The sequence below is a fragment of the Melanerpes formicivorus genome, unplaced genomic scaffold (assembly GCF_026170545.1).
Source record: "Melanerpes formicivorus ecotype bairdi unplaced genomic scaffold, bMelFor1.0.p_v2 SCAF_14, whole genome shotgun sequence".
Lineage (NCBI taxonomy): Eukaryota > Metazoa > Chordata > Aves > Piciformes > Picidae > Melanerpes > Melanerpes formicivorus.
The window spans coordinates 2496585-2775985 of record NW_027142366.1 but is presented as its reverse complement, the minus strand read 5'-3'; the positions used below and the strand labels follow the sequence as shown (position 1 = coordinate 2775985).

The 279401-nt window shown below is 51.3% G+C and overlaps 6 protein-coding genes and 1 long non-coding RNA gene across 13 annotated transcripts; 3 read left to right on the top strand and 4 right to left on the bottom strand.

Annotated features, from left to right (window-relative positions):
- Nucleotides 1-43405: 43405 nt before the first annotated feature.
- Nucleotides 43406-78280, bottom strand: MAP2K3 (mitogen-activated protein kinase kinase 3). 3 transcript variants are annotated; one of them, XM_068146599.1, is made up of 13 exons: nt 78206-78280; nt 58741-58773; nt 58264-58333; nt 56293-56341; nt 52763-52876; nt 52457-52576; nt 51904-52020; nt 51691-51742; nt 50772-50899; nt 50080-50157; nt 47509-47648; nt 46730-46775; nt 43406-46252 (listed from the first exon to the last, which is right to left on the bottom strand). In XM_068146599.1, exons 1-13 carry the CDS (start codon nt 78219-78221, stop codon nt 46169-46171), a joined length of 1047 nt encoding a protein of 348 aa, XP_068002700.1. In that variant the 5' UTR covers nt 78222-78280; the 3' UTR covers nt 43406-46168. The 3 variants fall into 3 exon arrangements, with proteins under 3 accessions (XP_068002700.1, XP_068002702.1, XP_068002701.1); XM_068146601.1 differs by lacking the exon at nt 78206-78280 and adding an exon at nt 76899-76926; XM_068146600.1 differs by lacking the exon at nt 78206-78280 and adding an exon at nt 63320-63678.
- Nucleotides 78281-84887: 6607 nt separating this feature from the next.
- On the top strand, nt 84888-96842 carry NATD1 (N-acetyltransferase domain containing 1). Its single transcript, XM_068146598.1, has 3 exons — nt 84888-85098; nt 92546-92664; nt 93423-96842. Exons 1-3 carry the CDS (start codon nt 85002-85004, stop codon nt 93537-93539), a joined length of 333 nt encoding a protein of 110 aa, XP_068002699.1. The 5' UTR covers nt 84888-85001; the 3' UTR covers nt 93540-96842.
- Nucleotides 96843-100293: 3451 nt separating this feature from the next.
- Nucleotides 100294-111275, top strand: TMEM11 (transmembrane protein 11). Its single transcript, XM_068147387.1, has 2 exons — nt 100294-100402; nt 110285-111275. The coding sequence occupies exons 1-2, from the start codon at nt 100338-100340 to the stop codon at nt 110799-110801; spliced, it is 582 nt and encodes a 193-aa protein (XP_068003488.1). The 5' UTR covers nt 100294-100337; the 3' UTR covers nt 110802-111275.
- A 3599-nt stretch (nt 111276-114874) lies between these two features.
- Nucleotides 114875-128489, bottom strand: DHRS7B (dehydrogenase/reductase 7B). Of its 2 annotated transcripts, none has more exons than XM_068146596.1 (7): nt 128451-128489; nt 121903-122078; nt 119599-119714; nt 118461-118671; nt 117625-117717; nt 116205-116357; nt 114875-115408 (listed from the first exon to the last, which is right to left on the bottom strand). In XM_068146596.1, exons 1-7 carry the CDS (start codon nt 128468-128470, stop codon nt 115203-115205), a joined length of 975 nt encoding a protein of 324 aa, XP_068002697.1. In that variant the 5' UTR covers nt 128471-128489; the 3' UTR covers nt 114875-115202. The 2 variants fall into 2 exon arrangements, with proteins under 2 accessions (XP_068002697.1, XP_068002698.1); XM_068146597.1 differs by lacking the exon at nt 128451-128489 and adding an exon at nt 126206-126261.
- Nucleotides 128490-140788: 12299 nt separating this feature from the next.
- On the bottom strand, nt 140789-151145 carry LOC137445131 (uncharacterized). Of its 3 annotated transcripts, none has more exons than XR_010988340.1 (3): nt 151046-151145; nt 149538-149636; nt 140789-141637 (listed from the first exon to the last, which is right to left on the bottom strand). It is a non-coding gene; the product is annotated as an uncharacterized lncRNA (long non-coding RNA). The 3 variants fall into 3 exon arrangements; XR_010988339.1 differs by lacking the exon at nt 151046-151145 and adding an exon at nt 150830-151041; XR_010988341.1 differs by lacking the exon at nt 151046-151145 and adding an exon at nt 149803-149842.
- On the top strand, nt 150473-258096 carry USP22 (ubiquitin specific peptidase 22). 2 transcript variants are annotated; one of them, XM_068146594.1, is made up of 14 exons: nt 150473-150713; nt 188811-188943; nt 196509-196622; nt 197194-197238; nt 202131-202232; nt 226286-226455; nt 233111-233258; nt 242800-242905; nt 245285-245443; nt 247622-247748; nt 251018-251109; nt 252665-252727; nt 254811-254960; nt 257393-258096. In XM_068146594.1, the coding sequence occupies exons 1-14, from the start codon at nt 150588-150590 to the stop codon at nt 257433-257435; spliced, it is 1578 nt and encodes a 525-aa protein (XP_068002695.1). In that variant the 5' UTR covers nt 150473-150587; the 3' UTR covers nt 257436-258096. The 2 variants fall into 2 exon arrangements, with proteins under 2 accessions (XP_068002695.1, XP_068002696.1); XM_068146595.1 differs by lacking the exon at nt 197194-197238.
- A 4868-nt stretch (nt 258097-262964) lies between these two features.
- On the bottom strand, nt 262965-269759 carry TNFRSF13B (TNF receptor superfamily member 13B). The gene is made up of 5 exons (XM_068147386.1): nt 269721-269759; nt 267156-267288; nt 266519-266635; nt 265713-265934; nt 262965-264240 (listed from the first exon to the last, which is right to left on the bottom strand). Exons 2-5 carry the CDS (start codon nt 267262-267264, stop codon nt 263966-263968), a joined length of 723 nt encoding a protein of 240 aa, XP_068003487.1. The 5' UTR covers nt 267265-267288; nt 269721-269759; the 3' UTR covers nt 262965-263965.
- Between the last annotated feature and the right edge of the window lie 9642 nt (nt 269760-279401).

The following is a 279401-nucleotide window of genomic DNA, read 5'->3' as shown; positions in this document are numbered from 1 at the left end:
TTTTACCCAACACTTTGAAGTCCCTGGGCCTTGTTCTGGCAGCAGCATCACCTAACCCTCCCCACCCCCCCATGCTCAGCTAACAGCAGCAGCTCAGGTTTTGCAGAGCAAAGGAGGCACCAGCCTGCATGCCAGGCACGGTGGCCATTTGCACAACCACCCATGGGTCAACCAGCAGTGTCCTGACCCCAAAACACTGCTCCCCTCTGCTTGTTGAGCAGCCTGTCACACCCTGGCTTGCCCCTCTCCTGCCAGTCCACCATGCTCCTCGCTTGAGGAAAGCTTTCCAAATGCCTCCAGCCCTGGCACCCAGCCTCATGCCAGCCCCAGGCACCCTGCACCCGGCATCCTCCAGCAATAAATATAATTAAGGCACAGGGCAGCCTGGAAATTGGCTGCAGGGCTGGGGCTGGTGGTTGGCTCTGGGCCAGGGCTGGGCAGGGAGGAAATGCCAGAGGTGAGGGGAGCAGTTGTGTGGTCCCCAGAGGGATCCCCAACTCTGGCCACCAACATGCTGCTCTGCCTGGGCTGCCAGTAGCATTCTGGAGGATGTTTCTCCAACAAAGCAGCAAGTGGGAGATGTTTGGGGCTTGGACTCAATGGGAGATGTGGGCAGGGTCAGCTGGGAGGGCAGGAGGGAGCTGGGCAGAACTGGTGAGGCTGGCATTCCCATCACCCTGCCCTGCTGATGACTTACCCCTAGCCCTCTGTTTTGCTACAGGAAATGCAAAGAAAAACCATCTCAGCTGCCTCTCCCTGAAGACAATTTGTACCACAGAGAAAAGGAGGAGTTGGGAGGGACCTCCAGAGATCATCTAGTCCAAGCTCCCAAGAGCCTGGGATTTCCATCCCAGCAAGCCAGTTGGAAGGGACCTCTGAACTGGATGTTCTCTGATGGTCTCTTCCAACCCCCTACCATTCTATGATTCCAAGTCCCATGATTCACCCAACCCACAGGGTGAGCAGAGAAGCTCCCTGTATTCCTGCCATCAACACCTGGGGCTGAAGAGAGCCATGGAGAAGCCCATCGCCCCCAGAGTGCCCATCCTGGGGTGCAGGACCCCAGCCCCCAAAACATAACCCCATGACCTCTCGGCTGGAGAGCAGCTGGGATCAGAACCCAGCCTCACCCCACAGCCAGGCCAGCCTGGGCCGTCCAGAAGCCACCAAAGGGGGGGCAGGAGGGTGAGAGGGTGAAGCGAGGGGGTGCAGCCGGCAGGGTCTCGGGCAGGCCCCTTCCCGCCGCGCCTCTGCGCGGGGCCGGAGCGAGCCAGCACAGAGCCATTAGGGCTAATTTAATCAAGACAGATGGCCCCACTGGAGGGCTGCCGCCCACAAATCCCACGCTGCCGCTGCATTAGTGTCAGGGCTCCTGCAGCATTAGTGTCAGGGCTCCTGCAGGAAGAGGCTGAGGGGGAGGTGTGGGGGGAGCAGGGATGGGCAAACCTGCTAAGTCACCCTTCATCCCAATGCCATGGGGCTGCTTGGCCTAGGTGCCACCACCCACACCAGTGTGCTTCCCATCCATGCCACCCTTCATCCCAATGCCATGGGGTTGCTTAGCCTGGGTGCCACCACCCACCCCAGTGTGCTCCCCATCCATGCCACCCTTCATCCCAGCACCATAGAGCTGCTTGGCCCAGGTGCCACCACCCACCCCAGTGTGCTTCCCATCCATGCTACCCTTCATCCCAGCACCATAGAGCTGCTTGGCCCAGGTGCCACCACCCACCCCAGTGTGCTCCCCATCCATGCCACCCTTCATCCCAGCACCATAGAGCTGCTTGGCCTAGGTGCCACCACCCACCCCAGTGTGCTTCCCATCCATGCCACCCTTCATCCCAATGCCATGGGGTTGCTTAGCCTGGGTGCCATCACCCACCCCAGTGTGCTTCCCATCCATGCCACCCTTCATCCCAACACCACGGGGCTGCTCAAATCAGATGCCACCACCCCAGCACGCTTCCCATCCCATGCTGAGCAGCTGCCATACTCCAGCACCTCCAAAAGCCCAGCAGCATGACAGGATGGGATCTGGAGCAACCTGGTTTTGCTGAGCCCCAAAACGTGCAATGTCAGTCACAAATCCCTCGTGCCAAGGTAAGGTTTGCTCCCATGGGAATCTCCCTGGCTTGCTCCACAGGATTTTGCAAAAGGAGGGAGAGAAGATGCTGGGGAAATAGGCTTGAGATTGCAGTATGATAACCGGGACTCCGAGCACAAGCCGAGGAACACCCAGGCAGCATCTATCCCAGAACCCAGTCAAGCCACACCAGCCCACCCCGGGGCTGTGGCACATGCCTGTGGAGTACCAGCCCTGCTCTCCTGGCACATTTCTCCCTTCCCGCCTTTAGAAAGACCATTTTGGGGGCCTGGGGGTTCGGCCCACTTGGTGACCCACAAGGGCCACGTTCCCCCAGGCCCATCCTCCGGGCGCCGGCTGCGGGAGACACGCGTGTGCCGCTGCGCCACGCGAGCCGCGGCAGGAAATGAGCTCTCCTCTCTCGCGGTTAAAAATAGCCTTCCTCTTTGCCATTAACAAGCCTTGCCCCTGGCTCTCCGGCCGAGCTGGCTCCCGTCTCACCGCACACCGAGGCCACCCTGCTCCCAACCGGCTGCAGGGAAGGCACCGGACAGCTCCTGCCATCTGCTCCGGGCCTTGGCATCGCCCTCGGCGCGGGATGCCGGCTCTGCCAGCCCGCACTGTTGGCCACTCTGATGGTGTGGAAGGCCAAGTCCTGGTGGCTTTCGGGAAGGCAAAGGGGCCAGGGGATGCGGCAGCCGGGTGGGAGGATGGTGTGGGTTTGTGGGCATCGTTCTCTGCCCTGGGGGGCTGCGGGAGGCTGCCTGGTGCAGTGGGTTGAAAAATCATAGAATCATAGAATTGTTAGGGTTGGAAAGGACCCCAAGGATCATCTAGTTCCAACCCCCCTGCCATGGGCAGGGACTCCTCACACCAGATCAGCTTGCTCACAGTCACATCCAACCTGGCTGCAAAAACCTCCAGGGATGAGGCTTCCACCGCCTCCATGGGCAGCCTGTGCCAGGCTCTCACCACCCTCATGGGGAAGAACTTCTTCCTCACAGCCAATCTGAATCTCCCCATTTCTAGTTTTTTTCCATTCCCCCCAGTCCTATCCCTCCCTGACACCCTCAAAAGTCCCTCCCCAGCTTTCCTGTAGCCCCCTTCAGATACTGGAAGGCCACAATTAGGTCTCCTCGGAGCCTTCTCTTCTCCAGACTGGACAGCCCCAACTCCCTTAGTTTGTCTTCATAGGACAGATCCCCATCAGCCTAAAACTGTTACACCTGGTCATCCACCAAGGGAGAAAATAGGGGTGCTGGGCCAGTGCAGAAGAACAGATAATTGTGTGAGAGGGGTGGGGGTTTACTGGGGGGCGGGGGGGAGGGATCTGAGCCTGGGAGTGCAGCTGAGAACATCAAGGAGCAGTTGGATATGGGTCAATGGATGCTCAGATCTAGTCTCTATGTCCAGGACATCTCAAGGGTTGTCCCAGCAGCTGGTTAGCAGGAAGCACAACCCAGACAGCTGAACTCAAGGCACAAGGAGTAATGAACTGTGGCACTGCTGCAGATCTATCTGGAAAAGGAGAGCGTGCATCGCTGCCCACCTCTGGCTGCTGCCTGCGCTTTGGTGTGGGAGGGAGGGAGGACAGGGAAGGAGCTGGGCTGCCGGCAGGAGGAGCACGGCGGCCGAGGTCAGCACTTGCCGTGCTTTTGTAAGACCATGTGCAAGGTCCTGGGGACCAGAAAGTGCTGATGGGGGCAAGAATCGGCACCGCCGTGCAGGGATGTGGAGCAGGTCCCTGCAGGCTGGCCGTGAGTGGCACCGTGCCTAGCAGGTCCAACTCCCCAGGCCCAGCACCTTTGTGTTCACTCACCCATGAAAGAAAAGCAAAAGCCGGGTTGGGCTTGAGGAACCATCGAGCAGGAGCAACAATCTGTCTGACGCCAAGCCACGGGGCAGGTGAGCCATCTCTCCCCTAAAACGTCTAGCACAGGGTTGGGGGGGGAGGGAGAAAGGGGAAAAAAAGACATTTGTATTTCTGCCAGCCAACAAAATGAGATGCCACTTGTAGCCAGTGAAACTCTGCAGTTTTTGCTAATAAAGGATTGCTCCCTCCAGCTTCCAGCTGGATTCCAGCCCCAGCCACGCCGCGGGCACTGGCAGCAGCAGCCGTCGCATCCCAGCGCTGGCAGCTCTCAGCTGGCCAGCCCTGTGCCACGCCACAGCTTCAGGCTCACTGCAAGCTCCAGCTCTGCCCCACGGCATGGGCACAGCTCCCCTGCTGAGGTTTGCTCCCACCCTCCTCATCCCTGTGTTTGCTGTGGGGACCACGCTGCTGGGATTGCACTGTGTCCCTTGGGAGACTCCAACCCACCTCAGGAAAATTTCTCTTTCTATTCAGCTTAATTTCACCCATTAGAGCTTGTTTCAGCAGGGTCTCGAGGGGATATCACACCCCAGCAGCCTCCTCCAACTCCTCCTCCACTTCTTTCCTCCTCCATACACATGCTGCTCACCTCAGGAAGGCTGAGCAAGGAGAGCAAGCTCTATCTTGAGCTCATGGAAGTGGTTCAAGCAACCATCTCTGCCACAAAGCACAGCCCTAGGCTGCTCCAGTTCATAGAATGGTTTGGGTTGGAAGGGACCTTAGAGGTGGCTGATGGCATGAACCTTAAAGAAGTTGATGGTGTGCATGTTTACCACACAGTCTTTCTAGGACTTCAAAGGCACTTGGCCTTGCCTTGGTGCATGCAGAGAGACCCAGGCCACATCTGTTGGACAAACACTTGAGGAGACCTTGGCTAGTGGATTGTACCACAGCCAGAGGTGGAAGCCTGGAAAAGAGGTGGGTTGGGATGCCTTCAGCGTGCCACCACCCCAAGATCAGGCCAGAGACTATGTCATGCTGGGATCCTGCCTGGAAAACATAGGATGAAGCAGGAGGCAAGAAGCTTAACTGCTGCTGTCGTGAGCTGCAGTGTTTGGGGGCAGGATCTGGGGCAGCAGATGGGATTTCCTAGACCTCGTGCGTAAGCCCAGAGCTAGCTCCACGTCCTGGGCCAGCTGGGGCGAGCATGGCTTTTAACCATGGGATGCTCCAAGGGGAACAGCAAAGGGCAGCTCCCCTGGGGTGTCCACAGTGTTCATAGCCCCCCAGGAGAAACCACTGATCCCCTTCCTGCTCTCCACGCTCCACCAGCAGCACTCAGCTCCCACAGGGGGAATTATTTTGGGCCAGGGAGGAGGAAAGCGCAGCAGGGACCAGCCGACCGACGGCTGCTGACAGCAGAGCCCAGGCAAGCTGGATGCTCCAGACAGCCTCTGGGTTACAGGAGGTGCCTTTCCCAAAGGGCTTGCTGCAGCCAAAGAGCCCAACTGGCTTCTTACATAAATGACCTCAGGGCAGCGCCTCTGAGACCACCAGAGCAGGCAGCAGATGCTCCGAGGCAAAATCCACCCCGTCCTGAGCAGACGTCACCTAATCAGCACATTGGCTTCCTCCCAAGGCGGTCTTGGGGCACACAGTAAATATCTTATGTAAGCACCTCTGGCCTGAGGTCGGATCCAGTTCAGCCTTGTTGTACAGCAATGTCCTTCCTGGGCAGAGGCACAAGAGATGAAGGTCCAAGGGGCCAGAAGGGGCTTTTGAATACAGAATGAGCCAGGTTGGAAAAGACCTTTGAGATCATCAAGTCCAACCTCTCACCCCAATCAACTAAACCATGGCACCAGGTGCCTCAGCCAGGCTCGTTTTAAACACTTCCAGTGATGGTGACTCCACCACCTCCCTGGGCAGCACATTCCAATGCTTTCTGTGAAGAATTTCTTCCTGGCATACAGCCTAAACCTCCCCTGGCACAGCTTGAGACTGTGTCCTCTTGTTCTGGTGCTGGTTGCCTGGGAGAAGAGACCAACCCCCATCTGGCTACAGCCTCCCTTCTGGTAGTTGTAGATGGCAATAAGGTCTCCCCTGAGCCTCCTCTTCTCCAGGCTAAGCAACCCCAGCTCCCTCAGCCTCTCCTCACAGGACACACCTGGACACATCTGGGCTAGTTGGGGGTGTCCCTGCTGACTGTGGGGAGGTCAGACTAGATGGCCTTTGGAGATCCCTTCTGGCCTGGACCATTCTATGTGTCTATGATTCTATGATTCTGTGATACAGTTGTAGAGCCCTTTGGTGAGCCATCTCCACAGGACACTCCAGGAGAAACCCTGGTGTCTGGAGAAGAGCAACCCAAACCCGATGGCAAAAAAGGGACAAAAGAAGGGGTCACAATGACAAGTCACTTCTGCCACCAAACTCTTTGTCCTCTGGCACCTGGTGGCTGGAGAGCCCAGCACCCACCTGGAGCAAGGCCAGTCCTTTCAGGCCAGACACAGATGTCTCACTGCACCTTAAGTATCTTCTGTGATGGAGACACCACACCAACCAGGAGACCTCTGCCAGCTCTTGCCTCTCGCTGCTTGGGAAGTTTCCAATCCCAGCCTCCTTCATTGCAGGCTAGCCACCAAACCCCTCAGGATGACCAGAGGCACACAGAGGTCTTTTCTCTTTGTCCCAAGCAATCTCCAGGAGCCCACCAGAGCTGAGATGCTGAAGAAAGCTCATGGATAGACACAGCCAGGTGTAAAAGCAGCTGGTCTGTGGCATTAGAAGGCCACAGAGGATAACCTGTAAGCATCCACAGCAGTGGCTTTCCCTCCAGGCTGTTCAATGAGGCAAAAACTGAGGCAGGGGCTGTACTGGCAGATGTCAATTCCTCCCTCAAGTGTTCTCCCTCCAGGCTTACATCCCCAGGGGATTTACCCACTTGGCTGCACAGGGGTTTGGGTCAAAAAAAGCAGACTTGAGGCTCACTGTTGCCTTTCTCAGCAGCAGCTCTGGGGGACTTGCCCATCCACAGGGCACAGCCTATCTGCCAGACCACATCACACGAGAGCACGGCGGGTTTGGACGTCAGCAGGGGGATGCTCAGAGGCACAGACAGCAAAAGGCTAAGGGAGCAGACAGGGCAGAACCTGCCCCTCTGCCTGCCCCAACCTCCCTGCTCTTCTTTCACAGGTCACTTAACCCCCTGCAGCCACCGACAACCCATCCTCTTTCACAAGAGGCACTTCACACCAGCCCTCGCTGCTAAATACAGCACCACCAGGGCTCCCCAGGACGGTCCTGAGCGAGGAGCAAGGTTAAACTCATCCCTGCACCAGCAGCTTCTCCTTCAGTGCTGCTGCTCCAGGCTGAGCTGGCCAGGCCACCACTGACCCCGAGCTGGAGCAGAAGAGTCCGAGGGTGAATTTGGGTCTCTGTGGCTGCGGCTGGCAGAGGGGACAGAGCAGCAAGTGTTTGTGCTCTCCTGTTACTGGCAAGGCCTCTGCCTCATCACTGCTCACTCACAGGCAGCTCTCAAGGTCTGGGAAAGGGCAAAATGGGTCTGCCTGGCAGCTCCTCAGACCTGGGGTGTGGCAATAAATATAAAGCCTTAACAAATCGCTCCGGTCCTGTCCCCAGGTGCACAGCATTACGTGACACCAGGCAGCTGCAGGCTCCAGAAGTGAGTGTCCAAACTTTGTAAAGGTGAAAAAACTGTCAGAACCAGCACAGAAATCCCCAGTGCTCATCCTCTGCCCAAAGCCATGGGGCAAGACCAGCATGAGACGCCTGGGCTGTGGCAGGGAAGCCAGGGCAGTGAGAGGCCAGTCTGAAATGGGGAGCTGGATTTTAGGGAGATAACTGTGACAGGCATTGCAAGAGGGTGGGCTTGGAAAATAGGAGCTCAGCATACCCAGAGCTGGGCAGAGGAAGGCTTGAGGTACTCTCTGTGGAGCGAAAGGAAACTACATTCCAATGGAAACAAATTGGTTTTAAAGCAAAAGACAACAGAACGAAGGTGTTCTCCAAACAAAAGGCTCAAACCAATTTTGGTAACTTCACCAAGACTGAGCCAGCTTCCCTCCAGGTTACTGCATCCATTTGTGTTATCACAGCTCTCCTGTGGAGCAGCTGAAAGGCATTTTGCAAGGCAGAAAAGGCAGAAGCCCATTTACAAAAGGCAACCTGATCTTCAAATCTGACTCTTCCTGAAACAAAAACTTCCCATTTCCAAAAGCTGAGGTGATCTTTTCAGCTGTTTCCTTCCCCCTGATTTATGCCATCACATGGATTTTCCAAACACTGCATAGCTTTGGGATCGGTGCCAGGCTCTGCAGCGCTGGTGCTGAGCACACAGAGCTGCCGGAGCAGAGCTGGGCTTTGGCTGGAGGGAGAGAGCACTCGGCAAAGCTGAGGGCAGGAGGCTCATAAAGGGGTGGGGAAAGGCTCTTTCCCTTCTCCTGGGGTATTCACCCTGCTGGACTGAATCAGGGAATCTCATTTGGGATGTGGGGTTTTGCATGACAGATCACAGCAGCAGGGAAGGCTCTGGACAGACCTTATAGAGGCCTTCCAGTATCTGAAGGGGGCTAGAGGAAAGCTGGAGAGGGACTTTTTACAAGGGCCTGTGGTGATAGGACAAGGGGCAACAGTTTGAAACTAGAGCAGGATAGGTTTGGATTGGACATTAAGAAGTTCTTTACTGTGAGGCTGGTGAGACACTGGAATGGGTTGCCCAGGGAAGCTGTGGACATCTCATCCCTGGACGTGTTTAAGGCCAGGCTGGATGAGGCTTTGAGCAACCTGGTCTAGTGAAAGGTGTCCCTGCCTATGACAGGGGGGTTGGAACTAGATGATCTTTAAGGTCCCTTCCAACTCAAGCCATTCTATAGCTGCTGCTCCTGCAGTTTTGCAAAGACCTGGGGGGAGGGATCATTCCCACATGCAGCTGTTGGGAATCTCTCTACAGTCCTCTGTTTCAGAAAGGACCTCATTCTGCTGCCATGTCCAGGTGCTACCTGCACTTCATTTGGGGACAGCAAGTGTGCAAAGCAAGAGGCATCAAAGAGAGGAAGTGTGGTACCCAGAGACTATGAGGGTAGGGAGACACTGCAACGGATTGCCCAGGGAAATTGTGGATGCTCCCTTGCTGGAATCGCTCAAGGCCAGGCTGGATGGGGCCTTGAGCAACCTGCTCTAGTGGAAGATGCAGGGAGGGTTGTATCTAGTTGATCTCTAAGGTCCTTTCCAACCCAAACCATTCTATGCTTCTATATTTATTGTTCTGTTCTATTCTATTCTATTCTATTCTATTCTATTCTATTCTATTCTATTCTATTCTATTCTATTCTATCCTATCCTATCCTATCCCATCCCATCCCATCCCATCCCATCCTATCCCATCCCATCCTATCCTATCCTATCCTATCCTATCCTATCCTATCCTATCCTATCCTATCCTATCCATGTTCTTCCCTCAGGACTGCAGCCAGCGTGGTGGGGCTGCCCTCTGTGCCAGGCACTTTGCACTTCCCATCAAAGATGCTTCAGATGCTTCTGCAGAATATCTTGACTTTTCCTTTTTAATCTCTTTCCCTCCATTCTGGATAATAAAAGCCAAACAAAGAGCTTCCTAGAGTGCAGCCCCAAGGGTCTAGGACCCCCTAAGCTTCCTCATCTCGCTTGATGCAAAGGAGCTTCCCGGTGGAGCTTTTTGGGTTGGTTTATCAGGGATCAGACCGTGCCTCTCCCCAGGGAATCTTCCACCCCTGCTCCATTAAAGTGAAAAAAAGAAGAACTTTAAACCCTCAGTGTTTAACAAGACAGCTGCAGGGAAGCTACTTGACTGATTGAGTTTTTACCTGGTCCTTACAGGCAAGCTGAAGTACTTAACATAGAAATGAGGTTTAGTCACAGCAAGGCGTTTGGGATTAGAGCTGGCTGGAGAAAACTGATGGAACCATGCTCCTCCAGCCTCTGCACTCCTGTCAAAATTGAAATGCTTTGTGAGATTGAATAGGGTTAGGCAGAAGTTCATTTGCTTTTTTTCCTCTCTTTTCTAAAGAGAAATCAGAGAGCAGGCACAGGAGAATGTGCTGAATGAAACTTAAACCCCCCCCTCCCCAAACCAAGCAAATGTGCTTTTCTCCAGAGCTGTGCTGCTGAGGGTGCCGTTGGGGAGGAGGTTTGGTTCTTGTTTGGGGTTTACTGGGGTGGTTTGGTGTTTTTGTTTGGGTTTTATGTTTGTTTGGGGTTGTTTCCTCTGTTTGTTTGGGTTGGTTTTTCTTAAGTCGTGCATTGCTCAGGGAGGAACTCTGAAGAACTCTTTTTCTGATGACAAATTCAGCCCAACTCGGCAATTCCCCACTCCCTGCTGGCTCACAAGCTAGTAGCCCTCAAGACAGTGATGGCTGTGCAAGAGATGTTTGCTGTGGGACTCCAAAGCCAGCGTGACTCGGTAAAAACAGGCTATCAAAACCCACCTGGGGAGGCAAGAGAAGCCCAGCAGGGCCTGAGCACACCATGTAATTGCAAACAGAGCTGCAATGACCTTCACTAAAGCAAGTCCACAGCAGCAATTGGGACTTTTTTGGTTTTAATCCCAAATGCACACCTCTTGTGGAGCATCATTCCATTGGGAAGGAGCTGAAGGGCTGGGGGAGCCCCTCAGCACGGAGAGGATGTGCAAAGGACTTGAACTCCAGGACAGCAGAGCCTCAGGTTTCTGCAAGCCCTGCTGGTTTCCATTTCCAAAGTGTTGCTCTGCCAAAATCCATCCTTCCTGTTAGGGGAACCTGTTACTTGAGTCTCTTGGCAAACACTCCTGCTCCTGGGCTGGATGGGTAAAACATCAGGGTCAACTTTTTGTCAGGAGCTGAGGAGCCATCTCAATCTCCCTAGGGGTGTGGATTGGCCAGCTCCAGGATTCAGCTGGACAGGATGCTGGGCCATTGTGTCTAGATGGTGCTTTTGCCAAGAAAGGGTGGACCAAGTGATCCTTGAGATCTCTTCCAACCTGGAGTTCTATGATTTTATGAGTTCCATTCAGTTCAGATTCATGCTGGGTTCTGGAGCATCAGTGGGAAGTGACAATGGCCTGGCCTTCTCCTCCTCCAGGACAGCACCCCTGAGCACCTGCCTCACTGGCCAGGTAGGGGAAGGAACAGTGGAATTTCAGGGAGTTGGAGCCAGTGGCAACCCCCAGACCAGCCACAGGGTCACAGCCCACAAATGGCTGCAGCCACTTCCACTCTTCAGCTCCAGAAAGTAGACTCCAAACCCCCTGAGATACTACTTCCCACCAGGCTGCTGCAGCTTGGTATTTCAGCAGTCCCACCCAGAGCAGGTAAGCTGAGAGGAGATGCTTGTCTGATGGAAGGAGCTGCAAGCAGAGCTGCTGGACCCAGCTGTAGAACAAACTAACAGCCTACATTACAGTGCCTTGCCCAGGCCATGGTGAGCTGCAAGCTTGACAAGCTGGTTTTGAGGGGACAACCAACAGCCCAAGGTCCAAGGGAGCAATTTCACAGTTCTCCTCCAGCCCCCATTAGCCACAATGGTCAACTCCAGCCCCAGTAGCTGCTGTTCAAAACCAAGGAGGGTTTGTGCTGGATCTGGGACTGGGAGGTGTCTATGAACCCTCTGATTGTTGTCCCTGTAGCCAGCTGCATGTCTGACCATCCAAAGCAAGGGGGGGGGGGGGGGGGGGGGGCGGATTTTTTTGCTCCCCTTCCCCTTGCTTTGGGATGAGAGGAGCTTTATAAAAGACTTCTGCTTCGTCTCACTGCCAAGCAGACACCACTGCTTTCTGCTGGGCTCTGCAGACAGACAGAGGCTTTCTGCCCAAGCTTGAAAAGAACATTGTTTGCAGAACAGAGTGAACAAGATGTGGAAAAGAGAAGGCAGAGAAGAGAGGGGAAAAAAATTAAAGAAGAAGAAAAAAAAGCTCTGTGATGGTTGCTGGAAGAAAAACCTCACTGGTTTGTTTGTTTGTTTGTACAAGGATTCTCAGCACGTAGGATCTCAGGAACAAAAGGAGATGCTTGTTCTCTGCTGCCTTTGTGGGAAGAGTCCTGTCAATACTCAGAGGGGTTTGTGCTGGAGAAGATCACTGACCTACCTCCAGAAGCTGCTCCCACCACCCCAAAAATCACTGCAGAGGGGTCTGGCCCTCACACAGCCCCATCCATGGGTCCCAGCCCCGAGGCCTCCCCTTTGTAGTCAGTAGGAAACAATAAGCCTGCTCAAAGAGAAGCAACCACAACAATGAAATCCCTTTGGGCAGGAGTTTTGGGAGGAAGCACAGAGTCACCTGACCTTGCTGGTCCTCAACGAGATGTAGGTCAAATATTTTAACTGCCAAGTCACCAGTCCCCCACGTGCAGCACCTCAGTATTTGTGCTGCTGCAGACTCACTGCCTCCTGGAAGCCGCTGGGGGGAACGAAGGAGCTGCCTGGATTGATGGGCTAGCAAGTTCTGCCAACACACAGCACTGGATACAACTGCTCAGCATGAATGGTTGTGGCTGCCGGGAGAATTGAGTGGAGCAGTGGGGAGTAGCTGCTCCCCTGGCTGCAGTTTGGGTTGGACTCAAAGCTTTTGCCACCTTCCCCAAACGACAACCGCATCCCTCAGCATCCGAGCGCAGCCGTCCCCGACCTCCAGGGGCAGCACATCCAGCCCAAACACACCTTCCAAACCTCCCCTGTGCCATCGCCACCTGGAAACCCAGAGCAAAACTGTTCTATGTCGATAAGCGACCCGACAGTGAACCACCAACCCCACCAGTGTGAGCTCCGGCGAGCATCCGGCAGGCTCCGGAGCTCACCGGGGCCGGCACGCCTGCAATGCGGCCACCTGCGGGCTGCAGCGTCCCTGCAACCCGAGACTCCTTCAGCGGGGAGACAGGACCAGCAAATGGCATCGATGCTCCCCCAGGAGTCTGAGCAGTCTGAAGAGACGGAGTGTAATTACCCGTGCTGGAAGCTGGCTTGCACAAAACAAATGCTACGGCAGGAATTAGGGCTCCCAGGTCACACAGGGACAGGCAGGAGGACCCTGAATTATCAATCAACTCCAGACCCTGCCATCACCAGCAACCAGGCTGCATAATCCAATTCTCTCATGGAAAACTAGCTCCATTTTCTAACCCCTGCCACTGCTGGTATCCTGCTCTAAAGCTGTCTCCTTCCAACAGCACTGGGGATCCTCCAAGTCCAGGAGTCCCCACCTCAGACCTGGTTTCTCACCTGTTGGGGCACACAGAGGTCCCAGGAACCACCTCAGAGCTGGTTTCCTACCTGTTGGGGCACACAGAGGTCCCAGACACCACCTCAGAGCTGGTTTCCTATCTGTTGGGGCACACAGAGGTACCAGACACCACCTCAGAGCTGGTTTCCTACCTGTTGGGGCACACAGAGGTACCAGACACCACCTCAGACCTGGTTTCTCACCTGTTGGGGCACACAGAGGTCCCAGACACTACCTCAGAGATGGTTTCCTACCTGTTGGGGCACACAGAGGTCCCAGGAACCACCTCAGAGCTGGTTTCCTATCTGTTGGGGCACACAGAGGTCCCAGGCACCACCTCAGAGCTGGTTTCCTACCTGTTGGGGCACACAGAGGTCCCAGGCACCACCTCAGAGCTGGTTTCCCATCTGGGCACAGTCAGCATTGTCTCAGTGACAGCATCTTCAGAGAGAGGAGAAAAATGGGACAGGGAAGGGAGATGTGGCATAGAAAATACTGCGTTTTCAGGCCAGAATTAAAAGGTCAGTTACTTTATAATCTCTCTGGTACAGGAATGGTCTTGCTCATTCAAACAGAGCTTAATAAGACAAGGTCCTGGCCTGGGCAGATATGTTGTTGCAGACCTGCAAGCAAATAAATTCTGATCAAGACAGAGGTTGGCATCATTAAAATGGAGCAGGCTGGATTCTGCCCTTCTGTCTCCCCCTGCAAAGCCAGGACAAAAGGGCTTCTGGATTATGTAGGCACATTCCTTTCCCCACCACTCCATTAAATAACACCCAGTGTCCATTTCCCAGTGTAACACCAGGGCACTTGACCCTGAGCAACGAGCAGCAGCAGTGCTTTGGACCTTGGTGCTGCCCAAAGAAGATGCCCTGGGGAAAGAAGAGGATGCAGGGGAATTCCTTCCTGCCCAGCTGTCAAGAAAGATGTCCCTTTGCTTTGGTGGGGTAGATGGAAAGCTCAGGTTGTGACACCAGTCACCCAGGAGGCTGGATGCCTGACAAAAGGAGTTAAGCAGTTTGCCTTGGTTGCACCAGAGACCTGGGAGCTTCGTTTTCAGTCTCCTTTTTCAAGTAAGAAAACTTCTATTATTGTTTAGAGGTTTTTTTTCCCTCAGTAGGATTGCTTGTGGAAATCTGTTCTTTGGGCACCTGATGACAAGGGATCCCCCAGCTTTGGGATGCAGAAGGATGGAAGATGTTGTGCCTGCTGGGGTACAAGCCTCATACCACTCCTTTCACAGAATCACAGAGTGATAGGGGTTGGAAGGCACCTTTGGAGATCACTTAACCCAACTCCCCTTCCAGAACAAGTTCACCTAGAGCAGGCTGCACAGGATGGCATCTAGGCAGGTTTTGAATGACTCCAGAGACCCCACCACATCCCTCAGCAGCCTGTTCCAGTGCTCTAGCAGCTTCAAAGCAAAGAAGTTCCTCCTTGTGTTTAGGTGGAACTCCCTGTGTGCTAGTTTGTGCCCATTACTTCTTGTCCTGCCACTAGACACCACTAAAAATTGACTGATCCCATCCTCCTCACATCCACCCTCCAAGTATTCACAAGCATTGAGAAGATTCCCCCCTCAGACTTCTCCCCTCCAGGCTAAAGAGCCCCAAGTCACAAGGATGAGCAGAGGGCTGGAGCACCTCTCCTATGAGGACAGACTGAAGGAGTTGGGGCTGTTCAGTCTGGAGAAGAGAAGGCTCCGAGGTGACCTCATTGTGGCCTTCCAGGATCTGAAGGGGGCCTACAAGAAGGCTGGGGAAGGACTTCTCAGGATCTCAGGTAGTGATAGGACTAGGGGGAATGGAATGAAGCTGGAGGTGGGGAGATTCAGGCTGGAGGTGAGGAGGAAGTTCTTCCCCATGAGAGTGGTGAAGCCCTGGAATGGGTTGTCCAGGGAGGTGGTTGAGGCCCCAGCCCTGGAGGTGTTTAAGCCCAGGCTGGCTGAGGCTCTGGCCAGGCTGATCTAGTGTGGGGTGTCCCTGCCCATGGCAGGGGGGTTGGAACTAGATGATCCTTGTGGTCCCTTCCAACCCTGACTGATATTGTGAGACTATGATACTATGAAGTCCCTCAGCCTTTCTTCAGAAGGCAGATGTTCTTGTCCCCTTATCATCTCCAGAGCCCTTTGCTCCCTTTCCCCCACTTCTGGCCACTGCAAAAGGAGCATCTTGGTGGCAGAGTTTGTGTGAGTGCTCCAAGCCCATCCCGTGGAGGGCACAGAAGAGGTTACAAGAGGGGATGCTCGGTGTGTGAAATCCAACCAGTGCCCCACAGGGACGATTAGCAAACGGTCGAGGGAGTCAGCCCAATCTAAAGCCATTAGTTACAAAACAGGGAAGAGGGCTTAAAGCTCTTATGCTTGAACATGTTAGCTCAGCCCTTTAGGGAACTCCTGATGTGCCAGAGCATCTAATCTCTGCAAATCACTTTTATTCTGTGGGTTTTTCTTTTTAATCAACTTAATCTTTATTCATGAGGTGTGCTGCTGCATGACAGCAACGCCCAGATCTCCAGGCTCAGGCAATGGAAATCGGGGGGGGGGGGGGGAGAAACTGGCTGTTTGTTCCAGCCAGGGCTTAAGGTCTGGAGCAATTTGTCTGGACTTGTGGCAGACCCTAGCACTCCTCCATGTCCCAACAGGGAAGAGGAGGAGGAGGAGGAGAAGAGGGAGGTGGGAAATGGCCCGAGCACGCAGAGGACAAGCTCTACATCCCGAGGCTGGTGTGCTTTGATCAGCACATCTCATTGCTATATTTAATCGAGGAGGTCCAGGCTCACCTCACCTTGCTGATGGAGACTTCATGAAAAAAAAAAAGACTGGGAGGGAACCTTAATTCCTTCATTTTTTAATTCTTTGAAATAAAAATACTAAGTTAAAAGGGATCAAAGAGAGGAGCGACCAGGCAGCGACGGCAGCAGGCAGCCGAGAACAAAGGAAGCGCTAATGGGATTTGGAGGGGAGAAGTGGGGCAGCAGGGAAGCTTTGCTCCTCCTGAGAATGGAGGTGCCAGGGTGCCACAACTTGTCCCAGCCGGGCTCAGCCTGTTCCCTTCGCCCATCCTCACCCAGGGCAAGAGTTTCAGGAGCTGTCTCCAAAGAGGGATGCAGGCAGAGGATGGGGCATGGTTTGACGGCCAGGATGAAGTCCCAGGAGCAGGCTGGGATAACACTGCTGCTGGCACTTCCATTTTAGGAAGCCAGGAGCAACGTCCATGGGCACTTCCTTGAAATCAATTTGCCACCATTGGAGGGGTTCCACGAAAGGCTGACTGCCCACAATCCACCCCAAAGCTCCCCCAGTTTCCCCAGTGCAATCAGCAGTGCTCAGCAGCCTGCAGTGCCCTTGCTCGCATCCTCCAAGGATCAGCTTCCCCCCAAGCTGTGATCCCAAGGTACTAATGGGATTGTAATTCCTCTAACGAGCTGTAATTAATTAATTACCCTGTTAGCACAAGAGTTTAATATTTTTTGGCAAACACAGTTCTCTTCTGTAGCTAGAGGGAGGCTCTTCCCCAGCACCATCAGGCTCTGATCGTGGCTGCAGACAAGCCCCAGCTCAGCACCGAGCACACTCACTTTTAGCTCAGGGAGCTCATCCTCCTCCTCCACCTTGATCCAACTCGGTTTGTACCTTAGAGAAAGGACCCTGGAAACAGCCACACAGCTCCCAGGTCTCCCTCAAAGCGTTGTGACAACCAAGTCACAGACAAACCGAGAGGGTTTACAGACATCTCCTCCATCAGCCCCCTCCAGAGCATCACAGAATCGCTCAGTTGGAAAAGATGAAGTCCAACCATTAACCCAGCACTGCCAAGGGCAATTCCCTCTGGCAAGTTTAGCAAGGAAAACGGAGCACAGGCAGAGAGTAAGAGACCCTGGGACCCTCTGGGGCCCCAGAATGCTCAGAGCCACACCACAGCCTCCTGCGCGCACTGCACCGTGCACGGCAGCCACGCATGGTGGCTGAGCCCAGCCACCTCTCCCAGCTCGCCTTCTCCATTACCTCCATGCTTAATAATTAAAGCAGCAGTGTAAAGGCATTAAAGTTTCAGGAACTGACACGTTCAGAGCAAGACAAAAGGCTCAGGGACCAGGAAAGTGCTGCTGCTAGCAAGCCCTGCACAGTTCAGGCAGCAGGGAGCAGGTTCTTGCCCATCTGCCCACACGGACAAACCCTTTTCTCTCCATCCAAATCCTCCCTTCCCAGATCTGCATCCACTCCAGACTACAGGGGAGGTTTGCTCAACATCAAGTGCCTCTAAAAAAATCCTATTGGGGGGAGGGGGCCGAGGGGGGGGAGGTCTCCACGGGGAGCTTTTTATAGAGCACATGGCTTTGCGTGGAGCCAGCTCTGAGCAAGGGTTACGAGTTACCTTTGGCTGCGGAGGCTGAACAGGAGGCTCTTCTGCAGGAGCAGATGGAGCCGACGTGCCTGGGAGCCAGCCCAGCCCTGCTGCGGTGACAGACTGTCCCACGCCGCCTCCCCAGTGCCACTGCACCCAGACCTCCCCATGCAGGAGCTGGAGGAGGCCCCCCAGGGGCTGAGCAGCGGCACGATTCATCCCACCACCAAACAAACACCAGCCAGCCCCCCACCCAACCCCACAGCAGGCAACCTCCCTGCTCCTCCAGCATCCAGGCACACGCACACACATCCCTCCTTTCCTCCTATATATAACCCAGCTGGCTGAGGAGGAGGATGCTTCTCCTCTCCTTGCTCAGCTGGCCAGAATACACAGTCTTCCCTCAAATACTCCTAGCAATTAAGGTAGCCCAGGCTGCCCCAGGGCAGGGGACTGGGGTCTCTCTGCATTTGGGGGGATACAAGCCCCTCGTGTGCAGGATGGGATCCCCCAGATAAAATTCTCTAAGATACATTACTTGCTCTCAGAGCCTCACTGAATGCAGCCCACAGCAGCTGGGGTAGGTGCAAGAGCAGAGCCCATCCCTCCATGCAGCAGCAGAGGCTGGGGTTTGGTGGATCCTTGCCCATAGGGGAGCAAGGCCAGGGAGTGGTTTGGGGGGTCTGAAGTGGGGGTCAGGAGCGTTCAGGCAGCTCCTTTGACTTCCCTTCTCTGGCTGCATCTCCTCCAAAACTGAAGTGCTGTTTGCATTAGGAGGAGCAGAGGACTGGGGCCATCTGAGCCCAGGCTGTGGCCAGAGCTGGGTTTTGGTGTGCCAGGAGCACAGTTCAGTGATTAATCCTCCCCCATGACACCGCCTGGGCCCGGGCACAAGTGAGCACTACCTTGATTAAAAGAGATGAGTTCATGCAGTGCTCAGTCCAGGCTGCCTCCCAGGAGAGCAAGGCAGCATGTCCCCACTCATCAAATCCCCACACTGCAAGTGGTGTGGGGAACCTGGTGGGCCCCCAGGACATCACTTAGCACTGCAGGCCCCCCGCTGCCTGATGCTCCCAGGGACTATCCCTCCTTGCTAGGCAGCCAGAGGTTGTTTTCCTCATTAATCCAGCATCTGGTCCCCTGAGGATGCTCTTGCCCTTTCAAAGCATCTCCTGCTTTGTCACCTGCCTTTTCAGACACAAAAGACCCTGTTCTCTGTGCAATGCCACCAGCTGGGCTCCTGGCCTGGGTGTGCACCAGCACCCCTGGGTACAACCCCAGAGCCCAGCTAACGATGCCCCTGGTCACCTTCTTCTTCTACCCCCAGGCCACTGTCCCATTTTCCAGCTTTGTTTCACCACTTTTATCTTTCAAAGAGATTTTTGGAGAGGGTTCTTTCATAGCAATATTAGCAAGGTGTTTTGAAGGACACCTTCTAGAAGCAGCCCAGGCACAGGACTGTCCTGCTGCAGGGTCTGCCCTGTCTCCCAGGCTGGTGCCATTTAGAATCATAGAATTGTCAGGGTTAGAATGGACCTTAAAGATCAGCCAGTTCCAACCCCCCTGCCATGGGCAGGGACACCTCACACTACAGCAGGTTGCTCACAGCCACATCCAGCCTGGCCCTGAAAACCTCCAGGGATGAGGCTTCCACCACCTCCCTGGGCAGCCTGTGCCAGTCTCTCACCCTCTCCTTCCCATCTCTGGAAGCTGCAGCCACCTCTGAGGTCACTTTTCCCCTTGTGTTGCTCCTGCATCTGCTTTCCTTTGCTCAATACCAAATATTTGACTACCTTTGTGGAAAGTTACTGGAGAGGTTTCCTAGAACAGGAAGCATTCAGAGCTGTGAGCTGCTCCTGGGTGTGCACCAAACACAACTACCCTTATCCCACACAGAGGACCTGGGAAGAGGCCAGCCTCAGTCTTGCCAGCTTGCCCTGGCACCACTGACCATGGTAGTTGTGCTTCAGATGTGCTTTTTCACATCATAGAACCACAGAGCTGTCAGGGTTGGAAGGGACCTCAAGGCTCAGCCAGTTCCAACCCCCCTGCCATGGGCAGGGACACCTCACACTACAGCAGGCTGCTCAGAGCCATCATCCCTTTATATGTGGGGCTCTGACCAAGCTGTGAACTTGCTGCCCAGTTCTGCTTGGCATCTGCCAGCAGGGAGGGCAGTGATCTGCTGTGGTGGCACAGCTCATGGTCTCCACCTCCACAGTGGCTCCAGTCCTTTTGGCGAGGTGCTGCTGGTGGCATGGGGCAGCAGGAGCCACCAGATGGCTGAGGATGTAGACTGATGAAATCACAGAATGGGTTGGGTCAGAAGGGACCTTAGAGATCATCTACCTCCAACCCCCTGCCATGGGGGGTAAGGATACCTTCCACTAGCTCAGCTTGCTCAAGACCCTGTCCAACCTGACCTTCAACACATTGAGGGAGGAGGCATCCATAGCTTCCCTGGGCAACCTTGCCCAGTGTCTCACCACCTCCACTGTAAAGAATTTCTAACACCCAGACTAAATCTCCCTTCTGCCAGCTGCCCCTTGTTCTATCACTAAAAGCCCTTATAAAAAGTCCCTCCCCAGCTTTCTTGGAGGCCCCCTTCAGGTATTGGAAGGTTGCAGTTCTGGGCCCCTCAGTTTAGGAAAGATGTTGAGTTGCTGGAAGGTGTCCAGAGAAGGGCAACAAAGCTGGGGAGGGGTCTGGAGCACAGCCCTGTGAGGAGAGGCTGAGGGAGCTGGGGTTGCTTAGCCTGGAGAAGAGGAGGCTCAGGGGTGACCTCATTGCTCTCTACAGCTCCCTGAAGGGAGGTTGTAGCCAGGTGGGGGTTGGTCTCTTCTCCCAGGCAAGCAGCACCAGAACAAGAGGACACAGTCTCAAGCTGTGCCAGGGAAGGTTCAGGTTGGATGTTAGGAAGAAGTTCTTCCCAGCAAGAGAGATTGGCCATGGGAATGTGTTGCCCAGGGAGGTGGTGGAGTCACCATCCCTGGAGCTGTTTAGGAGGACCCTGGGTGGGGTGCTTGGTGCCATGGTTTAGTTGATTAGGAGGTGTTGGGTGATAGGTTGGACTCGATGATCTCACAGGTCTTTTCCAATCTGGTTAATTCTATTCTATTCTATTCTATTCTATTCTATTCTATTCTATTCTATTCTATTCTATTCTATTCTATTCTATCTTCCTGGAGCCTTCTCCTCTCCAGTCTGAACAACTCCCTCAGCCTGTCCCCACAGGGAAGGTGCTCCAGCCCTCTGATCACTTTCATGGCCTCCTCTGGACCTTCTCCAGCAGCTCAATGTCCTTCCTGTGTCGGGGACCCCAGGAGTGGACACAGTACTCCACGTGGGGGGAGAGGGGGTGTCTCACAAGACATCCAGCATGGTGAAGAAGAAGACTTCATGCCCAAGCTGACCTGCTGGCCCCATGGGTTCCTCCCACCATCCCAGTTCCCTGTGCTGGGTGTCAGGATGATAAAGCAGAGCCGAGCTCCCCGGAGCGGCCGCAGCAGCTCCCATAATTAATGGCACTGCTAGCACTTCCCTGCCAGGCTATGAATAAAACATTCTTGCTGAGGACCCAAACTTTGAAAAATCTCTTCTTTTTTAACCCCCCTTGTTAATTATATTGGGTGGGACACTGTGCTGTTCTTATTTTCTCCCTCTGCTTAATCAGGAGGGTGGAAGCTGCTTTGGGAGCCCAATCTGCTTCAGACTGGCACCCAGTTTCTCAGAGGAAGGGTATGACTCTTAGGGAGATTTTCTCCCCCCATATCTTCTCCCCAGTCCCCTGGAAAACCACAGACCTTGGAATGGAATGGAATGGAATGGAATGGAATGGAATGGAATGGAATGGAATGGAATGGAATGGAATGGAATAGAATAGAATAGAATAGAATAGAATAGAATAGAATAGAATAGAATAGAATAGAATAGACCAGACCAGGTTGGAAAAGACCTTTGAGATCATCAAGTCCAACCTATCACCCAACACCATCTAATCAACTAAACCATGGCACCAAGCACCCCATCCAATCTCTTCCTAAACACCTCCAGTGATGATGACTCCACCACTGCCCTGGGCAGCACATCCCAAGGGCAAATCTCTCTTGCTGGGAAGAATTTCTTCCTAACATCCAGCCTAAACCTCCTCTGGCACAGCTTGAGACTGTGTCCTCTGTTGCTGGTTGCCTGGGAGAAGAGACCAACCCCCACCTGGCTACAACCTCCCTTCAGGTGGTTGGAGAGAGCAATGAGGTCCCCCCTGAGCCTCCTCTTCTCCAGGCTAAGCAACCCCAGCTCCCTCAGCCTCTCCTCCCAGGGCTGTGCTCCAGGCCCCTCCCCAGCTTTGTTGCCCTTCTCTGGACACCTTCCAGCATCTCAACATCTTTCCTAAACTGAGGAGCCCAGAACTGGACACAGGACTCAAGGTGTGGCCTAACCAGTGCTGAGCACAGGGGCAGAATGACTTCCCTGCTCCTGCTGGCCACACTATTCCTGATGCAGGCCAGGATGCCCTTGGCCTTCTTGGCCATCTGGGCACACTGCTGGCTCATGTTCAGCCTACTACCAACATCATCTGCAGCCCTGCCCCTGCTGGATCTCAAGATTTGCTGCAGCCATTGGGGTTTTCATTTTTGTTGGCATTTCTGAGTTGTTCAGCATCCAGGATCTTCTCCTGGACACCAGCCTCCCCAGGCCCTTTTCCATCCTGCAAACATTTTTGCTGCATGCCCAGGTTAGGATGCTGAAATTAACCATTGTCTTGCTGAAGAACAGACAGCTCCTCACCCCTGGACCACCTGGAGTGGAGGAGGAGGGTGAAGGGACCCTAAACACTTCCAAGTGGCATGAGTGTCAGGACATTTCTCTGCCTCAGTTTCTCCATTTCCCTACAAAATCCACTCAATGCAGTGGAGGTTTTTCCATACCCACCTGGTTTTGCCCTTTGACTGAAGCAGCAGATGCTGACAGGAGGCTGGGGACAGCTCAGGGGGAGAGTGGAGGGATGAAGGCTGATCACAGCTCACATGAGACCCTGGACATTTTCCTCCACCCACCTACCCCCCCATGACTTGTATACATATTTCCTCAATCCTAACCAACATCCCCCCAGCATTTGCCCATGCTGTGCCTGTGGAAGGGAACAGTTTGCATTCCCAAAGGCCTTTGGGGAGGTTGTGCTACAAGTTAGTCCCATCTGGACTTCTAGGCTTCTGCTGGGTCTAGACTTCTGCTGGGTGAGCAGCTCCCATGGCCCCTTGGCCTGGGGAATCAGAGCTCCACCTGAGCAGCAGCAGCTGCTGCCTGGACACATCCACACCTCTGAGCAGCCCTCTCTGGAGGAAGGTGAAATTCCACCCCCAGCTTTGCTGACTCCGCTCCAGGAGCTGCATTAGCTGAGCTTTGCCAGATCACTATCAGACCCAAAGCCAGGTCCTGCTGTTACAGAAGCATCTCTGCTGGCCATGCTGGGTGCCAGGCAGTGGGAGAGAATGCTGCCCCTGCACCGAGAGCCCACAGGTGCTGGGGTGGAGGCAGCAGGGAGCTGCGCCGCTCTGGGACGCTGCAGCATGGTCCCCGTGCAGGTGGCGACAGCCAGGGCTTGCCTTTCCCCAGGGGCTTTGAGCTGCAGCCCTGCAGATTGAGTCAGGCTGGGTGAGGCAGCACTGCCCATGCCATGTCTGGCCAAGGGGGACCTTCAGCAGAGGACCAAGCTCTGGGAGACACAGCAATTTCCTGCCTGAGCAACAAGCATTTGACTGCTCGCCGGATCCTCTGCCAGCCAATTTTCTCTCTCTGGGCTCCTTCCAGCTCGGAGGTTCAGCCCCAGCACGGCACAGGGCTGCAGCCAGCAATCAACAGATCCAACCTGTTCAGCCTGGTCACTAGCCCACATTCTCCATTCTGTGGTGCCTTCTCTTTTCCTTGCATGTTGCAGGGAGGTGACAGCATCCTCTTGTGTCCTCCCTTGCTTCTGTCTTTCCTGATAGTCCTGGAAATGCTCAGCTCTCGAGAAGATTGGTGTCATAACTCTCAAAAGCTGGAGTCTAAGTGCTTGAAGTGCTCTCAGAAGGGAAGAGCTGACACCTTTAGCACTAGGAAATCTAGTTGCATCCACTTGCACAAGCTAAGGATGCTCCACTGGGTATTTAAGAGGGGAAGCCTGCAGAAGGAAAGGGATCTTCTAGTAGCTGTGCCACTTCAGTGTTAAGTCTAGATTCTGCCAAGGTGGAGAAGAGCTGAGGAGAGGAAAATGAATGAGCAGTCTAAACAGGACACTAAAAATCCCCTGGTGCTCCTCAATAAAGCAGAGATTAGCAGGAGGATTTGCAGGCTGGGACTCAGATCCGGTGCTGAGGTCTTGTGTGAGCTTGGGTGAACAGCTTCGTCTCATCCCATCCTCCTGTCTCCCTGTCTGGGAAGCAGAGACAGTCTTGATTGTAAAGGCTAATTTAATGCTGGCTGTAAAACCCTTTGAGATCTCCTGAAGCAGGGAGAATCCATGGGGAGGCAGAATCCATGGGGAGCACACTGCAATGGTGAGGAGCAGCAGGTAGGATCCCTGCTCCTTCCTGCAAGTGAACTCTGCCCTCAGGTGCTTTGCCTCAGCAACCTGCTCCTTTGATGGCACTGGGATCCTGGCCCTGCAGATCTGCCCCAGCTCCACCCCTTACCATGCAGGGAGGCAGCAGGACCTGTGGCAGCCCCTGGCTTCCCCAGCCTCATGCTCACCGTGGCTGGTGTGCAAGGCTTCCAGCCCACCAAGACAGCAGCCCCCACCCAAACCAGCCTTGTGCCACGCTCCAAAGACAGCAGTCTGCCTGTTGAGCAGGGGGTTTCTATGCAGGTGGTGAGATGAAGACCTCAAAGTGAAGGCAAAGTGTGCAGAGGACATGCAGCAGGTGAGTCTTTGCTACACTGCACACCTCCTGTGGTGTCAGGGTGAGCCCTTCCCCACCCCTGTGTCCCAGGGCATCTCCTTTCATCTCCCCAGGGATGGAGAGCAGCCTTCCTCACCACACAGCCATGGCAGGGACTGGCTTTGCTGGGCACTGGCACAAAGCAGCAGCAGCTTTCCCAAGCCCTCCTCAGTACAAACAACAGGGAGGGATTTGAGGTGGCCAAGAAAGATGGAACCAAAGCTGGATTGGTAGCTGGCACTGTGTGCTCACCAGCCCAGACCTGACTCTGCTCACAGCAGCGGGGGCAGCAGGTGGAGGGAGGGGATTCTACCCCTCTGTTCCACTCCACTGAGACCCTACCTGCAGTGCTGGGTCCAGCTCTGGAGTGCTCAGCACAGGAGAGAGAGGGACCTGTTGGAAAGAGGCCAGGGGAAGCCATATAAAAGGGAGATTCAGACTACATAGAAGGAAGAAACGTTTTAGACTGGGGGTGGTGAGACCTGGCCAAGGCTGCCCAGAGAGGTGGTAGATTCCTCATCCCTGGAACCATCCCAGGTCAGGTTGTCTGTGGCTCTGAGCAACCTGCTCTAGTTGCAGATGTCCCTGGTGACCTCTAAAGGTCCCTTTCAACCCAACCCAGTCTGTGATTCTGTGATCCATCACTCATAGCCAGCACATGTAGCTGAGGGAAGATGCCTCCCAGCCAGCTGGGCTCAGCTCTGCTGCTGGGTCAATAAAGGGCTCAGGACAGGGCCCCATGCTTCCAACATGTCCCCAGGAATACCCTCCCTGGGTGAGGGAGGGGTGGGACACGCACAGGACTCCTGAATCCCACTTGCATGTGGTGAGCAAAGGCAGCTGGAAGGGTGCTCAGGCACCCAGAGCAGCCACACAGGGCTCAGCACCACTGGGCAGCATGGCTGACAGCAAAGCATCAGGCACCAACCCTCCTCCTCCTCCTCATGGAGCAGAGCCAGCGCTAACAAGGTCAGGAATTGGCCTTTTCTTCTCTCAGCCAGGGCTGCTCAAGTCCCTGTGGCCCACCACTGAAGCCAGAGCAGCAAAAAGCATCAGCTAACAATGATTCACCTGAAAAATGAGGGCCTGGGGAAAGAGCAGCTCTTTGCCAACTCAGCACAAAGTGAGGCAATAATTATGGCAGGGGGGAGCAAAACAAACCAACACACCACCAAAGTCAAGGGTGGTGAAGTGCTTCAAGGCTTCCAAAAGGAGCATTTTCTCTTGGGAAACACAGATGTCTGCTTGCCTGGAGGTTTTCCAGGGGAATTTTAACGTTTTCCAGTCTCAAACCTGGCTGCTCTGATCATGGAGGACAGAGAGGGGCTCAAGAGGAGGCAAGAAACACCCTGGAGAGGAGTGGGCAGGTCCCCCCTCCTTCCCTGCCTCCATCAGGGCTTCCACCACCACAGGACCTATTTTCACACATCTCTCCCATGGCATACCCAAACTTCCTGGACCTGCCTAGCTCCAAGCATCAGTCCCAGGCATCTCCTGGCTACGAGAAAAGCCCAGGGCAGGGCTGGGCAAGGTGCCCCCATCCCAGCACCCTGCTGCACCATCTTCTGCAGCCAGCACACATCAGCTTGCTCAAATAAAGCCCCATCTGTGCAGGTTATTTACAGAAGGATGTTTGCTCTGCTGCAGAAGCTGATTTGGTGATGAAAGTTTAAACAGGATGGAGAAGGGAGAACAGAGCAGGGTGTCCTAGAGAGGGGATGTGGCCCCGTGGGTCCTTCCCAGAGTCAGAGCCCCACAGCAGCACCCCTCAGTCCCACACACTGTGAGCACCTCATTGGCACAGACACAGAGGCTGAGGTCTGTGGAGAGTCACCAGCCCCAGGACAACCTGCCCTGCTGGTTGTAGGAGACACAGAGTCACTTGTCCACACACAGCCAACATTCCCTGCTGGTGACCAGAAGCCTGTGGAGCCCCACCAGAGCCAGCCCTGCCTGCTGCCAACAGCCCCCCAGCAACAGGCACAGCAAAGCCACTGCCAAGCTGGGGAAGGGCAGAGCAAGGGAAACCCTTTGCAGAAACAGCTCCCTCCAAAGCAAGCCTCTGCTCCTGCCTTGTTGCCCAGTTGGAAAGGAAAAGGCCTGCTGAGGGGCTGGAGCACGTTGCTGCACCCCAGGGTAGACCAGGAAAGCACCCCAAGTCCCTTCAAGCACCGAGATAATCCCCAGGCACCACAGCATTGTTGCCTTTGCTGTTGGGGGTAGGTGAGGAGCCCAGCCCAGGAGAAAAACACCCAAATTACTTCCCAACCTTGTCATGTCCCATGGGTGAAGGCTGCTTTGTCCCCTTAGCCTCTAGAACACGTCTGCCAGGCATGGACTGCTGGTGATCACCGCTTTGAAGCTCCACATGCCCCTTCCTGGCCATCAAGGAGCCTCTTGAAGGGAGGTGAAGCACAGTCAGAGCAGTCACACACTCATCCCACCCCAGCTCAGCCACATGGACTCACTCAGCTCCTTTCTCAGCACCCTGAACATGGCTTTGCTCTTTCTCCTACCTCCAAAGCCGTGGTGCAGAAAGCTCTCACCCCTTCCGAGCCAGCCCTCGCCACACTGCTCTGCCCCGGAGCCCCAAGTGTCCGCTGCTCCCGCGGGTGAGGCTCGAGGCGTCAGTGGGGAGCAGCAGCTTGGAGAAGATGTTTCCCCATGAATGGATCAAGAGTGGGGAAAGGGCTGGGGAAGTTGGAAAACCTGCATTCAAGCCAGCAGCACTTGCTCTGCTGCTGGTTAGTGGCTGCACAGGAAACACCTTCCCATGCATCACCTGGCCAGACACGTTCCCAGCCAGGCAAGGCCACCAGTGGGCAGGGAGTGGACGAGAGGCTGCAGGAGATACACCCTTTGGCAGCTGCAGTCTCCTCTTTGCCACAGCTGGTGGAGAAGAAGAGGCTGCCAGCGAGTCCTTCAGCTCTCAAGATGCTTTTGCTCTCTGCTTTGCAGCTTTGGGGCCATTTCTAGAGGGGAACAAAAAGGAATTCTCATCCAAGATGAATCCAGCCTGGATATGCTGGGGGTAATGCACCTTCACACCTTGCAGTTCTGTGGTAGGCTGAAGCTGTGAGGTCATACAAGAGGCTTTTGGACAGACCCTGCTCCCTGCCCCTTCCTGAGCTGACCCAGGACCGAGCAGTGCATAAGCAGAACTCTGCAGAGACACAGCCTGCTCCAAGTCCAAACTACATCTGGTTAAAACCAGCAACATGGGTGGGAAACAGGTGGCCCAGGAAGCTGTGGGGCCACAGTTCTGCCACTGACCTCCCCAGGAGAGCAGGGTGCTGCAGAAGGCTGAACTCTGGCAGGATTAGGTTACTCAGAGGAGAAGCATGTGCTCACTGTGTCATAAACCCAAACACTGCTTCCTCCTCCCACCACCCTCACCATGGAGCTGGGCGGTATCTCCAGTGCTCACCACAGCACTCCTGCCACACCACCAGTAGCCTCCCTGGCCAGGAACACCTCTCCTGTCACATCCCTCCAAGGTGGCTCCACCATGGCACTTCAGAGCATGGGATGGGGAAGAGGAAAGCTTCACAGACCTGACAGGAGCAGTCACATCCTTGAGGGGTCCAGCAAGGCTCTCTCAGCTGTCACACAGCCTTCCCCTGTGACGTGGCAGATGCCATCCTTTCCCCTCCTATACCACAAAGGCAGAGCTCCAGCACAGCTCCACCGTCACCGGTGCCATGACTCACAGGCATCACCCAAAGGCTGGTCACATTCCTCCCAAGTGCTGGGTACTTTCCATGCTCAGACCACTCTTCAGATGTTGCATCAAACAGCTTCTGGATGGCTGAGTAAGGCCCCTATCAGCTGCCTTCCCACTCCTCAGCGAGGCTGCATGGTGCAGAGCCATGGCTGCATGGTGCAGAGCCATGGCTGCATGGTGCAGAGCCACGGCTGCATGGTGCAGAGCCATGGCTGCATGGTGCAGAGCCATGGCTGCTCCCAGCAAAGTGCTGATTTTGCAAGAGGCTCTACCAGCACAGGAGAAGCAAAGCACTGCTTGGGACACCTGCAGATCAAAGCCAGCCATGAAACATTTGTTTGCCAGCCTTGAGTGAAGGAAGGAGAGGAGGAGGACCGGGTAAAGGTAGGGATGAAGCACCACCTGCAGTATGCCTTTGCAGGATGCTAGCCACATTTCATGGAGACCTGAAGTGGAGATCTGGAGTTCACAAACACATGATGGTGTCTGGTGCAACCAAAAGGCTGTGGGCTGAGGATGAGACACTGTTCCACATCCATGAGTCAGCCTCTAGTGTTGCTGTCGGCAGGAAGCCCATGGGCTGCACCTAGGTTGGAGATGACCACTAAGAACCTCACTGATATGGGCAGAAAGACCCCATGGCAGGGGTACTGCCAGCAGGGCATGTCCTGGGTTCCTGCTGCTCTCATCTTCTGGATCCAACCTGGAGCTGGGTTTCTGGGGTGCTGGATGTGATCCCTTCATCCAGGTGACACTCTCCAGTCTGGATGCTAAACCCAGCACCACTGGTTGTCTGAACACTGCACTTCCCAAGGGTCTCCTGCCACGGGTGCCACCCTTGGAAAGAAACACGAGGAAGAACAAACACAGGCTGTGCAGAGGATATCTCACAGGATTTCTCTGGCATTCAGGAGCACTAAGGAGATACAGAAACTTTTGCAGGAAGCCTTTCTTCTCTTGAAGGTTTGGTCAGCCAGACCCCACCTTGGTGGCTCGGGACACTGCTTTGACTGTGAACGATTGAACCAGATGGTCCTTGAGGTCTCTCCATTCTCTGATACAATTCTATGACTTTCTTCCCAGCTCCACAGTCAGCCCTCAGCTTAGACTCATTCTCCACCCTCCTCTGCACCCTGGTTTTGAGGCATTTGGCTTGTGCTGTGCCAACGGGGAAGGAGCAGCTGTGAGCACAGCACGCAGAGCCGCGAGGCCAGGAGCAAAGCTTGCCAAGAGATTTGAAGCAGGGCTGCTTGCGAGTGGCTGCCCTTTGCTAGCTGGTTTCCTTCATGCCTCCCTCCTGGCTGCGTGGTGCACTCAGCCAAATATCATGAAAGGTTCATCCACGAGCTGATCACCTCATTTGCCTTCAGAGCAAGATCTCTCTCCTCAGGGAGAGGCGGAAGCTGCCGCACCGCCTTCAAAGCCAGCGGAGGCTGCGCGGACTCGCTCTGAGGCTCCCTTGGCTGCGGGAACTGGTCAGGAGGCTTTGGAGAGAAGTGGTTGATGCCTTCAAAGTGAAGTATGGGTTGATAAGGGAAGTGGAGAGACACATTTTAGTTCCTACTGGGTAATTATCACCTGTGGAAGGCTGCGGAGTTAGCTGGTGGGAGGGAAATTGCAACCTAGCACAAAGCCAATCTCTCCCCCAAATCCAGGCTCTTGTTCTAGAGGGTTTGGTCTGGCTCCAAGGCTCAGCTTCTGAAGGAGTTTGGAGAGGTCCCTTGACAGACCTCCAACATGGCTGCAAAGCAGAAACTGCACTCCTTCTGTGGAGAGGTGCAGAAGAATGGGTGATGATGCTGCAGGGGGGGAGGCTGAAGGAAAACAAATGGCTTCGTTCGGGAGAAGCAGTCATGGTGAGATGAGAAGTGGCTTAATTACAATAAGTCTCTTCACAGCAAAACTTGCCAGGTGCTAAAAGACTTTTTAATTTAGCAGAGCAAGGCAGATCAACTCCAAGCATCTGGAAGCTGAACCAGAAGAAAATCCAATTAAAAATCAGGCAAGGCTGCAAGTGGAGCAGGCTCTGGAGTGATGGATTCTTTGTTCCAGGACGTGTTGAACTCAGAGGAGGAGGAATCTAACAGATCCTTCTAGCACTCTCTCTGCTGCTGCTGAACACTCCCACCCAACTGCTGGGAGCATGCTCACTGCACTGCAAAAGCCAGGCCAGGAGCTGGGCTAAATGCAAAGCTCCAGGGCACGTGATGGAAGACGACCCACAAGTCCTACGAGGTGAGTCTCACTCTTTCATGCTTGGAGGCATTAATAACCCAGAACTAGCAGCCAACTCCATGGAAACCAACTGGTACTCAGTGACAAGTTCTCCTGTTGCTATAGGAACAGGGCCCAAACAAATAAAAATTACCTATAATTTTTCCTCCCCAAAGTTCTCCCACATTGCATTTCCATAGCAACTAATTAGCTCATTAGTGATCCGAACCAAACCAGTGGTCAGGTGGAAGTGCCTGGCTCTGTCCTCCCCTCTGGTGAGCTGAGAGGAGCCACTCAGGTAGTTTATGCCAAGTTTAAGGGACAAGGCTTGAGCAGGAGGAGTTGGGTATCTCAGGGATGGATTTCTTCATGCCTTCCACATGATGCCTCTGACACAAATATCACTTGGTCCCTTCTATTTCTAGCTGTCACCTTACACTTCAGCTTCTTGACCTTGTCGTTGCTTTCCAGAATGCCCAGGACTCCTCCAGGCTCAGCATGGGGCTGGTGGACAGCTGCATGGCTTTGCAATGTTCTCTCATTCTTCTGCCTGTGATATCCAGGGCTCTTGGCTTGTTGCTATCTTCTGTGCCAAGCTAACATAGCTCATCTGCAAGGTCCTTGCAGGAATCTCTCTTTTCTCATTGACACTCCACACCCACACCTCTGGCACTTTACTCTCATGGGTCTCTTCCATCTCCAAGCCACGCTGGAACACTGGTCAGGCACTTCCACCTAAATCCTCCCACTTTGAGCCCTGAGGAAGCCACTGTTCAACTCCACTTGGGCAAAAGAGTGCCTATGACACAGAAGAGCCCCACTACTACCTCACTTAAAGTACTGATGGATGCTGTTGTCACTTTCATGGCCAAGGAGAGACAGTAGCTTTGCAGCTAGGATGCACTACCTCACCTTCTCTGGATTTCAGGACATCCTGGGCACAACATGATCCTCCCCTGGGGCTGGTGGACACATTCACATTCTCTGTTGGGTAGAGTTCAGGCTGAGCAGCTGGAGCCAGGCTGGATGGCATCAGTCCACGGGTGCTGTGTGTCCTGCCCGAGCTCAGCAGTCACAGGAGATGACCAATGACAGAGCAGCCAGGCGTTAACAATCGACCAGGAAGGGAAACGATTGCTAAAAGGAAAGAAGTGGCAGGGATACTGTTGACAAGTGTTGGTGTAATTAACACAAATGAGTGCATCTGAGGAGATTAGGTGCATTAAGCCACAGTTCCATGCCCACAGAGAGGAGATGCTACCTTCAATTAGTGTCAGAAACTTTGGAGAGCAGAGATCAAGTCTGAGTCCCTTCGCGGTAACAGAAACCCACTGAAACCTGAAATTCCCAGAAATCCACTGAAAATCCCCAGAAATCCACTGAAAATCCCCAGAAATCCACTGGCTTGCAGCCCCAGGGAAACAGAGCCCAGGTCTCCTTGAATTTGTTTCTTAGGCTTTGCATTTTTTGGCACCTCTCAAGGAGTAAGTTATGAAAATAAGGGGAAAGAAATTACCAGCAGTGGAAGACGAGAAACTGAGAGACTTTGAAACCAGCAGTCTGGAGGCTCTTAGTCCAGGGCCTGAAACACAAAGTGAGGACAAAACCCTCAAAGAGGCACAAGGACAAGGGGAGATGGCTTCAAACTAGAAGAGGAGAGATTTAAAATAGATAGAAGGAAGAGAGATTCTTTTATACTGAGAGTGCTGAGACACTGGCCCAGGTTGCCCAGAGAGGTGGAAGATGCTCCATCCCTGGAACTATTCCAGGTCAGGTTGTTTGGGGCTGTGAGCAACCTGAGCAACCTACTCTAGTTGCAGATGTCCCTGGTGACAGCAGGGGGGTTGGACTGGGTGACTTTTAAACCCAAAGCAGGCTGTGATTCTGTGACTTCTAACAGAGTCGACCGCTCTGAACGTTTCTCTTCATATAAATTGTTGATAAGGATGAGTCAGTGGAAGCTGAGTGTTGATTTCATCAAAGGCAAGAAAAATTACCCTAATCTTTGTGGATTTAGTATTACCAGATGGGAGGAATCTGTTGCAAAGACCACTGATACCATCTGGAGACCTGCCCACCCTTTGCATCCTTAGCTGGGGACACTTTCTGCTACCACCTCTGCTCCACAGGCTCCTAAATGCAGGAAACCTTTTTCCAGCCCATGCTCCTCACCAGGCTCAGGGGTGCAGCCCCCACCACAGCACAGAATGGCTTTTGCCTTCAACCTCCACCAGACAGGGCAGAGATGAAGTGGGAGCTGGGAGGGGACATATCCCTATCCCCCAGGACTCCTGTCTGCTGTTACATCAGTGCTCAGCATCTGGAGTCTTCAGGAGGAGGAATGTGATGCTCATGTTGATGGTTTCTTCTTCCTTACTTTAGAGTCCACTTGGAGTCATTTTGAGATGGCCAACAACTCCTTGTGCTTCCTCCTCTGGTCTGCAGCTCCATCTTAAACCTGCATTTACTGCATGCTGTGCCACTGGCATGCATTGTGTACTCTTTTCTTTGTTCTCCTTCTCACCCCTGAAATCAGCTTTCCAGGCCCTTCACTGAGTCCTGATGAGTTGTTTAGAGCTGTGGGGTTGTGATCCAAAAATCAGCATAAACATCCCTGCACACAAATGCTTGGAAGAGACCTTCAAGATCATCACATCCAACCCATCATCCAACACCATCTAATCAACTCCAGTTGATCAGCAGCTCTCCACTGCTGATCCTGGGACTCCAGGTCTCTCCATTCCAACCACATCCTCACTTCTCAACACCTCTTCTCTCAGCCCAGGCCTGCATTTCTCTATCCCACATCATTACATGGGAGGAAAAAAGGAAGTAATCCCATCTGACAAAGAATAACAGCTTGGTGCTGCTACCCGAGGTTGTACCACACAGGCAGCAGTAAGACAAATTAGCCAGAGCTACCTGCTCAGCTGGAAAACCTGCTGTGACATCTACACCAGGAAAAAACCAAACCCAACACCTGCCAGATCATGAAAAGCTCAAACAGAGTAGGTCCCCCCCCAAGTCTCAAGGAGCTGCAAATTCAGTGCAAGGCTTATGGCCTTGTGCAGCATCTCACAGGGTAGCAGGGTTGCATGGAGGAGCTCCATCCTCTCACCTCCATGTGCCCTGGGGTAAGCAGCACTGGCACCCTGTGGGGTGGGGGAGTGGACAGATCATAGAACAGCTTCAGTTGGAAGGGACCTTGAAGGTCATCTGTCATGGGCAGAGACACTTTCCACCAGACCAGGTTGCTCAAAGCCTCATCCAGCCTGGTTCTAAACACTTCCAAGGATGAGGCTTCCATAAGTGCCCCTCTGATGGCTCATTGAAGAGCCTGAGGCCAGGGTGGAGGAGTTGTGTTTAAACCCAAACCATTCTCAGGATCTCCAGCGCCTTCACTGCTGTGTCCAAGCTGCTGCTGAGGGCCAGGGGCTGGAGGACAGGCTGCCAGCTCCCTCTTGCCTGCCTGCCTCATTACCTCCAAGATTACACGCACAATAAACGGCCAATTAAGCACACGCTGGCAGCGAGGCACCTGGAGCAGGGGGCAGCATGGTTCTCCAAGCAGTGTTCCACCTCCATCCCAGGAGCTGCACTTCCAGCTGAATTCATGTAAATCACCCATGAATTCCCCTAATTAATCGCTGCTATCCCCACCGTGAGGGCCAGCAGATGGGGTGGGTGTGCAGGAGAGCTGAGCCCACAGCCCCAGCAGACACCAGCCAGGTCAGGAGGAGGTCAAGCCAGGAGCAGCAGCAGTGGGGAATACTAAGATGGAGCCACCTCAGGGCTTTGTCAAGCAAATTGGCTTTTTGTTAACCAGAAGCAGCACAACCTGGCTTGTTAAGTCCCCAGAGAGACATACAGTGAGTCCACCGAGCCTCAGAACATGATCTGACCCCGGCATGGATGGAGCTGGTCCGGTGTCTCAGGAGGACCCAGTAGCATCAGCACAGGCATGGAAGCCCCCATCTTGCCTCCCCCCTCCACCAGCCCTGCCCCCACATCACCCATGGGAATCTGATTATCAGCAAGATCTCTGCTGCTGTCAGATGTGATCAAAACCACAATTCAATTAAACGTGATTGGATTGAAAGTGGAGGGAGGGTTTCAAGGAGACAGGCACGTACACCCAGAGCAGGATGGCATTCCCCAGGGAAGAGGGCTGAGGTCTGCAGGGTGGTCACCCCTGGCTGAGGGAAAAGCCAGGACAAGGCTCCAGCCCCGGGATGAACTCCATCCCTTGGGGGCCAGGAGCCTTTTTCAGTTCACACAATCTGCCTTTGTGGAGGCTCCCAGGCAGAGTAAGGTGAGGCCCAGCCTGCCAAGATGCTTTTAATTCTTTCTCATCTTCTGAAATCAAATAACATTCTGAAGGAGAAACTTTGTCATCTGAGCAACAGAGAAGGGAGGGGGTGGGGGGGTGGAAAGGAAGAAAAAAAAGACAGAAACAACCCCAAACATGCCTGGAGATGAAAGGGAATTGCAGATGTGGATTTCATCTCTCGCTCTTGTAACCACCGTGGAAATGCAGGAAGAAAAAACAAAGTAAGAAAGGAAAGGAAAGGAAAGCAAAGAAAAAAAGAAAGAAAAAGAAACAAACACACACACCCCAGAAAAAAACCCAACCCTCCCAGACATGGTTTAATGAGCTTTGCATTTCAATGTGGCACCAATGTCACCGTGCAGACTGCTCCGCCAAGGTGCTGCCGAGGGCGCGGGGCAGCCTGCTGCAGCAAATACTGGATCAGCTGAAGTTCCACCAAGGTTTACTAAACACAACAGAGAGGGGGCCAGGCCAGAAGAGACCTCCAAAGCTCCATCTGACCTCCCAAGCTCCATCTGACCTCCCTCCAGGCTGACCTCCCTCCAGTCAAGCAGGGATATCCCCAACTAGAACAGGTTGCCCTGGGCTTCCTCAAGCCTTACCTGGAATATCTCCGGGGATGGAGCTTCAGCCACCTCCCTGGGCAACCTGCTCCACCACCCTCATAGTGAAGAGCTTTTTCCTGATATCCAATCTAAATCTGCCCTTCTCTGATTTGAAGCCATTGCCCCTGGATTCTGTCACCACAGGCACCTGCAAACAGTCCCTCCCTGGCTCTCCTGGAGCCCCTGCAGGTAGTGGAAGGCTGCTCCAAGGCCCCCCCAGAGCCTTCTCTTCTCCAGGCTGAACACCCCCAGCTCCCTCAGCCTGTCCTTGTAGCAGAGCTGCTCCAACCCCCTGATCATTTTCCTGGCCCTCCTCTGGACCCTCTCCATCAAGTCCATGTCCTTCCTATCTTGAGTGCTCCAGACCTGCACACAGCACTCCAGGTGAGGTCTCACCAGAGCAGGGCAAAGTGACAGAGTCACCTCTCTACTTCTGCTGGCAACGCTGCTTTTGATGCAGCCCAGGCTGTGCTTTGCCTTCTGTGCTGCAAGCTCACACTGCCTGCTCCTGTCCAGCTCCTCATCCATCATCACCCCCAAATCCTTTCCCACAGGGCTGCTTTCTCACACCTCCTCCCCCAGTCTGTACCGACAGTGAGGATTGCTCCAGCCCAGGTGCAGCGCCTTGAGCTTGTTCTTGTTGCACCTCAGGAGGCTCCACCTGCCCTGCCAGAAACCAGGGGGAGAGGCAGAGAAGTTTGTTAAATATTTGAGTACATCTGGTTCTGCCTCTTCCCCACCCCTAGAGGAACCTAACAAAATGCTTTGCATGTTTATTTTAGCGTGCACTAGATTTCATCAAAAAATAGCATCCCCAGCACTGGAGGCAGCCCACTTGCTTTCCACCCAGATCTTTTGCATTGAATCAATGAATCCAAAATTAAACAAGGTTGGGTGAGCTCAATCTATACAAAGGACCTATTTGCTGATCAATACAGAAATGGATGCCTGGCCTCCCTTGGCTGTGTGAAATATGAGGGCTTGCGAGCGAGAAATTGCTTTGCTTATTACAGTTAAAAAAGAAGAAGGAGGAATCAGATTTAATCTCCCCACCTATAAAATAGATAGGTAGATATTTATTTATTGGAGATGCTCTCTCCTAAATCATTCATGCTGCTTGTAGATAGAGTATCCAGGGAAAAAAAAGAAGACTCCTCTCTTCCATTCCTAATGAGATGGGAAAAGACCTCCCATATTAGTCTTGGACTAAGTTTCAGCAGCACAGGGGGCTGGGACTGCCCTTGGCTTCAAGAGGGTGCTCCTCACCTCCACCATGGGGGAGATGACTCCCCCAAAACACACAGAGAACTCCCAGCACAGGGAGGGAGAAGAGCTGCAGACACATCACCAGCAAGAGACTTCTAAGTGAGGGATTTTTTAGGGTGTCAGGGAACAGAGCAGAGCAGAGCAGAGCAGAGCAGAGCAGAATAGAATAGAATAGAATAGAATAGAATAGAATAGAATAGAATAGAATAGAATAGAATAGAATAGAATAGAATAGAATAGAATAGAATAGAATAGACCAGGCTGATAGGACTAGGGAGAAGGGAGCAAAACTAGGAATGGGTAGCCTCAGATTAGATGTGAGGAAGAAGTTCTTCCCCAGGAGGGTGGTGAGAGACTGGCACAGGTTGCCCAGGGAGGTGGTGGAAGCCTCATCCCTGGAGGTTTTTGCAGCCAGGCTGGAGGTGGCTCTGGGCAACCTGATGCAGGTGTCCCTGCCGGGGGGGTTGGAACTGGCTGATCCTTGAGGTCCCTTCCAACCCTGACAATTCCATGATTCTGTGTTGTTTTGGCATCAAAGTTCAAGGTGCTCCTGGCTTTGCACTGATTTTCAAGTGTTGACAAGAGAGGACAAGTAGCCAGAACCTACCTGGCAGAGAAAAGGGTTTCCTGAAGAAGCCAACTCAATATGACCATAGAATAACTCCACTCTCCACTTTGTCTGTGCCTGGATGTGCTCCTCTAAAGCAGGGTGGAGCTGAACCCACCCTGTGCTGCACCAAGCACTTGCTCCCCAGCAAAAGGGAGATGAAAGGCAACCAAAAGTCGACCCAGGCCACCCCATATGAAGTACCCAGGAGACATGAGCCACAAAAGTCAGTGGAAATCTCTCCTGGCCCAGAAGAGGAACAGAAGTGGGGCTGAAGGGCATGGATTTGGGAAAGACAGACGACTGGCCTCCTAGCTCAGCTTGGGGATAGCTTTGGGAATGACCTGGCACAATCCTGCACTCAGCCAGGCCCCTCTCTCCTAAGCCTGCTTCAATAACTGATCCATCTAGGGCTGTACCTGCTCTGCTCTGAATAAATCTGCATATCAGCTGCTTCCATGAATGAAAAATGCATGCAGCAGGAAATTGGAGGTGAAATCATACATCTGTTGTCAGCACTGCCTTTTTTCTCTTCCACCAGTTTCATTACTAAGAGACACATCTCCTCTGATAAAGTTACCACCACCAGTTCACTAATTGTTCCTGACACTTCCCTGTTGCTTTGATGATGGATCACTGCAGAAACACCAGCCCCAGGCTGGCAGGCAGGGATAAAGTCACCTCTCTGGGCTATTTCTGGAGAAGAAAACATAATGAAGCTGCAGAGGGAACAGCCCCAAGCTGTGGGGAGGCTGGGGACATGGAAGGGGCAGGGGTGGCCCAGGAGACCTGTGAGGTGCCAGTGCTGGATTGGGATCTGGCACTGCTGCAGCCAGCTTCCTCTGAACGAGTCAGTGCATGAATGAAAGGAGGAATGAGAAACAGCTGACCCTGGCCAGACACAGCACGGGTGCAGAGGGCCAGCCGAGCTCAAGGGACAATCCTAGCCCCAGCACGGGTGCAGAGGGCCAGCCAGCTCAAGGGACGATCCTAGCCCCAGCTTGGAATCATAGAATCAAGGGTTTGGGTCAGAATAGACCTTTAAAGGTCATCTAGTCCAAACTCCTGCACTCATCAGGGACATCTGCAACAAACAACCTGCCCTGGGATGGTTCCACAGACAGGACACCTACCACCTCTCTGGGCAACCTGGGCCACTGCCTCACCACCCTCAGTGTAAGAAACTGTCTTCCTTCCACCTAGCCTAAATCTCTCCTTTTTTAGGTTAAACAATCACCCCTTGTGCTGTCACAACAGGCCCTGCCAAAAAGATTGTCACCATCTTTCTTCCAGGTCCCTTTAAGTACTGAAAGACCATGATGAGGTCTCCAAGCTTCCTCGACCACCTTCATCCACCCCCATCCTCCATCCTTTCTTGAGCTGAGCAAGCCCAAACGGACTGGGCTTGAGCCCAGTGTCCTCTCTGTGGGGTGTTGGTGCTCCAGCTGTTTGCATCTCCTTGGGGACACAGTGAGGGACAGAGCACTCAGCTTCCACTCACACCTCAGATGATTTCAGCCCTCCTGTGGGCAAGTCGAGGGTGATTGTAGCACCCAACTCCACTCCGCATCACCTGGGGCCACCTGGAGAAACTGGCTGGGATAGTAACACCACCAGTGCCCCCCACCTCTGTGTGAGCACCATCCCATCCCCATGCTGTCCCCTGTCCCATCCCTGCATGGCCTGCGGTCATGTTAGCAGCTTGACACACACCCAAGCACGCAGCGAAGAGGCAACAGCTGCTTCCCGCTGGCCCAGATCAAAGGTTTTAATTAAGGAGAAGATTTGGGGGAATAAAGGGCAAAATCCTTCCCAAAGCTGTAATTAAAGAAACTCGGGGTGAGGCAGGACGATGAGAAAGGGCATGTCCTGCTGCTGCTAGGGCTCAGCTCAGGAGGGCAGTAGGGACCCCCACCACGGCCCCCTGGTGCTGGTGCAGCCCCCTCCTCAGGAGGAGATATCTCCCCAAGCACAGGTCACAAAGGTTACTTCACATCCACAACAACCTCCTTTCAGTCTTCACTGGGGACACCCCCAGCCCTCCAGCAGCATTCACTGACGGTGGAGTGAGCTCCACATCAGACCCCAGCGCTGCTGACTCAGGTCTGAGCTGGGTCCGTGAGGCAGGAAGGTTCTCATGCGGTTTGCTTCCAGCTCTGGTTCACCCATTCCGAGCCAAAAGGAGACAAGAGAGAGCCCAGGAGGCCACTGTAGCTTTCAGGAAGTGAGTGTCACCACTGTTAGGACCTGCAAAGCCCTTCTAAGATGTTTGGAGAGGCTCCTGAAAAGCAGCAGGACTCAGGACTGGGTGCTCCAGGAAAAGCAGCAATTCCTAAGGAGCCGCAGCACCAGCCAGGATGGGTGACCAAGGGCTCCAAGGCCTCCCACCCATCTCCACAAGAAGCCTCACTACCACCCCTACACCTTGCCCTGGCAGAGCCCTGGGAGCCACCAGCACCTCTGCATCCTCCTGGCTTACCCAAGGCTCCCAAGATTTCACCCATGAATGCTGCCCCTTGCTCCAGCCCAGCTCTGCCAGGTCTCTGTGCCCAGAGCTGTGCAGCTCCAGCCCGGATCGATTGGCTGGGTTCACGGGGCAGCTGCTGGGTATTTACACAGCGATTATCAACCCTGTGAGGGGGAGGGAGGCAGAGAACATCCCTGGGGCTCCCGTTTCCAAGGCTGTGGGTGCAGCTGCACACCAGCTAAACGCCTCCTGCCACCAGCAAGGGCTCACCAGGCACAGCTTCCCTTGCACAGTTACATCCTGGGGGTACCCTCAAGCTCATTTAACAGCTTCTGGCTGCCAACACTGAATGGGGACCTGTTGCAGACAACGATGTTCTGCAGGGCCCTCTGCAGAGGGTTGAGATGATCCAGGAGATAATGAATTGCTTCGCTGAGCTGGAGCAGAGGGGCTCAGAGAAACCACACAGGCAAACCACACTGCATGGTGTGTGGGGCAGCTCCAGAGCCAGGCTTGGGTTGTATTTATGAAACCTCAGCTTCCCTGAGAAGCAAAGGGGATGTGGGGCAGCTCCAGAGCCAGGCTTGGGTTGTATTTATGGAACCTCAGCTTCCAGGAGAAGCAAAGGGGATGCCACCCCGGAACAGACATGAGCAGCCCTGAGCAGGGAATGATGCAGAGGAAAACACAGCTGCTAGCAAGGTAACTGCTTTGGTTCATCAAGGTTCCTGTCTCCTCCAGGCCAAGATATAAATCAAGTGCAAAAGCCCCCCTGGCTCCCCTGCAGCCCTCTGCCCACGTGCCTGCAGCTCTCACCCGTGGCTCCCAGCCTCTGGGAACAGACAGCCTGTTCCAGCACTGCTTGGTATTTCCAGAAAGGTTAATGCAGCATGTGAGGGGCCAGAGCCACTGCTCACAGGGGCTGGAAAGCCTCCAAGCAAACCTGCCAAAGGCCTGGGGCTCTCTGCACAGGAGGTAACCTCCTTGGTCTCCCCCTCAGCTTTGCACTGATAAAGGTTCCCTCTCCCTCCCCCTATGCTCCCCACCACCATTGCCACCTCTGAGAAATCAACAGGGATTTTAAGCCAGGAGAGAAAGGCAGGAGGTCCATGCTTGCTGGGCAAGCCAGAAGCATTCCCCCTGCTTCAGGGCTCGTGCTGAAGGCAGAAGAACATCAGCCCAGGCTTCCAGCACCCCACCAACAGAGAGTTGTGGTTTGCCCTGGGGCTTGCAGTAGCAAAGCAGCTGCACATGGGCCAGTCCTGTGGCTCACTCCACAAACACACACTCACTGGGGCTGGGTTTGAAAACCAGCCTTAGAGATGCTTTATCCAAATCAGTGGTGAAAAGAGAGCAAAGCTTAGAAACTTTTATCCAGGGATGAGTAGTTCTCACAGGAAAAAAGGGGAAGGCACCAAAGCACCTGGACAGTCATGATTAAACCAGGCCTTGAGCTCTCCTCACCCCAAAACAAGCCACCTACCCTCCTGCTGGAGAGAAGGGCTAGGAGACCTCTACAGCAGCTCATCTTGGGCAGCAACCCAAGCACTCCTCAATTAACTCCTTCCCTCCCTGCTGGGCTGCACCAGTCCCTCCAGGTACGAGCTGGAACTATTTTAAAGCCTCTGGCCAGCCTAGCTGGGCCTGAAGAGGCTGCTCCATATTCCTGAGGGCTCATTGGTATTCTGCAGCTTCAGCTCATTAGCACTTAGGTGCTACAAGAGCAGGAGCCTTGGAAGTTTCTGGGCTAGACAGCTATTAGGGGAGGATTGAACACATCTCACACAAACCCATGGCCTGCATGAACTCTCTAATTTACACCATCGATCTAGAAGGTGCCCACAGGCCACCTGAACCAAAAAAAAAACCCCAGCCAAGCAACCTGCCCTAGATACAGCCTCAGCCACCTTCAGGAAAAGGAAGGGGGAGGAAATAAAAATAAAAGAAATAAAACTAAGCCAAATAAATAACCTGCAGCCCCAGAAAACTGGCTGCATCATCACACCCCCTGCCAGCGCTATCAGCCAGCGCTATCAGCCAGCCCTCCTCCGCAGCCAGCTCCTCAGGAACGGCAGGAGCTCCAGCTCAGCAGCTCCTGGAGAGACCCTCCAGCCCAGCACGGGGCCAGTATGTCCAGTACCAGCCCCCACACCGTGCTGGGAGAGCACATTTGAGTGTCTGACCTCCTAGAGAGCCTGTTCCCAGCACTTGCTGCTCGGGAAAGGGCAGGGGTAGCTGCTGGCCCTAACACTGAGGAGGGCTGCGCTGCTGCCACGGTGGTGGTCTCGGTGTCCAGTCCTTGTGTTGGATGAGCTGAGCTTTCCTTTCTCTGCAACATGAGCTGCATCCTCTCACCTGGGTTTGGGCACTGCCTGTTTACACCTTGTGATAGACCCATGGGAAGCCACTGGGTAGAAATAACCTCTCTTTGCCTATGGCTGAGACAAACAGGGGAGAGGGGGGGGCAAAAGCACCATTTCTCCTAATAAGGGAACTCGAAGTGATGAATTTTCTGCTTCTCCTGAAGTTCTTTCCTCGGAGGCACTGATGCATTTTTAATGGCTCTCGATGCAGCTATTAAGCTGGTAATTGAAACGCTGAGCTCTCCAGCTTGGCCCAGGCCCCTCCTCCCGATGTCCCCCAGCCGTGTGGGTGGGCCGTGGGTGCTACTGAGGTCCCTGCTCGCCCACAGGACCCCTGCCACAGCTCCCTGCTTGCCCATAGTATCCCAGTCAGAGGACCCAGTTCACCCACAGCATCCCCAGCACCTCTCGGTCCCATCTCCAGGCAGAGCATCACCGCCGAAGTCCTGGTGCCCGAAGGACCTGGCGTCCGCAGCCTGACCCTGCCCGGTGGAGGCTGACAGGGGAAATATTTGGGGAGGGTCCATTCTCCTTTCCTTCTGTCCCATTGCCTGGAGGGGGATACACCACCACCGTCACCCCCACCACTGCCACCCCGGACCTGCGGCGATGTCCAGCTGGCGGCCCCCTAATCCCGGCCACGCAGCCCCGAGGGACGGCTGGCGGGTGCTGGGGGGAGTGGGCACAGCAGGCTGTGGGATACTCAGGGACGGAGCGATCCCCGCCGGGTGCCGCCGCGATCCCCGCCGGGTGCCGCCGCGATCCCCGCCGGGTGCCGCCGCGATCCCCGCCGGGTGCCGCCGCGATCCCCGCCGGGTGCCGCCGCGATCCCCGCCGGGTGCCGCCGCGATCCCCGCCGGGTGCCGCCGCGATCCCCGCCGGGTGCCGCCGCGATCCCCGCCGGGTGCCGCCGCCAGCCGAGGCTCATCCCGCGGGGCCGGTACCGGGCACTGCCTCCCCCTCGCGGCCACGGGCAGCCCTGCCGCCCCCGGGACGCCCCCGGGAGCATCCTGCTGCCCTCCAGCTCCAGACAGACAGAACTCAGTCTTCCCTCCCACCCTTGGGACCCCACCGCGGGGGGATCATTCCCCTGTCCCCCTGCCCCAGGCAGCCAGACCCCGGATCCTCCTTTCTGCGCGTGGGACCACCCCAAGATCTCCCCTGGCCGAGCATTCTGTAGCCCTCCTGCCCCAGGTAGCCGGCCCCCAGCCCCCACCCTCTTTCCCGGCAGCACTCTCAGGGTGATGCTCAGGGGGCTGCAGCCCATATAAGCCCCAAGTCGGGACTAGCCTTACCCTATCGTACGAGGATGAGGCACAGAGGCAGCAGGATCCCTCTCAGGCAGTCATCCACCCATCCCTGGGGTGCTCAGGTGCCAGGCAGACAAGAGAAGAGAGGCAGAAGCAACAAGTGGGTTTGAGGGTGAATTTTATTGGAAAGAAGGACTGGGTTTGATGGGTACAGACCGTTCTCAACAATACAAGGGGCTTCTGATGAGAGGCAAAATCCTTGTCCACCTTAAAGCCAAGCTGGTGTCCCCCAGAGCTGCCATTCCCCTCTGCCATCGAGGAGGGGACCAGGACAGGAAGGAGTGGGGTGTGTAGGGCAGGTAAGACCCATGCTGGATGAAGCTAAGCAGATGGCATGTGAGGGGACTGTGTTTGCCTCTTCAGCAAAGCCTTGCTTCAACCACAGGGTCCCAAGCCCATCCCAGAGGCATCTCCCCTGGGTCTGAAAGGGCCAATGCTCCCTTTCCCCAAAAGAGAGCAACTGGGAGGGGTTGGGTTTCTTTTTCCAGGAGGAGAAAAGCAGGAGCCATGCAAAAAGCAAAAAATCACCATTCCCCAAAGCACCTCCTGAGGGTGAGAGAAAGGGTGGGGAAAGGGGTGGGGACAAGGAGGAAAGTGAAAACAAACAGAACCAAAAGCTCAACATCAAAACCAGAAACAATCCAAAGCAACCAGCCGTGAGAAACAAAACTCCAACTGTACATCTGGGCTGCAGAGCTGCCCAAGCAGGCAGGTAATGGTACAGGGGCTCCTGGAGAGCATTGGGTGGTTTGCAGACCGGGGTGGAGGAGAAAGATGTGGAGAACATCGACCACCTTCTTATTTCACATGAAGCAGGGTGAGGGGAGGGGGTCAGTGTCCAGCAACACTGAACAGGGTTTTTCCAGCTCAGCCTGGGCTGGTTCTCAGGGTCTGTGGGCTTGGGGATGAGGTTAGAGCAGCGACAGGGGGAAAAGCCCTGCTGCACGGTGAGGGACTGAAACCATTTGCACCCTGGAGCAGATGGTGGCAGGCAGCCCCATTCCCTAGCAGAGGGTCCCCAGTGCCACTTCAAACCCTGGGCTGCAGGAGCAGGGAGCAATGGATTCAAAGGGACACAGTGGGGGGTGGGGGGACACACGGAACACTGGAACTGCACCCTGAAACCCAGACCTCCAGGGTGGGGCTTTTAGGAAAGATGGTTTTAAAAGGTTCAGCTGAGAAACAGAGCTCTTTCACTTAAAAAACAACCAAAAAACCCCAAACAAACCCCAAATAAACAACAACAAAGTCTTAGGCCAGGGTGTCTTCCAGTGACCCCTTTCCCCCACCACCCTAAATCAGCCAGGAAGGAAAAAACAAATCTTAAGCCACATCACCAAATCTGCTGGCCACACAGGACAGTCACACATTCATTGTTGATTTAAAAATATATAATATATATATATATATATATAGCACACATACACACAAATATATATATTAGAAAAGAAACAAAACAAAACCCTCTGGAAAAAAAAAAAAAACAAAAGTCAATCTAGTTAAAAAAAAAAAAACCAACAACAAACCAACCCAAAAAGAAAGAAGGAAAAGAAAACCCCAACAAAATCCACAGCTGCTGCGCTCAGCCCGTGGCCAGGTACAGCAGAAGACAGAAATCCTCTTGGCTCCTGAGGGGAGTGCTCAGGCTGGGAGAGTGGAGAAACACATCAGGTTTTCACAGTGGAGCTGTTAGCAGGGAAGGAACTGCTCCTCCTCTCCTCCTCTCCTCCTCTCCTCCTCCCCCCCTCTCCTCCTCTCCTCCTCCCCCAGAAGCCAGTTGGGTTATAAGCAGGGAACACCTCGAGAGGTCCTGCGTGGTAGGGACAGAAAACCGGCGGCAGCCCCCGGGGCAGGCCCTGGGCTTTCAAGCTCAGCTGACACCTTGGTGGCTTCAAAGGCAGCCTGGGACACGAAGGGCCTCCGAAGCTGAGCAGGTGTCACAGTGCGAGGTCTTAACGTGAGCTCCCGGCTGGAAGGGAGATGGAGCAAAGTCTCCTCCGGGAGGCAGAGGCTGTCGAAGGCGTTCGGCGCCCGGAGATGGGGATGTGTCCTCCCAGCCCGGGGCTGGAGGAGAGGCAGGCAGTGTCTGGGGACCTGCTTGCCCCTCCATCACTTTGTGCCCACCTGGGGAAGGGAGCATGGTGTGCTGGTGAAGTCCTGTGGGCAGGCACAGGGAGAGTGTGGGTTGATGCTGACATCGAGGTGGGGTCATTGACAAATGCTTTTTTTCCCCCTCCATGGGAGCAGTGCACTGAGGGGGGGAGGAGAACACCCAGTCTGGTGCTGCCTCAAAGGATCATTCAGATGTCGAGCCAGGCATTAAACAGCCTCTGGTGCGAACAGCAGCGTGCCCAGGGAGCCCCACTGCCCCCTCAGAAGTTGTTCCTGGGGGCAGACAGCTGGGCACAAAGGGAAGGCAAATGAGACCCAGCTCCAGGGAAAGGAGGGGAGAAGAGCTGGGCAAGCACAGCAGCAATTTTTCTCTCTGCCTTCCCTAGGCAAGCACAGAAACAAAACCTTCCTGCCCTGTGCACCAGGCTGCTGGGGAGGGGAGATGCCCTCTGGCACCCTCTGCCCTGGCCCCACAGGCATGGTCCTCTCCCCGGGACAAACACGATGGTGTCAGCAGGGAACTCCTGAACCTTCCATCTCCGTGGCTTAGCTGGGAAGGTGCTGGCTTCAGAAGACTCATCCTGGGGGATTTTGTTTATGGGGCAAAGAGAAAAGAGACTGAGAGGCCAGATGGGGCCAGAGATGCCCACAGGTTGGGGAAGTGCGATTTGTGCAAACCACCATCAGAGTCCTCAGTTGCTCCTCTGCGGGGAAGCCAGGCTGGAGGGGACTGCACAAAGCTGAGCTTCGAGTTAGGAGTCTTCCCCCAGGATCTCTGTCACGAAGGAGGCCATGTCAGTCTCTTTGGTGTCATGCAAGGTAAAGAAAGGGTGTTCCTGCCAACAAGATCAAAGACAACGTCAGCCACGCACAGACAGGTCCAAGAGCAGTCCCTGGGGGGTGGCACACGGCTGGCAAGGTGCTCAGGCAGTCATGGAACATCAGCCTCCTGCCCAGGCTCCCTTGGACACCATCCTTCAGCTCACAGATTAACTAATGCTGTCAGGTTTGGTGTTTCTAGGTTCAACCCCAGAGGGACAGCCCACCTTGGCAGCTGCACCACCACCACTTAAGGTCTGATCTTGCCAAGAGCAGACAGGGCCGAGGGAGAAATCACCGAGAAACCCTGAGCTTAACACCCATGGAATCAACACCCCCTTCTTTCCACCCCAGACACACTACACCCATGCCACTTTGTGCCTGAAAAATCACCCACATGTCCTGTTGTCCCACTTCCCCAGGACCTGCTGGACTATTCATTTGGCTTTCAGGATGCATTGGGATAAAGCCAGTAGGAATGGCTCCACACTTACCATGAGTTCTAAATAGTTCATTCGCTCAGCAGGGTTCTTCCTTAAGCTGGAATCAAAGAAAACAGGGGAGAAAGGCTGTAAGATCATCTTCTGCTGTATGTGGTCTGTCACCAGGGATCTCCCCTTCCCAACCAGCATGGCATCCTTCTATGGGCACCACCTATTCCTTTCCCACCTTGGCTGAGCAGGTTGGAACCACCAGTGAAGCTGCCAGGCAGGTAACTGGCAAAGGACAACTCACAGTGTTTTGCCACACAAGCCAAGCTTGCTGCCACCTGCCCCCACACAGCCCCTGCTTGCCCACACAGACAGAACAAACAGGAAAGAGAGGAGATGGCTTCCCAGCACTCACAGGGTGCTTTGCCTTGGTGAATCTACCTCTGCCTTGCAGCTCCCAGCAGCACCACAGGGAGCAGAGAAGCACCCCGAAGGGAGCTGCTACCCACAAAACCACAGATCAGATTTCACCCAGAGGCACCCAGATGCTGCCAGGTCTCTGTTCTCCTTTCATTGCTGCTTTGCCAGAAAACACCAAAATTTCTGCAGCAGCAGCGATGGCAAAAGGGGAAGAGAAACCTCTGCACCTTCCAACCAGCCCTGGGTGAGTCAGGCCGAGAGCAAAATCAGTTTGGGCAGCGCTTCCTGCCCCGGCCAAGCACCGGCCTCAGCATCTTGAAACGTGCACTTAGAGAATGACAACCCCAGCCCCACGCTCTCCCCTCCAGCCCCCAGGGATCAGCCAGGCTGGCAGAAGCCACCAGTCCCTGCCAGAGCCTCACCACTGCGCTGTGAAGTCCACAAACTCCTTGGAGAAGCGGTCGGTGGGCAGCTGGGGCGAGGGCTCCTCCACCACCTGCTTGAGCTGTTGGAAAGGGGTCCCCCAGGACTCGTATGGGAAGCGAAGGATGGCCAGCTCGATCTGAGGGGGGAGACAGGCTGGTGTGAGACACTGGGATGAGCACAGCCCCCTGCAGCCTGCCCAGCTCTTCCCTTACCCATTTTCAATTTGGGTCACACCACTTTCTGCCCTTCTTTCTTTCTGAAAGAAATACAAAGACCCAGAGGCCAAAAATACCTCCTCTGGTGGCTGGCTCAGCAGAGTGATGCATTTAGAGGAAGCCACCAAAGAGATGCAAAATGGGATTATTTAAAAAGATAACAGCACACCCTTTCTGCACTGCCTCCCAAAGTGCCCTGCTCGCCACAAGGCAGCCTCTGGGCTTCAGCCTGGTACTGTACACAAAAAAATCCACCAAGCCAAGAAAACCCCAGTGGTGGAACATCACTTAGGAAGATTTTTGCTAAAACCATCTCAATGGCTGTGTCCTTCCTACAGGACACCTCTGCTCCCTCACCCGGTCAGGCAGGAGCCTGCTCTGGCAGGGAGGTTGGACTCGATGGTCCTTGGAGGTCCCTTCCAACCCCTAACATCCTGCGATCATCAGGCCCACCACATCTTAGGCAGTGTCCTCATGCCAAAGGTCTTGAAATGGGCACCAGAACCTCCAGCCCTGGCAGGGTGGGACGGGATGGGATGGGATGGGAGGAGTAAGAGAACTGACAGGATGCAGGGCAGAGCCAGCTGCCCCTGCCTGCCTCTGGCTCACCTCAGGGGAGCTCAGCTCCTGCTGCTGGAAAACTGAATGAAGCCACCAGTCAGAAAGGCCTGGATTAGCTCTACCACAAAACAGCCCTAAAACCCAATTGGTCTGAAATCAAACCCCTTCAGAAATTAAGTAAATAAATAAAATCAGGAAGCCAGCCCAGGAGGAAGACATTAGAGGGAATCAGGCAGCTTGGGGCTCCAGTCGGCTGCAGGCTGGCAGGCTTTCAAGCAAGGTCTCCTCTCCCATCCAGCCTTGGAAAGGTTGAGAGACTTCGTCATTCATGCAATCTCCCATCCCACAGCTTCCTGCATCTTGGGAGGAAAGCCAGAGCTGATTACATTTCCAGCCAGCCCAGCTCTGGCACAGGGACACCAAGGAGAGGGGCTTGGGTTTGGCACTGCAGACAGAACCAGCTGGGGATTAGTTGCCAAGAGATGTGCAGGGTGCACACAAACCTGAGGCTGCAGCACCCAGAACAAAGGCCATGGCTAAGAGGGCACAGAGAAAACAAAAGTCCTGAAAACACTCTAGCCCCAGGCAGAGTCTCCTGGCAAGGGAGAGCCTCGGCATCCCCAGAGCCAACAGCTGGGATTTCCTTTGTCCTCCGGTGCCAGAAGATCTCAGCTGCTCTCTGCAAGATCTGTTTCTTGCAGGAGGTAGATAAACCATCCTGAGCAGCTGCGATGCTGGAACTGAAAGCATTTCCCCTTCCTGTTGGCTGCTGTGAACTGCCCTGCAGGCAGGGCTTGCTGCAAGGCATGCACAGCATCCCTCAGCGCAGCTGGCTCACCCGGATCCTCCTGCAAGGCTTTGCTTGCCCAGGAGGGGGATGCACGCAGGAAGCTTGTGACCCACTACAGCAAACCCTGCTCCACTCCAAACCTCCCCAGCCAGTGCATGGGGAACAGCAGAGCAATTAAAAGCCCGAAGTCTTGGATACCCAACTCAGCCTACTGTTATCCAGGTGCAACTTGAGGCCATTTCCTACCCTATGGCTTACAACCTGGGAGAGGAGACCGACCCCCACCTTGCTCCAACCTCCTTTCAGGGAGTTGCAGAGTGCCAGAAGGTCTCCCCTTAGCCTCCTTTTCTCCAGGCTAAACAACTCCAATTCCCTCAGAAGATTTGTGCTGTAGATTCTTCATCAGCTTCGCTGCCCTTGTCTGGGCACACTCCAGCACCTCAATGTCCTCCTGGTGAGAGGCCTAAGACTGAACCCAGGACTGAGCTGTGACCTCACCAGTGCTGAGTACAGAGTGACTACCACTGCCCTGATCCTGCTGGCCACACTGTTTCTGATACACACCAGGATGCTGTTGGCCTTCTTGGCCACTTGGGCACACTGCTGGCTCACACTCAGCCAGCTGTCCCAGCTGTACTTCCCAGGACTCAGCAGGAAATGCAAGAAGGGAGGGGAGGGACAGAGAAGGGGCAGAAGATGGATCACCTCCTGGCAAGCTTGCCAGCTGACTTGGCAAGAACTGCAGTAGTGGTGGCAAGGCTGGGGGTACACTCAGCTCACAGCTGCCTCCCTAGGGGTGAGGTATCCCTGTGCACACAGGGCAGCACCTGCACCCTGGGTAGCTCATCTCATGCCCTGAGCTGTCACACTCAGAATTTAGTCCTTTTAGGTGAGGTGAAGCCACCAGACACCACCAGTCATGGCAGGGATGGAGCCCCACCAGCACAGACCCCATCCCATCCCCAGGGCTGCAGGGTGCTGTTCCCAGCCCTTGGCATTACCATTGTGATCCCCAGGCTCCAGACATCCGACTTCACGTTGTAGCCCTTCTGGTTCAGCTCAGGGTTTATTCTTTCTGGCTGCAACAGCAAAATGGAAGGTATCACAACTCTATCTTTTCTCCCAGTGCAAAGCCCACAGTGCAAACCTCTGGCTCCAAAACCCAGGCTGGGCAGACTCCCCCAAGCTCAGCTCCTCATGGGGGCAGGAGCTGAGGTTAAATCTAGCACTGATGAAAGCCATGTCATGCTCCACATAACCCACAGAAATTCTCCCTTCCAGCTCCTGAGTGAGGCTTGTGCTATGCCTGCAGCATGATCTCTGTCCCAGGAGCACAAGCCCACAGAGATGTCACAGATGGCAAAGGGAAATTCACACTGACTTGAGGATGAAATTAAATGATCCTGCCAAGAAAAGCCTCAGCATTTTCTAGCTGACAAGGAGCACCCCTCCCAACCACCACAAGCAGCAGCAGCCAGCGTTTTGCCCTGCTGCAAATGGGAGGTGGCAGAGGAGTCTGCTGTGGCAGACTGCACATGGCAGGGCTCATCCTGTCCTTGGAGAACTCAGTGCTGAGTCAGGAAGCTCAGAACACTCTGAAGTGGTTTCTATCTCAGAAACCAAGGCTGAAGTGGCAGCCTCTTTGAGTCAAGGCTGAAGGCTGCCAGCTCCAGTCCCACACAAGCACACTTACAGCCATGTAAGGTTTGCAGCCAGCATCCATGGTCTTTGCCACCGAGTCCACCAAGTAGCCGCTGATCCCAAAGTCACACATTTTGACGTGGCCCTCCTTGTTGATCAGCACGTTGGAAGGTTTCACATCTGAGAGAGAGAACACAAGAGGGCAGATTGAGCCTTTGCTGAGGTGTCAGAGAGCCTGAGACCAGATGGACAACTCCCCACGGACCTGGGAGGGGACCAAGCAAGCCCTAACACAAGGGGAGACAAAATCCCACCACTCTTTTGTTACAATTACTACAACCACAGCCTTCAGGCAGAGCAGACCTCTTCTCTTAATGAGGCAGGTCAAAAGGCTGAAATAAAAGCTTGAGGAGTTAATGCTCAGCTCCTTAGAAGAGATTTATGCACCCAGCACATCCTTACAACTCTACCAAGTTCTCAGGGCAGCTTGTCTCATGCCCATCACAATCTGTCCACAGCTACACAAGAAACTGCACCAGGATGAAGAGCAAGACCTGAATGTTAACAATTCCCACCTGGCATTTTATAAGACCTCCTTCAGCCCTCACCTTGCTAGACCTAACCCAGCCAGGGAGGCTTGGGGATTTTTGATCCCAACAGCTGCCTTTGAGGCACCTCTGTAATCAGAGAGAGACAGAGATGTCCACAGAGGTAGTGAGGGATTCAGTTAATATATTTAACCCTTCAGCTGGAAAGGAGGAAAAGAACAAGATCATGCAAAGTGATGTAAGGGCATCTCAGGAACAAGCCTTGGGCATCTACATCTGTCCACCTTGGTCCTAAGTACCCTTAGACCCCACTGTGGGCATCCCAGAGGGGCACAGCACCCATCTCCTAGAAAGAAGCCCTCACATGACTGATTTCAAGGCTAGGTCTCCAGCCACATCATGCTACTCCCATCCAGCACCTACCTCTGTGGATTACAGAAAGTTTACTGTGCAGATGCTCCAGAGCTCGTACAATCTGGGGTCAAACAGAGCAAGAAGAGAAGCTGTTAGTCAAACACAGCAGCAGCCTTCCACTGCAAACACACCACCTGCTTCCACACACCATGGCCCACAGCAGAGACCTCCAACAGGCTCAAGGGACAGGCAAAACCATGCAAGAACACAAAAGGCACTCACAGACACAGCCATCTTCCCCAAAATGTCTTCAGGGATGGTTTTCTTCTTCTCCAGCACTTTCTTGTAGAACTTATCTAGGGAGGTGTCCATGAGCTCCATGCAGATCCACACATCACCCTGCAGATGGAGAAAAAGCAGCTGAGAGGGAATTTTCTGGAAGTCTTTAGGAGCTGAAGGGAGCAGTGGGGAAGAACTGACAAACAGCCACTGCTGCTTCCATACAGGGCAAGCCAAGGGCCCTGACACACAGCCACTGGTGGTCACACCACCAGCACACAAGCTCAGCACTAGTCAGCGATGGGCAGACATCCAAGAACCACCCAAACTACCTACAGTGGCCTTCCTTGGAGCATCCACCCCAAAGTCAGCCTGGGGTAGATCCAGGGCTTGGGCATGTGCCATGCAAGTGAGGAATCATTGACTTTAAGTCACGGCAGCATCTCAAACAGCTCAGGTGGGCTGAAGAAAGCAAGAGGTGGTTCGGAACAGTTTAGTGCCCACAGCGCAAATGGATGAGCCCCAGGGCCCAGCAGCCACCCCCTCAGCTCAGTACCTCACGGAAGAGGGCTCCATAGAAGGTAACAGTGTAGAAGCAGTCAACTGTCCTCATGGAGATGTCCAAGTCCATCAACAACCTCTTCTGCTCCTGAGTGTTCACCGTGGCTCGGATGCGCTGAGACAAGAGAGCAGAGCACAGAGGCTTCAACAGCCGAACCACAGCAGGAACACCTGAGGCTGCCAAACCAACACAGACCTGCCCCCCCTTTTGCCATGATGGGTGCAGCTCAGCAGGGTGCCTGCACTCCCCAAGAGCTGCACATCCCGATCCCCACTGCCCTCAGCAAGCAGCTGCCCTCACCTTGACGGCCATGATGGTGCCGCTCTGCGCGTGCCGGACCTTCTCCACCACCCCGTAGGCTCCGCGGCCCAGCTCCGAAATCGTCACCAGGTCATCAGCTTCCACCTCAAAGTTCTTCAGGGAGAGAAACGAAATCATTCAGACAGTGAGGACCTCAGCAAAGGGCCAACGCTCGCAGCTCGCTCCCGCAGAGCGCTTCAGGCTGGGCTTGGGTGGTCTCTGAGGTCTCTCCCAACCTGATGGATTCTATGGTCCCCAGCGAGGGGACCCACAGGGCTCCCCCAGCTCCTTGTATGCACCACAGAATCACAGAACTGCTGAGGCTCAGGGAGACTTTTGACATCACCATGGCCAACCACTCCCCAAGAGCTCACAGTCCCACCACTGCTGCTAAGCTAGCATCGTCTCCCAGGCGGCCAGCACCAGAACAAGAGGACACAGTCTCAAGCTGTGCCAGGGGAGGTTTAGGCTGGATGTTAGGAAGAAATTCTTCCCAGAAAGAGAGATTGGCCTTTGGAATGTGCTGCCCAGGGAGGTGGTGGAGTCACCATCACTGGAGGTGTTTAGGAAGAGACTGGATGGGGTGCTTGGTGCCATGGTTTAGCTGATCAGATGGTGTTGGGTGATAGGTTGGACTTGATGATCTCAAAGGTTTTTTCCAACCTGGTCTATTCTATTCTATTCTATTCTATTCTATTCTATTCTATTCTATTCTATTCTATTCTATTCTATTCTATTCTATTCTATTCTATTCTATTCTATCCCATTGCACCACATCCACACCTCTCTTACATACCTCCAGGGATGGTGGTGACTCCACCACCTCCCTGGGCAGCCTGTTCCACCCCCTTCTGTGAAGGAGTTTTGCCTCATATCCAACCTGAACAACTTGAAGCCCTTTCCTCTTGTCCTGTCACTTGCTGCATGTGAGGGGAGCCCAAGTCTCAAAGCACCACGTTTAGAGGAGATAAGTATATTTTTGGCTCTGTTGAACTACAGCTCAAACCCCCTCATCTCATACCCACCAAGGCACATTTAATTCCCCCTCTGCAACTAGAGATCAGGACTTTCATCCTTTAAGCCAGGGCACACTGCAATTGGAAAGGGCACCAAAGCTTGGTGCCTCTCTGCCTGCTCAGCATTACTCACCCAAGGGTCTCCTTGCAGGATTTTAACAGCTCCCATGCCAGCACCAGCAGCAGTCAGGAGCCTCTGCCACAGCTCCAAATGCCTGGGCACAGCCAGGGATCCCCCACCTCACCCTGCATCCCAAGGGATGATCCCTCACAAACACACCTACATGTCTAACACCACCTCAGGGGTGGTGGGATGGGGCACACAGCAGCCCAGCAGCTCAGCTCCTAATTATCAGGGATTTCAGGTGGGTTTTACCTGCTTCTGTGCTTCCTCCCAGCAGCAGAAAGCAGCCAGCAAGGCGAAACCTGAGTTAGCACCCACACAGGAGCTCAGGTGACTGCAACTGCACAAAGCTCACTTCAAGCTGGAAAAATCCCACCAGAGTGCTCAGGCAAGCCAGTGCCCCACGCAGCAGGGGGCCAGCAAGCTCCTGCACAACCCCCCAGTGAGTTTCCCTAAGGACACCTTCCCCTGCAACTGCTCTGCTGGGCAGGGCACGAGCGAGACAGGGGCTATTTTTGGACGCTGTGTTCACTGCTCTGAAGTCACAGACCTCCTTTTAGCCAGGCTTTATCCAGCCTCCAGCCCTCCTCCGGTCTCAGGGAACAAAAATAATACCAGGATGCCAAATTGCCCCAGTAGCCACAAAGGCAGGGAGGGTGGGAAACATGCACGGCACAGCGCCGGATGCTGTGCCTGCGAGCTACGCCCAGAGCCCAGAGGAAACAGCCTTTGGTGTCAAGGAGCCAAGCTGGGAGATGTGGCTGCTGGGCTCCTGGCCAGCAACCTCCCCCTTGGTGCTGGCCACTGGATGGCCAGCAGCCACCAGCTCTACCAGACCTTCCTACCAGCCCTGTCTCCGCTTATTGGAGCCAGATGTGGCTGGCAGGAGGCCGGGGCAGGGAGCAAGGGAGGTCTGTGCCTGAGCTCAGTGCTGAGCTATGTGCTGCCCAGCACAGGAAGGTGCCAGCCCTTTCCTGGGCAGATGGTGGCTCCAGAAATGAGGAGAGCAGGGCTGAAGGGGGATATGTCCAAACCCCCACCCAGGCTGCTGGCAGAGGAGGAGCAGGGCAGGCTTGCAGCTCCTGCAGAGGCCTCCAGGAAGGATCTGGTGCTGCTTTTCAGGACACGTGTTCTGCAGTTGTTCCAGGTTATTGTTTGGTTTTTTTCCTGGCATTTACCCTAAGGCTTCCCCAGAAGCTGGCAGTTCCCAGCACACTCCAGGAACCAGCATTGCCCTGCCCAGCAACAAGAGGTGATGCAGTGACACAGCTGATGCTTCCCTGCCCTTGCAATAGGGTGCATGGCATCACCTACATGGATCTGATGGTCCTGAGGTCACCACCCACCCCAGGAACCTGAAACTGGCCTTCTACTCAAGCCCTCTCGACCAGCTGGACCAGAACTCTCTTGCAAGCACTGGAGCAGGCAGAGCAGGGAAGAAAACAAACCTGGAGAGCTTTCCCCAAGCTGCAGCCTCTCCCCTTGCACACACCATGCCCAGGCTGTCACAGAGCATCTCTCCCAGAGCTATTAACACACACAGCACAATGGCCAGAAAATGGCACAGGCAACAGGACTGTTCCCTGGACCCAGCTTCCCCACTTCTCCCTTAACCCCAAACCCTTGCACTGAGGCCAAGGAGCCCAGATACCATCAGCCAAGGCACCACCCAGCCTGGAAGGTAAGCAGACAGATATAGGGCTGAGCCACTGCATGGTATTTTTAGCTCCCTTGCAAACAGCCTTCTGCAGCCCCAGGAGTGCCCATAACAAGAGAATGAAATAAAAGAGTGGCTGCTTCCAGCAGTGCCTTTCATCAGGTCACCAGCAAAGGCTTTGGAGAGCTGGAGAAGAGCTTTGTGCTCAGCTTCTCCTGGCCCATGGGCATTAACACAGCACTGCAGGTATGCAGGACAAAGAGGACTTTGCTTGGGGCAGTGAGGCCACATTGCCATAGGGTCAACAGGTTGGTTCCCTCTCTTCAGACTGAGGTGGCTGGTGGGGCTGTGAAGAGACCACTGTGGTCTCCCATGATGGACAAAACTGCACACTGAGCCCTTGCTGTCACCCAGCTGCCTTGCAGGGACTGCAAGACCAGCAAGTGCAGGTGCTCAGGGCTCAGCTGTCTTGCAGGCTGGGTGACATGTTCAGCTCCCCAGCAGACACTGCTCTCAATACAGACACCCCACTGCTTCACCAGAGAAAGTCCTGCTGTAGGATCTCATCCCTACAAAGATGCATCCCATGATGCTGCACCAGCTGGGTACTGCCCTCACAGGGTGCCCTGAAACCTCAACCTGAGAGGTTGTCAGTCATGATCCAGTAAAGTCTCCATGCAGGGGGCAAAGGGAAAAGGAAGTGAGCAAAGAGGGAAAGCACACTGACACATACTTTATCTCCAATGGTAATGAAAGTTCTGGAGTCCAAGTTCCTTGGAGGCCTGCAAGAGAAGAGAGAGAGTCAGGAGAAAGTCCAGCTCCTTCAGCCCTCTTGGGGGTTCATGAGCCAGGTTTCACCTTCCTTCAGGCACTTCCAGCCACTGCTTCCCACCCTCTCTTCTTGTCGTGGCTTCAAAACAGCCCCCGCCAAACACTCACCAATGCTTTACTCATACCAGCAACACCTCACCCCCACCACCCACGAGACACTCACTCCACACAGGCAGCAAGGAGCCCAGACCCAGCCAGGTGAGACAGGCATCAAACCAAGAGGCTAGGAAACCATGCGCGCTGGGAAGCCGAGCCCCGGGAAGCGAGAGGGGAGCTGCTGAGCAGCTCAGCTCAGCTCAGCTGTCGTGTTTTGACAGGCAGGTGTTGTAACAGGGCAGCCACGTAGCCTGAAACACAGGCTGAGGGCACAGCAGGTAATTCCTCACCCCTGAGTCATCTGTGTACACTCACAGGCCTGTGCCAGGCAGTGTGGCAGGCGGAGCAGGCAGCACCTCGGCGTCAGGCTCTGCACTACACCATGCAGGTGAAAGTCTTCCTTCATGGCTTGTTTCCCCCCCCCCTTGTAACTGCCCACTTCCCATCATGGGCAGTAAGGTACTTTTAGAGCAGATGTGAGCCTTTTGTCCCTCCTGCCTCACTTCTTTGCTCTCTGTCTCTCCTCTAAGAGTTGAGATTGCCCAACTGGTTTAGCCTCTCCATCCCCATCAGAGCAATACAGCAACCCCCAGCTTCAAGGAAGTACTTCAGGCTCGCTGCAAAAGCCTTGCACTCTGCAAATATTTGCACTGCAGCTTGAAAAAGCTCAGAGAGGAGGAGTCATGGGTAGCCTGCACCAGCCTCTGGGCATGCAAGCACTCTGCAAACCCCAGCGTGGTGCCTTCTCCAGGGGAAATTCAAGCACCAAAGGCAGCAGAGACAGAATCACACAGAAGGACTGTGGCTGGGAAAGAAACTTCAAGGCCATAGAATCATGGAATAGATGGGGTTGCATGGATGCACCCATTGGGGAGAGAGGTGGCTGATGCATGCAAGGCTCAGCATGTGCAAGCTGGGCTGCTCAGCATTAAGTGGGGAGTTCCCCAGGCTCCCCACTCTGTCAGATTTGCCCTATCTACCTGGGGTTTCAGGAGTGGCATTTCCCTTTCAGGGATTTCACTGCTCTCCTGAAGCTGGGAGGGTCTCTAGGACAGGTTTCTGGAGCAAACAAGGCTCAGTGGTTGAGTCCAGCCTGAGATGTTTTGGAAGAGCACCATGGAAGAGGAATTTTAGCCATCTGCTCTTTGTCAAACCAAGTGCCACTACGCTGGGCTCTCTCCCACAGCGTAACAAGCATGAGCTGCACGAAGCAAACAGGGCTGAGCAAAATTCCAGTGCTCTGAGGCACTGCTGGGCACCAGCACCAAGCAGCACAACAATGCAAGATGTCTGTGTCCTCTTCATACCAAGGTGAAGCACTGCAAACAACTCAGATTAGCTCTGATATTGACCTCATCTCTCACCCCTTAACCCTCATTGCCCCTGCTCCTTCCACAGTCCAGCTGCCACCACTATTTCTCTTCCCCTGCATTAAAAACCCTCAGACAGATTTCTTTCTCCCCCATGACTTTGCCCTTTGGCATCAGCACAGCCATGGCTGGAAGACTGAAGCAAAGTCTCCCAGCAGCCTCCCAGCCTTTGCCTCCCAGCCATTTCAAGTCAAAGAAGACCTTTCCAGGCAGAGGCACCCAGGCTGTGGATGTGTGCATGCACATCTGCACACATGTGCAATTCCTCCTCAGCTCCCACTAGCCAGAGATTAAGAGGAAAAAAAACCCTAACTATTCTGATTCTTCAGGCCATTCCCCTTGGCACCATCAGCTTGAATCCAGCTCCAGAGAACACTTGGCTGGCTCTAAGCAAGGGAGACACTTACGTGGTGTTGGCAACAGGTGGCTTGATGGGGACACATGTTATCCTCAGGTCCCTCTTCTTCTTGCCTTTCACTGCAAGAGAAGATTCACACATCAGCAACTGGCCTTTTGACTTGTCTTCCTTCAAGCATTCTCCTGCCTGCAGCCACCAAGCAGGGAAGCAGGGCCTGGATCCCTACACCATACAGCTACAGCAAGGTGACAAGAAGGTCACAGTGCTCACAGCCACCTGCCCAAAACCTCAGGTAAGAGCCAGAAGCACAAGTGGGTCTCAATGTCCCCAGCCAGCCCTTGCCTGCAGAAATGCTGAGGAGTGCACTGACAGAGATTGTTGGCCGAGTTTCACAGTGCCCTGCAACGCTCCTCAGACATCCCCAGAGTGCTCTTTACCCTTTGTGGCCATCAGCAGTGCCCTCTCCCTGGGGATTTTAACTGCTGACACCCAGGAGCTAAAGCTACGCTTTCTGCTGGGCACTCACCTGGTTTGTGTGGCTCCAACGATCCTTTGGAATCTGGAAGAGAGAAGGGAGACACCAGCTCAGCCTCCATGCTCCAGACCCAGCGGGTGCAAAGCCTGCAGCCCTCACGGTCCCACGCAGCGCTCAAGGAGGGCAGCCCCGGCTGGGCTGCGGGAGGCAGACAGGCTGACAGAACGCAGCCAAGCCAAGCCAAGCCTGGCCTCATCCCCATTTCTCCAGCCACAAGAGGTCCCCACACCATTAGTGACGCTCCCAAAAATGCTCCCTGTCCGCCTCCTCCTTGCCCCACAGCCCCCCCACCCCGATCCCCCTCCAGCCCTCTTGGAGAGAGCCAGAGCCCTGCTGCAGCGTGTGTCAGATCTGGCACAGAGGGCCACGGCCACCAGACCTCAAGCACAGCCAAAGAGCACGGGAGCTGAAATGGCACAGATGAAAGTATCCAAGTCCTGACACACACACACCCCCTGCCAAGAGAGACAGGGCAGCTGCATTTGGCAGCTAAAGATGCCTGTGGCTGCACAGACCTGGAAGATGCATTGAAAAGCACAGGCCAAGGTGTGCTCCAGGCACTAGGCTGGGAGTGGACAGCCCTTCTAAACAGCTCCTACCTGCCTGCCTCCTGGGAAGAGGCATGAGGACAAAGTCCAGCATTCCAAAGACTGCCAGGAAAGGGAGGGGAGAGGCAAGGAGCTGGAATTTCACGACATGCAGCACCGTGGGAGAGCTCCCTCAGCACTGAGACACAGGATGATATGTGTCTAGCATGTTCCCATCGCAGCCAGCCTCCATCCCCATCCCTGTACCACACCAGCTCCAAATGCCTCAGCTAAGATAGGTGCTTGAAACCCACTTTTCCAGTCCCATCCTTCCCCAAACACAACCCTTGCTGTGGCTGCAGGGAAAAGCTGGTCTGCAAGACACTGCAAAGCTCCTAACTGCAGGACCTTCAGCATCCCCCCCCTGCTGAGGCAATCAGTATGGTTCAAGTCCATATCCCCATCTAATCTGCTGTCTTTCCTGCATCAGAGCTGGTCCATAAGGTTTGGGACCAGCACAGCTCCCATGAGCTACAGGAGCAATGTGAACTTCCAGCTCAGTGAAAGATGCTCCCCTCTAAGCCAGTCCCACTGGGCTGGAAACCATCTCTGGAAACCTGATCATGTCACAGGAATCATGGATTCTAACTCACAAGCCTGCAAAGTTCCCCTTCTCCACTACTGGAAGGGGGATCGTCAATAGTCCCAGGTGCCCACTAAAGACACTTTGCAAAACACCTGGTTGAGCAATGACAGGAGCAAAGGCAGAACAGAGCCCAGGGCAGGATGCCACCCATGGGTTCAAATGCCTCCCCCTTCCCCCACCCAGCCCCTTCCTGCTCAGCAAGGGGCTAATGACTGGGGTCCTGAGTCCTTCTGCATCCAGGCAAGTTGGGCAAGCTCACCGTGGGCACACAGCCCAGCCCAGCCCACCCCACCCAGGGGGATGGGCTGTGCTTGCTACTGCCCAGAAGCCTTGCACCGAGCATTTCTCCCCCAGAAGCTGCTCCCCAGCGCAGACAGGGGTTTCAGTGCAGCCCCCCAAGAGCAGCTCCCAGCCAGACCTTCACACAAAGCCCTGAAATGCCCCCCATCCTGGCTGGTATTTTACTTCATCTGTTTGTTCTCCCTCTCCCCCATTGCCATAGTAACTCCACAGCCAGCACAAAGCTCCTTCTGTGCCGCCGGCTCCGCTGGCAGCTCCGGCCGCAGCTCGGTGACTCACACGGCAGGAGCAGGGTCCACAGGCTCCCCGAGCCAGGCCTCCTGCAGGACACGGCGTCAACCCTCCTTAGCCCTGGCTGCAGAAACCAGGCTGGAAGGAGCTGGAAGCACCCAGTCTGGGGTCAGGAATCAATGGGCTGTGTTGTTCAGTGGAGCCCAAGCTTGCAGCCAGGAGGCTCTGCAAACGCGGGTTAGAAGGGCAGCACGGGACACTGAGATTCCCTGCTGGAAACCCCCTGCAGCCACTCAATACCTCTGTGAATTGGCCATTCCACATAAACTCTTCTAGAACAGGAAGCCTGGACGTCAGCCCATACCGCCCTGTATCCCCAACCTGCAGCCCCTGGCTTCCTAGCCAGAGTGAGTGACAATCCCCTTCCCCCTCTCTCCTGCCTAGCCTCACAAAACATTTCCTAACTCCAATCTGAAAAAGCACCGATTAAACCGGAGGTACTCTGCCACCACTCCCAGGCTCTGGCTGGGCCACCTACGCTGGTGGAAAACCCAGCTCAGCCCATGCCTGCAGGAATAAAATCACCCTCGATGCTGCCTTGCAGCTGGGGGAGCCAAGGTGGAGATTGGATTTGCCTGTACAGCTCTCCCAAAATTGGCCACGAGCTTTCCTGCACCCTGCACCCTGGCCTGAACTCCTCCTCGCTGCAAAAGCTTTTCCTGCTGCTTATGGATCTGGGTTAAGCACAGCCCAGAGAGGAGATGGGGACGTGACAAAGCCTCCCCACGACTGCACAGCCCAGCAATCGCCCCCTGCAAAGTGCCCCATGACTGCTGCAAATCCCAGAGCTGGATGTGCCACCTCTGTGAGGTGACCTCGTTCCTGAGCCCCTCAGGGAAAGCCCACGCACTGTTTCAGGGTGAATGAGGATGGAGGAAGGTCTGAGAGGGGGAAGACAAATAAAATTGCAGTGGGATGGGCATGACAAGACCTTGCAATTCAAGCCCTTCTGTCCTGAATACATCCCAGGGCAGCACTTGCCTTTAGCCCCCGCAAGCAGCTGCTCTCAGCTCCTCACCACCAAGGCCTCGGCACTCTCTGTCCCCACGTTCTGGTAGGGTGGGTGCAGGAGGGATTGCTCTGACACGAAGAACACTTTGTGTCACCTGAAAACCCCAGGAACACTCCGCAGCTTCCCAGGGCACTGAGCTCCTGCAAGAGCAGCGGCTGCGAGCACAGAGCAGCACAGCTCCCCTCGGGAGATGCTCCCAGGGGGGACAAAAAGGCAGCACGGGGACAAGGCGATCTGGGGACATGTCCTGGTTACCCCTGCGAGCCCACGGGCTCTGCTGGCAGCCTGGAGCAGGCTGGGCGCTGCCAGTGTGACATTCTGGGCAGCGGGAGGGGCTGCCGGCCGTGGGGGCACACGGCACTGAGCCTTACAGCCGGGCAGGGGAAAATTAGCTGACAGAAGTTCCTGGTGTGGAGGAGATTGTAACCCACGTGATGCTGCAGGCACGTAACTGCATCCTTTATGCTAAGAAAGGAACCATTTCCTCCTAAAACATAAAAAAAAAGAAGAGCCTCACCATGACTTTTTCTCATGCCAGAACCTCCACCAGCTCAGAACTGACACAGCTTATTTCCTGGAACTGCTCAATTCAGTATCTGAAGCTTTCCCTTTGCCACCACCAACTTCAACCCATTACGCTGCACCTCTCCCCGGGAGCTTTATCCTTCCTACTCCTTTGGCGTGGGTGGAGAGGAACGAACAGGACAATCTAAAGAACTGCAAATAAAACTATTTGCCTGAGCCGACCTTTGAAATTAAACCTCCCCCCACTGCCTTCCCAGGGCTTGGGTGCCAGCCCCAGGTGAAGTCCCAGGGATGGCTGTGGCACGGGAGGCTGCTTTGTTAGCACGGGGTGGAAATGTTTTGGATGCATCTCAGTTCTCCTCAGTTCGAGGAGGATAAGTCAAATGCCACGGATGGGGGCAGAAGGCCGGAGGGTGGATCCCAGCCCTGCTGCAAAGAGCGAGCTGGAAGGAAAAAAAAAAGCATCAAGGGGGGGAGGAAATAAAGAAAGAAATGAGAGGCAGGGTGCAAAGCAGAGAGGGGAATTCGGCTGCTCGAGTCATGAGAGCCAGCTCCTCACAAGCACACTTTGTGCTATTTTCCACCGTTGAGAGTGGAAAAATCTATCTGTGGAAGTGGAAACAGGGCTCTCAACCTGCCGAGAGCCATCAGTCATCGCGGTCCCGCTGCAGAGAGGGGCTGCCGCGGGTCATCGCTGCCCCGTGCTCGCCACTTCTGCAAAGAAGCAAGCAAGGGGGAGGAAAAAAACACGCCTCAGAAAAAGCCCCTTGCAGCTCCAAACTGACCTGTCAGCCCGCGCTGAATCAGAGCTCCGGACTTGCCGTGGTGCCCAGCTCTGCCCAAGCAACAGGCTTTCCAGCACAGGGGACACAACCATGCGAGACCTGTGTCCCGGGAACGCGACCCAAACCAGAGCCAGGAGCCAGCTTTACCCTCCAAGGATTTTCCTTTACCCAGGCTAAATTGCACTGATTGTTGTTTTTTTTTTGCACAGCTCAGATGCCAATGTTTTAACCCCAGGGAAAAGAGGCAAGTTTCCAATGCTTTAAAAACAAATAAATCAATAGATGCCCAGCTGCAAACATCGACCCCAAAACCAAGCCGCGAGCAAGCCAAAGGAAGCAAAGCCAACGTGGAGTGACCCCCGAAAGTTACACCGTCCCTTCTAGCACCAGAATCGGCCCTTGCAGCACCAGCATCGGCCCTTGCAGCACCAGCATCGGCCCTTCGCTCTCCCCCACCACGTGTTTTGCAAATTGCAACATCTACCTTGCTTCTTGTCCATGGTTTCCCAGAAATGAAGCACAACTCCAGCACGCCTGGCAGAAAAGCGGGAAGGGGGCGGCCGGGAGGGTGTGGAAAAAGAAAAAAAGAAAAGGGGAAAAAAAAAAATATATCTAGCTAGATAGGTCCTGCAGGATCCTGCAGAGCAGGCACTTCTTGCAAGCCCCGGTGGTGATTTTCAGTGGGGAGACATGGGCTGGCTTCAGGCGGCTCTCCCGGCCCGGGGTTCGCAGAGCCCGGGAGCAGCGAGCGGGGCGAGCTGCGGAAGGCAGCAGAGCCTTCCCTCCTCGGCAGCTGCCTGAGCCTGGCCGGTCTCGGCTCCAGTTACCCTTGAAAGCTCAACAGTTGTAAAAACTGCAGCGGCGAAATAGCAGATGACGTCAACAGGAAACTGGGGGGGAGCCAGCTCCCAGCTCCAGGAGCCATTGAAGCGCTGGATTGCTAACAGTGCATCCCCGCGGGACGCCTTTTCTTCCGACAAATTCAGCCATTCAAACCCAGCCTGCAGGCACAGAGGCGCAACCTTCTCCTTCTCCATCTCACACACATCGCCTCCCCCCGCGCCCCGCTCCCAAGCATCCCCACCGGAGCGACCCTTGCTCGGGGGCAGCCCTGCCACCAGCCGGCATCAGGCAGTCGGCAGAGCCCACGCTCACCGAGGGGGTGCCGGGATGGAAAGAGGTCACATTTCTTCATGCTGCAGGTGACACCTTAATTGCTCTGCCACTAACAACTATTACCACAACAAATAGTAGAAATATTGTTCCATGACAATATGGGCACAGAGCTCAGCAGCTATTCCAGGGGTTGACAACCGAGACGGCATCTCTGGTGGCAAAATAGAGACTGCTGCATGGATTTGGCTAGTAAATAGCACGGGAGAGAGATGATGTGGGGGAAAAGAAAGGGGGGGGGGGAAGGTAAAAAAAACACCCTCATCACTTCTCTACACACACATGCAAGAAAAGCGGTGGCAAAGCATTGCTGCTCTTCCCCTTTCCCTCAAAACCAGCCTGGCAGAAGCCAGCGCTGACATTCTTGATCAAAGCCAGGCTTGGCTTTGACGGGCTGCAGTTTTGTTTTCGATTTCCCCGTCAGCCTGGAGGGGAGATACTGGAGCAGCATCTTTACCTTCCACTAATTGATCGACAATGCGCCTCCAGTTTGCCCCCTGCGCTGGTCCCCGGCTTGTAGGCTGTGCCTGGCCGTATGCATTCGCAGCCAGAAGTCAGAGGTCAAGGTAAATGCACATACCAACATAATGAGTGACTCTAATTTTAAATGGTGTTTATATAAGCCCCAGAAGGACCGCGGAAGATATTTTCTCAAGCACAATTCCCCTCCCAGGGTATAGTTTCAGGCACAGATCATCAGCATGTGAAGGATGCTGACGCAGGAGCTGCTGCAGCAAGAGTCACCAGCAGCAGTCCCCAGAACTCCTGGGGAGAACAGCGCTGAGCTGTCCTCTCATCATTAGCTTCACGGCTGATTCCCCATCCCAGACACAAGGTGCCCCAAGGATATTTCCAGACACCCACAAAATCAGTGTTGCTTTGCAGCAGAAAGTCCCTAACCCAACAGGTGGGGTGGGAAATACCATTTCCTTTGAGCTAGTGCTGTTGGGTTTCAGTGCCTGAGGACCAGGGGTGGTGTACAGCAGAGCTTCCCAACATCTCTGAAGTACCTTAAAAACAAAACAAAGCAAAAAACCAAAACCCAAACAAAAATCCAGGGGCAAAAAAAAAAAAAAAAAAAAAACACAAAATGCTCAGAACAAAAGGGGGGAAAAAACCTTAAAAGACATCCAAGCATCTTAGTATCACAGTATCAGTCAGGGTTGGATGGGACCACAAGGATCATCTAGTTCCAACCCCCCTGCCATGGGCAGACTTTTCAAGTCTGACTACTGGCAGCTCTTTCACATGGTTGCCAGTCTGGTAGGAATTGCCTGGCCTTGAACTCATCCAGCCCTTCATTCACTCACCAGAGGAACAGAAGGCACCAGTGGGTGTTTCACTGGTGTTAGTGAAGCCTCCCCACGCCTCCGTGCTGGGCCATCACCCTGCAAAGGCGAAGGAAGCCAGGGGAGCAAACCCTCCTGTGGGGAGAAGTCACAGATACACCAGAGCAGAGCCAGGGAGGGGCAAGGATGGCTCCCATCACTCCCACCAGCCTCCTGCCAGTGGGCTGGTGTGAATAAGTGCAAGACCACACCCTTAAAAACAGCAATGAGCTCAAGCAGCGCCCTGCCAACGCCAGGCCCCTCTCCCCACCCTTCCCCTGCAAATCCCAAGGCCAGCCTGGTTAGGCTTGGGGACCAAGGAAGAGCCCCCCTGCCATAAGCAGCAAGCAGAATGCCCAGTTTAGGGTCAGCAAGGAGCTTTTCAGCAGTGTGTGCTTGGGATTGAGCAAAACACTAACGGCTGCCCCAAGAGAAGAGTCACTGCCCAAGCAGGGGCAAAGGGGGGGTTTCATGGGATACCCTTTTCCCTCCATGGATCAAAGGCCATGCACCAGCTGGCCACACACTGCCACAGTGCCCAATGGCCACACCTCACCATCTAACAGGAGTTCCAGTGGGTTTCCTGGCCAAGGCTGTAAAGCAGCTGCATCCCAAAGCCAGGGTGCCCAGCCCTTGCCTTTCCAGGTACAAGGTGCACGTCCCACAGGAAAGCCCCAAGCCATGCATGGGACCCACGGCCTGGAAACTCTGCAGCGGCTCTGTTTTAAACAAAGCCTTTGAACCGATTTCAGACAGAGAGGGAACAGCAGGGTCACCCTCTCAGCCCCTGGGGTGGTGCCTGGGGACAATCAATCACTGACACCGCCCAGGGCTCCGTTCCCTCCGGCCGAGCAGGATGTCACACCGAGGGGGCCACCTGGGCTGGGTGAGGCCGAGGCAAGGCAGATGGGTGTCACCTCCTGGTACCCAGCAAGGGATCTGGGGACATCAGCCAAAGCTGCCAACAGCCACATTCGTGCTGCCACCTCTGGGGCTCAGAGCCACACCCGGCCTCCGTGCAGCGGTCAGATAACGCTGCCGCAAGCCCTGCCGGCCCTGCCAGCAGCTCCGGGAGGATGTCACCGCCCAGTTACAGCCCAGCTGTATTTGTAGGTTACCTGCATAACCCTAAGGACCGGGAATAAAGGGAAAAAACGGTTGATTTTGTGCTTTGTTCCTGCAGTCCCGTGACAATGCAGGCTCCCCTCCGAGAAACCACACCTGAGCAGAGAGCAGACCTGCTCCTCACAAAGCTGAAAGGCAGCAGCTAGCTGGGGTCTGCACTGTGCCATTATGGGACACATTACCTGCATGCCAAGAGTTGGGTTGCTTTGCACCAGAGCTTGTGCAAAACCCCAGGGCAAAAGCAGTCCCAGGGACACCTCTTTGGAGCAGGCACTGAGCTGGGGGGTGGGCAGAGCTTCGTCTCAAAGAGATGCCACAGGGCTGGACACTGCCTCCTCTGCATCCCTCACTCCATCTGGACATCATAAAATGCAGCACAGGAGGTTCCACCTCAGCATGAGGAAAAACTTCTGTACTGTGAGGGTGACAGAGCCCTGGAGCAGGCTGCCCAGAGAGGTTGTGGAGTCTCCTTCTCTGGAGACTTTCAAGACCCATCTGGATGCATTCCTGTGTGACCTACCCTAAGCGCCCCTGCTTTGGAAGCGGTGTTGGACTCGATCTCCAGGGGTCCCTTCCAACCCCTACCCTTCTATTGATTGGAAGGAATGCACCTACTCAAAGCTCAGCTGCCATGCCAGTGTGGACCCACCAAGGGCAGGCTGGGAAAACGCTTGGGGTGGGTAAATGAGGCCAGACCAAACCAAGCACAGGGCACGAGTCTGGCCAGCCCACAGCATGCGTGGCCAGCAGCCACCTCGTGGGACCAGCACCGACTCGGCCGCAGCCCCTGGCGTGCTGCCACCAGACAAAGGTCTGGAAGCAATCCCAGCCCCAAGGCCTTAATGGTTAGGAGAAAGTGGAGGAGATGGCGCTTGGAGGAAAGCAAACGACCGTGCTACAAAAGCAATTCAAACACAGAACAACACAAAAACAGAGAGCAAGGAAGAGGCAGAGCCATCATCACCTGCACCTCTCTCTGCAGCAAGCACCCAGCTCTTCCCAGAGCAACACTCCTCCTCCCTTTGATTTCTCAGCCCACAGGCAAAGCCGTGAAAGAATAAGATGTGTTTGCAATTGATGTGTTCAGCTGGTGACAGTTTCCTAATGCGAGAGAAAACTCAAACTGCTTTTGGAATAGATCAGCTTGACAGGAGGCAGACTGTTAGTTAGTGGGAAAGGAAAAGAGCCATTTGACTTTTTGTCAGCTGTAACTCAACCCTCCAGAGTCGACAGACACTCTTTTTCTAGCCAAATTGGTGCAATTCAAGTACTTCCAGGTGTCTCTAAAACGCTGTAAACTTGGCAGGAGAGCAGAATATTCCTCCTCTGCTTCTAATGCAATTCTTTATAGGGGGGGAAGTAAATATTAGCTTTCTACCATCCTCCCTTCCAATTTGTTTTGGGCAGGGATAGAGTGATTTCATTTCTGCAAATGATGTCAGACAGAGCAGGCACCTGCTCTGAAAATGGAATTTATCAAGGGGGGAAACAACCAAGGAAGGACTCAGTGTCTACAGCCACCTGCTCAAGGAGAGGGATAGAAACAAGAGACCAACCAGGTGCTTCCCTGGCCCAGATACTTCAGGACCTTCCCAAGACCAGCACCTCTGCTGGAGAACAGGGCAGGAGCTGCTCAGATGGTTTGTAGTGATGTTAGCCTCTGGAATCTGGAGCTATTCCCTGCTCCCAGGATGCTGCTGCAGCTCAGGAGGACAAAGCCAAAGCACCTTCAGAGCAAAACCTCTGACCTCCAGCAGCGACCCAGCACTTCAGTGGCCATCCCTCTTCCCTGCCTCTCTCTGTCCTGTCCCCACTCTGTGTTTTTCTCAGAGAAGAATTCATCTCATCATGAGGTGAATGGGCAGCTGAGATGCCTTCCCAGGCTTGGATGAGACAAAGGAAAACCAGAGGTTGAGAGCAGCCGAGGAACACAGAGACTGTCCAACTCCCCTCAGGCTGCTACTCACCCTTATCTCCATATGAGCCTGCTACTGCACTCAACCCTCAGCCAAACAAAAAGCATCCAAAATGCATCAGTCTTTACTGCTAATGATGCTCCCAAGTCAAAAGAGATGAAAGGTGACCCATCTGGTCCCCACAACTTGCTTGCAAGGAGCCTGGGAGTAAGAGCTGATGTAGCAAGAGGAGAGCTGGCTCCTGAAACCCCCAGGAGAGCTTGGCCACAGCAAGCCAGACCTGCAGCCTCTTCTCCTGGCATTCACCACACCATCCCTCTGACCCTCACCACATATCTCTGGCTCTCCCATCACTGTTTGTTCCTCTGCCCCAGAGGACAGACTACATCCACATTCCCAGTCCCTTGCCCAGCTGGTCCATGAGTTCAGCTCCTGCTGCTGGCTGGGTGGGTTAGGATGTTAAGGATATCACAGAACCTTAACATGCTTCAGCTTAGAAGAGACCTTTAAATGTTATCTAGTCCAATCCTCCTGCAGCCAGCAGGGACATCTGCAACTAGAGCAGGTTGCTCAGAGCCCCAAACAACCTGACCTGGAATGGTTCCAGGGATGGAGCACCTACCAGCTCTCTGGGCAACCTGGGCCAGTGTCTCACCACCCTCAGAGTGAAAAATGTCTTCCTTCTATCTAGTCTGAATCTCCCTCTTTCAGTTTAAGCCATCACACCTTGCCTTATTACTCGTGCCCTTGTAGAAAGTCCTTCAGCTTTTAAGTACTGAAAGGCCACCAGAAGGTCTCCCTGGAGCCTCTTGGCTGAACAACCTCAACTCTCTCAGCCTGGCCTCACAGCCAAAGGGTTCCAGCCCTTGGATCACTGCTGTGGCCTCCTCTGGCTTTGCTCCCACAGGTCCATGTCTCCCCTGTGCTGAGGACTCCAGAGCTCCTGCCCTGCAGGTGGGGTCTCAGCTGCCCACCCTGCTGTGGATGCAGCCCCAGACCCGGCGGTGGGCATGGTGCCTGCTCAGATCCTCTTATCAGAAGCTGCCACATCCCTGCATGGGGAAAACATCCCTGTGGCAGACGTGCCCAGTACCCACAGGGCAGCTTTGATTCACACCCAGGCAAGGCAGGGCCTCCATGGGCAATGTGCCCACAGCTCAGCAGCCTTTTACCACCACAGCCCCACGTGGCTGCTGGCAGGAAGGGCACAGCCTCGCTCTGCTGCTTCCCTTTGGGTGGGCTTTAGTTTTCCCTCTCCTTTTTTCCACTCCTTGCCCACCTCTCTCCAATCCAGCTATTGCACTGCATTTTTGCCAGCATTGAAGGGGGAAAAAAGCCTTGCAGGTTTTTCTGCCCAGCCAAGCCAGACTCAAGAGCCATCTCTCCATCCTAGGAAGCTAGTAGTCCCAACACATCCAGCTCATGGCCCAGCTCAGGAGCTCCCAGGCTGACTCACAGTATCAGTGCCTCACAGTACATTACAGGCTGGAAGGGAGCTTGAGATCATCAGGTCCACCCCCCTGCCACAGCAGGATCACCCATGGTAGTCCACACAGGAATGCATCCAGGTGGGTTTGAATGTGTCCAGAGAGGGAGACTCCACAACCTCTCTGGGCAGCCTCCTCCAGTGGCTCCATCACACCCTCACTGTAAAGAAGTTTCTCCTCCTGTGGAGGTGAAACCACCTGTGTTCAAGCTTGTGCCTGCTGTTCCTTGTCTGATTACAGCACTCCACCCAAAAGAGCTTGGCCTCCTCCACTTGACACCCACCCCTCAGATATTTACAGACACTGATCAGATCCCCTTTCAGTCTCCTCAAGACTAAACAGCCCCAGGTTCCTCAGTCTCTCTTCATATGGGGGTGCTCAAGCCCCCAATCATCCTTGTGACTCAATGCAGTTCAGCCCTGCAGCTCCTCAAGGGCTCACTTGAGGCTTCCATGAACCATTTCCACTTTGATAAGAAACAACACACTCTGAAAATCCCCTTTACTCCACAGGACCAGCCTCACACCAAGGCTGTGGGGAAAGCAGGGCTGCTCTGCAGAGCAGCGTGGGAATGGGCAAGGAGAGGAGCTGCAAGGAGCCAAAAGCTGTTGGAGACAAAGGGCCAGGCTGCCTGGCTGCCTGGCTCCCCTCCCTGTGCTGCAACAGTAAAACCCCAGGGGGAAATCCACAGTTACCAGACAAGAAATTCTTTGGGGATGCCAAATGAAAGGTAAACTCTTGCAGCTACCTGGAAGCCACACCAAAGAAATCACACGTACAGGAGGAGAGCTGCTGGAGGAAAGGATGAGTTGTTTCCTAGCACCTCAGCAAGGCTGGTGGTTAAGAGTTTCAATTCAAACTCCCTCACCCACAATTTCTGCCTGGTGGTTTCTAGAGGCACCTCTTCCAGCCTCTGCTTTACTCTGCTCACCCAGGCATCCTTCAACAAAAGCAGGCAGGTGTAATTAATACCTGTGTAAAGATTCTCCTGGGCAAGAGAGCAGGGTCTGCAGAGCACATGAGACAGCCTGGCCACAGCACAGCCCAGTGGGCATCCTAGGCTCAGAGGACAGCCCCAGTCCTAGCCAGTGCCAGCCATCCTCTGGCCACGATGCTCACAGCCAAGCAGTCACAGGAATCAAGTGAAAACCTGGAAGAAACGAGCTGTGGGTGCTGACAAAGAGTGAATGCAGGGGGATGTAGAAGCAGCAGATCTGTAACACCCACCTGCTTTTCTGGCAGTGTGCAGCTGTTCCCAGCCTTAAGGCAAAGGGGTGCTGCCAAAGAGAGACAGAGCAGCATGGAGGCTGATGCTGGTACATGCTGATCCCCCCAGCAGCAGCATCTCCCCGGGACCTGCATCCTCCTTTCTGACCAGCAAGCTCTTGCCTGTGGGGATGGCAGCTGGCAGGAGCATCACGGGTCAGCCAGGTGGGGTGGATGATTTTAGGTGCAGGGAGACCAGGGAAACCTCAACAGCCACCTGAGCACACGTGCACACGCACGGAATTGCCTTGTGCTGGCCTGCCCTTGTGCTGGCAGGGACTCCCTGGGTGCAGACACGGGGCTTACAAACAGGCACGTGGGGCTGGGCCTGCCACCTGCCCCCAAGCACCTGCTAAAGGAGCCTGGAAGATGACAAAGAGCAGCCAAAGCAACCTATCAGCACAAGATCGTCTCACCTTTGGCTGAGGTGCGACTTGGCAGCAGGTCAGGAGGGATCCCAAGCAGTCCCCAGCAGCAGGGGATTTTCAGCTATGCAGAGCAGCTTTCGTCAGAAGCCTTTGTGGTGAAGCACATCTGGCTCTCAGGAAAGCCACGTCATGCTCAGTGACATGCTGCAGAGACATCCTCCTGTCCTCAGGACAACACAACCCCCCCTGCACTGTGCCTGCCCACGGGGAAGACCTTCGGGGCTGACTCAGAGGGACCATCCTCGGGGCTGCACGTTCTGCTGCTCTGCCATCTCCCCCTCACGCCTCCACTTTCTCTCCCCCACACCAAGCAAACCAAGATCTCCATCCTGCAGCACAGAACAGTCACATCACACAGTGTGCTTGCCCTTCACTGCCTTGCATAGGGAAGTCTCCTGCAGGGAGAGCTGCATGCAGCAGGAGAAGACATCAGCTCCAGCTGCTTTGAGATGGATGGATGGATGGATAACATCCTCCAGCAAGCTGGGCCAGGATGCCACCAGCTCCAAGGGCTGCCATTACCACCAGTGGAGACAGCCAGGCCTGCATGGCACCACAGGCAACTCCACACACCACAAAGCAGTATCTCACTGGCCTGCAAGCCCAGACAAGCTGACACTCCCTAGATAACCTCCGTCATCCTCCCCTGAACCACCCCCAGCCCGTCCACGTAACCACCACTGCATGCTTATGACCTGTCAGACACATGACTGTCACCTGCCAAGCCCTGCAGAACACCTTCTTCCTCTTCTATCCCCCTGCCCTGCACCACGGGTCACCTGCACCCACCACCAGCAGGCCATAAGGTAGAACACAGCTCCTGGCACCACCACAGGGATGCCTGCAGGACCCCGCCCCGGCTGCAGGGTTTTATTCGTTCCTCATTGGCAACCTCCAAGACCTTTGTGGGAAGAAAATAATCACCATTAAAAGCTGCTTGAAGTTTCCTGAAAGGCAGAGCAGATACTTGCAAGGCAGGAGATGAGGCTGCAGGCTACAAACACCCAGGACAAGGGACACTCAGTGCCCAACAGGCAGCTCCCAGGGAGGAGAAGGTCCAACACCATCATCATCCTCAGACAGGGTCAGCGGATATAAGCAATTAGGCTGATGCCAGCACCAAACCACAGCTAAGGTTAGCAGCCTCTGATGGGAAGTGACTTGTGTGGAGCACTTTGGAGGTTTCTTCCTTCCCCAAACCAGATTATTATTTTTTTTTCCTTTGGTGGTGGTGGTGTGGGGGGAGGAAGGGTGGAAGCTCTACAAACAAGTTCTGCTAAGTTCTGTCTCCTCCTCATCCTGCCTCCCCTCAAGCTGTTTTCAATGGAAATTCATCTTTAAAAACAAATATAATAGTAAGAAGCAGCATTTTGCTTGAAAGGATGAAACTGAGGCCCCGAGCACAGGGCAGATGTAGCTCAGCAGTGAGCTCCCACAGCTCAGTGCACGCAGGAGGATGGATGCTGGAGTAGCCTGGTGGGTGCTGGACCCTCCCCAGCTCCTCATGCACTATGCCAGCCCCCAGAAAAAGAGGCAAGAGCCAGGCCATCCCCTTCAGATGTCTCCTTCCCTGGCTCCCAGGCAAGCAGGGCTGCAAAGCCATTGCTCCCAGGGTCAGGGCAGAGGCATCCTGCTGCACCACACCCCAGCACACCAAACAGCTCCCTCAGGACACAACCACCACATTTCAGAGAAACCAAGCTCCAGCACTGGATGTCTTTAACAACAAGATCTGCTGCCTTTTTACACAACCCAGCTCCACTGGCCCCAGAGCTGCTGGCCTGCCTGCAGCAGTTCCTGGAAACAACATCCTGACCTCCAGCCAAGCACGGTGCTCACCATCATCCCTGACCTTAAAGCCAGTGTTTCCCCATGTCCCTCTGCACTAGAGCCAGCAGCACAGGAGGGCAATCACACCACAGGGAAAAGCCCACCAGGCTCCAGAGCTTGGAAGGATGTTCTTCCCACGGGCAGTCTATCTTCTCTTGCAGACAGTGCACAAAGCAGCCCCATGCCACGGTGCCCACAGATTAACTAAGCCATGTGGACAACACAGCACAGGATTAGTGGGGAGAAAAGATGCTGGAGAGAATCCAAACCCCCTCACCTTCATCCCACTGCAGGTTCAGAACTTCCTGCCCAGCATTAGGCAGCAATTCCCTCCCTCCCATACCCACTGGGACCACGAGACCCCCAAATCCTGCCCTTCCCCTTAACTACACCATAACTCACTGCATCCTACATGGGCAGAGAAAGGTGTCCTGTCCCAGCTCCAGAGAGGGGAGCAGAGACTGAGACTCACTACAAACTGAGGCCAGCTGGACTACAAGACACTACTGTGATATCTGAGACAGATGCAGTGGTGCCCAGTAATTATGGTGTTCCTTGGGGCAATGAACAATTACACTCACAGTGCTGCCATGGAATTAGTGCAGCATCATCCCCAGGCAGATCTGGAGCTGTGGGGAGATGGATTATCTCCCAGACTGACAGAAGAACAGAAACTTCCAGTTTCTAGCTTGAAAGAAATCCTCTCTGCCCTCTCCCTCACCCAAAATCCCTGGCTGAGATTTGACCTGCACTACAGAGTTTTGTCAGCAAGAGGTGGCAGGTAGGTCTAGCTCTATTTGTACCCACAAGCAGTCCTGAGTCACACCTATAAAACCCCAAACTCTTTGTTGATAGACTAAAATCACCTCCCCAGCCAACCCAAGTTCCTCTCCCAGCAAACAGCCTGCCTGGGCAGTACCTTTTTAACACCAGTGAAAACCATCTTCCATCCTCACAGAGCCCCACGTCCGCAGCAGTGGCTTCTCAGGTCATGAAATCACCAGGACCAGAAACCTACATCCATCCCCAGGCACCCAAAGGGAAGCTCTACAAAGCACAGAGTAGTTTCCTCCAGCAGCAAACCAAACTTGGGCTTAGCCCTGAACTGGAGGCTGGAGCCCAGAGCTAGAAAAGCAAAGCAGCAGCCTTTAGGGGAGAAGCAATATCCACTGAAAAAAAAAAGTAGGGGAGCATCCCTCCAGGGAGGGAAAGGGACTGCTGAAGCACAGCTAAATATTTGTCACCTCCAACATGCTATTGTGCCCACCATTATGCTCACAGAAAGCAGCACAAGGAAGAGGGCAAAGGTCTGTGCCATCTCCGTGATTGTTATCAGCTGGATGATTCCATGGGATCACAGCTCCTAGTCATGCCACCTCCCTGCTCACATGCACCCAGGGGACATCAGGCTGGTGGCTGAACAGGAGCCCAAAGGCAAAGTCCTGCTTCCCCAGGTCATGGCTCCATGTGTGTTTTCAGCAGAACTGCCTGGGTTTGGGGTGGCAGCAGGAAAAGAGTGGATGGCACATGAGACAGTACAGGATGCACAGATGACTGAATTGCACAATGGTGGCAAGATCCCGTGGAGGGCACAGCCAGGGCATGGCAGGGACATGTCCCCATTGCTTATTTACGTACCCAGAACAGATGCACCACCAGAACAAACACCAGTTCATCCCTGGGTGCTGGCATTTCTCACCACTGATTCTTAACAAGCCTTGGTGTCAAAGGAGAGCTGTCTGCCCCGAAACACAGCCTGCCTCAGCTGGACACCTCCCAGCAACACCCATCTTCCTGGACCAAGAGCTCTCCCCTAAAGAAAAGGACTTGTTTTTGAATTAGTTGCCACTGGGTGAGCCCAGGGGAAGCCAAGCAGCTCTCCCTCCAGACCCCACCTGTGCACTCTCCCTCCCCACAGCTGCACAGCTCCTTTCTCCAGCAAACTCCCTGGGCTGGGAGACAAGCACCTCCACACCTTCCATGCCTCTGCCTGTCCCCTCAGGAGGGGCTTCCCAGGGGCCACCCAAGTCACAGCCAACAGCCACGGTGATGGGCACAAGGAAGAAGTCTTCCTAGAGAGGCAGCAAATATACCTCAAGCCCCAGGGGAAAGGCAGCAGCCTGGATCTGCACACAGGGTCTAGCGGACACTCTGCACCCTCTACCTTACTTCTGCACTCACTCTAAAGCTGCAAACCCCCCAGGGCTCAATCTTCTTGTGCTTTAACCTCTTGGATGCATCTCCTCTCCCTTCACAGCATCCATTTCACCCAAACCAAAAAGGTGCAGGCTTTGTTGGGAAACCTTGCCCAGCACCAGCCACGCGTCGCAATGCGCAGCTGGAGGCTGCGCCCCTTGCACCGCTCTGCCAAGGAGGACAACCCGGGCAGCTGCAGAGCTTCGCACACAATTCCCTCATTCAGGGGCATCCAGCGGATGGAAGGCATCTGGAGGCATCTTTGGTGAGCTGGGAGAAGAGGGAAGCTTTGGCATGTTCTACCAAACATCAGACGGGCGACGCGAGATAAACCCAAGCGGCGTTCTTCCCACACACCTGACCCCGCGAGATAACCTGGATCGAGCCGACACGGGCGCGGGAAGGGGAAGAAAGCCCCAATCCTCCCTAAGCTTCGCCTAATCCCCAGGAGGTGTTTATCTCCCAAGCTATGTTTAGCACGGAGCGAGGCAAAGCTCTCGCCCAGCACCATTCCTATCGCCCAGCACCATTCCTACGGCGCGTGTCACGGCCAGCCACGCGCAGCCCCAGAAACTCCCGGGGCAGGAGACAAGCCTGTGACTAACTCACGGCGGAGGCAGGTGAGGCTTGGCAAGCATCTGCCACAGAAACAGCCAGCCTGAGAGCTTCGGTGCAGCAGCCTCCCTTTTGCCACCCTGGTCAACTCGGCCAGCAAGAAAGAAACCCCCCAGGAGCGCTCACTGGACTTCCCCCGAGGAGAAGCAGGGAGACTTAGCTTCAAATCCAGGCTGCCCAACAGGCAAAGGAGATGCTGCCAGCAGCATTCACAGTGCCAGCAGCAGGTGCACACGCTTGGAGCTAGGACCATCCCTATGCCCAGTCTCAGAAGGCTGGCACTGCCAAGGCAAGATGTAAAACCAAGCAAAGGCACAGTGGATGGCAAGCAGGATGAGAAGAGAGGGGTTTGAAGAGACAGATCAAGTAGACACACTCAGGATCAATCCCCCTGCTGAACACTGCCCCAAGAGAGGCAAAGGAGCTTGGGCCAAATGGGGACCCAGAGCTGGCAGTGCACACCTGGCACACATGCAACACCTCCAGCAAAGGATATTAGGAGTAGTTGTATGAATGAAGCAGTTGATCACAACCAACAGTCCCACGCAACCTGCAGATACAGACAGGTTCCAAACTTCCTCCAAGGAAAGAGCCACATTCCCAGGCGCTCCCACCACCGGTATCGCCCTTCGCTGCCAGCCAGGTTGCTTCCCCCCAGATCCTCATCTCCTGCAGAAGCGATCCCGCAGCCAAGCTCACCTTTTCCCTCCATCCACACATCCACACGCGGAAGCCAAGTAAGAGGTCTGGGCTAGGCTGTGCCGGTGAGAGCCTTTTTAAGAAGCCCGGCTGATCCCTTTCAGCGCGGGCCGGCGGGAGGCATGTGCTCGTACCTGTGAGTCAGCAGCTCCGCTCAGCAGCACCGTAAATCGCTGCTGATTCACACCCTGCTTACACAGCAAACAGGAAACTCAGGTCCACATTCCCTCCGGTTAAGACACGGGTCTTTTAAAAATGGGGGCTGGAAAAAAAAGTCACGCCGAGGTGCGCTCATCTGTTCACATGGTTCCTGACTTCAAGTTTCCAGTGCATCACTCCCGAGCGAGGAAAAACTCTCACATTTCGATCCGGTGATAAGAGAGAAGCAGCAACCGAGCTCCCTGTGCTCCCTCCTCCGCCCGGTCTGCGCTCACGGTGCTGATGCAACCGGGTCCCGGGAGCACCGCGGCACTAGCAAAACCATCTCCTCATCTTCCTCACTCCCGCCACGCTAGCGGTGTCATCCCAGGCTGATGCTTGCCACCTGGTGCTCACCTTGGGACAGCGACCAGGCCACCTGAGTCACGGCGATGCTCTATAAATAACATCCGTGACACAGGGTCACATTTTTGACAGCCGAGGGTGGTGGCAGCAATGGGAAACTCCACCACGGTGCTCCTGGCACATGCAGCAGCTTCGGGTCATGGATGTGGCACAGCCACCGAAACGAAAGTCTGTGCCATGGGGAATGGGATCTAGGCCGTAGGGTACAGGATCTACGCTGTGGGGAGCAGGATCCTCGCCCCCATCCTTCTTGCCTCATTAGGCCAAGACAAAAGCTCTGCTCATCCTCGGCACAGGCTGGTGCAAGCCCCACGACACTTGCCGAGCTGCCATGGGGGGTTCTTTGAGGGGCAGAGCCTCCAGCAGCAGGGACAGCACTCCGATACTGTTATTTATGGTACTCCACACCACTAATAGCGTCAGGCTCCGCGGCCTCCAGCCCCACTTCCCCTCCACGCAGCTCACAACCCCCGGCCTCTGCAGCACAGAGGGGACACAGGAGCCTGCCCCGATCTCAGCGAGCGATGCTGGACTGCAGACAGCTCACGCCGGGACAGGCCACGCAGAGGAAGCCCCGGCCGGCAGCAGCGGGGAGCCCACGCCCGGCGCGTTGGGCAACAGCCCCGTCCCCGCGAGTTACGCCAGACTCGACAACGCAGTCGCAGCCCGATCCCCCACTCCCCAGCCCCTCTCCTCCCAGCCCCTCAGCCCTGCGGAGCATCACCCCCCGGACCCGATCCTACCTTTGGGCAGGGACATGGCAGCGACAATCCCGCAGCGACCAGCCTGAGCGCGGCGCCCGGCGAAGTCCAGCCCAGCGCGGTGGCCGCGGGGGAAGAGCGACGGGGCGGGGCGACAAGCGGCAGGCTCCGCCCCCGCGAAGCCAGATTGGTCCGCGGCTGGAATGGGGGCGTGGCTAACGCTCCAAGCTGGGAGAGTTTCGCGGTTCTCGGGCATAGTGGTGAGGAGGAAGTGATATGGGCGGGCTGCCGGCAGGCAGAGTGCCGTTGCCGTGTGACCGGGGCGTCCCCGCTGTCCTCGTCACCGGCGTGACTCCGCCGCGGCACACGAAGGATATTGGTGGCGGCTGGGGCGCGGAGCTTTACCGGCAGCACGGTTTAGGAGACCACCGTCCTGTGCTACGCTTTGCCCCAGGCACTTAGCACGGGGTGCTGTGCAGCTGAAACCGGCCAAACTGAACGCTCGTCTCGTGGGTCTCTGCTCCTACTCGCCGTGGGTTCCACCAGTGGGTCTAGCTGAGAAATCGATGGGAATTTATTCATCTCCGAGTCACTGACAGATTCTGTGACTCTGTGATTCGAAGAAATCAATCCCTCACAGCCCAGCAATGCGCAGTAGCATGTTCCGGGGTGAGGATGTGAGCTGCCAGCCTTCTGCTGTGAGCACAGACTAAGAGTTGGGGTTATTCAGCCTGGAGAAGAGAAAGCTTAGGGAAGACCTTCTTGTGGTCTTTCACTACTTAAAGGCAGTCTGTCTATCAGTGACTGGGTGAAAGGTGATGGTTTAAAACTAAACAAAGGAGATTCAGACGTTTTTTACGCTGAGGGTGGTGAGACCCTGGCCCACGTAGATGCCCCATCCCTGGATGCATTACAGGTCACGTTGGATGGGGCTCTGAGCAATCTGCTCTAGTTTAAGATGTCCCTGCTAACTGCAGGAAGGTTGGAGAAAGGTGATCTTTAAGGTACCTTCCAACCCAAACCAGTCTATGATTCTGTGATGCTCCCCAAACACCTGAATTGGGCTACAGACCGCAGCAGCCAAACAGGACATGAGTGATGCAGCTGAACAAGCAGAAATGAGATTACAGGTGCCATTTTCTAGCTGAAATTCCTTCCATGATCCATAGATGAAAAGGAGGGGTTAGAGGAGCGGCAACTACAGACAGCCCCGGTGAGATCACAGCAGGGCTGTCACAGACAGTTCTCAGCTCCACGATTTGCAGAGCATTTGGAGTCAGTTTGAGGGCTGGAAAACCTGCCTCAAAATCAGACAGCTCCAGGAAATCACTGCAGGAAGGAAGGAGCTGGGCAAACTGGGCTCTGTGTCTGCCTGCAGAGGGCTGGTGCCTCAAACAGGCCTGGAATCCAGCAGCCGTGGCGTAAGATCTGGCAGCTGCAAATTGAAGCTAGAAAAGTTCGAATGGGAAATTAATTACAGGTTTTTAATAGGGAGAGCAATTACCTTCCTGAGAGACATAGCAGATTCCCCACCTTTCAGGTCTTTCAACACAGGCAAGGAGTCTCTAAAAACACTCCGCTCCAGTCCAACCGCAGGGTGGTTAGCTCTGATGCAAGAGCTGCAGATGTCACTGCCTGGGCTGGGCAAGCAGGAGGTGGGAGCAGAGTGGACCTTCCTGGCATTTAGCTGTACAAATCCATGCACCAACAACAGGGTTTGAACTCCAGCCTGGCTGATCCAAACGGGTTTGGGCTGGTGTTTGGATGCGAGAGCTGGGGAGCACCGCTGCGGAGCACAGCAGCCTTTGCACCTCTGCAGCGGAGCACAGCAGCCTTTGCACCTCTGCAGCTGGATGTGGACCTGTGAGGACCAGTGGGACTGGCTTTGAGAACTGCCCTTGGTGTTGGCAGCACCTAGGGTGTCATTGCAAGCACAGGGCACAACCCTGCTGTCCCCAAGCACGTCGCATGCTGCACCATTCCTCCACCTGCGCCCCCAGGCATGGCTGGAGATCACCACCAACCCCAGCTGCAATTACAGGGGTGGATGAAACACTTGGCCTGGCTTTTATTCACCCACCTTGAATTGCTATGTGCTTCACAAGTGAGGTTTTGTCACCTGCTCTGAAACTGTCCAGCTGCAGAAGCACAAACTGGGGGATGCTCCACTTCCCCAAAAAACCCAACAGGATGGAAAGTGGATTTCTGTGGAGCCCAGACTATAAACTGAATTCAGACAATCCATGCTCCCACTACAAACCTGCTTTCTTTTTAATCATATATATCTTCTTCTTCTGGATTTAGTGGCCAAAAAACACCCTATTCATTGTTGGCTGCAACTTAAGAAGCCACTATGAAATCAACAGAAATCTCCCTGCATGCCCAATATCATCAGGAATGCTAACCAGCCTTTAATGGGGCTTAATTCTGCTGGCTAAAAAATGGAAAGCTATTAGTTAGCTAAAATGTGAGCCCATGGACCCTTGTGAGCTGCAAGGAGGGGCCCAGGATAAGGTGACCTCTTGGGAACACCTCTCCTTTTCTTCTGCAACCCCTCAGTGCCTGCCAGCATGGCTCCTTGTCTCTGGGCTTGGCAGAGCCTCTTTGGTGGAGGAGTGCATCTGGAAGATCTGAGGTAGCCGTAACTGCTGGCCTGAGGCAGAGGGGACTGTCACAGGCAAAGGCAAAGCAAAGCATCCCCATGGAGCCAAAGTGCTCCCAGAAATTTCAGCAGGAGTGCTGGGGCTTTGGCACGCCTGGAAATCTGCTCTTGTGGATTTGCAGGCTCTGGAAGGAGGGAGAGAGAGGGAGGTGCAGGTGCAGCCAGGGGCCAGACCTTACCAGACGCACCAGGATCTTTGCTGCAGGCACCCGGCGCTCAAATGTTCACCCCTGGCCCCTTGCTGCCGGGCTGCTCCCGCAGGCCTGGCTTGGAAATGCACCCACAGCAGGATGGGACATCCTCAGTGCTCCCAGCACAGCAATCAGGGGCGTTGCTGAGAGAGACAACAAGGAGCCCCTTGCCTTTTTGCAAAACCTGCTGCTCCTGTCCCCTTTCTCCAAAGGCTTTCCAGCAACTGACTTTCTCCTGAGCATTCCTGGGCACTGGAGGGCATCAGCGCTCCCCCACTGCTCCAAGCGGGATGCAGGATTTGGCCTCTCTCTCTCAGCCTGCCCCAGGCTCACCCCTGCCCTCAGGCTCATGCCACTTGTCTCCTTCCCCCCTGTAAAATGGCAGCTGTGCTTGGCCCAGCTCTTTGCCATGTCTTTGCCTTCTCCTGCATTTCCCTGCTCCGAGGGTTTTGCCATGGTTTTGTCTCTCCACACCACCACACAGTGTGGAAGCACAGGTGGAGTGGAAGCTGCCAGGGAAGGGATGAGGAGAATCATAAAACTCTTTTTGAACACCTACAGGGATGGTGACTCCACCACACAGATCACAGAATTCTTTCAGTTGGAGGAGACCTCTAAGAGCATTGAGCCCAACTGTCAACCCACCACCACCATGGCCATTAAACCATGTCCTGAAGTGCCATGTCTACAGGGTTTTTGAACAGAAGCACAACATCTCTAGGGCTGTTCAGTCTGGAGAAGAGAAGGCTCTGAGGAGACCTAATTGTGGCCTTCCAGGATCTGAAGGGGGCTACAAGAAAGCTGGGGAGGGACTTTTGAGGGTGTCAGGGAGTGATAGGAGTGGGGGGAATGGAGCAGAACTAGAAATGGGGAGATTCAGATTGGATGTTAGGAAGAAATTCTTCCCCATGAGGGTGGTGAGAGACTGGCACAGGTTGCCCAGGGAGGTGCTGGAAGCCTCATCCCTGGAGGTATTTGCAGCCAGGCTGGAGGTGGCTGTGAGCAACCTGCTGTAGTGTGAGGTGTCCCTGCCCATGGCAGGGGGCTGGAACTGGATGATCCTTGAGGTCTCTTCCAGCCCTGACAATTCAATGGTTCTATGATCTCACCACTGGCAGTTTCTACCCTTGCATGGAGGAGGAGGGGAAGGGTAACACATGCATTTCTCCTAGCAGATAGCTGTTTCTGCAGGCCTCTGAGTGCTGTGGGTGCCTGTGCTGGACAGGAGCAGAACATGACCCCCAGTGGGCACAATGCCAGCATCCAGCTCAGCTCCATCATCAGCCAATGGAGCAGCACAAACCAAACAAATTGAGTGGCCTGATGAATTAATCAGCTGATGGACTCACACTCGAGGAGCAGGAGACAAAAGGATGAGTAAACAAAGGCCAAGCTCCACGAGTTGGTATTTAGGTGCAGAGCAGCTGCTGGTGAGCTATTCCAAGTTGCAGGTTAATTCTAGGTGTTGTTGTTTTTCCTGTTGTACAGGCAGCCAGCAGCCTGCCTGCTGCACAGCAGTTGTGCAGACACCTTGGACAGGCTCAGCTCCTACCTCCAAGAGCTTTTAGTTCAGATCTATCAGGGGTGTTGCTGCTACAGCTCCATGGGCTTGGAGAAACACCACCACCCCCTCCCCTCCCTTCCTTCCTCCCCAGGTTTTGCACATGGTGGATACACTGAGGTTATCAAGCAGACCCTGATGTACACAGCGTGGTGTGGAGAATCATAGAATGGCTTAAAGATCATCTAAGTTCCAACCTATGGGCAGGGAAACCTCCTTCCAGATGCTTAAGTGCCTCTGGTTTTGAGGATATAGTGCAACCATCCCACAAACAGTGATTAAGGCATGTCCCCCCCACTAGGCATCTCAGGGGTCCTGTGACAGCTGGTGCAGAAGGTTTCTGTTGCTTTTGGGACTGCTGGGACAAGCACCTCAAACATTATAGAACACAGAATTAACCAGGTTGGAAAAGACCTTTGAGATCATCAAGTCCAACCTATCACCCAACTCCATCTAATCAACTAAACCATGGCACCAAGTGCCTCAGCCAGGCTCTTCTTAAACACTTCCAGTGATGGTGACTCCACCACCTCCCTGGGCAGCACATTCCAATGGCCAGTCTCTCTTGCTGGGAAGAACTTCTTCCTAGCATCCAGCCTAAACCTCCCCTGGTGCAGCTTGAGACTGTGTCCTCTCATTCTGTCACAGGCTGCCTGGGAGAAGAGACCAACCCCCACCTGGCTACAACCTCCCTTCAGGTAGTTGTAGATGGCAATAAGGTCTCCCCTGAGCCTCCTCTTCTCCAGGCTATAAACAACAAAGCTGCAGCATGGACACCCTGGTGAGGGTTGTGATGCTTGCCAGGGTTTGCCATGCTGCAGAGGCAACCCACAGACCCCCTGCCCCAGGAAAGGGCCAAATCCTGTATGGGGGCCAGAGGATTTGCACAGGGACACCCACAGTGTCAGCTCAGAGTACCAGCACAGCACCAGTGCACTGGTTCAGCTCCAGTGCAGCAAGGCAGGAACAGCACAGCACTTGCATAACTCAAAACTGCTGAAGACCTTGATTGCTGTAGAGCCTCACATACCATGGCTGGCCACCAACGGAAGCAAAGCCTCTTATCAGCTGGGTTCTCACCACATCCAGAGCTGCCTGCTTCTCAAAAATGCAATTTTCCTGCACACTGATCTCATGACTGCAGCCCAGTGAAACCAGGACATGCAGCCTGGCCAGTATCACACAATTGAGTCAGTTGGAAAAAGCCTCCAAGACCATTGAGTCCAGCCATTACCTAATTCTGCCAAGTCTGGTGCTAAACCACATCCCTCAGCACCACATCTCTGTGTCTTTTAAACAGCTCCAGGGATGGGGATTCAACCACCTCCCTGGGCAGCCTGTGTCAGTGTTTGAGAAACCCTTTCAGTGGAGAAGTTTCTTCTATATCCAACCTAAACCTCCCCTGGTACAACTTGAGGGCATTTTATCTGGTCCCATCCCTTGTTCTGTGGGAGAAGAGGGCAACCCCCACCTGGCTCTGACCTTTCAGTGAACTGTAGAGCGTGAGAAGGGGTCCCCTGAGCCTCATTTTCTCCAGGCTAAAGAACCCCAGTTCCCTCAGCTGCTCCCCATACGACCTGCTCTCCAGACCCTTCACAAATCACAGACTGGTTTGTGTTGGAACAGACAATTAAAGGTCATCTAATCCAATCCCTCTACTCAGCACTACATCTATGCCTTCCAGTAGAGGACCACTACCAACCATTCTCCAGCTATTCCAGGGTGCTGAACCATGGTGCTCAGCACCACATCTATGCCTTCCAGTAGAGGACCACTACCAACCATTCTCCAGCTGTTCCAGGGTGCTGAGCCATGCTGCTCAGCACCACATCTATGCCTTCTGGTAGAGGACCACTACCAACCATTCTCCAGCTGTTCCAGGGTGCTGAGCCATGGTGCTCAGCACCACATCTATGCCTTCTGGTAGAGGACCACTACCAACCATTCTCCAACTGTTCCAGGGTGCTGAGCCATGGTGCTCAGCACCACATCTATGCATTCCAGTAGAGGACCAGTACAGCAGTACAGGACCAGAACACCAGTACAGGACCGGTAGAGCTCACTAGGGCCGCACGGGCAGTGACTGAGCTCGAGGCGGACCCCGCGCCCACTCGGGGGCGCCGGGCCCCGCGGCTGGCTGGGGGTGCGCGGTCCCTTTAAGAGCCGGGCGGCCGTACCAAAACAAAACGGCGGCGCCGCCATTGGCTGCCCGGCGGGCACGTGGCGCACAGCTGGTTTCCTGCGGCCGCGCGCCGGTGGCAGCCCCGCGGCTCCCGCCGCCACGGCCCGGCCCGGCCCCGCCGCCGCTCCCGCCGCCGCCTCCCGCCGCCGCCTCCCGCCGCCGCTCCCTGCGCGGGGCTCCGCCTCGCCATCCGCCGTTCCGTGTGCCGCCTACGGCTCCGCTCGGCTCCGCTCGGCTCGGCCATGGCGCACTCGGCACCGCTCGGCCTCCTGGAGCAGGGCTGCCCCATCCAAGTGGAGCACGATCGGAAGCGAAGGCAGTTTACCGTGCGGCTGAACGGTAAGGGACGGCGGCGTGGGGCTCCTCGGTACCTTCTCCGCTACCCCATTGCCCTTGTCTCTACCTTTCTGAGAGGTCTCAGCTTACCCAATACCTGCAAGCCTACAGATCCCCCCCTCCCCGATCCCCCTCCCCTCCCCGATCCCCCTCCCCTCCCCGATCCCCCCCCCCCTCCCCGATCCTCCCTCCATTTGCCCCCCCCCCCCCCCATTCCCCCTCGTTTCTCCTTCTCTTCCTCCGGATTTGTCCTTCTCTTCCTCCTCGATTTTCCCCCTTCTTCGCCTCCCCGAATTCCCCCCGTTTTTCTCCCTGCTATTTTACCCCCCTCCTCTTCCTCCTCTTTTTCCCCACCTTTTCCCCCTCCTTTCCTTTTTCCTCTGCTTCCCCATCCCCCGCAGCCTTCCCTGTACCCCTGTGTCCCACAGCACTCAATATGCTCCACCATTGCCCCCCCCCTCCACCCCGCTGAGCCCCCTGTGCCTCTGGTTCCTGCTGGTGCCCCCCCCTTACTTCCTGCCTCGCTTCCTGCCTTGGGGGGATCTCTGCTTCCCTCGGTTGGTGCTGTGTAGAGCCCCTTTCTTGCAGAGGCAGGTTGTGGGGGGGGACTAGCTCACCCCCCAGGATCAGATGCCTTTGGATGACGTGGAGGTGCTGCACCAAGTTGTTGTGGGGGGCATTCCTCGGTCTGGGAGGTGCTGGGTGGCTTTTCTGGTAGGATTCCTGCAGGGAAGCCCCTCGTGGGTATGAATGGCTCACAGGGCACCACTCTAGTCGGGTAGGACCCACAGCATGGAGCCAAGCTGCCATCAAGCACCGGTGGGAGCAGGGCTGTGGGGATCTGGTGACACGGTGAGCCCTCAACAGCTCTGTCACGTATTGGATGGAGTGAAGACAAAAAAGGAGGTGGCACTAAAATTTCTGTCTGGCAGGCTGGTGCTTTTCCAGCCCTCCCCTCAATGGTTAACCCCAAATATTCAGCGAACCCAACTCAGATGGACAGCGCAGGAGCTGGGCAGGCTGTAGGAGGCACTCACAATAAAACAACAGGAACAGGCTGGATCTTTATTTTAGAGACTTCTGTCCCTCCCTCTTTTCTTTTTGGGGTTTTTTTTATCCCCTCAACCACTAATTACAAAGTGCAGGCTGGAGGCTCCACAGTGGTGGAGCAAGGAAGGAGGAGAAGTACGTGCTGGGTGCGGAGGAAACAATTTCACCAGCTGCTTATTTCAGCTAGAGAGGGATCAAACGAGGTCCCAGGTGATGGCTGCCCCTGCTGCCATCGTCAGGGCTGGAAGGCAGCCTTGTAGCTGGAGGTAAAGTTCCTGTGTGCAGAAATAAAAGGTGAGGAGAGAGAGCTAAGGACCAGCAGGGATTAAGGAAATGGAATCTCTTTGTCGTGGTTTGCTGAATAAAACCTCTGCCAGCCACACTGTGGGCTGGGTAGCATTTGGTGGCTGAGGGAGGATGAGCTGGATCTGGTGAGGATGAGCTTTGAGAGTGAGAGAATCAACTGTGGGATCCCTGGTGGGAGGGGACCACCATAGCTTGGGGAATCCACAGCCTTCCCCCAGGGTTGTAGGTGGATCCCCACGATCAGGATTGTGTTTGTGAGTTCAGGGAGACTGAACCCCAGTAAGGAAACCGAGCTGAGCAGTGCCCTGCTGTGACAGTCTTCCTGCTGCTGGGCTGACTAACATCCATGTGGGGCAGGTGATCCATCTCCCCTTCTTGTTGGGCATTGGTTGCTAACAGCCAAGCCCTGGAAAGTTGTCAGAAGATAACAATGTCTCTAGGAGTGCGTGGCAGGGTGTTTATTTCCTGTGCTGCTCTCCTCATCACTCCCACTCCTGGCACCCTGAGCCTCAGGTGCTGAACGCTGTGGCAGTGCAGGGGGACGACAACAAATGGGCCAGGCACAGGTTTTAGCATCAGTGTGACCTGCATGTCCCTCTGAGAGCACTGTTGTCCCCTGGCACTGCACTGTGGCACAAGAGGAACAGCAACCTCGTGGGGTGAGCCCACAGCTTGCCAGTGGGCTCCAGGGCCAGCTTGTCTCTGGTGTCTTGATCCTAATTTCAGCTACATGCTGAGTGTGTGGGTGATGCTCTGGGGGAAGCAGGTGAACCAAGGAGCCAGACTTTGCTTGTCTCCAGTGACAGCTGGTCTCTGGGCTGCAGTGGTGGCTTACAGGAGAGTGATGTTGAGTAGAAAATGTGATGTTGAGTGGAAATCCCTGTAAGAAGAGGCCTGAGACACTGCAAAAGCTGTGAACTGGTTGTGAAAGTGTTTGTGTTCAGCATCATCCTGTGCTCCCTCCTGCACCCCTGTGTGACTCTGTCCTTGTACACAGGGAAGATGAATTGTGTTTGGCATTTCATGGCCTGCCTCAACTTTCCCTTCTCTGCTCATTGCTCTTCTCTCCCCTCGTTGCTGAATGTGGCTCCTAAAACTTCCACAGAGCGAGCTCCTTCACTTGAATACATTCCCTTTCTCCTTGCATCCTGAATGCAGAAGCCTTGAGAGGCTGGAAGTAAAGCTGATGGTAACCAGACCTCACTGAGCTTGGTTATCCCTCTGAGAGGAGAGCAGAAAGAAGCCCAACTGGATTTGTACTCGGTTAAGATGTGACTAACAGCTCGAGCCAGCCAGAATCCTCCCCGTGGAGAGACTCTGTTGGAAAACATCAATTTGTCAGAGCTAAAAGCTTCTGTGGGAATCATACAGGCTGGCTTTGCCAGGAATAGTTGGGAGGGTTGGGTTTGGGGTTTGGTTTTTTTAGCTTTGAGATAAAATTTCTGGCCAAAACAAGAAACCCAAAGAGAATCCCACCTCAAAGGAGCACCACAGTCAGTCTGGCTGCTGGCACAGCTGCCCAGGGCAAGGGAACACCGCTTTTAGCAGCAGCCTCTTGGAGTTCCTGATGCCCATCAAACATACCCCGGGAGGTGGTGGAGTCACCATCACTGGAGGTGTTCAGGAGGAGACTTGCTGGGGTGCTTGGTGCCAGGGGTTCGTTGTTTAGGTGGGTTGGATTGGTTGATGGGTTGGATGTGACGATCTTGAAGGTCTCTTCCAACCTGGTCTATTCTATGTATTCTATGAGGCTCTCTGGTCAGGAGATGGGATCAGTGCAGGCACCAAGCAGCTCTGGTTCCTCGGGGCTGTGTGGGCTTCCTGTGCACCCGTGCTCCCATTCATCCAATGCCACGCTTCCCAAACCTCCCACACCTCCCCAGGATCCAGTGGCTGGAAGCTTCTACTCTGCCTGCTGCTGATCTCAGTCTCGGGAGCTCCTTCTCCGGAGTCCGGGCTTAGACTCATTAGGAGAAGTGGAGCAGGTTGTGCCTTGGTGCTTTCCTCTGCTGGGGCAGCTGCCCTCCAGGAGAGGAAAGCTGCTGAGTTAGCAGTGGGGACAAAGCGATCTGGTTGCTGTACGCTGCAGCAAGGCACCCCCGCTCTCCTTCCGCACCAGAACCATCGAGAGAGAGCTCCTGAACAGGAAACTGCTGCGAACCAGCCTGCCGCTGCCGCTGCCCCTGCCGCTGCCGCTGCCCCTGCCGCTGCCGCTGCCCCTGCCGCTGCCGCTGCCGCTGCCCCTGCCGCTGCCCCTGCCCCTGCCGCTGCCCCTGCCCCTGCCGCTGCCCCTGCCCTTGCCCCTGCCCCTGCCCTTGCCGCTGCCCCTGCCCCTGCCCTTGCCGCTGCCCCTGCCGCTGCCCCTGCCGCTGCCGCTGCCGCTGCCCCTGCCGCTGCCCCTGCCGCTGCCGCTGCCCCTGCCCTTGCCCCTGCCCTTGCCCCTGCCCTTGCCCCTGCCGCTGCCCCTGCCGCTGCCCCTGCCGCTGCCCCTGCCCTTGCCCTTGCCCCTGCCGCTGCCCCTGCCCTTGCCCTTGCCCCTGCCGCTGCCCCTGCCGCTGCCCCTGCCCTTGCTCCTGCCGCTGCCGCTGCTGCGAGCGCGGCCCCTCCGTGCCGGCCCCTCCGTGCCGGCCCCTCCGTGCCGGCCCCTCCGTGCCGGCCGCGCCGTGCCCGCGCTGCGCCGTCTGTTGTACTCTGTGTTTTCTCTCCCTAGTAACACGCCAGTGCCTCCCGTGGGAGCGGGGCCAGCCCGTGGCGTGCAGGGTGCTCCGTCCTGGGATGTGTGAGCTGCTCAGGACGTCTCGTCCTCCTGGCAGCTTTCAGTGGCCACCTTCTGGCTCAGCAGCCAGGAGAAGCTGAGCTGCTGCCTGCCTCTGGGTTTTCCTGAGCGTGGGAGATGGGGCTGGTGTCTGCTCTCCCCTCCTTTGTTCTCGGCAAATGGCTTTGCAGCTGTGCCCCGAGCAGGCTGGAGCCCAGGGGCTGCCTCCAAAGCTTAGTAGGCTTAGGAACTGGCCACAGGTAGCCAGCCCTGTCCGGGCCCTTGTGCTGCTCCAGTCCCAGGCACACAATGGTGTATTGTGGGCTGGGGCCAGCACAGAGGGACGGGGGGGGGAAGGCATGGAGCTGGAGGGACGGTTCCTGCTGTGCTTCCAGTGCTGCAGCATCCCCTTGCTAGCCTGTGCATGCCCCAGCAGAGGGGATCAGCAAATATGGGCTGGAGCTGGGTGCCTGTGTGTTCCTGGATGCCTGCCATGTCCCTTCCTCAGCTCAGGGCTGGGGCTGGGCTCGCTGCTTGTTTCCCCAAGGCTCCCAAGCTGCCTGGCTTGGGGACTCGTGCCTGGTGACGTGACTGAGCTGTGACACAGGGATCCTGTCCACACTGCTTGGGTGGAAGCTCTGTGCCATTGATCCCAGTAGAAACCCTCCATGGTGAGCAAGACCTGGTCTCTCACCCCACTCCTGGAAGAGCTTCCTCTTCCCCATGCACCCTGTGGTTCCAGGGAGGGAAGGCTGGGGACCAGCTGTGCTGCCATTTCCATCACAGCCTCCTCTTGCTCCTCTTCTTGCTGGGCTGATTTGCATTGACTCAGACTTCCTCACTCTCCATGGCCTTGAAGCCAAGGGAAGTGTCTGGGTGCCAAACACCAGGAGCAGGCTCACGGGGCACTGCTTGGGCTGGCTGAGACCTGGGTTTGTTTTGCCAGACTCCCTCTGTACAGGCAGATAAAATCCCTGCCTGAAGTCTAAGGAGGTGAGACAGACAGGCAGACAGGAGGCTGGCTTGTGGTGTCCCTCTTAAGCCATGTTTTGGTGTCCTTTCTGTCTGTGTGCCCTCTCTTTTTGTGGGGGTTACCACAGCCTGGTTCTGAGCTGCTCCTGTGAGGGGTCAATGCTGCTCCAGCCCCACCAGCTTTGCAGTGTTCCCTTTGCTGGGAGCAGCCTCCTGGATCCAAGGTAGCAGCAAGGCTGGCTTACTGCAGTGAGGTTCCTCTGCTCCCTTCATCTCTTCCCTCCAGCCCTGGGGAGGCCTTTTGATGGGACAACAAGGGTTATGCCTACAGATGCTCATGAGGAGCCCAGGAACAGCCTGGTTCACCTGGCTTTTCCCAAAGGCTCTGGGCCCCAGTGAGGATGGTGTGGAGAGGATGTGCAGAGCAGCTGGGTTTGAAGGAAATGTGCTTTCCTCCCAGATGGTTGTTCCTCTCCCTTTGAGCTGCTGGCCACATTCAGCCTTGCTCAGCAGAGGGATCTCAGTTTCCTCAGGAGAGGCTGTTCCTGCAGGACCTGAGCTGTGAGCTGGCGTCGCTGTGGAAGCAGGGCTGCCATAAGCACACAGCCTGGCAGCAGATGGTGGAGAATCCAAGTGGGATGGTGTCTCACAAGACTGAAATGGGGAGACCTTATTGTGGCATTTCAGTATTTAAAGGGGGGAGAGGGAGCTGTTGTGACAGAGGGATGGGGACAGGCTTCTTAGCAGGGCCTGCTGTGACAGGACAAGGGGTGATGGTTTGAGACTAAAAGAGGGGAGAGTCAGAGCAGATGTAAAGAAGATTTTGTGGGGTTTTTTTTTGGTGATGAGGGTGGTAAGATTGGCCCAGGCTGCCCAGAGAGGTGGTAAATGCCCCATCCCTGGAACCACTCCAGGTCAGGTTGGATGGGGCTTTGAGCAATTTCAGCCTGGTTGAAAGTGTCCCTGCTGACTGCAGAGAGGGGTGGACTACATACCATTGAAAGACACCCCCCACACATCCCCCTAAAGATTTGCAGCTCTAAAATGGGGCTGTAGGGTTTCATCTGCACTGGGGAAGAGGTGAGCACTCCTTCAGCCCCTTCCCCACCAAATTACCCATCTGTCCTGAGTCAGGCTGGGAGATCTGAGATCTGTAGGGAGACTAGCAGAGCTTGGCTTTGGTGAACTGGAGGCTGAGAGGGGCAGGGTGGATGCCTGTAAATACTTGGGGGGGCTGTCAGCAAGGGAAATTCTTTATGCCCACCCAAGAACAATGTTGGCACAAGAACAAGTGGGTAGGGAGCAGCAGGAATGAAAGGCTGGGAATGTGAAGGTTTCCATCCAATGCAGGATTGAGGCCCTGCCTAAGAGGAGCAGGAGCCAAAAGCTTGAGCTGCTTCTCTTGAAACACAGGATCCAAATGGGTTCATTCCTGGTGCCTCTCAAATGCAGGGGTCAGGGGAACTGGGGTGGGCTGAAATGCAAGAAAATAAAGTGCAGTGAGCTCAGCTACAGCAGATAATAACTGTAGGTGGGCCTTGCAGTCCTTCACCCTCCCACAACCACTGGAGGGAAAGGAAAGGTTTCCATTCTTTTACTTGGTGGGAAGCTTGCATTGTTGAAAGCCAGAGGCTCTCTGGACAAGAAATGTTTGCTTCTGCATAGAAAATGGAAGCTCAGGGCCTGCAGCTGGAGCTGGAGGGGTGTTAGGAGCTCTCCTCTGATTTACATGTTTGCTGAAACTGATTTTTCTTCCCCTGTAACTAGGCTGCTGTGAGAAAGGTCAGGGTGTTGCAACAGGAAGCCTCTGTGTGTGTGTGCATGTAAATGTGTGAGCACACCCCTCCCTTGCACGCCTGTCTGCACCTTCCTGTGGGGTTCATCTCTCCCAGCATCTTCCCCTCGACCTCTCAAGCCAAGTACTGCACTACCAGGCCAATCAATCTTGTCCTGTTTTCCATGCCACAACAGGAAAACCTTGCTGTAGAGAGCAAAGGAGTTGGCCACTGCCTGGGTCAGCTGGGTACTGTTTCCCCCTTCAATGCATCCCACCCCTCCCTGCCACCTGCTTTCCTACCTAAATCTGTTGTGTTGGCTCCTCAGCCCCTTGGTTCAGGGCTGGGTTGCAAAGGCCCAGGGCCTTGGGGAAGCCAGGCAGGTCCACCCCTGCTCACATCACACGGGAGGGACCAACAGGGACATCCAAGTGTCACCAAGGGCAGAATCTCTGCCGCGACTTTCCGCTGCACAGCGCTACCCAGTGCCACAGCCCTGCATGTAAGGAGCCCTGTGGGGGCTGTTGTGGCACTCTGCCTGCCCACTGCTGCCTGGGCACCTCCCAGGCCTCAGCCCTCTCTCCATCCCCAGGTTGCCACGACAAGGCAGTTCTGCTCTATGAGTACGTGGGGAAGCGCATCGTGGACCTGCAGCACACGGAGGTGCCGGACGCCTACCGAGGCAGAGGAATAGCCAAGCACCTTGCCAAGGTATGGCCTCAGCCCCCACTTCCCCCTGGGCAGAGGCTGGCCCTGTCCCAGCTGTGGCTGGAGACCCTGGCTGAAGCAAGGCCCCATTGCAGCGGGGCTGCACACATGTCCCACGGGAACCATCCCTGTCCTGGTGGGAGATGGGGGGTGGCTGGCTGGGCAGATGGAAATCCATGGTCAGACATTCCTATTTCTGGCAGTGAGAGGGGCTGGGTAGGTGCCAGCATGGCCAGCTGCTCACTCAGGCTCGGCCCTTTGCTCCTCTCAGCAAGCAGCCCTTGTGCCCACCTTGCACGGGCTGATGCCACACCTCTCCTGGGGGCTGGGCCCCCTTATCTCAAAGCTGCAAGGCCCTTGTCAGCCCTTTTTCCTGTCTGAGGCCCTGCTTTTGGGGCCCACAGCTGTGCAGGGAGAGATGAAGAGCCATGAGCACAGTCATGGTGGGGGGTGTGGGGCAGTGCTTTGAGGGTACAGCTGCTCCCTGGCCTCATAAACCAGGGCAGTCAGTGGGTGACAAAGGCAGTCTTGACTGATGTGGCTGGGTCACCTGCATCCACCAGGCTGGAGAGTTACCTGGGGAGTCCCTGCACAGCTCTGGTCAAAATGGGGACCCTGTAGCACTGTGGAGGCTGTGGCAGGATAGCTGCCCCAGCTGCTTGTGAAGTACAGGAGTCCAGACCCCTGTGAGGCTGCAGAGGAGAGCATGGAGTGGGAGGTGTGCTGGTTGTAACCCATCTGCCCTCTCTGGTTGGTTGCAGGCAGCCCTGGACTTCGTGGTGCAGGAGGACCTGAAGGCTCACTTGACTTGCTGGTACATCCAGAAGTATGTCAAGGAGAACCCTCTGCCCCAGTACCTGGAACATTTGCAGCCTTGAAGCAGGACTGCCCTGGCACCAGCACCCCTGCCCCTGACTGTTCGACGCGGCCTTCGCTTCTCTGCCGTCTCAGGAAAGCCTTCTCCCACGCCCACAGTCCCCTGGGGTGTGGCTTTTGTCCTCTTCCAGTGCACCCCTGTGGTGCATGAGTGTGAGCACAGCCCCATGTGGTGCATGAGTGTGAGCACAGCCCCATGAGGTGCATGAGTGTGAGCACAACCTCTTCTGCTCTGCCCACCTGCGAGTGTGGCTACGACCCTTGGGCCAGGCTGGCTCTGGGCACTCGCGGTGCCCCCGGTGCTCTTCCCCAGCCAGAGGGTGGCAGAGGAGGATGTTTCCACCCAACACTATCACAAGACCAAGGGGTGACCTGGATCTGCTCCTCATCTTCTCCCCTCTGCTTGGTGACAGCTGTGAACTCCCTGGGGGATATTGCTTAGGGGTGGCTGTGGAGCAGCAGCCCCTCTGGCAGCGGCTGGGGGAGATGCTGTGAATTAAAACTCGAGGGACAGAGGGAGGAACTGGGGGAGCCCCAGCCCCTGTGGCATCTGTTGGGCACTCAGCCTTGCACAAGCTCATGTGAGGCAGAGATGAGAACATGTGGGCCGTGGTGGCACCTTGGGGGCTTTGCCACAGCCGATGTGGAGGCACTGGGATGGTGACTCCTTCCAGACCAGAGGCAGGAGCCGTGTGAGAAAGGGCTTCGGCCACAGGGGCCCTGGCAGAACATCTGCAGCATGAGTGTGCAGAGGAGGAAAGGCAGCTGAGTTGCAGACACTGCTCCCTGGAGATGTCAGCTCCTGTCCAGCCTGCTGTACACAGTCCCAGCATGGCACCCCTGCAGGGTTGTAGGCCACCATTCCTGTCTCTGCTCCCTGCTGGTGTGGACACAGCCTGCTCAGGGAAGGAGCACCAGCCCCCATGGCCAGCCCTAGCCTAAGCAAGAGGGAGACCTCCCATGCTTTTGCAGGCACCAGGGTGGTTTCCTGCAGCTGAAGAGGAATGCTCCCCCATCTCCCTCAACTGTGTGCACCCCTGCCTGTGCCCCAGATTGTAAGGCATGAGCTGTCATCACCTCCTGAGAGCAACATGGGCAAGGCCTCTGGGACCTGCTCCAGGCCTTGGTGTGGATGCTGATCACCTCTCCTCGAGACCTTTGGAAAGAAGCCCTGGCTCAGAGCATTGTCTGTCTGCTCACCAGCCTCTTCTCAACTCTACACCCAGGCTGCTGGCAGCACCGTGGAGTCCTTGGCCAGCAGCAGGAACCCCCTGGTGTGGTGCTGTTACCTCTGCAGATGATGACCCTCCAGCACAGCTCAGTGTTGTGACAGCTGGGTGTGGAGGTACCCCCTTGATGGCAGGGTGCTGCCTGGTTCTGGCTCCCTGCCTTGCCCAGGCTTTCCAGGGTCTGAGCTGGGCCCAGGAGCATCTCCTCCCAGGATCTTGCAGCATTCCAGGGCTGAACTGTGGTGAAGGAGAAGGTGCTGCCAGCAGTGAGCAGCTGCTGGGGGCTGCAGCCAGGCAGAACAAGATAAGGAGCCTTTCACACAGAGGCTACATCCAGCCCAGCTTATCTCCCAGCAGGGGACTGAAGTTTACAATCTGTGCCACCAATCAGCTGAAGCCCTGGACAAGAGGCAGCTCAGCCCTCTCCCAGAGCCCAGAGCAAAGTCCATGGTGACAAAGACAAAAGCTCCTACAACCTTCTCCTCTGGTGGCGCTGATCAGAGATGGAGACCCTGTGCCGGAGAGACTGAGCTGTTCCTCCCAGCCACCAGCTCAGGGCAAAGCCCTGCTGCCTGCCTGTGCTTTTGGGCTGCTCACCACCAACACAGCACAGCTCTGCCCACAGGCTTCTGCAGAGCCTCTCAAACTCCATCTCTGCCCTGCCACATCAGAGGCTGTGAGACCCCTGCCCATGTCCACCACCTGTGCCCTGCAGCAGACCCACCTCCAGCTTCTGCTGCTCAGGCAAGGCACTGGGCTCAGGCAAGGCATTGGGCTCAGCCCTGCTGCTGCCTCACATTTCTGCCCTCCTGCTGCTTGTTTCAGCCTGGCTGCAACCTTCAGGATGGTTTAGAGACACTGGGAAAAGGTTGCAGGTAACAAGCTAAAGAAAATGGGCTCAAGAAGACTTCTGGGCTGCTAAGTGTCCAATCTAACATGCAACACTCTTCAACATCTAGTCACAGGAGCAAGGCTGGCTCTGGTGCAGGCAAGTGATGACAGCACTGTCCTTGCCCTTGATCTCAAGGTGAAGCTGAACCATCTTGCAAGCCAAGATAAGGCAGCAGCAGATCTTGTCACAGCAGGGCTGGGTGCTGGGCAGGGATGTGTGCCTGGCTGCCTCGTGGGAGCAATAGTGTGAGCCTGGTGCTGCCAGCCTCTGCCCTGCTTTTGTGCTCATCCCCACTGTGTAACAGCTCCCACAGGTTCCTCACTGTGTGTGCTGCATGAGGGCAGCTGGCTGGAGGCTGTGCTGTGCTCACAGCATCCAAGCCTGGCTCTGGAGCCCTCGGTGCTGCTCCAGCAGGATCCTTGTGCTTCCTAGTGCTGAATCACAAGCAGTGATCACTGCCTTAAATCAGGCACAGCACAGGTTTTGCTGCTGCTCCCCTTTGAGGTGCTACAACCCCTCCAGTGTGTGACCTGATGGAGACATGTGCCAGCATCTGTGCCAACCGTGTCACTGCTGCACCCATCCTCTGCCATGGTCTTTCCTTCCCTGTGGTCTTCGGTGTCAGCAAGTAGCAATACCCACAGGTCACCAGCAACGCTGTGGTCCATGGTGCTCCTGTGACCTGGCACTGCCAGGCAGGATGAGGGCAGTGGCTCCCTCAGTGTTGAGCAGCCCCTGCCTCTTCCAGCTGGTCTCTGCAGGAAGGAGCTTTCAGCCTTGTGCTGCCCCCTTGGTGCTGACTAAACGTGGAGGAGTTGGGGTCCTGAACTCTCCAGCAACAGGAGTGTGGAAATGCTTTGGTTGAATATTGATGTCCCCAATCCCCTCATCTGAACTACAGGCCTTTGGGGGGGGGGGGAAGTGCAGATTGTTGGCCAACCTGCTTCCACACCACCCCACTTGAACCCCCCCTGCCCCTCCCCAGCCTCGTCTTCCTGCGTCCAAGCTTTCCACCCTGTTGAACTCGGCGGTTACGATGTGCCTTTCCTTCTCAGGACCTCTTTCAAATGACCTTTCTTGCTTTGGTTTCTGTCTAACATCTCTCTCTCTCCCTCCCTCTGTCATACTACGAAACATTGAACGTAATGCATGGAATACAAGACAATAAAGTGTGGCTTAAGTGCCCCGCAGTGGCTGCGCTGTGCTGGGGGAGAGGCAGGAAGCAGGGCACCTCTGCTGGCCCCAGCCTTGGCACCACTGGGCTGAGGCACTGGGGCAGAGAGCCTGCTGCACAGGTCCTGTCAGAGCATGGAATTGTCAGGGTTGGAAGGGACCTCAAGGATCATTCAGGTCCAACACTGCTGCCACAGGCAGGGACACCTCACAGCCACCTCCAGCCTGGCTGCCAAAACCTCCATGCAAGGGCAGAAACTGTCAGTGGTGAGTTGTTAGGGTTGGAAGGGACCTCAAGGCTCAGCCAGTCCCAATCCCCTGCCATGGGCAGGGACACCTCACACCACAGCAGGTTGCTCACAGCCACCTCCAGCCTGGCTGCAAACACCTCCAGGGATGAGGCTTCCACCACCTCCCTGGGCAACCTGTGCCAGGCTCTCACCACCCTCATGGGGAACAACTTCTTCCTAACCTCCAGTCTGATGTTCTCTGCTCTCCAGTCTGTGGCCAGGGTATGATTTGGGGTTTTTTTTGCTGCATTGTTGCTGCATATTTATTCTCTACATAAAAGTAAATCATTTTTTTCACCCCCAAGCCCCCACAGCCACTTAACAAATCTGTTCCAAATCTCACAGGACAGCAACTGCCACACATCTCTCAGTGTCCTGGAGAAGGCAGAAGCTGGTGGATCTGCACACTGCTGCACTCAGCATCGCTTTCCTACTCCAAAAAAGGGAGAAAATGCTCCTTCCCTCCTCAGGAGGAAGGTGGTCTTGAGCAAGAAGGACCCCATCCTGGTGGTGAGGATGATGGAGGGTCTGTAAGACCCATTCCAGGTTCAGGACAAAGGAGCCTTGGTCCCAGGCCTGGAGTTTGCCACAGCTTCCTGGGGTTTGCAGATAGCTCCTCATGTCTTTTCATCACCTAAGCTGGGCACTACCTGCATCAATCTTCTCCCATCAGGGAACACCTCAGAGACAGATCCTGGGTGAGCCCAGCATGTTCCCATTGCTGTGGAACAAGGAGACATGGGCTGAAGCTCCTGGATTTTATTTCAGGTCAGAGGGCTGACTGACCTCATGCTGAGTGCTTAGAGCTTGGGGTGAGTGGTTCAGAGCTGGTTCCTCTCCTTTGCTGGCTGATGCACCCCTGCTCACACTCACCAGCCCTGCCTTGAGAATTCAGAGCAGTCCTTGGGAGTTGTCCTGCAAGATGCAGCCTCTGGTGAGCAGACACTCAACCCTTGGGTTCATTTGCTTAAGATGTGTGAAAACATTCAGGCACAAAACCATTTCAGTAGCTGGTGGAGCCCCCCCCTGCGGTGCTTGGCCAGAGCAAAGCGGGCAGGCAGGTGACTCAGAGGAGCACAAGCTGCTCCCCTCCTGGGGCCAGCACTCCTCAGCCCTCAGAGCACAGCCCCAGCTCTGCTTGGACTCCAAGCACAGCATGTCTGTGTCACTTCCTAAAGCTGGGTGCAAGCTAGAGAGGCTGAGGCTGAGTTTCAGTAGCTAAAAGTGCCAGGGCTGGGGAGGGCGAAGGCACACAGCCTCTCTGCAGTTCTGATTGGCTCCAACATGGCAAGTGACAAGTGGCCCCTGGGCTGCAATCCCAGCAGGCAGGAGCGTGGGGTTTGCAGCTCCCAAAGGCCAGCAGGGTAGGATTGGGTTAGAGCACAGGCTGGGCTGTTGCTGGTAACGTGCTCTGTTTACATTCCACATTCCAGACAGTCGAAGCTCCAGCCTGCCCCAAGCTCCAGCCTGCCCCTAGCTGCAGCCTGTCCCTGCCATGCAGCCTGTCCCAAGCTGCAGCCTGTCCCTAGCTGCAGCCTGTCCCAAGCTGCAGCCTGTCCCTAGCTGCAGCCTGTCCCTAGCTGCAGCCTGTCCCTGCCATGCAGCCTGTCCCTGCCATCCAGCCTGTCCCTGGCTCCAGCCTGTCCCTAGCTCCAGCCTGTCCCTAGCTCCAGCCTGCCCCAAGCTCCAGCCTGCCCCTAGCTCCAGCCTGCCCCAAGCTCCAGCCTGCCCCAAGCTCCAGCCTGTCCCTAGCTCCAGCCTGTCCCTAGCTCCAGCCTGCCCCAAGCTCCAGCCTGTCCCTAGCTCCAGCCTGTCCCTAGCTCCAGCCTGTCCCAAGCTCCAGCCTGTCCCTAGCTCCAGCCTGTCCCTAGCTCCAGCCTGTCCCTGCCCTGCAGCCGCTCAGCTGCACGTTCAGCCAGGCTGGGCACACTTCCCAAGCGCTGCTTGCTCCTCTAAGTGCACCTTCACCAAAACAGCTGAGCCCCAAAGGGTGGCTGAGAAAGGAGGGGTGCAGGGAAGGGGCTCTGTGGTCTGGAGGAGCAGCCTTGCCATGCCTGGGTGGCAGCCATGGGTTTTGTTCTCTTGGGTTACATCACTTGGAAATGTTGTCAAAAGAGGCTTCTTCTAGGAATGGAGATGCAAAGACAGTGCTGCTCTCTTCTGATGTGCACTGCCAGGCTGGAGAAAGACTCCTGCCCAGGGCAGCTGGCAGCACAACCTACCCCCACAAAACGGGGGGGCTGCAGAACGGGGAGCTGCTGTTTGTTAAGGGGGAAAAAAACCAATCCCAGAGAAAAGGCTTCTTTTGGTGTTGGAACTGGGAGGTGGAAGCCGGGCAGGCCCAAGGGTTCTGAGAATACACCATCCAGGCCCCCTGGCACAGGTCCCCCTGGGTGGCCCTGCTGTGGTGGGGAACAGCCTCGGGACGCTACAAACCCTCCAGCAGCGACTGGTGCTGGAAAACCTGCGGCAGCGGCGAAGCTGCATTTCATCTGCCAGTGAAGCGTTCGGCTGGGAACTGTTACTGCTCCCCAGAGAGGCAGCAGCGGTGGAGTCTCCTCCCCATCCCCTGCTGGAGTCTCGGAGCGGATCGAAGGGGCCAGGCTTGTCCCGCCAGAGTGCACTCTCCCCCGGGAGGTTCTGCAGCCCTCCTCCCGCTGCGGGCAGACACGGCGTTTCTTTTCGAGCAGGAAAGCAAGCCAGCGCTCAGGCGCTGAAGGACTTGCTGACCCTCAGCAAAACCCCACCCGGCTCCTGCCCGGCCCGGCCCGGCCCGCAGGCCGCGTCCCCGGCCGCACCCCCTCATGGCGGGGCCGCGAGGCAGGCCGGGACTCGCCGCCGCGCTCCTCCCACGCCCGCCCGCTCCCGCTGGGGCACGCCGGCGGAGGAGACCGGGAGGAGGGGCTGAGCCACGGGCGGCGGAGCAGCTCCGCTCTCCGCAACCGACCGCTGGTGACGGCAGCCTCCATTCACCCTCCCGCCCCGCTCCCCGCTGGACACCCCCCACCCCCGCAGGCGAAGAGGGGACTACGAGTCCCAGCGACCCCCGCGGAGGGGAAGCGGCGCGGGGTATTGTGGGGCTTGTAGTCGCGAGAGAAGGATCGGCCCCGCCCGCTGCGCTCTTCCTTCGGCCCCCGCGCACTACAGTTCCCGTCGTGCAGCGCGGCGGGCCCGAGGCCCGCTGGCGGAGACATTTGCGAGCCGAGTGTCTCCAAGATGGCGGCGTGGGGAAGGAGGCGCGCTGGCCCCGGCAGCACCAATAGTGGTGGCGGCCGGGAGAGGTGAGCTGCGGCCGGGCCGGAGAACGTGAAGCTGCTAGGGGGTCTCGGGCGAATGGGGAGCGGGAGGAGGTGGGCTGCGGCCACTCGGGGCTCCCCACGACCCCGCGGCAAGGGCGGGGGCCCCGCTGAGGGGAGCGTGGCCCGGCAGGGCGGGCGGGGGACGCGGCTCTGAGGTGCGGCCGGCGCGGAGCGGCTGGCGCGGAGCGGCTCTCCGGTGCCGGCGCTCTCCCTGCTGTGGGCGGGCGGCGGGACGGGGCCGCGCAGGAGGCCGGCGGGGCCGGGGAAGGTCAGCGCGGCCCGCAGCCTTTCGTGCCGCGGAGATGCGGCGTTCGCGGCCGGGATGGAGGAGGGCCAGCCCCGGGGAGGCTCCTCGCACGGCTATTTTTAAAGGCAGGGAGGGCAGCGGGGAGTCCTCCAGGGTGACCTCTCTCTGCGGGCGGCCGTGGCGGTGCCGCCCGGCTGGGGGCCAGCGCGCTGCCCCGCTTCGCGGCGGGCTGCGGGGGCGATCGCCGCCTCGGCCTTCCCGGCCAGCTCCAGCGCTCTCCCCTTCGCCCCCGCCCGGGCGGAGGAGCAGCCGAGACATGTTGGAGCTGCCCGCAGGGGAGCTGCGGGAGTTCGGGAATGGTGACTCCAAAACGGCAGAAGGAGAGGCAAACCTCGTTGAGCTGCTTCAAACTCTGCGTGCACGCTTCCTCGCCCACTTGAAGCGCGAACTCCTGCCTCTCCTGGCGCTTTCCTGCCCGCCCTGGGGCTGCTGATGTAACCAGCGCCTGCCGAGGGCTGCTGCGCTTTTATGGCGAGGCCTTTTCCTCTGTCTCCTTGCCTTACCTGGGCACCCTGAGAGCCCTCTTGATTTTCGCCGTGGTTTTTGCTTCCTTTGTTCCCCCGCTGTGGTTCGGCACTGTTCTTTTCCCTGGCGTCGAGTCTGCGTAGCCGAGCAGGGCCCCAAGTAACCCTTAGCCTTCTGGCGCTGGTGTGCGCGGCAGGAATGCTCTCTGTGCTCAGGGCACCCCGAAGTGACTGAGCTGGAAGAGCCGATGGAGTGACTGCATCAGGCTGGGGTCAGAGTGGCTGAGAGCAGCCAGGCAGAGAGGGACCTGGGGGTGCTGGTTGATGGTAGGCTGAACATGAGCCTGCAGTGTGCCCAGGCAGCCAGGAGGGCCAAGGGCATCCTGGCCTGCATCAGGAACAGTGTGGCCAGCAGGAGCAGGGAGGTCATTCTGCCCCTGTACACTGCACTGCTTAGGCCACACCTCGAGTCCTGTGTCCAGTTCTGGGCTCCTCAGGTTAGGAAGGAGGTTGACTTGCTGGAACGAGTCCAGAGAAGGGCAACAAAGTTGGTGAGGGGCTTGGAACACAGCCCTGTGAGGAGAGGCTGAGGGAGCTGGGGCTGCTTAGCCTGGAGAGGAGGAGACTCAGGGGTGACCTCATTGCTCTCTACAACTACCTGAAGGGAGGTTGTAGACAGGCAGAGGTTGGTCTCTTCTCCCAGGCAGCCAGCACCAGAACAAGAGGACACAGTCTCAGGCTGCGCCAGGGGAGGTTCAGGTTGGATGTTAGGAAGAAGTTCTATACAGAGAGAGTGATTGCCCTTTGGAATGGGCTGCCTGGGGAGGTGGTGGAGTCACCATCACTGGAGTGTTCAGGAGGAGACTTGCTGGGGTGCTTGGTGCCATGGGTTAGCTGTTTGGGTGGGTTGGATTGGTTGATGGGTTGGATGCAATGATCTTGAAGGTCTCTTCCAACCTGGTTTGGTTTATTCTAAAAAAAAAAAAAAGTGTAGCTTATTTAAACACCTGAGAGCACCACCGAGCTCAGGGGCACAGTGCTGGAGCTGCCTGCACCCAGACAGCTGGGAACAGAATTGAATTAACCAGGGTGGAAGAGACCTTTGAGGTCATCCAGTCCAACCTCTCACCCAGCACCATCTGATCAACTCAGCCATGGCACCAAGGGCCTCAGCCAGGCTCTTCCTAAACACCTCCAGGGATGGTGACTCCACCACCTCCCTGGGCAGCACATTCCAGTGGCCAATCTCTCTTGCTGGGAAGAACAACTTTAACATCCAGCCTAAACTTCCCCTGGTGCAGCTTGAGACTGTGTCCTCTTGTTCTGGGAGAAGAGACCAACTCCCTCCTGGCTACAACCTCCCTGCAGGTAGTTGTAGAGGGCAATAAGATCTCCCCTGAGCCTCCTCTTCTGCAGGCTAAGCAGCCCCAGCTCCCTCAGCCTCTCCTCCCAGGGCTGTGCTCCAGACCAGCTTTGGACACGTTTCAGTGGGGAGTTTTCAGGTGGCAGACCTTGTCCTTCCAGCAGCAGTGAAGGCAAGGAAAATAAATGGCAGGGAGCACTCCCTGATTCAGTGCCATTTGCCCCAGCAGGATGCAGACCGATGCAGCCCTGGGAGCCAGCTGTTAACCTCTTGTCTGTGAGCTGTCCAACAACCCAGCTGTAGTCTGAGGTGGTGATGATTTTAGTTTGGAAGCAGTGATTGCTCTTGCTCCTCTGCTCAGAGATACTCAACTCCTAGGCAGGAGCTGCTCCCTGCAGCTGCTGTGTGGCGGTGAGGAGAGGGCAGGGGTGAGGGAGCCGAGCCGGCGGCGCGCCACAGCCGCGGTGCTGCTTTCAGGTGTCACCCCCTGCCCGTGTCACCATACTTCTGATAGGTGTGAGGTGATGTCAGCTGGGGGCTGCTGCTGCTTCCTTGCAATCTGAGCTGGAGGTGCTCATGACTGGGCTTCTGCCTCTCCTCCATCAGTGGCTCATCCTACGTCACACCTGCTGGTCTCGCTGGGCTGTGTACGAGGCAGCGCTGGCAGGCCTGATGTCATCAAACGATGACAGGGGCTCTGCATGCAGGGAGCAGAGGTGTCTCAGGCAGGGCAGGAGTCTTGCCTGGAGACCTCTTCCTTTGAACAGAATATTCTGGTCTAGATTTCTTCACAAATGAGCTCTTTAGACTTGTCAGCCAGCGAGTCTGAAAGGCATCTGTGTGCTGGGAGGTGGTGTGAGGAGACTCGGCAGTGCAGAAAACCCTGCCTGCTGGTAGACTGCAGCAGCTTTCAGTCTGAAAGGAGACAAAACTCTGAAGTCTAGCAGCTCTATCTGTGGAGGCTGTATCCTGCCATAAATGACTTTATTGAGACAAGAATGTGGGTAAATGGTCAGAAAGTGCTTTCCTCACCAGCACTGAATGTTAGGACGTCCATTTCCAAGCCTGTTGGCTGTGAACTCCAGCTGGCAGTTCTGCTTAAACCAAACCACCCAAAACACTGAAGAGATCTGACTAAATATTTGGCTTTTTTTCCCCTTCTTTCTGGATAGAGTCTTTAATGGAGACTCTCTGAAGGGAATTGTTAATCTGCAGAGCAAAACAACTTCTTGTTCTGCAGCACAGACTCCGGGTTGTGCTTGGTGGTTCTGTGTGAGATTCAGCAGGGTGACCACCAGAGCACAGGACTGAATGCCATTTGTTCCCCTGGGAGGGCTTCTAACAAACTCCAGAAAGAGCAGCTTTAATGTCATCCCCACTGCCTGGATTGGCTGCTCTGCCCCCTTAAAGAGCTCTCCTTTCACTGCCTCTGCTGCTCAGATTTCTGGTACTCTGTTTGCTTAGAGCAATGATTGACCTGTTTCCATTAGCCTGGCTAATCATTAGTTGACTTAAAATTGACACCTCTTCTTGCTCTGCTGGCTGGAGGGTTGGGGTTTTTTCTGCTATGCTCTGGTGATGTTTTCCTTGGTGCAGTCTTCCCTTGCTCAGGCTGTTTGAAGATCCTGCCTTCTGTTCTGCTCTCTTTCCCCTTTGTATTTAAGGTGCATCTTTTGAACTGAAACCTGGCTTTATTGCTGTGCTTTTCCTGCTCTCTCTCTGCTGTGATGCCTGGTGACAGCCTGTGGAGAATGGCCCTCTTAAAGCTGCAGGCCTGGCAGCCTGGCTGATGGCCTGAGACTGGCAGGGTGTGTGGATATTCAGCAGAGAAAGCATTCTTCCTGTGTGTAATCCCTGAGGGGTCAGTAGTTTCTGTGAGTGGTATCCTGGAGCTCTCCTGCAGGGGAGGATACACCACTGAGCAGGACTTGGGAGGTGGAGTTCTTCCACTGAGCATCCAAGCCAGTCCACAGCTCATTCCTTAATCCTGAAGTGAAATTAAATTGGAAGGAGGATTTATGTAGAGGGAGGGGAGTTCAGTGGTTGAATTTGTCAGGCCTTGACTTGATTGACTTAAGCTTGGCTAAGATGCTAATAGTGACCCCAGACAGCGTGCCCTGGCCATCAGTAATGTCCTTTTCTTTCTGCTGGCACAGCCAGCACCAAGTTCCTCTGTAGCACTGCTGAACTGGATGTGTGTGTGTGTGTGCTGCTCGTGGGAGGCCTTATCACACTGCTGCAAGCCTCTCCTATCTCATTCCTTTAACTTCTGATCAGCCTGGTCTTCACTTTTCAGTTGATCTGGATGTGTGCTTGGTGCTTGGAGCAATGCTGCTGGCCAGGAATAAGCTGTTCTTGGGCAGACAACAAGCAGGCTCGGTCAGAGTGTTGTGGGAAGGGCTCTGGAAGGACTGTTCTGTTTGCACAGAACTGCACCTGTGCCTCCTGCAGCTTGAATTCGCTCCCAGGGGCGGCTCTGAATGCTGTGCAGAGCTTGAGAGAGTTGGTTGTCTTGAAACCCCTGCCAGAAATTTGGCTGGCAGATCAAGGACCATCTTTAGGCTGAGGGCAGCCTGCTTCTGAGGCTGACATTCTCCCTGGTGGTGGAAGGATGCTGGGGTTTGGTCCAGGATGTTCTCCTCTGCCCCATTTTCTCTTCATTCATTTCTCTTTCTGCCACTTGGCTGCTGGCAAAACTGAAGGTCCTTTCACGTGGGGTGGTGCTGTGCCTCCTCTTCAGAAGGCTGGTTATTTCTCCACCCATAAAGACTATCCAGTGGGAACTTACCTTACAGCTGCTGGCTTGAGGAAGCAGCTAGGAGAGTGCTTCCAGGCTGGAGACAGAGCAGCTCTGAGGGCTCCAAGAGGGAAGCTGTTGGAGCTGCTGTTGTGCCACCAGCTGCAGCATCCCTCTCCCACTGCTCTCTGATATTCCCATGTTAGGAAGACAAAGCAGATGTAATTTGAAGCTTGCCCTATAGCTAAACCAGACACTTCTGCCCCTCCTGCTGGTCACAGCTCTGTTAACAACTGACTCCTCACATAGCTTCAGCAACACTTTAATTTCACACCAGTGCCTCAACGTGGTTTTCATCTTGCTGGGTGGAATAGTTGAGAGTGCTGCCACATTGCCCCATCCATGCACTCAGCTGGCACCAGGAATGGGGCATGGCAAAACCTGTCCAGTTTAGAGAGTGGATGAAGCCACAATGAACTGTTGGGAGTGTGAGGTCCAAAACCAAGCTCTGTAACTTCCAGCCCTCTCCTGGGGGTGGGGAGGCAGATCCTGGAAGCTCACTTGGTTAAGTGATACTAACAGCTGCTCTCAGGCTCTGGGCTGCAGAGCATGGGGCAGCATTTTAGGGCTTGGGGAGTTAGATCCTCTCTGACATGGGTGACTTTCCACTCTTCTCTGTGCAGTGGCAGGTCTGTAAAATGACCACAGCAGGAGTGGCTGCCAGCCTGGAGCCCACTGCACCGCTCAGCAGTTTGTTTGTTGCTGCTGGGGGGTGGGGGCCCAGCTCCAAAAGGCAGACTCCCCAGCCCCCAGTGTTTGAGCAAATCCACTTGCTTTGACTGGATTTATTCCTGTGCAGCTGCTGCATTCAATTGAAAGGCTGTGTCAGGAGAGATTGGCTCTGTGGAGAGAGGCTCTCGGTCCTGCTCTGTGTGCCAGCAAGGTCTCAAACCTCCTCAAGCCCACCTGTGCTGTGCCTCTTTCCATATCATAGTATCAGTCAGGGTTGGAAGGGACCACAAGGATCAGCCAGTTCCAACCCCCCTGCCATGGGCAGGGACACCCCACACTAGATCAGGCTGCCCAGAGCCTCATCCAGCCTGGGCTTAAACACCTCCAGGGCTGGGGCCTCAACCACCTCCCTGGACAATCCATTCCAGGGCCTCACCACTCTCATGGGGAAGAACTTCCTCCTCCCCTCCAGCCTGAATCTCCCCACCTCCAGCTTCATTCCATTCACCCTGGTCCTATCACTACCTGAGATCCTGGGAAGTCCTTCCCCAGCCTTCACCTGAAAACAAAGCAGGTTTCAGCTTTCCCTCCTCCAGGGGCAGCCAGTCCTTGTGTGGAAATAATGGGTGGTGACCCCTGCTTCCCCTGTGGTGGAAGGGGGGACTTTCTGCTGGCCTTGCTGCCTCTTGGTGTGTGCTTCTATTGTCTGAGCAGCTCATTTGTCACTCTTTGGGTTGGGGTTGCCCATTTTGCCATTGGCAGCTTCAGCACTGGGATATTTCCTCCCATATTAGAAGACTAATTAGGAGAAATGGAGCAGTTAGGGGGCCAGGCTCCACCAGGGCTGAAGCCTTTGTGCCATTTACTGCCCACTGAGTTTTGTTTTTCCCCTTTCAACAGACCATATTTTAAGGTCTGCTTGTTTTGGCTCAGGAGGGTTGTGCTTTTCTTGGTTTTATTGTTCCAAAGCCCCAGAGCCTGGGGAGCCAAATGAATTCCAGAAGAGATGGGCAGGACTGCCTGCAGGCAGAGGCTGTGGGATTCCTGCCCTTTGACAGGTGGCTGTTGCTGGTGGTGTGGTTCTGGTTGGGAAAGGAAAGGAAAGGAGGAGTGTTCAGAGGCAAGGCCTGAGGGAGGAGAAATGAGACTGAGAGGTTAGTGCCTCCTGTCCTGATGCTGAGCCTGGAGAAATCCCTTGGCCTGTAGCTACTTGACTTGAGTCCTAGAGTTCAATTGATTCAATTCATTGATTCAATTGACTTGCTTCCTAGAGCCCAGTTCCCTATGGGCAGAGAAGAAGAGGCTTTGCTTCACCCTTGTTCCCCCAGGCCCTAGGGTCACCAGGCTGTTGTGCTGCCCCTGAGCTTCTGCAGAACTCTTAGCTGAAGCTGCATTCTGCTCTCTGTTGCTGCAGATGCCACTGCAAGTTCCTGGGTGTCAGAAAATGCTGACAGTGCTCCTTGGCAGGAAACAATCACTTTATCTGGAAGGCTCTGTTGGCACTGGGTCAGCTTCCAGCTTGAAAACACCTTTCAGCAGCAGCTGGCCCCTGAAGTCATCGTGCCATAGCAAGAGGGGTTTCACCAGTGGTGGTGGTGTGCAGAGTTGCTTTGGGTCTCTGCATGTCTGTTGTAATGGAACTGGGATTCCTCACTTGGAAGAAGCTGCACTTGGAGCAGTTGTCTTCAAGGAAACCATTACCAGTGGTGCCAGGGGACCAGCTGGTTAGCTAGTTCCTTGTTAGAAACTCCTCTCTCTCAGCTGATACTTAGCTGTAGTAGAGATGTAGCACTCTGTAAGATTCCACAGTGCTATCCTTCAGTTTTCTTTGCATGCTTGCCAGTTCACCACAGAGCACCAGGGCTCACCACAGCCAGTGCTGAAATAGCTCCACATGGTCATCCAAAGCATGTCTGAGGAGGTGGTGGCCCTGAAGAGGCCCCTGGCACACAGCAGCATTCAGGGGATTCTTACTTTCCTTTTCTACCCACGAAGAGGGGCATTCCAGAATCTGAGGGGGGCTCCAAGAAAGCTGGGGAGGGACCTTTGAGAGTGTCAGGGAGGGATAGGACTGGGGGGGATGGAGCAGAACTAGAAGTGGGGAGATTCAGCTTGGATGTTAGGAAGAAGATCTTCCCCAGGAGGGTGATGAGAGCCTGGCACAGGCTGCCCAGGGAGGTGGTGGAAGCCTCCTGCCTGGAGGTTTTTAAGGCCAGGCTGGATGTGGCTGTGAGCAACCTGCTGTGGTGTGAGGAGTCCCTGCCCATGGCAGGGGGGTTGGAGCTGGCTGAGCCTTGAGGTCCCTTCCAACCCTGACAGTTCTGTGATTCTAAGAGGCCAGGTGGGAAATGCACTACTGAGAGCTCAGTAACCAGCTTGCAAGTTGAGTTTCCCTTGCAGTTTGTGTCAGTTCCAGCCAGACTTGTAATGAGACTGCTTATTCCTCTGCTGTGAGAAAGGCTGCTGCCTCCTGGGCCCTGCTGTGTGATGTTTGCCACTGCTGATGAAAGCAGCTCCTTCTGGGCAGCAGCTTGTCATTTAACAATGCTCTTGATTACAGATGGCCACTGCACTTACCCTTTGCAGCATGAATGGAGCTGCACATTAAGAGTGATGTCTGGTAAGAGCAGCTTGTGACTCTGTGTTTCCCACCCCCCTATTTTCCAGTGCACACACACCAGCAGCCTTGTGCTCAGGGAGCAGACAGTGCTGGTTTCATTCTCCATCTCAGCAGTGTCTTGCATCCCAATGGCAGGAGAGTCTAAATGCTGTTGGGCTGAGGCTGTTTTGTCTGCTGTGTTTGGGTCAAATACATGTGTATGGTGTTCTCCTTCTGCCAAAGCAGTCTGCTGGATATTTTTATCCTTGGGAGGCCACGTGCTCAGTTTTGTCCTGGTGCAGCACAAATGTGTCAGAAATGGCTCTCTTCTTCTGCACAGGGTTGCACAGGGCTGGGCCTTGTTCCAAGGGGGGTGTTTTACCCTCTGGCAGCACAGGTACACAATCATCACCCCCTTCTGCAACAGCTTTACATCAGTGTAGCTGCAGCTGAGTTGCTGTGTGAGAAGAGGCTTGGAGGAAAGGTGGAAGTGGAGGTGACTTCTGCTAGCCAGATGCTGCCTCTCCAGTGGAGGATGTAGAATGCTTGTGACTCCCCTGTCAGCAGGGAGTCTGCTCCAAGGTGAAGTCAGTGGCTCCTCTTTCACTCTTAAAGCCTGCCTGGGTTAAAACACTGCTCCTTGCTTCATCCTGCTTCTGGAGAGGGAGTGAGCTGCTCTCTGAGTGCTCTGCTGCCTTTCTCACCCACACTTCCAGCAATGCTTTTTGGCCATGCTTGTTGGCTTAACTAGGCTGGGTTTACTGTGAAGGACTTGACAGCAAGCTTGCACCAGTGGCAAGGGAGGTAGTGTTGGGAGCAAACACAGTGACCTGAAGTGACTCCTCTCTTGAAACCTTCCAGTGCCTCTTGATGGATGAGCTGCTGCTAGTCTTACTTTCTGTGAGAGCTTGTCCAGTGCTTCAGTTGCTGATGCAGCCTGGTCACTAAGCTGTGACCCTCCCAGTAGGCAGAGAAGCTGCTGGGGCTGTGAGTGTGTCAGGAATGCTAACCAGGTCCTCTTTGCTCAATGTTCTAGCTGCTCCAGGTTAGGAAAAAGGTAAGGAAAAATGGTGCCTTATTTTGGGATGGCTTCATGTCCAGCAGGCCTTGTTAGCTAAGGTGAGATGAATGCTGGGCTGAAAAGCTGCCTGCTGTGGGGCAGAGGCGGTGGAGGCTGAGGGAGCTGGGGGTGTTTAGCCTGGAGAGGAGGAGGCTCAGGGGTGACCTCGTTGCCCTCTACAACTACCTGAAAGGTGGTTGTAGCCAGGAAGGGGTTGGTCTCTTCTCCCAGGCACCCAGCACCAGAACAAGAGGACACAGTCTCAAGCTGTGCCAGGGGAGGTTTAGATTGGAGGTGAGGAGAAAGTTCTTCACCGAGCGAGTCATTCGTCATTGGGGTGTGCTGCCCAGGGAGGTGCTGGAGTCACCATCCATAGAGGTGTTCAAGAGGAGATTGGATGTGGCACTTGGTGCCATGGTCTAGTCATGGGGTCTGTGTTGATAGGTTGGACTTGATGATCCTCGAGGTCTCTTCCAACCTTAGTGACACTGTGAGGCTGTGATACTGTGACTGCCCCCCAGGGGCTGCCCTCACCTTGGGCGTTCTTCCCTCCCGAGGGTCTGGAAGCTCTGTGGTGTTAACTGTGCCTTTCCCATTACCAGGGTCACCTTGTCCTCCACAGACTGCTACATTGTGCATGAGATCTACAACGGAGAGAACGCTCAGGACCAGTTTGAGTACGAGCTGGAGCAGGCCCTGGAGGCGCAGTACAAGTACATAGTGATCGAGCCCACCCGCATCGGGGACGAGACCGCCCGCTGGATCACCGTGGGGAACTGCCTGCACAAGACCGCCGTGCTGGCAGGCACCACCTGCCTCTTCACCCCTCTGGCACTTCCAGTAGATTATTCTCACTACATCTCCCTGCCTGCTGGGGTGCTGAGCGTGGCCTGCTGCACCCTCTATGGCATCTCCTGGCAGTTCGACCCCTGCTGCAAGTACCAGGTGGAGTACGACGCCTATAAACTGTCCCGCCTGCCCCTGCATACGCTCACCTCCTCCACCCCCGTGGTGCTGGTGAGGAAGGACGACCTGCACAGAAAGAGACTGCACAACACGATAGCCCTGGCTGCCCTGGTGTACTGTGTAAAGAAGATCTATGAGCTCTATGCTGTATGACTGCAGCAGGGGGGCAGAGAGAGAAGCCGCCGAGGCAGGCGTGTTAAAGACTCCCACAGTAACGTTTTGTTTTCCCTCTTTTGAGAAGCAGTGGAGACTGGAGGAGGAGTTGGGGGTTCCTTAGAGCTGGTGGTGGTGGTGTTGTTGTTTGGGAAGGAACACATCGCTGGTGCACCGCGGGGGGGGGTCAGTTCTTTGTTAGGCTTTGAGACGTGGAGGTGTGGTGACTGGAGAGCTGTATGTTAGGCTGTGGGAGTCCAATCCAGCAGCAGGATGCTGATGCAGGAAGGCTATAGGAAGGGGGGAGGGGGGGCAGTGAAAGCTGCTTTTTGGTTTTGCCTTTTCCCTTTTTTGTTTTTCCTCTCTTGGTTTTTTCCGTTGGGGAGGGGGGGAACATTTAAGTACATTGTTTAATTGTATTACACAGAACCAGCCAGACCTTACCATTGACCATTAAAGGATGAGAATTTCAAAGGCTTTTGCTCTCTTGTTGCTGTTACCCCCTGTGCCAGAGTGCCTCGAGGGGATGGAGGCTTTGCCTCGAGGGGATGGAGGCTTTGCCTCGAGGGGATGGAGGCTTTGCCCCGAGAGCTCCCCTGCTGGTGATCATTTCTGCCAGCTCACACGGACCTGATGTTCCTCCTGTCCATCACACGTGGCAGCAGCCATCTGTTGAAGGGATGGCTGCAGAGCTTTGCTTTTCCTCTTGCTTGCCTAGCTGTGTTGCTTGGAAGAGGCTCTCTTGTTACCCCCAGGGTTTAGATCCTCCTGGGAATCACTTAAGCGTCGATGGTTGGGGTGCAGATGTCCCAGGCCCTTTGCCCTGCCGCCTCCAGCCATTGCCTCTCTGTGCAGTGGAGATAAAGCTGTGAGCTTCCAGCTGCAAACACATCCTGCTTGGTTCCTCTGCAGGTTCTTTCTCCTGTGGATAGATCTCCACTGGAATGTGCTGTCCCACCTGCAGCTGAGGGCTGCAGTGGGGGGAGTGCAGCTGCCCTACCTTTGTGCTCTGTTACTGCTGCCTTTGGGGTGGCTCTGCCCCAGCTGTGCAATCCCTCTGCTCCTGCTTGGAACACAGGCTTCTGGAGCTGCTGCTGCAAGGCATCCACATGATGCTGCTGTCTGAAACGGGAGAATTCAGTCACGTGCATTAGTTCATCTTCTAGCTCCAGCCTGTCAGAACCTTGTGCTTAGAGCAGGAGCTGTTGGCTGTTCTGCAGGACCTGCTGGTTGCTTTCAGAGGAGCGGAGCTTGCTCTCCAGAATCTCCTCCCACCAGCTGGGAGCCAGGCGTGGCTTGCAGTTAGAAGGCCAACCGGGCGCTGCTCCAAGTGTTGTGATCTGGATGCAAAGCCCTGGAAGAAAACCTGCCTGCACAGAGGTGTGCTGCTTGCTTCCTGGGTAGTCACAGTCTGACCTCCACAGCTGAAGCTCTGACCTTGAGAAGGGAGTCTCTGGAGGTCAGAAACCAAACTGAGTTCTATCTTTAACTTTCCAAATTGCACCAGCGGGCAGGGATTGCTCCTCTGGGCTGCAGCAGGCTTTTTTTGGCCACAGTTCCAGCTTGTGCTTTTCTGCTGATGCAGCTTCAGTGTCAGCAGGGTGTGCATCCCAGCCCTGTGTGCATGCTGGGCACACAGCCTTTGCTGGGAGCTGAGCTGCTGCTTTTACCCCCTGCCCAGGCAGCCGCCCCCCAGCTGGCACCTGGGCTGCAGGCAGCTCCAGGGGCACGGAGACGTTTCCAGGTGGCAACAGCCTCTTGCCTCCTTGGCTGGGAGAGTGGCTGAGCTGTCTCCCTCCGAGGTTAGAAGAAGCCAGGATCCAGAGCAGCCTCTATTTATAGCAACAATGTACAGTTGCCTTGGCAGAGAGCAGGGGAAGAAATGCAACTACTTCATCTTTCTGTGGTTAGGCCAAGCCTGCTGGGCAGGCTGCCCTGCGAGCCCTGACGTTGTTTGTTTCTGGACTCCTGTTTACTGGAAGGATGTTAAAGCAGTGTCACAGCTGCCATGGCTGCCATGGCCTTTATTGCTGCAGTGGCCCTGAAACACCCCTGGCTGGCCACACACAGGAGACAGTCCTGCTCCTTTTCAGTCCATGCAGAATGATTGTCAGGGCTGGAAGTTCCTTGTCTCCACTAAACCTCTGCAGTCTTGGCACTTCTTTGTGTTGAGCTTCCCCTTGCCTGCAAGGATGCCTGGCACAAGGACTAACCCTTGGTAGGCTCCTGGAACGTGGTTTGGGTTAAAAATGAGTGAGTTGCCTGTGGCCTTCTGCATGAGGGGCAGAGAAAGGTCAGCCTGGCTGTCACCACAGGTAGGTCTGCTCTAAGATCACACCCTTCACTCCCTTCTGAGGTGAAGAGGACATAGATGGGAGGGGCAGGGGGCTTGTTTTCCAAGGAATATTGGTGATAACCCAGCTGAAATGCTTGGTGACACCCAGGCTGTTACTAGGTGAGTGCAAGATGACCAGGGAGAGAGAGCAGTCCTGAGGGCCACACATTTTAGTGCCTTGCCTTCCCCTACCCGTGCCAGCAGCTGTGGGACACACTGGCTGGGGACAAGCCCCATGAGCTCTGCTTCCCAGCTTGTGGCAGAGGTGCTCTGACACGGAGTGTGCTACATTCCTCTCCTCACAGAGGTGGAATTGCCTTCCCATGGGGAAAGTGCAGGCTCTTGGTAACCTCTGGCTAGGAGCTGTAACTCCAACAGTTACTCCCCACCCCGTTGTTTTCCCCAGTCCTGAGGCAGTGCAGCTCTCAGCACCCTGGTTGGTAACACCGAGGTGCAAAGCAGCCCCTCAGTCCTTCAGCCATGACCTGACAAACCAGAACAGCAAGCAGCTGGACAAGGAGTGCTGCAATGTGCCAAGAACTGAAGGGCCTGGACATGCAAACCACACAAAAGCAGAGCTGATGCTTGCAGAATCCCCTTGTGAAGAGGGGGAGAAGGTAAGGCCTTGGTTTCTATCTTAACAGGAACAAAGATCCATAAGCCTGAAAGCCTCAAGTTGTAATTTCAGCCTTTATGTAACAGAGCTCAGCCTCAGCCCCAGTGAAACTGGCAGAGGATTTCCTGAGCCAGCAGCAGTGCTGAAACACATCCTGGGCATCATCTGGATGGATTCTCAGAGCTCATGTACACATCTGCAGTGATCAAGAGAAAGCTTTTGAAGGAGGAGGTCCTGCTGAGCCTGCACACCTCCACCAGAGTTTTGGTGTGGGTTCACCCCTGACTGCTGGGGGCTGGCAGATGATGTAAAGGGGGCTGGGACTAAGCTGTTCTGCAGTAAGTCCTGGTACAACAAGACCTTGCAGGGACCTATGAAAAGGCAAACAAAACCTTCCTCCTTTTCCCTTCCTCTAAGGTTACCTGCTGTGAGGAGCTCAGCAGAACAAAAGATGAAGTCCATAGCAAGGTAGTTTCTTTGCCCTCAGATGTGCACTCACAGGCAGGACATTCCAGGCAGTGCCTGTGGGAAATGCTGGGGAGTGCATGGAGGTGGCAGCAGGGGTAGGAGGTTTTGGTTCTGGGGTCTGGGTGCTACAAGTAGCCTTTGTTTCAGTTATAAGTTTAAAACCGAAAGAGATTCTTTCTGTCCTTCCTGAGCTCTCCCTGTGCAGCCAGTCCTCTTTGCTGGTGGTGCTGGTATCCCTCACCTGAGGGGAAGGGGTGAAGAACAGAGTATGCCACTTGCTCAGGCTGTCAGACCCCCTGCAGCCTCTGATACTGTTCCCCCCACTGGATGTGATCCCCACTCAGCATCTGTGGCTGCTGTGAAACAGGTGAGAGCTAAGCATTTGTTATTGTCCACCCCCCACACAGATTCTCACATCAGTTACTACTTCAGGTGGGCACTGGACTTGGCTTTGTCTTGGCAGGTCCTAGTGACCTGACTTCAGCTTCACCTGTCAGATGTTTTGGCATGTGAGCAAGCAGAGGCCCTGTGAAGTTTCCCACTTCAAGCAACATCTTCTAGGTCAGATCAGGAGGAGGCACTGATCACAAGAACTCCCAGCTGAGGATTGTATTTCAGAGGCAGTGGGATGGAGAAAGCCAAGAGCTGCTGGTGTGAAGGCAGAACAGGTGAGGTTTATTTGTGGCAGGCCTCTGAAGTCAAGCTGCCTCCCCTGCAGCAAAGTGTGTTCCCTTGGGTCCCCCTCCCCTGCAGCCTCAGCCCTCCCCCTTGGCCCAGCACCCTCCTTCAGGTGAGCTTTAGATGCTGTCTTCCAGCAAGAGGGGCCTGCCCCGCTGGGGGGGACTGCTTCCCAGTCTCCATGCAAGGGCAAACTGCAGCATTTTGAGAGAGGCCTCTCCTGCAGGAGCACCTCCAGAGCTGTCCCAGCCTGGCCGCGGGGCCTCGGCCTCCCCCTGCAGGTGCTGCTCGGAGGAGCTGAGCTCTAAGAGTCCTTTGTCTTCCCCTCCTTTTTCGCTCTCGCAGCCATTAAGGTGAAGAAGAGCCTGGGGAAGAGGTTCCTCAGGTAGACAGCCAGGGAGGGCGTCAGGCCAGCCACCAGCACCTCCTTCTTCTTCTGTCCCACTGCACTGAGGACCACCTGGGCGACCTCTGCTGCTGTCTGTCCTTCAGCTGTGCTCTTGTCCATAACTGCCAAAGGAAAGCTGAGTAAGCACCACAGCAGCAGGTAAGCCCAGGCCTCAACTGTCTAGGGAAGCTCAGTCGTGGGGGGGGGGTGTTCTGTTCCTACCCTGCACCCAGCATTTTCTGTTGATCCCTCAGGGTGAGCACTGCAAGCACACTTTGGAGTAACTCAGTTGAGCTTCACAGGCTCACAGGATGTCAGGGGTTGGAAGGCACCCAAAGAGATCGAGTCCAACCCCCCTGCCAGAGCAGGACCATACAGCCTAGCTCAGGTCACAGAGGAACACATCCAGACAGGCCTTGAAAGTCTCCAGAACAGGAGCCTCCACAACCTCTCTGGGCAGCCTGTTCCAGTGCTCTGTGACCCTCACAGTAAAGAAGTTTCCCCTTGTGTTGAGCTGGAACCTCCTGTGCTGCAGCTGACATCCACTGCCCCTTGTCCACTCACAGGGAGCAAGTGAGCAGAGCCTGTCCCCTCCCTCCTGTCCCCCAGCCCTCAGATATTTATGAACACTTACTAAATCCCCTCTCAGTCTTCTCCAGACTAAACAGCCCCAGGTCCCTCAGCCTCTCTTCACAGGGGAGATGCTCCAGTCCCCTAATCATCCTTGTAGCCCTCTGCTGGACCCTCTCCAGCAGATCCCTGACCCTCTCCAAGTGGGGAGCCCAAAACTGAACAGGGTACTCAGGATGAGGTCTCTCCAGGGCAAAGTAGAGGGAGAGGAGAACCTCCCTGGATCTGCTTGAGATGCTTTAGACAGGTTGAGATGCTTTAGACAGAGGGCAGAAGATCCTCTCTCACCTCCATAGCGAGATCCTTCTGCTGTCAGAGCATTGAGGGAGAGGTTGGTCTGAATGTACCCAGGGCTCACAACTGTCACCTCTATGTCGTACTGCTCCACCTCTGCTCGCAGGCAGTCGAAGAAGGCCTGGATGGCATGCTTAGAGGCAGCATCTGGAAAAGAGGGAGAGGGCTCTGCACTGAGGGGAGGAGCAGGGCTGAAGCAGGATTCACTCCCCTGGATGGGTTTTTCACTGCAGTGCAGCCACTTCTCAGCGGGAACCCAGCAGCCCTTCCCCAACCTCTTGGTTTGAGTTTGTTTTAGTGGATGGCAGCAACAGGTAGTGGGAGTGAGAGGCAATTTAGGAAGGCAGAATGTAAATACTTGCCTTGGAAGCTGGCTGGGATCCTGAGCCTACCACCAGAGCCATGCCAAAGCACTGGGGGGGAAACCAAGCTGCCTCCCACTCATGATAAAGGAGGCACAGAGCCTGGCTTGGGGAGTGTGAGATAAGGCTGGGGCTGGGGGAGCATGATGACAGCACCAGAGGGCAGAGCTGGCTCTGCCTGCACAGAGCTTCATGGACTGACAGAGCCTGGCTGCAGGCAGGTGAAAACCTGGTGCCCCAAGCAGACAGGAGGAGAGGAGTGTGGCCCGGGCCAGGACTTCCCCATGAAATGGCTGAGTGACTCCTTCAGCCCAGCCCCTTTCCCCCAGCCACTTGGTCACACCACTGTGGCTGCCATCAGCTCCCCATGGCTGCAGAGGTGACACCAGTGCCACAGAGCTTAGTGCAGGCTGCAGCAGGGATCTGAGCTCCCTGCTCACTGTGCAAGTGCTCCTCAGAACATCCCTTCCCACGTTCATGTCTCTCTGCAGGCAGCTGGAGAGGTTTGTATGCCCAGGGCTCACCTTTTGGTTCCACCTTGTGTAAGGCTTTCCCCACTCATCTCACCAGTGTTATTGCTGGTCATAACTGAGTTGGCATGAAGAGTCTGCTGGATCAAGATATCTCTTAGGCTTTTGGGTTTGGCCTCAGTTGTGTTCTGGCACTTTCATAACTTAGTATTAAACCAGAAGGTTCCTTCTGTCTTAGAGGAGATTAAGCAGGCAAGCAGCCAGGACAACAGACAGCAGCATGGTGGAATGTAATCAGGCTTTCAAGTGTGCAGACAGGATGGCCCAGCTGTGTTCAAGACACTGAAACCACATTCCCCTTCTCCTTCTTCACCACCTTTAGGAGAGGGCTCAGCTTTGGTGTTTGAGTGCCCTTCTCAACAGCTGGCAGGGATCTGTGACCACACTGAGGCTGATGCAGAGCTCTGCCTTCCTCTGCATGCAGCCAGCTCTACAGAGAGCTAAATGGGGAAGCAGTAGCCAAGTGCTCATTCAGCCTGGTGCCCCAGATATGCTGTCCCCATCTTCTGTGGAGGTACTTACAGGCAGACCTGAAAGGAATGCTAATTTTGCCTTGAATGCTGCTGATGGCCACAATGTGGCCTTGTCTCCTCTTGATCATGGAGGGCAGAAGTGCTAGCAAAAAGACAGAAAAGAGCCCTTCAGAAGAACAGTCCTGCTGGTGAGAATCAATGCTTCCAGAGCATCAGAATCCAGAATGAACCAGGCTGGAAAAGAGCTTGGAGATCACTGAGTCCAACCCATCACCCAACACCATCTGATCAACTAAACCATGGCACAGAGATGCTTCAGTGAATGACAAGATCCCTGCTCAGCACAGGGCCTGGGCCCTGCAGGGCATGCCTCTGACTTAGGCTTCAGTGCTTGGGATGTCTGTGATGAAGCTTGAGGCTGGCTGGGACGTTCACTATGAGGAGCCTCCTGGTGCCAGTGAGGCTGCACAGAAGCTGTTAGAGCAGCTGTGGCCTCCCACAAGCATGCTCAGGGGCCCTTGCTCTTTCCTCCCACCAGCACATCTTGCAGTCTCCTGCAGCTGGCACACTGCAGGCTGAGCTTTCTGGGTAACTGAAGAAGCTTCCCTACATCCCACACTGCCTTCTCTGGGGTTTTCCCAGCCCTAACCAACCTCTCTTCCTAAGTCCCTGCCAGACCAGAGTCAAGAGGTGCTTCCACCAGATGGTGTTTCTGATCAGGTGCTTCCCATGGACTTGTGCCCAAGCATCTCCTGCCCATAACCTCTGACCCTGTCCTGCACCAGACACAGTTAGACACAGAGGTTAAGCTGTGCTTAGCTGTGTTGGCCTGCAGAAGGCACCAGCCAAATCCACTGTGCCCCCTGTGCTCTGGATCACAGATACCTTTGGTGAGGGCTATGGGGCCAAAATAATTTGTCTCCATCACTTTCTTGTGCACATCCAGGCTGGTGTCCACGACCCTGCCACGGAAGCTGATGCCTGCGTTGTTGATCAGGATGTCCACGTGCCCCAGGTACTTCAGGATCTCTTCAGCAGCACTGACCACAGCTTTAGTGTCTGAGAGGTCAAACACCACGGTGTGAGGTTTGTGTGTCTGTGAACAAACAACAGGCAGCAAGGAGCAGGTCAGGCTGTGCTCAGTGTGCTCCTGAGGGGAGGAGCGTTTGGGCCGCCCAAGCCTTGTGCAGCTGCACTGCAGCAGCTCCCTTGGGGAGCACTGCATAGAATCAGCCAGGTTGGAAGAGACCTCCAGGATCATCCAGTCCAACCTAGCACCCAGCCCTATCCAACCAACCAGACCATGGCACCAAGTGCCTCAGCCAGTCTTGTCTTGAAGATCTCCAGGGAAGATGACTCCACCACCTCCCTGGGCAGCACATTCCAAATCACTCTCCCTGTGAAGAGCTTCCTCCTCACCTCCAGCCTGAACCTCCCCTGGCACAGCTTGATACAGTGTCCTCTTGTTCTGATGCTGGTTGCCTGGGAGAACAGACTGACCCCCACCTGGCTACAGCCTCCCTTCAGGCAGTTGAAGACAGCAATGAGGTCTCCCCAAGAGAGAGGCAGGTTGTGATCTCACTCTCTGTGCCCCTGTAGCCTGGCCCTTGCACTGGAGCTCAGGGAAGGGGCAAGGGAGGTCCTCCTCAACTACTAAAGTTTTCTATTGTCTTATTAAAGAAAGGGCATTGGGAAAAGCCAAAAAATGAAGCCCTGTGTCTTCTGCAGGAGCCAGCAGTGCCAGTGCAAGGTCCAAGGGGTCTGGGCAGCCTGCCCCTGCGTGCTTGCACTGCCACTACCAGGCAGGGAGTCCTCCCCTCAGCTTGCTCTCGTAGGGCTGTCACAGGATGCAGCACTACAGCTCAGTGTGCTCCCAGGGCAGTACCTGTCCCAAACCACACAGCTCTATTTTTCCTGTTGCTCAACAGAGCAGAGCAGTTCTGTCCCTTCTGCAGTAACCCAAGGAGAAACCCCAGCCCCATGAGGCAGCAAGCAAGCCTCTCCCCCACGGCCCCAGGCTTACGTTCTTGCGGTGGTTGGTGCCGGTAGACAGCTGCTGTGCCAGGTCCCTCAGCTTCTCACTGTCTCTGCCACAGAGCACCAGCTTGGAGCCAGCTGCATGGAAGGCTCTTGCACACTCTTTGGAGGAAGAGAGAAAGGTAGGGATTGGAATGATGGAGACACCAGCAGAGCCACATCATACCTGCTGAGAAGGTAAAGCTGCTGTTAGCTGGCAGGGATCTGTGGTGGCTTTGTGACCCCTGAGTGCTAGGCTGACTGCCAGGGAGCTCACAGCAAGAGGCCAAATCTGCAGTGCCTTGGACAGGCAGGTGACAGCAGGGAAGCAGCTGGTGTGCCCCCAGGGACTCTGCTGGTGGTGCAGTTACACATCCTGCCCCAGCAGCTGGGCTGAGTGGTGAACTCCCAGGAGTTTCAGCTCCAGCAAAGGTTTTGGAAGCCTGGAAGCCAGTGGATTCATCAAGGTGATCCTCTTCCATCAGGAAAAGGCTGAGGAGGGGAAGCCATCCTGTTGTCCTCTCAGTGGAAAAGGGAGGCAGTGGCAAGTTCTTCTAGCCTCCTACCCTGATCCAGGGAGACAAAGTGCTCATTTGGACAAGAGGTGCCAGGGGAGGGTAACAGAGAATGCAGTGATGAGAGGTAGCCTGGTGTGCCATTAATAACTGGGGGTGAGGGGACAGGGTAAGACCTGGGCAGTGAGGCAGTGAGGGGGGGAAATGTCACTGCACAGCAGTGGAAATCTACACACCCAGCAGCACCTTCATCTGCCAGCCTGTCACAGCTGGGAGCTCTCTCCTGAGCTGCCAGGTCTAACTCTTCCTTGTGTGCAAGACAAGTTGTTTTAGCACTCCCAGCACCTTGGTTGTGACAGGTAGAGGAGATGACTTCATCTTCTCTGGGCTTATTTATCCTTAAGGATGAAGCCACATGCAAAGACAGCATCAGCTTGAGCTCAACTTGTTCTCTAAATGTACTCATCCTACTGAAAGGCCTTGACAGCAGAGAGCATCTTGTCTTCTCTCCTGGAAGCTTTTAAAGCCATTAGAGAAGGCCCAATTAAAAGAGTGCATCCACTCAGAGAAGGGAGGGGGGAAAACCCAACCCAGCTCGGGGTTTACACAGGAAAATCAACCTGAGCTGGCAGTGTTGGGTGAATAGTTGGATGTGATGGCCTTTAGAGGTCTCTCTCAAGCAGCATGGGTCTCTAAAATGACACTGACTGGCAGTTTGAAGTTAGAATGGGTGGGTTTGTACCACAGGAGAAAAGGCAGGGAGGAGGAGTGGGGAGTAGGCAGAGTACCTGGAGGTGCAGCACACATGAATGCAGAACCAGTCTTAGAGAAAACAGAAGAGGCTGCCCTGGGGGTTGTGCAGCCTCCCTCTCTGCAGGTACTCAGAACCTGCCTGGGTGTACTCCTGTGAGATCTGCTCTGGCTGACCCTGCTCTGGCAGGGGAGCTTGGACTGGATGAGCTTCCAAGGTCCCTTCCAGCCCCTAACGTGATTCTGTGAAACAATTTGGCTCCCTGGCTTGCTCAGGCTTTAGAGAAAGGGCTGCTGGCAGCACAGGAGCAGCAGGGCTTCTTCCTTGCTTTGAGGCCCAGTTTCTGCAGGGTGGGTAACCTTCTCCTTCCCAAGGGCTGATGCTTGCTCTGCAGGGTGGGTAACCTTCTCCTTCACCAGGGCTGATGCCTGCTTGCTCTGCAGGGTGGGTAACCTTCTCCTTCACCAGGGCTGAAGCTTGCTTGCTCTGCAGGGTGGGTAACCTTCTCCTTCACCAGGGCTGATGCTTGCTCTGCAGGGTGGGTAACCTTCTCCTTCACCAGGGCTGAAGCTTTCTTGCTCTGCAGGGTGGGTAACCTTCTCCTTCACCAGGGCTGATGCTTGCTCTGCAGGGTGGGTAACCTTCTCCTTCACCAGGGCTGAAGCTTGCTCTGCAGGGTGGGTAACCTTCTCCTTCACCAGGGCTGATGCCTGCTTGCTCTGCAGGGTGGGTAACCTTCTCCTTCACCAGGGCTGAAGCTTGCTTGCTCTGCAGGGTGGGTAACCTTCTCCTTCACCAGGGCTGATGCTTGCTCTGCAGGGTGGGTAACCTTCTCCTTCACCAGGGCTGAAGCTTTCTTGCTCTGCAGGGTGGGTAACCTTCTCCTTCACCAGGGCTGAAGCTTTCTTGCTCTGCCTCTTGCAGGGCTCTGTGAGCTCTCTCTCCAAGCTCAGAGCAATATAGGAACCTTCTGCTTAGTACTGCTTCGTTCCCAGAGATGCCCCTTCCACAGCCCTCCCTGCTTGTCCCACCTTTTGGCACTTACCCTTTCCCAGGCCAGAGGTAGCCCCTGTGATCACCACCACTGCTTCCTGCAGGTAAGCTCTCATCCGCATCCACTGCAGCAGCCGGAAGAGGCCGAAGATGCCCAGGCTGCCGACCAGCAGCGGGACGATGACTGTGCTGGTGAAATCCATCAGCTTGCCTTTCTGAACACTCTTCCTAGGGCCACAAGGTGAAAGCAAAGAGACCACTTCACCACCAAGGAAGTCAGCAGAGGTTTGAAGGCTAGGGAAGTCCTTTCTCGAAGCCCTGCCTCAGACCACCAATAAACCAAACCCCCCCCGAGGGATCTTGGAGGGATTTCCTCATCCCTGCAGCCAGACTTCCACAAGTCCCCAGCAGTAGCCCATGTCAAGCACTTGAATGCTAATCTGAACAAGCCAGCAGGCCACTTGGCCCTGGATCTTGCCAGATGTCAAGTAGCAAACTTGGGCTGGGAGATGCTGCTCCCACTTCTGCTCTTGCACCAAGTGGATTGGGAGAGGCAGCTCCTCGGGGCTGGGATATGCCTCTGCACTCTTCTGCTGCTAATGAAACCTCTTAGATGTTGCTAGGGCAGCCACTACCACAGTATCAGTGTGCAGAGGCCAGTTACTGTGTGTCAGCCCAGATGGACAGAAGCCAGGCTGCCTCTGGAGGCTCAGAGTAAGGCTCCTCTCTGACCTCTGTGCCTCCAGCTCCCCTGTCTGTCACCACCTCACCTAGTAGCAGAGAAGTTCTCTGATTCAAATGAGCCACAGGTCCAAGCTCCTAGCCTAAGGCCAACATTAATTGTGCAGCTTAGCAGCAGGAAGCTGTGCCCTAATATCCTGAAATGAAACCTGTCAATGAAACCCAAGCTGAAGGGATCTAGGAGATGTAGCTCATCCTTGCAACCAGATTCTGATACCAGGGCAGAGCCCTAAGCTCCCTCCTAAGCTCCTGCCTTCAAGGCAGTAGTGTGTGTTACAGCTTACTACATGGCCAAGCAGCAAGTGATACTTCTGCTCTAAGAAAGGTCACTCATTTTGTGTCCAGCTCTGGGCCCCTCAGGCTAGGAAAGATGTTGAGATGCTGGAAGGTGTCCAGAGAAGGGCAACAAAGCTGGGGAGGGGTCTGGAGCACAGCCCTGGGAGGAGAGGCTGAGGGAGCTGGGGTTGCTTAGCCTGGAGGAGAGGAGGCTCAGGGGAGACCTTCTTGCTGTCTAGAACTCCCTGAAGGGAGGTTGTAGCCAGGTGGGGGTTGGTCTCTTCTCCCAGGCAGCCTGTGACAGAACAAGAGGACACAGTCTCAAGCTGTGCCAGGGGAGGTTCAGGCTGGATGTGAGGAAGAAATTCTTCCCAGCAAGAGAGATTGGCCATGGGAATGTGCTGCCCAGGGAGGTGGTGGAGTCACCATCCCTGGAGGTGTTTAGGAAGAGCCTGGCTGAGGCCCTTGGTGCCATGGTTTGGTTGATCAGATGGTGCTGGGGGATAGCTTGGACTCGATGATCTCAAAGGTCTTTTCCAACCTGCTCTGTTCTATTCTGTTCTATTCTATTCCATTCCATTCTATTCTCCCCTGTATAAACCCCCCAGCTGTTCAGTTGGATGCCCCAGGGAAGTCAGCTGCCATCTGCACACCTTCTGGGTCACAGGTAAGCTAATATTTAGGTTTGATTATCTCCCTTGCTGTGCAGAGGGACTTTGATCTGCCAGCTAGGTCTCTGCCAGGGAGACCTGGGAAAGGGCTGGGCATGCACTCCTGCACTACTCCAGACAGGAGGACAGTGTGGGAAGCAGAAAGCAAGAGGTCAGTGGTGGTGCTAAGCCAGCCTTTGGTGTCCTTAAGCAGGACTGAGCTCATGTGGAGCTGAGGGGGGGGCAGAGGCTCTGTGTGCTGTGGGACAGAGCTAACGTGGCACATGTCAGGCAGAGGTGGGACTGCAGCTGCTTAGTGACCAGCCTGCCTTGCCAAACCAGCAGGGAAGGGTACACAGTGAGCATCTCTGAAGGCAGGGCTAGAACACAACAAACCAACCTCCAGAGAGCTGAGCTAGCTCTAAGTAAGCTTGACCAGGCCTAACATCAGAGCCATCACCTTAGCAGCCAGCTTTCCCCAAGGTCCTATGGAGCTTCCCCTTCCTGAGCTAAGCCAAAGTGCTCCTGTGTGTAACACAGTGCAGCAGGACAGACAGGCTCCTGCAGGCAGAGGCAGCATGCCCAAAGTGGGAAGTCAGAAAGCCAGCAGAAGGATTAAAGTTAGGCTGTTGGCAAAGCACTGTGTGAGCACAGCAGCCAGCTGCTGAGGGCAGGGCCTTGTTCCTCCACCTCCTTGTGCTGAGCACACAGGCTGTGGAGCTGGTACTGATTCACAGCAGAGGGCTGCCAGAACTGATTTAAGGTGAAGAGTGTTGCCCTTAAAATAATTCCTGGGAAGGAGCTGTTCAGACACAAGGCCACTGGCTGCCCTTAGGCTGGGTGAGGAGTCCTCCTCCTCCTCCCTGGGTACTGTTCAGTTAGTCATTTAAAGCAGCTGCCCTCTTGATGTTGGCCCTGGTGTGTGGGTTTTTTGCTCTCAGAGCTCTCTGGAGATTGAGGAGGTGTGGGCAGAGGCAGCAGGTGCTGTGCTGACACTCAGCAGCATTTTGGAATCCAAAATCTTCAGCTCCCACTTAGGACCTTTCATTCTTTCCAGAGTGGGAGCTGGCAGGTGAAGTGGCACTGCCTGGGGGAGCCTGGGGCGAAGGCACCAGAGCCAGCAGGGCCAGGGAGGGGATTCTCCCCCTCTGCTCCACTCTGCTGAGACCCCACCTGGAGCATTGTGTCCAGTTCTGGAGCCCCTGGGACAGGAAGGATCTGGAGGTGCTGGAAGGTGTCCAGAGAAGGGCCATGAGGATGAGCAGAGGGCTGGAGCTGCTCTGCTGTGAGGACAGACTGAGGGAGTTGGGGCTGTTCAGTCTGGAGAAGAGAAGGCTCTGAGGAGACCTAATTGTGGCCTTCCAGGATCTGAAGAGGGCTACAAGAAAGCTGGGGAGGGACTTTTGAGGGTGTCAGGGAGGGATAGGACTGGGGGGATGGAGCAAAACTAGAAATGGGTAGATTCAGATTGGCTGTGAGGAAGAAGTTGTTCCCCATGAGGGTGGTGAGAGCCTGGCACAGGTTGCCCAGGGAGGTGGTGGAAGCCTCATCCCTGGAGGTGTTTGCAGCCAGGCTGGATGTGGCTGTGAGCAACCTGCTGTGGTGTGAGGTGTCCCTGCCCATGGCAGGGGGCTTGGAACTGGCTGATCCTTGAGGTCCCTTCCACCCCTGGCAATTCTATGATTCAATTTGCTGCAAAACCCAGAGGAAAACAAACCAACAACCTGCTGTGATGAGAAGGAGAAATCACAGCCAGAAAAGAGCCCCATCCACACAAAAAGAAAAGTGAAGTTGCAAGACAGAGGCTGGGGGAAGAAGGTAAAAAGCATAAACCCCAGCTTGGGCTAAAGAACACTTGGAAGGAGCTAAAGGCATCCCAGGGCAGGTAATGCCATGGATGTCACATTAAAAGCCTGGGAGAGGGCAGGTGGATCTCCACATCTCATTTGAGGTGGACTGGGTATCCTCAGGGCTCTTGCTCCAGGGTCTGAGAGCCCACTGGCAGCTGTGCTCAGAAGTGTGGCTATTCATGCTGGGGGGGGGGGAAAAGTCATCTTAATCCTTGGCAGCTAATGTCTGTGGGCAGGGGAGAAGCCACTGCTCAGGAGTGCCTCACATAAAGCCCTGGAACTCTCAGTTCTCCTTCCCAACAGGCAGGACTGGAACAGGCAGGGTGGTAGAGGGCAGGAATGAGCACACCAATAGCATAAGCACATTGCAAGGGACTGGAGGCTACCTGAAAAGCTTACCATGAAAAACCCAAACCCAACCCACCCCCCACAGCCATCCCCTCCAAAACCTTTCCCCTTAAAACACAGCCAGGAGCTTATGCTGTGCAAGGCAGGACAGGGATTGCCAAAGGAAGGAGGCTCTCAGTTAGTAAGGTCAGGGACATGCTAGAGGTGGCAAAGAGGAGCTCCAGTCCTAGGAGCAACTAACCCCCTGGCCCTTGCCCTCAACAACAGCCATTCTCCTTCAGCTTCACCTAGAATCACATTGTCCCTGCCATGACAAATGGCAGCAACTGGGAGGCTATTTTCAGAGCTCAAAAGGTGTCATTTAAAAGGATAAAAGGCAGGCCCAAAACAACCACCCCTTGTTTCCCTGCAGCAGCCCTTGCCCAGCAGCAGAGCAGCTCTCTCCTCCATTAGCTACCAGCCTTAGTCTGAAGAAAGCAGAGTGTCCTACCTTAGGAAAGCCCTCACTTGCCAGGGGCCCTGTGGAGTGGTGGCTCTCTCTGCTCCTTTAACAGCACAGACCTGACTTAAATTTGGATGTGGGCAGCAGTCCAGGTAGAGGCTCTGCCCAACACTGGGCACAGCCAAGGACTGCCTCTGAAAGTGAGCCTCTGGGCTGTGACCTTTCCAATGGGGGTAACTTAACCCCAGCCTGAAAAGCTGGAGGGGAATTCAAACTGAGACAAAACTCACAGCACCCTCTGCTCCTGGCTGAAGAGTGTCTAGCACTGGGGCAGAGGTGTGCTGCTGAGGGACACACCAGGCTTGGGAGGTAGAGAATGCCTGGAACTGATGATCTTCAAGGTCTGTTCCACCCAAAACCATTCTGTGAATGCAGAGCATCTCTAAAGAGCAGTCTGAGGCTCTCCACACTCTAGGTGGAAGGAGAAAGAGGTAACTTGTGCCTCAGCTGTCGCTGGAGGTGTTCAGGAGGAGACTTGACAGGGTGCTTGGCTGCATAGTTTAGTTGGTTGGGTGGTGTTGGATGATAGGTTGGACACCATGATCTTGAAGGTCTCTTCCAACCTGGTCTATTCCTATTCCATTCTATTCTATTCCTCAGTGTGGTTAGCAGTGGGGGCACCCTGATGGTGCAGTGCACAGCCTGAAATGGGCACTGTGCTAATTCAAACAGACATCACCTTTCTTTTTTCCTGTCCTCCCTTAGGATTCTTGAGAGCTCTGAGCACCCCTGACCAGCAGCTGAGCTTCTCATCCCACTCTGCATCAAACCCCAGTGCTTACTGGGCAAATGGGAACTCCCTCCAGCAGCCCAAGTCCACCACCTCCCTCACAAGCCAAGGCAGGGAGAAAAGGAAGACATGCTTGTGTCTTACACCAGCCAAACAGTTTCCTTCACCCAGCTGCTTTGGAAAGAACATCTAAGCCAGGGGCTGGGGAAAAAAAAAAGCCCTATGGCATTGTCTGTTAAATCAGTGAGTGCATGGAAGCCAAAGGGGAACCTCCTGATACTTTCTCTGCTGCAGATGCTCCTCATAAATGGACCCCAAAAATCATTCAGAACCCAGTGAGAAAAGAGAGTGACTACCTCAGGCCAAACAGCTGAGCTACTAAAATGCCAGGGGGCACTTCCATGCTCACATCATCAGCCCTCAGACCACAGCTCTCCAGGCAGAAAATAAGGTTAACCAAACAACAACAACAACCACCCCACCCCAAACCACTGCTGTCTTCAGAAAGCAGTCAAGCTCCTAAGAAGGAACACAGGAATGGGAGAGAGCTCCTCCCTAGCAACACAAGCACCTCAAACAGAAGCCAGAGGAATGGTTTCAGGGGAAGGAAAACGCCAACCCAGCTGGAGTCTGCTGAAGAAATGATGGCAGCTGGAGAGCTCAGGAGTGGCAGGGAAGTGCTGTGCACTAGTGGCTGGGCAGCCTTATTGGCAGGAGCTGAGTTCAGCAGTTGGAATATTCTGAATTGACTTTTTTCCAGTGGGATTTGACCAAGCTGCTCTCTCTCCCCAGCATTACTTGAGGAAATGCCTGGGACAGCCCTCTGCCGTGTTTCAGTAGCCACTCAGCAGCCTGCCTGTGTCTTTAGAGAATTGTTGTGCAAAGTAACCACCTCCTGCCACAGTACAGGGAGGGAGGCCACCCGAAAACCTGCCTGGACCTGAGAGCCCAGCTCCCTGCAACCCTTCCTGCCACCTTCATTCACTTAAAAGCTTCACTGCCCACCGTCCCACTTGAAAATCCTCTACTGCTGTTCGGGATACGATCCAAGTGACATAACTAGGGAATTACAACATCTGCCGTGCCAGAGAAAGTGTTTCCCAAACCAAGACTCGCCTGAAAGGCAGTGAGAAAACGCGAGCTGGCTTACTGCCTTTCCCCAGCCTGATTGACGTCTGTGACGGCTGTAACAGCGGTGGGCTCTGCACTTGAGCCCCCAGGGTTACCCTGCACGCAGATCAATGCTGCCTTCGCCCAACCGCATTCACCAGGCCTCCGTCTGTGGCACCCCCGCCCCGCCCCGTGGGTTCCCCGAGGGAGTTCGGCGGTGTAAGAGCAGAGAGGCACTGAGCCCGTGGCCCCCGCAAGGTCACACCGGGGAGCCGCAGGCACCTTCCGCCCTGGTCGCCGGCAGGAAGGAGACGCCCCACTGCCGGGAGCGGCCCAAGGCGGCTGGGCCGGGGCTAAGGGGACAGGGAGCCCTCCGGGGCCGCCGGGCCCTACCTGGCTACTTCTGTCACCATGGCCACCGCCGGACGTGCCGGGGCGGCGCGGGGCGCATGCGCCTGAGGCGCGGCCCGGAAGAGGCGGGGCTTCCGCCAGAGCAACCAATGGCAGGCGTCTCCTCCGCGAGGCGGCCGGAAGCTGCTGTGCCGCCGGTCCATGGCGGGTGCTGCCCGGGGGGGCAGCGGTGCTCCCGCCGCAGGGTTCCGCCCCGCGGGTCTGCCCTCCTGATCCGCAGCTCAGGCCGTGCTGGGCCGTTCCCGCGCCCCGCGGCTCTTCGCCGTGACCGTGGGGCTGTAGTCTTTCCTGTGGGCATCGCTGCGCCCGTAGCTCCTTCCCGGTTTGCCTCCGGCCCAGCTGCTCGCTGGGATTTGCTGAAGGGGGCAGCGAGAGCCCGAGCTGCTGCCACCTGCTCAAGGGAAGGCAGGAATGTGTCTGCTGTGAGCAGCTGAGCTGGGCCAGCTGTGGCTTCAGAGACTCCTCTGTGATTAGCAGTTTGCTGTCCCAAGGGCATCTGTGGTGAGGTTGGAAGATCTGCCACTGGCTGTGGCCCTTGGTTTGTGTGCATGTTGCTGATGGCACTACCCTGAATCCTCTGCTCTTCAGTGCTTGAGTGAAGATGGAGAGGCTGCACCTGGGACGCTGTGCAGTGCACAAGGAGCAATGGGTGAAGAGAAAGAGCCCTCTCTGGAGAGTCCCTTTCCAAGCTGTGATCCAGGGGAAATCTGATTGCTCTGTTTCCAAACGAGCTCTCTGCAGTGAGCCTCAACAGACTGCAGCAGAGGAATGGAAGCCTGTGGCCTGGATGTGCCACAGATTCTGTAGCTTTAACTGTCTCTGTGTGGTGTGGGGTGATAGGTTGGACTTGATGATCTCAAAGGTCTTTTCCAGCCTGGTTAATGCTGTGACTCTGTTGAGGTAAAGGCACAGATAACAGGCAGTAGAGAGCTGCCAGACTGTGGCACAACCAGGACCTTGGAAACCAAAGCCTCAGGAGTCCCCAAATCCCCAGGGACTCAGTGGTGTAAGAAGCTTTTGCCACGAGGAAGTAAAGGGTTCAAGGCCTCATCCCAGCCCAGGGAGCTTTTCCACCTATTTGTTATGGTGTGTGTGAGCAGAAGATAATTCAGAGGCAGTTATCCAGAGACAAAGGCAGCTAAGCCCACATGTCTCCCTGTCAACAGCAGCAAGATGAAAGGGTAGCCTTTTATGACAGCCATGTAGAAGACAATTCTGCAACACATTCTTATGATAACAGCGTTCTGCCCCTCTCTTCTAATAAAGAAAACACAATGAAGCTGGAAATTCATTTCAGTAAGTTTGCCATTAGTAAGGGAGTGATAATTTGGGGGAGGGGAAAGGGGGAAAGCATTCAAGATCTTCCCAAGATCTTCCCCCCCAAAAAATGATGACATTCTGAAAGGCCTGGTTGCTGATGCACTTTTCTGGCTGCAGGACAAATGCAGGATGAAAGGAAAGAAGAATTTTGTTTACACAAATGGAATTGAAAGAAAAAAAACAACAACCCCAAAAAAAGAGCCCAGCCCAGAAGAAGGTTGGTTGTGTTTGGGCAACCTTAACTGGAAGCTGCAGTCACTTCAGGCTGCTGAAAACCAGAGCTGGGAAAAGCCATTTCAAACCTCTTTTCTCCCACCAAAGTGGGGCAGGCAGTGTCGCCTGCCACATTCTCCTGCTGAGAGGACAGCAGTTGCCTGAGATCTCCATCCAAGCTCCTGTGGCTATATCCTTTCTATCTGCTAGCCTGTTTGTTTTGACAGGGAATAGTCTCTCACCAGCCTGGGAGGTGCTGGCAGAGCTGATTGAAACCAAGTGCTCTGCAGTGATTACACAAGCAGAAGGCTGAGACTGGAGTTGCAGTTCCAGAAGGAAATCCGTTTAACCAACACTTGAATTTGTTGCCTTGATTGAGGTTCTCTTTCCTTAGGCCAACCCAGTGCCATTAGCAACAAATTCACAGTTGATTCAAAGCTGATCATTGGCCCATTGCACACTGAATGGCAGTGAGGTGACAGACTGGTGTCAAAAAGCCTTTGTTCCAGCAGGGTTAGAGAGGAGTCTGTCCTGAACTGAGGACTTTTGGAGGCCTAACTGGTGGTGTAGCCTTCCAAGACTCTACCTGTTGGTTTTATTAGCACTCAGTCTCCTCTTTTGTCTTCTCTAATTGCATCAGTCCAGAGCTGCAAAGGGCTGGAATCCTTTTAGCATTTCAACACTTCCTTGGCAAACATCCTGCTGTTCTGCTGCTGCCCTCCTGGAGGGTAGGAACTCTTCTTTGAGGGGGGAAAAAATTACATAGATATCTATCTCTATATCTCCAAACTCAAAAGAACTACTTGCACCTGGGTTTGGTGACCTCTGCTTTACTGCAGGCATCACTGAATGCAGATCTGCAGCCTTTTCACCCTATTCTCTAGGGGAACAATTTTGTGCTCCAGTTCTTCCAGGCTCTTTTTTGTCACCTTTTTTTTTCCCCCCAAGGAGTGCAGGCTGTAGCTTCTCTCTTGAGAAAAAGCTTTGGTTGCTTAGCCTGAGAGTAAAGATCTGTGCAGATATCCCCACAAGGGATCAGAAACCTTCCTGGGGGAAAATATCCTTGAACTAGTTTGAACTGAAACTCCCAATTTCATGGTGCCTTTGGCTGGAAAATGTAAGTGTTCAAAGGGCTGTGGCATGATTAAAGATTTTCCTGTCAGCTTCTGATGGCAGAGTGCAGGCTCTCCTCCCCTCCCTGCTTGCATAGATTGGGTTTATAGGAGTGAATAAAACCAGAGTAGGGCATTAGGGGAGGAAACAGAGACCTGGGGAGGAAAGAGAGACCCAAGGTGGAAAACAGAGAGAGACCTTCCTGGGGCTTGTCCATTCTTTGCCCCTGCAGCTCTGTGCTGATGGTCATCTGTGCCCTTTCCAGGCAGTGGACCCAGGAAGATGCTCTTGATTTTCATGCCAGCTATAGTTCTGCTTTAGAATTGGACTCTGTCTCAAGGACATCAAACTCCTGTTGGAGATCTCTTGCTGCACACCTGGTCACTGGTCTCTCACCTCTTCTCCCTGGGAGAATGGAGCTCTAGGTTCAGCTCACTGCACCCACAGCAGTTTGCACCACCCAAGTCCTTTATTTGCTTTTGAAAGTTAGTTTCTCTGAGGTTGGTTCCAGTTGTTTACAATTACAGCTTTCTCCAGACCCTGCACTGCAGCATTTCCAAGCTCAGTATGAAAACAGTGCAGACTTAGTGAGACTGCATTTCTGATGTATCCTGATTACCCTGCTGCACATCCCTGATCTTTGCAGCTAGCCCAAAAGCCGGGGAAGAGGGAGCAATAGCCTCTCTCTTCTCCTGCAGCTCAGTCCTCAGACATACAGCACAGCCATTTGAACCCAGCTGAACACCTTCAGGGGAGGTGGTGATGCTTTGTCACCCAGGGAAATAGAGCCATGGCAAAGCTAAGGTGCCATTTCCCCTGCTTTCATTGCTGAGGGGACAGCTCAGGCCCAGAAATATCTCCTACCTGCAGCCTCACTGATCCCAAGATATCCAACCCTGTCTTTCCCTGCTGCCTCTCCTCTTTATTTTGGAGTGGGAAAAGCAGGTCATGCCTGAGGGCTGGGCTCCCAGGTGCTGTAAGGCAGCAGGCACTCACGCAGAGCAGTGTATAAGCTACCCCCCTCTGCTTTTTGGCGGGTTAGGAAAGAGTTAAATGACAACAGAGGGAGAGGCTGTGCTATTGTTCAGGCATCCCTGGGTCCAGGGTGGCTGAGCTCTATTCCCGGATCTGCCTCTGGCTTCCTGCATGACCTTGGGCCGGTCACTTACCTTTTCTTTTCCTTAGCTCCCAAACTCTAACATGGAAATCGTTCTCTTCCTGCGGTGCCGCGTTCCCTGGGGGTTTCAGGGTGGTTGAGACTCTCTGGTGGGAGATGCTGGGGTTGGGGGGGTGGTGGAGAGCACATTTCCACTGGAGCAGTGTTTACAGGGAGGGGAGCAGCGCTTAGGCGCGTTCCTGTTGGCCGGGGTGCGGCGCGGGCTGGGCATGGGGTCACATTTGGGGGGTGGTTATTTTTTGGTGGGTTGGGTGGGTTTTTTTTCTTCAGTAGGCAAACCTGTGGTGAAAGTCACATTCCATTTGTGGTTGCTGCAGCTGCCCCAGAGCCATGCCAGCTGCAGTGATGCTGTTCTGCACTAGATGGTGCTTTTGATCAAAGGTTTGCATCGCTCCGTTCTCCTTCCCCGCGCAGGATTGCCTAATCTTTTTTTGCCTTCCCCCGGTCTCCATTCCTTTCGCCTCTCCTTTCTGTGCTTTAACGCTACGGGGGTCGCTTAATGATGCTGGATGTGGAGCGAGGCTAATCTGGTGCTACTACAGGCGCCGAGCCACCCGCACCCACCAGCCAGCTTCTCGTCTGGGCTTTGCTTTTTGAAGCGTGGATCAGTGCTGCTGGGCTGTGGCAGAGAATTGAATTCTTTCCGTGTTTTCTATTCCCATAAGGAAAAGGCTTCAAAGAGCAGGTCCCCTCCCCCCTCGCTGCTGGTGAAGGGCATTTAGGGAAGCTGGGGAGGGGGGGAAAAAGAGAAGAATCGAGCTCTGGCAGACGCATTTCTTTACCAAACCACTGCCTTTCCCTACCTTAGCAGATTGGTTGTGTTTTGAAAAGGGAATTGCTGCTTTTACATCCGTCTTTGTATTCAGGAGATGGTTACCTAGCCAAGGTCATTGCTGCTGCATGCCAGCATCAAGCAGTGAGCCAGCCTCCCCTTCCTTGACTGAGCATGGATTTCAGGAAGGCTTCCCCAGATGAAGAACGGGAACAGGCTTGAATCTGCCCCTGCGAGGTCCTAAGCTGCTGCTGGGTAGACGACGCCACAAAGAACAGCCTCCCCTTTTACACCGGCAGCACAGGAGATGAATGAAATGGTAATCAAACATTTCCTGTGCAGACATGCACGGGGATGGGTTCTGAGCTCGCCGACTTGAGGCACAGCAGGGTGTGTGGTGCTGTGCTCTCGGCGTCTGGGGCAGTGTGTGCAGAGCAAACCGGGCTGCCTGCCCCCAGCTCCCCAGCCCAGCACACACAGACCCTCCCCACCCTGTGCTGCGCCCTGCTAGGGTCTGCCCTGAGGCTCTCGCCCCTCTGCCATCACTTGGGTTCACATTCCTGTGCTCCTAAGGCTACCTGCAGCCTGTTGTGCCCAGCCCTTCGTGCCAGGCTGCCTTGCACACCACCGCTGTGCATCCAGCCCCTCCCGATGGGGAGGCTGCGAGGTCGCACCGCTGACAGCTCCCTCCCCGTGGCACCTTACAAACGCTAATGAACGGGGCCGGGTTGCTGCCCTGACACCAATCAGCCGTGCACAGATTTACAGTCTGAGGCCAGGAGAGATTATGCTCCTGCCTCTGGCACCACCCCAGCGGCAGCGATTCCGTGCGTGTGCTGCCAAGCCTGCCAGCCCGGTGCCCGCGGCAGCCCTGGCCTCACGTGCTGGCTGCTGCCCAGCTCCGGCAGTGAGGTTCCCCCCGCAGGGCCACTGAGCCGTGCCGGAGCGCAGCGTGACACCCAACTCCTCTTGGGACCGGGAGCTGACAGTGATCTCTTTGTCATGCCCCTCTCGCCGCCTTCCCACCGCACATACATTTGTTCATCATTAGCAAGAGATTGCCGATGACTAAACCCAGGGTCTGCATCGCAGCCAAACCGTTTGTGGGAGCAGCCCAAGAACTGCAGGGTTCAACATCTTAACGAGGAGTGAGAATGTGGGGACAGAGCATTTCCTCACATCTAGGAGATGTGGAGAGCAAACCGCTCTCCCAGTCCCTCCTGGCTGACAGGGGATTGCATCACTGCTGTGTGCAGATTTCTCTCTCTCTCTCTTTTTTTTTCCCCCTTGAAATGTGGTTGGTTTATTGTTTTCCTCTGGTGGAATTTGCCAGCGTGTCCAAAACGATGTGGTTGTGAAATTTAAAGCAACATACCTGTGTGGGGGGAGAGGAATGAGGGGTTTTCACTTTGCAATCTGGCTTCTCCCTCCCTCCCTCCCTCTCTCCTCGCTTTTTTCCCCCCCACATCCCCATGTGTTATGGAGCCAGCTGCTCCCGGAATAGTTTGGGAATGAAATGTCACCGTTTGAAACGGGTGAGTCACACTTTTTGAGGGGAGGAGGGGGGAGAGAAGATGAAATCTGCGGTGTGGCAGAGCTGCTCCTGGTGAGTACAGAGAGGTTTTTAAAGCCCCGGGCTCCCTGAGGATGGAGCGGAGGGGCTTTGAATAACCGCTGCTGGGTGTGTCCATGCCGCCTTCTGCGGGAGCATCTCAAAAACCCTCTGCAAACTTGGGTCGTCTTCCTTAAGGTGCCCACCGCAGCCTCCTACGACAGGACCAGGCTGTGTCTGTCTGGCAACACAGCGACAGTGACTCTTAATTAAGGCTCCCCGCACTGCTCCGAGGTGTGTAATTACAGCGAGACCTGACTTCAGCAACCACCCGAGGGACTAACCGAAAAAGAAAACCCTACAATTCTTTCCCAGAGCAGGAAGCAACAGAATCTCACGGGAGGCATTTGGGGGGAGTATTTCAGGGGAAGTTGATTAAACAAAGGGGGTTCGCTCTGCTGGTTTCTTCTCGGTGTGTCCCAGTCCGAGGATGATGCCTTTAATGTGGTGCGTTAAGATAATCAGGTTTCTGTTGCCCTTCTAAAAGGATACTTGAGCTCTTTTGTCCTTTCACAGATTGCTATTTAAGAAGTGTGAATGGCTGCAAGTGTAGAACTGCTGAAGCTGGAAGAGACCTTTGAGATCGCCAAGTCCAACCTGCTCACCTAGAGGTCACAATGCCGACGCTGCTGCTGAGCCCTTACCACTAAACCGTGGCCCTCAGCACCGCAGCCGGGCCTCTTTTAAATACCTCCAGGGGTGGTGACTCCACCACCTCCCTGGGCAGCCTGTTCCAGTGCCTGAGGGTCCCAGTGCTGACAATGGTCTTGCGAAATGAACCATTGTTTATCAGAAGCCGAGCAGTTGTCCCTGCATGCCCTGCCCTGCCCTGTCCAGTGGTAAAACTATTGAGTCAACAATTTAGGCGACAGTCAAGATCCTGCTCGGGGGTACTGGAACCACCCATTTTCACATCTCTAGCCAGCAGCTCTGCCTAGAAGGTACTAAGAATCCTCTATCTCCAACTAAATGCCACGTATCTGAAGCAGGTAGTGCTTGGACTCGGTGATCTCGAAGGTCTTTTCCAACTGAAACGATTCTGTGATTCTAAGGAAGAGTTGCAATAGTAATGGTGTCTCCCAGAGAGCTCCAGCAGTTCCAGGCTGGACTGATTTTTGAGGTCCCAGCCCCCTGTCAGAGGTCTCTGTGCAGTGCCCGAGGTGGCAGGCTCTGCATTCTGAGCCCAGCTACGGATCTCAGCTGCCAGCTCTCCTGGGCGGTACTGCTGTTCCCAGCACCGAGCTGCGGTGGCCACAGAGGAGACATGCCACCCATTCTGCAAGCCTCTGCTTCACCAGTAATGATCTCCAGCTGAAGGATGGGAAGAAGCTGCAAACAGTCAAGTCATAAATAGTCCCAGTATGGGCTGGCAGCCCTCCCCTCGAATCCCACCTTCAGCAGCGTTCTGAGTACATGCTGGGAGTAACAACTCCCCAGCTGCAGGCCCAGCCATGCAGCTAACTTGGGGGGGGAGGGGGTTGCAAGCACAAGCCCCAGGGGGGTTGATGCCATCCTTGGAAGACTGAGGTAGGAGAAAGGTTTTCTGAAGCCTGCATTTCTGTCTCAACTTTTAGATAGCATTAAGTGGAACCCCAAGCACTCTCCCAGCACTGGATTTGACAGAAATAATCTCTGGCTGCAGGAATTTCCTGCAGAGCCCCAAATGTTGTTTAATATAAGATAGAACAACCTCAGAGCCAGCCTCCAGAAGTCAAATCTGGCTGCTTTTCCACGTGCCTAATTTGCTCAGCAGCAAATCCTACTTATCTGCCCCACTCTCTCCTCTCTTCTGTGTTCTCTCTCTCTTTTTGTTTCCCTTAACTCAGACTGATTCAGTGATTTGGTTGACAAAGAGTTGAAGGAGCAGCACTGCAAGAGCTGTAAGCTGTGGCAGCCAAGCAGGAGTAAGCCAAGGAACCAGGTAAGAACCTATGGGTGCCTATAGGTACCTGCTATGCCATCAAGTTTGAGCTTTCAGATATTCCAGACCAATCATTCTAAGGAATATGGCAGTGGATTCTCAGTTCTGAAGCAGAATGACAGCATTTTAGTCCTCAATATTGTCTCCTCAGTCTCTCTTTCTTCCAGCACAGATGTCTGCCTGCTTTGTTTACCTCCTCAGATCCCTAGTGGGGAACCTAGAGAGACCTTAGAGCAGCCTTCCTGTTGGGGCTCTTCAGTCTGGAGAAGGGAAAGCTCTGAGGAGAACTAATTGTGGCCTTCCAGTGTCTGAAAAGGGCTACAAGAAAGCTGGGGAGGGACTTTTGAGGGTGTCAGGGAGTGATAGGACTGGGGGGAATGGAGCAGAACTAGAAATGGGGAGATTCAGATTGGATGTTAGGAAGTTGTTGCCCCTGAGGGTGGTGAGAGCCTGGCACAGGTTGCCCAGGGAGGTGGTGGAAGCCTCATCCCTGGAGATTTTGAAGGCCAGGCTGGATGTGGCTCTGTTGTGTAGTGTGAGGTGTCCCTGCTCATGGCAGGGGGGTTGGAATGGGATGATCCTTGAGGTCCCTTCCAACTCTGACAATTCTATGATTTGAAGGGGGCCTGAATGATAGCTGGAGAGGGACTTCTTGAAAAGGCATGTAGACATGAGGGGTAGTGGCTTCAAAGTGGATGAAACTCGACATCAATTAGACATTAGGAAGAAATTCATCCCCACCAGGGTGGAGAGGCACTGGAGCAGGTTGCCCAGAGAAGGTTTGGAGACTCCAACCCTAAAAGTGTTCACAGCCAGGTTGGATGGGACCTAGAGCAACCTGCTCTGTAGAAGGTGTCCCTGCTCATGGCAGGGGATAGGAACTAAATCATCTTGAAGGCCCCTTCCAAGCCAAACCATTCTGTGATTCTCTGCTTCCCTTTAGCTTCCATCCACGATAGAGCTGAGCAGGAACAGCAGAAATACTCTATTGAAAAGCAGCTCATTTCTTCCAAGCAAGTTGGTGTCATCTCAAATTGAGTAACAAAAGATGACTTTGCTAATTGTACAGCTCCCTGAAGTTCTGCAGTGAGGAAGCATTTCAAACATAGGTGATGATTTCCTTGGGCATCTTGCCCGAATCAAAGGAGTTTCTTGGGCCTCATCACTCCATGTGGGGATTTCCCAGGCCTCCTGAGGCCACACATCCTCTGCCTCCTGGACCTTAGCAAAAACTTGATACTGAGGTGTGGAAGCCTTCAGACTTCATTCTGAAAGGCTAAAATTACTGCTGATTTGGGGCTGGGGAGGGGAAAAAAAATGATAACAGTAATAAATAAGGACAACTGAAATGACGTTGGACATTCATTAGCAAAGCATTGTCAGAACACAATGGAAGAGCAGACAAAAGGCAGTGCAGATTCTGTGGTATTTCCTAAAGGGCTCCCTTTGGCACATGGCTGGTCCCTGCCAATCCCATGGCATTGTTTTTGGTAATGAATAGAAGCTGAACAGATGATTGTTGCATTGTCCACTAAGTGATTCATTTACATTAAATACTGCTCCAAAAGTAGGCTTTTTGGGTGGGTTTTTGTTGTTATTCTTTTTTAGTCACTTCAGTTATTTATTTGTGCAGTTTAATTGCCCTCTTCTAACTCTCCACTGTACATAATTAGTTCCTGATTGCTTCAGCTGAATTACAGGGGGGTGGAGCTCCTCTGAAGTCGGTGGGCCAACAAGCCCTGACATAAGAAGCAGCATCTCTGCAGTTTCCAAGAGGCTCCATCTTGACCTGCCACCTCCAGCAAACTGCTCCTGCCTTGGCAAGGTGCTGAGGTGAAGCCTCTGCAGGTCCCTAGTGTCCTTGCTCCCCATCTCTGCAAGCTGGGCTATGAATCATAGAATTGTCAGGGTTGGAAGGGACCTCAAGGATCAGCCAGTTCCAACCCCCCTGCCATGGGCAGGGACACCTCACACTACAGCAGGTTGCTCACAGCCACATCCAGCCTGGGGTGAGGCTTCCACCACCTTCCTGGGCAACCTGTGCCAGTCTCTCACCACCCTCACGGTGAAGCACAAAGTACTGCACGAAGCCATCACAGTTCCACTGATTTTCTTGTTAATCTCTGAACTTGGCTGCACCAAAGTTCCTTTAGTAGCCCAGGGCTGCCAGTATGATTCCAGGCTTTTCTTCCAGAGGTCAAAAGTTGTGTTTTGGTTGGTTTGTGTGACAGATGTTGTGTGCCTCAGGGCAGATTGACAGCACTGCAGTTTGAAGCACTTCAGCACAAGGAGCTATTTAGCCCTGAACTGCAGGCTCAGTCATTTGGCTGTACTAAGAGGTGGGGGAGAATGACAATGTACTGAAGGGGTTTTGATGGTTGAAGAATCTGAGGAGGTGAACACCCCAGGGCTTTCCAGCTCCTCTTGTCTGAGAGGTTGCATGACCTGGGATTCATTGATTAGTTGTAGTTACATCTCCATTCAGTGTACCACAAATACAGGTTCAGGTGGGCATTTGGTAATGCCTGTGTGAGAAAGGAGAGTCTGGGGCAAGGAGAGAGGTGAAGGGAATCGTGTTGAGTTGTTGGTGTCATGTGGCTGTCAAGGGTTTTAATCTCCCAGGGCAGAGCAAAGCAGCCTTTGCAGCCTGACATTTTCTCAGGCACTTCTTCAGCCAGTTCAGGCAAAACAAAATCACCGGTCCTGTGCCTAGATATAAAAGACAGAACAGAAGTTTGTTTTGAAGAGTTTCTATGCCTGTACCTGCCAAGATGAGGCAAGAATAAGATTGACTCTGCAACCAGTTTCCAATCAGCTCCTAAGCCAAATGAGGAGGGAGGACAAAGCACACCCCAGTACCACCATAGCCTTCCAGCTGTGAAAGACATCACACTCCAGCTCTCTGCTCTAGCTGCAGAACCTGGGCAGAAGCTGCTGCATGGCTTGCTTAAAGTTTGTGCTTCTGTGTGTGTTGCATTTCTGTTACTCTGCTTCAGAAACTGCCTTTGCCTGGTTTGTGATTAAAGCAAGCCACCCACCCCTTAGGACCTCCCTGAGCTGTAGCCTTCTTTTGGGTTCTGTGGCATCTCCATAAAGCATGATGAAACTCAGCAGACACACAAATAAAACCAGCCCTCCCTCTGCAGAAAACCACAGAGTATTGCTAGGGCTTCCCCCAGTGCCTTCCACTTTAACCCTCCAGCAGCACTCTCCTTGTGTGCTGCTCTCCCGGGAGCCCACAGGGCTCTGTGTTTAGTGGCAGGCGATGAAATCACAGGGTGCGTTAGCAGCTCCCTAACAGCTCTGCTCAGTGCAACCCAGCTCCCTTCATTCATCCACAAAAGGAGAGTTGCTTTTGTACATCTGAGGAGCTAATTATTTAAGTGCTGGGGATTAAGGCTCATCAGATACTGGAGCCTGATTTTGGTTTTTGCTTCCCAGGGGATGGAAGGAGGCAGAGGGAAGCTGGTTTTGCACAGGTGTGGCTAGCAGGTCAAGGGAGGTGATCCTCCCCCTCTACTCAGCCCTGGTGAGACCCCACCTGGAGTACTGTGTCCAGTTCTGGAGCCCCTATTACAAGAGGGATGTGGAGGTGCTGGAACGTGTCCAGAGAAGGGCCACAAGGATGATCAGAGGGCTGGAGCACCTCTCCTATGAGGACAGACTGAAGGAGTTGGGGCTGTTCAGTCTGCAGAAGAGAAGGCTCCGAGGAGACCTAATTGTGGCCTTCCAATATCTGAAGGGGGCCTACAGGAAGGCTGGGGAAGGACTTCTCAGGATCTCAGGTAGTGATAGGACTAGGGGGAATGGAATGAAGCTGGAGGTGGGGAGATTCAGGCTAGATGTGAGGAGGAGGTTCTTCACCATGAGAGTGGTGAGACCCTGGAATGGGTTGTCCAGGGAGGTGGTTGGGGCCCTGTTCCTGGGGGTGTTTAAGCCCAGGCTGGATGAGGCTCTGTCCAGCCTGATCTAGTGTGGGGTGTCCCTGCCCATGGCAGGGGGGTTGGAACTAGATGATCCTTGTGGTCCCTTCCAACCCTGAATGAAACTATGAAACTAGGTGTGCAGTGTGGGAGCTCACCAGAACCTGGGGCAGGCAACAACAGCCTGCAGGTCCTCTCTACCCCTTGCCTTTGTCCATTCCTTTTATTCCACATAACTAAGGGTTCTTGCCATTCAAATTCTTGCCAGTCCTCAAAGAGCTATTTTTACTTACTTACTTAGTTATTCCCCATCCCCCCCATGACAAGATGTATCCCACTTGTGGTTGACCTAGCCTGAGTATTTTGCAGTAAAACTATAATGTCACAGCTGGGTTTACAGAGAGGGGAAACCAGCTCATGCCAGTTGTCCTTCTATAACCAGCCATACCTTTGGTTTAGATAGCCCAGCTGCTGTGGAACCTAGCAAGGGACCTTTCAGTGGCTTTGGGAACCAGAAGATTAATGGGGTGAAACACACCCCCCACCCCCCATGTCTGTGGGAAACCACAGCTGAGGACATATCTGTCATTATAAACAAAAGATTTTACAGCAAAATAACTTTCCACAGTGGATGGAGGCTTTTGACACTCTTCCCAGAACATAGCAGAGGATCCATTGATGCTGTTGCCAGGAACTATATGCTGAGGAGCAGGGATTTGGTTCTGACAGTGTCACTGGGCAGACCCCACTCTTGATCATAAGGAGCCTGCCAAGAAGAGATTTTTCTTCTTTTCTATCAAAATAAGCAATGTCCAGTGTTGTCTTCAGAGTCCAAGGGAGTGAACTTTGCTGTCTGCTCACTTGAAGCCAGATGTTGAAGTATTGTCTGGCTGTAATTGACTTGACAAATAGCAGGAGTGACATTTTAGCTCCATTTAAGTCAGTGGCAGAATTCCTGTGGAGTTCAGTTGGGGCCAGGGTTTCATCCTTGACAGGGCTGAAGAGAAACCTAACAAATGGTCCTCAGGAAAATAAGTGCAGGCATTCTGTTTTCCTAGGACTCTTTTCAACCCATGGGCCACAAACCCTTGGAATTCCATGCACTACTTCAAAGAGGTCTGCAACAGATCACAAAGAGGAGGAAGCTTATTTTCAGTAGGTTGAAATTTGCTGTACAGGGGTTTGTGGTTCCAAGGGAGAACTTCAGGTAGTCAATTATAAAGTTCTAAGTCAGCTCAATCCATTCAAATCCACCTAAATCCATTCAAATCCACCTATCTTTGTACTCCTTAGACTGACAAGCATCCTTCTGGCAGGACCTGAGAAGCTGAGCTAACCCTTTGTCACTGAATATTGTGGACTTAAGTGGTGACTCTGTCCCCAGTACTGGGACTGTCCCATGTGGATGTCTCTAATCTGGCACCTCCCAGGTGCTGATACCAGTGGACTGGGCTGAAAACAAAAGCTTTGGTTTAGAGAAGCTGGTGTAGCTGGGACTGTGCAACCACCTCGGTTTCATGGCAAGGTCAGTACCTTGTCCCCAAGATAAATGAGCAGGTACACAGTGTTCTCTCCACAGACTGTGAGGTGTCTGAAGTACCTGAGATGACCTTTATTGGGAACTAAAGGCAATCAGCTTCAGGCAGGATCACACAACAGATTCTGCCTGTGTTATCTCCAGAGGTTCACACCTAGGCACATAATCTGATGTGCTTTAGAGGTTTGGGACTAAGCAATGTTAATACTACTTGGATGGAAGTTGCTTAGATGAAGAAAGGTTTGAGTTAGGGGGGGGAAAAAAGTCTCTAAAGCTTTAAAATGAGAGCAGTTTGGAAATGTTCTGGTTAGGGTTTCAGAAGTTTCTCCATGTGGGTTTTGATAAGCTGAATCATTCTGTAAGTTCTTTCCTGCTAGATTGTGGGAGAATCTGGGGTTATTTAGAGTGCCTCAAAACATGCAGGAGAGGTCCTGGGGAATCTGCATCTATTACCTCTTGGTTATTGGCATGGAGGGTGCAGCATCTCCACGGAATGCCCAAAGCCTGCTTCTCTCCTCTTTAGAGGAGTGCCTGCTTAGGAGTCTGCTTTGATGGCTCTGCTAGAAGCAGGATGACACTTAAGGAGTACTACTTTAAAGCAACACATCCCCAAGTCCCTTTCTCACTTCTGTCAAGCATGTGCAGAATGAAGAGCTTTGCAAGATGTTCAAGCCTTCAAACAAGCAGGTGATGCAAGTTCCTGAATAGCCACCTCCAAATCCAGGTTTGGAGCCAAGGTCTTCAGACTTCTGTAGGTTCAGACTTAAGACAGCTTCACTTGTATAGTCCAAGTTTTTGGGAGGAATCCTAGCTAAATCCTGGCTGTCCCTCCTACAGCTGATGGAAGGGAAAGGTTTGGGTTTGCCCAAGAACTGAAGTGGGCATTTAAACACATATCATGTGGAAAACAGTGCCCAAGTGGTAAAGTCTGAAGTGATTCATGGCCATCCACCCAGCAGAGGCTGGAAGTGCCACTTTGGGATGGCATGAATGGAGGATACAGCTACTCTGTTTTCCCATGTGAAGAACTCTGCCTCTTCCCAGCTGAGCTATCCTGTAACATGGATGACTCTCTGGAGGGAGAGTTGGCTGCACATTTGCAGTATGTTTTAGCTACTATCAACATTTATATTCCATTGGCATTTGGGGGTAAGCTCTAATTAGCATAATCATCAATGCTTCAAAATTCACAATTCCTCTAAGAGACAGGGGAGGGATTGAAATTGTTCCCTTCCCCCAGAGGCAAATCCCTTCCCAAGCTCTCTGCTGCACCAAAAGGTCTCCTTCTAGAAGCATTCCCAAGCTGTGCCCAAGAGTAACTTAAGCTACAGCAAACTTGTACACTGCTGTGTTTGTGTGTGCAGGGAGCAGGCCCTGGTTTGACAACTGCTGCATGACAAAGCCTCCTCCCTGCTTTTCACTCCTGTTTTGTTTTGACTGCTGCTCCCCTGCTGCTGTGTCACCTTTCTGTGTGGGCTGGGACAATCTCGAGTTGTTTCCAGAGTCTGAAGTTTTTATCCTTCAACAGGAAAATGCAAAGGGTTTAATGCTGCTGCTTCCTTCTACAGCTTGCCTCAGGCCCCACCAAGTCAGGAGCTGGCTTCAAGACATTTCAAGCAGCTACACTATTTTAGTATGGATTTTCACAGTGGTTCCAAAATTATTCACTGACAAGAAGAAGCTCATATTGGATTTTTGGCTTAAAGAGACTCCTTCACAGGGCCAAAAAGGTGCCAGGAAAACCTCCCTGGAGCTTCGAGTTTGAAAGGTAACATGTGATTCTGAGATTCTGTGGACATTCATCCCTTGGAAGTGTCCCCTAAGGGTCGATTAATGGTTGGACTTGATGATCTTAAAGGCCTTTTTTCAGCCAGAACAGTTCTATGATCTGATGGTCTTTGAATTTCTCTACTCCTGTCTTTGGGATGGCATTTAACCAGTCCAAGTGCCAGGTGCTGCACTTTGGCCACAGCAACCCCAGGCAGAGCTACAGGCTGGGGTCGGAGTGCCTGAGAGCTCCCAAACAGAGAGGGACCTGGGGGTGCTGATTGACAGCAGCTGAACATGAGCTAGCAGTGTGCCCAGGTGGCCAAGAGGGCCAATGGCATCCTGGCCTGCATTAGGAATAGTGTGGCCAGCAGGAGCAGGGAAGTCATTGTGCCCCTGGACTCTGCACTGGTTAGGCCACACCTTGAGTCCTGTGTCCAGTTCTGGGCTCCTCAGTTTAGAAAGGACATTGAGACACTTGAACGAGTCCAGAGAAGGGCAACAAGGCTGGGGAGAGGCCTTGAGCACAGCCCTGTGAGGAGAGGCTGAGGGAGCTGGGGTTGTTTAGCCTGGAGGAGGCTCAGGGGTGACCTCATTGCTCTCTGCAACTACCTGAAGGGAGGTTGTAGCCAGGTGGGGGTTGGTCTCTTCTCCCAGGCAACCAGCACCAGAACAAGAGGACACAGTCTCAAGCTGTGCCAGGGGAGGTTTAGGCTGGAGGTGAGGAGAAAGTTCTTCACTGAGAGAGTCATTCACCATTGGAATGTGCTGCCCAGGGAGGTGCTGGAGTCCCCATCCCTGGAGGTGTTCAAGAGGGGATTGGATGTGGCACTTGGTGCCATGGTCTAGTCATGAGGTCTGTGGTGACAGCTTGGACTCGATCCTCGAGGTCTCTTCCAACCCTAGTGATACTGGGCCACAGCAGGTGTGGTCAGGGGTGGGTGTCCTGCTTGTGGGTTCCTTGCAGCTCACATCCTCGGCAGGCCTGCAGATGGTGGGCCATGAGACCTCAGGTGGCAGGAAAAGTTAACTGTTGTAATTGTTCTTAAACCCTTCAAAGAGAAAAATCAGTGGGGTTCTTTTCTTTCAAAGGAAATGTTTCTTTCAGAGGGAAACACTATCACATGCAGGTGTGCCTTGAAGGAACACATCTGTGTTTATAAGCTGACAATTGGTGTTCTTTCTGCAGAAGGCAAACACCACCACACCCTGCAGGGAGTAAACACGAGGAGGAATCTGCAAGAAACCTTTTGAGAGTGTCAGGGAGTAACAGGACTGGGGGGAATGGAGAAAAACTAGAAATGGGGAGATTCAGGCTGGATGTTAGGAAGAAGTTCTTCCCCAGGAGGGTGGTGAGAGCCTGGCACAGGTTGCCCAGGGAGGTGGTGGAAGCCTCATCCCTGGAGGTGTTTGCAGCCAGGCTGGATGTGGCTGTGAGCAACCTGCTGTGGTGTGAGGTGTCCCTGCCCATGGCAAGGGAGTTGGAACTGGCTGAGCCTTGAGGTCCCTTCCAGCCCTAACAATTCTATGGTTCTATGAAAGTAAGGCACAGAAAGCTGCATGGAAATGTCAGCATCTGCAGGGCACAGAACATATGCAATGTCTTTGGGGGTATCCTTTTCCCCCCTCAGAGAGATGGACTTGAATTTCAGTAGCAGAAATTCTCTCTTTTATCTTTATCTCCTGTCTTGTTGTGGTAGCCATGGAGAAAAGCCCAAGATTAGTAACAGTTGGTTGTTGCAGAATAAGAATAGCTCTCTGCTTGGATTTAGAGTGTGGTAATGTTGGAGGGGTGGTGTTTAAGTGAGTATTGACTCAGATCATATAGAACAAACACCTGATGCTGTCAGGATGTTCCTCACCCATCCCACTGAGTTCTAGCCACAGGTCATCTTTGACTCCTGTCTGTTCTAGGGGATGTTTAGGTGGCTTTCACAGGCTAGGGGATGGCTCTCTAAGCCTGCTGCTTTCTTTTGGAATCACAGAATCACAGTTTGGTTAGGAAAGACCTTTAAGATGGTTGAATCCAACAATTATCTAACTGTATCAAGTCTGGTGCTAAGCCATGTCCCTTAGCAGCACATCACTGCATATTTTAAACACCTCCAGGGATGGGAGCCTGCTCCAGGGCTTGAGAACCCTTTCAGTGAAGCAACAATGGTTAGTTGTCCTGAAGGTCAATGTGTTTGTGCTTTTGCCTGCTACAGACATCAAGGCATCTGGACCCTTGTAACTTGACTCAGTTTGGCTCATGGTGAGTAAAATGGGCCATATTCAGAAGCCCAGATGCCTCGGGCTCCACAAGAAAGCCAGATTCAAAAGCACCACTTTAACAGCAGTGTCTGGCAGTGAGTTTCCAGATCCCCTCTGGAAGCCCTCGGTGAGAAACTTTAGAGAAAGGAAGGGAGTGGTGAATCCTCCCAGAGAGCCTGGGAAGAGACAGAATGCCTTTGGCAGCGACATGGGCTAAGAAAGTGGGACAGGGACAGGAACAAAGACACCACACCTCGCTCTTGTTTGCTGTCACAGCCAGCACAGGCTGTGGGTGGGATTAGAGAATGTTTGCCCACAAAGTTGAAGTTTCCCTAATAAAGCTGATGGCCCTGCTGACTGCTCTGGTGCTTGGTTTGCTTTCTTGGCCTCTCAGCACGTAGCCTTTGCAGCTTTTCTTTAGCAAACTATTTTTCATGTTATGGCAAAGCACAAACCAGAGCTCTTGCAGCATGTTTAGGAAGGAGGAAGTTGAAACTGCTCTTACTGGGACAACTTCCTAGGATGGCAGAGACACATAGTGACACTCAGAGATGGTATCACTTGCTCTTAAGTTCTAGCAGTCAGCCATGTGTCTTGCTTCTAGATGATCACAGCTAAGCCCTGGTTTGGTTCAGGGGAAGCTGGATGTGGATGACAAGCTAGTATTAAGGCTGGAGGGGGGGATAAAAGCACACTGGTAAAGATCTGCTTGAGGAGTGGCTTCTGAATTAAAACTAATTGCCTGTTATGGCCCTTTCTATCTGGATGAGAAAGATCCAAGAGAACTCATTCTTATGACTTCTTTAGTGGCTTATGCCAGAACATTGCTTTCAAGGAGATAAAAGAGTGCTTTGAGTAGTAAAGGTTAAAAATCCCTAATTTTTCTGCTGCTTTGTCATTGCTAAAGATGCAGCAGATCTCAAGATCAAGGTTATTTAAAACAGCTGGTGACACTTCCTAGGTGAGCCACTTGAATATGTCTCCTGTAGGTTTGGTGTTAAAACTAGAGAGAGGTTGAAGGCTGTGTCTGGTCATGGGATGTGGGAAGTGTCTCTGGCATTGTCTTTGTGAGGACATGACAAGTGTGCAGCATTGAGAGTACAAGTTCTGTTACAACTAGAGTCAATAAGGACTATTAACATTGATTTAATGGAGGTAGAAAAGGATCATCAGCAAATACATGAGGCTGCTTTTCAGCATCAGGAGGGGCTTCTCACATCTGGAAGAGGTTTCACTTGAGCTCAGTTATTACCATTTGTTGTAATGCATCATAAGTCCACCATCCCTACTGGAAAATTGACCCCCAAAAAATGTCCCTGCTCCACACAGTTTAGGAGCTAGGACAGGATGAGAGATTTTGAGAGCAGCAGAGATCAGGGAAACAACCTACTAATCATCAGGTAGGCATTGGAATTGATTTGTAAGCAGTGTAGGGAGCCTTGCCCTCTTTGTGCTCCCTGCAAGCAAAGGGGCTGGAAGAAAGGAAAGGGGAAGCTCTGGAGGTATCACCAGGGAGCTTGTCCCAAGCATGGGAGAAAACACAGCTTAATTGCTTCATGCTGTTTCATGTTTCTGAAAGATCCATGCAGGGAGGGACTGTCTTAGCATGATGTCCAGCTGCTCCTTGAAGTGGGAAATAGTCAACACTGGGGTCATTAAACTCTTCTCATTAGGGTCAGGAGGGTGACACACATGTGCAGGGGGCTTCTCACACCAAAAGGATGAGGGCTGAGAAGTTCTGTTATGGCTCTTGGTGTCTCTGATGCTTGAGGGTGCTAGAGCTGTGACACTTGAGTGTTAGAAGCATCATGCTGCAGAGTAAAGATGTCTGAGGGTGACAGGGTAACATGTTGGAAGCAAGTGCAGCATTACCTTTCCTCATTACCTTTCCAAGAGGTGTAGGCTGCACACTTGCTATGATGACTTCACAGGTCTAATGATTATGCAGGGTCAAAGAGAGGGTATAGGCTTGCTCCAGGTTTCACATGTAATCTTCTGAAACATCCAGTGCAACCAGCAATGCTGGCAGCACCACCTGCAACCTCTACCAGCTTGTGTACACAGTGGGGCAACCAGGCCCTTTCCTGTCTCTTGGCATCTTTTGTTCCCTCCTCTGGGGCAATTCTAGTTTTGTTGCTCTATCTGTAATCCCCAAGCTGCATAGCAGAGGGATTTCAGAGAGGCTAACGGGCAGCATGAGCCAGGCAGGCTGAAGGGACCATGCTACCATTATAGGAGGTCTCCCATAGGGCACACAGCTACGCTGGCAGGACAGCATGGCCTGCTGCTGCTTCATCTGAGGGTATAAACTCAGACCTTTCACTAGCCTTAATTCCTCTCACTGCTTTGCCAAAGGTCTCTTAATCCCAGGTATCTTGCTTTCCCTGTAAAATGACAGCACCACTGAAGAAAACAGAGTGACTCTGTCCTCAAGGGATAGTTGCAATTGCCTCTGATTTCTGCAGGTTGCAGCAGCAGGCCAGCAAACCGGACAGGGGTTTGTAAAGTGAAAACTTCAAGGTTACAGTGTCTGAGAAGGAATGCAAGTATCACTACTGAAAACCTGCCCTTTGCTAGACTAACACAGGGCTGAGTTTGTGCTGCAGAGTCCTTCCAGGGCTTGTGTAAGAGCCTAGCCTCTGCAAAGCCTCCTGCCTCCCTTTTCACAGATGACAGCAGAATCCCCATCCTTGTCCTCTTGCTTCACCCCATTATGTAACCCTGTGGTGTGTGTGCTGTGGAAGCTAAGAGCTGTGCACAGATTCCAGTATTTTTCACTGGCTTCTCATTCCCTTGTATAGGAAAAAGCTGAAATAATACCAGTTCTGGCTATACACTGCTTTTTGCCTGTTGGCCGGGGAAACACCAGCAGGATGGCAGTATAGAGGGACCATATATGGTCCTCAGGGCGAATCAAAGCACTGCACCGATCTTCTCCCCAGACCCCAACGATCTCGGTGCTCGGCGAGGCCTGTTACACCCCGACCTGCCCCCACACAGCCGCACTCGGCTTGTTTGAACCAGAGAACGACAAGGAGGAGAAAGACTCTGCCTTTTGTGTCGATTGTGTCCCGTCATACCGGCTGACCTAACTGAAGTGCGCTGTGGCACTACAGGAGCCACCCCGCGGGCCGGAGCGGCGCGGAGGCCGTTAGCAGCCCTCGGCACATCCGCCCGGCGCGGAGGCCAAGGCTGCCAGGCAGGGCCGCTGCCGAGCACACAGGGGCACAAGCGGGGAAGGAGCCCAGCCCTAGGAGCAGGAACCCTGCCCCAGGGAGCGGCCCGGCCGCCGACGCCCCTCTCCCCTCAGGAAATCACCGAGGGAGCAGCGAAACAGCCCGGACCAGCGGATGTGACAGCAGCACCACCCCATAGCGCAGGCTGCCGCTGGGAGGAACCGCCCCCTCGCCAATCCCCTTTCACCTTGCGGAGCAACTGACGACTGTTTCAGCCAGTCTTACCTCAATATTCCCCACGCAGACTCCACCCCTCCTCTCCGTTGGCCAGATGTCCTGTCAATCGGCCGAGCCCTTGCCGCCCCTTTCCGGCAGGGGGAAATGCTAGGTAGGAAGGGGAGAGGGAGGGAGAAAAAAGCAAAGAAACCAATGAGACGCTACAGAGGGACACCTCAGGGGTGAAGTGGCAGGCGAGGGAACCAATTGTAGCATTCCTTCCCGCTCCGGATCCCTCCCCCGAGGGTGGGGGGGGCAGAGGGGGAGCACCTACCGCCCCTTCCCCGTTGGTCTGTCCCACTCCAGGCCTGGCGGGCTAGGTTGAGTTAGCGGCTCGGACCATTGCTCACGGCGGGCGGAGGGGGGTGCGGGCGAGGAGGAGGAGGAAGGAGACGACGAAGGAGGCGGGGGGGGCGGTTTAAAGAGACAAGAGCCGAGCGGGCGGCCGGCTGGGGGAGCAGGAGCGGCGGCGGGCGGAGACTCGCCCCCTTCCCCATACACGCTCGCTCACACCGCGGCCAGGGTCGCCGCCGCCAGCGCCCCCTCCCCACCCTCCTCCCTTTCCTCTCCGCCCGCCGCTTCCACAGCGGCCTCTATGAGGTAGAAGGGAGCGGCGGCCACTCCGGGGGCGGCAGCGGCCGCTACAGCCGCCGCCTCCTCCTCCTCGCCTCAGAGAAGCCCCATCTTTGTGTGTGAGGGAAGAGGGCGGGCGAGAAGGCAGTGCGCGCTGCCCGCCCGTCGCCTCGCTTTGTTCGGAGCCGGGGGGCCGTGGCGGCGCGGAGCCCCGGCTCTATGTGCCAGCCGCTCCCCGCGCCCCCACAGCAGCCGGCGGGGGCGGCGGAGGCCGCGGGGCAGGAGGAGGCGGCGGCGTGAGGGGCCGGAGCCCCTGAGGGCGGGCGCGAGGCGGCGGCGGCGGGGGGGCGCGCGGGCGGGCGCGCGGCCGCCCCGGCCCGTGCCCGCGTCCGTGTCCGTGCGGTTGCTGCGGAGGGGGGGAAGGGGCCGGCTCGCTGCCCGCCGGCCCGGCCCGTCTGCGGGCGGATTGATGTGGGGGGGTCTGACATGAGTCCGCCGGCGGCCGGGTGCTGCCATGTGACCGGCTTCAAGGTGGAGAACTGGAAGCAGAACCTACGAGCGATCTACCAGTGCTTCGTGTGGAGCGGCTCGGCCGAGACCAGGAAGCGCAAGGTACCGGAGCGGAGGGGGGAGCTCGCATCCACCCCCCCTCTCTTCCCGTCCCTTCCCCATCCTCCCTCCCCCGACCCACCCGCCCTCCGCTCCCTCCTTCCCCGGCTCATACGCACTCCGCCGCCTCGGCCTGCCCGCGGGCTGCGGGGAGGGGATGGCTCCCCCGCCCGCCTTCCCTCCCTCCCTACGGGGCAGGTGGGCCCGGGCCTCCCCCAGCCCTGTCCCCGCCCCGAGGGGCCCGGGCTCCGGCATGCGGTTGTTAGCGGGGAGGGTGGAGGAAGTGCTGGGTGTCTGCGGCCCCCGGGGAGGGGGCGTACAGCGCGGCCGCTCACCGGGATGGAGGCGGCCGCCGGCCCCGGGGGCCTCCCTTCCCTACCACCTGCCCCGGCGGCGGGGCCGGCTTTCCGCAGCGGAGCTGTACCGCAGCGCCGCCGCCGCCTCCTGGAGGTGCGGGAGGCAGCGAGGGTTTCCCGGAATACGGCGGCGGGTGGGGGAAGGGGAGGCCCCGGGGCAACGAGCACGTCCGGCCTGCGGCGGAGCTTTGTGCCGTCGGGACGTGGTGCGGAGCCCCGCGGGGGCGCACCCGAGCCCGGGGGGCTGCTGCGGGGCCGCCCGGAGCGCCTTGGCGTGTGCGTGGGGAGAACGGGCAAGCACAATGGCTCGGAGCGTGTCTGTGGGGCCCCGGGGCCTGGGAGGAGACCGCTTTTATTTTTTTTTTTAATTATTATTTTTCAGTCATAAAAGAATGAAAAAAAAAAAAAAGGGGGGGGGGGGTGGAAACAGGAAAAAAAGGTTAAAAAAAAATATCAAGCTGGTTGTGCTGATAATCCACTTGGAAACGGAGATTCCTGCTGTGGTGGGGCAGGGGAAGGAAAGGAACTGACTTGGTCTGGAGTAGAGGGGAGAGGGGAGTTTGCTCTCGGAGTGTGTTGGTGCTTGGAGCATTGCACTGCACAGGCAAAGACCGGGAGAAGAATCCTCTTAATGAGGCAGAACGTGAGAAGAGCGCTTTTCCCCGTTGCCTTCTGAAGTTACCTTCGTGCCCACACGCCTGTTCTGGAGGGCTTTTCCCTTCACTAATGCAGCTAACGACTGTTCTCCCCGCAAACCCAACTAGTTTTACTTCGAAATGACTTGGCAAATTTCTATCGGGCATCATATTCACGACTTGAGGCGAGGGGAGCAGGACAGTTACATGCTGCAAGAGTTGATTTGGGGGGGCAGCACAGATGGTATTTGTGTTGAAGCTACCCACTGAAAACTTTCTGATCCTAGTTGCTTTGCATTAAGCGGCTCAGCTTATGATTCATAATAGACCTAGAGTATGGAAGATGTACTTCAGGGGTGAGGCAGCTATTAATTTTTCTGTGTTTATGTTCTTAGGACAATCCAGGTTTTTACTTAAAGGGGAAAAAGATGGCACCTAAGAGACAGGTTTTAAATATATTTAGTTATCAAATAACCCAACAAAATATAGTCAATTCTTTTCCCCCAGTATTATTCCCTACAAGCCCATAGCATCAATCAGGTTTGGAAGGGACCATAAGGATCATCTAGCTCCAACCCCCCTCCCATGGGCAGGGACACCCCACACTAGATCAGCCTGGCCAGAGCCTCATCCAGCCTGGGCTTATTATGAGGTATATTCATCAAAATCTGGTTTTATTTAGCCTTTAGTGTGTCGGAATACAAATTGCTGTGTACCCTGTGGTACTTTTGGTTGAAATGGAGGAAACCAAACATGCTTGTGCCGTGGAGATGGGGGAAGACAAGTGAGGAGAGAAGATGTCTCAGACAAATAGAAAGCAAGTGTTACGTGGAGAATGACACCAAAATTTCATTAGCAAAATTGCCACTTAAAAAACCCCCCACCCCACAAACTAATGTGGAGCATCTTGTGTAACCTGCCACACCATTTGTATGCTGCAACTGTTTGCTGCTTTTCCTTCTGATGTGTTCTCCACTGCTGGAAAAAGATAATATTCCCTGGTAATCAGTCTGGTCTCACTTCCTCTTTGCACAGTCAGGCTCGTGAAGCAGGACAGGATTGTTTCAGGATTTTCTGTCATCTCATGGGAGCACATCAGTTTTCCAAATACATGCTAAAAAGGTTTTTACTTCCCTTCCCTTCTCAAGCAGGCTGCCATTCTGAAAAGAGTTGGATTCCAGAATTCTGCTGGCCTTCCATGTATGGGAGTGTGTGATTCCACGTTGGCTGATTGGAAAGGCCTTGTTCTGCTGGCTGAATTGGGGGCTCAGTCCCCACTGTATAGTCACAAGGATTGAGGGAAGTGTTTAAATGACAGTTATGGTGCTAGCCTCTCCTGCATATGGGCATGAGACCTTCTCCATGGCATATTTCTTTGCTGCAATCCTCTGTCCATCTGTGCATTTCACAGCTTTAAATGGGAGATCTGAAAAACCTGTATTTTCTATTAGGAGGCATGTTTATAATCCTAACAACCAGAAAAAACATTCCTTTGTCCTTTAATATTTTACATCTCTATGTATATGTGTGTGTGTGTATATTTAGGAGCACAGCTCTGACTGCTTAAGAGTGCCTATTGATAAGGATTCTTGTTCCTAATCCTAATGAAAACGATGAGGTCAATTTAAAGGTTTGCTGCAAGGTGATTTTTCTTGTGCTAAGTCAAGGACAGTCCCATCAGTCATTTATCACAGGTAACGTTTGGCACATGTAATTGATGATTAGTGGGAAGCATTGGTCAGTGGAACTGTTAGGTGAATCTGGCTGTGAAAACTCTGTTGGCTGCCTGGTGATGGCCAGATGTAGACTGTTGGGTTTCTAGAATGGTAGCTACTGTCCCTCCTAAGGCTGCCTCAAAAATCTAGGTAGCAATGGCAACTGCAGGGGGCAGAAAGTGTCCATTCCTCCTGCTTTACTTACACTGCCTGCTGCATTATGCTTTGAAAGACCATTTTACTGCTGCTTGCTGTTGGTTTTTAATACCTGCCTTTCCTGTGAATAAGCTTTTACGAGCTTCAGCTCTGGGTTCAGTATGCTTTACAGCCAGCATTTTGAGCAGAAGGGCTGTAAAGCACAGTTTACAGTTGGAAAGCTCTCTGCTGAATGGCTGTTTGGATTGTCAGTCAGAAACAAGAGGCTGTGAGGTATATGTCTTTGTAGGTACTGGGATTCTGTGGAGGTTTTAGGAATGTTTTTGCTTCCGAAGCATTGTCTGCCCCGGGATTTGAGCTGTCGTCATGGTGTGTCGGATCTGCACGAAGGAGCAAAGCTGAGTCTTGCCTCACCTTGCTGCATCCTGGCCAAAGCAGTGAAGTGCAGCAGTTGTAGTACCTGCAAGTAGGTAAAGGCTTTGCCATGGTGTCAGTATGTTGATGGTAAAGCTGAAGCAGAGAAGAAACCTTCCCGTAACACTGAAGAGCAAAAGGTGCAGAGGAAGAAGTCTGAGGAATGGTTCTTGAAGTTGTAGTAATTGGGATTGAAAATGAGAACTAGATTTCAGGGCGTAGGTTGTATGTAAAGTGGCACAAAATCAGAGCTGACTGTCTTGGCTCTAGGACTTTGACCTGTAACTCTTTGTTTTTAATTTGTAATAGTTAGAAACTGTTTAATAAGCTGATGGCAGAGCTCATGTTTCTGTAGGTCATGGACTTTACCTTGAATATTTTGATGTGGAAATCCTCTCACACTGAATTCAGTAGCACTGTCTAAGAGGTCCTTAAATTTGACACCACTACCCTCATTTCAGGAATTAGGGAACAGAGAGAGGATGCTAAAAGGGCTTAGGCCAGCCCCTTGTGTCAGCTTTTCCCATTTCTCTGTAGGGTCACACTTCAAAACCTTTGCTTATTCCTTCAGAATTACAGATGAGAAGAATCTCTCTTGCAGTGGTGAGTGTAGTTTTTGGTGCTCAGTGAGAGATTAGACATGGAGAGTCTGGGAGCTGTTAAGCAATGATTTCAGTGCTTGAAGGGCAGCTGAATTTACAATTAAATTCTGTCTTACTCAGCTGTACACCTGGGAGGAAAACTCTTTCTTGTTCTGTATGGTTCTTTCTATTGCTGCTCTGAAGATGCTCTCCATGATAAAACTGCTCAGGAGACCACAACCATGATGTGCACAAGGTCCTATCTGGAATTTCAGTGTGTTTGTTCTGTGCTTCTACCAATAGATCAAAGAATAATTGCCTGTCAGGGGTTGTACACTCACTGGCAGTGGGTGCATTCTAGCATATTTCTTCCTGTTTGAGAGCTTCTGTTGTTTTTCCCATTATTCTCTCTCTAATGGACTGATGGATGCTTTCAGATAGGAGGAAACATTTTCTTCTATAGGTGATGACCTTTTTTCAGGTATCCTTCTCCCCATGCACTTGTGACCTCACTCCCTCATTCTGTATCATATTGGACAGCTAAAGCATAGATACCTAAGACTGAAATGGCTTTGGTTCATTTCTGAACTTCCCAAGTAGAAAAAAGCTTAGTAATATCTCTAGCAAATGAATGCTGTGTCATGTTTTCAGTGGCAAATGTCGTGGTTCACAGTCTAAATCAACATGTTCTTGCTAAAACAACCTTGCAGTCATAGGGTAAGCTAATGGTGGAACATCTCCTCTCCTGCCTGTTGAGGCATGCTTGTTCTCTTGCTTTCCCCTTACAGCTCTATACCTGTCCAGAAGCAGGGAAGTGTTGCTTAGGCAGTTTGCTCTCTACCATAACAGATGAGCAAGGAACCTTACCAGGTTTTGCCTCCTTAGGCCTGGTGGTTTGATTGCTTAAATTAATAAGGACATCTTAGTTTGCTTTTGTTCAGTGTTTTTGGCATATGCATAAAAATTCTGGGTTATAAATCCCATGGGGAATTTGAAAGGGGAGGATCCAAGGAGCATCTCTTTGAGCTGAATGCTCTGCTTTGGCTCTCTATGTGAACTGTCTGATCCACTCAGGAATGACATTCTTATTTGCTGTGGTTTGTGGGGACTGCTTTCTCCCTGAAAGCCCATAAGAGTTGTCAAAATCAACTGCAAGCTTCATTTTTCAGGAGGTCTTCAGTGTTATGCCTGAACAATCTTGCTTAGTCTTAAAGAGTTAAAAGGTCTTTAGGCCTGCTGAAGGTAATGTTCCTTCTCCTTTTGGTGTGAAGACAACACCATTCTTTGGTGTGAAAGATACCCAGACAGGAGATTGTAGCTCCAGACACAGCAGAGCCTTGCATATGTGGGACAAGGCAGATTGAGAATGCTCTGCTGAGTTTGTCTCTGGTGCCAAAGAAGAATCTAATACAAGAACTCCTCCTTCCTAGTGGTGTTAATCCCTGTTTTGTATCTTCTGCCACGTTTTTGACAGAAACAGTTGGTTTCTGGGCCAGAGGTTAGGAACTGGTCTTGCACCATGGACTCTGAGGTGGTGAGTAGCAATTTTTGAGTTGTGGGCTTACCTGAACACATCTGTGTCTCAGGTCAACACTTACAGTCTGATGTAAAGGTTACACAGCTCTCTGTCTCTGAAGCTGGTTAATGAGTAGGAGTTTTACAGGAACTATTTTATTCTCTGTTTAAACACAGATAGGTAGACAAATGAGCACAGTAAGTGCAGTTTGCTGCATTCTTTTGTTTGTTCCTTGTTGCAGGGAGAGAAAGGCGGATCTGCACAAAGTCAGGAAGGGAAAAAACAAACATGGATGTGCTTTGGTCTTATTGGTAGCCCAGATGTAGTGATGCCAGGCTGTCTGTTGGGAGCATCTCTTTAATTTTGCTGTAGTCAGTGATCTTACTTGATGTTGAAAACGTTGCAACCTTTCAACGTTTGCTGGCTATAACAGGAAGGTGAATGGAGTGGAATGGCTTTGTTTGATTTGTTGGATTATCTGTTGAGCTGCATTTTAAGTCATCAAAGCTTTAAACCCCAAACAAAGGTTAATTGATACCCTCATTTTTGTTTCAGGCCTTAATCTGTAGTGTTAACATGAAACTGGAGCTGCAAAGCACTTTCAAACCTTCTACTCTCCTCCTTTCATTGGAGGATTTTCTATGTTAGTAACTGGAGTAACAAATCAAGGGGTGAATGCTACTGACTGATACTGGAAGTTGCCTGCTCATGAATTGCTGATTCTCCTGCGCCTCACTTATTACTGCTGGAGTCTGGGTGGGGTGGGGGGAAAACCCCAAACAAAACAACGGATTCTCCTTTGGGATGTGCTCTGGGGATTCTAGTTTGTAACAAACGCTGTTCAACTGTTAGCTTGATTCCCAAGGGTGGCTGATTTAAGCCAGAGAAAGATCAGCTTGGTTTAAAAGCTTGTGTCTCTCCCACTAAACCTAGCACCCATGGTTATACCCAGTTTTGTGATTGACTTGCAAAGTGTAGTTTCTTGCTGTCTTTTTCCTGGTGCGTGTAAGGCCTGATTTGCCACCTGCCCGTTTTGTCTGACTGGTAGCTCTTTGAAAACATTGGCTTTGGGATTTTAATTCTTAGGGTTCCCATGGTTCTTGAGGTTATTTATAGTGTCTGTAGCATGTGGCAGCATCAAAGGTGAGGAGATGCCTGTGTACTCTTGCTTTTGCAGCAATTATAGTGGCATCAGAAGAAAGGCAAGCTGAAGGTGACATGGATTTTGCTGGAGTTACTAGAACTGTATTTTAAAGGTGTTTTGCTGTTTGTTTCTTTGCTTTTTGTTTTATAAACCATGCAGAGAGCAAATTTCATAAGATCCTTGACAGAAAGAGCTGCCTAGAGCAGCCACCTCCAATCCAATTTCTAGACCTCAACAGAAAGAGCTGCCTAGAGCAGCCATCTCCAATCCAATTTCTAGACCTCAACAGTAAGAGCTGCCTAGAGCAGCCATCTCCAATCCAATTTCTAGACCTCAACAGTAAGAGCTGCCTAGAGCAGCCATCTCCAATCCAATTTCTAGACCTCAACAGTAAGAGCTGCCTAGAGCAGCCATCTCCAATCCAATTTCTAGACCTCAACAGTAAGAGCTGCCTAGAGCAGCCATCTCCAATCCAATTTCTGGACCTCAACAGAAAGAGCTGCCTAGAGCAGCCATCTCCAATCCAATTTCTGGACCTCAACAGAAAGAGCTGCCTAGAGCAGCCATCTCCAATCCAATCTCTTGTTAACCTATGGGCAGTGGAGCTAAGTGAGTGAAGTGCTATGATGACATTACAGTTTATTACGTTATCCTGGGCTGTGCTGTCAGCAAGCAGTGCTGGAGTGTGGGGAGAGCCATATGTTATCTGAGAGGCCTGAATTGGGAACCTTTTCTTAGCAGAAGCAGTTCTAGGAGGCGACAGATCTGTTCTGACTGGTGAAAAGCTCTGTCTTGGTAGTTGTATTCTTTTACATATTGATCTGGCAGTCCTTTATGTACACTCTGCTTAATTCAAGATAAGAACTGTGCTGCATTAGCTGGTACCACGATCAATGTTGTGAGGAGTTACTTGCTGCACAATTAACCTGCATTTTTTGGTTCAAACCTCATTATTTCCAGGTGCTGGTGCCACATTCATGCAACTTCCATAGTAACTCCAGAACGATCAGTGCTTTACTTCAGTGCTGGGGCAGCTTCTGCCCATCTTGTCTTTCTCATTTAAGGAAAAAGAGTAATTTTATCTATTTCAGGACCTATGTGACCATCAGTGAAGCGAGCTGTTACCAGACACCAGTTGACTCAAAGTAACTTGAGATTCACTTCATCAGTTGGGAGCTGATTAGCAGCAAGCAGTCCATCTTGTCACGTTCTCTTGTCTGGGAATTACAGCAAATACTCAACTTTATTTCACTTCTCTGCTTGGGTAGAGTGGCTACTGAAGGTTTTTCAAATGACTTGCTAATTTCAAATTCTCACTTTCCCCCTCCCCTTTCTCCCCCCCCCGCCTGTCTCTGCTGCTTTTCCAAGCTGGTAAAGATGACTTTTTTTCCCCTACTTCTCATTCTTCCCTTCCTGTGTTTAATGGTGCTTGAAATTAACATGTCTACCTTTTGTGTAGCATCACCAGTGATGTCAGCATATCCCTGGGAAGGTCTGGGGTGTACTAAATCTGTCACTGCATCAAAAAACTGGGTGCCAAAGCAAGGTGAAACTCAAAAAAAGGGGGGAAAAAATGGACATGGGAACAAAAGTTGCTTTCAACACACTTTAAATTTAGTCTCTTTAGAATAACTGTGGCTAGTTCTCATGTCCTATAATAAATTTGGTTATTAAACAGCAAAAATGTTAACTATTATCATGTTAAAGTAGTGAGAAGCAGCTCACTAAATGTGATACTGCCTTAGTAAGTCTGAAAAGAGAACCTGGGTTTAGCTACTCTTCCACAGTCTTGTTCTTATGCCGTGCTTGTTTTGCAGGGGCAGTTGGTTTGCACACAGCCAAGCTCTTCTACACATACATGAAAGATAATTCCTAAATTCCATGAGTTGTGTTTCTGTAGAATGAAATTGCAGAGCTAATGCATCTCCATTTCAGTCGAGAGACTGTTGGAATATCTTGTGTTTCCTTGTTGTCTTTTATCTGAAGCTCATGCCCTGGTGCGTTGAACCAAGTTTTCCTCCACATACCTGTGTTAATCCACACCTAAAAAGGTGGTGTGTATGAATCCAAAGAGTAAAAGTTACAAAATTAGTCCTAACTTTATTTTTGCCTGAGCACATGCCAGGCCCTGCAGTATTTGAATATGGTTAATTGGAGGGGATGAGGGAGTACCAAACACTGCTGTGGCACCCAGTTCCATTTGTGGGGATTGCCTCGCTTGTCACTCAGGAGTTCATGCATCCAAGTAGCCTTTTTTCAGTAGGATTTGGCTTTGGATTCATCTTCCTGAATTGACTGCCAGGGCTTTTATATGTATGTTTTGCTTCTGTTTTTAAAGAGCTTTTGTTTTGTGTAAAGTGGAGAATTGAATTCTGTTACTTCAGTGTGTTAGCACAAGGAGGGAAAACAGCAGTTTATAGCCTTTATTTTTACCTCCTCCCTGCTCCAATTCCTGCTTTAAAAAGATGAATCTCCCTCTCCCTCTGTCTGAGCCACACCATGTTATTTCACAGAGTCTGTCTAATTATAATTTGTGCTTCAGTCCTGTGCATTCAGACTTGTTACTACATGCAAGGCAGATTAAGGGCCTTTCTTTTGAATGCACTTGGTAAATAAAAGTAAGATTTATTGCCCAGCAGATGTACTGCCACTTCCTAAGTGAAGACAGCTGAGATAGCTGACTGATTTCAATACCTTATTTATGTTAGGTGAGATTTTGTGACCTTCTGCCCTCCACTGACAGATGCAAAAATTTGTCTTGGCGTTTAATGTTTTTCTTTGCTGTGCTTCATTATCTTCATATTATTGCCCAGTTTTGTTCTTAAACTGAATCACTGTGCTGCTTGGCTGCTAGTGACCAGGGTGAGACTCATATAATCTCCTGTACTGCACATTGCTGACTTCTGTCATGCTCTTAGCAACTGTTTTCCCCCCAAAATGTGTTGATCTGAATGATCAACTCTCTCTTCTTTGGTCACTTGTGACTACATTTTGTATTTCTGGTTGTGGGATGATGATGTGGAGAACAGAATGAGGAAAGCACTGAGAGTAGTTTTAAGAGTTATTGCAGTTATGTGCATAGAACAGAACAAAATAAACCAGGTTGGAAAAGACCTTTGAGATCATCAAGTCCAACCCATCACCCAACACCATCCAATCAACCAAACCATGGCACCAAGTGCCTCATCCAGGCTCTTCCCAAACGCCTCCAGTGATGGTGACTCCACCACCTCCCTGGGCAGCACATTCCAATGGCCAATCTCTCTTGCTGGGAAGAATTTCTTCCTCACCCCCAGCCTAGAGAGGAGCAAGGCTGTGTTCTGTCATTCTGAGGCTGTTCCCTAAGGAAACTAATCTTGCACTTTGTCCAGCATAATTTTATCTTACTACCCTTAGTGATAGGTTTCCTTGTCACCTACTAATTCTGCTTCTTACAGCTTCCCTTGATGTGTTGAGTTCCAGAGCTGCCTCAAGAAATTCAATTTCTTTTCTGCATCTCTTTGTAATTTTTGTGCATTGATTCAGCTACCAGAATTGACTCAAGCCTGCAGAAGAGTTGCTCTCAACCACTTGTTTGCTAATTAAAGGGGCCTGAATCACAACGGGCAGCAGAGTGCTACCTAAGTTGATAATCATGCAGAGTGTATCATTGTGGATCTGTGAACTGTGGCAAAGTGTGAAAATGGAGAGTACACAGGGACCAGTAGAGAAATTGCTTCATGAGGCTGAGTAAATCTTTTGTTCATCCTTGTGGTTAAGGATTTTATGAAAAGGATCCTGGTATGTCTGAGGTCCCAGGGACATCTCCAAATTGGAATGCAAGTTTTCAGGCCCTTGCTGAAAAAAATCAGGCAGTAGGAGGTGGGGATTTTATCTCTCAGACTGCATACTGCTGAAGCCTGACTGTTGGAAAAACAACTCCAGTTTAGCACTAACCTGAAGGAGATTAATTCTGCAAGCACATTGTGCCTGTGGGTTGCAACGGTACTGCAGACAAACTGTGTTAAGCAGAGGTGGAAAGAACACAAGAGAAGGATGGTAAGAAGAAGGTGAGGCAGCAAATCTGATGCATTAAAATGAAACTTGATGTAAAATTTAAAACCTAGTCTGTATCCATGGGTATTGTGATGGAATTGGCAAATTGGGTGAAGAAAATGCCACTGAGGTGCAGGACAGGGGAGAGCAAGAGGGGTGACATTTTGACCTTTCAGTGTATTATTGCTGAAGATTAGTGAGTGGGGAACATGAAATCCAGCTCTAGCTGTGTGGGGTGTTTGCCCCTAGCAGTCTGAAGGTTTACCAGCTCTAGGCTGCATGTACTGTCCAGTTCTGGGCCCCTCAGTTTAGGAAAGAAGTTGAGATGCTGGAATGTGTTCAGAGAAGGGCAACAAAGCTGGGGAGGGGTCTGGAGCACAGCCCTGGGAGGAGAGGCTGAGGGAGCTGGGGTTGCTTAGCCTGGAGAAGAGGAGGCTCATAGGAGACCTTCTTGCTGTCTACAACTACCTGAAGGGAGGTTGTAGCCAGGTGGGGCTTGGTCTCTTCTCCCAGGCAGCCTGTGACAGAACAAGAGGACACAGTCTCAAGCTGTGCCAGGGGAGGTTTAGGCTGGATGTGAGGAAGAAATTCTCCCCAGAAAGAGAGATTGGCCATGGGAATGTGCTGCCCAGGGAGGTGGTGGAGTCATCATCACTGGAGGTGTTTAGGAAGAGCCTGGCTGAGGCACTTGGTGCCATGGTTGAGTTGATTAGATGGTGTTGGGCGATAGGTTGGACTTGATCTCAAAGGTCTTTTCCAACCTGATTTATTCTATTCTATTCTTGTCACACCATCAGCTGCATAAGTGTTGGTGCAGTTTTGCTGTGAACCAGAAAGATTATTTCACCTGAATTGGCTGTATGTTCAGTGTCAGTGCAGAGCTGAACAGCTGTAGCCTCAGTTGCTTGAGGGGGAGAGGGTTGGGGTGATGGGAGAGAACCTGAGTGATGATGCTTGGAGGCTGTGTATGGCAGGTTGAGTGACAACTACTGCCAGTGTGCAACTGCTGCCTTCCTCCAGACCTGCTACTGGCAGGTTGACTCTGTCTGAAGGTTTTCCACCTACTAATGGTTTCTTCTGTACTATGTGGCTAATACTAACTTCAGCTGAAAGGTTCTGTGGAGTAACTTCTGTTGTGGCTGCAGTGAGCTGCTGTGGCACGTCCTGCAAGCTGTACCTGTGTGCTGAGCCTGATGGATGAAATTTGTCTTCTGTTTGCAGCCAGCAGAATTTATTTCTGTATGCAAAATAGCTTGCTGCTCTTCCAGTTGCCTTGCGAAAAATAAATGAACCAGGGAGTGTAGAATGCCTGTAATCTGTGATCAGCTATTAGAGAAAATCCACTTTTCATATTACATTTAATTTAATGAAATGAATAGTGGTTTTCTGACTAATCAAGTTATGAGCCACTTGTTCCCCTTTTTAAGCAGACCTGTCTCTAAGATTTCTGTCTTTTGTAATCAAACTCTGTTAAGATGGTTTAACTATTTTTTGGTTGGTTTCAAGCATCTGGTCATGGGGCATGTGCCTAGCTCATGCTGATGCTGGGTAGCGTTGAGGATGATGGGATAATGGGATTGTAAATGAGCTCTTTATGGTACTGGTTTTCCTCTGGCCTACTCCAGAGTAGCCCCGAGGCTGTTCTGAGCAGTGCCAGCTGGCTGTGGCCCTGTGAGACTGATGTGCCAGATGGAGACAGCAGGAGAATAGCAGCACTCCAGTAAAAGCAAAAGCCCAACATGCTTCCTAGGGTTGAGGAGACCTGCTGGCTTTGCAACCCCATCAGGGCATCCTGGGGCAAGTGGTTGTGCTGGTACTCAGTTACGCTGCCTCTTAGGTGGTTTTTTGCTTGAGAAGCTGTATGATACAATATTCAGCTTTGGAAACATTTGGAGTATGCTGCACCTCCTTTTTTCCTAGTTTTATGCTTCAGTACTGTGAAATACCTAGGAGATCTATCCAGACAAGGAGAAGCTTGGTAATGCTGAAGTTTTTTTCCATCATTCTTTGGGTTTATTTTTTATTAAAACAGAACAAACCCTCAGACCTTTCATTATACTCCCAGAGAATGATAACTTTAAACATGCTCAATATGAGAGAGATCAGAAGTTTGGATCCCTTCATTTGGAGCTGACTTTGTGGCTATTACTCAAAAGAACTGATTTCTTGGAATGGCAGTTGTTGCTGTTCCTGCAGTATATCAGGTGTGCCTACTGGTCTACCCTCAGCCTTGTGTACTCCAAAAGAAGCCTAGGGACAGAGTAGCCTTCCATCCTGCAGCACCAGAACAACCTCATGGGCAGGAGATGTGCCCTGCAAAAACACCTTTGAAAATAGCCATCTTGTGGAGATGAGGGCAGTAAATGAGTGAAATCCCTTGAAGAATTGTGTCACTGGGTAGCTGCTCAGACCATAGATGGTATCTAGACGAGCTGAGCTACGCCAGCTTTCTTGATGCTTTGTTGCTCTCCTGCCCCTGAAGACTCTGTTCTCATTGCCCCATTAATGCAGCTAAGGCTTCTAATCCAGCAGCCCAAAATAGCTGTCCAGCCTGGATTTTACTCTAGGGGCATTTGCTGCACAGATAGTCAATAGAACCCAACTTGCTGAGCTGCAACCCCGAAACTGAGGTGCATTAGCCTCTTGTGGTCAGCTGTTTCAAGTGTCTGAGATAAGTAGGCTAATAAGCTCAACATGATAGTATGTAAGAAGGCCTTTTTCCTCAGAAGAGCAATGTACTTTCTCTGAGATATAAACCCCACCCTGTGAACCTCCAGAGCTTGATGGATACTAGTGGGAATAGACAAGGAATATGTGCCCTGTAGCTTCCTCTCGTGGTTATCTGCTGAAGGAGTAAACTGGAAGGAGAATGGACCACAGAAAGCAGTGGCAAGCACATTCCAACTGAAATAGTATCCAACTCCTTCCATGAAGGCAGAATGTTGGTGTTTTTGTGGTCCCATGAAGATCTGGGAGTCGTCATTTGGTCTTCTGTTAGAAAAGGTGAATGATGTAAGGCTATGTCTGTCATGAAAGATAAAGCTGGCTTGGTGAAACAGCACTGGGAAGAGAAGTGTGGTGGGAAGCAATGGACAAGCTACTGTGGGGTAACTAACCCCAGAACTTTGTACTTCAGCCCCCTTGTAAAGTGTCCCAGGAGCTGGGAGGTGTGCTTTTGTTAGGATTGATCTGGTTTGGTTTTCTCTCCTGAGTGGTCAGCTAGAGATGGCAGCAGTAAGTGTGATCTCTGTGAATGGTATGAATGAATTAGGCTTTCAGAGCTGAAATGATAGCAACTGGAGTCCAGTCTGTGGACATTTCACACTAAGCTGTGCTCCTTGGCTGAAGGTTGCTCTTCCAGCCAGTTCAGCAGGCAGTGCTAAAAAGCTTTACATGCACTTCCCCAATTTCTTCCTTTACAAGGATTTTTCCAACCTGACAGGATCTGTCAGTGTTTACTCCTCTGCTAGACAAGATTTTTGCTAGCTTTTTACTTCCAGAGAAGCTTCTGATCTCAGGGAATTGGAGCTAATTTCCTAGCAAGATAGCAGATAAGTTGCAATCACTTCCCCACACGAATGTCAACACCTATTCTTTCAATTCTCTTATGCTGTCCTGTTTGAGAGTTTGGAGCTGTGCTGTCTACTTGCAGGTACACACTTGAAACAAAGCCTTTCAGGGGAGCTGCAATATTTTCCTTTTGTCATGCAGAAAGCTGTGTTCCTTGTAAGCCCATGTTGATTGTGCTGCTCTCTAGACTCTTCCTGTCATACTCACATGCTTTTCTATCCAGCTCCTACTAATAGGTTGCAAATTAGATTTCTCTTTTTTTCTTTCTTTCTTCAGAGAGATTAAATCCTTTTGTCCTGGTTTCCCTTAATGCTTAACCTCCCCTATTCATATGCTTCAACTCACACTGCTTCACTTCTTAAAGTAATTCCTCCAAGTTAAGATCTTGGAAGTAGAACACATAATCTGTGAAATCAATTCTATCAGCATTAGCATTACACATTTCTGGTGGTTCATGAAGGGAATGAAGTTGGATTAGAGGAGAAGCTTATGATTGGTGGAATCTGACTGTGTTGCTAGAAAAACTTCAGCCAACCAGATCCAAGAGCAAAAGTCCTACTTTATAGTCCTGTCAATTTGGCTAAGCAAAGGAAGGTTTGAGTATGGTGAATGCTGAAGCAGGAAGGAAGTTTCACCATGTTTGCTTCATGCCTTTATTCACTTCCCTCTGCAGTTTAAGAAGCTTTGCTTTCAGGTTTCTTCTCTCTGTGGTCAGCTGGAAAAGTGGAATGGATGACCATGAATCTGCCAAACAGAGCTCCTTAGAAGATTTGCTTTTGATGTAGTGTTGTTTCTGACCTTCCAGTGAGGACCAAGCCAGTTTTGAATCCACATTTAACTCAGCTACTGTGTAGAACACAGCAATTGCTGCTGCAGAACACGAAAGATAGGACAAACTGTGATGTGCCACAGGTAGCATCCTGAGCTGGGCTTGATGATTGCTGCTTCTGCAATTTACACCTAGCTTTCAGAGCAGCTTATTTCATGGCAGGTTGGTTTGACCAGATGCTTCAGTGTTTTTGTGTTAAGCAGGAGAAACCTGGTGGCTGTTAGTGAATTTGTTGGGTTTGTTCTGGGGAGTACATGGTTTATTTGAAGCAGGGTTTTTTCAGTCTATACCTTGAGTTTCCCTTGGTGTTCCTACTTTGGCTGTACACATCTTCCCCACCCCACCCCAGAAATCATGTTTGTTTACAGTTTAGGCAGTTGCCTGAATTTCTGGGTCCTCAATTCCTGCCCATGAGCCCACCCTTTCGAGTCTGATCATGGAGCACCACTCCTGACACACTATCTGAGCAGACTGCTCTTCATGCCAAGGTTGTAAGTGTTAATCTTGCTGCAGACTGGGGTGATAATTCATTGCTGTCACAGCAACACATGCTTAAAGTTGCTTCTTGCCAGATTTGTTGGCTATATGCTACACTAGAGAAAATGATTTCAGGACTCTTACTGCATAGCCAGATGCTGTAGAACTAGTGCAGTCAACCTCCCTTCCCCCTCTTTTATGACTGTTCTGACTTCAGGGAGGAAAAGCTATTATACAGTAAAACACATTCCAGTGGAGCACTGATACAGATGGGGGAACTTCTGATCATGGCTAATTGTTATGGGTTTGCTTCTAGGAAGTTCTGGTTTGTATTCAGCTTAAAAAGGAAGGAAAGATTTTCAGGTAGGGTGAGGGGAATTTTGAAAAGGGATTCAACAGTGTCCCCATGGCAGTTTTGCTTGTGTTGTCTGCAGTAGTTGGGTGCTGTAGAAGCTGTATGTTTTCTTGAAGAACATGTGCCAATAACTAGATTCTGAAGAGCTGTAATTTAGTATCATGGAGTGGTTTGGGTCAAAAGGGACCTCCCAAGGTCATCTAGTCCAACCCCCCTGCAGTCAGCAGGGACATCTGCAAGGAGATCAGGTTGCTCAAAGCTTTGTCAAGCCTGACATCTCCAGGGATGGGGCCTCAACCATGTCCCTAGGCAGCTCATTTCGGTGTTCCACCACTCTCATGGTAAAGAACTTGTTCCTAACATCCAGTCTAAATCTACTCTTCTCTGGTTTAAACCATTGCCCCTCATCCCATTGCTGCAGGCCTTTCTAAACAGTCTCTCTCCATCCTTCTTGGAGGCCTCCTTCAGGTACTGGAAGGTTGCTTTAGGTCTCCCTGGAACCTTCTCTTCTCCAGGCTGAATTTTCTGCTACCTGTGTCCTTGTGGCCTTTCATATGAGGGAGGATCTTTGTGAGCTCTTGTTTGATAATGGCCAGCATATCTGGGCACTGGCCTGTAGGATTCTGTTTGGTTCAGTTACAGCTACTTAAACTAGGCTGGGTGGTTATCATTTTATCTGACTTGGTTGGAATTTCTGTTTTACACAGCTCTAAATGCCCAAGGGTACATAGGCTGTGCCTAGAATGTATGGCTGTAACTTACAAACTCCTTAACTGAGCTCATTGGAAGATGATAGAGAGTACAGGTCACCACTGTTACTTGGTCACATGTGTCTCTCCTTCAAGCCCTGGCATCAGTAGTTGTTCTGTCTCTGAGACACTGTATTGCCCTTTTCCCTGAAAGATGTGACTGTGGCAGCAGAAACTACTTGGATTGGATGTTAGGAACCACTTCTTTACTATGAGGGTGGTGGAACACTGGAACAAACTGCCCTGGGAGGTGGTTGAGGCCCCAGCCCTGGAGACACTCAAGGTCAGGCTGGACAAGGCTCTGGGCTAGCTGATCTAGTGGAGGATGTCCCTGCTGGCTGTAGGGGGGTTGGACTGGATGACCTTTGGAGGTTCCTTCCAACCCAAACCATTCTACGAGTCTAAGACTTTGTTCTGAGGCACTATGGATGTACTAGTCAATGCACTAATCTTTTTACAGCTTTTCTAATTATTCCATTGATTGGATTATTTTTTTTGTTTAAAGCCGAAATTTGTGCCAAGGTACACTGGGATATATCTGAACAAATAGAGAGCAATAAAACTGTGATTGTAATTCATGGAGGATCAACAAACAGGGCATTAATTTTATTAGCTCTGCCAGCAGTCCCTGTGTTTGAAAGTGGATGGCTGGTTCTTTCTCAGGCCTGTGCCTCATTAAGCATTTTGCACCCTGCTGTCTCATTTATCAGGCCATGTCTCAACATTGTTTTGTGTGTAGATATATGTGGGGGGGAATTAATTTCAAGGCAGGTTTAGCAGTAACTTTTCCTGAAGCTTTCCCCTTCTCCACAGTATTATCTTAAGCATAAAAGAAGAAAAATGTCACTTAGGCAGTCTGTGTTCAGTTATTAAGTCCTGGTACACTGAACAGTCACTGTTCCATGGTGTTAATCACACAGTGACTTCATCTGTATTGTTTTACTCACAATGCAAGTAATTATAGCTAATAGGTTTTAAATTAATTTCTCATTTCAATCCCAGCATCTCATGGAAGACACTTAGTGAACTTTATCTCCTATCATTAAAGAGACCAGGGGTGTGTGATGAGAAAATGTGGTTTGGTATTTAGAAGCTTGTAAGAGCACCTCTTTCTTCTCTGTGCTGCTGCTGACTAGAGCAAAAACATAAATGGGGGGCAAATACAAATGTGTTACCAGATCTTAAAAAGCTAAGTCTCAGTTTGACTTTTGAGGCTTCACTGCACTCAAGATCAGGGCCATGGATTTTTGTTCCTTGAATCATTTGCTGCTGTTGTTGTGTGTGTATATATGTATTAAAAGCATATATATTCTGTTTAGACAGCAATAATTTACCCTTGGGAAGCAAAAGTGGAGAATGGCAATGTGAGATACATCAAGATGTGTGGTATCACACATAGTGATAGTACAGAATACATAGTAGAGTACAGAATCTGTTTCTCCTCTGCCCTTTTAAGGATCAGGCTCATCATTTGCCAATCAATTAAAGAGGATTCAAGGTCCACTGTGTTTTGTCACAGCTAGACCACAACCATAATTTGGGGGGGTGGTGTTTCCCTCCCTTGTTCTTTTCTTTGTGGGTGATTTCATTGCATGTGTGTGGCTGTTGGTGTTCTTCTCTCCTCTTTTTTGATTCAAAGAGGAATTTAGTAGCTGTGAGTAATGACATGCAGTAGTACTGGTTACTCAAATTGTTTTCTCCTCCATTTTCTACGAGAGGACTTGTCAGTAAAAGAGCTGTGTGAAACCTCTGGAAGAAAGAGCTGCTATCCCTTGAAATAACTGCTGTTGCTGCCTTGGTTTTTTTCTGCATTGGAGCAGAGTAGCTCTATTACTAGAGGAGTATCTTGCTGTAAAGATTGAAAGATGAGACTGCTAGAAAGAACAGGTGAATTTATAGTAGTGTGCTTGTAAATGCACACACCATTCCTCTGCCCCTTCCCCAAGAGTCTCCTTGAAGAAGGATGGAAATGGTAGCCACTGTAGGAAGATTCTGACTATTGCAAAGCACTGCTCTTCAGACTGCTCCAAAAGCATGCTAGGAAAAACTCAGAAGAGGGAGGTCATTTTTCCAGGCCTGTTTTTGTAGTATTTTTAGTCAACTTTACATTTGCAAGGTCAAGTCTTGATGACTAAAATATGAAAGACATCACATCTGTAGTTAATTTGTGACTTAAAATAGAGGAGAATTTGATGTAAAACTCTCCAGACTCCTATTCTGTACAGTGGTGCAGTGGCTGTGAGGCTGGAAGGTGTTATGAATGTGTATCAAACACAGTAAATCTGTATTTTAAGGCATTGCAACTGACCATCTTGTAAGGCTTGCACCTCCCAGGAGGTGATAATCCCTTCTCTGAAGAACCACAGAATGATTTCTTCACTCTTTCAACCCATTATCTGCTTGCCCAGCAGACTTAGCTCATGGAAATTCATCTCTGTAGCATTGGCTTTCTCCTCCTCCACCTTTTTTACCTAGCACCTCCTTGCAAGGAAACAGAATTCCACTTACCTCCTCTGTTTATATGCTGACCTGTGAGTTTGAACTTCTGGTGTTTAAAGACCTGCCCCTTAGGGAGAACTGTTGAGCTAGACCAGGAGTAATTCTACCCTGAGCCATAAAAGAACTTCTGTTTCAGATGACCACTTCAAATTCTAAACCAAGTAGCCGAGCAGCTTCTCTGCATAGTGGGTTGTGAGACTTTACAGCAACAGCCTTTGCTTTTTTTTCCTTTCCCAGTGATGCTTTTTGGGTGGCTTTTGTGAATTCAAAGGATCTGGTGGCCTGGCTTTGTGTCTGGTTTTCAGTCCAGGTTTTGAATGAGATCTCATACTGTGGGCAGTTTACACTGGTACACAGAATAGTTACACTTCAGTTCCACGTGTGCACAAGTGTCAGATTTTAGGATTAGCATCAAGATGTCAATATTTTATACTATAGAGATGCCAGTAATGTCTTTCCAAGTCCATGAATGCTGGAGCTTTCTTTTCCCATCTGTTTTGGAGCACTGTGTCAAATCTGAAGCTGGACTTGGAAGGTTTCTTGGATATTGCTGTTCTGGTCTGTTTTCAGACTCTAGCAATTATTTCCTTCACAGCTCTAAGGAAGTTCTGCTGTCCTCAGCAAGTGTCCTGGGGAGCAGTGGGTTCTGCCTCATCATTTAGTATCATAGTATCAGTCAGGGTTGGAAGGGACCACAAGGATCAGCTAGTTCCAACCCCCCTGCCATGGGCAGGAACACCCCACACTAGATCAGCCTGGCCAGAGCCTCGTCCAGCCTGGTCTTAAACACCTTCAGGGACGGCGCCCCAACCACCTCCCTGGACAACCCATTCCAGGGCTTCACCACTCTCATGGTGAAGAACTTCCTCCTCACATCCAGCCTGAATTTCCCCACCTCCAGCTTCATTCCATTCCCCCATTCCCCAATTTGGTAGACTGTGGGAGTTCAGCTGGTAAAGAGGAGACTTCTCTCATAGCTTGGTTGAATTGTGGGAGCCATGTAAAAGGCAGATTCCATTAAACATAAGCAGGAGGTCACTGACTACAGCCCAGTCTGGCTTTGTAGATGCCAGCAACACCCAATCTCTGTTTGGATGATCCAAAAGAGGTGATTTTGTCATGCTGGCTTTCTCCAATGAGCTCAGTCACGTTTGCCACAGGAGTTAAGTTTGTTCTAGCGATTCCTCTTCCACTTGTCAGTTGTGGGAGTCCTCAGACCTGTGATGATTTTTTTGCTTTCCAAATAGGTTATTTAAATCACACAGTTGTTATTATTCATGGAACAGAAGTTTGTCTGTGTTCTGCTTTAGATGCCAGTGCCTGTGCACCCAAGCACATTTAAACTCTCTAATAAGATCAACTGCAAATTATGTCGGAGTATTTGTCTTTGCTGAAAGCACTCTGCAGCTTTACTGTATAGATACTCTTGTGGTAAATGAAACACCACTTATCTTAATTATTAGTGTTAATAGGCATGCTCTGGGCCCAGTGTTTGCTAATGTCAGGTAGAATCTAAGTTATGTCTCTATGCTTGGCAGATGTGACACTAACTGTAGTTCTAACTGTCTTGTCTGAATGAATCAGTTGCATGTGCATGAGTAGTTGCTGGCAATCACCTGCACTGCATAGGCAAATTACCTTCTTCCAAGCATCTTCTGCTGGCACTGTTATTAAAATGCTTCATGCTGCTAATTTGTCAGGTGTGTGTGCTCTAGAACATCCCCTGCAACTCATCCATGCCTTTTGTACTTTCTCCTTGTGCGTTTAGCCCTTCTTAGAGGTCTCTCTGCTCTCACAGAAAGCAGTGTGCTCCTGTCCAAGTGTGTGGTGCTAACTACGGAATATCTAAGGCATTAATATAAGTAGACATAAATAGAGCAAGGCCTCTACCAGGAACTTAAATTTTGTGATTCTTCCCCTCTACTCCACTCTGGTGAGACCCCTCCTGGACTACTGTGTCCAGTTCTGGAGCCCCTAGTACAGGAGGGATCTGGAGGTGCTGGAGGGTGTCCAGAAAAGGGCCACAAGGGTGATCTGAGGGCTGGAGCTGGTCTGCCATGAGGACAGACAGAGAGTTGGGGCTGTTGAGACTGGAGAAGAGAAGGCTCTGAGGAGACCTAATTGTGGCCTTCCAGGATCTGAAGGGAGCTGGGGAGGGACTTTTGAGGGTGTCGGAGTGATAGGACTGGGGGGAATGGAGCAAAACTAGAAATGGGTAGATTCAGATTGGCTGTGAGGAAGAAGTTCTTCCCCAGGAGGGTGGTGAGAGACTGGCACAGCTTGCCCAGGGAGGTGGTGGAGGCCTCATCCCTGGAGGTTTTTAAGGCCAGGTTGGATGTGGCTGTGAGCAACCTGCTGTAGTGTGAGGTGTCCTTGCCCATGACAGTGGGCTTGGAACTAGATGACCCTTGAGGTCCTTTCCAACCATAACAATTCTATGATTCTATGAAGCTATACCTGTGGTCAAATACTATTTTTGGTTAGAAAATTTCCTGTGGCTTCCTGGAGCTCAGTTTGTACTCAAAGTACCTTCTGAAACCATCTTCACAGGAAAGTGGGATTGAGCTGGGAAGTCCTGATGCAGATCTTGGGCTAAGTGCCTGTGGATAGTACTGGTCCCCAATTCCCTCATTAGCTGCCACTGCCATGGCTTGATTATATAGAAATGGGCTGTCAGAAAATCCTTTTCTCATTAAGTCTTATGGCACTTTAATTCCAAGAATTATTTCATCCCTGAGAAAGAAGTGCCCAGACATGGGTTCACAGTCCTGATGAAAACCTCTTGAGCTTGGAGGGCAAGCGAGAGAAACTTCCCCTCTCTCAGAGAAGCTTTCTTCTGCATTCCTAATTTCTATGTGATTAATCAGAGAAGAATTGGACTAATTCATTAACTTTGACAGGCAAATTGTCTTCTGCATCAAAGTGCTGTTCTTCTAGCTCTCTGTCAGTGACCAGAATTAAATCTTTAATAGAAATGTTAATGTCCTCAGCAAAAAGAGGTGGAAAATGTTATGTATTATGTAGTGTGTTGTTCTTGCTTGCAAGGCACAGCCATAAGGGCTGGCAGAGCATCCGAAGGCTGAGGGTATCATGTTTGGGATACTTCCACTCATCTGACACGTGTAATGCTTAAAACTGCTGGGGTGAATCCATTTCTTGCTTGAGTTCAGGTCTTTGTCTTTCAGTGAGATTTATAAGCCCCTCTTCTCCCCTCCCCCCCCCCCCCCCCCCCCCTTTTTTTTACTGTAGCTTTAAGATAGTTTTGGGCGCAGGCAAACTTTTTTCTTTGCCACCTCGTAACTCGAGCTCCAGTCTTTGAATTCAAAGAGCATTCTGTGGTGAAAATGGGAAGCACCCTGTGTGTTAAGTGTTCCGCAGTACTGTCAAAACCCGCGGCATCCTGGAGCGATGCAGTGGCTCTGAGTCGAAAGCATTCTGTCTTGATGCTTCCTTTTCTGCAGAACTCGGAAGAGCTTCAACGACTGCAACAGTTTCAAGACTTTTTAAGTTGTTAGCCGTAGCTTTTCAGTTGCTTGAGTAAAAGCTTTGTTCCTTTCCAAAGGTCACTGACAATTGTTTGGCGTTGGCCTCCTGAATGGGTTCTCAGAACTCTCCAGATGCTTTGTAAGAGAATTCTTTATCCCAGAAAGGTGGTGTTACGGTTTTTTGTCTGCTTTGGGGGGGTGTGGTTGTTTGGGTTTGGTTTTCTCTTTCTCTCTTTTGGTGTTATGAGGGATTAGTGGGTTTTGAGGGGTTTGGGGTTTTCTTTACTTTTTACTCTCTCATAAAGGTACTTAGAATGAGGCTTAGCACTTGCTGTATGAGGTAGCATGAAGGTGGATTGGTTTTTTATCTCACCAGGATTGGGTAGCACTTTCTCTGAAATGTCTTCTTCCTGTCTATCTTTTGCATTTTAAGAGGGATGTTAGAGTTTTGTGAAAGTTAGTCAATTCAGAAAGAAACTAGCATTGTACAGAGTTATCTGATCCTTACAGCTCTGAGTTTGCTTCTGAGAGGCTGAGGGAGCTGGGATTCTTTAGCCTGGAGAAGAGGAGGCTCAGGGGAGACCTTCTTGCTCTCCACAACTACCTGAAGGGTGGTTGTAGCCAGGTGGGGGTTGGTCTCTTCTCTCAAGCAACCAGCACCAGAATAAGAGGACACAGTCTCAAGCTGTGCCAGGGGATGTTTAGGCTTGAGGAGAAAGTTGTTCACTGAGAGAGTCGTTAGCCATTGGAATGTGCTGCCCAGGGAGGTGGTGGAGTCACCGTCCCTGGAGGTGTTCAGGAGGGGACTGGATGTGGCACTTGGTGCCATGGTTAATTTATGGGGTCTGTGGTGACAGGTTGGACTTGATGAACTTTGAGGTCTCTTCCAACCTTGGTGATTCTGTGAAGGAGCAGATGTTTCAGATAGATCCTGACAGTAATGTTATCTGCACTTGATTGCCTTTTCACCCTTTCTTCTGCAGCCTTTCCAACAGTTTCCTTTGGGACAGTAGAGGGGAGGTGAAGCTCTTCTCGAGACAGGCTTCCAGTTAAAACCCAGCTGGCAAAATGGCAGAAGTGGAGGTGCCTTGGTTTCTGCCTTGTTCCTTTAAAGAGCAAGGCAAATAGGCAGAAGGCTCTGTTGTTGATATTGTGCAAGAGGCTGTCACTGTAATTAACAGCCTGGGAATTTTTCTGCTTGCTTTTCTTATCCCGAGTTGCGAAAGCTCGCTGTCCTGCTGGGATTTCTTTTTGGAATGCAGAGGTGTGTTCTAGCTAAAAGCATGTGCTTTGCCTAATAAGCTTTCCTAGCCACTGAGCCCAGCTGGCTGCTGCAGCCTCTATTTGTTTTGTCTTCAGTAATTTTTCTATCCCTGCTTTAAAATAACACTCTGTGTGTGTGTGTGTTAGATGGCAAACCAAGCACGAGGTCCAGAAATGAAACCAAACATTATCATCTACTGATTCTTGTTTTCTGTGTGCAGCATTCTGCTGTGATCAAGCAGCCTACCAAAAAGGAAGAGGTGGAAATAAATATTGGTGACATGTAAATGGTGCTAAACTAAAAGGAGGTGGTGGAGTTGCTGTGCCTTCTTCAAGAAAAGCCTGGATGAGGCACTTAGTGCCATGGGCTGGTGGGTTGGATAGGGCTGGGTGATAGGTTGGACTGGATGATCTTGGAGGTCTCTTCCAACCTGGTTGGTTCTGTGATCAGCCTTTGTTGAAGGGAGTGTTTGTATTAAGGGTTCAGCACTTCCTCTAGTAACTACAGAAGATAAGAGGGCAGGGTCTGGCTGGGCAGCACAAAATCCTCTCACATATTCCTCTCTTGTGCTGTGGGAGATGATGCCATGCCCCTAGCACGTAGCACTTAGCTGAAGTCTGCTGAGGGGTTAATTTTCAAGGTTTCTGCAGTCTTGCAAGCTACCTCTGAACTTGATAAAAGTTCCAAGTACTCAAACTCTCTGAAATTCAGCCAAGTGTCTGGTTTGGCTCAAATTATGAATGAGCAGAGTTAAGTGTTGGAAGATGATGAAGCATGGAATAGAAATTCTGTTTCAAGAGAGTCCTGAATTGCTATGTACACATCTGCAGCAGTGACACTGGAACTGCTGCTGCAAGATTGTTCTTCATCTGGTTGTGGAAATGAAAAATGGGTTTGTTCTTACTCTCCTTTTATTCTCATCTCTCAGTTTTTGTAGTTATGAGTGATGTGAGCTGTCTTCTTGCTAGGAAGGCATTTGCCAATGGGAAGAGGAATACTTTTCTGTGTCTTCTAGATTCCTCACAGATTCTGAAACTGTTGGATCATATGTCCCTAGCTGTAGACCAAGACTTACTGTGGCTGATACCTGCAACAGAAGCAATTCTCTTATGTGGGCTTCAGCCTCCCAAAATGTAGAGCCTTAACTACCAAGTCAGTGCTGCATCTTCAGTGCTCTTGAAGGAAGAGCTACTTCTCTGCTTCTGCCTCTCTGACCCTGTGGGTGACAGCAACAGTTTGGTTTCTGGCACAGTTCCCCCCAGCTCTGCAGCCTGTATCACTCATTTTTGGCTGTGCATCCTTCTTTTTTCCTGCTCCATACTGCACATGCCTGGCCCTGCTTTTACAGCTGCAGTACTATCATAAGCATGTACAAGAGACACAGGTTTGCTTCTTCTCTGGCTTCATTGCTGGATATGAACATTCTTCATGAAGTCCCAGTCAAATCTACAAAGTTCTGGCCACTTCCCACACTGTAGTAAGATGCAGCAGCTGCTTGAAAGTTAAATAGAAACAAAACAATAGAAACAATAATAACCCACCACCTATCTTTAACCCTGTTTGGATATTTATTCTCACTGTTGTACAGACAAGCTTTTTTTCATGTGGCCAATTCATGTAGTTTAAAGGTGCTGTGAGTAGAAGGTTCCTCCCCTTGCTGCTAGGGTGAGTGGCATCTGACCTGCACGTAACTGCTCTCCCGTTCTCATTTGTTGTACACAGCTAGTTTCAGCTGGGTCAAGCTGAGCATTTGAATCAAGTTGAGGGTTCTGCATCTTGCTCTTTAAATCATTGCATTGCAGTGAGGCTCTAGAACTTATTTTTCTTTCCTTTACACAAATATCAGTGGACAGATCTAGGACCTGGATGTCAGCTCCATTCTCTTAGTGGTTTGCCTCATGTTCATTAAAATGTGACTGATCAGAATCAAAGTAAATTTCCTGAAGTCAAAACTCCTGCTGCTGACACCTCCCTAAAGATACAAAAGTAACTGCATTTGTAATTGCACTGCTACAAAAGGGGAAACCTTTTGCATGTGACCATAAAAACAAACCCATCTTTTCCCCCCCTTATGAAACACTTCTGTTTAGCAATGCAAGGAAGGGCCTGTTACAAAGATCAGAATTAATTTCCCTACAATCAGTTCAAAAATCTCAACTCTCTGTTTAGATCTTCTGAACAAAGCAGTGACACCAACACCTGCACTGTAATCTGCTAATGACTTACAGGCAGCTGTGAGGAGGGGATGTCGAGAGTTCTACTTAATGCTATTGTTTGGTACATTAATAAAGAACAACAAAATATTGTTGAGTGGTTGGATATTGCTGGGGGGGAAAAAAAAACCCAACACTGAGTATAAGAAGGAGATCTCTTTAGCTGTATTCAGCAAACTAGAAAGAGGAAGTAAGCGAAGAGAGAGTGATTGCCCATTGGAATGGGCTGCCTGGGGAGGTGGTGGAGTCACCATCCCTGGAGGTGTTCAGCAGGAGACTTGATGGGGTGCTTGGTGCCATGGGTTAGTTGGTTAGGTGGGTTGGATTGGTTGATGGGTTGGACACGACGATCTTGAAGGTCTCTTCCAACCTGGTTTATTCTATTCTAAGACTTCTCCCAGGTTGTTACCCTGAGCTTCTCGTGGCAAGGTTTCAGCATTAGAAGTGAAACTTCATTAGAAATAACTAAATAGATTAAAAGATAGTGCCTGTAACAGTTGTGACAGCAGGGCTGAAGTTCAGAAAGCACTTCACAGCTCCCAGGGCCTTTATGGTTTTATACCTGCCCAAGGATTGCTGTCCCAGCTTCTCAGCACTCTGAAACCATCCAGAAATGGTGGTCTGGCTTCTCTGAGTTTGCTGCCAGGGTGGATTTGAAGCATAGGAGGAAGAGAGATTTAATTTTCTTAGTGGAAGGTTCACTTTGAGATAATTTTGGTGTGGTTGCTGTAGTACCTTGGAGGTGAGGGGGGGAAGGAGCAGACAGCTGAGGCTTTGCAGTTCCATGTTTCTTACAATAAAGACAAATAGTTGTTGTGGCAGCATGTTGTGGGGGGCTGTGTTTTTTCCAGTAAGATCTGAACAAGATGCTTTAACTCAGCTCCCAGAACTGAGTCTTGTTAGTGAAGTGGTTTTGTGTTGGGTTTTGGGGGTATTCCTCCTTCCTTTGGAGGGGGCAGCTTAGAGGGGGTTTGGCTGCTGCTTAATTATGAAGTGATTTGGAATCTTTCTGCAAACCTTCCTGAGCTAGAATTCCAGGAGCTGTGATCAGGAGAGTCAGTAACAATTTGAGTGCACCCCTCCTGCCCTATTCATTCCTCTGAGGGGCAGGTAAAGTGAACAAGTTAATGCTCCAAATGCAGCATGAAATGTTGAAACCTAATAATTGGCTGTACATCCTGTATCAAAAATAAGAAGGCAAAAGCTCTTCCCTAAGAAACTTCTCCCTCCCCTTTCTGCACACATGGTGATTAATGATGTTGCTGTGGGACTACGCAGGTTGCAAACTCTTCTGAAATGCATAAAAGAATAGGTTTTTATATCATGGGGAATGGTTCTTTCCCAGGATGCTGATCTTGATGTCTGTTTGTTTGTTTTCTGAAGGTGCTTTCATTCATCCTACCAGTTTTACTGTGAAGAATCCAAACTCCTTTTCCAGAAGTTACTTTGTGCTCATACTGCTTCAATAACTTCCTTCCTAAGCTGACTTGTATGTCTCTAGAGTTCAGAATATCCATCCATTTAAACCTGAAATACTCTAAAGGGTGAATTGCACTTTTGACCACCTCTGCCTTGTCTCTCTAACTTCAGGTTGGTGAATTTATGTGCAGTTTTTCTGGTGAATGAGGGAGCTATTCTTTTGCTCTAGTGCAATGAATTATTAATCTGTTTTGTTCTGAAGTGAGAGGAAGTAGAGTAAGCTTCATCTTACTAGATATCAAAGCACATTCTGTGCCAGCATATGGACAGTTTGCTTTCATTCTCTGAATGTTCCTAGGCTGTAAGGTGCTGGTTGGCTTAGAGTGTTCCTGTACATAAACAGCTTGGTGAGCATAAATGCATCCTCAGGTGATGCTGTCTTGATTATCATAAGTGGAACTAGACAAGCAGAATCTCTGCTTCATCCACGATCATGCCAGGTTATGCTTCATGCCAGCAGCACTGTTCACACAGTATCACCAAGGTTGGAAGAGACCTCAAAGTTCATCAAGTCCAACCTGTCACCACAGACCTCATGACTAGACCATGGCACCAAGTGCCACATCCAGTCCCCTCTTGAACACCTCCAGGGATGGTGACTCCACCACCTCCCTGGGCAGCACATCCCAATGGTGAATGACTCCCTCAGTGAAGAACTTTCTCCTCGAGCCTAAACATCCCCTGGCACAGCTTGAGACTGTGTCCTCTTGTTCTGGTGCTGGCTGCTTGAGAGAAGAGACCAACTCCCTCCTGGCTACAATCTCCCTTCAGGTAGTTGTAGAGAGCAATGAGGTCTTCCCTGAGCTACCTCTTCTGCAGGCTAAACAATCCCAGCTCCCTCAGCCTCTCCTCACAGGGCTGTGCTCAAGGCCTCTCCCCAGCCTTGTTGCCTTCTCTGGACACCTTCAAGTGTTTCGATGTCCTTCCTAAACTGAGGGGCCCAGAACTGCACACAGGACTCAAGGTGTGGCCTAACCAGTGCAGAGTACAGGGGCACAATGACTTCCCTGCTCCTGCTGGCCACACTATTCTTGATGCAGGCCAGGATGCCATTGGCCACCTTGGACACCTGGGCACACTGCTAGCTTATGTTTAGGCATCTGTCAATCAGCACCCCCAGGTCCCTCTCTGTTTGGCAGCTCTCCAGCTACTCTGACCCCAGCCTGTAGCTCTGCATGGGGTTGTTGTGGCCAACACATGTGGTTGGTTGAGACCCTCTGAATGATCTGTCTTGTTTACCCCCACAGACTTGCTGTGTAACTTTGTAACTTTGCACTTGTTCTGTGGTGAAGTCCATTTAGCGTGCATGGGTTAATGGCCTTCTGTCTCAGGTTTAGCTGGCAAGCTTGAAGAGGGGAAATGAGCTGCTGGGGAATGGTTTGTGGTGCTTTGGGCAGGTTGGCCTTTGAAAGAAGAATCACCAAATGTTCTGTAGAGCCCTTGTGAAACCAAAGGGGAAGTTTATTACATTGTTTTGCAATGGTTTTTCTTGTAGGCACTGGGAGAGGGGACTAGAGCTTGCCTTCAGCTCCTCTTAGACAAAGGGGAAGTTTTATTCTGATGGCAAGAAGTTTGGCCTGTGTGGTTTTACTTGTTTATACCATCAGTGATATGTTGTCAGAGAAGTGATGTTGCAGGGTTAATTTCTGCACACCAGGTGGCTTGCTTTGTTACAGTAGATATCACAATGTCATATAGAGCAACTCTTAAAAGTCCTGATGAAGTAGTGCATAACTCACAGGAAGCTCTTAAAAGCAGAAGTGTTTTCTCCCTGGCTACTGCTCAACAATGGAGCTATCTTATTTACTGCAGCACTGCTTTGCTTTTGGGTTTTGCTTTCTGGTTTTGCTTTCATGAAACAAATAGGCACTATTAGATGTACCCTGTCACTTTATTGCTGCTCATTTTCTACCAGTCTCCTTTTATGCTGAGAGTATTTGTCTCATAAATAAGTCATGCCACAGAGAATGTGTGCTGTAGCATCATCCCCTCCATCCTTCTGACTAGCAGAATTGCTTTGACTTTGATGTGGACTAATTAAGTTCACATATTTTTATGGACATCTTCAAGCAAAGATGGCAGAAATATCTCTGCTTGTCTAAATGAGGCTGGAGGACTTGGGAGGCCTTTGATCCTTCTATCCTGAAGTTTATTTTTTCCCTTTCCTTGCTGAAAGGATGCTGTCTAGAGCATTTCCATCAAAGCAGCATGGCAAACTTCCCAGGAGCATACCTGTTTTCACAGGAAGAATCTGACTCCTTAGTGTCACGCAGGGCAAAGTCCAATCGCTGCAGCAGGGGCAGGGCTGGCTGAGACTCCACACAGCATCAGGCAGGTCTGTCTGTTCAGCTTGCTCCTTGAATCGCTTCCCAATCCCGTGCTCATGGATTAAATCAATACATTACCTAATAGGACGTTTAGAAACATTGCCACGATTTGCTGACAGGGGGGGAACGGCGAGGCAAAGTAATAGATTTTTGTACTAGATCTTCGAATCCATTTACTGCGGTATTGGCACGGCCCTTGTTCTCCTGTGAAATTCACTGCTGCAGTGGTGCATTGCAGGAAAGGGATAAAAATCAGCACACAGAACACAGCCATGCATCTTACATGCTCGGGGACAGAGGCATGCATTCGAACCTTAAGCAGTTGGCAGAGATGCTTTCCACTTCCAAGAGAATCTTACTGTGGAGAAAGACATGCGTTTGAACAAGAGCCATTATTAAAGAGTTTAAAAACACAATAGGCTCTTAAATACATCTTTTATAGGGTGCTTGAGGAAGCGTTTAGGTTTGTAAATGCCAGTGGTGGGGGATGAGCACCTACCAAAGGAGAAGCAAATAAGCACTTTCAGCACAGCCATTTGAATTCCAGAACACGGTTTTGTTCTTGATGAAATGCAGCTTTTTACTACTGCAACTATATATAGGAAACCCCAAATTACATCTTCCGAGCCTTCTCCCGTTTTTCTCCTCTGGCTTGTGCTGTCTGTCTTTCAAACTGTGCAACTTCGTTCTGTTTGTTTGTTTTCTCCCCTCCCTTCTCCCAGGCTTCCTTTCAGCTTTGCTGTGAAGTTTTGTGTGAAACAAAAAACAGGAGGGAAAAAAAATGTATTGGGTTTTAAAATAAAAATAAGACCAAGGTGATTTAGTGGCCAGCTCTTGGCTAGAGTAAGGAAAAAAAATCAGTATATGGAGGTTAAGTGGTAACTGCTTGGATCTGTTTCACCCTCAGATACAAGTCTCAATTTTGTCAGAGTTCTCTGGCTTGAGATGGACTCCCACAGCTCTCCTGGGAAGAGCCCTTGAACCAAAGCTGTGGGTTTTGGAGCTTGGACAGACATTGGCTACAACATTGTTCTCACTCAAGAAGATGTTTTTGTTGTAGAGTGAGTTCAGAATGATGTGTAGTGTCTCTCCTGAGTATTGCCCATACATGCAATCTCTTAGCTTTAGTGTGCTGGAGCTTTCTTTGACTCCTAATTCCCTTCAGGGTGCATGCCCATAGCACAGAGTGTCAGCTGCAAAGTCTAATTGTTCTAGAGCAGGAAGGTGTGATTATTGCATGTGATCACTGCACAGTCTGCAGTGGCTCTCAATGTGTGTCACTGCCCCTCATTTGGAGATGCTTCCACCTACAATGGAGCCAGTGAAACAAACCGTGGGAGTGCTCCTCATCAGCATGAAGTCACCTGGCTCAGTTTAGAAAAGTACATGGTAGGTGCACGTTGTGTGAGATGAAGCAGAGCAGTTTAAACCAGTCCCTTCCAGAAGAAAGAGAAATAAGAGGAATTTACTGCTGTTTTCACCCTGCTGTTTGGTGCACAGCTTTGAGCTCCTTCAGTGAAAGAGCACGTTAAAAGACAAATAATGATTCTTGTTCTCAGTCCTTGGGGGGAAAAGGCATGAAGTGCTGGAAGCAGCTCACTGAGGAAAGCTCTGCAGACATCTCTGCTGCACCTGATGGCAGTACAGCAGCTAGCAAATGCAGCAGTGCCGAGCAGGCACCTCAGGTTTAATGCTTGCTGTTGAACAGAGCTGAAATACTTCATTGTCTCTTTCTGCTGCTATCTGAACTAATATTTACAATAACTCAGTTTAAGAAGTTACCTCTACTTGGCTTCTTGAGGTGGCTTTCTGAACACTATCAAAGCACAGAGTTCTCTAACCTAGTGCATACTTTTGCTGGTACTAAGAAAAGCTAAACCTTGACCCTGCTGGGGCTGGAAACAAAGTTTGCAGGACTGATGGCATCTGCTTACAAATAATTGCCACTTCTAATGGGACCATGTCATGATGAAGCCTTGCTTGCAGGAAGTGAGCAAAAAAACACTGAAGTTGGTAGTTTATTTTCTTCCCCTTTAAAGCTGATGTGTCAGAAATGTGCACTGACTCAGAGTAACTCTGAATCATCCCATCGGTGTGTGGAGGAGTGATCGGTGCCTTACCACGGAGAACTGGAGAATCAATTCCCTCTCTTTGTTTCTTGGAACCCTAAGAACAAGGCTTTGAAGTTTCAAGTATTTAAATTGAGGAACTAGCCCAGGCACAGTATTATTGGGTGATGGATCTGTGGCAGGCCTGCCTTGGGAAAGCAGCTCACTGAATCTTGAAGTAAATGTAGACTAAGAAGTGATAGAAATGTCATAAGGCAGATTTGACCTAATTTTGTTACTCTTGAGGTGCAAAGAGTACTCGAGTAATAAATCTTATCAGCTGTGGTTTAATATTGGCTTTCTCCTCCCACAAGGCAGAAGAAACTCTGAGATTGGAATAGCCTTAGGGGTTTTAGCTACAACAAAGCAACGGCAATGGTCTGTTAAATGACCTTTTGTGATGCTCTCCTTTTTGCTTTCAAAAAACAGGCTTAAGGGAAGCTTGCTCTTCCCCACTCTGCTGTGTCGAGAGGGTGATTGCCCATTGGAATGGGCTGCCTGGGGAGGTGGTGGAGTCTCCCTCATTGGAGGTGTTTAGGAGGAGACTTGACAGGGCGCTTGGTTGCACGGCTTAGTTGATTAGGTGGGTTGGATAATAGGTTGGACGCGATGATCTTGAAGGCCTCTTCCAATCTGGTTTATTCTATTCTATGTTACATTTGGACAAGGATTGGTTGCAACGTGGATAGGAAGAAAAACATAGTGTGTGTTTAAGCTGTGGTCTAGACATAGCAAGGTGAATAGGGGAGGCAAAAACCGAGTGAGGACTGTTTGCACCTGAAATGTGCATGTTAAAACCAGGACCTCTGAATATGTGAGGAAGTGTTTTAAGTTTTCCTTTATTGGCTTAATCTGTGGCGCAGTGAGGGCATGTGCACTTTATATCTGAAAGCTTTTCAGTTAGTTTGGGGTGAGGTTTTTTTGTCTTTCTGCTCTCAAACTAATGAAGACTGCAAAGTTTAAATCAGTCTCTTCTGTTGATGTGTCTGAAAGGGATTAAGAATTCAGGAAGGCAGAGTTTTATTGTGGGAGCTGTCACAGGTTCCTATGGGTAATTGAATCCTCACTCGTTGCTTTCTTGTACTGGCCTCTCCAAGCGGTGGGTGGAGGCATCACTAGGAAAAGGGGATGGGAGTTGAAAGGATGTATTTGTTTGTCTCATAATACCTAGTTTCAACCTAAAGCAAGGGGAGGTATTGAGAATTACAGATACTCTGCCTTAGGCATCTCATAGCATCGCTGCGTTTTGCCTCTTGACTTCAGGGCTAGCAGCTTCTGCCTAAATAACTGCTGTGGTGGTTGAAGCAAGGTTACCTTTGCATTAGGTTTCTCAGCTTCTCGCAGAAATTCCACTTCCAACAGCCACAGTGGGACTCCTCAGTGTCTCCTTAGGCCTGGAGTTCACCTGCTTTCAAGTCCACTTACATATTACCTTGTAAGGAATAGTTTGAGCTGAAGTAATGCTTCTGGAGCACACATGCTGCAAATTTGCACGGGGAGGTAGAATCACCCACATACACCTGTGCTCTGTGGGTAGGCATCTTTGGAGCGGCACAGCAGACACCTTAATTGGTGTAGACTGAGATAAAAGTTCTTTCTGAAGCATTTGAGTGGGTTTGGGGCTGGAAGGTGAAGCATCCCCCTCCAGAGAGTTTCAGTAGTGAAGAAAATCTACTGGCAAAGTAAATAGTTTCTCTTCTTCTTTCTGATGTGTCTCTTCCACACAGAAAGGTGGGGAAATGGATCTGCATTGGGAAACTTACTTCCCTAATGCTAAGAATTTGTGCACGATCACACCCTTGCAGGGATCCATTGTGCATGAAGAGCACCTTGATCTCCTGCTTCGAGTTTGTTGTTCACAGGTACAGTGTGATACCTTCCTTAATGATCTTCTAACCTCCCGAGCCTCCCACTGTCTTTGTTAGGAAGAGATGAGCTAGGTAACGCTGTGACCCTTTGTAGGGAATATGGTTTGCAGACTGTGAAAGGTAGGAGGTCTTTGGCATGCAAGCTTGTGACTGACAACAGCTCTGTGCTGAAAGTGCTTTGATATATTTAGGGTGAGCAGAAGAGGCAAGACTCCTTAAGTACCCCGGTGGAAAACTTTAAAAAGATGTTTTCCCCTCATGTAGAATTAAATTAAAAATGAGCTTCTGAGAGCTGCTTGTGAAGTAGCTGGAAATCCAGAGGGTGGCTTGCAGTGCCTCTTGCTTTCTTGGCACAGCTTGCTCTGCAGGCATTGCCGCTGGAAGCTGCCATCCATTGATTTGAGGAGCCAGTATTGCATGAAATCGAAAGGGATTGACAGGTTTTTGGAACAACTGCTGCTACATTCCCAGTGTGACCGTGTTTTAGGTGAGGTCTGAGCAAGTCCAGGGAAGGAGAGCAGGAATGGGAACTGCTGGGATGGAACTGCTGGGGCAGAACATGGAATGCTGTTTTGGTGATAGAATGGTAAACTACTGTGAAGCTGGTCTGACCATTTGGGAAGACTCGATGATCCTCGAGGTCTCTTCCAACGTTAGCGATACTGTGAAGTGTCAGTAGTCTAGTTGTTAGTCTACCAATGCCTGCCACTTTCTTGTTATCTGGTTTGAAGCTATAGCTGTTGATAGTATCAAGAGCAGGTAGCCTTTTAGAGATGGGCTCTACTGACCTCTGCTGCAGGCGATTACCACCAGTTCCCTTTTCTATGTCATGGGCTTAACTTTCACCCCTTCATTTGCTGGAGTGTTTAAGCCTGGCTTAAAGAAGGTGCAGAAGCATTGCTGGGGGTCTGGGTGTGTGAGCTGCCACTGTCTTAGTAGAATAAAGGAGACCAGTGGAGGTAAACACCAGAGAGGGAATTGGGGTATTGAATGTTGCTCGTTTCTGTGGCTTTGTTGTTGGTTATTCTGTGTGTGTGCATACAGCATTTATACTGTGCAGCAGGACCACTCTGTCCAGTTTCTATCTCCTAAAAAACCTGATTATAGCCCTCCAGAAAGAAAACTCTTGGGAACTCTTCTGGTTTTAGTGTGCAGTTAGACTATCAAAACAAAATGAAAGAGGATGTGTTCGGTATGGACTGAAGGAAGACTGACTGGGGACATAAGGTGAGAGACTGAGTGTGTGAGGAGAGAGAACAGGGTTGAAAATGGAGAGCACAAGTGGACTACCAAGGGGTGAGGAAAACAAAGGGGGAAAGCAAGTAGGGAGCAGAATAAAATGATAGGGGAAGCAGAATTACAATGGGGGAAGATATGAAAGAAGGGAAAGATTCCATTTATGTCTTAGGATAAGGAAAGGGAGTTCTGGTATGTAGGAGGATACACCAGAAAAAGAAGTGAGGTGTTGATTCTGCAGCTGTAATGCAGGTGGACTTCCCTAAAGGGTCTAGCCCATAAATAAGACCTACCTTGCTCTTCAAAGCTGAGTTGAGTTATAAAGCAAGCTTGTGACTCCATGGATCTGACTGATTGTGATTACTTGCTGGCAGTGTGCTGTTACATCTTAGACTGTAGCCTGCAGGGGTGGGAGTATTATGAAACAAAGTAATTTGATTATTTGGGGTGGGGTGGGAGGGTGGCAGCGTGGCTCTAACTTAGCAAATTGTTTAAAAGCACAGCCATATGAAAAGGGGACAGCTAATCTAGTTAAGAATAGCCACTGTGGTTGGGGATATTGATTTCTTTCCTCACTCTGTTGCCTTTTAACCTTGTTTTCTTACAATTTTAGACAGCCCATCTTGAGCTATGCTGAAGAAAAAGAGGAAATGGATGAAACAGCTTCCTTTAGAGAAGTCATTGAACTTCTTTTTTAACTTGCCCCTGAGTTTTCTTCTGCATTCTTGGATTTCTCTTCATTTGCAATGGGGGAAAAAAAGAAGACATTAAATTCCTGTTCTACCTTTTTAGCCCTAAAATGATTTGATTTATTTTTTTGGTCTGAGTCTTTATTCTGTACCGTGGTGGGGAAGGGGGCTGCCTCAACCCAGCACACATACTTATGTCATCTGTTTACAATACATCTGATGCTAAGAGATGTATTTTTAGCTGGCTAAGTAAAATAGCTAGTTGCTAGAGTTGTTGTCATAGCAGCAATCTTAACAGATAGGCTGATCCCAGTTAGCTTTTGCAGCCAAGCAGTGACCGTTAGGCAACAGTTTGACAGTTCTGCAGGGTTTTGCTAAAGATGGAAGTTGTGCTGGTAGCCCTGCTTTAAAATACTCCTTTCTGTAGGTGTGTGGAGTTGGATCCAACTCATCTATTTCCATCTCACAGAAGTTAGGAGAACTTTGAATACACAATATGTGATATTCGGGATCGAAGCCTCAATTTGTGGCAGCTTGAAAAATAAATGACAGAGTGCAGCATACTGCAGGCTGCTTTAGCTCCTTCTTTCTTCTTTCTTTCTTACTTTTTTAGCATCCCTAAGTATTCTGTAAGAAAAAATGCCAGACTAGAGAACAGGATTGTGCATCATTTATTCAGCACTAATTTTAAGTTGTGGCAGACTGGGCAAATATTACTGAAGAACTTCAAGGGTTATTTTTAGTGAAGTGCCCTGCTTGGGTTAGATGACAGCTCAGGATTTTAGTGATTCTGTTTCTCCTATTTATTTATTGAATATGAAGAGAAAAAGGTGCTCCTATGTTGACAAGCAAAGGAAGAGTATCTTCAGAGTAGTCTGTGAAAGGAATTGTACCTCTGTAAGTGATCTTTAGTTCTGAGCAGTTAGAGAAGTTCAGTTGCTCTTCAAACCTGTGTCTGGATGCAGTTGCTGTTGTCTGAGATCAGAAGTGAATCTACTGTGAGGAATTTCTCATCACATCTTCCAGTTGCAGTGTTGGATCCAAATAGTTTTGGTGATGTTGAGCAAAAGACTGACCCTTCAGTCTTAAACAACTCTTCAAAAGATCTGTTGAAACACCTGAATTGAAAGCTGAGAGAAGGTTTGGGGTGTTAAAGAGCACTTCAGATATGACTGAGGGTCAAAAAGTCTATTTAACCTTCTAATTGCTTCAGGCCTACTGTTAGCTTCATGTCAGGCTTACATGTGTACTGGTTTCCTGTGAATCATGGTGATTTTCCTTACCTCTTCAGTCTGGGTCTCTCCAGGGAATAATCAGATCACTTTCCACACTTGATTCAGAGCCACTCTGAGAGTGGCATAAGTGACTTCTGTAACTCAGACTGGTGTGGATTTGATGCTGTGCCACTGTTTGGGGAACTTGTACAGAGAAACCTTATGAATGAATCTGGCAAAATCTTCCAGCAGAGAAGTGAAATGCCACATAGCCACAAATATTTTGGTGTTCCAGTTACATTGCAGCTTTCAAGTGGATCAGGGAGCTTGGTGCTGTGGAAAAGTTCTTGCTGTGGTCTCACCACTCAAAGCTACGTTCCCTTCACCCCTTTTTCCTCCCTGTTGGGCATCTGCTTTCCCTGAGCTCTGATGTTCATCCAAGTCTACTCCATCTCTCCTCATCTTTCCAAATTTACTAAGCTGACAAGAGCTTAGTTTCAGTCTAGCATCACCATCCAGGTTAGCAAGCTGAACCAGCTCAGCAAAGGGGTTGTTGAGCAGCAGAGCCATTGCTTCAAGGTAGGGACTGTGGGCAGGGGGTGATTCTGAAGGACTGAGCAAGAACAGATGCTTTGAGACCTTGCTCCCCCTTGAGCCCTTGCTCCCCCACCCATCAGCATTTGTGCTGCTATAATTTTTAAGTCCCTAAAAGCTTTGCACTATCAATGAGCATTTCTGTGGCTTGTGGTGAGCTGGATGGAGGAACTGATGCAGGTCAGTCTGGGAAGGAGCAGCAGGTTCTTTTCACACACACACTCCATGGGGCTGTTGTTCTGCTGGCACATGGCTAGCACAGGGACAGAAATGCCCAGGCAGAGTGAGGGGAGGGGTAGCACTGGGTGAGGATTTTCGCAGCATTCATTAAGGTACAGGCTGAGAGTTTTAGGTAATCTGCTCTTTAATGAGACTTGCTCCCCTCAGGACTTGGAAATGTATTGGATAAATGTGGAATGTCTAACTGGGGGGTTTGGCACATGGGGGCAGAACCGTTTACCCTCCTGGGCTGCAGTGTTCAGAAGGCACCGAGCGAAAGGGAAAACTGGCAAGTTGTGATTCTCCAGGTCTAGTTAAACAGATGCAGACCTATTTCTGTCACTCATATTCTGTGTCTGTTTCTCTCTTTCAGGCAAAGTCGTGCATTTGTCATATGTGTGGTGCCCACCTGAACAGACTCCACTCTTGCCTCTACTGTGTCTTCTTTGGCTGCTTTACAAAGAAACATATTCACGAGCACGCAAAGACAAAGCGACACAACTTAGGTAAGCTGCTGCTTTCGAACTCACTGCATTATCCCTGTCCATTCCAGGCCAGCAGGGTGGCATCTTCTTGTAGCTGCCTCATTAGACAGGGCTATAAATGTCAATTGTTTGGGATTAGTTGAGTGGTGTCATTTTAAACTTGGTGCTTAATCTTCCCCTGCATGAACAAAAGCTTTGTTCACGAATCATAGATCAAATTATTACTGTTTAGGATTTTAGTGGTGATGAATTCATGTAACATGCAGGGGAAAGTAATAGAAGTGCAGGTAGCTTTTTTTTCCCTAACTGTGAGAAATGATGAATTTAGTGCCTTAAACTGGAATGTTTATTTCACAGAACTTCTTTTCAGGAGGTCATGTTCACTTTTTGTTCTTCCTAAGGACATTGCTTTCACAGAGAAGCCTAAGCAAGCATCAATCAGAAGTAGTTAAGCTTTTACAGTTCTGAGTGTTTCTTTTCTCCCCTCTCTTTAGTTCCTTATTTCCAGTGGGATCAATGATTTCAGTAGTAAGAAAACAATTTAACTGCTGTGGAGAACCCTTCCCTCAATTGCCTTAAAGTTGGTAACATGTCAGCAAGTTCTACTCTGCCAGCTTTGGTGCTGCACAACATTCAAACCCAGAAGTATTCATTTTTGTCTCATATTACTTACTGCCTATAGTACAGAGGTAGCAGAATCCTGATGACTTTATGTTCTGGTTCATGTGTTAAAATGGATGTCTGCAGTTTTGCCTCATCCTTCTTCAAATGAAAAGATATTCTTGGTGAAGTGATACAAGAAAGGGGAAAAAAAAGACCAATGTGGCCACCATTCTCATTTAACTTAACAAACTGTCTCTGGTTTGCCATGAAGACAAAGATATGCTCCAAAAGGCCAGCAGTGCTGCATACTCCTGTGTGTAAGTTTACTGTCTATGGAAAAGCTCATTTTAAACAGCAAATCCTTAGTTTCTTCCTCCATATCTATCAAGAAGGAAAAAAAACTGATGTTGCTCCATAGTGGTATAGATTAAATTTGTAAATGCCTTGGAAAACAGAATACTGGAAAACAGTGCTGGATATCCCCAGTGTTGCTGAAGGTGCTAGCCTGTGAGAGTGACCTGATGGTAATTCTTGATGTCAGGAGAGGCAGTGATATTCAGTACACACTGAAGCACAGACAGCTGCACTTTACTTGAGAAGTTCAAGAGGGAAAAAAAGTGTAGTGGGATGAGAAGACCTCTGAACTTGATAAGCACTGCTGAGACTGTGTCTGGAATCCTGTGTCCAGTTCTGGGCTACTCAGCAACAGAGGTTGGAGCTACTGGAGTCTAGCAAAGGGCCGCAGAGGTGGTGGATGCAGAGAGCACTGCAACTGCTTAGCTTCCAGGAGAGATGGCTCAGGGAGCCCTCATCAGTGTGTACAGATACCTGAAAGAATGGTTAAGACAGAGTCAGGCTCTTTTCAGTGGTGTCAGGTGACTGTGCAAGAGGCAGTGAGCACAAAATGAAGTACAGGAGGTTCTGCTCATCAGGGATGCATTTTTACTGTCAGGTTGACCAAAGGCTGGAACATGTTGCCATGAGATTGTGGAGTGTTTATCCTTGGACATATTCAGAAGCGTTCTGCATGTGGTCCTGGGCAACCTGCTGTAGGTTGCCATGCTGAGCAGAAATGTTGAGCAAGGTGACCCCCAGAGGGCCCCGCTGATCTCAACTGTTCTGAGAAAGCTGAACAGGAACAAACCAATCCTTCATGAGTTGTTGCTGCTGTTCACAGGGTGTAATCTCAAAGAGCTTTTGAAGTCAGTTCATTAGGTGAAACTATTTGGGAGCCTTTACCAATGCAGAAGTACAAATTACTCTAGGTGAAAGTCTGTGTTGGAGGATTTCTGGTGAAGTGTGTATATGTATTAAAAAACCCCAAACAAAACCCCACCACAAACCCTCTGTGCCAGTAGAAGTTCATGCTCAGGTCTAAGGTCTGAAGAAATGGAGGGCTAAATTGAGACTGTAGACAGTATTTGCCTGGTTGTGTGTGGATACTGTCTAAAGACTGTAACATTTTTACCACTAATTGTGCATATTTATGGAGAACATTTCTTAAAGGAGCTTTAGAGTTAGACATGTGAGGTGCTGCTTCCATATTTGGGAAGCCTGAATTCTTAAAGCTAATTTTTGGTGCAAGTTAGAACTTGCTGCAGTCTGCTGCAGAGAAATATCTTCTGTTGACTCGAAGGAAAACCAAAGCCAGGCAGAGGAGGGAGATTTGTTGAGGGCTGCACTCTTGCTTAAAGGTGATTGTAGCTGTTGTCATGGTACTAGACAATTAGGAATGTGTCAGGCAAGATACTTTCCAAATAGGAGAGTCATTAGATAAAAAGGGCAATAGTTAATTGTCGTAGAATGGAATCATAGAATGGGTTGGGTTGGAAAGGACCTCCAAAGGTCATCTAGTCCAACCAGCAGGGATATCCTCCACTATATCAGGTTGCTCAGAGCCTTGTCAAGCCTGACCTTGCATAGCTCCAGGGATGGGGCCTCAACTACCTCCCTGGGAAACCTGTTCCAGTGTTCCCCCACCCTCATGGTAAACAACTTGTTCCTAACATCCAGTCTAAATCTGCTCTTTAATTTCAAACCATCCTGGCACTGCAGGCCTTTGCAATCAGTCCCTCTGCAGCTGTAGGCCCCTTTCAGGTACTGGCAGACTGCTATTAGGTCTCCCTGGAGCCTTCTCTTCTCCAGGCCTAACACCCCCAGCTCCCTCAGCCTATCCTTGTAGCAGAGGTGTTCGTGGCTCTACTGTGGACCCGCTCCATCAGGTCGCTGCCCTTCCTGTGCTGAGGGCTCCAAAGCTGGATGCAGGATGCCAGGTGGAATCTTCCTTACACCACCCAAAGCCCAGAGTATTCTGTCATCCCAAAAGGGATTCTTTTGCAGCCAAAGATAACGTGCTCAGTGCACAGACACACGTTGTGTGAAGAGTTGTACAACCGACTGCTTGGTTCCCAGTCTGGGAGAGTCCTTTTTCTGGTTCTTCAGTGCATGTTTTGGTGTTTAATTTCCAGCTGCATGTGAAATGAGCTGTAAAAATATTTTTGTAGTTGTGCTAGTGCTTTTGGGTGGTTTTACTGCTGCAATAACATCTGAGAGGCGAGCCCAAGTGAAGTGCTCTGAAATTCCAAAAGGAACAGGAATTATTTTAAAACACTTGGTGACTTTTTGCTGAGCCAACATCAGTCTCCATGGAGACTAGCAGGAGCTGCACACTTAATCACAGTTCTAAGAAACAGCCCAGATTTCAGCTGTAACAGCTGCCTGAGCACTGGAGGTGATGTTTTTTTGCAGCTAGCTGCTATATGCTTCAGGAGGCTTCAGGATTGTGGTCCAGAGTGTTCTTGAAATACATCCCTTGTTCTCTCCACTTCTCTGAGCAATATAAATGAGACCCTTTGGCCTTATGTGATACCTGTGCTCTTGCATCTGCTCTGCAATACAGTATCTATTAATAATGCTGGACTTAATCTATTCCTCAAGTGTGGATGTGGTATTTAGGTAGATGAAGCAGGATCCGGTTGTATGAGCTGTGTTTTTTCATCATGGCATTGTGCAGTCTCTGTCAGTTGATGGCTGTGATAGGCTGGGAATCGTTAATCACAGAATCACAGACTGGTTTGAGTTGGAAGGGACCCTTAAAGGTCACCTAGTTCCAACCTTCTGCCATGGGCAGGAACAATAAGAACAGGTTGCTCATGGCCCTGTCCAACCTGGCTTTTGAACACTTAGAGGCATGGAGCCTCCACAACTTCTCTGGACAACCTGTGCCTCATCACCCTCAGGGTGAAGCATTTCTTTCTGATGTCTAACCTAAATCTAGCTTCTTCCAGCTAATTCAATGCACATTTCTTATACAGGTGTGAAAACTTTAGGAAGAGGCAGAGAAGACTTAATTTTCCCCTGGCTTTTAAGACTTGGGGCTACTTAGACTTTGTGTTCTGTTCTTGTGCTGTTTTCTTGCTGTGTGGGCATCCCTCACACCCTCCAATCAATTTTAAAGGCACTTGGGTGTGTCCTAGGACTGCTCAGAGATGGTCTGTGTAAAAATACAGAGCGTGAGGAGGATTGTCAGCAGCAGATAAGCCAGGGCTGTCTGTCCATACCCTCCTGGAGAATGGTAAGGTAGTTAATCAAAGCCGTTGTGATTGACATTTAGTTAGAGATGCTACAGATCTGAAAGCCAGTGGCCTAAGCAAAAGCATATCTTGGTTTGTGGAAGTTGTTGTTACTGCAGGAAACAATTGCTGCTGGTGCAATTTTCATTAAATGGAATCTTCAGAATCTTCCTTTTTCCTCCCCCCCCCCAAACTCATGAAAGCATGGTCTGCTTCTTTCAAGTGGTGGTGCTGGCTGAAGCTGTGTCAGAAATGTCCAGCCTTCTGCCTGGTACTGGTCAAAAAGCACTACAGTTATTGAGCAGCTTTGTTCCTCCTTTTCCCCCCCCTTTATTTTCTATTAATCTCTCCAAACACCTTCACAACAGGAGACTGCTTCTAGGTGCTTGTTTCCCAGTAGCCTTTCCACTGGTAAAACCTGGTGCCTTTTTGGCACCCACAGCATGCAAAGGCAGCAAGTTCCAGTTGTTTTCTGAGCCACATGAAGAGTGTTTTTGTCTTTCTCCTTCGCTTTCTAACAGACCTTGTAACCTTACTCTTGTGTTTCTTTTACAAGGAGTTGAGAAGTGGTGAGTAAAAAGTCCTCACTGAGCTCCTCTGGGCTTCTTGATCTTTTTGATATTGTCAGTTGTTTCTTTGTCCCAACTTGTAGGATCCTGAACTGTTTTTAGCTTCTCTTACTGAAACTGTTGTATGATTCTCAACATCCTCAGCCTACTGTTTTAGTTCTAATGTGCCCATCTGTGGTGACAACTCACTGGATCAATGCTCTTTACTGTACAAATGGCTTGCAGTTAATACATCCATGTCTTCTGTTTTGTGTTTCCTACTTAGTGTTCAACACTGAGCTGATGCTACTTACACCCAGTGTGTCCTCCAAAAGTTCCTTCCTGAGTGGTAATTGTTGCTCACTTGCTACTTTATTTATAATGCTTTGAGTTTCACTCTTATTTGTGAAGTATCTTCAAATGCTCCTAGAGCTTTTTGCAAGCTTCAGATTTGGCTTCCAAATGGGGCTCTAGCACCTGGGCAAGTCCAGTGGATTCTGACCTGGTGAAAACTAATAATCCCTTTCTTACCTCTTCTGTAGTTGCTCAGTAAAGGAAAACACACAGTGCCTTAATCACAGAGTAGCAGGAGCAGGAAGATGACTAAACAGTAGCTCTGAAAGAGAGGTTGGTGTTGCAGGCAGAGTTCATCTCCAAACCACAGCAGTGATTCTTTCATCAGTTTTCTCATTGGGACTCAGTAATCCTAGGGAGACAACAAATGAAGCTTCTCACTGAATGAATGCTCTCTGTTTCAAGAGGATATCACAGGAGACAATGAAACTTCTGATTTGGAGAGTGGAGTATTTAATATAACTTTGGGAGTTTTCTCCCACATGTTGGGGGGAGTTTTATGTTTGGTTTTATCTATTACAAACAGAGATATAAAAAGTTACGCACACACTTAATTGCAGGAAAAATCACTGGTGTGAGGGGAGGCTTAGGAAAAGTCTGTTGTAGATAACTGTTCCTAGTTAGATTAGTTCAATTAGGATATCAAAGCTCTGTGCAGACCTGTTTAAACTCCTTGGCAAGGAACCAACTCCTGCATTTCCATGCTGTGCTTCTCTTAGAGATGCACTCTTCACACGTGAACAGTGACTCAGACAGCACATAGTGCAGTTGGGGATCGAAGTCTTGGTCTGCTCTGAGGCCCTGTTGTGGAGTTAAAGAATAGAGGTAGGTGAAAAAGTAAGCCTGAAGTTCAGTGGTTAGAAGACTAAATAAGAAGCAGTTGGAGGACTGAAGCACTCTTCAGTTTCTGAGGAGACTGTGGCAAATGGTTCACTTCAGAGTTAGTGCTGTTAAGGGTACATTCATTGAATATTAGATCAGGAACTGCTGGAGAAACTGTTTTCTCTAAGTCTATGCTGATGTGAGGTTCAGTCCAATGAATACATTTGTGGTGAGAGCAGCTGGGTGGGTGAGCATAAGAATAATACTTATGGATTAAGTTGAGGATTTTTCTGGTCAAATTAAATAGCTTCTGCTTCCCCCAGAAAACAAATAACTAATATTTTTTTCATCAGATTCAGAGGAAACATGACACAAAAGCTGGTTTCTAGGCTTGAAGTTGGTCAAAGGAGGGGGGGAATCTGGTTAGTGCTAATTCATACCTGTCTCTTGACATTGAATGTGTAGAAGCAGAACAGTTATGTAAAGGAGTGACAGTAAAAGTCTTTAATTTTGAGTTGGAAGGTATTGAGTGTGGTGTTAATTCTGCCTGATGACAGTGAAGTGGAGTCCTCCTGTAAACAGCCAAGAGACTGTCGTCATATTCTGTGTGGAAGGGGCAGTTAAAGCAGTGCCCAGCACAGTGTATTGCACTGCATCAAAGGAAGGATGGCTAGCAGGTCAAGAGGTGTGATTCTGCTACTTTACTGTGATCTGGTGAGATCTCACCTGGAGTACTGTATCCAGCTCTGGAGCTCTCAACACAGGAAAGTCATGGACCTGATGGAATGGGTCCAGAGGAGGACTATGAAAATGACCATGGAGCTGGAACACCTCTGCTACAAGGACAGGATGAGGGAGCTGGGGGTAGTTCAGCATGGTGAAGAGAAGGCTCCAGGGACCACCTTATAATAGCCTTTCAATACCTGAAGTGGGCCTTCCAGAAGGCTGCAGAGGGACTATTGGCAAAGGCTTGCAGTGACAGGATGAGGAGCAATGGTTTGAAATTGGAGAAGAGGAAATTTAGATGGCATGTTAGGTAAAAGCTCTTTACCATGAGGTTGGTGGAACACTGCAACAGGTTTCTCAGGGAGGTAGTTGAGGCTCCATCCCTGGAGCCAAGGTCAGACTTGACACGGCTGAGCAACCTCATCTAGTGGAGGATGTCCCTGCTGACTGCAGGGGTGTTGGACTTGACTGTTGGAGGTCCTTCCAACCCAACCCATTCTATGATTTGGATTTTATGATTCTATGATTTGGTTTTATTATTGTAATGACTTTCCATAGAAACTACTGAAGCCTTTAGGAAAGACCATTCAAACTCAAATGCCACATCTTGCAGCAGCAGTTCTGCACATGTCGTGGGTGGTCACTCACACACCTCTTGGTTCCTTGGTTCCAGGTATATTGTGAATTGCAAACAACTTGAAGGCAGCTCAAGCTTGGTTGTCTTTCACATTTTTCTTCTTGTGCCATCACCAATTGAGTAACTCACTGCAACAGGAAAAAACTTCTTGTGTGTGTTCTCTTTATCCCTCTCTAGATTCTAAGGCACAGATTTTGCTTCTCCTGGACTGCTGAGAAGGAAGAGTGTGAGACTGGGAAACCTGCTTTACAATGTCTAGTAGTTTATGAACTCACATTGTGTTTTTTTTTCCCCCTCCTCCCCAACTTCCCTTCTGTTTTGCAGCCATAGACCTTTTGTATGGGGGTATATACTGCTTTATGTGTCAAGATTACATATACGACAAAGACATGGAACAAATTGCCAAAGAAGAACAACGAAAAGCTTGGAAATTACAAGGTTTGGTTTCCCTGCCTGAATTTCTTCTTTCTGTTTTTAATCATACCTGTCCCTCCCATTTTGTCAATGGCAAAAAAGCAGTGAGGGGAAGGAAGAGATCTTTGGAGTTAGTAGTGCAGGCCATGGGAGAGAGAGAGAGAGAGAGAAGTTTAAGTATTACTTCCCAGGAGTTACAACTAACTGTAGAAGAAGAATGTTGCTTGTAACTGCACAGAGCTAGAGCAATACCTAACCTTAACCCTGCAAATCCTGGTAGCAGTCAGATCTGTATGAGGCAGACAAATGTAACATTCTGCTCCTTTAGGCTTGCTTAGGTGATGCAGGCAATCAATCTGCTCCCCTCACATGAAATGCCACCCTTGTGTGTGATTCTCTTTATTTTTTTGTTTTTTGCTTTCCTTTTTTATTATTATTATTATTATTTCTTGGTTTTAGTAGAACGTGCCAGCTTGCTTACACACCTGTGCTTTCATGGTACACCCACAGTATCTATGTAGAAATATTGACACACAAATATATGTGCACACATTTGTTTTATTCAGTTTGCTTTCCCTAATTTTTTCTTTTTTAGCCTTCACCCCAACAGTGGTTTCTCACTACCAGTGTACAATGACAGGTAAGAGGCGTGGGCTGGCGACGCTCTTCACTAACAAGCGTCCCTTTGCTGATTCTCCTGCCATTTTAGACATGAATCACAGTGAAGAATGCCAGTTTGATCGTGCAAATTGTTCTCCCCTTGTTTGGATATGTCCCAGTGATTGAATAATTACAGCAGCTTGATTTCATATGCCCTTTCCTTGATAAGAGCGATTCCAAACCTGACCTTTTCTCCTTTTTTTTTTTTGGTTGTTGTTTTGGGTTGGTTTTTTTTTTGTTGTTGGAAAGGAAAGGAAGTAGCAGCATTTCTCTTCAGTTTAAAGAGTTCTAAAAGCAGCAGCTCTAAAAGTTTGTCATCTTCCATTTCCAGTGGCCTCCAGGGGGGATGTTTTCTTAAAGTGGGAAAGTCTGTGTTTGAAGACAGACGACTTCTGTCTTGTAATGTCTCGTACTGAATCCATGGCATCCTGTTTCAATGTGACAGCCTCAGTCAGGGCTGATATGACTTCAAACCATTCTTAACCTCATTTCCAATTGTAAAAATAGCAGCTAACATGGTATTAAGCAGAGCTTTTCTGATGGTGTATCAAAAGTCTAGCTGCTTCTACTTAAGTTCCTACTACAGATCCCATTCTTCTTTCAGCTTACTCCATTTTGAGGGGCTGGAGGAGGAAGGAAGGATAGTGAGATTGCCAATGAGTCCTGGAACAGAAGACTGCTTAAAATGCTTTAGCACAGAGCAGTGGTTTTCAACACCGGAGGGAATGGAAGCATGCTTTTAAAGCTTTCACTTAGGCTGTGCACCTCTTCTGAAAACTCTTTCAAACCCTTCGAAACCGGTGTCGGTTTGGGCACCAAACCAATCCACTACAATGACATCACAGCTCTTCATGATGCCCTAGAAGAGGAAGGACCACTCCCAGTTCCTTAGTTTTGAATATGTAAATTCAAAGAGCAATTCCTTATTTATTATGTTGTCCTTAGCAAAAGATGTGTTTGTGTCTTCTGGACTGAGATGCAGCCAGTTTGTCCTCCAGGTCCCATCAGGGCTATAGTTTATGTTCTGGAGTAATTACAGCTGCAAGATTGTTCCTAGGCCACAGAGTTCTGCACTGAAGGGAAGAATCACTGAGAGAGAAACTGCTGGGCAGAAAACCTTCTCTGTACTGGTTAGCTGCCTAATGAATGGCATATTAAATATAAATACATATGAATGCATATTTATGTGAACATGCACATTGCATCTTCTGTCTCTGGAGGAAAAAATCTGTAGCTTCCAGTGAAGAGGGAAAATAAAGGAGTAGACAACAATCCATTTTAAATTACAGGAGAGACTTTTTCTTTCAAGTCATGGTAGAAGATCCTTTGCTTTTTGGCTTTTCATTGTGAAACTCTGTGTGTTTCCCCCCAAATTTACCTAAGGAGTGAGAAGGGGACATCCATGGGAGAAATAATGGAGAATTAGATCTTTTTATCTTCTTTCTTCATTGCTTCACTCTGTCCCCTCTTTCCCATGGTGACTCATGGTTATCTGAAAGATTATATAAAGAACCCTTCTTCCTCCAAACTGCATGTCAAAATCAATACAACCCCCAAACTCAGTGTCCTGGGTTCATACTTCTGTCACAGAGTTAGTTTACCTAAGGTAGTGTTGTCAACATGAAGAGCTTCACAAGTGAATCCAGTCGGCGAGAGCTGAGACTGGCTTAAAAACTGAAGTGTGAATTTTGTGTGTTGCCTCCAAACTTCTGTTCACAGTGCTTGTGGAGTATTAGTATGTGTTTGAATAGATGCTCACATCATAACATGATGCCTGGAGAAAGAACTTTAAGAAAAACCCCAAATAGCATGAGTTTCATTTCGTGCTCCTGCAGTAATGTTAATGCCTCCCGTGACGAGTTCCCACGTCCGGCTGTAGTTCAGGGTTATGTGATGTAACTCTGAACAGGTTGCAACTCTACCCTTTGTTTTTTCCCCTCTGATACTGAATAATGAGGGAGGTGAGAATCCACAGAGCCCTGAATTTGAATGAGTATTTGGATTTGAGGGAGGGGAGGGGGAAAAATGGGTTTGCTGAATTATAACCAAATGAACAACTTGCAGAAACGATAACTTGCAGAAGTGTCGCTTACATAAACTAGAGCCTTCATCACCTTTCCCTTCACTCATCCATATGTCCCTGGTAAAGTCTCTGGAAAAATGACAATTTGTGTACTTGACCTATAATGAGATTAATTCTTGGATGGAGATTTCAGATGCTGACTTGAATCTGTGGCTGGTTTTTTGTAGCATCATTTTTGCAATGATGAGTTTGCGTTCCTCTAACGCTCCTTTCCTTTAATCCCACGTGGTAACCTGTGCATGCTCTGCAAAGCTTTGTGTAAGGTTGCTTATTACTGGAGTTGTTGGCATGTTTGTGGGTGTTAATAAACCTTTTATTAAACCCTTTCCCTTATTTCTTTGGGATTTTGTTAACTTTTAGACACCAAACCATCCCTAATAAATGATTCTGTTGTCCTTTCCCTCCCTCCCCCCTGCCCTTCAAGTTTCAAAAGTAAAAGCCCCTCAATATTCTTGTTAAATTCTCTGCCTGAAACAGAACACCTTTACATTTCTGTCTGTGACTTAACCTGTGCTTTTTTTTCCTAATGGAAAGCTTCTGTAAGAAAGTTGGTTTTGTTGCTGGTTTTTTATCCCCCCCTGCCTGTTTTGCTCTGTGTGTGTCGTGGCACTAACTGTAGAGGGTTTCCTGTTTGGTTTAACTTCGTTTGGATTGAGCAATAATTGATTTACCCAGAATCCTGGTGGAGATACCTAGCCTTGCCATGTTTAACTTTGGCTTGAAGAGCTGCTCTTGTGAAATGCTTTGGTCCCCCTGCTCTGCAAGCATTTAAGCTATATAATTATATATAGACATATATAAATATATATGACCAGTGCCGCTGACGTGCTATTGCATGCCGGAAGTCGAGCGCACATGTGTTTCCAGGTGTGAGTTTGGATACATTTTCACTTAAACATTCAAAGGGGTGGGGTTTTGGTGGGTTTTTTAAACCATGATGAGACTTCATCCCACTGTCAGATGGTGCTAACTGTGTTTGGCCACGTTTAAACTGTGCTGAACCCAACGGGCAAGAGTTCAAGTTCACAGCTGGCTGCTGCGATCCCTGGTACTCACACTGCACTGAAAAGGATGTTCAGCTTTTTCACAACCCAATTCATGTAAATCCCTGAGGGATACAAATACAAAAAGGGCTGCTGAAGACATCTAATACAAAACTTGTTGGGAGCCAATGTTCTGTCATATGTCAACTGTCCATATGTGCGTCTCTACAGTTGCTTCATTCGTTTGCCTATGCATCCTGTGTAGTGTGTTCAAAGCATTGCAGCTGTTTTAGCTCATCAATCTGTTACCCAGTAATTAGTTTCCTTTTCTGTTTTCCTGGGTGTATAGCTTGATGCTGAACCTTGGATAAAAGAAAGGGACTGTGTGATTCTGGTATTCTTACTTATGCTTCTTGCATAATCTGTTGTGGAATCAGATGGAGTGGGATGGGTGCATCCCTGTAAACAACAACTTTCTACTCCTCAAGAATCCCCAAATTGAAACCTTTTATTGCTAGAGCCCCCAGGGTCAGTAGTAGCTGTGAATTGAAGGTGGTTGGGTGGGTAGCTTCTGACACGCATAGCTATTGCTGAAAATGAAGATCAAAGAGCTATTAAAATTTAATGTATATTATGCAGAATGTGTAAGCCTGTAGCTATATCTTCCACTCTCCTCCTTTTCAGATGTATGATTTATAATGTGTTTTCTGTAGCACAGCAGCACTGTTTCTGCTCTGTGCATTCTGTGAAAAATAACTCTTAATTGACTTTAATCCTCAGTTTTAGTCTAGATTGCCTCTCATCTTACTATCCTTTACTTTTAATGCTGAGATGCTTTTTGTGACTCACTCTAATTGACCTTGCATAGTAACTTCTCTGTGCTACATAGAATGCTGCAGCAGTACTTGGCTGGTCAGCAAAAAAAGCCTTCACTCTTTTTCTTGTGTTGGGTTTGCACTGAACACAACCTTGTGCTTACTTAAGATCTACTCTCTGTACAACTCACCTGACTCACTTCTCCTGCCCTTTCCTTTGAACAAAAGAAATACATTGGAAATACACTGTTGGTGTTCAAAGAGAATAATGACACATTTTAGTTGCAGCTTATGAGTAGGGGTAGTTGAGTACTTTGAGAGCTTGGTTGGTTGGTGAGGGGAGGGTTATGTTCAAACCTACTACAAATTGCATTTTCAGATGGTTAGACACGTCAGCAAAGTGACTCTCAAGTGTTAGAATGTGCTAATATCCACTTCTACATCTCTGCTTATAAGGAGAGGTTGTTACTCTCTAATGGTAAATCTGAAGACCTGTAGTAACTGTTTAGTATATCAAATTACTAAAGTCTGATGTTCATCTGTTAAAGTCTGTATCTGTCCATTAAGTTGGGTCAGTTTTGATTAGTATATTGAATTAATTGTCAGAGATGAGGGTTGAGATTCCTTGGTGGTCCTCTATATTCTCCTACAATCATGTGGTGGTTCTGTCATTTGACCTCCTCTGAGCACTTGTGGGTAACACTGAATTTATTCTTGTGCTCTTTTTAACTGAAAAGAGAATTAAAATCCAATAATGGAAACTTTCTTTGGACTAGACATTCTTTGCAAGTAAGCAAGTGCCTTTCTTATCAGGCCTTGCTTGTTGGAAGCTTGGTTGATACCTTCCTGAGGCTAAAAAGAAATCAGTCTCTTGCAGTTGTATGTAGATTGGATCTAACTTAATGGACAGCATGTTGAAAGTTTTTACTTGAACAGAGTTGTTAATCCTTCTACTAAACAACTTCCTGAAACTTTCTTTTCCTCTGCTTAGGCATTGGAGAGAAGTATTCAACATGGGAGCCAACCAAACGAGAGTTAGAATTGCTACGACACAACCCCAAGCGGAGAAAAATAACCACAAACTGCACCATAGGTAAGGGCTAGAAAGCCTTTCTGGAGCGGATTCTCAGCCACTTTGATGTTCAGCTGTCTGTGTTTTTCTTCCAGAAATACTTTCACCCTGAGGTAACTAGTGGATAACACAATAAATGTCTTTTACCCTGCCTTTTCTCACTGTAGAAGGATATCTGCTCTGTTGCTTCAGGTACTGATGATGATTCATCTGTGTAACAGCTACAAAACAGAACTTGTTCTTTAATGTCAGTGTATACCCTTAAAGACTTTAACACCAATCAGGGATGCCACTTCAACTCAATCTTCATCAGAGATCCTGTGCAGGTGTACAAAGACAGATCCTGTAGCTGATATGTATCCTTAAGTATAGCAGCCTGTTGTTAAACCTGATTTTAGCAGAGAGAATAAGCACAGTGGTGGTGTTCTGCTCCATGTTCTAAACTCCAAATGGGGTCTCTTCAATTTCATACTGACTGAAAAGATGTAACTTGCTCTTCAGTGTGTGTGAAAGAGCAGTTTTTAAATGCATCTTAAATGTTTAATGTTTAGTGTTCAGTCCTCTGGAGCAAAGAACTCTGAAATGGAGGTGCACCTGCTTGTGGCTGGCCAGTGTTTGTTTGGGTAAGGGTGATGAAAACAAACACAGTTTCCCAGGTCTTTTTCTGCTGTCTTTAGGCTGGGGGGATAACAGGGTTAAAACCAGCTTCCTGACAAGCTCCAACGAAGATTATTGGTCACTGAACTCTACTGTTAAATGCACAGCAACACTCTAGTGGTGAAGGTATAAGGTCAGAGACATAACTACAGACAAGAAACTACTGGAGAAGTGTTTTCATGCTTCTTAAGCTGCTTACTGGTTGATGAGAACACTTCAGCACATTTGCCTTTGTCAAAAAGACACGGGACATAATTGCTCAAACATCTGAGGTCATGGTTCTAATTCAGCAAGGCATATTTAATCTGAAATATGTGTATATTTACTTGGAAAACTGGACTAAGAAGCACAGAGTGAGTTGACAGTGCCTATAGAATGGTAATCCTGAAGAAAAGACCTGTGCACTGGCAAGAGTGGAACAGGGCAGTTGGAAAAACATCTGACTTTGGAAACTTCAAGCAGCCTGGTTAAAAACAACGAGGCAAAGATTGCTTGCCTCATCTTCACACTGGGATTTTGTGTTGTGTGAAGCTGCAGTATATTTTCCATGTGAACATAAGAGAAAAAACTTGCACTGAGAGGGTGACAGAGCAGTGGAGCAGGCTGCTCAGAGAGGTTGTGGGGGTCTCCTTCACTGGAGACATTCAAAACCCACCAGGATGTGTTCCTGTGTGATCTACTCTAGGTGATGCTGCTCTGGAAGGCAGGGGTCAGACTGGATCACCGAAATCACAGAAACATTCAGGTTGGAAGAGATCCTCAGGATCACCAAGCCCAACCAATAACCCTACTCTACAAGGTTCACCCCTAAACCATATCTCCAGGCACCACATCCAAACAACCTTTAGACACATCCAGGGTTGGGGCCTCAACCCCCTCCCTGGGCAGCTCATTCCAGTGCCTGACCACTCTTGCCATGAAAACTTTTTTCCCAATGTCCAGCCTGAAACTGCCCACTGGCAGCTTGAGGCCACTCCCTCTTGTTCTATCACTAATTACCTGTGAGAAGAGACCAGCAGCAGCCTCTCCACAAGGTCCTTTCAGGTAGTTGTAGAAGGCCAGGAGGTCTCCCCTCAGCCTCCTCTTTTCCATACTAACCATCCCTAGCTCCCTCAGTTGCTCTTTGTAAGATTTATTCTCCAGGTCCTTCCCCAGCTTCCTTGCCCTCCTCTGCCCTGGCTCCAGCACCTCCACATCTCTCTTGTATTGAGATACCTAAACTGGACACAATCATTGCAGGTCCCTCCCAAGCCCTCCCCTCCCAGGCCTCTGTCGTTGTGTAAGGGCTGTCGCAGATCACTGACGATAGCAGAGCCGCGCAGGGCAAATCGAAAAGGTTGCTGGAATTTTGAAGGTGAAGGTGACCTTTCTGAAGGCTTGAAGAGCCTTTCTGTGTTGCTCTTTCCAATCCTGAGGATTGCTATGCCTGCTCTTAGAGGATTTGAATTTTTTCAGTCTGTCTAAGAAGGCCGTGTCTGGTTGCATGAAATCTCGCCCAGCGCCGCGCGGGCAGGGGAGCGCTGGCAGAGCGCAGGGGAGAAGGGAATGACTGATCTCTTTACTTCTGCAGGCATGCTTTTAATAATTTCTCCTACTGAGCCCTGAAGCTGTCTGTGTGCTGAGATTTAGAAAGAGAAAGGGGGGTGGGGGGAGAAGAGAAAAAAAATTCAAAGCACCCAGGAGACATAATGCAGTTTTGGGCTCCAGTTAAAAGCAAAAGACTCGCTTGCTTTCACAGAAATACATCGGGGGTTTAGCTGAAGCAAGAAAAGACCTGCCATTGTCCTTGAGCCTTTTCTCTGCCATCTAACCTGCTGCTAAATATATAGCTGCTTCAGAGTCTTTTCCCCTTCACTTTGCTCCAGTTGATGTGTCTGTTTGCACTTTCTGATCGGTGTAGAGCCTACGTGCAGATGGAAAGGCTGCAATCATCTGGACATTCCCATTTCTCCCTCTTTCTAATACTCAATTCTTTAGACATCAAGTTGCTAGCAATCCCCCAACAGATATTAGTTGGTCCAGTTTATCTTCTGAGGTAGGCAAATGGCTTAAAGAGGAGGCATAATGTCCAGGTTTATTGCTCCTGAAAATGGAGGTGCTGTTGATAGCCATCTAGAATAACCACTGCACATCTGTTGATCAGCTCTGTTTACAAAAGACTCTGTTAAAGCATCACCAGCTGCCTCCTAGGTATAAAATGCTCTCTGCAAATCTGTTTTAAGAGGAAGGCCAAGGAGTGTTTGCTGCTTTCTGTCTTGCCTCCAGAGATACCAATGTCAGCGTGGGGCTGGCATGTTTAACAGCTTTGTGGTGACCTTCTGAAATGGTTATTGTGCCAAAGCCTGCTCCAGCATTTGTGTAAGACAAGTCTGTTAGTATTGGAGCTAAAGGAGGTGGGACAGGACTTGGAAACCTGGACAGGAATGACCTTGAAAGGACATGCTTAACCTACATGTGAAGGGCTTGCATGTGATTTTTGAGCCATAACAATAAAATGTATTGAACCTGATGCAATTCCGATCTGGACCAAACTTATGTGGCAAAATGGTTTGTTGTAGTTTCCTGTTCCATCAATAGTACTTGCATGAGGGTCTTGAGTTGACTCTCTTACTCTGTGGCAGAACCTTCTTTGTACATAAGGGGACTTATTCATTCCAGAGTGGTAGCAATCTCATGATGCTTCTTAAACAGCTGGATGTGGCTGCTACGTTTTTGAGCTGTTTTAACTTTTGTACAGCTGCAGGAGCCTTTGTCTTCCATTGGCACCATAAATGAAATCTACAGAACCCTCAGTCAGGAGCTGAATGTGTTATAATGGAGGATTGAACTGGCAGTTAATCAGGGGACATACAGTGCAAAACTCCTGGTTTCTGACTTTGCAAATGAAATGATTTCACTCACCTCACAGTTTGAAACTTTGTGAATAAGAAATTCCTTCTTCAATTTCTCAAACTACTCCACACAGAAACCTCCCCAGCTTAAACAAAACCCATACCCCAAAGTCTGTGTGTTTCCATCTCATTGATAATTTTCCAGCTAGTAAGAAGATAGAATAGGCAACTTTGCTTGAATTACTGTTTTGCCATTGAGCAAGAGGAAAACGCATGTGGGGGCACTGCCAGAGGCTATAGAAACTGTGCTCATTCCTGCCTTTGAGGAGGTAAACAAAGGACTGTTCCCAATGTTGCACATAAGCATCTTCAAAGTGACTTGGAACACCCTCTAACCAGGTGGAAACATTGAACTATGTCCATGCAAGAAGCTGTTGATGAAACCCAGTCCCACAGTGTGGGTTTTGCAAGGCATTTAATACTGTGATGTCCAAGCAGATTTGAAATGCTGGGGGGTTGTATTTCAATGCATTCAGGAAGGGTCTATACTCTACTTTGCCCACAACCATCCACTCTTGGGTGGCAATATCAGCTCAAGAGATTCTCAGACCTTGCTGTGCCCCAGGTGCTGAAGTGTGCTGTGCTTTCCCTTGTGCTGGCGCAGCTGTTCTCGGGTGAAGTAGGTCAGGCTGGAGCAATGGCAGGGTGTGGGAAATTCAGAAGGAAACATTTCTGTCCTGAAAAACTTGTCTAGCTCTGGAAGAGGCTGCTCTTCTGACATGCACAGGGCAATGGTGGAGCCTTCATCACTGGAGGGATTGAAAAGCTGTGTAGATGTGGTGCTGAGGGCCATGGTTTAGTGGTGACCTGGCAGTGCTGGGTTAATGGCTGGACTCCACGATCATAAAGGTCTCTTCTAACAAAACAATTCCATGATTCTTTGAATCTTGGCCTAGATTAGTCAAGATACCTATTCATAGACATGTTCATCTTGATTTTTGGATTGAGCTGGTGTTTCTGGTGTCCTATGAAGACACAATTGTATGGAGAATAAGATCTAACAATTACTCAAGGAGATTGTAACTGCATAAATGGAAGATCTAATTTTGTCACTCTCTTCTTGCCTGGGAAGTGGCTGCCCCTGGCAGGGGAGGTGAGTGACCAAGTTCACAAGCTAAGTTGTTCTTAGGGAGAGGGGGGTAGGACTGAAAGTGCTGCAGTGTCTTTGGGGAGCTGTTTTCCAGAGCTCATCTTGCTCTGCTGTCATTAATATCCCCAGCAGATCACTTCTCCTGGGTGCACAGTGTATTAGCTCGGGATCAGCTGGTCTCCCGATTAGCATCTGATTTAGCCACTTTGTGGATAAAGATTGGTATGTTAACAATAGGAAGAATTAGACTCCTGAGGCACAGGGATAATCAGCAGGAGCCACGTGGGATTCCCATTTGCAGTGCTGCAAAAAGGCAGAGGGGATGGTTTGTGTCGGAGACTGAGCAGATCCTGCTCAGCAAGAGCGCTGGGGTGGGGGGAGGTGGGGAGTAGCAGGTGGGTTTTGCAGCTGTGCAGTGCTGAGCACTGTGATGTGACAAAGAGCAGCATGAGTGGAATAAATATTGCAGCAGAGCTCCTGTGTGAAGGTGGCAAGGGAAGAGGAACAGTGGCCTGGAAAATATTTCTGGTTCTCAAAACAAGCCACCAGGAGCCTTCCAGCTTCTGCTGAAGTAGCTGGAACTTCCAAGGTGTTGAAGCCAGCACCAGGACTTGGAAGCTTCTTGTGAATGCACCAGCTTTGTGGGGTGCTCTCTGTAGTTGTGTGCGCTACTTGAGGTAGCTTAAATGGAAAAGTGGAATGAAAACCATGGCCTGGCACAGCATCAAATTTCTAGCTGTCACTTAAGTGTAGAAGCTATGACTTTGTAAGCAGCAGTGCTCCTGTATGTTTGAAATCATGAGCACACAAAGCACACCTTGAAGAGAAGTCTCTTTGATTCTCAACTTTTTTTAGTCTGCTGTGTGGTGGAGGAAAGGAAAACTGTCTGTAAGGCTTCTCAGGTGAATGTTTCCTCTGACTATTTATTTTCCCCCCAACTCTCATTAGAGTGGTTGGCTGGTTGGAAAACTTTCCTAAAAGGCTGGGTTGGGGGTGGGGAAGGAAAAAAAGAAGGGGGAAAAAAAAAAGTAGTATTTAGCAGGGAGGTCTTTTCTTGGGTTAACTTTTGCAGGAGTTCTTCCTCTTGGACTGAGTTGTGTAATACTTTTCCTAGGCCTAAAATTGATAAACCTGACAGTAAAAAATAAAGGAGAACTCCTCTTCTCTCAAAGTTTCCAGAGAATTGTAATTAAAAACAGAGATGTGACTCTTACACCAATTCTGAACCAGAAGCTGTGATTGACTTGCTGAGGTTTGCAGAGATTTGCTTTCAGAGAGTCCTGATAGGCTTCCAAAGTTTACCTCTTTAATCTTAACAACTAAACCTTCCCTCTGCAGAAGGCATTTCCAAAAGAAGTTGATCCTTCAGTAACCTTTTTGTGTATTGATTGTTGTCTGAGAGCATATCACCCAAGCTGGTGCCAGAGAGCTATTTGCATCACTGCTGTAATGTCACTCTGACTTATCATCACAGCAGGCACTGCTTGAGTTATCTATGATTTAACTGCTCCTGGGTGAGCTTAGGGACACAAACATTATCCCTGCAGTCCCTGCAGTGTTTTCTTGCTTGGAATGGACAAACTTCTGCTCTAGAAACTTTTGTTACAGAAAGTAAGTTATCTTACCCCTCATGTTTGAAGAGCTTTCTTCAGGAAGAGACCAGATGGGGTGCTTGGTGCCATGGTTTAATTGATTAGATAGTATTGGATAATAGGTTGGACTTGATGATCTCAAAGGTCTTTTCCAACCTGGTTAATTCTATTCTATTCTATCTCAGGCTTGCTTCACTGAGGAATGAGGGAGGGTTTCAGCTCTTGCTATCTCTGTATTCAATTGCATTTTATGCCCTGTGAGAAAGGACATGAGCTGATGTCTTTCAGTGTATGTTGTCCTGTTTGTTTCCATTTCATGTTATGGTTTTGCAGGAGCCAACTCTTCAATGAACATTGGGAACCAGACTCTGAAAGGCATTTCTGATGAAAGCAGGAAGAGTGTAATTATCTTCCTTCTCCCCTTTCTCCACACTGATGCTATGCTTTAAGCAGAACTGACAATATACTTCTCTCTAATACATGCTAAGGGTGAAGGCATACACTGCAACTGAGGTGAAAGCTTTCTTCCATCAGGGGACAATCCTTTCTTTCTGTTCATCCTTGTGTATGCTTCCCCTTAATTCCAGCCACATGGTCCCAGGCTCTCCTGGGCATTCACTCTTGTGCTGTCAAGCTGGTTACAGTCTGTTCAGTTCATTAACCTGGCAGGAAACATTGTGCTTTTTGTTGGTGGTGGTTTTGCAAGAGGAGTGTGCTGCTGTGTCACAGCACTCAACAGCTCCATGGAGGTTCTGACATGCACAAAGCTGGCCTGAGGAGGGGATGGCACAGAAAGGGATATGTGGCTGGGAGGAAGGGAGAGCCTCCTTTTGCTGACAGCAAGCTGTAGTTTCATTTGTCTTCAGCAAAGCCAGGAAGGATTAACTACTCTTGGATTGCCACCTTGAAATGAAAGAGTAAGCCAGGAAGTCAGTTTTAAACAGAAAATGAACTTACCAGGCTTTCTATGTAACTAAGGCAAACTTTGAGAAGCTTGAATCAGTGATCATGTGGCTTATATTGTTGCATATTTAACTTCCTAGCCTTTTAAAGTAATGGTACGTAATGAATTCCCTAGGAGGAGAGGCTGAGGGAGCTGGGGCTGCTTAGCTTGGAGAAGAGGAGGCTCACAGGAGACCTTCTTGCTGTCTACAACTACCTGAAGGGAGGTTGTAGCCAGGTGGGGGTTGGTCTCTTGTCCCAGGCACCCAGCACCAGAACAAGAGGACGCAGTCTCAAGCTGCACCAGGGGAGATTTAGGCTGGATGTGAGGAAGAAATTCTTCCCAGCAAGAGAGATTGGCCATTGGAATGTGCTGCCCAGGGAGGTGGTGGAGTCACCATCCCTGGAGGTGTTTAAGAAGAGCCTGGATGGGGCACTTGGTGCCATGGTTTAATTGATTAGATGGTTTGGGTGATAGGTTGGACTCAGTGATCTCAAAGGTCTTTTCCAGCCTGGTCTATTCTATTCTGACATGAATTAATAAGCTGAGGAAACTTCACACATCCAGAGCAGATCCACTAGTAGTATTTGGTGGCTGAGGAGTTAAGGGTTTCATACAGACTTTAGGATTAAAAACCCCACTGGTGGCTCACATTGAGCTTCTCATCCACCAGCACCCCCAGGTCCTTCTGCCAGACTTCTAACTCCAACCTGATTTTTCCTCCTCTGGGCTCTTTAAAAGTGGATCTGTGATTGTTGCTGCTCCATACAGACCAGGTTTGGTTTGCAGAGGTTGTTACTGACCCCCACACCTCATTTTTAGTTTACAGTTTCCCCACTTAACTGTCCTAAAATTCTGTTCTGCACTTTTCCAGGTGAAACTTCAGCACTTGGATCCACTTAGGGAGCAGCACCAAAAAAGCCTTTTTAATGTTGTTTTTTTTTTCCCCTCCCCCATCTTAGGTGCTGATTCACCTTTCAACTGTAAAATGTTTGCTGACTCAGCTATTTGCTTCACCTATCTGTAATGGTAGAGTTTTCCCCCACCCCTACCCTGTGCTGCACTTTCTCCACTAAGCCATTATATAACTTCAATATGCAGTCAAAACATGAAGCTTTTCACATGAAAAATGCAGCAGATGTTAGGCAGTTGTTCATCAGCTGCTTGGATGGCAGTGGGAGTTTGCTCATCAGGAGAAATCCAACAGCAGTGTGTGGGCAGAATTTGATTCTGACCCTCTGAGCGTGGTAACTGTGTTTAGATCAGAAAAGCTCTTGTGTTGTGCTGGGGGTTTGGTTTGTGTTGGTTGGTTGGCTTGTTTTGGCTGGGTGGTTGGTTTTGTTGAGGGCTGCTCTATGTTTGGGGGTCTGGTTTGGTTTTGGGTAGCTGGTTGTTTTCGTGGGCTTTTGTGTTTGTTTGGGGGTTTGGTTTGTTTAGGTTGGTTTATTTTGGCTGGTTGGTTGGCTTTGTTGAGGGCTTTGTTTGGGGTTTTTGTTTGGTTTTGGTTAGTTGGTTGTTTTTGTTGAGGGCTTTGTTTGGTTTTGGTTAGCTGGTTGTTTTTGAGGGCTTTGGGGGTCTGGTTTGTTTGGGTTGGTTGGTTGTTTCTGTGGAGGGCTTTGGGGTTTTTGTTTGGTGTTGGTTGTTTTTGTTGAGGGCTTTTTGTGTTTGTTTGGGGTCTCTGTTTGTTTGTTTTGGTTAGTTGGTGGGTTTTGTTGAGGGCTTTGTTTGGGGGTTTGGTTTGTTTTGCTTGGTTGGCTTATTTTGGCTGGTTGTTTGGTTTTGTTGAGGGCTTTGGGGTTTTTGTTTGGTTTTAGTTGGTTGATTTTGTTGAGGGCTTTTTTGTTTGGGGGTCTGGTCTGTTTGGGCTGGTTGGTTGTTTTTGTTGAGGGCTTTGTTTGGGGGTCTGGTTTGGTTGGTTGGCTTATTTTGGCTGGTTGGTTGTTTTTATTGAGGGCTTTGGGGTTTTTGTTTGGTTTTGGTTAGTGGGTTGCTTTTATTGAGGGCTTTGTTTGGGGTTTTTGTTTGGTTTTGGTTAGTTGGTTGCTTTTATTGAGGGCTTTGTTTGGGGTTTTTGTTTGGTTTTGGTTAGTTGGTTGCTTTTGTTGAGGGCTTTTGTGTTTGTTTGGGGGTCTGGTTTGTTTTGGTTGGTTGGCTTATTTTGGCTGGTTGGTTGTTTTTGTTGAGGGCTTTGTTTGGGGTTTTTGTTTGGTTTTGGTTGGTTGTTTTTGGTGAGGGCTTTTTGTGTTTGTTTGGGGTCTCTGTTTGTTTGTTTATTGAAAAGGTTTCATGAAGGCATTTCTTTCCAGTAGTGTTTACCTAACTTCAAAATAATCCAAACAGTGGATGCTTACAGCAAATCAGATGTGCTAAAAGGGTCTGGAGTCTCCCAGAACAAAGAGCAGAGCTCTTGAACAGCTAACCCTGAGCTAAGCAGGTGGTGTCTCTCGTTCTCTGGACCACACTCCACCAAGCTACAGAACTGTCACTCATCCTTTCAGTAGCATTCTGTGGAAACCAAAGCTTTCCCTGAGCTGGAGGATGTAGTTTTGCAATGCCAGCATGCTTTCAGAATCTCTACATGAGGAGCCAGATACCTTCTGAATTAGCCCCTGTAGCCACACTGATTGCATGTGCCTGTTGTCTTCTCATGGGCAGTGCTGGAAGGTGTCCAGAGAAGGGCCACGAGGATGAGCAGAGGGCTGGAGCACCTCTCCTGTGAGGACAGACTGAAGGAGTTGGGGCTGTTCAGTGTGGAGAAGAGAAGGCTCTGAGGTGACCTAATTGTGGCCTTCCAGTATCTGAAGGGGGCTACAGGAAGGCTGGGGAGGGACTGCTCAGGATATCAGGGAGTGATAGGACTAGGGGGAATGGAATGAAGCTGGAGGTGGGGAGATTCAGGCTGGATGTGAGGAGGAAGTTCTTCCCCATGAGAGTGGTGAAGCCCTGGAATGGGTTGTCCAGGGAGGTGGTCGGGGCCCCGTCCCTGGGGGTGTTTAAGCCCAGGCTGGATGAGGCTCTGGCCAGCCTGATCTCGTGTGGGGTGTCCCTGCCCATGGCAGGGGCGTTGGAACTAGCTGATCCTTGTGGTCCCTTCCAACCTTGACTGATAGTATGACACACCCTTGGCATCAGAAGGTTCTTTCTCTGACTGTTAAAAAACCCAACCCAGCTGAGCAAACTTTCCTTAACCACTCTGTTTTAACCTGATCAGCTCCATGGCACCGTGGGGAGCGCGGCATTTCCAACAGGGCCACCCATCTCTGTCTCAGTTTTGTTCTTTTGTGGGTTCTATTTACTCTGACCTTCCATTCTGCTCTTTCCTATCTGCTTCTAGAGTTGGGCTTTGTGTGGACAGGAGGTAGATTCAGTATATACTGAGGAGGGGAATATGCATAAACAGCATGTGGCTGGGTGTGCGTGCTGCGGAGCGTTGGAAGAGCTCCGTGCCAATTCATCAACAAATCATTTGTGCATATTAATCTGTTTGGATGCATCTAATTCCCCTGGCAGTTAGCCTGCTCCTTAAGTTATTAATTTGTGAAATCTGCTTGGAGGAAGGGTAAAAACTTGTAGGCAGCATATGGTGTGATATTGGGGGGAAAGGAGGGGTGTGAATTTGATGTTGTCAGTTTGGTGGGAGTACCTCTTGTTCTTTAAAGATGCCATCTGCACAGGATTCTCACTGCGAGCCTTGTGCTTCTGTGCAGATCGTGCAAGCTCTCACTGAGCTTTTAAGTTTGGCTGCTTTGGGGGAGGGCAAAGAGAATATTTTATTCTGGGCCACCTTTTCAAGTATTTTTTTTTTCCCTGTATGGAGGCTTTTGGTTTTTTTTTTTCCCCTCTTTGCCATATAAAAATACACTGAAGGATCTTAACAACTTAAGTAGCTTTTAAAGGCCAGTTGCCATAATGCTCCATATTGATCATTCATTTGTTTTGACAAACACAGTTCCTGTTCCTTGCCTGCTACTGTGGTTTTTGTTGCTGTGTTTTGTGATGTTGAGGAGTCTTCTGTCTGTTCTCCCTGACCTTCCTGCAGTTATCAGATTAATTATTCTTTTCATGCTCTGGCTCAGAGGACTTTAATGCCTTGAACTGTACTTTGGAGGCTGTGTGAGACAGAGCTGCTCCTATGATTTCTTTTTGTATGTGGTTGCTTTAGGAGCTTCTCATTTCTTTTTTGAATGTCTTTAAATTCATTTAGCTCTGTATCATAGTATTAGTCAGGGTTGGAAGGGACCACAAGGAACATCTAGTTCCAACCCCCCTGCCATGGACAGGGACACCCCACACTAGATCAGCCTGGCCAGAGCCTCATCCAGCCTGGGCTTAAACACCTCCAGGGACGGGGCCCCAACCACCTCCCTGGACAGCCCGTTCCAGGGCCTTACCACTCTCATGGGGAAGAACTTCCTCCTCATGTCCAGCCTGAATCTCCCCACCTTCAGCTTCATTCCATTCCCCTTAGTCCTATCACTACCTGAGATCCTGGGAAGTCCCTCCCCAGCTTTCTTGTAGGCCCCCTTCACTGCAGTGTAGCACCACACTTTGTAAGGGTCTGGCTTCCTTGTTCAACTGAGGTATTTACTGCAGTGCATAGGTCTGTATGCACCATTCATGTCATGTCTTCTGCTCCTTGGAAACAGGCACCTTTCTCTTGCTGCTTTTTGATCCTCTAGTTCTTGATGTGGTGGACAGAATTAACCAGGTTGGAAGAGACCTTTGAGATCATAGAGTCCAACCTATCATCCAACACCATCTGATCAACTAAACCATGGCACCAAGTGCCTCAGCCAGGCTCTTTTTAAACCCTTCCAGTGATGGGTACCTTTGGGGAGTGCATTTTGTTTCACCTTTCTGCTCCAGCCAATTGATCTGTGTGTGTTCCAGGGATCAGATAATCTGTTCTGAGTATCAAAGCATTGTGTGATTTATTCCCAGTGCCATGTAGGAAAGAGGTTTTCTTCTTCTGCATGTTCTGAAAATGTGAGATCCAGATTGTCCTTCTGCAATCCCCAGTGTGTTCCCTTGCATCAGCCATTGGAACAGGCTGCCCAGGGAAGTCATGGAGTCACCATCCCTGGAGCTATGTAGATGTGGCACTGCAGGACATGGTTCAGTGGGCACATCAGTGTTGGGCTGATGGTTGGGCTCAATGATCTTTGAAGTCCTTTCCAACTGTAGGGATTCTAATAGAGCCTGACAGAGACTGCATCAGGTTGAAGCACAACAGACAAACTGTGTTCAGTTCAGTCATGATATGCCAAGGTAAGAATTTGGAGGATGGAGGGGTCTGGTACAAGTTCTGCTGCAGAGTTTGATGTCTCTTTCAGCCCTACTCATTTCAGCAGAGAGAATCAAATGGGGTGAAATGATTGCCATGGATGATGATTACCTGCTGTACAGCTTGCTGGGTTTGAGAATGTGATGCAGTGGTTTCTCCTTGAGACACCTGAGAGGAAGAAACAATTCTGTGGTGCAGATGGTCAGTCATAATGCTGGAGATAAGAAGTTAGGGATCTAAATCCTCTCATTTTCTGTGCTTCTGAAGAAAGCAACCCCTGACCTTTATTTACAGAGTGCTCACAGGGCCTCTTCCTGCTAGGTGGCTTACCAAGAGGTTCAAAACTAATCTGGTGTATTGCAGAGATCCTTGGCTTTAGCTCCCCTTGCTCCTCCTGCCTCACATTTATTTTAAGCTTGAGCTTGGCTATTGGTGCTATCAAATTCCTGTAGAAGCCTATTACACTTAGAAGTAGTTCCAAATCAGTTTATAGGTGTGGATTTAACTGCATCACCTTAGTTTGGGCAAAGGCCTTCTCTTGGCACTTAGAAACAAATAAAATCCAGGTCACTCTTAACTCTTCTACTACAAGGCAGCCTCTGCTCTAGCAGGAAGAACAATTCCATTTCCCAGCCTGTCCTGGAGAAAATTGCTCCTGGAATTTGGTTGGGTTTTGTTTTATCCTACCCACCCCTTCTGGAGTTGTCACATGAAACTTCATGAGGTTTTATCAGGATTGCTGTCATGTCCTGCAGCTGCAAGACAGCAAAAATGTTTACTCTAGAGGGAAATGCTTTGACTTGTATTCTGATCTTTTCTTTCTTCCTCTAATTGTGATTAATTTGGGAGAGTGTTGGCCAGACTTGGTCCACAGAAGGCTTTTGTCTTAATTTATCTTTTCCCTCCTTGGGGGGGGGGGGGGGGGGGGAGGGATGTGGTTGATGCCATACCCACTGAAGTGCAAAGCAATTTCCAGTAGGATAAAAAAGCAGTGATACTGCAGCATCTTGGACAAGGAGCTTTTGTAAAGCTGTTGCTGTTTGAAGTATTACAAAGACATGATTTGAAGGCAGGAGCTCTCACACTGCTGCTAGAGGAGCTTATCTGGCCATGCCACAGTGCATGGGCATCTTCTGACTTGATGTGGTTGCAGCTCTTAAACTCTGCATTAGTTTATTTGCTGAAGTGATGCTGGAGCAATTCAGAATGGAAGTGCAGCAGGGGAAGCTGCAGCAGCTCATCCCTGGAAAGGTTTAAGAACAATTCAGAGAAACATGCCAGGTATAATACAGGTAGCTGGAATTCTGCTGTGGGGTAGAGGGACAGACCAAGTGACTTCTCAAGATCTTTCACAGCTGCCTTTCATGTGATTTCAGTGGAAGAGTCAGTGCACTTGTCAGTGAGTGGTGTTGTCCAAACCCCTTTGTTTTGCTTTGGAAGCATGCTTCTGAATTTAAGTTCCCATTTCATACTCAGCAGCCCTTGTCTTGCTAGAGACAGCTTCTCTGTTTGCACAGGCTATATGAAATATTAACCTCAGGAGGTTGGTTTGTTTGCATTGCCAGATAATTTAGGAATGCTGACTCATTTTACCAGGCCAAGGGTGTGCACACATGAGCCTCTTACCACCATATCAGAAGGATGAGAACTTAAAGGACACGGAGTGCTCCTGTCTTGTCTGGGTGCTTGGTCATAACCCAAGCAGACAGTTACTGCCAAGTGAACGGCAGCCTGTAACTTCACAGCCTGCCTTGCTGTGCCCACAGCATTCAGGGAGCTCACTTGCCTTGTTTGAAGTGCCTGAAGCCTGGAGAAACACATGAAAATAAGTGTTCTTGGTCAGTGACCTCCATTCTCCAGGAGGTGCACAGAGCTTGTGCACCACTGAACTCACAAAGTACCCCCAGGTAAATGAAACCCTGGGGAATGTGCCCTGAGGCAAAGAATGGAAGCTCCTCTGAGCTGTGAAGTGCTTCATGGTTTGTCATCACTGTGAATTGGTTCAAAGCTTCTAAGTGCAGTAGAGTGAGTGCTTTGTGCCTGGCATGCTGTGTATGCCCAGGAGTCATAGTCTGGCTTGAGGGCTCTGTTTAATCTGCAAAATAGTACTACAGAATGCCCCACTTTGGGCCTTTGGTCACACTCTTGGTAACTTGTCTCATCTCTTTGGAATGGCAGCAAGTTATGTCAGGGGAGGTTTAGGTTGGACATTAGGAAAATTATACTGAAAGGGTTACCAGAGTAGAACAGGCTGCCCAGGGAAGTGGCTGAATCACCATCCCATGGCTGAATCACCTTCCCTGGAGGTATTTAAAAGCCATCTAGATATGGTGCTCAAGAATGTGGTGTAGTAATGACCCTGGTAAGAGCTGGACTGGATGATCTTGAAAATCTTTTCCAGCCACAGGGGTTCTGTGATTGTTTGCTCCAAGGATGTCACTGGCCCTTAGGTTCTCCCCACAATGGGTGTCCAGGCAGCATGTATGGAAAGGCTGCTCTGCTGCTCTGAGGAAGAAGAATCTACAGTAAAGCTTCCTTGGTAGTCATTGTTAGAAATGGGTGTTTTCTTCCCACATCTGGCAAAGGTAAAGGTAACATTCACTGACTCTTGCCTCCATGTGTGGCTGCTTGTTTGTCTATCATTACTGGAAGTTCTTTATTTAGATAAGCTACAAGCATGTATCTCCTGTGCTGAGCCTTTAGTAAGCTGAGTGTTGCATGATTGCTTTTCACTGGAAGGTAACACAGGACAGGGGAGCACTGCAGAGCTCCTCCAGAACTGACTTGGAGCTCTGCTGAGGGCTGTAAACTCGACATTTTTCCTGATACACCCTCAAATACCAGCTCCAGGCCATCTCTTTGCCTTGGCCCACTACTCTTTTTGCATTGCTGAAGTGCCTGAGTGATGCATTGAGCCACAAATGCAAAAGCTCATACACAGAATACCTACACAGTCTAAAAACGACCTTGAGGACAGCCAGCAGCCCTGGTTTTAGCAGCAGCTGTTACCTGTTCTCTGTCCCTTCCTGAGTGGCAGCAGGACAGTTAATTCTGCTTTCCAGAGCTATGTGGTAGGAATAGGGCTACAGGCATTAGGGCTGCTGCTGTTCTGCTACCTAACCTCTGGCTTCTGGACAGCTGCTTGCCCTGGAAGTTTATTACAGTAGAGGAGATCTGAGAGTGGTTCTCTGAGACAGAGACCTACAGTTCTTGCATCCCTCCATCATTCTGGCACTGGCCTTTAGTTCTGACCTGCTATGAGCTGTGTGAACCTGCTCAAACAGGTCAAAGACTTATCACTGTTTGCAAGGGAAGAATTCATCCCCTCAAGGTGAGACTCTTTTTTTCTGTCTGATGGGCAAGGTGAACCATTTCACTGTGGAATCAAACAGATGCCAGCTCAGGGCTAGGGGAACAGCCCTTTTGGCACTGGTGAGCTGTTAAAATGGGCTTAGCTGTTGTGTGGAGATGCCCTCAGCTTTCCCCTCCCTGTCAGAGCTGGTTCCTGTGCTTTAGATCATACCTGGAGGTGTGAGCAGTCACAAGATGAAAAAGTGGAGGGGGTGTCACACACCTTTTCTGAGTCAGGGTCAATGTGCTGGGACATTCCTGATGGCTGACAGAGCTGCTTCTGGAATCACTCCAATAACTGGGAGTCCAAAACTCCCCTGTTGCAATGTTTGCTAACTGAGAGACAATTACTTTTAATATCTAATTAAATTTCACTTCTTAGGAGCTGAGTCTCTTTTCTTTATTATAGCTCTGGTAGGCCACAAGAGTTAATTACAGTCCTCTTTGCAGTGACCTGTAACACACTTGAAAACTGTCATCCTGGCTGTTCCCCCATCAGCACTCTCTCTATTAATTAATTAACCCAACCAGTGGGTTCTTCAGTTGTTTCTCCAGTCCCCAATATTAATTTCATGCAAATTTTCAGTCATGTTCCCCTCCCTGGTTTGCATGCCTCCCTTTTAAAATAGGTGCTCAATTCCAGACATCATGCAGCTGAGGTTTTCCTGTCACCAGGGCAGAATAATTTCCTCCCAGGCCTTCTCATGTTCCTCTTCAGTGCCAAACTGCTGTTAGTCTCAGAGCTGCAGCCCTGGTATTAAGTCGTTCAGGTTGAGCTGCTGCAGCCATCGCTCCTGCCTTGGTGTTTGTCCACTTAATTGTTCTTGTTTCCTACTTCACAATTGGTTGTATTGAGTGCCATTGATTTCAGATAGTTTCTCCCATTTAACAACTTGCTCTGGAATTATTAGTCTGTCCTCCAATTACATCTGCACTACCTTGATGTACTTTGTCCCTTCTGGAAGTGTGTATTATGTAAGTATTTATGTGATGTCACTGAAGCTATTGAATAAAAACAGTGAATGCAATCAATTGCTCATTAAGTCAGAGGGCTGGGCATGAACTAAGTGCTGGGAAAACATCATTGGTGGCTTGAGCCACACTAAGCCAGTGCAAATTCAGCTGAGGCTCAGAGCAGCAGGAACGTGCACGGTCTGTAAACACTCCCAACACCTTGGCCTGCTGCTGGGCCTCCAAGGGAAAGAGCCTTCCAGGAGGGACTGGGGAGTGCACAGCAGAGGCCCTGAGTCTGGTTACATAAAGAGTGTAACCATGTTTGCTTGGGCTGGACTACCTTAATCCTGCCTGTGCAGGACCACTGCTGTTGTTTTTCCCTCGTGGTGTGGATAAACTTGATCCCCCCATGCTATAAAATATGTCCATCTCTGCTGCTGAGCAGATGCAGCCAACATTGCCATGCATATGCCCTCCCACATTGTTATGGGTAGGTTGGTACCTCTTGGCAACCTGCATGTTTTGGGGGACATTTTAAAGGAGAAAAAAGGTAAAACCAATGACTTTTGAATGGTAATCTTAAGATAAAAAAGGATGAATCTCCAAATTCTCCTGTGAATGCTGGAGTTGTTCCAGAACTGCACACAAGTATGCCAGAAACTACCACAAATGAGAGCTGGAGTTGTCATGTGAACCTAAATAAAGCACCTGAGCATGTGTCTGTGTGTTGCATTAAAGTCATAACACTCAAGGTGAGATTCTTCTTACAGGCAGCAAACCTGGGAGATAGGATCTGATGTGTTTGGGTGGGTTTGAACCACTTGGTAAGCTGAAAGGTGGGGAATTGCCTCTCTTAAAACAACAAACAAAAACCCAACCAAGAAACCCCAACAACCAACTCTTGGCCAGTAATGGGTATGTTAAGAACATCAATCAGAGGTCAGAGCATGTAGTTAAGGTCACCACTTTGCATTCACTGCATGGGATGGAGGAATTCCACTGGCTCTGTCCAGCAGTGATGTGTTATAACAACTTTCTGGGTTTGGGTGGTTCATCCATCTTTGTCTCCTGGTGCCAATAAAACACAGAAGGAAGAACAGTTACTATATTCTGCTTCTTTCAACAGCTGATGCTTTTGCTATATGTGGGCTGTCCATGGTGTGTATTTCTTTCCTCCACTGTTTAGCAGCTTTTGTAGCTGGACATGAGGATTTTCAGCTGAAAACAGGCTTGAGGACAATTCTCTTTTGTACACAGGAGCAAACTTCTTTCTATTGAGCAATCTGTTATTTCACTGCTAATGGAAACAATGTGGTGATCCAGAATTCTTTTGCCAGCAATGGGAAGGTTGGGGATGGGTTTTCATTTAGAATGCAAATACTTCTTTTTTTTCCCTCCCCTCCCCTCCCCTCCAGAGAGCCTTTTCTGATTTAATTGCCTTTGTGGCTGGGTAGAGGTGGGTGAACTCAGAATTTATGGTTCAATGCATAATGCAGTGTTATCTACAATAGTCCTGTAATTTATTTTCTCTCTATTAACACTTACTCTTTATAGTCTTCCACTGACTGCTTCTGTTTGCACTTCCCTGTTTTAAATCAGTTTTCTCTATGTTCTTCTGTTCATTTCCCAGAAGAGGGAGGGTGAGGGGGAACACGCCAACACTAGATCCATGTGTGTAAGGAAAAACCCCACCTGGTTACTCTGGTGTGTTTGGGTAGGACAAGCAGTGGCAAAAACCCCAAACCAGGTGAATTTACTTCCTGCTCTAATCCCACTACTCTCCAGAGTGGCCTTCATTCATGAATCCCCAAAGTGATGGGAGAGCAGGGCAGAAACTAAAGATTGCCCTTCAAGAGGTGTGTCTGCTGGGGCTTCTGGATGAGATGGGGCTGCACTGGATTCCTCCCAGTGACAAATAGAAGTACTTGTTTGTAATTAAAACAGGAAAGAGAAATCTAGATTTGTATAGCAGCATTATGTGAATGCAATCTTCCTCTGCCAGCCTCCCAGAGCTGCAGGATTCAGCATGGCCTATGAGTCGTGCTGCACTGACACAGAAAGGCTATTTAAGAAGAATATTTAGATAATGGAAGGGTAGGATATAGGAAAATTATTAATCTAGAGAATATAACCTCTGTAGAAAAAAAAAAACTGTCACCACTCCCAGGCTGTGTTTGCTGAAGGTAGAGATCCTGAATTGTTAAGTTAGTTTTAAGATCATGTGATTGAAATCACAGAGTGGTCATGTAGCCCAACTGCCCTGCAGTCAGCAGGAGCATCCTCCACTAGATCAGGCTCTGACCTTGAAGATCTCCCGGGATGGGGCTGTAACTACCCCCCTGGGCAGCCTGTTGCAGTCTTCCACCACCCTCATATAAGGACATGTTCCTAACATCCAATCCAAATCTCTAATTGCAAACCATTGCCCCTCATCCTGTCACTGCAGGCCTTTGCAAACAGTCCCTCTGCAGCCTTCTTGTAGCCCCTGCAGGTACTGGCAGGCTGCTATTAGGTCTCCCCAGAGCCTCCTCTTCTCCAGGCTGAACACCCCCAGCTCCCTCAGCCTGTCCTTGCAGCAGAGGTGCTCCAGGCCCCTGATCATTCTTGTGGCCCTCCTCTGGCCCTGCTCTATCAGGTCCATTTCCTTCCTGTGTTGAGTGTTCCAGAGGTGGATGCAGCACTCCAGGTGATGTCTCCCCAGAGCAGATACTTTCATTTGACTTTCCTGCCAGCAGCAGCTTATGGAGCTTTTTTAAGTTGTTGTCAAAACACTTTAAAATCCAAGTGGGTCAGCAGGAAGTTGGTAAAAAATGCCTTGTAGAATGCATTTCTGGAGCATTCAACTCCGTGTTCCTGCCTCTACAGCTGTCAGTAGGTTTCATGCAGGTGCTGGAAAGGATGCTCTAGGTGGTGTGGTGCAGAATGAATTCACCAGAAAGCCCATGGATATTACTTATAACTCAGGTGATGCTCTTTAGTGCCACACAGTGTTTTGCATTTCCTGTGTAGCCTTGGAATGTCACATACCTGCAGACTGCTGCTCTCTGAAATGAGTATTTTGTTTGTCTTGAGAGTCATTGCTGATGGAGTTAGTGACAGCAAAAGGATGCTGCTTCTGGCATGCAAGTTGAACTGGCCTGGCTGGGGCCAGTGTCTGTAACAGATCCGTCCTGGTGCTGTGCGTTGTGGTCTGTACCTGAAATGTGAGAGCTGGGAGAGAATTTGGGTTAACAAGTAGGTAGGGTGGCTGTCCCTGAAATTCCTCTCTCAAAAGATGCTGCAGCTCTTGTGGTTTGAACACAGGCTGGAAATCCAAAACTGTTCTAGAAGCCTTCCTTGCTGTGCTGTTTGTTTCCACAGGTTATGGTGAACTCCCTTTAAATATTTCAGTGTGTGCTTCCTCGGCTCACACTGACTTCTGATACTGTCTGATGGAGCTTCAAGAGAAACATCAACACTAGGTGGGAAACTGGGACCAAAAAGACCTCTTTAGGTGTTGCCAGCTTGTGTTTAATGTAAGAGTGATCTCAAGCTGGCTGTGCTGTGGTGCATTTGAATGGTTTCCTGATTGCCTCACAGAGCTGCATTATGTAGTGACCTATGTTCTTGCTTCCAGAACCTTCATTCAAATAAATCACAGGTTTCTGTGTGGCAATATTTGTTCAGACTGGTTTGTCTCCTGCCTTTCCCATCCCAGCACGAAGCCTGGGTTTAGAGACAAACAGAACTGCTTCCAGGAGAGCAAGATTAGGCACCTAGTTGGTTTCTCTGTATTTATATTCATGTGTGGTCCTCTCATTTCCCCTTTTCCCCCACCTTTAATAGCTGTGCAGTTGCATTTCACAGAGAAGTGGAATTTCCTTATCTTGCTTTGGTGTTTTCATCTCACCTGTGTGGGTGGACTTGCAGAACCAGTGTTCTAGGTCTCTGCATCACAACAGGAGTTACTGCCCAGTGTTGCAGATCCATTACTCTGAGCACCTGAAAAAACCCAGAGCCTGTTACTGGAAGAAGAGTGAAGAACTGAAGCTGACAAAGGTAAGCCAGCAGTCTAGAACCCAATTTTTGATGCTGAATACAAAAAGAAGTTCCCAGATGGGTTTTGCCTGTCCTCAGGGCATAGCAGAAGTAGATTTGTTGCTGCTTTGCTTACACCCTGCCTGTCCACCATGTGCCAGAATGAGAGCAGTGGTTGTGCACCCTGCTTGAGGATTAAAGAACACTTTCCTTTTTGTCTAATGGTAGAGTACACAACAATTTTGTCTTGACAGCAGTATCAGTGTACTCCAATCTTTACATCAGAAGCAAACCAGTGCTCTTCTCCTAACTGCATTTAGCCCACATCTGTGGATAGAATGTATTATCTCACTGCTTGCTCCTGCTCATTTCAGAAACAGTTCATAAAAGCCAGCACTAAAGATAACAGCATGAAGCAGAGCAGAAGTCTGCAAAGCAGCACAGCTTTGTTACTGGTGGTTGTTGGCAGTCCTTAGTTAGCCCACTCCTCTGTGCAGATACTGCCCACTGATTAGTTCTAGTGGAGATAACTGCTGATGCTAGCAAAAGTTAGACCAGCACAGCTGGGGGGGTTGTTCATTTATGACCCACATGTTGCAGTGCTGACTACTCTGGTTAAATATCTCCAAGCTTTAATGGGGAGGGAGTAGGTGTGGCAGGCAAGTTTTCACATTCTTAGTATTTTATTACCCAGAAATGCTCTGCAGGCTTTTCATTTTCAGCTGTTTCTCTTTCCAACAAAAATTCTCCCCCCAAAAAAAGGAAAAGAGTAAGTTAAGCAGAAGAGGATGTGGTGTTGTGTTGATTTCTGTCAGGGCTTCAGGTTACATACCTCAGATTTTGATGTTTCCAAGATGAGGCAGTACCTTAGCTGTAGTTCAGTGCATCATACCTGCTTCATTTCAAGTATCAGCTTAAGAGACAGCGTAGCAGCTGCAGTCATTGCTCCCTCAAGGATAAGAGTGATGTCTGCTCCTTTATGTGTTCCCCTTTTCAGCCGAGTAAGTTCTCATGTTTTGCTACACTCACCCTTTTCTGACCTTTATTAGGGTTTGGAGTATTCACATTTCAGCCTTGTCTGTTTTGCAGGTGACTTTGGGTTCATTCACGTGAAGTCGTAGTGCACGAAGCACTCCATTGACACCCACCAACACCTGACACCAAAGGGCCAAGCAAGCAGAACAAACCAGGAGAGCCTCCTGACTTTGCCTGTAACTAGTCTTCTGGTGGCAACTTTGAGGAAGATTTGGTTCTTGTGGTCACAGGGAAAGAAGGTCCAGCCACAGGCATGTAATAAATGATGCTTAATAAATGATTCCCAAAAGCTGCCTTTATGTGTTTGCTTTGTGATTGCTTAGTTAGGTACTGGAAAGAGAAGCTGCAGGCTGAGTCTCCAGATTCAGGACTAGTTTTCTACTAGTCTTCTCTGCACTCTGCAGGCTGACTCGGAATTCTGGTGCTAACCAGAGGGACCAAGTTTTCCACAGGGAAATAGGGACTGCTGCTCAGAACCCCCTGGTGCCTCACAGGCACGCCCAGGGAGCCTTCAGCCTTCTTTTTGCACAGTCTGTCATTTAAACAAAGCCAAGAAGTCTGATGTGGGGAAAGTCAGGAGAGAGGTAGACAAAAGGTATTCACCAAAGCTTTTTTACACCTCCACAGCATGAACACCTTTCTGTTGTGACACTGTTTGTGTAGACTGGGGCCTGAAGCAGGATTATGTACCAAGGTGAAGCCTCACACCACATTTCAAGCTGCTACAACAAATTAACTGCTTAACACTTTGCTAATGTGCCTTGCCAGCGTTGCCTCCCAGCACCAACCATAAATCCTCTCAGGAAGCTTTCTGCCCAGGTAGAAGCTACCATAACATAATGAGAAACTTTGTCCTGGCCTGTGAGTGAACAGAAGCAACAGGAAGTTGTTGGAAGGAGGATGGTGTTGAATGTAGGTACAGGGAAGAATGATGTGGGAGGGTTGTGTGTCCATGGCCTAGAGCTCTGTATGCAGTTCAAGCTGATGGAGTGCCGATGGAGTGCCGTTTCTCTCTGGTAACATAGCAACTGGGCCACACCTCCTGCTGAAAGATGCTAAAGAGCCCTTTGAGCACTATCTGGTGTACTGCAAAGGAACTGCATCAGTTTTAATTGCCACAGCATTGCTCATTTTTACCTCAGAGTGGCAAGGAAAGGAAAGTCTTCGTTTTCTGTCAAGTATAACCCATTTTTTCCCCTTCATTTGTGTAGCCATCAAATTTACATGGCAAAAGGGACTGTTAATGTGAAATGAATATCAGAGCTGTACCTAGCAGTGCATTTTGTCTTATTCCAAAGTAAGTTTTTGATGCAAAATAAACATTCTGGTCCACATGATGCACTTCTCCTTTAGCCTTTCTGTATGGTGAGATGATGTTGATGTGATGGAAGAGTACTCAAGGATTTTGAGCATGTTTTTCTTTTTGCTTAGACTTTGCAAAATGACTGAAAAGCTTTCCCCACTCCTAACCTCTCTCCTGTTGTGCAACAAAAGAGCTTTCCTTTAAGCATCTTGGTTTCCAAGCACAAGAAATCGACTCTGGGCATTACTGATTTAAGGTGTGATGAATCCTCTTATGCCATGTTGAATTTTTGGATGTGTAATTGGGAGATGAATGCTTAACATAGCTTAAAGAAAAAAAGATGTGGAAGCAGTATTGTTGAGAGTTTCTCTTTTAAGGTTGTTTTGGTTGGATCTTGGAGTTTGTACAAAAAGCAAAAGGGCAATGCCAGGTCTGCAGTGGATGTCACAACCTGGCCTTGGGTCAGGGCTGGGTTTTTTGCTGCCTGTCTTAGAGATGTGGTCCTTGCATTGCAACAGTGTAAAAAGTTGTTCTGGCTTTGTGACCTCTATGAGGGAGACTTACAAACCTCTGAACACTTCTTTATTGACTTCTTTAAACGTCCTGGTTTGGCTGTGGTTGTCATTGCACTTTGGTATCATCCTGGGGAGGAGGGGGCACCATTTGGTGGCACATGGCCAAAACAGCTGCTGCAAAATGCTGCTAGTGGTGGTGGTGTACTTTTGAGCTTTCCTTTTCACTTGAGAATCCAAACCCACGAATCCTGGTGGTGTTCAGAAAGCTTGGCTGGAGTACATCAAACCCAATAGCCCACCTAAAACAACATAGAAGTGCCCTTGGAGCTGTGCATATACAGTAAATCTGTGGCAACATTGTGAAAAACTACATAAAAATGCAAATCTTCCAGATTTTAACTCGATAATGCTTATGCCTCCCCTCCCCCTTCTGTCTTTATAGGTCTACGAGGGCTAATCAATCTTGGGAACACATGTTTTATGAACTGTATTGTCCAGGCACTTACCCACACTCCACTGCTGCGAGATTTCTTCCTCTCCGACAGGCACAAATGTGAAATGCAAAGCCCCAGCTCATGTCTGGTCTGTGAAATGTCTACGCTTTTTCAGGAGGTGAGTGCTGCTTGCCACCCTGGCCTTGCCTTTCCCCACCTGCTGGCTGAGTTTCTTACCCCAGGAAGGACTGTGTTCAATTTGCAGATGCAAAGGGGATGCAAATTGCATTTCCCCTCAAGGTGTGGTAAAAGAGAGCGGTAAAGACCGAGTGACACCCTGCTGTAAAAAAAGCCCCAACTGCTGAAAAGGAAACTGCTGGCCTGTTAAGTCCTGCTCTTCAAGTCACCCTTGTTTAGGCAAAGCTGATGCTGGAAATAATTACAGTGCTGCCTGCTCTTCTGAGACTGATCTGCAAGACTTTAGTCTTAAAGCTGCACATGTGCATTAATTAAAGGTGTAAGTTGTAACTGGAAAATATGTCACAGGCTCTTTGGGTGATAATGGGAGTGAGAATAATGCAGGAGTGTGTAGTCTTGTCTCTAAGGCACTGGGTTATGTAGGTCTACATAAAGAGTTTAAGGAACTTGATTCAGTGCTTTCTAACAAGGAGAAATACTTTTGCTCTCTCAGCCCTTACGTGGGAGCCCATTAGTGACCAGGAGGATATGGAAAAGTGAATGTGTTGGTACAGTTTTGTATGAGCTACTCTTCTTTCCCTTTCTTCAGGTGTGTGGCTCTGCAGTGTGCCTTTCTCTGTAGGCTTAGTCTGTGCTGTGAGACAGGCTCAATCTTTTCCTTAATAACTTAATCCCCTAATAAAGTCAAAGAGCTTCATTAACTTAGCTCCCCATCAGTAATGTAAGGACTATGGCTAAGGCTTGGGCTTCTTCCAGTTCTAAGATGAGCCTTCAAAAACAAAGCCTGTGCCTTGGGAAGTAAAGAAAAGCCAAACCAACAAACCCCAACCAAAGCAAAGGTCTAGCACATGCTGTCACAGAGCATCTAAGATAGCTGGAGGTGTCTGTACGCTCAGCACGTCTCCTGTGTGTCTGCTGTCATGGAAGCTCATTCAGAGACCAACTCAAAATAGCTTTACCTTTATCTTCTGATTTCCAATTTGATTTTACTTCTGTGCCTTTTTTCACCAGAGATTATTCTTTCTGGTCATTGCAGGTGAGTTCAATGTATACAGAGGATAAGAGTCCCTCGTAACCATTCCCAGTAGGAAGTTGTTTTGTGCTGACAGTGGGTGCTCCCCTCAGTTGGTAATCTGTGGTGGTGCTTATCAGTCATTAGTTCAATGTTACAATTCTTCTCTTTCATTTATTTTTCAATTATTCCTGAGTCTGTCAGGAAAGGAGGGAGAAACAAAAGGCAGGCATAGTAATAGGTAGCAGCTGCAGAGCTATTGAAACCAGATGTGCAGTTAAATAGGAAAATACCACTGTGCCTAGATAAAAATGAAGCAGTCCTGCTATAGAAACAGCAGTGTCTGGACTCTCTTACTAGAGAAACCTATTTGCATGCTTTAGAATACAGGTACTATTGTAACCTTGATAGCCTTTCATCAAGCTGTGGTAAAGGCTCATTCTGATGAGTATCACCACATTCTGTTTACACATATGCATGTTAAAACAATCCCTTGGGAAAGAGGCAGTGGGGCTTGCATTACAGACTGAGGGGCTGGAGGAATGAGCAAGGCTGATTTTGTTTTGTTTGTTTGTTTCCATTTTTGGATCTGGTGCCCTGTTGATGGCCTGGGATGCTTTTTGCTAGGCCTGGTACTAGCCCATAACAAAGGTGGTTGTCTGGAATGGGGTTTAAATGCAGCATTCACATTAGTTTGTAATCAAGTTTAGCTTCACACAAAACATTGGGAACCTCAGCCTTCATTTTCCCCAGTCAAAATTCATGCTTTGCCAGAGTGAATGTTCTGCAGCATGAGGTGAGTGAGGGAAGAGCCATACCTGTGATACCAGCCTTTGAACACAGCAGTACAGTGATCTCTGGCCTTATTTCCCATTGAAATCCTTCAGCTCTGTGCTGTGGGAGGATAACAAAAAGTGACTCAACCACCTTGAAGTAAAACTTGAGTTAGTCCTCCACAAACAAAACTGCAGTGTCTGTAACCAGCTCAGTCTATTTTAGCTCACAAGCAGTAAGTACCAAGTTATGTTTACAGCTCTGTCAGCACTCATTGTAAAATTCTGCTTCCCAGTGAGCTTCAGTTTCTCCACACTCAGAATTAAACCCAAAATCTTGTGGGTTTGGGGCAGGCTGCTTAGCCTTTCCTGTCCCAACTGTAGGAAGGTTCCTACACCATCGCTGTGGAGACAAGGTCTGAATGAGGGAAATGTAACCAGTGGAGGTCTCAGTGCTGTGGCTGAGGATTCCTTTGTAATTGAATTACTGGGGAACCTTTGATTCAGGTTCTGGCTTGTTCTTATGCAGGATTCCCATCTGGGATTAACTGATGCAGTTATCCCAAGGCATTTTACCCAGTGACAAATGGTCAGGGCAAGGGTTAACTTCATCTCCCCTCCACCCTTGTGTTCTGGAGGTGTGATCTTAGACAAATGGAATGCCAGGGGATCTGGTGAAAGCCTGCCTGCAAGAGGGCTCCAGGAGAAAGAGAGACTGTTTGGAACATTAAATGAAATTCACTGCACTAAAGCTGCAAGTTTTGCTTCCTAAACAGAAGACACCTGCACTTTTGTTGTTGTTGTTGTTGAGATCATCTAACTACATAGTTTGTGTGATTTCTCAGTGGTAAATAGGAAACAACAAAGTCCTTCCACCTTGAAGTAGGTTGATGTGGAGTAATTGTGTATCAGATGATTGTTAGAATTGAGGTGGGGTTTTTTATCCCTTGTAGTTTTTCTTACAAGTATGGCAAACATTGATTTCTGTTTGCTTTAAAAAGCATCTGCCTGCCTCAATTAACATTCTCATTTGTGCTACTTAAAACCCATTTTTCAATAGAATCATGACATGAATTACACTGCTTAAGGAAAGGAATGAGAGAGAGTGGTGGAACTGGATGGAGGGAAGATAGAACACACAGAATCTGTTCATGGAGCCTTTGGGCTGATAGGGTTTGTGCACTACTCTTTACCTACTGGTATTTGTGTTGCAGTTTTGCTTCACCATGAAACTGAATTTCAAGATGGTCCACACCCTAAAATGTTTCTCTAAATCCTGTACAGAATGTCCATTCAGGGTGGCAGGATCTGCAGATCTGTCTCTCTCTACTCTGTGACTGGAATAGCAAGAATACCTGGGAATAGAGAAGGGTGCAGTGCATCCACTTGGATTTAAAGAGCAAAGCCTTCTTTATTCACATCATTACTCATCCTCCTGAGCCTATCAAAGTGCACAGCACAACTCTGTGGAGAGTTGAGAAGCGAGGACAAAAAGGCAAAAGATGATGATGATGATTTATGGCTTTGCTATCTTAGGGTGGTATACTGCTGAAATGCCTTGTGTGTAGAGTAAGTTACAGCAAAGGTACACAGGAGGAAAAGTAATTAAGGCTCTTTACATAGGCAAAGGCCTCACAGTTTGACATGGAAAAGTTTGTGCCAACAGTGAAACCTTTTAATTGTGGAACTTAGGAGGTACACTCAAGCAAAATGACTCCTTGAAGCATTGCTCTTGGTTTGGAGCCCTCTAGTAGGTGTTCTTTTATGCTGCACAGCACATGTGATACCCACTCCTTCAGCCACTCTAAAGTCTCAGAACATTTAAAATCTAAACTGAGAAGGAATTTCTGTGAGGAGCTTTTAGCTTCTCAGATTGGGCTGGAGCTTGGCACAAGGCTTATGCCTATAAATTCTTGGTTACCAAGCTGGGAGGCCATTCAGTTGATACATTTGCAGCACAGATCAGATGTGTCTGCTCACACAGTTGTGCTTTTGGTGGAAGGAAGGAGGGGAAGGCAGGTCAGAAGTGTGGGGTGGTGTGGGTCTGGTTTTGGTTTGTATTTTAAAAGCTGTCTGCATTTGTATCTTTTTGGCAACAAGGCAAAACAGAAAGCCCAGAACCCTCTAAATCCACTACAGCTTCTCTCTTTCAGAATCCAAGAGCAAGTGTTTCAAGTGGGGGGGAAAAGACCCAACATCAAAACCAAACCAAAAGAAGTGACTTTTACTTGGGTTGTTAAAACAAAGGCTTTCAATCCTGGTTTGTTGGTTTGGGGGTTGGTTTCTTTTCTCCTGGACCAGCAATGAAACCAGTTGCATTACCAAACATTTTCCAATCACTTAAACTTAATTCTCTTCAGTATAAACAAACTGATGCTGCAGAACTGAGAACAGATTTAAAGGGCAATCTATTTAAATTACATTTGGGGGGGGGAAGGGAGGGGAGGGGAAATCATGCTTTAAAAGGGAGTTGTAAACACATTGGTATTTATATTTCATGTGAGTTAATGAACAGGTTTGTGTAACAGTGCTTGAATAAAGACTTTATATGGATACCATTTTTTTGCTTTCTGTGGGCTGGAGCAGCTCTGAGAGGTTGCACTTCCCAGCAGCAAGGAAATGACAGAGATGGGATGGATGTTGAATGTGCTCAGATTCCTGGTTTCATCTTTGGTTTATTAGAACAGTGAAGCTTCCCCCAGCCCCCACCCCACCCCTATGTATCTTCACCACATTCTTACTGGGGATGTTTCCAGTTTCTGTGTGATAACAACTAATCATTTGGTAAAGCTTCTTCTGGGTGGATTTCTTTTTTCCCCTAATCCAAATGAAGCACTAGAGAATGCAGAATCTGCTGGCAGGTCTAGTGTCTGCAGTGGAGTAATTATGGAGAGTGCTGTTGGTTGAAATGACCAGAGAGAGCTCTGGGACTAATTGTGAGGAGTGACAGAACAGAGAAGTTTTATGGCTGCAGTTCCCTGAATTATGGTGAGCAGCAGCTGCATCAGCAGATTTCAATTACCATATGACTGCTCCAGTCCCCTGGTGTCATTCTTGTTGGCATCAGAGTTAACTATTGATCTGTTTATTTATGGAAGCATCTTGTGGTGTTTGGCTGCAGAGGTTTAGTTTGTGGTTGCTGTTTGGAGCTTGCAATAAACAAATTTCTTCGCAGGGAAATACATTAAAACCATTTAGAACCCCCCAAAGCAGGAGGGCTTGAGGAGATTGTACCACCTTTTGCCTACCTGTCCTACAGTATGGTTTATCTAGGCAGGTTTGTAGCACAGTGCACTGATAGAAAGTGCTTAGAGACTGGGCAGGGAGAACCCGCTTCCCAATGAGAAATTATACACTGCTGGGCTTTGAAATCCTGTTGTTGTGCTGTGCATTTGCTACATGCTGTCTCCTGCTTGGGAAGATGAGCTGAAAATTAACCACCACCCATCTTGGCAAAACATAATTGTGGTGTTGCAGGCACCCTTTACTGGCAAATATCCTTCCCAAAGGTTAGGGGGAAAGCAAACTGACTTTGAAATGTTTGCTTCTTGAAAACAAAAATGTTGCTTTGTGAAGTGCAGCCTGAAGGCCAAATGAAGGAACTTTCCTGGGCCTTTCCTGGCCCCCTGCAGGGCCACCACAAGCATCACAGCTCGTTTTTGGAACTGCTATCATTGTGCCAGGGGTTCTTGAATGTATCCAGCAGTCAGCTTGCTCAGGAGGGGACTGCTAGCTTTCATCTCAGGCTCTGGATGCCAGAATTGGCAGAGCCCAAGTGAGGGCTCAGGAAGAAGAAAGTATTAAGAGTTGCAGCTGTTGCAATTGGATAGAAAGGGAGAGGGTGAAGGAAAGAGCTGAACCTCCACCCAGGGCAATGCAGACCCTTAGTTCTTCTTCTTAAGGTGGGACCTGGCTGGGTGAGCAACCAAACAAGCAATCAGTTGTGTATTTCTGTCAGCATTTGCCTCTCCTCCCCTTCTGTGCTGATTTACCTCCTCAGCTGTGTCACCACTCAGCAGTGGGGTTTCACATCATGGTTTTGCTGATGGAATAATTTGCCTGTGCACTCTCTAATATGCTCTGGGCAAAATCACCTGGGGTGATTTCAGTCGCTGCTGCAGCCACCTCATCATGTTCTGACTGAAGCAGCTTAGGAAGCAGATGCAGGAGCTGGTCCAGGACCAGAGCTCTGGGCAGTGACACCCTGCAGGAGCAGTAATGGGCAGCAAACGTTGGGGAGAGGTAAATGCAGTGGTACCTTCAGCTCTGCAAATGGCTGTGCTGAATAAAGTTGTGCCCAAGGCCTTGTGCTGTTACAGCTCTGCAGTGTATGGCCAATGCTGAAGCATGAGGCTCCTAGCCTGCCTGTAATTTTTTCCTCAAGACAGAGCTGGTCACATAGAGAGACTTACCCTGGCTTGGTTCAGGGGCTGGCTGACAGCTGGCATCTAATATTCTCATCTTCAGTGTTTGCTCCCATTTTAGGAGGCATGTAATTTGTGAAGGTGGTTACTGATCTCTTGCAATTGAAGGCATTTGCCCCTGCCCTGACTATCTGTGGAATCAGTAAGGACTTTGCAAGTGTTTGTCCTCCACTTTTTTTTAATGTTAGGCTAATCCATCACTAAAAATGAAGGACTTTCAAGGGAGAAGACTGAGGGGCTCAGTTCTGACATCACTTCAGTAGTCCATGACCAAAGGCTGTCTGTATTTGACTGTTAAGGCTTATGGGAACCAAATGGTTGTAACCTATTTGACTAATTGCACTGGTTTTAATTCTTTGAAATAATGAAATGCACTGAGGCTGTGTAACCTGTTAACAGTCCTGTCCTTTTCTTTGCTTTGAGCAGTTTTACTCTGGGCACCGATCTCCTCACATTCCATATAGGTTATTGCACCTGGTATGGACTCATGCACGGCATTTAGCAGGGTACGAGCAACAAGATGCACACGAGTTCCTCATTGCTGCATTAGATGTGCTGCACAGACACTGCAAAGGTAAGGCTTGCCCTGGCTCTTCACTCAGCAAGGAATATTGGATCAAAAAGGAGGTAGAACAATCTCTTCTTAAATCAAGTGAAGTGCCTTCCAGAGCAGCAGGCTTAGCAAATTCTTTTCAGAGTGTTTGGTAGGCTCAAAGAGAAAGGTCTGGAAACAAGGAAGGAAACTGGGATTTTAAGGCATTTTAATAACAGAATATTTTAAGGTATTTCAGTAACAGAATATTTTAAGGTATTTTAATAACAGAATATTTTAAGGTATTTTAGTAACATTATTTTAAGTTATTTCAATAACAGAATATTTTAAGGTATTTTACTAACATTATTTTAAGTTTTTTCAATAACAGAATATTTTAAGGTACTGTAATGCCATTATTTTAAGTTGTTTGGTTTTAATACCATTAAATTTCAAGTTGTTTTAGTAACATTATATTTTAAGTTGTTTTCCTACCATTATTTTAAGTTGTTTTATTTTAATACCATTATTTTAAGTGATTTTAATACCATTAAGTGAAAAGTAATAACAACCTGCTGAGTAAACTGTCCCTAGAATCACAGAATCAACCAGGTTGGGAAAGACCTCAGAGATCATCGAGTCCAACCTATTACCTAACCCCTAACAGCTCCTGACAACTAAACCATGGCTCCAAGGGCCAGATCCAAGCCTTCTTTGAACACCTCCAGGGATGGTGACTCCACCACCTCTCTGGGCAGCACATTCCAATGACCAATTACTCTTTCTGCGAAGAGCTTTCTCCTCACCTCCAGCCTAAACTTCCCCTGGCACAGCTTGAGACTGTGTCCTCTTGTCCTGGTGCTGCTTGCCTGGGAGAAGAGACCAATCCCCACCTGGCGACAACCTCCCTTCAGGGAGTTGTAGAGAGCAATAAGGTCACCCCTGAGCCTCCTCTTCTCCAGGCTAAGCAACCCCAGCTCCCTCAGCCTCTCCTCCCAGGGCTGTGCTCCAGACCCCTCCCCAGCCTCATTGCCCTTCTCTGGACATGTTTGGGCACAAACAGAAGGTTCCTTCTAAACATGAGGAGAAACTTCTTCACTTGGAGGGTGACAGAGCACTTGGAACAGGCTGCTCAGAGGGGTTGTGGAGTCTCCATCCCTGGAGTCATTCAAGACCCAAGTGGACAGCATCCTGTCCAACCTGCTCTAGGTGAATCTGCTCTGGCAGGGGGGTGGACTAGATGATCTCCAGAGGTCCCTTCCTACCCCTTGTCATTCTGTGATTCCCACTGTTGAGGATTACCTCCAGTCAGAAGCAGACCAGCCTGTACATCATTTGAATGGCCATCATGTTCTCTCACTGCTTGTGAGTCACTATCTTTTCTTTTAAATTGCCATTTTAAGTCTATTTATACTTGAGGTAGGTAGAACTCTTACTCAGTGTGTCATGGGACTGGTGAAAATAACATAGGGGAGGCTGTGGCTGTTCTGCTTAACCATTGTTCTACTGTATTTGTGATGCCCAATTGCTCACAGAAGCATGAATAAGAAACAACTGGTGTTTGGTTTTGGTGTCTTCTATTAGACTGCATATAAAAATACCTCATTGTACAATGCAGTAAAAATACTCAGGAGCCTGCTGTTGGAGAAGGAAGTAGACCTAAAGTCTTGAATGGATGTGGTAATATCATAGGAAGTGATGTATTTGATGCTAGTAACTGAACTGAGATTTCCCCAGCCTGCTGAAGTTTGGTCTAGCTTCATTTGCTTAGGCACAGAGAGCTTTACTGTTCTTGTAAGGGAAAAATTGTGGTGGTTGATGCTAGTGCAACAAAACAAAGCAGAAATCCTTTAGTCACTAAACCCAAGCTGTCAAAGCACTCAACTTTCCTGTAGTGCTCTTACAAAAGGTACTCAGAGGTTAGTTTTTTGGCTTACCAGAGGACTCTCAAAGGGAAGGCTGCTCCTGCTTCTTCAAAACAGTTTGAAACCTTGCTTTCCTCTTTGAGATTGTAGCAGGTGTGCTTGTTGAGACGCATGAGGGGGGTCCCTCAAGAGAGTCTGCTCCAAAAAGAGTGCTTCTAAGGGCAGGAGTACAGAGAACAGTTCTTCTGTAGTTGTGGCATTTGACAATCACTAACAAAGTCAATAAGCCCAATGAGAAACTGGCATTGAAGAGAAAGGGTAGGGTAGGATAGGGTAGGGTAGGATAGGATAGGATAGGATAGGGTAGGATAGGGTAGGATAGGATAGGATAGGATAGACCAGGTTGGAAGTGACCTTCAAGATCCTGTCCAACCTATCATCCAGCACCACCTAATCAACTAAACCATGCAACCACCCTATCAAGTCTCCTCCTAAACACCTCCAGTGATGGTGACTCCACCACCTCCCTGGGCAGCACATTCCAATGGGCAATCACTCTCTCTGTGTAGAATTTCTTCCTAACCTCCAGGCTAAACCTCCCCTGGCGCAGCTTGAGACTATGTCCTCTTGTTCTGGTGCTGCTTGCCTGGGAGAAGAGACCAACCTCTGCCTGTCCATAACCTCCCTTCAGGTAGTTGTAGAGAGCAATAAGGTCTCCTGTGAGCCTCCTCTTCTCCAGGCTAAGCAGCCCCAGCTCCCTCAACCTCTCCTCATAAGGCTTCTTCCTTACATCCCACCTGAATCTACTCATTTCTAGTTTTGTTCCATTCCCCCCAGCCCTGTCACTCCCTGACACCCTCAAAAGAAAGTCCCTCCTCAGCTTTTTTGTAGCTCCCTTCAGATCCTGGAAGGCCACAATTAGGTCTCCTTGGAGCCTTCTCTTCTCCAGACTGAACAGCCCCAATTCCCTCAGTCTGTCCTCATAGCAGAGGAGCTTTAGCCTTCAGCTCATCCTTGCAGCCCTTCCCTGGACACCTTCCAGCACCTCCAGATATTCCTTGTAGTAGGGGCTCCAGAGCTGGACACAGTGCTCCAGGTGGGGTCTCAGCAGAGCAGAGAGAGGGGGAGAATCACCTCCCTCTTTAGTACTGAGCTGGTTTGGGTTATGGTAAAGGTACTACTTACATTCAGGGTCTGAAATTCAGTCATGTGATGGATATCAAATAAGTTTGAGCTACTTCCTTGGGCATGTCTAAGGCATCAGTGCTAGGCCCTTGGCATCTGTGCATCCAGGGTTTCAAATTTCTTGTTTCTGAAGAAATGAGCTTTTCATAAAGCAAGGTAAATAATCCAGGCCACATCAAGGTAATTCCAAAGAAGTGGTTGAGCAGTTGTGTGGGAACCAAACCAGTTCATCCAAACAAGAATTTCAAGTGTGGTAAAGGTAGAGCCCTTTGGAAATGCACTGGGTGGCTGTGTAATGAGGAAGTTTTCCCACTCAGGTACTTAGGGATGCACACAGACACACACACACACAAGCAGGACAGATGTGTAACAATTGTCTTGCTCACAGTGAGAATGTCCTCAAGCTGCAGTAAGCAAATGATGCCTCCCCTGCTGATATTAATCACTTCTGTAACTGAATCAAAAATGCTTTGAAAGCTTCAAGTTAACCTCAACCAGGTTCTACAGTTAACACACAGTGAAGTAAAATGAAGTCACAGGGGAAATTTAGTCCCCAAAAGCTCTTGCTGTTGGACACTACTCATGATCACCAAGTCTTTCAGGGTCAACATAAATGAAAGTGTTCTTCATGCTAACAGCTATAAATACCCAGTGATATTTCTTTGGCTGGCACTGGTTATTTATCCCTTTCCATCCCATTTACTCAGCTTTCTAGGAAGTGGCTTAATGCAAGGCTCTGAAGGCTCATTATTGCTCTCTGTCACTGCCTGAATTAGGACAAGTAAATAATTGTGCTGTGCATTTAAAGATAAGTTTTGTAATACTCCATTCTATAAAGCATAAAATCAGCTGCTCTGAGAGGCATGTGTGAGCTGGCCCAGGCAGTAGTTTGGATTGGAGGGGGGTTTGTTTTCCCTTCCAAAAGCTGAAGAAAGATGAACTAAAAGTAGCATTTGGGGGGTAGGGTTTAAAAAAAGCTTGAGCTATTCTTTACTTTTTGTCTGCCATTCTCCCAAAACACAGAATCCTCTGAAGATCTTCTGTCCAACCCCCCTGCAGGCAGCAGGGACATCCTCCACTAGATCAGGTTGCTCAGAGCCTTGGCCAGCCTCACCCTGAATATCTTCATGGATGGGGCCTCAGCTGCCTCCCTGGGCAACCTGTTCCAGTGCTCCACCACCCTCATGGTGCAGAACTCGTTCCTAACATCCAGTCTAGAATGGAATGGAATAGATCAGGTTGGAAGAGACCTTCAAGATCATTGTAACCTATCATCCAACACCACCTAATCAACTAACCCATGCAACCAAGCACCCTATCAAGTCTCCTCCTGAACACCTCCAGTGATGGTGACTCCACCAGCTAAATCTTCTTTTCTCTAATTCCAAACCTTTTCCCCAGGTCCAATCCCTACAGACCTGTGGACAGAGTCCCTCTGCAGCCTTCTTGTGAGCCCCCTTCAGGTACTGGAAGGCTGCTATTAGGTCTCCCTGCAGCCTTCTCCAGGCTGAACAACACCCTCAGCTGGTGTTTGATGTCTGCATGGACAAGGTCTGTCCTTAAATGCATACTCCAAGAAAGCAACAGCCTGCTGGAATCTGAGTTCTCTTTCCACCAGCACTACTAGAAATTGCATTTGAAGTTGTATCTGCATTTTCATAGAACTGTTAGGGTTGGAAGGGACCTCAAGGACCATCTAGTTCCAGCCCCCCTGCCATGGGCAGGGACACCTCACACTAGATCAGGTTGCTCAGAGCCACATCCAGCCTACCTGTGCTGTCCTGCTCAGAGTTCTGCAGTGTCAGGGTATATTGGTATTTGTGGTCCCCTTCACCACAAAAGCTTCCAGGTGAGCTTCACAGCTCACTTCTACACCAGACACCACCACCTCCAGCAGAGCCATGCTACAAAAGCTGCCTGGCTGTGTAGCTAATGGCCACCTGCTTTGCATGGAAGCCTAATCATTCACCTGGACTTCTAAGGTGTTTTGACTCTGAGCTTTAACATGCATGACAGCTTTGAATCTTGCTCTCTGAGTGTTTGGGTTATAGAAGACACTGAAGATGATCAGCCATTGAGCTGTTGCATCTTGCTTCTGTTCTTTGACTCTTCTCTGAAGAACTAGTCCAAAGCATAGCCCACTCTTCATGTGGCATCCTTCAGGAGTTCCAGGTCTCACTTGTTAGAGGAATATAAACAGTGTGGATTTTTCTCTTTTCCACCCAGTCTGTAAGGCATTAAGTCAGCTTTTAGTCCCCATGACAGACACATCTTTAATTATCAGTGCTCTGAAAGAAAGAGGAGGTTCTAATTCTGGAGGCTCTCCTGACAGTGAGATTCCAATCATCCAAACACTTGGTTAGCTGTATTTGAACTTGGAAGAACCTGAGCCAGAGTGGTTGTGTCCTTGTGTGGAGCAAGACTGCAGTTAATGTTCAGCCCAGGCTGTGGGGGGGTCTTCATTGCCAAAGGCACAACAACCAAGCAGCAGAGAGGGACAGAATGGCCATTTGTACACAGAGGTTCAGAAGGCAAGATACACAAAGAAGGGCAGAAGTACAGGGTTATTTCCCATGACTTTATTCAACCAGTGCTACTCAGCTGCCTAACAAAGAGGAGCCCTTTAAAGCTGGTTATTCCTCATTTTGTTTGGTTTCCATGAAGCATTTTGTGTTCATATTGAACAAGGACTGCTGCAAAGCAAATTTGAAGCCTTGGTGATGGCAGAGGAAAGAATGCTGTGCTGAGCTCTGGGAAGAGAACACTACCCTGCTCTGGGAATTCTGCATGATATTCATGGGAAGTGATAAAGCATATGCTTGTGAAACATGTCATCTGCTGTGATCCCAATATGTACACTTCTTTCTCAGGAATAAAGGAACATGGGGACCAAATTCAAGCAGGAGGGAGTCAACAAGAAGGAATTTTTAATTGCCCCTTTTAAAATCTGCCAATTCTTAAAGTCCTTTTCCTCATTAAAAATACCTAAATTAGTTTCACCTCCCCCTTCCATTATTTGCTAACCAAAAGCAATGTTAAAAAGTAATCTATAGCTGGCCTTACAGTTGGTGTGTGGTTTGCCTTTAGTAGCACATTAAATGCCCAAGTGAGTGTGAGCTTGCAGCCCAGAAGGCAAGTGGCATCCTGGGCAGCATAAGAAGCAGTGTGGCCTGCAGATGGAGAGAGGTGATTCTGCCCCTCTGCTCTGCTGAGACCTCACCTGCAGTGCTGTGTCCAGCTCTAGAACCTTCAACAGAAGAGTGATGGGGACCTGATGGAGTAGCTCCAGAGGAGAGCCACAACAATGGTCAGGGGGCTGGAACACCTCTGCTGCAAGGACAGGCTGAGGGAACTGAGGTTGTTCAGCCTGGAGAAGGCTCCAGGGAGACCTAATAGCAGCCTTCCTGAAGGGGCTACAAGAAGGCTGCAGTGGGACTGTTTCCAGAGGCCTGCACTGACAGGATAAGGGGCAGTAGCTTGAAGTTAAAGAAGAGGAGATTGGATGTTAGGGACATGTCCTTTACCATGAGGGTGGTGGAACACTGCAACAGGTTGTCCAGGGATTTACTTGAGGCCCCATCCCTGGGGATCTTCAAGGTCATGCTCAACAGGGCTCTGAGCAGCCTGATCTAGCGGAGGATGTCCCTGTTGCCTGCATGGGGGTTGGACTAGATGACATTTGGAGGCCCCTTCCAACTCAACCCACTCTGATTCTGTATGTGAACACAAGTTCCTGTGCTCAGTTGTTGCACAGACACAGCAGTAACTTCTGGGGGGTTTTAAAGGAGTTGCATTTAATCTGTCTCCAAACATTTAAACTTAGCCTTTTGCCACTCACAGTCAGTGTTTGCATCGGGGGCATGATGCATCAAATGTGTTTTGAGGTTTAGATGTGATCCTGTGCTGACCAAGCTCTCACAAGAAGCTGCTGGTAGGGGTTGTGAGCAGCTTTAAAATGAAAAATATATGAAACTAAACCCTGCTTTGCAAGACAGAAATGGTGAAGGGAACCTTAGCTTGAGCACAGCAATCTAGCAGCTTCTAGTTCTCAGCTGCATAATATACCTCCTCTTAGCATCTGTTCCATATTGACAAGTGTGAGTAGGTGGTAATCTTACTCTTCCCCCCTCCCCCCTCCTCCTTTCCAGCCAAATGTCATGGGAAATAATGTTGAGTGGGTAATGCCCTTCTGTTTTGCTGGGAACAAGCTCCCAGGATATTCTTTTGAGACCCTCTTGTCACTGATCCTAATTGGCTTGTGTAATTGCAAAGGGAGTGAATGTTGCTTCTCTCCCTAGGCAGCAAGGGCTGGCTGGTAGAGGTGACCCACAGGGGCCTTACCTGTGCTGCAGGGAAAATCCATTAGACACTGTTTCTGACCCTTCAGAAGGGAACAGAGGGAGGTAATGTTTCAAGTGGTGAGATTAGAAGGGTGTGGCAGGTGCCTGGTTTGTTTTTTCTTCTTTCAAATTGAAAAGTGCAGTTCTGAAAACAAGGCTCAGACCCCTTCCAGCCTGTCTTGGAAATCCACAGGCAGGCTTGAAAGCTTCAAAGTGATCTTTGTCTGAAGGTGAAAAGTGCCTTGTACAGTCTTCCGTGCTGCATGCTCTCTGCATTAGCTTAGCATAATTGGAAGATCTGAACCATAATAGGGAGATCTGAAGTTCAGTAGGATTTAGCTGAAATTCCCATCAAGAAGTGCCCCAGACAGGCTCTGATAACCTCCAGCTTGGACCTTGCACATTGGAAATCTAATTTTGGAGCATTTTTGTGTAAGAGCATCTCAAGGAACCACTGTGCTGCTCTTGACAGTCCAACAAATCTGAGTGAGAGCTTTGCTGAGGCATTTCAGACCTAATGAACTGAAGTGGCCCATTGCAGCTCAGTAGGTGTCACCTAGGTCTGCTCTTCCACACTTAGTTTCAGGTGGAACCTTTGTCAGTTGATATATTTATCAACAGACTTCTAAAGGTTCATTGACCAAAAAAAAACCCTTTCCTCTTTCTTCCTGGTACAAGACTCCAGCTAGAGCTCCTGAGACCAAAGAGAAGTGCTGGGGGTTTGCCCTGAGCTTTTAACTTCATCAGGTGGCACTTGGTACTGTGGTTTAGTAGCCATGAGGTCTTGGGTGACAGGTTGGACTTGATGACCTTTGAGGTCTTTTCCAACCTTACTGATTCTATGAGAGGTTTGGTTTTGTTCTGTTTTTTTTGCTGCTGCTGCTCTTGCTTTTTGGGTTTGGTTTGCACATTTGGCTAGAAATTAATTGGGTTTGAGTAATGGCTGGGATTTGAGGAGTCCACATCTTAGTGTTTCAGAAATCAGATGCTTCCTAGCAAGTCAAAGATACCAGGAACCCTGGCAAAACTTCTTGCTGTTGTAGCAGCTTCTGTTGTAGGAGGCTGGAAGACATCTTAAGATGCTCCATACAAAATACTGAGCTGTGCTGTGAAATAGTTTGTGGAGCTCTGTTTACAAAGCAAATCCAATTGCATCTACCCAAGGAAAATAAGCAGCAGAGCCTTGGGAATCAGAGGGAAAGTGTATCACTCCTAGGTCACCTGTGGGGAACAGAGGGAGCATGCTTCAAGGATGAGGTCTGTGCCAAGAGATGTTTTGGTTATTTAATGCTTGGCTTAGTCTAAGAAAGCTGAATTGGCCTAATCTCAGCAGTCAAATCAGCAAAATGAATTGCTGTGCTCCTGAGACCTGCAGTGGCAGTTTAGAATGCCTGGAAGATAGGTATGTGTTCCTTGTGCCCCTTGGGAGCTTGGAGGATCAGCGTGCCTCTGAAGAAGCCGGAGCGAGGCAGAGCGTTTCTCTTCCCGCTGCAGATAAGAACAGCTTTCATCTTCTCACCGGTGACAACGTGAGCAGAAGGGGCAGGGTGTTGGAGCAGGCAGGATGCAGACAGCAGGCTGGAGGTTCATGCCTCCCACCAAACCTCATCCCCTCACTCTGTGCCCAGAGGTTGACTGGGACAGAATGAAGAAGCAGCATTTGCTGATCTTGTTCCTCTCTCTTCATTTAGGAGAAGAATGTGCTAGGCAGTACCCTGCCTAAGCAGAAGCTAGTCCTGCTGTGGTGTAAAGAGCTGGCCATCAGTTCAGATGCAGATGTTGGATGGTGACACTCTTAAATGGAGTTTAAATATTCATCTGTGTGAACCACCTTGGCAACTCCTTCATCTGAGGAACTGATCTTTACACCAGGCAGTACAAAGCAAATCTCCAAGAAGGGAGACAGGGCCATACCCTGAAAAAGGCTTTGGCTAAGAGCTGATAGGACTTAAAGCTTCATCTCTGCATGAGTTAACTGCAGTTAGTCACCTCCTGATTATCTGTGGTATCCTTCTAGGAGTTCTTGTTTCCTTGGTTTTTCTCCAGTGCACAGCATGTTCTGTGTGGTCTGTGTGAACTTGCAGGATGTTTATAAGTTTGCATTACAAGGAGTTACTGGAGACACAGTCCAAGACAAGCCACTGTTCCCTTGGAGGATCTTTGACTTCTGAGCCTGTGTTTGCATTCCTTCAGGTGATGATAATGGGAAGAAGGCCAACAACCCCAACCACTGTAACTGCATCATAGACCAAATCTTCACAGGTGGACTGCAGTCTGATGTTACCTGTCAAGTCTGCCAGTAAGTAACTTCTTGTCTTGAGTGTGTGCTGTGATTGGAATCTGTACACCCTCCAGTGCCAGGGCACTTGAATATTTTATCTCCTGAATACCAACAAAAGAGCAGCAGAATTCCAGCAAGATGAGAACAGCTTAAACACAGCATCAGCTAAATGCAGTCAGTTCCCAGTTAACTCAGTGTGTGAAGTCACATCAAAAAAGCTACCTGGAAAGTACCACAGGTTTGTGGGCATGAATGAGTCTGGAAAAGGTGGTTCTTATGCCAGTTCATAAGAAAAAGCCTTCCAAGATCTCTCTGGGTTTGGAAGGATGGTGGTCTAGCAGTGCTGGATTAATGGTTGGACTTTTGATGATCTTCAAGGTCTCTTCCAACCAAAGAGTTTCTGTGACTGTGTAGCTGCCACTGCCTCTGAAGAAACTGGTGATCCACAGCCATGTTTTCCTTCAGCTGGGAGCCTCATGCTCCACAGGAGAGGTTGCAGAGAAGTTGATACCTGATGTAATTATCTCAGGTACTAGCAAGTGAATGTTTTACATGAGAAAAGAAAACTCTTCTACTCTGTGCTGGAGCAAGCTGACTTCTCTTTCAAGATGTTTGGTGTTGCCATGGTGCAGAAGTCAGAGTTCTTGTTTTCTTTCCAATTCTATGTGCTGTCCTGCAGATGGACTTGAGCTCTGCCTCTATGACTCTGCTTTTATGCTCAGTCTCCTGCAGAGATTTGCAGAAGATTTACTGCAAGGGAAACCTATGAAATGTTCTTTGCCTGGTAGAGCCACAGAATTCTTGTGAGCTAATGAAAAGCTTGATGTGTTATGACACAGTGATAACATTGATGAAAATGCACAGAATCACAGAAGGTTTAGGGGTTGGAAGGGACCTCAAAAGATCATCGAGTCCAACACCCCTGCCAGAGCAGGATCACCTACAGTAGAATCCTAGAATTGGCAGGGTTGGAGGGGACCTCAAGGATTAGCCAGTTCCAACCCCACACCTCACACTACATCAGGCTGCTCACAGCCACATCCAGCCTGGCCTTAAAAACCTCCAGGGATGAGGCTTCCACCACCTCCCTGGGCAGCCTGTGCCAGTGTCTCACCAGCCTCATGGGGAAGAACTTCTTCCTCACATCCAATCTGAATCTACCCATTTCTACTTTTTTTCCCCCCATTCCCTCCAGTCCTGTCACTCCCTGACACCCAAAAAAGTCCCTCCCCAGCTTTCTTGTAGCCCCTTTCAGATCCTTCCTGGAAGGCCACAATTAGGTCTCCTTGGAGCCTTCTCCAGACTGAAAGCTTTCTTTTGGCCATTGTCAGCTTTTGCTCAAATGAAACTGGGGAAAGGCAGAAGACTGTGGGCTACATTAGACTGGAGAGTGACAGACACTAGTTTCAGAGGAAGAGAGAACTCCAAACAGAAAGTGCAGAGAAAGCTTCCAGACTAGGATCTTAGACTCCTGAAGTTCTGGAGTTCTCTTAAAACTGTCAATGCTGGAAGAAAAGATTTGAGTCAATAGAAGTTGAAATTTTGGGAAGCTTTTTCTGTAGCCCAGCTCTTGTCTGACCCAGAACATATGCCACTGCTTGATGCAGTTATTCTTTGGCCTCTCAAATGCCAAATGCTGTAGGAGAAGCCAGGATGAACTGCAAAGCTCAGCTCAGCGGGCTGCTGGATAGCAAACGGATTTGACTCACTTTGATCAAAGTAGCTTTAAGCAGCATCTTCCATGTCTTGACCAGAGAATGATGCTTCTAAGCTAGTTGGGTTGCATGTGGCTATCATAGATGGTAGGACCAGAACAAGAGGACACAGTCTCAAGCTGTACCAGGGGAAGTTTAGGCTGGAGGTGGGGAGAAAGTTCTTCACAGGAAGAGTAATTGGCCATTGGAATGTGCTGCCCGGGGAGGTGGTGGAGTCCCTGTCCCTGGAGGTGTCCAAGGTAGGATTGGACATGGCACTTGAAGCCATAGTCTGGTTAGTCATGAGGTGTTAGCTAATAGGTTGGACTTGATCATCTCTGAGGTCTTTTCCAGCCTGGTTGATTCTGTGATTCTAGTGTGACCTCTGCCTCTGAGTAGTAACCTTTCTTGTTCCCTGTGAGTCACAGGGCTCTGGTGAGTGGGAGAATGTATGAAATGCCTGTGTTGTGCACTTGGTACCTCACACACAAAACATAGGGCTTATAAATATTCAGCAAAGCAATCAGGTGTGGGAAAACGCTGGGGAGCAACTCCGGTTTCTGTCGTCTCTGAGTGCCCTCTAGAGGCGATGTAGATCCCAGAGCGCTTCCAAGCCTCTGCCGTGCTCCCTCCAGTGAGAGGAGAGACTGTCTTCAGTTGTGCTTCGTTTAAACCCGCAGTCAATGGCTTTGCTTTTCCCCAGCGGCGTTTCCACAACGATAGATCCTTTCTGGGACATCAGTTTGGATTTGCCAGGCTCCTCCACCCCCTTCTGGCCGCTGAGCCCAGGGAGCGACGGCAGCGTCGTGAATGGGGAAAGCCATGTGTCAGGCACCACCACCCTCACAGACTGCTTGCGAAGGTATGCACAGGGCTGGGGGGGGGAAAGAATTTGGCTTCATTCTCTTCCCCAGGTGACACTGAACAATGGGAGTTAAGCCCTGCTTTGCCATGGCATTCTCCCCAAGCAGCAGTTCTATACCTATTTTAAGGATCTCTTTATTTTTTGACACAAGAGAAAGTGAGAAGGCAAAGAAGGCTCAGAGCAGCCCTAACAATGAGCAATCAAAACCAGTTGTCATGTGAGACAAAAAGAAAACAGTTTTTACTTTGGCTGCTGCCAGGCACTGTGGTTTTCAGTGATTGAAACCACTAGGGTCTGCCTCCATGTTGTTGTTTGTGGCAGCTAAGCAAGCACACAGAGTTCACAAAGCATTTGATGTCTAAATCTTAAGACCATGTAGGAACCTGATTTTCCTATAGGCAGAGCTGAGGGTCAGCCACTGCTGGCTGCGTTGTGAGGGTGGCATTAAGAGTGAAAGGAATGAAGCTTGCAAAATTATGATGGTGAGAAGAAGAGGTAGGAATCCTAGAAACAGGTAACTGGGGAGAATGTTGGGGCTGCAGGTGCAGTTAACTCGAGTCTTTCAGCAGACCTGAAAATGTTCTCCTGTGGCAAATGCAGGTAATTGTCTGAGGAAGAGGGAACCTGTAGCCTGGGGCAAAGCTAACCCTCCTGAGCTAAAAATTGATAACCTCTGACATCTGATTTCTAACCTTCCTGATACTTTTAAAGATCATATTTAAAGAAAACAAGGGAGTTGGTACCAATGAGAAACTGCTGATGCAGGAATGCATTAAGAGGCAAAACCAATCCAGTTTTGGTGATTTGTCTTTAATGTGGAGATTAATAGAATCAGGGAGAGATGATGAAAGGGAAAACATCAAACCATCCAGCTTCAAAGATACTCTGAAAGAGTATGGATTTGGGGAAAGAAGTGGAACTCTAACAGGTAAGGAGGATATGTCCAGGTTTTCCCCCAGAAGTTAGCAATCAGGTTTGCAACTTCATCTCAACCAGTGTGGCCATGCAGCTTGAAGTTGGTTTGGAGAGGGAAGGAATTGAGCAGGAGTATGACAAAACCCAGAAAGCTGCAGGCACTCTCAGTACAATTGCACCTTCATAAGCCTTTTTGTTTGTTTTTCTTACAGACTTGAGAGAGGAAAAAAAATAAATTAATCAAAACCCAAAGCCAGAGGATAGAGAGGTAAAGGAGATAGGCTGCATAGGGTAGGTAATGGAAATCTTGTTAATTAAATTAGGAGAGACCATGAGGTGTTGATTATCATTTAATGCTGCATCAGTTGTACACATAATCAGGCAAGGTAGAGTTAGTGAGGAGCTGCTACCACGCTGCCCTCCTGTCCTTAGTCTCTGCATGTAGGCAAAATCAATTCCTTCCAAATACTTCATCAACAAAAAATCCCACTTTTAGAGCAGCCTCTAGGAAGATTTGCCCTGTGGGAGCCCAAACCTGGAGGGAGAAGGCTTGGCAGTCCATCCTCGTGGCCTTCTCTGTGCTGACAGCTTCTGACAAAGTGAGAGATGTTTTGCTGTGGTGTGTTGTGAGAACACAGAGGCTGTATATTTTCTCTAAGCAGTTCTCTGTCCTGTAATGGTCTCTTCCTGCAGCTCCCTTGAGCAGTGCTGTCTGAAAATTTTGAAAGAGATTTTTCTAGTTGTCAACACTTGGGTTTGCTTGGAAGATGTCTGTATTTTGAAAGGGGCTTTGTGTTTACAGCCCTTTCCATCTCAGAGCTTTGATCTTCGCCCTGGAGGGCTACAAGCTGGAATAGTGTCCTGCAGATAGCATGCAGCTGAGCACAGAAATTGTGTCAGCTTGCTTCAGATCTTCCATATCGCTGTTTTGGGGTCTGAAAATGAAAGGTCTTTGCTTCCTGTGTGGAAATTAGCTGTCCTGTTGCAGGAGGTGAACTAACATTTAGCTTCTCTCCCAAGACACTGCTGCATTTCAGTGCAGTGCTCCCAAGCTGAGCAGCCATGAATGTCAGATGTGGATATCTGAACCACAGCACCTTAGGTGCTTACATGTGTTGGGTTTATTCAAAATGGCACTTGAAAGCCATGACCTCTCTCTTGTGGTGCCAGTGACCCACAAGTAAAAGAGGTGTTCTCAGCATGTGTGAAAATTTGTCTGATGGTTTTGTGCATCCCTTTGCCTTTTAATGTTTTTTTCAGGTTTACAAGGCCAGAACATCTAGGAAGCAGTGCCAAAATCAAATGTAGTGGTTGCCATAGCTACCAGGAATCTACCAAACAACTCACTATGAAGAAGTTACCCATTGTGGCCTGTTTTCATCTCAAAGTAAGTTCAGAGGGGGCAGAGAGAGCAGGGGATGTGCATTTATCTCTGAGAGGATGAGCTAAATTCCTGGACATGTCTTTTGGCTTCCACTGACTAATCTTTTCTGATATAAATTAATATAAAGAGCAGCTTGCCTGCTCAGCTAGATTTTCTATTAAGATAGTATTACATTATCTATAATGCAGCTTTGCAGTATGTCTGGGGGAACCTGCCTAATCAGAACCCAGAAATAAAAATGGAAGGCAGGTCCAATCCCTGAGCCAGTGTAGAAACCCATCTCCAGCAGCACTTCCTCATCCTGCATGGCTAAATTTTCACCCTGAACATTCCTCCTGGAAGAATGTCACAGAGGAGCTCTGTGCTGAAGGAACAAGAAGGCAGAAGTTACCAGGTGCAGTGCAGAAAGCTTCTTGTATCTTCCCAGCTGTGATGGTGTTTTCAGTATTTCCAGTCCAGTTTCCCTCAGATGCAGTCATGACACACAGTGCCATAGTTGGTGCCCTCAGATAGTTGAATCCTCTACAGTTTAAGCCTTAGAGCATGACTGGTGCAAAGTAGACACCTACTGCAGCACATGGAGGTCATTCTGTGTCAGGAGGCAAAGGCCCCTTGAAGAGGGATGCCACAAGCAGCCACTGTAGCAATTTAGCTCACCTTTGATCTGCTTGAGCATCTCAGATGCACACCTTTAAGGTCTTGATGTGTCTCCTGGGACAGAATGACCAAGTCTTCTCATTGCTAGGCTGCAACTGGTGATCACAGGCCTCAGCTCTTGTCACCAGTGTTTCAAGAAACTTATCTGATGATGATACTAATGTCACATCAGCCACATAAAGAAAGCCAACACTTGGCCTCTGCCCATGGTGACTGGAAACAGCCAGCTTTACATGGCAGCTTGCATGCTGTGTCCAAGTGAAGGCTGGTAGGGCTTCTCTTCCCAGTGGGGGAATGGTGAAGGAAAGAACACACTCCAGCCTTTTCCTCCAGAGACCTGGTTCAGTTGTTCAATTCTAAGGTGGCTTCTAGGCTTTGAAAGTGTTGGAAGTAGACCTTTACCTTGTAGCTGTCATGGCAGAGTGCATGCTGAACTTCCCTGTAGCTTGCATGGAGCTTTTCTGGCTTGTTTTCCAGTAGCTCTCCAAGCTAGGTCAGTACATTACATTTTCCAGCATGAACAATCTGTGTAACTCCAGTGTCAGTGAGCCAGTCACAGACTGTATTCAAGAAATGATTGTGGTTTGGAGTTGTAAAATGCATAGCAGCTCTGTATCCAGCATGGCAGGGACTGGAAACCTGTTCTCAAAAGCTGATTTGTACAGAAGGTTGTTAATGAAGCGTGGAGGTCCTGACACAAAAGCAGAGTGCTGGGGGAAGGTCTGGGTTTGTACTTGTGAGAAAAGATTGGTTGTGATTTCTGCTGGGAAAAGGTGTTGGAGGTGGAAAGAATTCCCTCTGATTCCCTCATGCCTTCAGGTGTTCAGCTCTGTGTACCAGGAGTGTTTCAGTTGCATCCTGAGTGTTAACCACGATGATTGCAGCGTTTCACGCCAAAGATTATCAGCCTGGACGGAGTGGATAATAGCACAGTTCCTTTGTTCTTCTTCAGCTGTTTGTGGTCTTCCTGAAGGGAGTTCTTGCAAGACTCACTTGAGGTTTCAGGAGTGCTTGGCTGTCTGCTTGGCTTTTAGGGGCAATTTTGAGGGGTATGTAGCTCTTAGTTTTATCTTATCTGGAGTACTGTGTCCAGTTCTGGAGCCCCTATTACAAGAGGGATCTGGAGGTGCTGGAAGGTGTCCAGAGAAGGGCCACAAGGATGGTCAGAGGGCTGGAGCTGCTCTCCTATGAGGACAGACTGAAGGAGTTGGGGCTGTTCAGTCTGCAGAAGAGAAGGCTCCGAGGAGACCTAATTGTGGCCTTCCAGTATCTGAAGGGGGCTACAGGAAGGCTGGGGAAGGACTTCTCAGGATCTCAGGTAGTGATAGGACTAGGGGGAATGGAATGAAGCTGGAGGTGGGGAGATTCAGGCTGGAGGGGAGGAGGAAGTTCTTCCCCATGAGAGTGGTGAAGCCCTGGAATGGGTTGTCCAGGGAGGTGGTTGAGGCCCCGTCCCTGGGGGTGTTTAAGCCCAGGCTGGATGAGGCTCTGGCCAGGCTGATCTAGTGTGGGGTGTCCCTGCCCATGGCAGGGGGGTTGGAACTAGATGATCCTTGTGGTACCTTCCAACCCTGAATGATACTATGATACTATGATACTATTATTGCAGAGTAGTTGACAAAATATACCTAGGAGATTCTCCTCTTTGGGTGAGACAAGGTGAGTGTGCTCAAGCCTTTCCCTACACTCAGTTCAGTGTTTCTGTTACCCAGAGTGACTGCTGAGTTGTTTGGAAGCTAGCTTGCTTTCCCTCAGTGACTGTGCTGGCCTGGCCATGCAGAGTGCTGGTGTCTTTTCATGAGTTAAAGCCACAAAAAAAGCATAGACCCACAAAAGATAAGAATTACAGAAGCCTCCCATTTTTCACATCTGGATCTGTTGCTAGGGAATTGTTATGGCACCACAATTGGAAAATAATTAACTTGAAGTGTAAATAGAGCAGAACTACTGAGAAATGGGGAGAGAAGCTGCCTTTAAATAGAAACTCATTCATCTCTTTCTGGTATTTATTCCTGTTTCCATTTCATGTTCAATCAAGAAGCTGAGGAGAGGCTGGTGGGTATTGCAGCTCCTTCTGGCAGAGGGACAAGCCTCTTTTTTTATGATCATCCTCCATTTTTGCCTTTGTTTGAATTGGTGCTTCTGTGTAGGCTTCACTCTTGTCACTTGAGATGATTGGATGGGTGGATTCAGTGCCTGAACCTGATGGCAAGCTCTCATTGTCACCAGCTCTGTGTGCCAGCGTAGGCAGCAGCCATGTGTTTGGATAGTGCAGAGTACAGATGAACTCTGGGTAGAGGCTGTGTGTGCTCTCACTGTTTAATGTTGTTTCTCAATGTCACTTGGCAATCATTCTGCATGTATAGATGTTAAGGGAAACAATCTCATCAATACTGTGGGTTTCATCCCCAAACTGGGGCTTGCTTGTCTGGTAGGAACGTGTTGGCATTTACAGGGGGTTCCCAGCCCACATAGCTGGGAGGAAAAAAACCAAACCAGCTGAAGCTATCCTTGGATATTGACTGCTAATATAATTCCTTAGAACACTGATAACAGACAGAAAACTTTGCCTTTCTCTAAAGAAAAACCCCTCTTGTCTTCCCCTTTGTCTCCAGCGGTTTGAACACTCAGCCAAACTGAGGCGGAAGATCACTACGTATGTCTCGTTTCCTCTGGAGCTGGACATGACACCATTCATGGCTTCCAGGTGTGTACCAAGTCCAACACCCCTCAAAGACCTGGGCAGAGCTCTTAACCACTCCATACATGTGCACCATGAAACGTGCCACGTTCCTGACCCAAGGCCACAGAAGAGTGTGGGTACTTCTGCTGTAAGCCTCTCCTTGCAGCGTGCACCTTCTCTAGTTTTTAGGTAAACCTTGGAGTTTTGAGTGCCAGAAAAGGCTTCATATGGAAACAATTCCATTTTTTTCCCTCTTGGTGTGTTATCTTTCTGGCTGAATGTTAAAATTACAGGCTCAGACCCATCATGCCTTCAGATCTCTGCTTTGGTGCCATCAAGCCCAGTGGCCACCCACCAGTCAACATGTGTAATTAGGCAGGCTAGGCATAACCTAGTGCCTAATGAGCAGTTCTGAAGGGAGGGAAAGAATCCTTTTTTATATCTCTGCACACATGCAAATCTGAGGGGGTTTTGTTGTTTGTTTTGTACCTTCAGCTTCTGGTTAAATAACACTGCAAGAAGGAAAAAAACTAACACCAAAACACCAACCAAAACCATAGGGCAGATGAAAATAACTATTTCTAATGGGCATTTAGATGGAAGCAGTAAGACTGCTCCTACCCCCCAGGTTTGGGGAAGGGCATGGCATTTATGTAAGTACAGCTGTAGGAATGGGATTTAGCCAGCTCAGTTAATGAGTATTTGTCAGGTGTTCCATTCAAATACACAAAGAGGATATTCAGATTTCATTTATACCTGAAAAGGAAGCCCCCAAACGTGGCAGCTCTTAATACAGGGGCTGGAGTTGATGCTCATATTTTAAAGCAGCCATTTCAAACATTGCTTTCCCCCCACCTTCCCTCCCCAAGAGCAGGAGGATGTGCTTCTGCCAGCACATAAAAGTGCAACCTGCTCTGGGTGAACCTGCTCTCACAGGGGGTTGGTCTAGGTGATCTCCAGGGGTCCAATATCATTCTGTGATAGGAGAGCCTGGAAACTCTGTTCAATCAGTGTTTCATTAAGACTGTGGTTTATTCCAGCATATTCTGGAGATTGGGAGACTTCCTTGTTTTCTCTGTAGTGAATTCTCCCTAGATAGAGGAGAAAGAGCAGGCTCTGCTGATGAAAGGTATCAAGCATAATGGAATATGGATGGGATAATCAGCAGGCAGAGCTCACTGAGCTGAATTTCATCGCCTGCGAAATCAACAGCACAATCCTATTGCTGCTGTCAGAACACAAAATGAACTTACAAGTCAGGGCCAGGATGATTGACCCACCAGAGGATAAAGGATTGATGTAATTAGATCTTTTCCCCAGGTTTCAAATACAAATCTTTTCTCAACCTGTTTGGAAGCTTTTTTGCTGGGTAGGACATCTGCCATGAACAAATCTCTGTGCGCAGCGCTGCGGCCTTGACCAGGAGGAGGAACCTGTAGCATTGGCTGTGGGAAGGAATAAAGCATCCCAATCAGCAGCCCTGCTCTGCTGCTGAGCACACAGCCCTGGATTCAGCAGGCAGGCTGTGTCATGTACACTGCTTTAAGTGACTGGATTTTTGTGTGTGTGTGTGTTGCAGTAAAGAGAGCAGAATGAACGGGCAGTACCAGCAGCCGACGGATAGTCTAAACAATGATAATAAGTAAGTGGCACGTTCCATGACTCCTCTTGTCAAAAGGTAGTTGGCTTCTAGAAGGGGGATAGACAACCTGCTGGATGTCCTGCAGGCTGAAGTGCTTTGCCAGATTTGACCAGCACAGTAAGTCTGAACTGGGGCAAAATAAAAAGCTTCATTCCCTCCCTGCAATCTTCCAACCCTCCCGTGGGATTGTGGCAGCTGACTTCCAGATCTGAAGGTGATAAGCCCAGCAGTCAGTCTGGGAGGAAAATGACAAGCTGTAGTTCCAGTGCTAAAAGGGATGAATGTTTTCCTTTAGAGAATCCTATTGCTATTGCAATAACAAAGAGGGGTCCAGGGGACTGAAACTGAACTTTACAGAACAGTAAGAAAGTTCCAAGGAGATTAAGGAAGTTCCAAGCAGATGACTCCCAGTGATTCCATGCTCTTGGCCAGGTATTGATTCCAGCCAGAATAAATGGCAGGCTGATAGGAGACTTGCTCAAGAATGTAAAGACAGTGCAACTGAAAGCAGTCTCCCTCACTTGAGAACAGAGATGGTTGCCCAAACCTTGTCTTGATTCTGTGATAAGGTTCCAAGTTTGGTTTCTACAGCCATGTGCTGATGCTTTGTATTTAAATTCTTCTACAAGACTGATAAATCACACAGCAGATTTGGACAGCAGGTCTTAGAGCAGTTGTCACACAGGAAGGTAGCAGGGAGCTGTTACCTGTGCTACTACAGTGACCAATTCATTTGGTCTGTGGGATTAGCAAAGACCTGAAAGAAACACAGCTGATCATAGGTGAGGTCTGCACATGACTGAAGTTAACACTGAAGAGGGTTAGGTAAAGAGAGTAGAGGGATCTGGGCTGCTTAGTTAACAGCTGGGACAATCCAGTCTATCTAGGACTAGAGTGATGTCCATCCTGGTTGGATTAAAGGGCCCCACACTAGGAAGAGAGTGAGTGGTGGTTACCAGTGGCTCCATAGACAGTCATCTGAATAGGTGGCACCACTTGTTGTGGCACCACTGTTGAAAGAGCTCTGACTGTCAAACACAAGTAGGACAAAATCAAATGAGCCTGGAGAGGTTATTTTACCATTGTGCTGCTGGTAGGGTCCCAGTTTTGGGACAGCACACTAAGAAAGAGTTAAAGAGGATGGAGAACATGTGAAAAAGAGCCACAAGTCTATTTAAGACTGAAAACAAAGTCTTGCCTTAGAACAAAAGAGACAAAGCCTTCAGTCTTGCCCTTTTCAAGAAAAGACAGGGAAGAACACCCCAAAGTTAAGAGCAACCTGCTCAGGCCTGTCAGTCCCTTCCTTTGGAGCAGAGCTGTGTCTGCTAGTTCTCAGGCTAGCAGGCAAATGCACAGCAGCATCTGGAAGCCAAGGCTGACTATGTTCAGCATTTCAGAACATAGACTTTCCACATTCAAGGCAATGATCAGTGCAGCCATTTACCATCACAAACACTTGAGGTTAGCTGTAGTTAGATGACCTCCTTCCCCAGCCCTCAAATGTGTTTTCCTGGAGTAACTCATTCAGGGGAATAGGTCAGGCTAGGTAATCAGGGGGGCTTCTGCAGGGATGCATCAGTATTGATCTATTTCAGAAGAATATTTTGGATGTAAAAGAAACTTCTTCACTGAAGGGAAGGGTTGTTAAGCACTGGGACAGGCTCCCAGGGAGGTGGCTAAGCCCCCATCCCTGAAGGTGTTCTTGAAAGAGGCAGAGATGTGGTTCTGAGGGACACGGTTTAGCAGCAGACTTGGTGCAGTTAGGGAATGGTTGAACTCAGTGATCTTAAAGGTCTTTTCCAAGCAAAATGATTCTATGATTCTAGAAGTCTTTGCTAGCCAGCATTGGTAAAGCTGTTGGCTGTCACCAGACTGGAATGTTGCACTGATAGCAAGACAGGAAAAGGAAAGTGTGGCTCTTTTCCCCGGGCAAGGATGCTCTCTTCCCACTTAGTGTGAAGAGCTGGTGTTGTACTGATGGATCAGACCCTTTCCTGTTGCTGTACATGCTTAGGAGCACATGCTTCAGTTGCTTTCCCCCCCACTTTTGATCCACATACTCATTAACTTTTTTCTGTGGCAGGTATTCCTTGTTTGCAGTAGTTAATCACCAGGGAACCTTGGAGAGCGGGCACTATACCAGCTTCATCCGGCAGCACAAGGACCAGTGGTTCAAGTGTGATGATGCCATTATCACCAAGGCTAGCATTAAGGATGTGCTAGACAGTGAAGGGTAAGTTGGCATCTGGAGAGGAGAGAGGGAGGGAAACCTTCACCTGTGTTGGGTTTTCCTTCCTTTTCAGTTAAAAGACTCATTATAAAGAAGATGTACTTCCTCTCTCTGAATATCTGATGTCCCTCTCTGTGTATCCATCAGCATTCCAGAACCATAGAATTGTTAGGGTTGGAAGGGACCCCAAGGATCATCCAGTTCCAACCCCCTGCTCTAGAATCCTGGATCTGTTGAAAGAAGAGGAGGGGGAAAATGAGGGCTGGCAGTTGCCAGCAGCAGGGTCTGTTACTGGTTCTCATGTCCCAACTCTTGCTCTAATGGAAGGGGCTCTGGAAACCAAAGGGATGTGGGCATCCAGTGTAGGGCTGGCATTGACCTCCACAACAGAGCCCAGCCTTTGTCCACAGAACCTGTGGAGCAGGGTGTCAAAGATCTGAAGGGGGGTTGGCTGTAGATGATCTTTCCAGGTCCCTTCCAACCCCCTAACGTTCTGTGACTGTGAGAAGCCATGAAGACAACACAGAGTGGCACAGCTGCATGGGAGGCACGTCTGGAGCACGAGCTCATGGCTTGCAGTTGCTTTCAGGTTGACATTTTGGTGTCAGATGCTTGCATTAGGCTTGCCCTGGGAGTGCAGGGCAGCAGGGGAGGGCATCTTGGTGTTCCTCACTGGAAAGAAGCCCCAGGGGCTGGTGCATGTTGAAGAGCAAGGTAACATCTGAACTGTTAATTTTCAGCTGTGGCAGGATAATGCCTTTTTCCCTTGTGCTTTTCATTATCCCTGACATTCCCCTGGCTGGCTGCAGGCACAGACACTCAGTTAGGAATTGAACTTTTTAACAGATTTTACCTTTCTTTCATTTTTTTTGAACTTCAACCAGGAAGTGAAAAGATAAATCTCTATAATAGTGAGCCCTGGTGTGAAGTGCTTTGCCAGTGTGACTTCTGCTTTGAGGCCAGCAGAAGAATGAGGGGTGATGTTTTCCCCCCCAAACTCCCCAGTCCTGCTCCTCAGATGGGGTCTGGCTGTGGGGGAAGCTGCCAAGGGCAAGGAGCAGAGGCTGTGCGACACAGCTGCTGCCCATCCCGCTCATTAAAGGCTGCTTTGTGCTCTGATCCATTTTCCCTGGGTCAGCTAAAGGCTGACACTGAGTAGATTTTCATTGTAGAAGGGAAGCTCCATAGGGTGTGAGATGGAATGATGATAATTGGCAAGCCTCAAAAGTGCTTTGAAGCATTTGAAGAGAGTCGTGCGGTGACCCTGGCGGTGTGCGGGGTGCGAAGGGGATGCAGGCATGAGCCCACTTCCCTCTGACAGGTGACTGCTTGAGGGCTGGGTCCCCTCACATAGCAGTGCACAAAGTAATCAAGGGCAGGAAGAATTTCATCCTGTTAAAGCACCAGATTTCAGTACAGATTGAGCCAGGAGCTATTTGAGTTGCATTTGAGTGGGACACATGAATTCTCACCCACATGCGCTTGGTTCTTCCTTTACCTTCTGTACCAGTAAATGGCAGCAGCCCTGGGTGCCTGCTGCTTTGGTGACACCACTCCAAAGCAATGGTTGCATCTTGAAGCACTTCCCTTGTGTTCTGTGTCATGATGGTGTCAAGTGGATGCTGCCTGTCTGGCTACCAGCACGGTCCCATCTTTCAGGTTGGAAGCAGATTGCACAACAAGGTCTGACTGTTTGAAGTACAACTGTTCAGTTCCCTGAGTTGCTGGTGAAAGTGTGTCAGCTGCCTTCCCTCCTCCTCATCCCTTGGGTGCTGCAGGGAACTGACATGTCCCTGGAATGGCTTCAAATTGAAAAGCAAAACAAAATTAACAGTCCTCCTTTCTTAGGGTCATGAAAATGATCAGGGGACTGGAACACCTCTGCTACGAGGGAGCTGGGGTTGCTGAGGGAAGCTGAGGGGCTGGGGTTGCTGAGGGAAGCTAGGGGAGCTGGGGTTGCTGAGGGAAGCTAGGGGAGCTGGGGTTGCTCAGGGAGCTGGGGTTGCTCAGGGAAGCTGAGGGAGCTGGGGTTGCTCAGCCTGGAGAAGAGGAGGGTCTGAGGAGACCTTTCTAGAAGCCTGCCAGTACCTGAAGGGGGCCTACAGAGCTGCAGAGGGACTGTTTGCAGAGGCCTGCAGTGACAGGACAAGAGGCAATGGTTTGAAATGAGAGAAAAGGAAATTTAGGTTGGGTGTTAGGAACAGGTTCTGCACTGCACCATAAGGTAGAGCACTGAAACAGTTGCCCAGGGAGGTGGTTGAGGCCCCAGCCCTGGTGTGATACTCCAGGTAAGGCTCTGAACAACCTGGTCTTCAGAGGCTGTCCCTGCTGACTGCAGGGGCTTTGGCCTAGAGGACCTTTGGAGAGATCCCTTCTGACCCAAACCATCCTGTGATCCAGCAGCAAGCTGAGCTGTACCTCTTGCTTCCTTGCAGGTATTTGCTGTTCTATCACAAACAGTTCCTGGAGTATGAATAGCCTTATCCAGCAGCTTGTCTCTAAACAAGGAAGAAAATAAGCAAGCCTTCTGACTCGACACACAAACCTACCTGAAATGAAAAGACCTATTGAAACCCAACTCGCACTGAGCTGTAACAGGACCTACTTGACACTGACTCAAAGCCTGGTGGAGCAAGACATGAACAATGTCCAAGGTGTTTGCAGTCCCACGAGGACAGAAAAGAAGGGGGGGAAAAAAAAACCACCCACAAAAAATAACCTAAAAAGAGGCTCCAGTCAGTCACTTCCCAGAGGAAATACCCAATGAAAGGAATGCTCTGGGTGGGGGAAATGGGGGCAGAGGAGGCCGGGCGCCGGTACCCGCTCCTGTGGTCCTCCAAACTGTGTGTGGGAAGGCCAAGGGGTTCTACCCTCATCTCCATCAAGCATCTTCTCCATGTGGTGCTTCAGCTCCAACGACCAATCATATACCAGTTAAAAAAGTAACACACACACACACACACACAGAGAAACCCAACCCCAATCCAAGCCCATTGTTTTTATGCCTATGGGTCTGACAGCAGCAGAGAGGAGGAGGAGGAGGAGGAGGAGGAGGAGATGATGACACCACCTAAAAGGACTTTGCAAGTATCTTTTTATTTGTGAATTTTAGTTATTAAATAAATACAGTATGAAACTATTAGGCTCTTGTTTTCCCCCCACCCACCCCCACCCCTGAGATCCTGGACTGTGGAGCTGAAGCTGCAGTGCTGAGACAGGTTTAGCCAGCACGCCTGCTGTGCCTGCACAGGTAACGTTGCAATGCCATGGGACTGCTCCTCACAGCATCAGCACAGCTCTCTCTTCTGTTGGAGCCCTGGGTTTTGTTGGTTGGTTGGTTGGTTTGGTTTTTGGGGGGTTTTGGGTTTCTATAAATAGCTATTTTCTTATTGTTTTGGGGTTTTTTTCTTTCTTTCATTCCCTTTTTTTGTTTTCTTTTTCTTTTTGTTTTTTTCACCAGAATGAAATTCATAAATGCAACCCTCAGTAAAAAGGAATGAATTGGTGTGTTTATACTGTGAGAAGAGTGGCCTCGCTTCTTTGGGGCTCTTTGGGGTGGGGGGGTTTTGGGTTGGGGTTGTTTGGGGTTTTTTTAAGCTTGTGAATAAGTTTGGATTTCTCAATTACTTTGTTTTGTTGTTGCTGGTTTGGGTTGGTTTGTTCCCTCTCCCCCTCCTCCTCTCCCTCTCCTCCTCTCCCCCCTCTCCTCCTCTCCCCCCTCTCCTCCTCTCCCCCCTCTCCTCCTCTCCCCCCTCTCCTCCTCTCCCCTCTCCTCCTCTCCCCTCTCCTCCCCTCCTCCTCTCCCCCCTCTCCTCCTCTCCCCCCTCTCCTCCTCTCCCCCCTCTCCTCCTCTCCCTCCTCTCCTCCTCTCCCCTCTCCTCCTCTCCCCTCTCCTCCCCTCCCCCTCTCCCCCCTCTGCTCCCTCTCCCCCCTCTCCTCCTCTCCCCCCTCTCCTCCTCTCCCCCCTCTCCTCCTCTCCCCCTCTCCTCCTCTCCCCCCTCTCCTCCTCTCCCCTCTCCTCCTCTCCCCTCTCCTCCCCTCCCCCTCTCCCCCCTCTCCTCCTCTCCCCCCTCTCCTCCTCTCCCCCTCTCCCCCTCTCTCCCTCTCTCCCCCTCTCTCCCTCTCTCCCTCTCTCCCTCTCCCCCTCTCTCCCTCTCTCCCTCTCCCCCTCTCTCCCCCTCTCCCTCTCCCCCTCTCTCCCTCTCCTCCTCTCCCCCCCTCCCCCCTCCTCCCTCTCCCCCTCTCTGGCACTTGAAAGCAGCTCAGCCCTGCAAGCTGTGCCATCTGTTAGCAATGGGTGCTGCTGGGGGCAGCTGGGAGCTGCTGCTGTTGAGCACTTCTGCAGTGCACTCAGGCTCTTGAGTAAACAACACATTTTCCTGGTATGTGCTGGGCTGGTATTGGCTCCTTGCATCCTCCCACATGGATTTAACTCCTCATGTACTCCTCTCTTTGCAGAGTCACAGCCTCAGTAGCTTGCAGCACTCGCTGCACTCTTGCTTTGTCACAAAGTGTAGCTCTGCTCCTTGCCTTTTAAAAGCAGCTGGCTGGATGGTAAAGGTACCAGCAGATGCTTGCTCTCAGGAGGCTGAGCTGTGGGTTGAGTTACAGCTTGGGAGAGAAACCCTTCAGAACATGCTGCTGAAAAGAGCCAAGGCACTCTGTGTTCTCCCTTCCTCCTGGAAGCTAGAGGGAGTTAGGTGTGAGAGCTGGTGACTAAGATGGGTGTAAGAGCCACCCTGAGAAGGTCATGAGCTCTGCATGTGTACCCAGCCACGGCTCTGCCTTCACCACTGTGCTGAAAGCTGCAGCTGGGTTTAACCTTTGTGACTCTGTGCTACAGAAATGAGTTACAGGTGTCCTAACCCTCCCAAGACAGAGGTGGGAAATGGTCTGGTAAGTGAAGGACATGGGAGGGGAAGTGGGTTTGGTAGGTTTTGAGGTGGGTATCTCAAGAGGAGCTGAACAAAAGGGCAGTGGAATGCATTTGGTTTGCACACAGAGTGGAAGAGTACAAGGCAGTTCTCTACATCCAGACATTTCTGTGCCTGCCTGCAACGGGGGAGGAAATAAGGATGGACTCCAAACTCATTGGAGCACCTCGAGTACCAAATCAGATGTAGGGAAGGTACCACACAGCGTGGGGGGTTCCAGGGCAGCCCTGTGCTGCAGGAGCGATCATGGGCGCTGGGTTTGTCACCTGCCGTTCCTTGAGCCTCATGCTCAAAACGATTTTCAGTTGTAATTGGGTGCTGCAAGATTTAACCTGCAGGATCTTGCCAGGAATGACAACTGGCTGGAGGAGTGCAGATGAATGGTGCAGCCGCGGGGCGGGGGCCCCTCCTCTCCTCCCTCCCTCCGTCGGGCCGGGAATCGTGCAGATGCTCAACGCTTTCTGCTACCCTTTAATAATGCAGCAAGCTTGCAGAGGCAGAGGGGAAGCAGCCTTCCATTATTCCTGGGGCTGCTGCAGGCGGCGTCCCCACCTTGTCCCTTCGCTGGCGGGGGAGTGCCACCGTGCGGCGGAGCCTTGGCTGTGGCGCCCAGCTCCGAGCCGTCGGCTGCCTGCCTTCGGTTTGGGTTTGCTTTAATGATGCCGGAGCCTGAACAAATAAATTCCGTTTTCCACCGGCACAGGCTCGGCCGCCGCAGCTGCTGCAGGCTGCTTTGTTAATCCTTTAGAAACAAATTGTTTAGGGCCGAGGCCAGCCCTGTAAATCAGCCTGAAGGGTTTATTCCCCGCCCGGCTGCCGGAGCGGGCTCTGCCCTCCGCTGCTGCGCCGCCACAGCTGGTTTGCAGGGGGAGATTTCAGTGCTCGGATTCAGATGCTTTCAAATGCACAATTGCTGCTGCATTAGAAGCTTTCCCACCACCACCCTCTACCCTTCCCTTGCCATCCCACCCCCCGTGTCCCTCTCTGAATCACGCCGGGCGTGTTTCTATTTCCAGCGGCAGTCAATCAGCGCAGGTTGCCAGAGGAGGAGAGCGCCGTCTCCTGCCGGTAAAGATGGGAGGAGGACTGCTGCCGTACAGCAGCGCTGCCCTCTGCCATCCTCCTCAAACACAGCTTCCCTTACCCCTCAGCTCTTCAGAGCCAGCTGGGGCAGCTCCTACAGGGGGCTTATTAACCAAGAGGTTTCTCTGCAGAACTCTGTTAACGTCACCCTTAGGAAAAGCCTCAGCACAGATCCTGCTGGGCAGTGGGAAGGTAAAGAAGGGCTGATGAAGTGTGCTGGCAGCGAAGGGGTTGTCCTTTCCAGCAGTGACAGCTGGGCTGCTGACCTGCTTCATTTTGGGGAGCAGTTTGACTTGTTCAAGGCACAGCTTGGTGAGGAAGCAGCTGCAGAGAGGACTGCAAACAAAGCCTGGTGTGGTGCTGCAGGCTCACCCTGGAGCGTGTGCTGTGTTAGCTTCCAGCAATGAGCACAGCTCTGCAGGGGCACAAAAAGAGCCAAGAAGTGGCTCTGGGTAAAATATTTTCCTGTGCCTCAGCACCTTGACTAGAGCTGGAGCTTTACTTGATGCTGATGCCTAAGGAAAACCTGAGCAAAGGCAGGAGTGTGAGCACTGGTGAAACCCCCAGGGATGCTCTTGCTCAAAACCAGAGCCCTTAGTTCCAGGGACTTTAACTCATCCCAGCCTGTGTCCTTTGCTCACAATGTCCATCTGATGTTTAAAGTGATGTCTCCTAGTGTGGTCTCTCAGAGCTTTTGGCCCCTGGCTGCACAGGTGATGCCAAAGCCACCCCTTCACAGCAGGTAGCTCTGTCCCTGTGTGTTGCCCTTACTGCTGCTGTGTGCTGCCTGTTCTTATATATGCCAATAACAGCAGCTGGGGGCCCTGCAGGAGGGGAGGGTGAGGGATGCTGCCCTCCCTGGGGATGGATGGAAGGTCTTGGCTTCTGATGGTGGGCATTCTTCTGAGACACCAGCCCATGGTGTGATGGGAGAGGCCCTGTTGGGCTGGGGTTGGCCCTGCCTGGGTGCATGAAGGCAAGCAGCCTTCTGGAGCAGGGTGAGCTCTGGTGCTGGCTGGTGCAAATGCTTCCCTAAAAGCTTTCCTCTTTGAATAATTGATGCCTCTTGATCCTCAGGAGAAGCCCTGATTGCACAGCTGGTGGTGCATGTGCCATTATTTCTATTCTCTTACATAAGGCTCTGGATCTCCTTGCACAAGTAGCTTGCTTGGGGTTCCCCAGAGGTGACACTTGAACGATAACTGCATGTCCCCAGTGCTGCCTGCAGGACCTCTGCTGGGAAGGGGCAATGTGCTGAGATTTGTGAGGATTCTCCTTCTCCTGGAGCCCACATCCCTGCTGGGAAGTTCTTGGGCAGAGCAGGGTGTGGGGCAGTGGACTGTCCTGGGCATGGTGCCTGTGGGATGTGCTGCTGCTGGCCCAGGGTTAGTGTAAAATCCTTCCACCCTGCAAAGGCTGTGAGGAATGGAAACCGGGAAGAGGAAGAGAGGCTACACTTCCATACTGGGGAGGCCAAGCCTGGATCAAGCTGTTGGAGGGGCCAGACAGGAGGGGGAGGCCTCATGTGAGTGCAGGGCATCGTGGTGTAGGAGTGGAGGCTGAGGAGAGGCCAAGAGGCTCTGCAGGGATGAGCACAAACAGGAGCCTTGGAGAGGGTGGCTGTGTGAGAGGAGATTCCAAGAGGGAGTGGGAGGCTGAGCTGGCAGGGAGGCCAAGAGGGAGTGCAAAGCCAAGAGGTCTTCAGATTGAGAGTGGGAGGCAGAGGAGGTATGGAGGTGAGTTTGGGTGGCAAGAGAGGACAGGAGGTGAGAAGAGTGTGAGAGGCTCAGTGGGTGCAAGTCCTGGGGATGCCCAACCAGTGGAGATTGGCAGTGGCACTGTACCCTGCCAGCAGCTTGCTGTGTTTTGCTCTCCACAGGTGGCTAAGCCCTTACTCTATCACACCTTGGGGTGGTGGCCCTCAGAGCTCACCCATGGTGTTTAGGAGACCCTTCTGAGTCAAACAAGGCTTCAGTGTGCCAGTGTGGGCATGTGTGGCCTCCTGTTTATTCTTCCAAGTTTGAAGCTCTAGCATGAGAGAGTGGAGGGATGAGCTCCTACCAGGAGCAACTGCTCCCCAAGCTGTAGTGAAAATGAGAACTTCAAGTTGTGTTGAAACCCAGATTCTCCCATGAGCTTCCACAGCCAGGTTAGATGAGGCTCTTCCCTCAAAGCAGCCACGTCTCTAGCTGGTGCATCCCAGCTGTTTGCAGTAATTCAGAGCAGACCTGCATCAACCCAGCCTCAGCCTTTAAACCCAAGTTCAAACCAAATTCCATTGGGGATTTTGGTGTCTGTCCCAGCTCCTGCCAGCCAAGCCTGGCCATCACCCAGGACATGTCCTCTCCTCCCAGGCAGTGTTGAAACCTGCTGGTGGAGCTTCCTGCATTGTGTCTTACCAAATACTCTGTCCTGTGAAGAAACTTGAGCTCAGGTCAGGAAACTGCTGCTCTGCAGAGCATGGCAGTGGTGCTCAGGGGTCACAGCTTCCAGGAGTACTTTCTTGTACCTGTGCTCATAGCTGAGGTGCTTGCAGCTCTGCTTGTGAATTGTCTGTGGTGGAGTTTTCAGGCACAGAAGATGTTCACCAGTGGCCACCATGGTCTGATCTGATCACGGCTCTGCATCAGTGCCCTTGGCAGAAACAAGGTGAGGCCAAGGGTGGAACTGGGATGAGAAGTCCTCTCCCATCGCTGCCAGTGACTGGGAGGTATGGAAGAGTCTTCAGGCATCAAGTTGGAGGATGAAGACACTGCTAAATGGGAAGTGACTCTGCCACTGGGAGTGCACAGGGGTATGAATGTCCTCTCCTGGGGAGAAGGAAACAGCTCTGTCTGTAGCCTCCAGCAGCCTGTAGTCCACCACCCTTGGGCAAAGACTGTGCCAGGTCCACCAGTTCTGGTAGAAGAAGTGTGCCAGGCACTGGAAAGAGCAGCTGTGTTTTGGGGGGCAGAGGGAGCATCCCTCCCTTTCAGTCCTGTGCAGGGGTGGTCACACCATAGGTGTCTTCTCTTGTGAAGGGGAACAAATGATTTTGAAGTGGCCATCATCAGGGCTGGGAATGGCCCCAGCGCTGCCCATGCTGCGTGCCCCAGGGTGAGAGGGAGCAGCCCTTTCCTGGATGTGATGGGAGGTGCTGTGGCCTGCTTTGGTCTCTTGAACAGCAGAGCCGTGTCCAGGGAAGCAGAAGCCACAGGTTTCCACTGGCTCTGGGACCCTGCTGCCGGTGGATCCATCAGCGACGCTGCCTGCTTCCACCAGATGGTCTGCAATGAACTCTGTTAGGTTTGCAGGAGCACCCAAGAGATGCTCTGCAGTGCTGCAGCCTGTGAAGAGCTGGGGCTGGAACTGCAGAGGACACCCACCCTCCACCCCCCACTTTGGTGAAGCCACCCCCCCAGCACCGTGTGCTGCATGCAGTGCATCACCACACGCTTGGAGGTGAGGTCTGGGGGGGAAACTGCAGAGTGCCTTGCCCAGGAAGGCTGAGGGCTGAGCACTAAAGCCCTGCAGTATTTATAACCTTGTGTGTGAGCTGCCTGCTCCTTTGATGCTGCTTTTTGGAGCCTATGCAAATGTGTGGTGCAGCACAGAGCAAGGTGCAGGAGCTCTGGCCGTGAGCCAGGCTGGCAGCCCATGGTCGGTGCAAGGCATCCACAACACTCCATGGGCTGGGCATTAGCTCCTGAAGGGCTCTGCTCCAGCAGCTGGGATCAGACAGTCATGGACACTTTTGGGTGGGAATGGACAGTAAAGGTCACCTGCTTCAACCTCCCTGCAGCCAGCAGGGACATCTGCAACTAGAGCAGGTTGCTCACAGCCCCAAACAACATGACCTGGGATGGGGCCTCTCCCACCTCTCTGGGCAACCTGGGCCAGGGTCTCACCACCCTCAGTGTAGAAAACCTCTTTCTTCTCTCCAGTCTGAATCTCCTTCTTTTCATTTAAAACCATCACCTCTCGTCCTGACTCAAGAGGCCTCTGCTAAGGTTCGCCTGGGGGAGTTGAACCTGGTGGCCTCCCTTCAGAGTCAATGCTCAATGCCACCAAATGCCTCAACCAAAGCAGCCAGGAAAGGCTGGAGGGTGACTCCGAGCCAGCTCCTGGGCTCTGCTCTGTGAGATTTGGCATCTGCCATGACTGGCTTGGAGATGCCTGAGGGCCCCCGGGCGCGTGTGCCTGTGGGCACCTGGGCAGTGTGCCTGTGGGCCCCCGGGTGCGTGTGTGCCTGTGGGCACCTGGGCATTGTGCCTGCAGGCCCCTGGGCGTGTGTGCCTGTGGGCCCCTGGGCATTGTGCCTGCGGGCACCTGGGCGTGTGTGCCTGCGGGCCCCTGGGAGTGTGTGCCTGTGGGCCCCTGGGCATTGTGCCTGTGGGCCCCTGGGCATGTGTGCCTGCGGGCCCCTGGGCGTGTGTGCCTGTGGGCACCGGGGCGTGTGTGCCTGTGGGCCCCTGGGCATTGTGCCTGCAGGCACCTGGGCGTGTGTGCCTGCGGGCCCCTGGGCGTGTGTGCCTGTGGGCACCGGGGCGTGTGTGTGCCTGTGGGCACCTGGGCATTGTGCCTGCAGGCACCTGGGCGTGTGTGCCTGCGGGCCCCTGGGCGTGTGTGCCTGTGGGCACCGGGGCGTGTGTGTGCCTGTGGGCACCTGGGCATTGTGCCTGCAGGCACCTGGGCGTGTGTTGCCTGGGGTCCTGCCCACCACAAGCTCCCCACCCTCTCCCATGCAGCCAGCACTCACCTTTGGAGGGGTCCTCCTTGCGGTGGCAGGTCCCCGCGCTGGCTTGGCAGGAGACCGCTTCTCCCTTCCTCCGCAGGTGGGTCCAGCCCAGGAGCAGGGAGCAGATGAGGGCACAGAGGCAGAGCCCCAGCAGCAGATACACCACCAGCCACGGCTCCTGCTCCACGCAGGCCTTCTGCTCCAGCACAGCTGCTGAGGGAGGGGGGGTGGCCCCCCAGGCGTCTGCTGTGGGCCAGGCAGAGATGGGTGTGCTTAGAAACCTCTCAGGTACCTCCTTCATGCCACTGACTTTATGGTAGGGCAGGTGACAGTCACGTCCCTGTGCTCTGCTCAGATGGATTTGAAAGCAGCTGTGCACCACCTCAGATCCCTTCCTTCCCTTTCCCATGGTGAAGCTGAGGAGACTCCCACTTCCCATTCCCACCTTTTCCCCTTCTCCACTGATCATGGTTCAAGCCCCATGTGGGAACTGCAGCTCTCAGGGAGAACAGACTGTCCTTTCCTGCTGCCCCTCCCTGAGGGCTGGAGGCAGCTCAGCAAGATGGGGAACATGAATGTGTGCCCTGCCCCTGGCTGGTGGAGCTGAAGGAAGGAGGTGCAGCAGGATGGGGCTGTGATGGAGATGACAGGAGAGAGGCAGATGCCCTGGCTTGCTGTCCCCTGCTCCCACTGAAACAGCAGCACATGAAGAGACACCCCCCGGGACAAAGAGAGGAGGGTTTGCTGCCCCTTCCCTAGCATTGGCCCCATGCCCTGGCTCCTCTTCCAGCCCAGCCCTGGGCTCCTGCCTTCACCCTCAGCCTTACCTTCACAGGTTGGGGCACACTGCTTCGGGTGCTGCCCGCAGACCGTGCTGCAATCAATGCATGCTTTCAGGAGCTCATCATAGTAGAAGCCAACTCTCCTGTTGCACTCCATGGACTCTGCAGGAGGGGAGGGAGACAAACACAGTGTCCTGAGCATGTCTCCTGCCCTGTCCTTACACAGAGCCACAGACTGGTAGGAGTTGGAAGGGACCTCTGGAGATCCTCTAGTCCAACCCTGCTGCTGAAGCAGGTTTGCCTGCATCAGGGTGCCCAGGGCCACGATGTCCAGGCAGACTTTGGAAAGCATCCAGAGCAGGAGACTCCACAACCTTTCTGCTCCAGGCCTCTGGCACCCTCACAGGAAAGAAGTTTTTAAGTTCAGGTGAAACTTCCAACCCAAACCAGTCTGTGATTCTGATGGTTCTGTGCCTGGTGCTGTTCTGTGCTGAGCAGGTGCCAGAGCCAGCCCCCCTCCGGAAGCTGTCACCTTCCCCAGCACTTTGTGCTCACAGCTCTGCTAAGCTGAGCTGGCTCAAAGCCTTCTCTGCAGCTCCTCTCAGGACCCTATCGCTGCTCCCAGCCTTGCCCCTCCACTGCCTGCTCGGCCCAGGGAGAGCCCCGTGGTGCCCACACTCACCACACAGGGCAGCACACCTGCTGGCTGCGGGCTGGCTGCAGACCAGGCTGCAGGGGATGCACTGGCAGACCAGGCTGTCCCAGTACTCCTGCTCGCTGCAGTTGCTCATGGCCGTCCTGCTTCCCGTCCATGGCTGCAGAGAGAGGCAAAGTGAGTATGGGGTGGCTGCCACGGGGCTGGCCTGCAGCCACCTCGTCCCTTGGCCAGGGCTGGGCCCCCTCACAGAGGAGCACTTGGCTGTAGCCCAGCCCTCACTGGTCCCAGTCTTGGGCAAGAGCTGCACACAGCAGAACCTGCCCCAGGCTTAGCAAACTCTTCAAACTGTAATCCTGTGCCAGTCCCAGGGGACACACAAGGAGGCCACCCTGGCTTAGAGGTGGCCCTGTGCTGTGCCCTGCTGGTCTGGGGATGCAGCATCTGCCTGTGGGAGTGGGAGCAGTGGGAACCTGCTTTCACACCCTCCTGGAAAGAGCAGGGACGTGCCCAGCATGACCACTGGCAATGTCTGCTGAAGTGAATTGCAATTCTGGTACCTTCTGAGCTCCTCTCTAGACTTGGGGTGCTTGGTGCCGTCCTGTGTGTAATTTCTGACATCTCCTTTTGGTCTTCTGGCATCATAATGAAACTCCACTCGATGTGTAAAGCTCCCCTGAGCGGCAGCAGCGGGGATGGCTCTCTGGGGGAGCTCTAAGCACTGCTCTGAGCCAGCACAGCTGGGAGGGCTGGGGGGGGGATGTGCTCTTGTCCCATTCTCCACGTGTCCTGTGCCTGCCTGGGCTGGATGTGATGCCAAAGGCCCAGGAGCAAAGCAGCAGCAGGACAAAAGTCCAACCAACCACTTGGAGTTTGATGGGTGAACTGACTTGGTGAGGAGCCTTTGCTCATTAGCAGCTGAAATATTTGTGCCTCTCTGTCTGCAGCCTCAACTGCCCCTCTGCAGAGCTTGGGCTTGGAGGCGACCTGAGAGATGGTCTTGGGTGGGATGCCAACGGCTCAGCACTACCTGCCCTGCCCGTGGCTCTGCCCTGCCCATGCCCTGCCCTGCCCGTGGCTCTGCCCTGCCCATGCCCTGCCCTGCCTGAGCCGTGCTGTGCCCTGCCCATGCCCTGCTCTGCCCGAGCCGTGCCACACGCAGGGTCCCCAGGGAGCAGGCAGCTGCAGGGGTCCCCAAAGCACAGGAGGGGACCATGGTGGAGCTGTGCCGTTTGCTGACCCGGAGGGTCCGAGCACAACCAGCTCCCTGGGAGCCGCAGCTGCTTCCTGCACCGGAGGGCGATGCTGCTGCTGCTGCTGCTGCTGCTGCTGCTGCTGCTGGGGCTCAGGAGGATGCCTCCGAGTGCCCGAGGGCTGCAGCGCTGCCCTTGCAAAGCCAAACCCTGAGTTTTATGCAGAACCTCCCCACACCCTGAGCAGGCTCTCTGCACTTTGCACGTCCGTCTGTCCTGCCGCTGCCCGCACAGGACCTTCCTGCAGAGGGGCTGAGGTCAAGCTCCCTCTGCTCCCTCCTGTGAGCTGGCTCCTACCCAGGCAGCCCCGCAACCCCCTCCCGTTCCCAGCCCTCCAGTCCCAGTCGTTCAATTAACGCTGCTATAAAGTCAAATAATTAGTTTCCATCACTGGCTGAAGACATTCCCCAGGGCAGAGCAGGGCTCAGGTGCTCCCAGAAGCTCTCTGAAGGTATTCTGTATCCAAAGAGAAGACACCCGCGGATGGTGGCAAGCGCTGGGGAAGGCGAGGTGAGCCCTGGGGGTGATGGTGGAATTCTGGGGACGGCAGGGTGAGGCCCGGGGGCTGGCAGGGTAGCCCCCGGGGCTGGCAGGGTGAGCTCCGGGGGCTGGCAGGGTGGTCCCCGGGGACGGCAGGGTGAGCCCCGGGGCTGGCAGGGTGAGCCCCGGGGCTGGCAGGGTGAGCCCCGGGGACGGCAGGGTTAGCCCCGGGGCTGGCAGGGTAGCCCCCGGGGCCGGCAGGGTGGTCCCCGGGGCCGGCAGGGTGGTCCCCGGGGACGGCAGGGTGAGCCCCGGGGCTGGCAGGGTGGTCCCCGGGGCCGGCAGGGTGGTTCCAGCCATTGTGGCGTTACAACGGAGTTTCCCATGGGATAACTCCTGGGAACTGGAGACTTGGGGCTGTGTCTGAGCTGGGGGCTGCAGGCTGGGCAGGACTTTTGTCACTGCCGAGACGGATGTTTAGTCCCATCTAGGGAAAAATCCCTCCCCAGGGAGCCCCAAGCCACGTGTGATGCTCCTGGCATGGTGTGTCTCACCCTCTGCACCCATCGGGGACCAGCATCCTGAGACCCCCTGTGGACCCCTCATCCCAAGCACTAAGCAATCATTTCCTCTCCAGCTCCAGGGCACTGATCAGCTCCAGGGCACTGATCAGCTCCAGGGCACTGATCATCCTCAGCAGGGCTGAAGCCCTTTGTGGTGGCTCTGCTCCTCCAGCAAGAGCCTGAGGAGAAGCTCTGCTCCCTTCCAGCTCCCTGGAGATGTCCCCATGGCCTCAAGCCCTGGCATGGGCAAGGCTCTTCCCCCTCCCCGCAGGCAGCCCCTCGGTGGGGTAACTCACGTTGGACTCTCCCGCAGCATCTACTCCCTCTCAGCTCCTGCCATGGCTCCACGAGCTCCAGCCTGGGTCCCTGCCCTGCTGGGGAGGTTTATTATTAGAGAGAGATTTGATTAGTGCCTGGGCCCTGTGCTTCCTGGGGCTTCCCCTCATCCCTTCCATGCAAATCGGATGCCCGCACAGCGCCTTGCATTGGCTCCTCAGGCTCCCTGGGCTGCCGGGGGGCGCAGGGCCGGGGTGGGAGGCACCCTCCAGGGCTCTGTGTCACAGGGAGGGCTGTCCGGGGCCACACTGCAGAGGAGCTTGCAGGGAAGGGGCTCTGTGGCAGCTGCCCTTGCGCTGCCTGGCTGCAGTGGGATGTTTCCTTGTGCAGAGAAGGATGTTTGGCTGTGCGGAGGGTCAGGGGAGCTGGGGGCAAGAGCCCTGCAGGTTCTTGCTTCCCTGGGCTCTGCCGAGGAGGAGCAGCTACATCAGAGCAAGAGGCCATGCAGACAGAGGGGCTGGGGCTGTGGGTGGGGAGGAGCAAGTTCCCCTCTCTGGGGCTGGCAGAGCCCCGTAGGTAACATCCCAGTGATGCCACATGGCACCAAGGGCTGGCCAGCCTGGACCGCTGCTGCCTGGGACTGAGCAGCACGCTGGGCACCAGTCCCTTCCCTGCCTGCAGGATGAGCATCCCACACTGTGGAGCATCTCATGGCCCCCAGCATGGTGCTTTAAACTTTCCTCCAGCACATCCATGTCCCAGAGGCAGGAGGGTTGCAGGAGGGCTGCCCAGCGAGGGCAAGGGGAGTGCCAGCTGGGCTCAGGGCACGGTGCTGCCCTGGCTGCTGGCACTGGAGCTGCACAAAGCTGCACAAAATAACACAGCTTGGTTTTCACAGAGGGAAAGAGCTACCCCAGTGCTCCTGGCAGCCTCCAAGAGGACAGCTGGGTGTTTATTTTCCAATCTCACCTCACCCTGTGTGTGGAATGGGCTTGGTCAGCACAGCCATACAGCAGCAGCCAGGCAGCATTCCCCAGGCTGCCTCAGGGGTGGGATTTGATCCAGCTGTGGTGCTGAGGACCAGTGCTGTGCCAGAGCAGGCAGGAGCAGGCTGCAACCACCATCCAGGACTGTGACCCCCCCCACCCCTGGCTGTGACCACCTCCTGTGACCATCATCCCCATCCCTGGCTGCAGCTATCCTCCATGGCTGACCTGGGTGTCTCCAACCAGCAGCCCCCCCGGGCAGGTCTGGTCAGTGGCACAGTGTTCCATAGGGAATGTCCAGTGAGAGCCAAGCCAGGCTGCTGCAGGGACTGCTTTGCTCCCTTCCCACTGTCTTCATTTCTGGAGGTTTCTCCTCCTTTCCTTTCCCTCAGAAGTGCTGAGCAGGGCTGTGGCAGCAGGACAGTGACTCAGCTCAGCCTGCTGAGCCCTCTCTGCAGAAGCAGCTGAGGGGGAAGGAAGGGGCAGTACCTGCTGCTTTCTATAAACATCAGCAGGGCAGCAGAGGTTTTTCTGCTCAGCTCCACTCCTGCTTTCTGCTCACCACGGTGAACCACAACTGAGAGAGACCAAAAAGGGCACACACAGGGAGCAACATTTTGTGTCCCGTGGCAGGGGTGTTGGAGGCTGAAGCTGCTCGTGGGGAACAAAGCCCAAAGCAGAGAAAGCCTAACCCTAATGGCTGCTTGCCTCTGCAGAGCCTGAATGTGGCCCTTCATGTCCCAGCTCCTGGGGGAGGGAAGGAACCAGCAGCAGCAGCCAGTGGGCCATGGGACTCGGAGTGAGGGCTGAAGGGGAGGAACACAGTGGCCACAGGGAGACTGCAGCACCAGTGCTCTGCACATGCTTCTGACCCAGGGATGGGCTCACTGCTGGCCTTGAGCTTCCCTCTCAGAAGATCTGTGGAGAGTCCTGGGAGGGAGCAGGAAGGCAGAGGATGGCTGGGAGGGAGGAGTGCATGGTGCAAAGGCTTGGAGGGCAAATGCACTTCTGGCTGCACAAGCTGGTGGCCATCCATGTGCAGACATCCCACTGGTGCTGGCAGAGCCCTTGGGCCAGAGCTAGAGCAAAGCCAGTCATGAGCTGGGCATTGCCTGTGCTGCTGCAGCATGGTCCTGGAGTGATGGCCTCAGCCCTGCCTGTCAGCTCTTGGGGTTTTGCAGGGGAAACCTACCCCCATAAATAGCAGCAGGAGACTTGCAGTTTCCACTCTGGTGTGCACTCAAGAGGGAAGTGAGAAGCACTTGGGGGTGGTTTGTCCCTCCTCGCTGAGCAGAGATCAGGCAGCGCAGTTTGGGCTATAAAACTCTGGGAGTATGCTTTGACTACAGCCCCATCCCCTCAGCTGGGCCCCCAACAGCCTGACCTCCTGGCCCTGAGTGCCATCACCCCCTCCCACAGCCTCCAAGGGCACTGTGTGGCTCTTAGGCAGCTCTAAACACCATAGCCTGTGGGCTGCTGTCCTGCAGGTGAGGTGGTGGCTGGTGGCTGCTCCTGCCTGGGGATGTCTCTGTGCTGGGGGGACACAGGCAGGGATCAGGCAGCAGCCACCAGTGCCTCAGTCAGGCTTTCTGGCTTAAACCCTTCCCTCACTGTGTGCCACTGGAGGGACAGCATCACTCAGCAGCAGCCCAGCATGGTGCATCCCTCTGCACAGCTTTGCATCCTTCAACACCCAGCTGCACCTGGCTCCAGAGGTGCCATGCTCTGTTTGGGGTGAAGGTCCTCAGGTTTCTCCTGGCAATGACATCTTTTTCCCTCTGGTCTCCACTGGTGCAAGGAGAGCTGCAGGGAACAGGCTGACAGGGTGGACAGTGGTCAGCTCTGATGATTTTTGGGGGTGCCTCAGGTTCCCTTTGGACAGCTTTGTGTGGATGTTTTCCTCCCAGGCTCTCCTCAGCCCATCTGCCTTTTGCAGTGCCTGTGCAGCTCTGGCAGGGCTGAGCCTTGGCCAAAGGGTTTGCTTGCACCATGCTCCCCTTGGGACCTGAAAAAAGAGGCCAGGGCAGGGGCAGGGGAAGAGGAGCCAGTCTGGGTTGAAACCAGCAACTGCAAGGCTGGGCTGAGCACAGATGGGGCTGAGCAGGGCTGCTGAGGACTCATTTCTCTCACTCTCAGTCCCTGCAGAGGTGTGCTGTGGGATCACTGGGTCAGGATGTGCCATCCCCTGTGCCTGAGTGCCCTCTGCCACAGCTGCCAATTCCTCATGGCAAAGCAGGGAGCTGCTGTGTGTCCAAAGCCTCAGGGCTGGTGGTGAGCAATGAGCATCACTGCTGCCTGGGTGTGGGCAGGAGCATGGCTGGGGCCATCTGCACAGACCTGCACCCACCTGCAGCTGCAGAGCCACCACAGCCATGCTGCAGCCACCTGGCTCCTGAGGAACCTCCAGGGTGGTGCTGGTGGCTTCTGGCCATGCCTTGAGCAGCCCTGGCTGCCAGCCCTGGCTGCCTGCCCTGCCTGCACCACTGCAGCCCAGCCGGGAGCCAAGGGCAAGAGTGGCCTGTCTTAGGGAGTCAGAGACCCCCGGGGTGCAGCTCCAGCTCCTGCAGCCCAGAGGTGCCCATCCTGTGCCTGGGTGTGCTCAGCTGTGCTCTCAGCTGTTTGAGTCTCTCCCCAGGAGATGGCAGCCTTGGCTAGCCCAGCCTGGCTCCCCACTGGGTGCTGGGTGCCCTGGGCCCTTTCCATCCCTGACAGCCTTCAACTGCTCACTCCAACCCTTTGCCCAGCCAGGCCACACAGCCTCTGTGCCAAGGAAGATGCTGTCCCACAGCACCCAGATTGGTTTCTGCCCATTCCCCAGGGCCAACCAGCCCCAGCACCTCTGTTTGCAGCGGCCCCTGGTGCAAGGTGGAGCTCAGATCATGGGATCACAGATTCCCTGACTAGGTTGGGTTAGAAGGGACGTTTAATGGCCACCTGGGCCAACATCCCTGCAGTGAGCAAGGACATCTGCAACTGGAGCAGGGTGCTCAGAGCCCCAAACAACCTGACCTTGAGTGTGCTGCCCCCATACACCTCCCACTGCTCCATTCCTTCCTGCCACCACCCCGTGGGGCTACAGCAAGGGATTGTCCCAAGGGTGCTGAGAACCTGCCCATTTCCAGGCACTGTGGCAGCCTCTGTGCTGTTGGGTCTGCCCCCTCCCCGTGGCTGTGCTAGGGGGCTGCAGGCAAGTCCAGGGGTGGTCTAAGCTCCAGTGGTGCCCATGGGCATCATCAGGGATGGTGGTGTGAGGGTGTGAGAGCTACCTTGCCAAAACCCAGCCCAGATCAGGAAAGAGAGGTGTTGCTGAAAACCAATCTGTGTTCAGAGCAGGGTAGATTTAGATGGGACTTTAGGAAGCAGTTCCTTACCATGAGGGTGGTGAGACATGGCAACAGGCTGCCCAGGGAAGCTGGGGATGCCTCATCCCTGGAAGTGGTTAAGACCAGGCTGGGTGAGGCTTTGAGCAAGCTGGGGCAGTGGGAGCTGTCCCTGCCCGTGGTGGGGGCTGTGGAAGTAGATGAAGAGGAGGCTCGGGGAGACCTTATTGCTCTCTTCAACTACCTGAAGGGAGGTTGTAGCCAGGTGGGGGTTGGTCTCTTCTCCCAGGCAACCAGCACCAGAACAAGAGGACACAGTCTCAAGCTGTGCCAGGGGAAGTTTAGGCTGGAGGTGAGGAGAAAGTTCTTCACTGTGAGAGTTGTTAGCCATTGGGATGTGCTGCCCAGGGAGGTGGTGGAGTCACCATCCCCGGAGGTGTTCAAGAGGGGATTGGATGTGGCACTCGGTGCCATGGTTTAGTTAGTCCTGAGGTCTTGGGTGACAGGTTGGACTGGATGATCTTTGAGGTCTTTTCCAGCCTTATTGATTCTATGACCCTTCTAACCCAAGCCATTCTGCCCTTGAGGGCCACTCCCCAAACCCTGTAGCCACCTGAAGAGCAAGGACAGCCAGAGGGGAAAAGACCTGGCTTGGCACTGGCTTGGCACAGAAGGCAGGATAAAGGCTTGCCAGGGCGCTGTGAGAGGAGGCTTCAGCAGCAGGGCTGCGTGCTGAGGTGTAAAGCGTGGGTGGCAGCTCGGGGAGGTGAGGAGTCAAGGAACAGCCTGTGACCCGAGCAGCTGATCAGATAAAGTGACATCTTGAACCTGACAGGAAGAAGTCCCTGTCCCACCTCTGACTTTGCTGGGTTGTGTCCCCAGCAGAGGCTCCTCTGGCAGGGCCCAAGGGGACTGCAGGCTGCTGAGGAGCTCTGCTGTTAATTTTTAACACTAAAAACCCCGAGGAAATTCCAGAGGGCTGGAGGGAGGCCAGGGGGAGTCTAATGTTTAAAAGGGAGTGAAAAAAAATAATAAGGCTGACCCTGGGAACTGCAGAGCAGGTAGGCTGATGGCAGTCACTGGGCAAATTATGGGCTGGGTAATTGGGGATCCTGACAGCCAAAAATTAGAAGCTACAAAGGTAATTAAGGTCGTTAGCTTGGTTTCATGGATGGCAGCTCCTGTCAAGTGAGTCGCCTTCGGGTTTTGGCATGGCTCTGGGCTGGCTGATAAAGCCAATTGTGCTGCTGCACTCTGAGAGGGTTTCTCCAAAGCATCTAATGTCTGGCCCTGTGACGTTTCCCTGTGTCCAACCTGCAGCACGCTCAGGCTGCCGCAGGAGCCAGCGGAGCAGACCTCGGGCGGCGGCGGCTCGGGGGGAGCAGGGGGGGAGGGAGCTGCAGGGAGCCAGCTAGCATGGGATGATGTTCTTAGCAGGGATGTGGAGGCTTGCTGTGAGAAGAGGGTCAACAGGGCAGGCAGCTGAGCCATCCACACAGCACAGCACCCAGAGGATGAGGGGAGCTGCACTCTCCCTGCTAAAGCACAGTGAGGTCCAGTGGCAGGAAGCAGCCATGGGATCTGGTCACCAATAACCCAGCAGGAGCCTAATTAGCCACTGGCTCAATTTGAGGAGAAGGGTATGAACCTGCAGGTATTTGGTGTCTTTGGACACGGTGGGACATGATTTGATGTGGCTTCTGTGACAGGATCAAGCCCCTGTGTGTCTGTGGTCTGCACTGGACCATCTAACTCAACATGAGGAGAAACTCCTTTGGTGTGAGGGTGCTGGAGCCCTGGAGCAGGCTGCTCACAGAGGCTGTGGAGGCTCCTCTGAGAGATTCCAAACCTGCCTGGACATTGTGATCCTGAGTAACCTGCTGTGGGTGATGCTGCTTTAGCAGCAGGGTTGGACTGGATGATCTCCAGAGGTCCCTTCCCATCCCCATCATGCTGGGGTGCTGGGGTTCTGGGATCCTCATGGTGTTTTCCAGCCTCATGCAAGCTGCATTCACCTCTCTGGGCTGCACCAGTGGCAGCTGAGCTCTGTGGATTTCCTCCAGGGGGTAATTTAGGTCTTTTTTATTTTCCCCAGTGGGAAAATTGGTCACAAGTAGGGCAAAGCACAGAGACAGCTTGGGAGGCAGCCTGCAGGACTTTCTCTCCACCCATGAGTGTGTTTTTCACCCCATACAGGTTTCTCATCTGTGGGTTTCACCCCTATTAGGTGCAGGGCATCTTGAGGAACATCCAAGTCTCCCCTGCTAGATATTCCCCAGGCAGATCTGGGCACTCTGGACGCCCCCCCCAGCCAGCCTGGCTGGTTTGGGGGGGGCCACATTCAGCCCCTGAAGCTGGGGCTCCACTTGATGCAGGGCAGGAGGAGGGGAGCCCTTGCAGGCGCCACTCAGTCCCAGCCTGCATCCAGTGGGGATCCTGGGGCTGCTGCCTTTAAATCACGACTCCTGCCCTCTCCCCTGGGCATCCACCCGTCTGGCTCCACCGTAATGATGGCATAGGGAGATTAAATGAGTTGCCCACGGTCCTGCAGGCAGTGATGACCAGCAAAGAGAAGCACCAAGGAGGACACTGGCCCTGGCAGTGCTCAGCCCAGCAGGAAAATGTGTCCCAGTGCAGGTTCACCTGGAGAATGAGGCACAGGCACACGTCCCACGTCCCCCACCTAGGTGGCATCCTTGTGGGCAGAGGTGGTGGGTGGTCCAGGTGTGACCTGCACGTCATGATGGGGAGCAAGCGTTGCTCTCCTCTCAGTGGTGGGGTTTGGCTCTGTCAGACTCTTTACTGGAGCAGGAAGGTTTCACCAAGTCCCTTCTGGGGCTGGGGCCAGTGCCCTGGTGACTAACGCCTCCTGGTTTGCAGCTTGTTTACCTGGCGCTGGGGCTTTGGTTTGGATCTGACTCACAGCAGCACCTTCCCCTCTGCCACTGCAGCTCCTTGATAAATACTTTCCATTTCCCCATTACTTTAATTGCCCTCCTTTGAGAAAACTGCTCCAGACTGGCTCTGGGCTGAAGAAACCTGCTCTGCACAGCTGTCCCAGCCGGCTGTCCCCGCAGCAGGGATGGAGGGCCGGGGGCGTGGGACACCCAACCTCCGCGGCGCACGGCAGGACCTCCGCGCCCCGTCCGTGCCCGGGTCTGGGGCTGGCAGGGAGAGTCAACAGCAGCGAGCTCTCGGCGGTCCCGCTGGCTGCACCCACGGCACACGAGTGGCCAGTGGCACACGGACGCCGGCTCTGGTGCAGCTGAATGCAGCTCGACAGGTTTGCCGAGAGGCCCATCCCGTCGGGCTGGATTTTTGGAGCGGCTGGAGCCAGCCCCGGCTCCGGCGGCATCCCGCGAGGTGCTGCCGGCTCCGGCGGGGCCGTGCGCGGCGCCAGGTCCTGGCCCTGAGCCACGCTGCAGCTCGGGGCAGGCGCAGCCTGTGGCGCTGGCGACAGCAGCCCTGACTCCTGCCCCGTGCTCTGTGCCTATGCTGTGCCCTTCTATGCCCTATGGCACTGGGGAGAGCAGCAACATCGCTCCTGGAGGGTGCTCCCCGTCCTGTGTGTTCCCAGCCCCATCTCTGTGCCCATCAGTGGGGACACACAAGTCACCCTCTTCCTCTCTCCTCCAACTCCCCATTCAAAGCCCTTTTGGAGGTATCTTGCCCTATTTGTCCCAGCTTCACCTGGGGAGCATGGGAGGGTGCTGTGCATGGGGGACACCGTGCTGGCCTGTGGGTGCTGCGCCTCTGCTAGCTCCTTGGAAGCCCCATGGAGGTGGCAGAGACTTGGGGACCACAAGGACAGCGATAGAGGTGTTCAGGGAGCTGCAGAAGAGCTTTCTGGCAGAAATAAATATGCTGGGCATCTCTGGAGCCTGTGTGATGCAGGACCTGCCAGGTACTCAGCAAGGGGAATAACCCAACAACATTGCTTAGGGAGGAAAGAGGGATCAAGGCAGGGGAAGAGCTGCTCAGGAAAGTTGTTTGCCCTTCTCTGAAGAGCAGGAGTCCTGCAGTCGTGTGCCAGGTGAACCCTGGACTCACAGCAAGAGTGTCAGGGTCTGTAAATCCTGGAGGGTAAAATCCTCCCTCCCTGGGAAGCTGCTGTGCTGCCTTCACAACAGGAAAAGGTGAGAAAATCCACCCAAAGCAGTGATGGAAGGGTGGGCACCCCTCAGCCTGTGTGTCCCTCCCAGGAGCATGGCACGGGCTCAGAGCTGCTTGGGCAGCCAGCGCAGGAGGGGTGAGGGGCAGTGGTGGCAGTGGTGTGGGGGTCAGCTGCGCAGCTCTGCTGTCCCATCCTCATTCATGGCACACCGGCACAGTGTGTGCTGCAAGTGGTGATGACAGGAGGGAGAGAGATGATTAAAGCAGCCTTTGATGAAAAGAAAATTAATAAACAAGCAGGCAGTTGTGCTGGGCTTTATTTACCCCAGGATGGCAGCGAGGAGCCGGCGTGGCGAGGTGACCGAGGCCGGGCCCCACATCAAACAGCAGGGCAGAGCCGGCAGCGAGGGGACCACACCACTGCCTCCTCTCCCACAGGTTTTTCCTGGTCCCAACAAACCTAGGAAAGTCCATTTGTGGCTGTGCCTTACAACAGAAGCCCGTCCCATGCTGCTGGATATGGGATGAGTGGGAGACTCTGCGTGCCACCACAGAATCCAAGCATGGTGGCACAGGCTGGACCCGTTCCGGAGCTCCTTCTTGGTGTCCCTGCTCTGGCCCTTGCCTGGCTGATGTCGAGGATTGGAGCTGGGAGAGGAAAACCAGCCCTGGTGTGAGCCAGCAGATCGTTCTGTTGGCCAAACCCTGGGACAGAGCCAGGAGGCCAAACCCACACCCTCATGCCGGGTCCTTATCTCCTGGTCAGATGTATTTACTTGCTGGTGCTGCTGGCTTGCAGGGAGTAAAAATGCACTGGACAAACAGGAGTTCCCTGCCAGCCCCAGGGCGGGGGCACCCCCATCCCCACCTCATCCCAGTGGCTCCCAGTGCTGCATGTCTCAGAGCTGCAGGAGGGGCACAATGCCACATTGTCCCCCACTGATTTTGGGTGTCCAAACAGGTGATTGACCCTCCATGTGCCCACCCGCGCCAGGACTGGGACTGTGCCAGGCTGTGGACAGGGTTAATGGGACAGAGACTGTGCTGCAGGAGTTTGGCACCCCAGGTCTGTGCCACCAGTGGGGCCATGGTACCGTGCACTGCTCCAGCGGCAGAGGGGCTGCACCCGGGGCCACCCCCGTGCGGGGGGTATGAAAAGGCCGCACGTTGTATCATGTGTCTGCACTGCTGGGTGGGCAGGAGGGGTTTGGGCTGTGTTGGGGTGGGGAGGGCTGTGCACAGCGCAGGGAGGGGCTGTGCGTGGTGCTGGGGTCAGTGCAAG

Bases quoted from the DNA above. Each gene is read 5' to 3' on its own strand.
- DHRS7B (XM_068146596.1), bottom strand. From the start codon at position 128,470: ATGGTGACAGAAGTAGCCAG. The intron at 122,079-128,450 runs GTAGGGCCCGGC...TTGTGGCCCTAG, and splicing joins ATGGTGACAGAAGTAGCCAG to GAAGAGTGTTCAGAAAGGCA. The intron at 116,358-117,624 runs GTAAGTACCTCC...CCTCTTTTCCAG, and splicing joins CATTCCTTTCAGGTCTGCCT to ATGCTGCCTCTAAGCATGCC.
- NATD1 (XM_068146598.1), top strand. From the start codon at position 85,002: ATGGCGCACTCGGCACCGCTCGGCCTCCTGGAGCAGGGCTGCCCCATC. The intron at 85,099-92,545 runs GTAAGGGACGGC...CTCCATCCCCAG, and splicing joins GTTTACCGTGCGGCTGAACG to GTTGCCACGACAAGGCAGTT. The intron at 92,665-93,422 runs GTATGGCCTCAG...GGTTGGTTGCAG, and splicing joins TAGCCAAGCACCTTGCCAAG to GCAGCCCTGGACTTCGTGGT.
- MAP2K3 (XM_068146599.1), bottom strand. The intron at 50,900-51,690 runs GTAGGTGCTGGA...TCTCTCTCTCAG, and splicing joins ACTTTCTGTAATCCACAGAG to ATGTGAAACCTTCCAACGTG. The intron at 47,649-50,079 runs GTAATGCCAAGG...CTCCCCCCTCAG, and splicing joins GGAGCCTGGGGATCACAATG to ATCGAGCTGGCCATCCTTCG.
- USP22 (XM_068146594.1), top strand. From the start codon at position 150,588: ATGAGTCCGCCGGCGGCCGGGTGCTGCCATGTGACCGGCTTCAAGGTG. The intron at 197,239-202,130 runs GTAAGAGGCGTG...TCCTCTGCTTAG, and splicing joins CTACCAGTGTACAATGACAG to GCATTGGAGAGAAGTATTCA. The intron at 226,456-233,110 runs GTGAGTGCTGCT...TGCTTTGAGCAG, and splicing joins TGTCTACGCTTTTTCAGGAG to TTTTACTCTGGGCACCGATC.
- TNFRSF13B (XM_068147386.1), bottom strand. From the start codon at position 267,264: ATGAGCAACTGCAGCGAGCAGGAGTACTGGGACAGCCTGGTCTGCCAG. The intron at 265,935-266,518 runs GTAAGGCTGAGG...GGCCCACAGCAG, and splicing joins GTGTGCCCCAACCTGTGAAG to ACGCCTGGGGGGCCACCCCC. The intron at 264,241-265,712 runs GTGAGTGCTGGC...AGTTCATTGCAG, and splicing joins CAAGGAGGACCCCTCCAAAG to ACCATCTGGTGGAAGCAGGC.
- TMEM11 (XM_068147387.1), top strand. From the start codon at position 100,338: ATGGCGGCGTGGGGAAGGAGGCGCGCTGGCCCCGGCAGCACCAATAGT. The intron at 100,403-110,284 runs GTGAGCTGCGGC...TCCCATTACCAG, and splicing joins AGTGGTGGCGGCCGGGAGAG to GGTCACCTTGTCCTCCACAG.